The sequence below is a fragment of the Anguilla anguilla genome, chromosome 12 (assembly GCF_013347855.1).
Source record: "Anguilla anguilla isolate fAngAng1 chromosome 12, fAngAng1.pri, whole genome shotgun sequence".
In the NCBI taxonomy this organism is placed as follows: Eukaryota; Metazoa; Chordata; class Actinopteri; order Anguilliformes; family Anguillidae; genus Anguilla; species Anguilla anguilla.
The window spans coordinates 23,587,276-23,875,633 of record NC_049212.1 but is presented as its reverse complement, the minus strand read 5'-3'; the positions used below and the strand labels follow the sequence as shown (position 1 = coordinate 23,875,633).

The following is a 288,358-nucleotide window of genomic DNA, read 5'->3' as shown; positions in this document are numbered from 1 at the left end:
GAGACAGTGAGGATGACCGCCCGGAATAGCAGGCAGCACACCTTGTACGCTCCATGAAAGGCCTCAATGAAGATGGATGAACACAGAGTTTCTCTAGCTCTGAGATTGTTCTCTCAGTGATGGACGGAGATTCGTCCACATTTATGGGGGCATAATGTGTCTCATTGACACCACACTTATGACTTGTTCCCAGGGGCTGTGAAGGAGTCATTTCTCTCTCTCTGGCAATGTCTCTCTTACACACTTATTTTCTCTCATAAACTCAAATTCAAATATTCTTCATGGGCACAGTATTGTATACATTGTACCAGTGAGCAATATAATAAGTCTACTAGAAATAATAACCTAACAGTGGTAATTCATTTAGAGAAATTGGTAATAGTAATAAGAACTGTAGCCCCCATGAGGTTGATAATAAATAGGACGGAACTCCAAAAAATATATATATATTTTTTTTTGTACAAAATTTATATACTAATACTTTTTCTAACTCTCGATTTATGATTTGGAATAAAATGTTAATGGTTTAATAATGCAGTTTTTTGGAACAGATAATTTGGGGGTAGTTTTTCCAAAAATACAAAATCAAGAGGACACAGTCTAGTGTGGAGAGAGTTGAGTGGAGAATGTGCCTCAGCTTTTATTATAATTTTATGATAAACAATATGAATATCATATCATATATGTATTACCGAGTGGAGATGAATACAGTAGTATACATCTCAATTATAGCCTAACATCACACATCAAGTTAACATCAAACTAAAATGCCAATCCAACTAACTGGTACGAGCCAGCTACCCAGTTTACCCACTCAGCCAGGTAACTAGCACTCGGTCTTCCTGTTATCATGGATATATGTATCAAAATTATTAAGCTCCAGTGGTACAAGTAAGGAATGTGTTTTCAGCCGCTGCCTTAAAGAGATTAAATAATGTTTGATTTTTAGACTGAATAGATTTTTTTGCATTTTTTTGGATTATGAGGGTGCTAACTGAGTAATCAATCAAGTCTAGTTTCTGGTAACATGTGGAGAATTCCATGCAATTCCTAAGGATCGTTACTTGTAAAATTTAAAGGAAGTACAATGGTGCCACTTATTCTTTGAGTGTTTATCAAGAAAATCATGTATACATAAATAATATGAACTCAATTAAGTCAATTATTTTATATTACTCTACGCATCTAAAAAAGGTTAAGTACCCTAATGATTTTGGTTTTTCAAATAAAATTCCGTTTAAAAAAAAAAAAAAAAAAAAGCTATACTTGCAATTTGCAAATTGACTGGTGATTGTAAAAAGCCTGAGGGGGGTGATGAAAATATGGGTGCCATTTTTCCTAAAACGGAAGTGGTAATGCACCCTTTTTCTTTAAAATTTTGTCTAAATAAAAGTACAGGTACCCAGCCAATAGACTTCTTCCCAAAACAATGGTAGTGTCTCTACTTGCTGTGCAGTAAGGAATTGGAAAGATAAGAACTACCCAGTTTAATTTTTACTCAGCCATGTGCATATTGAAAACTCCTGAAAAGTAAGAAACTAGTAACAAAGTTAGTTTCAGTTACTGTGATGGAGTGGGGAATTAGGGAGACCAAACGCGACAGGGAACTTTAAGTTAACCATCTGGGGCGGAATAACCACTAAGTCTCGTTGGAGATGAATGATAGGGAAAAAGAAATAAAACGAAAAGAAAACCAATACTTCTATGGGAGACTATCCCAAAGAAAAAGCTTTAATGCCCCGGTTACAGGGTGAAGAACTAGGGCTTAAGGAGTACTGAGAGTACAAAAACAAAACAGTCTGAACAGAGTGGTAACCGTGAGAACTTTAAGAAAACAGCCCTCGCACAGAGGACTGTCAAAAGAACCACGAGAGAGAGGAGAAATGAGTGAAGAAAGTAGTGCTAACCTGTAGCCCACAATTCAACAAACTCAAAATTCAGTTCCGCAGTAACTCTTTGCGCAAGACAAAGGACGCAAAAGAGGAACTGATCTAGTACTGAACCAGAACCTAGACCTCTTACCCGAACAGACTAAGTTACCGGCTTTCATGTAACGTAGGTTTACACTAAAGCAAAGCTCATCGGTTTGCTTGGGGTTTAAATAGAATGCCAACAGGTGCAAATCGTTAACAGATTTGCATGCGTATAATTCAATCAAGGAAATCAATCAAGAAAACAATCAATCAATCAAGGGTATAATTCAATCAAGGACATCAATCAAGAAAACTAAAAGGCCGTAATAACTGAAGAAAAGGCGCAGGAAAAACAGATAACCATAAAAACTGAAAGAATGGAAAAGAAATGGTGATAACACCCAAAACCATGACAGTTACTGCAATTCACGTTTTCCCAATGGGCTGCTCGAACTTTGCCATTCTTTTACAGGTCTTTACAGATCAAGGCAGAACTCAATAGGCCCATTTCGGCTGTGGGTTTAAACTAGTGCTTGAACTCGCCCTGTTAGTTCCTGTTGTTTGCCTTTCTTGGGGCTTAAGGCAGACTTATCTAGAGATGGAGCCTGCTGTAAGCACTTTAAAAAAAGCGGGGCCACAGAAGCACTGGGCTTAGGGTGAACGCATGCCACGCACACAAACCATGGCTCTGTTCACATTCTTTAAAAGATTTCCCTATTCTCTCACCTTGCTTCCTTGCCTTCACGTCTTCTGAACATGTCAGAGCAAGAAGAAACTGGAAGGAGGGGGGAAGGAAATGAAATGAGACCAGAGGAAAGAGGTAATAAGAAGCCAGACATCCTCATTCACTCAGGATTATTTTGATGAGATATAATTCATGAGTGATGTAGAAAGTTCCAACTCATTATGTGCTCTAACACTTCTGTTACCTCAATAATCAAAAGTGCCACAGTAAATCAGATAATATCAATTCAATAAATTATTTGGTACTATTAGGCCTTTTGACTTATTGTTATCATTCAGCAGTGTTTCCCACAGTGAGCGATGCAATGCGTCCCACTGTGCTTTCACTATTTTCCACTCATGTCTTGGCTAAGAAATGTTGAGGAAAAAAATCAATAATCAACAATAAATATTTCAATCAATCAATAAATATTTCTTTGTTATAGCTCCTCAGTTAGGCTTTTTATGAGGCTTTTCACATGTAGGCACTATGAGTAGATATGTAAACACTGGAAATATGAAATTTCATAATAATTGAATGATTGGGATTGTCTGATTGTCTTGTGAATTGTCTTCATTTGTTGCCATGTCTGAGCTTCCTGGCTGGGGCCAGAATGGTACTTGCTGGTGTTCATGACTGTGTTCACCTGGACACAAGGCCCAGGACACATAGATGCAATATAACCCAATAACACACACGCACACATTAATCAGAAATGAAATCGATTCTGCTAGACTGTTCTCAGATTTAGATCACTGATCTGCTTCTGGCCTGTGAGCACTCAATATTCAGGCTCTCAGGACATGAGTCAGGGCCTGAAAGCTCTTCAGGGAGAATAATACATACAGTATATGAGAGCGAGAGAAAGAGGGAGAGGGGGGCAATAAAGAAAATTAATAAATATGTAAATAAACCAATAAATAAAAAGTAATAATCTGCAAAAACACAAATAACGCTCCACTTTTATTTCATACTGGAAAATGTTAATTCAAAAATTATAAATTGAATGAGTATTATAAATATAACAAAGTTTGAATGCTTTCTGATTACAGTACATCACTAAAAGATAATCAATTTCTGATCTGATTCTACAACTGTAGAAAGGGTTTATTGGGTTATTGGATTATTTTCCTGCAATCTGACAGGTTCTGCTAAGTGTTTGCCAGTGTCAACTGTGGATTATCTCCCTGTACAATAGGCTACCATATTTTTTTTTAAGTGATTTGAAATCATCTTACTCTGCCACAAATTGAGTTCAGAAGCCAGGATGATTTCATTTTTATTTGGTTTTGTTAGCTTCTGTTAGCTGTTTGAGAAAGCAAACATTAACATTTGAATGTTAGTACTATACTGTACCATAGAGTATATAGATGTCCTCGAACTAACATGTATTTTTTACTAACATCTTATGAACTGGTGTAAACTAAATGATGTTGCTTTAGCCTCACGCACCACCTCACCATTGTGAGCATGTATGTATAATGCAAATAAGCAAATGCTTATACATACATACACACACACAGACACACACACACATGCAAATTCTGATGTCAAATGTTATACAGCATTACACTTGCTTCATGATTCATTACGAAAGATTTATGAATATAAATTACAATGTGTTTTGTGACAAATGCTTTATATTCACATATGCTGAACAAAATTTGACCAATATCACTTGGCAGGTATGTGTAATAAGTCAATTTTGAAGGAAAGTGTAGTTGTAGTATGTGAATGACTAGTAACTGAATTTATTTTTGTTCATTTTACCCTTGAGCAAATTGTTGTGATAGTGACAAGTTAATGTTGTTAATATATGTTGCTAGCAACTTAATGTATTTTGAGTAACTAGATGAAAACTTAATCTTTGCTTAAGAACAATTAATCAATCAGGTATCCAATTAAGTATAATATAGCTGTCAGATATAAACAAAATATGCAATTATATTTTTCTAGCAGCAACAGAGAAAGCAAAAAGAGAATACGTTTCCATCAGCACATTTCTCTCTTCAGATAACTGTCAGATAATGACTGACCCTGATCAGTGCTCATTTGACATTTCAGCCAGTCTATTTATTTAGTAGTAGGAGAAATAGATGGAAAATAGCGCTGCCAACACAATGAACTTGAACCCTAATTGGGGCACACTGGGGTAAATTGTTAGTGATGTGGATTCTCAAGGATGCCATCTTCCAATATAAGCAATATGAGCAGTTTGCCTTTCTGCTCTCACTTGAGCTGTACTCATGGTGGTCATTATTAGGAGGAACCTCTAAGAGATCCCAAGTGGTTAGTCTGTGAACTCAGTCAGAATGGTGTGTGCTTCAGTGCTCCTTGTGCAGGTATGAAAGGAATTTGAAGTGGTTTGTGAAGCTCAATTGGTCATTCAAATGTGGGTAACTAAATTGGAGCCTATGGATTCTTCTTGGGAAAAACAACAGAAACCCAAATAGGTAAAACATCTGGATTTTAAAGATACAAAAAACAATAGAGACTTAATGTACATCTGCCAACATACTATGCCCTTAATGTACATCTGCCAACATACTATGCCTTGTTTTTTCCCATCTGGTGATTTGATGGTATTGTTTACCTTAATGTTTTCTCTGGGGTGGCAGAGTAATATAATGGTTAGAGAGCTGGGCTTGTGACTCATAGGTTGTGGGTCCTATTCCCAGTTGCGGCGCTGCCGTTGTACCCATGAGTAAGGTATTAACCTTTATTGCCTTAGTTAAAATAACCAGCTGTATGAATTGATTATATGGAAAAAAAGAAAAAAAAAGGTAATCTGTGAAAGTCGCTCTGGAAAAGAGCATCTGGTAAATGCAGAGATGCAATGTAACTGGTGAGGGATGGCTTTCAGCTCCCCTGATGTGCAATGCACAGCTACAGCCAATTCCATCTCATGATCCTGCTTTCGAATCGAATTCATCACAATTCCCGGTCCACCTCAACAGCAATTTCTGCTCAGGTTTCAATTTCAGAAGAGCATTGGAATCAACAGTTCCATTTTGGAACCGAAGTCGATTATTTTGGGATTGAAACACAAGGAACACATACAAATAGCAGGAATGTGACCCATTTAAGTCCCTGCAAAGAAAGAATAAAAATCCTTTGTGTTAAAAAAAAAAAGAACTTGAGAATGTCAGGTAGCCTTCTCTGTGCCTTTTTTCTTCAACAGCATTGCTCTCCCTAACATAATTTCAGCTGACATTCTGTCACACTATATCATTGTTTCACAAATCTAATGAGGATGCAGTGATTAATGTTTTTTCAGATGCTAAAAAAACATACTTCTTTTAGAAGTTTAAAATATTCATGGAAAGCCATATTGTGTTATCAAACTGCTTCCAGCCCTCAAATGTCATGCAAAGTTTGCATTGTATGAGAGGGTTGCTCGCCTGTTCTCAGTGTATAAAACCACCAAACTACCAGTCTGTTGTAACCATTGTGACTCTGCTACTGCTTCAAATGTTAATTTTCCTGGCTCTTCCAGCACACCTTAGTGTTCAGTTCCCTGAGGGTGTGGATGGGATGTCCAAATGAACACACTTTTTGACCTTTACTGCCTGACACAATATACCACCTGGTGCTTGAGATTATTTATGCTCGGTGGGACAATATCTCATACCAAATATTGACCGTAATTCTCTCACTATTTAATTGCGAAAAGGCGGGCGTTTTTATAGTATAAACGTTCAGTTGTTACTGCTAACTAGCCAATTACTTTTACTTTATTGTCCGTACATTTAAAGCCTGTTCTCATGTGCAGCTTTACTGTGTCTTAAACTGCTATTGTTAGCTGCTGTATTTATGATACAGTTGAAACAAAAAATAGGAGAAGAACTCAAGCTTGAGTCTGGTCACATTCCAAGGAGTTTTGTTTATTTCCGGAATTTCATTTTAGTTGTATTCTTGAAGGATGTCTTGGATTTACCATGTGGGCTCCGGACATGAAGATTCTTGGCTAATTTTTTTAGTTTGTTGTCCAGCTAGGTGGCTAACAAGTAACCTGGTTCCCTAGCAAATTTCAGGTTCAGCTGTTTAAAGAGTCTGTGAACCATGCGCCCCCCCCCCCCCACACCCCAATATTGGTGTCTAGTGCTGCTTGTGAAAAAACTGATATTGTTCCATCGTTACACATGGTTATCATGCTTGTAGTGACACAGATTTTTTATTTATTAATGTGTCCCTCCCTACTAACTTTCAAAACAAAACTACACCCTTGTTTGGCATACTACTATATTTTTATGACATCATATGGCATATAAGAAAGTTTCTATGCCAATACTTGTCACTGGTATTCCCTGTCATTGTTGAATGCATGTGCCTGGTAAGTATTTTTTTTTTAAACTATGCTGATGAGAAAATGCTTTTAATGCCTTCATAATGACAATTACAAGCACTAGAGAATCTTGTTTCAAATCCTGACTGGAGGTAATTCAGTGATTTTTTTTTAAATGCACGCATATTTACTCCATAATGAGACTTTTTGGTTGTTCATAATTAGAGTGTTTGACAGTTAGCATCGAGCAAGGCAACAGTACATAAATGTCATATTAACCATTGATACTTTTCCCTCTGTTATTAATTCATCCCTTTGTCTCTTGTATTTTGTTCGTGCAATTGCTGCTTACAGGTGTAGTTACCATTTTAAATGTTACATTTTATTACAGTTTTCAGTTGAACTTAGCGCTTGTGACATGGGATGCATTTGGAAGATGGAGTACTATGTGACAGTATGGTGGTTCTCAGGTCAAGAGTCATTATAATATTTAATTCATTCATTTACTTTTTTTTTCTTCCAGATTAGCATTTATTTCTGCTCACCAGAGTTGTAATACAGTCACACAGAAAAGGAAGTATATTACAAATCATTTTATATAGCATCCTCTCCGTCTCACTCTCTCTCTCTTCCCTTCTTATTCTACATTCCCTCTCTAATGATTTTTAAACAGAGCAGCCATCGTTCATATTCTCCTTCAGATGACCTTAAACTGCTGCATATCATTTACTGGCCTGGCACAATCCCAGTCTGGGTTTATTACTAATTATACACAATAACTAATTATGGCCATTGAATAGATTACCCATTCACCTGCCATTCTCTTGAGGGGAGCTGGCGGGGGGGTGGGCACATGTTGTCTGGTGGCACAAGTGGTGGTGTGACAATGGTTTGACTTTGCCAGAACAAATGGGAGTTTCACACACATTCAGACACACACACTCACACTCACGCAATGTGATTTTACTGTGCTGCTTTGAAATGCTCAACTATAACATATTTGATAAGAAAAATTACAGATTATATTCCAGGGTTTATTGGTAAAGATTCCTAAATACCACTTTAGCTTACTGATCTTGATTATTGGGTTACGTTTCAACATGATAAAACCATAGACTCTGCTAGGAGATCGGTCAAAGATTTCCATGCTTAAATGCGACACACACACACACACACACACACACACTATTATTTGACAATGACAGTTACAGTGTGACTTCATTAAACTAATGAATTAACATTGAGCATAATGAGCACCATTTTATGAGATCTTTTTTGTAGAAAAACACACAGTATGTGTGGCGAAACATTGAATTAATCCTGTTCCAGTAACACCGGGTAATGTGCATTTATTATTATTATTATTATTATTATTATTAATCATAATAATAATAATAATAATAATAATGTTTATTTATATACCTTTAAAGAGCAGATGTCACAAAGTGCTTTACAATAAAATCAACAACAAAAGGCAAGTAAGAGAAAACAAATAACAAATCACAAGGCAACAACAAGATAAAACAAGATAAAATTTTTTTTAAAACAAATTTCTTCACCACTCCGATACTTCTGCTGTTTGGTGCATCTGAGGGGATTCATACACATACATAAACACGCATGCGCACACACACGTTATTACGTTCCCTTGCTTTGTTGAGTCTGTGTATCTGTGAGGGTGGGGAAGTGTTAACGACCACACACAACTACAGTGAATTCAAAAAGGGCGTTTCTTTAAGTTAACCACCAAAGTACTCTAATGTAGTTTACCAGCTTACTTTACAAGGTTAATTGCTTGCTAACCAATTCCAGGACCTGAGTTTTGCACCTCTGCCATAATGGGAGAAGGGGCATCATCATTGTTGACAGGGGCCATCAAACATCTGATTACAACAACTGACTGTAGGCTATATTAAGGTTGACAGTTACCATCCAAGACTGCCAAAAGCACTGAAAACAGAGACATCATCGAGGTGGCAAAAAAACAGGGAATGTCACAGAACTGCCAAAAATGGCAAAGATCATAGAATCTGTAACACCCACTGCACACTTTATCAAATCCCATGAAGACCCATGAAGAAGCAGGCCAAAGATGTGCCTGTATTAAAATCTGATAGATCACTATTTGACAAGGATTGAAATTTTTTTTTAAAATATATCATTTTCAGTACCCATTCAATCAAAAATTAATTTGGATTTCACTGATTATGTCTCAAAGACCCATTGGGTTCACAAATATACGCCCGATCGGATAATATATATCAGATTGCATTGTATATTTCCTGTTTGGCCCCCCATTACACACACAAACACACACACACACACACACACACATATTTGTAACCTGTCCACTCATGTCTGTGCTCTGCCTTTAATGTGAAAGGGATGTCTTGAAACATCCTGTGCACATGCCCATCAGGATACACCGGCTGGATTGTCTGTTATGTTAGCAGGTAGTTAGCAGGTGAAGTAAAACATGAAGGTTGCCATATTCACCCCTGCAATGGGCTCTGCCTCGCCCCAGACCACAAAACCACATTCTCTCTGGATCACACCACATCTGACCCATGACTGTTGGGGGGAATCTGTCTGCCAGGAGGGGTGGAGTCTTGCACATGAAGGGTATGAGTTTGCCATCAGATCAATGCAGCATTACTGTGCAGTAGACACATTTGCTGTGGGCAGGATCAAAAGTCAGTCACATGCACTTCCAGTATTTCTGCACTATTGATGAGGGTTTTTAATCAATGCAGGTTTGAGTGGTGTGTATTCTCTTCTCTGCTTCTTTCATTTCCCAGCAGGACGCACGGATGAAAGGCAAATTTCACATTGTGGTCAGTATAGAATTCATTGGTGGTTTGTCAGGATTCAATGCCAAGCTCTTTTTGCGATGAAGACTGATATTCTTTGTTATAAGGAGATGAGCCATTAAAGCTAGTTTATTGTGTTTTAAGAGAAGTGAGGACCAGAGGAATCACTGTTATCATCTAAGGCGACTGGTACCAAGTCAGAGACAAGAATCTGGTGATGAGAGAAATGAGATGGGAGAGTTTTAAATTTAACATGCAAAATAATATTTATCATAATGTGAAAACTTGAAAGTAAAAGAGATTGGGAGTATAAGGATAAAAGTATATCTAAAGGACCAAGAAGGATAAATGCTTCACAGGCAAGATAAGTAAAAAGCATCCAAAGGCTTGGTTTAATCACCTTTATGGACACAAATGGTTAATCCATATCTAAAATTGTAAAAAGATAAATTTGCCATTTTTAAAGTGCACCTCTCCTTAGAACAGTTCTCTGAGCTTGCCTTTCCAACATCCTAATTGTTGGTCTTTTGAAAACTACACTTTTTTAACTGATGGCTAATGAAGTGGTGAAAAGCTAATGTGTCTAAAGCTGGGTGTCCACCAAATTCATTATACCATTGACCTACAAGGAAAAAGGGAGATCCAGCTCAGAAGCCCCTTAAAATCTTCAGTTTCCTCAGCCTCATTAGCTGGTTCGTTGTGCCTGTGCATGTGGTTTTAGAAGAAGAAAGTACTTAATGATGCTCCACATCCCCAGCCTCAATGGCAGGCTTGAAACAGAATGGAATTGAAGTGGATTCCCAGCCTTTTTTAGTTTCTGGGACCAGGCGACGGAGAGGCGCGGGGGTGGAGGAGAGGTATGGAGGTGGAGGTGTCGACTGACCCACAGAGACCAGTGCAAGAGAGACAGAATGGTATAATGGGACACACAGCTGTGATGGAGCCTGCTGTATCAAACTGTGAAAACACCAACAGCAATAGCTGTTCAGAGACTCATAAAAATCTTCATTTCTGGGTTCTCCTTTTTTTTCTTTTCATTTCCCCTGGAGCACAAATAAGACCCCCTGAATAGACGATATGTCACCTGGAATTTTTTATTTATTTTTGGGCTGGAATACGGTTATTCACTAAGTTGGCTCTGTTCACTCTCTTTCTCCCTGCCTTCTATCACTGGTTATTGTTGCTGTGACTGCCAGTAATGTTTCTTTTCTGATGCAATGTGTTGTAGGGTGGAAACTACCAGGTTTATAATAGCTGTAACAGAAGGAGACAACACAAAGGATCAATTTGCTCCATTGGTAGCTGGGTGAATTACTTGGCAAGGGGAAATGGAGTGCCTGTACAATATAGCTGTGTTGCTTCTGTAAGGAGAAGGGTTAACAGTCAAGCTGTTGCGTTGGGATCACAGCATGATTGCGTCTGTTACACGTGCACGCGCGCACCCGCGCACACACACACGCATGCATACAGAACATCCTTTTCCCGACACCCCATGTGCACAGCTCTGGGATATGGGGGCTGAAGATTGGTGAGATATCTGGTGAAAGCGCGTGGCAGTGCCGGTCGTTAATCCCTGCTTCGCCCTTGAGAAGGTGAAACGGCTGCTCCTTCTGGTGGCCATTAGCTCTGCCAGGATGCACAGTTAAACAGCCCCGCCTGTTGCCCCACTCTGGGTGATGGGGCGGGGGGGGGTTGCTTGTTAATGCTCTGCCTCTCACTTGGCGGCCAGGGGGTCAGGACAGGAAAAATGCACCCCGGGGAATCTTGTGCATCTTCAGCGTGACAATATTGCTAATGCACTTCCTGATATCGTCACCACAGATAATGAGCCTGTGTGAGAGAATATGCTTTGTGACCTTGAGTGTTCACTTTTGGTAAAAATTTTGAAATAGGACTTGAAAGCAAATTGGCAGGAGCATGGGATGGCAGTTATGGCATTGTGTCAAGAGTGAGGGCTGCTGGTTTGTATCGGCAGGTCTGGAAGACCTTGCTGTGCCCTTGAAGATGATACATGTCATTTAATTGCTGAAAAATAGCCTACAGTTTTCTCCTAGTTACAAACAGGGAAAATGTAAATCATCCAGTGTATTCTCTGTATTATGACAAATTTAAGTAAATGGATTTTGGTGTTGCTTTTTTTCTAAAGCATCTATTGATTTTCTCCTTGCTTTCAGTCATCAAGCTGGGTGAAGGTGGTTGGATGCAATGGCACCAGTGAGGTCATGACAACCTCTCTGGCAGATTATGAGCTGTTGGTCATTAAGACCAGGCACATCAAATTCACTGAGACAGATCATTTCTTTGTTAGCCTTGATTACAGATCGCATTATGTTAATTAAAGCAGAATTATGCCATCAGTTCAATTAATATTTTAATGGAACACTCAATTTGTTGTTCATTCAGAGGGGAACATTGAATTTGCCCTCCATGGTGTCAGTGCAGAATGGTTTGATTCATTTATCATTGTTTTAATGAAGTCTGGAGTGAGTTCATTTCTTTTGTTTGTGCATTTGTGCATAGTGCTGAGCCACAACTCTGTGTTCTATGCTAATAATCTTCAATTACTGTAAAAATGCAGTAACAATGTATAACACGTGCTTGTTTCTAATGAAACATTACTCATAGGACATGAGTGACTCGTGTCTTATTTAACATTTAACACTTCATATCCAAACCAAAAAAAAAAAATCATTAATTCTTTATAAATTTACAATGAAACTCAATTTTAAATGTTCTTCTCAGACTTCTCACTTCTCAGTGCCAAGCTAATCACAGAATTCTATATTACTGTTATATGATAACAGTGCGCCTTGACAGCGATAAAGTTCTATTTTTAACTGTCACTTAGACTGCCCCAAAGTCATCTGGACTCATTTGTCAGATGAAAAAGCAACAATGCAATCTGCCAATGGTCCTGCGTAGGCAGTCTGCATGTTATAACACATTTATAAACCATATTTATGTACCATTGACCTGTCATGGACTTTTCTTAGTTATCTGGGTGCTTTAAACTCAGTTTTATTTAATAAATAATAATTCTTTCGTGATATTTAATACAGCAGTGATAGTATGCCTTAGGTTTATTTTATACAGGGAACATTTTTTAAAACTATGTACTAAAAATGTCCAGAAGCAAAATCTCTTCTTTACTGGCAGCTCAAAAATCAATATCAAAGGCTTTCAGAATATTTAGGTACAGTGTATCGATTTTAAATCACACTTTTTTTTTTTGCTTTTTTTTTTTTTTACAGTTCTATGTATGTCATTACAGGCCTATATTTTTGTGATCCTGGAAACATGATTAATTGATTTAAATGCTTCTAGCTATGAAGAAATAACAAATTATTTCAACTTAATTATTCAATGCAGCCACATCAGAAAACAGCTTTTCTTTGCTGAAGAAAAGGTCCAAGATCACCTGTGGTAAATGTTCTCAGATCTCTTCAGAGACCTATTGTCTGTCAAAAGCCTGTTCACACAATGAGAGGTAAAACCTGTGTTTACACTCTTCTGAGTATTGCCGAAACCATGTCCTGATAATGCACATTGCATAGTTGACACCTGGCAGTTCTCATCTGTATTCAGAAAGGAAGCTGAAACTTTGTGGCCCTTATCAGTGCTACTTTTCATCAGCATACAGTGCACTGCTGTAGGCGGTGCTAAATCTAAAGTGCAACAAAAAGGTTTTGTGTTTCAGATATTTAGTTAGAATGACTTTGACGTTTGTCAGATGCAATCTTCATCATAAATTTTTATTTTTATTCAACTAACAAAGCACTTTGGAAACAAATATTTAACCTGCATCATCTGGATTAAAAAAAAAAAAACACCTTGGAGGAGGAAAAAATCAAGGCACTCTTCTTCAGTATAAATGTTGAAAATGTCTTTATTGTAAAGGCATGTTCTCTGAGAAAATGATTTTATAAGCGTGTCGGACCTACGCGTTTCGGCTTAATAGCCTTCGTCAGGGTAAGGAACCATTTTCAAAGAGCACCTTCTGTACTGAATTCCTACCTTTTAGCATCCTGGCAGCACTAATTCTTTCCTTTTTCTTTCAAATCTATGAACTTCTTGTGCCTTTCATTTGACAGACCTCAATAATGTCAGAAAACTCCATTCTGTTAGCATCAAATGGAAACAAGCTTAAGAAAAACCTGACATGAAAGGCATGACAAGGCCAGTGTTTATATTACACAGAGCTGCTTTTAGTCTTTTTAAAATGAGAATAAGAAGTTAGGAATTATTCATGATGAAATAAAAGGAACAGCACCATTTTATAGCCATGGATAATTTGGCTCAACAATTTATATGGAAGAGTCATCCTCTGCTAATATTAAAAATGTTGCTTCTGGTGTTTTAATATAAAATATTAATAATTTAAATTAGCGTCTTCTCTAATTTCACAGAATTACATCTTGATCTCCAATTATATTATTCACTTACAATATATAATTTGAGTTGATGGATTGTTTTATATTAAATTCTCATTATTTTATATGAGGTATAAAATAGAATGATGTCATGCTGAGGGAACAGAAGGTTCTGTAGTGAGAGAATTATGAGCAACAGACCCTGTATAAAACTGTACTTCTAGAGCACAGCAGACCTGAAATATCTGTAAGCTTTGTTTTCCCTCACCTTCAAAATAATATTTGACAGCTACATAATCAAATAATTACATGTTTATTATGGGTTTTTTTTTTTCTTTTACCAGGGGGTTATTTTACAGTCTGGCCAATTACAACTCAACAGCGCAGCACCTCTTGGTAATTGCTTATCAAAGGTAATTTAATGGTTTGGAAGAGCAAGATTTCTCTATCCAAGCTGTCCCTGTGAGGCAGAAATGAGTCAAAAAAAATTTAAACAACCTGCAATGTTGTAATGAGCAGTTGCCATGACATTCGCACATCTCTATTAGTCATGAAATATAGCAGTAGGAACTTTGAGGCGTAATGAAATGAGCACTGATCAGTGATAAATTGTTTATTACTTACTGATTGCAGATAGCTTTATATGAGAGGATATGATCCTCGCAGACAGCTTACAAAAGATAAAACTGGTCTCGTTGTTCCCTGCCAACACTGTGGATTTGCCTCATCCCTGTCTTGGAACGGCTGAAGCAATGCACAGGTACTAGTGAAAACCAAACCAAACGATAAGCAAAACTAATTCTAATGCACAGTGACAGAGGAGATAATGCTTATATGAATTATAAGGGAGTATATGAGATCCGAACCAAGCACCAGAGGCTTCCTGCATTATATTTCTGAAGGATGTCGCTCTCAAATTCGGAACTTGGACACTCAAGCGAAGGGGTGTGTCAAAGCCACAATTTTAGTTCCAAAGCCTGATCCTCGCACCTTGTGAAAAACCAGGCTGGGAATTTTTTTAAAGACACAGTCTTTTCAATGTGAGGAGACTCGCACGTGCCATTGCAAATCCAAAATGGCATCACAGTTCTCTGGGAGATTGCAACTGTGTATCTTCAGATATTTTTTTTTATCAACCTAACCAATTTTCTCTTCCTCTTTTTTTGCCAGGTTGTGTTCTAGCTATAAATTACTGATGATTTATTAAGGGCCTTGTATTGCAGTAATGCCTGTGTTTTATATCCCCCATATGCTTTCAAATATACTTGGGTTTCTTGAGCTTAGAGATGTGGCCCATAAATACTGGTGGAAGACAGTCTGCATAGCTGCTTCTGTGTGACTTGTTTGGAGAAGTGCAGTGCACAGTACTACTGAGGAAACTGCTGCTGCTGCAGCCATTTGGTGGCAAGTTTGAAAGCTAAGTGGGGCCTGACTGCATTGAGCAGGGTCCTTATGTACAGCCTAATAGCAGTCAGAAAATATAAGTTATGGAATTCACCCGGGATAAGGGCTTATGCTAAACAAATGTTGAGTCAGAGGGTTGGAATTAGCCTTGATACCACGCTAATTCACTGGAATTGCTCCAGTACAGAGACCAGTTTGTCTAAATGGAAGCTAAATGTGGAAGCAGCTCTGTACATGATTGAGAGATTTTTTCCTTATTACAATGACATGTTTCACATGACTAAAAATGTTATAATGAATGCAATACAGTATATGTAGTATATTAATTAATCATATTGCGGAAATGATGGTAAGATCAATTTCATCAGCACCTGCAGCAGTTGCTATTAGCCACAATGTAGCGTTATCTGGTGCCAAGGAAGAGTGGAGCTAGCTTAATTGCTGCCTGATTGAAAATTCAAAGCAAAGCCATTTGGAGGGTGAGCAATGTTAATTAAAGAAGCTAATGAAGAGGTTTAGCAAATGAGGATATGTACTGTGATTATAATCCATTGTTGCTTTTACCACAATCTCAGTCATTCTGTGCTTTTCGCTGATGAGGTTTTCCGTAGGAAAGAGGGTGTGAGGGAGAGAGTGTCTGCGTGTGCGTGTGTATATTTGCATGTGTGTCAAGGGAGTGGTGAGCATCATTACTTTGATTGATTCTCTTTCTTCATTGGGGAGTTCTTAATTTTTGATATTGAACACCATGTACCCAGGGACTCCAAGAGTGTTCCAGAAAAGAAAGAAAAGCAGGAGAAATGTTGTGTTGCTGGAGAGGTGTGAGTTACACTGATAGGCTCAGGGATCTCTCTCAGTGCTCATAGAAAAACAGGATGGCTTTCTCCAAAAGTGCAATATAGTATCAATAATGTCTTTTAACAATTAGGGGTGGGGATGATGGGGGTCGGGGGTGCCTCTGAACAATTACGCACTCTGAACCCTTAGCTCATCAGTCAGTTATAGCATGTCTGTCATTAGGTTTGTACCAGTTTCCCCTTATAAAATCTGAAATGTTTTAATGCCACAGAAGGCTTGTGCTCTGTGCAAAAATCGCTTTCTATGTATCAAGACAATTGTTCTGTCAATACAAACAGTAATGAAATGTAGCTAAAGAACAAGTTTGTCAAGGGGTAACTGCAGAACAAAAGAAATGGCACCGACTCTTGTGTGGAAACTTGAGAGAATACTGTGAAGCATCCCCACCAAACACACACACACACACACACACACACACACACATTCGCACACACTTGAACCTGCTGCAGCTTATGGGCCCATTTAAATAGCACTGATGATGTCTTTCTAACTGCCGATTCAAAGCACCCCCTGCACAGTTGCCGGTTCTCTTCCAAATGAAGTGGGGACGTAATAAGAGCAGAGTGAAGGATCCAGTGACAGTCAGGAGTGTGAGAGGGTTATCAAACCTCCCGCTGCCAGCTCACTGCATACATTATCTCCCTGCAATTGGACATGTCTGGACTGCTAAAGCACAGCTAAGTTAAAAGTGATTGCGGCTGGGGTTCACCTAGGGCTAGATGTTTCTTATTTTCTATGATCTAAGCAGCCAGAGGGGCTGATGGAGTCCTTCTTGCATACGTTATGCATTTTCTGAAGTCATGACCTGACTTTCCTTGCTCTTGTTTATTGAAAATGACTAAAATAAAAAGAGGGAGCAAAAGGAACAGGAACAGGAACATTAGAAATCTCAGGAGCCTTGCTTGTACTTTTTAATGAACAATCCTGTTAGCCAGATAAAATGAATACACATAATAAAACAAGCCATTTGTATAATATTGTCTCTGCAGAGTTCTTTGAGGGCTCCTATATTTTAATAAAGTTAAAAGATAAGTCTTCATGTGCAGAAAGGTTTTTATTATGTTGACTTGTTACAGATAGAGAGGGTAATGGTAGGTTTTTTGTTAAATGTAAAATGTTTTCCATTGTCCTGGTGTAGCTGGCAAACAAAGTATACAATGACCTATGCCAAAGCTCGATATTGAAATCCCCACATAACGCAACTCTCACAGAATAATGACAGTACTGGAGATTAGCCTCTTTTTGGACTGTAAAAATGGAATAACTAAAGTGTTTTACACAAACACATCAGATGCTTCCACCACCTATTCTCCATCAATTCTTACCTCATAAAGTTTGAGTTTCAATACCTCATTGAGCCAAGCTTATTGGAAGTGAAAAAAGGTTAAGTTTGTTTTGGTTTGGAAAGTTATTTTCACATTTTTTATCAACATAATGCTGTAAAAAGAGAAGCTCCCTTGTAAGAGTCTGTAAGAGTAAAATAATTGTGAATACAACTGTAATTACAACTACTGATCTCACCGCACAATTTACAATATTCATCTGTCATGTTCACCTTAAGGTATTACAAGCCAGACCAGCTGTAAAAAGCACTATACATATAAACAAAAAAAATTATAATAAAAAGAAAGTGAATGTTCTGATAGGAGGCATGTCTGCTGAACTTTGAGGGATGTGCTAATAAATCTATGGACTGTTGCTTGTTGCTGTGAATCCAGATATCATGTTGATGGCATTCCAATTAGAGGTGGCAATTCAAGCCAGAACATTCTCTAATGATTCATCAGTGAACTCCATTACCATCCAAAGCAATGCTAGCTAAGAATGCAATAACCATTTCTATTTACAGATTGTGCATCTAGGGAATTGGTGATGGGAGGGTGAGTATTCATGAACTTCATAATGGTTAGTGTTACTGTACATCACAGCTACCATATCACAAACGTATATGATGCAATCAAAATTCTTTTTCCTACTACAAAACTGAGTATTGGTTCAAATCTAAGTAATCAATACCATTCTGAGGCTTGTGAAGCCTCACATTCCCATCACTAGTGTTTATGATGATGTCATAATGTCATCAGCACCTAGACATCACTGTGGTTTCAGTGCTTGCAAACCTTTGGAATTAAGCAGCCAGAAACCATCCATGCTCTCAAACACTAAGCTCTAGAAAAAGCATTAATCTACAGAGACTCAGAGGGTATCATCACTAACTCTGCTAAACAGCACAAAAAAGCAATGGAGAGAAGCCAGGCTGGAGGAGGAGGAATAAATGAGCCACTAGGCTTGAAACATTACTTACTTTTTGGTGTTAATAAATGTATGGGGCTGGACAGCATACACAGTGTGTGGCACCTGTCTGAGTTTTTGTATGTGCATTTATTTATGTGATCTGAAGAGCAGTAACACCCATGGCAACTTAAACAGTGATAGGCCACATTTTAAGAATGCATGCTGTACGTCAATCACATACAAAAAAGTGAGCAGTCTTTGTTTCAGGAAAAAATATAAAAGAATTGAAAAGGAGAGGGAATGGATCATAGAGAAGGACAAGTAAGATCGATTGGCCAGTGTGTTGCATCCTCGCCATTAGCAGTATTTTTCACAGTGGGTAGCATGTCCTTGGAGTGGCATTATTAAGTGGTTGAATGCTTGCTGAGCGCTGGTTACACCACCCTGGATGCCATATTTGAGGCACATCAGGTGGCAGTCCGTTGAGTAGAGCAGGAAAAATGCTAGAGAACAAGTCTGTGTTAAGCCTCGGTATTGCTTAGAAGAACAATGCTTCTCTCCTAAACAAAATGTTACTTCCATGACCTAAAGCTAGTTTAGCTAGCAAATGAAACCTTTAACATTGATGCATATCGACTTTGCTTCTCACGCTGCAGTCTACAGGCTGAGCTATCCAATCATTGTACCAGTTGCCAGCATTACTTGCTTACTTGTGCAAGCAAACTACAGATGATCGATTGACCAGAAGAGTTACCCTTGTGTGATGAGGTGGGAACGACCCTGCAGAATGAAATCTTTCCTGCCCAGTTGACTCAAAGTTCAGTTACTCACTGGGGGTCTCCAGCCATAAGCACGATGGTGAATCTCTGCGCCTGCAAAATGCAAGTGATTTTGCTGAACGTACCTTGCAGCAATCCATTATCCTCCATCTCTCCTTTTACAGACATATCCACACTGTCAGAAAAATATGAAAGTTCTTGGAAAAGTACAACGTAGGGCACCTAAATTGGTTCCAAATATGAAAAGGTTACTTGTTCTCTGGTATCAGGAAATATTCTCGCGCATGGAAAAATGAGATAGGCTGAATGATCTTCGTCCAACATTGTGTATTCTTGTTTCTTTTTATTAGGGGAGTTTCTGAAGAGATTTGGCCTCATTCACAAACCATTGCATCAATTCTTCTCACATTTTTCTTAAGAAAGTTCTGACAAAAAACTAACATGGGATTCACAGACGTTCTCATATCTTCGATTCTGTGTGTATCCCCAGTGTATCAGATGATGAATGCCAATTGTTCATAAATTGGTTGCGCAGACCTGTTCATGTTGATTAGCATAAGGAGACACCCTATCGGTCCCATAAAGGGCTTGCCGACCTCAGGGTCATGTGCAAACATCAACAATTAATCAGGCTCCCCAAACATCTGTGTGGTCCCTGAAGATGTTCTCTCTCCCCAGGGCACGATTAGCCAAAAGAAGAAAATACAGCCTTGCCAAGGGTTTGGCTGGCTGGGATTTGGCTATTTAGGTCTGTAATTGTACTGATAAACATTTTGTTGTTAATATGAGGTTTGTAACCACTTAAATAGACTTTGCATAATTAATAAACCATTGTAAATAAAACCCTCTTATGTATATACCTATATGTGTGTGTGTGTGTGTGTGCCTTTATGCATGTTTCCAAATATACATCGATTTTGATTGTACCAAAAAAAATGAGGAATATAAAGATATCTGTGGAAACATTTGTAAGCACAGTTGCAGTTACAATCTGATCATACACATGAATGAGTCCAATTGAGTGCAAATTACAAATATAAAATTCAGGTAAATACTGCCATTTTTATGGACTGTTCTTTCATTGGCCATACTACAAAGTGTCATGGAACTTAGAGCTTTAGGAACTAGTGCATGCTTAAGATCAAGATTTACATTAACAGCGAAAATAAATCTATACAATAGCTGACAGAAATAAATGTTCTCTTCTAGTGAGGAATTCGAAAGTAAAAACCATTTAATAAGCTACATATTTTATGAAATTCATTGTATCACCAAGAGGAGGAACACTTCCCAAAACCTTTCTTTGTCCTTTTATTGAAAATTATTATATTATATTGTATATTAATATTATATTGTATTAATATACAACACTTATACATGTGTTTTCATACATTCTTAAGATATATCTTATGTGGCGTTTTCACTCTTCCTCTCTTTCGATACTGACTGGAATCTCTTCAGCTGTTCCCACTGCTTGATCTTATACATATTTAGATCCCAAAATATTGAAGTTAAACTTGACTAATGCAGGCTCACTTGTTCTGGCATTGCAATGATGGAAGAGTGGTGAGATGATATATGGAACAAATGAAGTGTTCAGCATCAATATAAGCAAGAAGTAAATTAGATTAATTGAACTACATGGAGGTGGACAACAGTGAAATATCATTAGAAGCACCGCTCTTCCTTCTGCACATCTAATTATGTAAACCTCAGGACAGTTATGGCTGTATCCTTTTTTGCTTAGGTGTTCATCTATTTATGCTTTACAACATTAAAGCAAATCAACTTGTAAAGTTGTACACATTTAAAATCACAAATTTCTAAAATGGCTCAAAGCGTAGCAGAGGCTGATGATTCTTCCACACAGAGCCTTATTCTCAGAGGAGGGAACCCACACCTTTAAAAAAAGAATAGATGTTTGGGGAGTTGGGAGAAAGGGTGTGAGAGAGACAAAGTGAGAATGTAGTGTATTCCCTGTGAAGCGGAGGGGGGGTGGCTCTGTGATTTGTCCTTACTGACACTGGGGCATAGACAGGACTGCAGGCAAGCCTTCTTTCTTGTCTCCAGGTGTCAAGCAGAGTGTTTGCATTTTAGATAAGACCTTCAGAGTGGCAGGAGAGAACATACACAGCCATAACTCAGCATAACTCATGCTTACTTTTCAGCGGTGGGAACCGTATGGTGTGAGGAGAGGAGAGAAAGCTGTTGCATCATCTCAAATACCTGGTAGCTGTCGTCTCAGCCAGGCTGTCATAGAAAGCTCGTTAGCAACCATCAAGAGTTCGCTGAACGCTGGAAAGGGGAGCTGCCCTGTGTCTGGCGGAAATATTTTGTTGATTGTACGTCTTAAATGGCAACGTAATTTCGTTGTGTGGACAGCTATGAGGTTTCAGCAGCTCAATAGATGTAGGAAATAGCCTGAGTTTCTGCATCCTTTGTATGTACCAAGCTCTGACTCCTTTCCCCTCAAGCCCTTGTATCATGTTGCCAAGCTTCGGGGTGTGAGTCTGTGTTGGTGGTCTTCTGCTCAAGGCAAAGTTTCTAAAGGGCATTATGCATTATGGTCAATCTTCCTGTCCCTTGGCAATGCAGTAATGCATTTTCCCTTGCACCTGCATAAATAGAAACCTTTTCCCCTTAGAAACAATGTTTTTGTGTGTGCATTTTGTAGTGTGCTTAGCCTCGATTTAATGATGTCAAAGTCTTCACAGGACCACGCAGTAGTGTGTATAGTCCTCATGGTCAGAACTGGCTGATAGAGAGAAGCATCTCACCATTATTACTCAATGCACCGTGATGAGCGGGACTGCAGTGTGAGCAGCCTCACTATAATTGTAAAGCACATTGCTGTTCATCCAGCAAGGGCAATGAGACATACATTTGGTCTGAAGTGTACACCATCCTTTAGCAAGTAACTAGATGCAATGGCTTTGGAATTTCACATGGCAAGTTATATTATCAGTGGCATGGCTTCCAACAAAACAAATAGCAGAGACCCGCAACCACCCTCCCCCCCCCTCCCCCCCCAAAAAAAAAGGAAGACAACCCTCCCTTTCCCATCCCCTGAATCTAGATGTACATAAGTCTTCCTGAACACCGCTATTGTTGTTAGTCACCTGGCATTCACTGATGTACACCCTGGCCCTGAGATGCTCAAGCTTTCCAGAAGTCCTTCAGAGTGTGTTGTCTGCAGTGTTTCTTTTTTCATAGATAACGCGTCGCGACACCTGCCACAGGAAAACAGGGAGGATTTCTCTGCATGTTGATTTCCATAAGGACAAAGCGCCAGGTGTTACCAATCAGGGGTGGGGGTGAGAAAGAGGAGACTGCAGCGATCCCCAGTTTATGAAAGCAGAAAGAGTAAATAAAGTCTAATTAGGTTGGGAAAACTCATTTTGCAGGCAGCATATAACCAAGATTAATCAGGGGGGTGACGGAAGAAGCAGGAAAGCAGGCATAGAATAACACCCATTTTTTTCTCTCTCCAGCGGCCCTCAGTGTATCCTGAGGAACAATCACTTTGCTCAAATTTCCCAGTGAGTTCTCATCAAGCTTCTAATGTAAAGATTATATGCTACATTAGCTGATAAGGCAATAACACAGCATTTATTTTAAAAGTAATTATATTGCCGTGCATTGAATTGAGGAGTTAGATTATCAGTTGTAAAAACCTCAAATTGAGCTTTTTAAATAGCTGTGCAGCCAAACATAAATGTAAGCCGTACAGTCCCTAATTGCTTAATTCACACCAAATACAATTTGTTGCCACCTATGAGAAAATGTTTTTTTAATTTTTTTATATCTGGTCGATTTGTGCATTACTCAAATATTTAGCTTTGTTTAAAGTCAGCACTGGGTGTCTCTGTAATTGTACTAAGCTTTCCCCCTCCCTTGGAGAATAATATGAATTAATCTAGCTGTGAATTTTAATTAAAAATTCCCCATTGATAGGCTTTAAATGCTGCGGAATAAGTTGCGTAATTTGCATGCATGTAATCTGCAAGTGAAACAGCTGCCAAGCTTTTTTAGCTGCAATGCATAGATTCACCAATCCTATCCATTTCCTCTGTGTTAGCAGGGGGGAGTAGACAAATATCCATCCATTTCCCTGTCCTGTTTTGGCTTTTTCTTTAAAAATTTGAGTTGTATGCATTTAAATTTATTATTTTTAAATTGTATCAAGCTTTCCCCTTATACATTTATTTTCTAGTGACAGTTTTTGCAATAAAGGATTTGCCAACCATGATGGAAGAGAGAAAGATTGTCTTGAACTAGGCAAAGAAGAACAAGCAATAAAGTGGAATTAATAAATCAAAGAGGCCGGGGGGGGGGGGGGGGGGGGGGTCTTTCAGAGGAGGAGATTTGACTGAAACTAGGAGTGGCCTTTATTATCCAATACACTTTACAGACAGGCAGCACATAACCTACCCTATAGGTAACCTGTAGGCAGCCATCAAGATATTGAAGTGTTTATGCAATAGCAATTTCAAAAACCTTAGCTCCACTCTCACTTCAGAAAAGCTGTTGGAACTGTTTCAGAATGAAACAGAATAATAAGGTTCTGTACATGTTATAAAAACTTAATCCACTCACAGTATTTGTTCAAATTGTGTTAGCTGGCTGTCTGCTGTATGTTTCCAGTGGGGTAAGTTCAGCAAAACGAAAAAAAAGATAAAATCCATAGTCCCAAAAAGGAATGGGAAAATTGATTTTATACTGGTGGACTATGCAACTAATGAAAAGCATAGTCACTTCAACAAAAGTGATTATGATAGCAAAATAGTTAAGCTTCCAACATCATCCTGCTACAGAGGTTGCATTAACCCAGAAATTATGTGGCTCACCCTAACTTACCATAAATACTAAAAGCACAGAAAATTGCGATCTGTAGCCTATGGCAGCTCTAGGGACCCAGAATAACAGCAGAAATGTTATGAGAGGAAATTATTTCAAGTTGTTTGTCCTTTTTTATTTTGGCTATGAGCGTGTATACAGAACGAGATCAGGTTAATCACGTGGGTATGAATTATGATCTGATGTTGAGAGTAAATATCAGTAGCACTACTGTGGCAAGTGAAAAAGTTTTTTTTTTTTTTTTGGTCTGTTGCAACAATGTTATTAAAGTAATTGACTCAATTGGAAGCATGTAGAAGAAAGTTCCAATATTTGACAATGAAGCTAAAGCATGAAGCCATACCTTAGCATATCCAAATGAGGCCCCATGTATCTGCTCCAAGTACTAAGTCTGAGAGTTTGCAAGTTCAGTCATTCACTCTGAAAGTACTGTCTACCATATAGCCAATCCAGTCAGTCACCGAACATGTATCAAATGGAATGAATGTCCATAACAATCAAATGGATGGTGACTGTCTCGTATGTCAGCACAAACAGGCTTGGCCAGGAATTTGGATTTATCATGAATATAAAACATCTCTGGCATTCCAGGACTAGTCTTTTTTCCACAGTAAAAAAGACTAGTCCAGTAGGTCCAGTACCCTCTAAAGTATTCTTCCCAATATGAGTTCTAGTTGTCATTTCTAGATTTCTCTAGCCCTGTCAACCCAATTTTTGACTCCTGGAGGTCAAGGGTAGCCTATTCTGAACTAGGAAGTTAGGTGTGTTCAATTGCAAAGTTGATCAGTGAGTTCTACCAAAATAATCTTCTAAATGATTTGTTTTTTTACTGAACAAAGTACGCTTTGTTGCTGCTTGTCATTAGCTGTATATCTCTCTGTCAGTCCATGAGGCTTCAGCTGTCACTTTTGAAACCACTGATCTCATTCATGATGCACAGACTGCGATGTGATCTTCAAACTGCATCCGAAATAAGTTTCCCTTTGCAGTGCCTTTTCAGTTTGTCAGCTGAGATGGATGCAGGCAGCAAAAAAGACTTAAGGGGCAGTGGATTAATTTGGCAAATTGTATGCATTGTCTTAAGAATCTATCAACTGACAGGAGCTGGCAGAGAAAAGAACTGAGAAATTATGTATAGGATTTGGAAGTGTCAAACGCTCACTGTCCAAGCCTCAGAAGTGCATGTCCTTGCACAAATTTGATGAATATTTTCAATTTTATAGGTGCTTCACTGAAAACACTCTTACCTCCTATAGGTATCTTAGCATGGCTGACTCAACAGGGCAAATTTACTGATGATAGATGATATGGTTATGCACAACCTACAGGCAGCAGGAAGCTTAAAAAATGGATTTAAAGGAAGGATCAATGACTTGCTTGTAACCCTACTCAGTACATAAATGACCAGTACTCTGCTTCTAGCCTTTGTATACAAAGACAGAGAGCTTTCTCAAGCTTGACAACTATTCCCATAAGGTAAGTGAATGAGTACCTGTCCCATTATGCTTGCAATTTCCTTTATTTAATAGTCTATTTCTTGTTCTTAAAGTGCATTCAGTGCAGTTGAATGATTCTGTTCCTTTGCTCAGTAATTGTGCATGTGCACTCCACGTACTCATCATCTTGCAGTTCTGTAGCTGCATGATTAATGCAGAGGGCATACTTTTAAGAAAATCATTCTTGCTGGTACTGTGCTCCTAATACAGATTTTTCTATCTAATATATTGCACCATGTCACAAAACCTTTCTGAACTGTGTTTCATATCAATAATTAATTTGTTGATGCTAAGACTATGAATGTAATAGCATAGTGCATATTTAATTCATATAGCTGACACTGCAACATGGAGTATTTCTAATAGAGCTGCTGCTACTACTACTACTACCGCCACCACTCCTACTACTACTACAACTAATAATATGAATAATAATAATAATAATAATAATAATAATAATAATAATACAATAAAACTGCAGGCCCAGGGATATACAGTATGCCAGGTTTAACACAAATTAATCCAATGGAGATTCACATATGTATAAATCCAGGTTTAGTGTGTTTATTTTTGCTCATGTTGACATATTCAGCATTCCCCTAAGAACCTGTGGTGTTTAGCCTCTAACATTCTACCAAGTGTATTTGTTGGGATACTTTTTCAGAGTATGCATTATGCATTATACTTATCATAACTGGCAGGCAAATAGTGAGTTGAGTCTGGATCTGGCTGCATTAGCCATTTATAGTAAAAAGCAAGAGCTCTGTTGCAAATTTCTTTCTTCGACAGTTTTTATTGGCCATGCCCTATTTCCTGCCCCCTGAGCGGCAGAAAGGATTTTGTGACCAATTGGTGTCCATGCAAGATACCTCTCTGCAAACAGCTTTGCAGTCTTACCCCTGCAGTGAGGCGTTTTATGTCACTTCTCCTGGAGAAAGTTCCTCTGGAAGAAGAAAAGCCAACAAGGAAACAGAACATCAAACATAATGGACTAGTGCTGGAAGTGAAACTAGATAAAGTATGCATGTAATTGATTTTCATAGGCTGACCAACAGTCAAGAGAATTAAGTAGCTCAGCACCCTGCCCTGCCATAGCCACCTTGCACCATGTGTTTCGAGCTTACCTGCATTTCTCAGTGTCTGGGTGCCACCAGGGAGAGATGTGCTACAGAGGCCTGTCTGAAAAAGAACTGCCTAGCCCCAGTCTCCTTCCCTGTTTTTCACAGTACAGATTATCTGCATGTTAGGAATGGCCTTAGTTACCGCTGAGCTGAGAAGTATTGCTGAGCTGGCCCAGCACAAAGACTGCAGACACAGCTCTTTACACTTCCACAGAAAGCAATGATTTCTATATTGCTGAGCTGCCTCTGAAGTTTGTAAAGTGTTCTTACTTTAATGCCCACATTGTGTATGAAGAAAGGTTGCATCTGGCAAGGACCTGTCTGCAAGCCAAAGCTACTTAAGCTTTATAAACTGATAATTAATGTATGATTAAAAGAAGAATTACTTAATGAACTTAACCTTCAACTCCTGGCTGGCTGGAAGAGATGAACTAAGGCTTCAGTTTTAATGACTGAGTTTATGTTTGATATTTTCAGTATGCCACAAATGAACACAACGACAGTCAAAAGATACATTTTTACCCCTTGGTTCATCCAAGCTAGTATATATTTAGAATGCATGTAATGATAAGTCTATAAACACTGTTTAAGTTCAAAATCACATATCTATCAGCACAATACTTATCTTGTGTCTACTTCATTACTGTTAGGAAATATTTACAAAAAGGAAAATCTGAAATTTGAGAATCATTATGATTCTTTATAATGAAAAGCAATCTAATCAGGAAATCGTGGCAGTTGTATAAAATAGCCAAATTGTTTATTCTACTTTAATCTGCCAGGCTCAAAACAATATACTTCATTTCCTGCCTTAGAGCAGAGGGATATAAGGACATGTCTTGAGGGATGAGTATCTCCTTCATTGTGAAGAAAAGACTTGAACAACAATTACTCATTCATTATTGCTGTTCCTGCTTCTTACTGTGTGGAAGCAGTTCTGTTGTGTGGAGTGCTTTTACAGTTCAAAGAAAAAAAACAACAACCTTGAAGTTAACAGGGGAAAAAATGGCTGAATTAATAAAAATAGCTTCTGTAGAGAACTGTGCTGATTGTGTATTCAGTGCTGTGTGTCGTACGTGATTTGTCAATATGGGGCTGGGGAGGGAAAGAGGGTTCTGGGGTGAGCTATAGATACAGGACAGTGTAATAAATGCTCATTGTTGGTTTTACATTGTGAAGCACTGAAAAACTGCATTGTGCCTGCATGATCGCTACTGCTGCCACAGAAAAACAAATTAGCAGTGTGAGAAACGTATGTGTCATCATTTTAGTCATGGAAGTTTTAAGAGGCCCAACAGAGATCTCGGGCAGGAGCAACTTCAGACACCCATCCCTGCAAATCACAGCTTGTTATATAACATCCTCTTATTAGTGAGAGATTTATAAATAAAATATCTATAGACCCTCTGTGGAAGGAAGAACAATATAATAGGAACAACGCCAATCTCAGAATGAAACGGCTTACTCATCTAGTGCAATGTATAACTCATTTAGTGTAGTATGTAACACAGGAAACATTGCAGAGACAGCAATGCAATGATGCGCAGGCCATCCCTGTCTTCACTGTGTCACCTGAACTCGCTCATTTCAGTGCACAAAAACTGCATGCAAACCAGCACAAGTAAATCCAGTGGAAAACGTGGAAAAAGCTCATGGAAAGGCAAATAATTTATCTGCCACTAGGGGTGTGTCCTACCCAGGGCAGTGCAAAACACACAGTATGTTACTGGTATATATATATATATATATATATACACATACACATACACATACACACACATACACATACAGTATATACCAAAAGGAATTTATACTTATGCAGAAAATGCATTATATGAAGGTCAGTAGGCAATCTTGCAAAATACAATCATTTTATTTTTTCTGGATTTTCATAAGGTAGGCGGTGCTTACTATGCCTACCCTAGCAAAACACAAACACAAGAGAGTAGGGGAAACATAGGAACCTATATTCATACAATATATGAAGACCTAGGGATCAATTGCACCATTTAATTAAATGCTGCTGCCCTGCATATTGAAGAAGGATAGCTTGTTTATCTTCATTTTCATGTTTTATTTCAAACAGCCATACATCTACCAATAGAAACAAACATTGGACAGACTTCTTAGTGTATTTTCACAGCCATCACATACCATCTCAAATGGCCTCACTGCCACAGAAAATATCTGAATAATTAATTAATTAAGTTAACCTTCTGATGAAAGTGGTTAAGTCAACGATTCCATATGCTTTTTGTTTATATTTTATATTTGAGAATATAATTTTACCACGTTTTCTCATCCATCATAAATCCTCATCCATTTGTTTCTTGAGTGATTTATAAACATATTAAGACATTCTTAAAATGTTTATGCATACTCAGTTTGTGAAAGCTTTAGGTATGTGATCCAAATATGTTGTATTTTGAATGCTGGTTAATCAATTTCCAAAATTTTGCAATACATTTTTCACTTTATTGAGATTAGACATTGGTCGATGTCAGATTTCAATCATTTTACAGTCATATCTCCATTCATGTGTTACAGTATTATGGCTGATGGTGACATTCTGTAGCAAGCATTCACACGGCATCTCGCGTCTCTGAACTCTATGAATGCACAACCCTAATGACATTCAAATGATAATGGTGGATGCTTCAGTTAGTTCTCTTCTATCATGAAAAATGCCAAAAGGGCAAAATAAACTGGGTCCACTGTGTTGTTAATGGAATCTTCTTTTGTCAATTTTTAATCATGATAAACATGTTATGCATAAACACCTGCTGTAGTTTAATTAAGTAATTCTTTCATCATTTAGGTACTGCCCTGGCACAATGCCTATAACCCTTTTAACACCTGCTGCCTTACATAGAAAACATTACCGTATAGAGGTCATGTGTGAATGAATGAGTCAGTATTCCAGAAGAGTTGCTGGCACATGACCTAGTGACATTTACGATTTGATGTTAGTGAAAACAAAGCTACAACAGTACATTGCTATCAACTGGTTAAAATAATGGATATTCAGTGGTTCTGTGAACAGAAGCCCCTGACATTGCTGGAAAGGTTAATACAGCACTGTTCCATGCTCCATGTGTGAAAGCTTTAACAGGCCTAACTAAAACCCTCATGAGCCACGAGCTGAGAAGTGGCGCATCCCCTGCTCTGAAAGAGCCAAGCTCCATTTAAGTGGCAGTCAGGCAACTGAGCGACTGCCAGGAGAGTACAATTAAAACTTGTGAGAAGAGTTATCTAAGCTAGTGCAGGGCCCTTCCAGAGCTGAGTGAAATGGAGGAGAGGGTGAAAAGAAAGGGGGGAATACACTGGGGACGTCAGCCTATCTGTCGGTTGCACAGTGGGGCTGGGGTGTAACACCAGGAACTTGAGTCAGGTTTCAGTAATGGAGTCAAGACCACTGTCAGCGGGACAAAGACCAAGAACACAACCAAGATATCTGCTGTCTGACACCATAAGGTCTTATGTACTGTATGTATCTGTGTGTGTGTGTGTGTGTACAGTACAGGCCAAAAGTATTAGACCACCTGTAGTTTTTTTTAAAGAAACTTTTGGTAGAGAAGAATTATGTTATTTGTGTGCACATTTATTGAATAACAAACCAAATTTCTACCTACAATAACACAAAAGGATGACTTTTACTTTAAATCATAGACGTGCCCTCCGCCAAAATAGCCTCCTTTGGCTTTAATTACAATTAAATTACTTGAACTAATCATTTTTCAAAGTGGGAGGTGGAGGGGTAATTAAATTGAGTGAAATCCTATCTACCTTAAGTTCTTTTTAAATCCCAAGTAGCCTAATAGCTTCAGTCTGTAGTGCAAGTAAAATAGCCACCAAAGTTGAAATATGGCAAAGGAGTTAGGCTTAGGCTTAAGGTAGGCCTGAATAAACATTGTGTCAAAAAGTTATTCCCAGTGAGAAACTGCCAAGAAACTTGCAAAGCGCTGTTCAGCACACTGAAGGTTCCAGATGATGGGCAGTAATGTTAATAGGAGAAGACCATGAAGCAGATCAAGGGGCAGAAGACAAATATGTTATCTAGTGAGAGAAACCATTGTAAAACTGCACCACAACTACAGGAAGAACTCGACTAGAGAGTGCAACTAGAGAGAAGCCAGTTCCCCTGACGGCAGTGAAACGGCAACTACGATCTGCTGGTCTAAAAGTGGAAATAAACACTGAACCAAAAAGTTTGGGAAAAGGCAGACACAGACACAAACACACACACACACACACACACACACACACACACACACACAGCATATACACATGCAGTATTGACACAGTAATCCCCATTACCATTCAGAATCACAACCTGAAAACTTTTCATTTTGAATCTAATCTCAAAATGGTTGACATTCAAAGCGGATAAAGTTTTATCCAGCGGATGTCGTAATTGCAAGACATTACATCTAGCAAACTTTATTTGGTCAGGGGTGTAGTATTTATTAAATGAGTAAATTTTAACATAGCATAGTTATGTGGATTACAGTGAATAATACGTCACAATACCAGAAGCTAAATGCACTTTTCATAAAACAGATATATACAACATACTATATACTTCTTGCTTATAAGTCAAGTCCTAAAGCATTTTCAAAGTTGAGACCAAGACCAAAGTAAATGTGTGAAAGATACACACTAGATTATTACCAGTAAATGGATCACTTGGAGGACAAAGCTTATTAGATTCAATAAACATTTATCTGCAACTCTAGCTCAAAACAAATGGCTTCGTATTGAACCTCATTGGAGGCAAGAGGAGCTGGCGTTGGAAGGAACAATCCCTATTGAGTCTGGTCTGCAATTCCTAGTCTATGACAGCTGCTGGTCTGCATACAAGATTTTCCTACACAATGGAATTTGTGTTAAGCATAAGTGAGATAGCTAGATATATTTAGGACAGAAGATGGATCTGCATTTTGTCTACTGTTATATGATAGTTTTTCTTTCCATACCATACACCACTCTGGTTCATTGAATGTTTTGCATGAATAACAGGTCTCCATAGCACATAAATCAATTATTGTGATGAAAAGGTTCCATTGTAATAACTTGGTATTAATTGGGTTTACATTATGTGTTTCATATTGTACTTTGTTCTGACAGCTTTGTTCTTTCAATAATCTGTTAAGTGCACAAGCAAATGTCATAAGTAAGGATGCATGGAAGAACCTCTGACCCCCACTCATATTGTATTGGAACCTATATCATTACACCCTCACCTTAATCTTCTGCTAACCATTGTCCTGGGACAGATTGACCGCACTGTAAATATTGTTACAAAGGATTGCCATATTGACCAATAATGGCTTCTCAGGAGTAGTCACTATTCTGCAGTCTCTGGGGCCTTCATTCTGGAGCTATTGTTTCCTAGTTACTCAGCAGTGTTGCTGTCTCACTGCGACATGTTTGCATTGGAAAGTGTAGATCTCTCAGGTGGCTCCATTTAATGTGCCAACCCTGTAAAGAGTTGAAGGCATGTACTGTAGCTGTCCTCGTCATTACCAGCCAGTTGAGCTAACTGTATTGAGACTCTAGGCATCACATTGTCCACAAACAGAAGTGTGTAGCAATCCTGTATATTGACACTTCCACCCATGTCATCCCAATGGACACAGTCCTTCTTGAGGCAGTTGTGTATTTTTTTCTGTCATATTCTGTGCAAGCTTTTTTTCTGGAAAACATTTTTTTCTTTTTCTAACGATGATCACAGATGGATAAAAATGTGAAAATCATAATTGCATCCGTATTTGAATCCATAACATGTGGTGGAGTAAACATTCACAGTTGTATGAGATGAGTGAAAGTAGATTAAATAATTCATTGATATTTTGAAAATCCAGCAAAATAAATGATTTTTGCATAATTTGTGAATATGTATACTACTCTAGAGAACTTTTGGAATTTGTGGGAGGAAAATGTAATGGAAAGATAACTGTGCTTAGTTCAATTAATATAATGTTATCTATGTTTACTATGGTAGTAATCTAATAAAAATATAGCTATGTATTTTTTGGTATCAAATGTTACAAAAAAAATATTAAAAAAGATCTGTCATGCTCAGCTAAACCAGTCTTCTGATTTGTTATTGTAATACAAGTCTCATCTAGCATTTCACCAAAATCCCATAGAATGAACATTGTGAGCTTGAGGCAAGGAAGCCCGGAAACAGCTGTTTAAACACTCTTCCAAGATAAGTTTAAAAGATTGAATATTGTATTAACATGGCCAAATGGTTGATTGAGAAAGGACAATTACCAACATATGTAGAGATTGGTTTGAAAACTGTAAACACAATTACTAGAGACTGAGAGGATGAAGGCCAATGTACACAATTTTTTTTGTTTTAAAACAGAAGCAAAGTACTTCCTATCTACATCATCACGAGTAAGTCTAAATCTTAAAAGGGACACCGTCTAGTCTATCAATACACAACATACGTGATCAAGGTGTTTCCATAATCATCTAAAAATAGTAAACATATGTTTTTCATGTTTTTGGGAAGACTTTTCTTTTAATGTCTGTGTGTGTGTTGTTTGCTTCCTAAAACTATGAGATGGCACATTCCCAAAAATCAAAACTACTACTATTACTACTACTACTACTAATAATAATAATACTAAAAGGAATGTAGTTCTTTGCTGTTCCATAAAATCTTCACAGACCCGTGGTCAGAACCTTACTCCAGTTCTGCAGAGGTGAAGTACAAAACAGTCACAGGATTGTTCTCCAGCCATGTTCAGACATGCCCGTAATACATACACATGATTGATAGTAAATGTCACCATCTCAAGCATGATGGTGCATTGTGTTTTGCGAACACATAAATTGGCTCTTGCTATTCCATCCTGGTCTTGTGTGATGGTATACTTTGAGAGTAATGCCTTTTTGGTTCTGTTATTCTGCTACGTGACAGGTTCATTGATTATTTATTTCCTTTTAGACAAAAGAAAAAAAAATGTCTTTGATGTTTAAAGTTCTCATTCACTGTGAGAAATTTTGTCCAGTAAGTTGTGTGCATGTGTTCTAATATCTCTGTAAACACTGTGGGATAGTTATAATGTTTCTGCCTGCGCTGTTCCTTTAGCCAGGTTCCTCCTCATGCTGTGCAGAAATGTCAAATGTTATACACAGACTGTACCAAACAGGGAATCTATGACTGAAAGCAATCAAAGAAAATGATTACTTCATCTCCACTTCTCATGGTTGGCAGAGCATGCTGCATGCCTAGACGGGGGCATCAGAGGGAGAGTCCCAAACAGGGGCGAAAACAAGCAATAGGACAGGGGTTGCTGCCAGTAATTTTAGTAGTCAAAATATTCTTTCTTTTCAAGTGCCTGTTTAATTCATGGGGATGGTTATAAACCACTCCTTCCTCTCCCTGTGCACCTTTCTGTATTCCAACATACCACGCTGGAAGCCAATGAACAATTGTACACAGCTTTTTTGACTCAAAATTAATTCAAAATTGGACTCAAAATGAAAGCATTTTTTTTCCACAAACAGCTTGGGGAGCTTAGTGACAATTTAGGAAAACCCTTTTTCTTGCACAGAAAAAAGTAACAGTAGCATTTCATTGTAAATCCACGTTAAGGACATAAATGGATTGAATCAACGCCTCTCTGTGTCTCTCTTCCCCCCTTTCTCCCTGTCAATGTCTGTTGCTCCACCATTTCCTTAGTGTTACACTGTCTGTCTCTGCTCTGTGCGTCTGTGGGAAAAGGGGGCTCAAGTCAACAGAGAAAGGTGTCACATTCAACTGGACTGTGGCACTTTGCCACTCATGCTCTCACCTCTGGATAAGTGGCAATAACATTCTCTACTTCAAAATTGCTTGCTATGGCAACAGAGAGGTGTTGCACTGGTACCAGAATATTGGGCTGGGTGGCATTGGCATGAATTTAGTGGTATTATTTCTACATAGAACTTATTCACGACATAACTTTGATTAAATACTTCATTATATGTTGTGATATGGTGGTAAATTAGTAAATTAAAAAGATAATAATAATAGTCACTGTCATCATCATCATACATATTAAACTTATGAAATATATTGGAGGCTTATTCAATAAAGTTATTATATTTATTGGTTAATGGTTTACATTCATACCAATCTCTTTCTCATGCACATACATACACAAATAAACAGTATGCTAATGTAATGTAAATGCCTGCAATGGTAGACTTACAATACACCGTAGTTTCAAAAAAAGGGCACTTTTTTCGTCCAATATAGCTGCATAAATTTAAGATGGAATTACAGAATTTCCCAAATATTAAGAGAAGTAAAATAGAATATGCAAATAAATAAAATCTGTGAAAAGAAAAACAGCTTATACTAGTCCAGAAAACATTGATTTAGCATTAAAAAAAGCAGGGATTCATGTATTTTGGGAGTATAATCAAGAACCCTGAATTGTGCCTGGCACAAAAATGTATAGTTTACATATACCACTCATTTCAAAATAATAAAAATGGCCATACCCCTCCAATAAGCATTACTTTACTTCCAATACTTAAGGTTAACACAGCTTGCACATATACAGCATAATATATCTAATGGTAACATCGCCATTTCCAGAAAATGTCTCCCTGAATGCTTGGCAGTGATCTTAATAATGAAGAACACATCAAATTACAACAAATTGCCCATTTTGTTGCCGTTTGAACAGTGCTGAGAGAGGAGACTACTTCAGCAGACGTTACTGCTCAAAACTGTGCTGAGCGGGATCCATTTCGTAATTTTGAAAGGTCTCCAGTCATGACCTACTGTACGTGTTTAAGAGGGGGCCAAGGCACCGTGTCTGAAAGGCTTATGCCCCAACTCCCCCACCCCCCCTTCAAGTCTTTAAGTAGAAAAGAAGAGCAAAACAAAAGGTCAGAGGCATGAAGCTTACAAAGGCGGTAGTGAAGTGTTGAATAGAATAGAAAGGACACAAAAGGTTCATTGCCTATTCTTGAAGGAAAATGTTTGCCACTAAAACTAATGAGTTCTTATCATAACGAGGTACCAACAAAGAAAAGGAAGAGCCAAACAATTAATGACAAATGAATCTACTTAAAATCCGGCTTTGTTTTTAAAGGCTGGCTTTCCTTTTTTATTGGAGGTATTTTTTATAACGAACCTGCCTTAACAGAACTGTGCACGCTGCTTGATAATCCAATTCCCCTTTCATTACATACTCTTACAGTTCAATTTGTCTTGGAATCATGGACAGTGATTCTCAGTCAACCATGCCAAAGAAATGTGCTTCAGTAGACCTACTGAGTTACTTGTGCCTTATAGATTTTTTAGAAGTTCTATTGAAATTTGAGCTGATCTTTGAATTTCCACCAAACATACTGGTCAGGCCTATCTATGTGCTTTAATGTGAATGGGATAAGGATTCCATTGCAGGGTAGTCTTTAGAGCCTGGAATTTGGATCAAATGGTCATGGATTTAAAGTCCAGGGGAGAAAGTTGTGCTGTGCTCTTGAGAAAAGTGCTTTACCTCAGTTGAACCAGTTAAAGTCCAGTTGGTATAGAGACAGTGTGACACACTGATATGGCGACACAAAGAAAGCTTCAACTCTTTATTGTGTAAATCAGAAACTAAACACTGCTATTGGTGCTGGTACCCCTTTGCATATAATTGATAGCCCTGATGTGTCCTGCCCAATCAATTTGCTGCTGAGTCAATGTGCCTGTATGGCACACCACTGTTCATTTGGCCTGGACAAGGCAGCATGTCTTGCATTTTAGGGATAAAGGGTGAGGCATAGCTGTTAGAATTACTTCACTAAATCATGCAATGTCTGCAGACTGGATAGGGGTATGGTTTAAAATATTGTCCCATTTGACCAAGAGAATTTTAATTTCACATCATCCATATTCAAATAACAATAACAGCAACAGCTAGCCCAGTGAGCCAAGGCTAATGAAAGGAAATAAAAACTATAATATGAATTCTGTTCACTCTTCTTATGCCATCAAATGCAGGTATTTTCTATGGAATGTTTAAGGAATGTTAATTCACCCCAGTGAGTGACAGTCATGCTTAAGCATTTTGGACATTTTTAATTTCCTTGACTTTTTAATTACATTTCATTATTAATTAATCATTGTTTAAGCCTGTTACACCCTGAACCAAATTTTGCCAGTGGAAATTGCACTGATTGCCATTCAATTAGGCTTTCAATAAATGCTGAATTGTTTACATACAGCATTTTTGAGAAGGGATGTAAGAAGAATACTATTTTGATGAGCAATAATATAGAGGTCTTGTGTATTCAAGATGAATACAATATTATTGAGGAACTATTTCATTCTAAGACTTTGTGGTCAATCCTCCAAGCTGGCTAATTTATTGATAATTAAAAGAAAAGAAGTTTCTTTAATAGTTAGATAAACAGCACCATTGTACAGTATCATACTGTGTTCTACAAGAGGGCTTCTATGAGTCTATGAAGAGTCTATAAAGTAGTCCATGCGGGTTCTCAAGAAAATATTGAACAATTTAACAATATTTTGATGATATTTATTTACCCATATACTTTCTGGTACATTCACCCAAAATGATGTCTCATACAATGTATGACCTCAGTTTATCTCTATACTGATACATGTTTGATTACATAGGTAAATACTATGTAACTATTATGTAGAAACACACTGCACATTTACTGTATTTACACATGGGTATTTATGAAAATTAGACCACAATGTAAATATTATGTAATTGCCTATGTGTATTACATTTATAATTCCTAATACAGCAAATATTGTTAATTATTTTCTTGTACACTTTTTGGGGTTTCAAAACACTTAAATGGTTGCAAGTGCCTGTTAGTTTTGTCTCGGCGGGCTTTAATATGTGAATCATTTCCAACAATGATATAAATCACTGGGCAGGCATACTAGACCACCAGATGAAAGGTCCTGCATCTGAATGTACCTCTAGACCTTGAGCATGTAGCCATCTGAACCATGAGAAAACACAGCTGCTTTAAGTGCCAGGCATGCTGACGTATGTTCATACAATGCCTCAATGACAAATTGCCTCTTGACAAGAAGATAGAAGTTCAGCCGCTCATAAACATATCAAACAATTTACATATGCTGCACACATGCATCATGATTAGGGGAAATTCTTTAGATTCACCAGTCACCAGCTCCCTAACAATGAACCAAAACAAAAAGTGCTCTTCTGCTCAGTGGTTTATCAAAATTGCAACTGCAAGACATGACCACATGTTGCAAAATGCATTCATGTAGGCAATCAGTAAACTGGCAATCGTTTTCATACCCCCATTCCATTGGGTTTATATCTCACGTCTGCGTTTGTGCGTGACATTGTAGTGCTCCTCTGCTCTCCGTGGGCTGGCCACGGGTGTCAGGCCAAAAATAGTCGATATTTTATAGTAATGTTTGGCCTTTTGCAATTTGTAATACTCAATAATAATAAAATAATAATAATTCCTTGCATTCATTTAGCACTTTTCTCACACTCAAAGTGCTTTACGGTGACAAAGGAGAAACTCTCTTTAACCACCACCAATGCGTAAAACCTTCAAAAAATGCATAGCACCCACCCGGGTGATGCACAGAAGCAATTTTACACCAGAATGTTTACCACACTTCAGCTGAGATGGAGAGGGAGAGAATGGTCTTTAGCCAGTTCATCTGGTGGATGATTAGATGGCAGTTTGAGAGAGCCAGGTTGGGAATTTAACTAAGACATCAGGGAACCCCTACTATTTGTGATAAGTGTCGTGGGATCTTTAATGACCTCAGTGAATCAGGACTTTGGTTTAACATTACATCTGACCCTCTTCCGCAGCACAAAGTCATCATCTCTGCACTTGTGTTTATTTGACCACAGAGAAGAGCACCGCCTACTGGCCTCCTAACGCCACTTCTTCCAGGAACTTAGATGGGCGACTTTGAGTGAAAGCTAAGTACTAACCAAGCCAACACCTGTTTAGCTTCAGCCAACTGGAAGAAGCAGTTGGCTGAAGCCTGCATATATTAATTAATTCTAATTAAACCTAGCCACTGCCACCTAGAAGCCATCTGTCAGTAATCACACCTGTGAAGAAGCGGTTACACAAATTGCAGTTGCTCCAAATGGGTGTAACTTGTGTGTACTCCCAGGGTATTTAGCCTAACTACAGCAACTAATACTCTGTAATGGGAAATAATTGGATGTTTGAGAAGCCTGTAGTTGTCCCACTTTAATTTGCAATTTGCAAGTGATGCCTCTTCCTGAAACATGTGTAAGCGTATTCAGTGAGCTCCATAACACATTATTTCATGATTTGGCACGGTACACTACAATTTTAGATTTGTAATGAAACAAATCGCAAAGGGCCAGGTAGGCAAAGGAAGACCTCTACTGAAGAATTCTCACCATAATGAAGAAAACCCCCAAAACAGCTGTTGCAAGATACTAACCACTGGTTAGTCACAAAAATAGGATAGCCAGATTACAGTTTGCTAGGAAGCACCTAAAAGAGCCTGCAGAGTGCTGGAAAAAGGTCTTGTGGACAGATGAGACCAAGATTCACTTGTATCAGAGTGATGGCAAGAACAAAATGTGGAGGACAAAATGAATAGCCCAAGATCCAAAGCACCCCCCTCATCTGTGAAACATGGTGGTGAGGAGTGTTATGGTTTGGGCATGACTGCCACAGATACTGGCTCACTTGTCTTCATTGATGATGTAACTGCCGATATCAGCAGCAGAATTAATTCTGAAGTGTACAGAAGAATCTTATCTGCTGAAGTTAAACCAAATGCCTTCAAACTCATTGGCACTCCATCCTACAGCAAGACAATGATCCCAAACATACTGCTAAGGCAACAAATAAGTTTTTAAAGCCAACAATTTAAATCAACATGAACATGTGTTTCATATGCTTAAGTGAAAACGTAAGGCAACTAGCACTCAAAACAAGCGGGAGCTGAAGATGGCTGCAGTACAGGCCAGGCAGAGCATCACCAGAGAAGACACTCAGCACCTGGAGATGCCTATGGGTCACAGACCTCAAGCAGTCATTGCATGCAAAGGATGTGTGACAAAGTACTAAACATGACTACTTTCATTTACACAACATTAGTATGTACCAAACGTAATGGCGCTCTAAAACAGGGGCTGTGTGTAAAAAGTGCTGTATACACGGTGAAACCAAAGTGAAAAAATGCCCTTAAATAAAAGCTGAAAATGTGCACTTTAAACACACGTTAAGTGTCTGATCACAAATCTAAAATTTTGGAGTACAGAGCCGAAAAAAAAGAGTCTTTGTCCCAAACCCCAAACATTATGGAGCTCATATGGACACACGTTTTCTCATGTCAAATTCTTACGGATCGCTCCGTGTCACCTGGCTACCTCAAAATACACATGTTTATAAGTGTTAAACAAGAAACATGAACAAATTTTGAGACCAACAACTACATCAACATTCACGGACTAAACCAGAACGCATGTAGAGGTACCCTTATCGCGTCATTTGGCTTCGAAGATGAGGCTTTATATTATATAAAGAGTCCGGTAGGCTGCGCTGTGCCTACCTACTACTGCGCGCTTCACGCTCTGACCGTTCCTGCTCCAGCACTGGAACAGATTGAGAGCACATTGCTGTGCGGAGGGAACAACTTGCTACGCGGGTCGTTGCTGCTGGACAGGTCCAAGCGTGCTCTTAACTTCTATGGATACTTCAAAGTAAGAAGAGTTTTACTGATCAAATTTGGAACACTGCAGAGGGTAGGTGTAGCTGGCGATCTACTAACCATATTCACCATTTGGTTTGCTTGCTAAGATTTATGCAGGAAAATGCACTATGTCGCTAGCTGCCGTTTAAACGAGTCCGCGAACATATTTCTGTTACATACAGCTGCGAGTGACGAAAGCTTTTAAAATGCCTACGATTAAGTAATTGCATAGAATTTCACTCAAGATATGTATTTTAAGTAAATGCTAAGACACACAGCATCTGTCTGTTCCGCTCTTCGTATAGGATTATTTATTTATTTATTTATTTATTTACAAAATCAATGCAGTGTGCTCAGTGCAGTTTATAAGCACAGCGACAACTAAAACGGCTGAGAATTGACTTATTTGAAGTAAAAAAAACTTACTGAACACAGTAGTTTCTGTTACATGTACCCTACTTTTTTGCACATGTATTTTGATATGACATGAGGATAGGTAGCTGTGGAACTACCGCAAAGATAACTGGGGTAGCCTATAGCTGTATAGCTGCGTAAAAAGAGAGCCTGCATCGTGCGTGGAGCAGCTCAGTGTGGCGCAACTATAAGAGTAGATAGCTGGCGGTTACTTTGGAAGTAAAACATGCAGCACAATAGAATTTAAGTGGTCATGTAATGTGCGCTGCTAAAGTAAGCAGGCTGGCTTACTGCCACGTTATTTTTACCACACCAACCAGTCTGCAGAATCCGGGCTTCCAGGTGCAGCGCGCGCTACTTAAGATCCTGAAATAAACAAAAAATATTACAACTTCGAAAGAGGTTTTGACAGTTAGCTGAACAAAATGACAAAAATACATTTTGCAAGCATGGTAACATATTCTGTTATTTCGAGAGGACGAAAGCTGTAGCAGTGTCCGGTTTTTGTGTGCGAAAGTTAACCAGCAGTTTAGCAAGCAAGCTACAGAATGGGATCGTTTGTGGTTATTGCAAGACAACACATTGCACGCTCATCAAGTCAGTAGCTAACGCTTTAGAATGCGTTGCGCCTTATTGATTTAGGCGTTTCTAATCATAGTTATACCGGACAGTAGCTATCATACCAAGTGAAATGGGATGATTTTACTTTTGCCTTGAAAATGTTAGACAATGAAGCTATATTGGTGTGTAAGTGTTAGAAAGCTGTCTAGTTAGTTTTATAAGGCTATTTATCTGGATTGCTAAAATAACATAATATGAATACCGCGAATATGCTACGTTTAGACCATGTTGCTTCTAGTGCGTGTCCCGACATAAGAGAAAATTTGTAGGGTACATCAACACTGAATGCAATCGCTTATGTACCCTGGGGCCAAAGGATTCAAATGTGTATGCTAATGTAGGTAAGTCTACAACGTGTGGAAGGACTAGGATCGATATTGGGATGATATGATTTCCTGTGCACTTCAGTGAAATTTTCGACTTTTCACAGTTCACATATGGCTGGGAGTGAGAAAAAAAGAACACACATCACGCTGTCTATAGATACTGTAAATATAAATTTCTCGGTACTTGGGGAGTTTTCCACGTAACCTTAACTTTATTCTCCGGAACATAGTGAGCGAGCATAATGATCTAGCTGTTTTCCTGGTTTACATTTACCACGGTTGAAATTCAAGATCTGAACTGCATGAAACTGGCCAGCCATTTCACCGTTATGGTTAACTGCAACGCCTTAATAATAAAACAAATCTGAATTCGTTTCTACGGCTGCGTATATGCACGGCTGTTAATTAAAAAGCAAATTGTTATGTAATGTTACCAATGCAAATTCAACAGCACCTGGAAATATTCGCTGTTTTGATCTGCGTCATGCGGTTGTCTACTGATTGATGTTCTGCTCTGGCGGAGTCCGCAGGCTTTCAAAACAAGTTGGCGTGCTAAACAGCTGTTTGCCAAGCATTGTTATGGTACGTGACATCTGAGTATTTTTTCCACCTGCTTCCTGAGTAATTTAATATTTTCATAGTGCCTCGCCTAACCGTGTGGTTCTCATGTGCTTACATTCATACGCTGTTGAGATTCCTGGCCTGTGCTCATGTTTCAGCAGGTCACGTTTACAATCAGATGCAGTCCAGCTTCGCCAATTCCTTACATCTAATTGCACTCTCTCCATAGATCTATGATCTCCTTCACGGCGATATATGTGTGCCAGTGCCAAACGCAGCGACTCTGTGACGCTCACATGCTTTTTCAGTAATGGGGACCGTTAGTTCTTTTTATCCCCCTGTGTTTGTGCAATTGTTCTTCCCGTGAGCCGGAACGCACATGAATGCTGTCTCAGTTCGGACCCCTCCTGATCCGCTGCCCAGCCCCTAACCCCTCCCCGCCCCTTTTTTCTATTTCTCACTGGGGAGGGGTGAGGATCAGCGGGTGGCTGTACAGTGAATGCCATTCTTTAGGTCTGTGTGCACTTGTGTGAAGGACTGTGGTGGAACAGCCTCTCTGAGTGGCAGGGGGTCCCATGGTGGTAGGCCATCAAGATGCAGGACAGATACTGTTTTTTTTCTGGGGTGTGTGGGGGAATAAGATGACGGTGTGTAGCAGTCCTGTGATCCTCTGTCTGAAGTGTGAATGATGATATGGTCATTTTTGAATGCCTGTGGGATACTGTTCTCAGTAAAATTCATTCAGTTAATAAAAATGTTCATTTTTCCTATGTGAACATGAAAAATACATGTTATAGCCTAATTGTTAAGATCACACAGACACCAGTCAAATTACTGCCATACTGCCTTTTTGCAGTAGTCTTGTTTTCCGAATGACTGCATCCGTTGTCATGACAATACAGAATGTCACAAACACCAATTTGAAGTTAATTCACTTAGTAAGCTTTGTTTCTGAAATAACTGTACGAAAAGCCTTCCCTTACACTGTACAGTCCTGTCTCTTGCTCTGGTTTTTTTCTCTGGAACGAATAAAAAAAATCTCAAAAAACAAACAAGAAAAACACAGTAGAATCCACAATGGATTATCATATAATTTGGGTACTAGCACAGAGTTTCCAAATCTCAAACCATTTCCCATTTAAAATCACACACGATTTTTTGGATATTTGCCTCAAATTCTGTCCAATTATATTGTATAACAACCTAGAAATATACATTCTGATGTCTAGTTGAACAACTACTAAACTTGTTCACCATGTCTGCATGATTTATATATTGAGTTGCAGCTATGATTTGGTGTTTGAAGGAGCAGGCTATTTGCGTTAAGGAGCAGGTGTACCTGACATATAAATAGGCTTATATATAATGGGCTCCTCCGTCTAAACGACTCTCCTTATTCGTATAATCACATAAAATTTGCTGACAAATGGTTTATGCAATTAAGTGGATTCTCCTGTATTACAACATAAATCTAATCTATTATTTATTGAAAAGGTAGTTAGCTAACATGTAGGTCTACCAGATTCAGTACATTATCAGTTTGGGCTATAGTTAGCTTCTAGCTTTTTTTACGAAAGAAATTACATGTTCCAGCTGACTCCTACTGCTCAACTATGACCACTGATGTTGTCAGGGAACGAAGAGGATGATCCTGGACAAGGGGTAGAGCACTCAGCTGCATTTCATTCGGGTATAACAGTCCAAGCAACATGTTTAAAGAATTTGGCCAAGCCAAGGAGTCTCAGGTTAGCTATAATTCAGAAAGTTGTCTGGTTTTGTGAAGTAGTCACAGCACAAGCGGGTATGTGCACTGATCATGCTAGCGTAGCTCGTGTAGCCATAGCTTTTTAAAAATTCCACCCATTTCTTATGAATTTCATCATTCTTAGGAAATTGTAAAAATGGCCCCATAACATTACCCACAACCTTATCCTGTATGTTTGTGCATCCATGGAGGGCACATACATGGGGTAAATGCTTCATGCTTGCAATGCAAACAGAGGCTTGATAATGATACAGTGATACATACGATAATAACCCTGTACAATGCACTCCGAAGCCATTCACAGATTTACCTTTATAGTCGCTTCAAATTTGCTTTTTACGTTCAGTTTCATTTTTAATTCAAGCGATGTGTATTAATTGTGTAATATTCTGTTGTATTTTTAAAGAGCAGCTGTAGTTCATTTTATTGTTTTTGTATTTGAAAGCAATCACAAATGATGACTAATTGTGCTATATCCTCCATCTATCTTGGATTTAAACAGACCCAGCTTTTTTATTCTTGTGTAGGCTTAGGCCTGTATGTAGGTTTGTGTGTGGATTCCTAGGCTTATTTGTAGAGTTTAATTTAGGAATCTAAAGTATACTGTACTGGGAATATTTCCCCAATGTTAATTGACTTTTGGACAGAGAAGCAGTGTACCTTAAACTCTCAGAGGACAGTTCCATTTAAATAATGTTTCTTAAATTATATTAACCGAGCAACAATTATTCAAAAGTAATGACTTATGTCAGCATATGTAATAGCTTGGGGGAAAATAAATGGGGACACTAAAGTGATCTTTTTTGTACATAGGTAGAATTTCATTAAAGCACATCTGGAAGAATGTGTGTGTGTATGTGTGTATGTGGGGGGGCCCTATTGTAAAGTGAAAAATCCTGCATTTGCTTTTTTTTATTGCAAGTTAGATAACACAGTTCCATTATTGGTTTATTGGAGAAATAATGAACACAATAGTTATTATTGGAGAAATAATCGAAAAGGTCATGAAGAAAATCTTAAATCACACTACGATTATTATCTGTCACATTGTGTTGTAAACCACGAGTCAAATATAGCACTCAGAAAATGACAGTAAGAACACAGTACTTTGCATGTTGTTGCTATGGAAACACAGTTTTCTGGTACTTAATGCTTTAATTTATAGCTGTCATTAGGCTTGTGTTCGATTTAATTGGTGGCGTACACTCCAAGAGCCTATATCTCTACACCGTTGATACTGGTATTTTGAAATTACAATTTTAAGATTAAATAAGTTAAAACATTTACATTATTAAATATAAACACATTATATTTTATTCACATTAGGGATGTATAATATGACGATCTTTTCTTGGACGATTAAAAGTTCTCCACGAACTACCTTTACAAAGAGATCGGAAGTTTTGTGCTTCAGAGCTACTGTACATTCTGTCAGAAGAGTTGCACTGACAGTGCTCACTCACACTGCTTCCAGATTCTGTTTTGCCACCCCATCCTGCCCCATCGCTAACAAAGACACACCAATAAACTAATAGCATCATACATGTTGGGCGACACTTTTAGAAACATAATACTGGATTGGATGCCTGTTAACATGATTGACGTTTTTTTCTAATTCCCCTCTAACTTGAAAACATACAGCATGGCTGACACAGACGAAGAGTTTAGTTTCCGAAAAAAAGCTTCCAGTTCAGTAATATGGAACTAGTTTGTGTACCAAGTCTGACAGTGCTGAAAGCACAGTCATTTGCAAAGTTTGCAGAGATAGGGTTCATACATCAGATGGCAATACAATGAGCCTTTTTAATCTCCTGAAAAGAAAGCACCCCAAAGAGCATGTGGAGAGTTTAACATACATGGATCTCACGCTTGTGCATATAGCTCACTCATGTCTTTTTATTTGTCTCTTGTTCGAAACGAATGGCAAGAGATTACACTCAATCTTATTGACAAATGCGTGTATTATGATCCATAAATAAGAGACAATTCACAAATGTGTTTTACTATCCACAAACAAATATCTTTCAAATTGTGTCTTGTAAATTTTCATTTAAATGAATGTGCTCTGATTTCTGAATTGTACAAATGCATTCATATTTGTGAATACATAATTTAATTTTTCACAAATACCTCATACTTAGATGAAGACTAGAAAGATGTTTACAATTTCCACATGTATTTTTGTAGTAAGACATTCCCAATTATAAAATTGGCTTCTGAAGTGTTGAATCTGCATTTGTGAATTGAGAGATGCGTGTACATTCAATTTTTTAAAATTTATTTTGAGACTTTTGCAGTTTGTGTATCCCGATTCACACACAAATAGCTACTGATCCACACACAAATACCTGGCTGACATTTAAATGACAATTTACAAAACACAAGCTGAAATATATTTGATTGTGGATAGCAAAATCATGATACATGCATTTGTCAGTAATACTGACAATCTCTCCATAGAAACTGGTAGTTTTGAACAAAGCATTCTGTTTTGTTTCGTGTATACTGGTGCCTATAGTCATAGGTTTTTCGAGGTCTACTCAGTTGATCCACATAACGATATACCCTGCTGCAAATATCTTTCAAAAATCGCTATTCCTTATCCGTACTTGGAATGTTGGATTTTGCAACGACAAGCGATTTATGGTCTAGTCATACTTCATAGGCCAATTTGAGTAGCACTATTCATTTCATTCTCGACTGGAAGCTGCACTTTTTGAAAGTTTCTTCATTTATTAACATTCTTGACTCAGAATTCCTGCTATTTCAGGCTTTTTTGACTGGTATTGTTTTGCAGAAATGCACGTGAGTGCAGTTTACATTTTGAAACTGGTGTGGTATTTTTAAAAATATGTTTGCGTGTGACATCCCTAGGAGGGAGATGCGACAGTGCCAGGGAACACCGTTGTCTGTCACATGGAGAGAGAGAGCGCACCCACACAAACACAAAATAAAATAAACGCCATCTTCACCCTTCCCCCTCATGGGTTCCGGGCAAAAACAATGAACTAAAATAACAAGCTAAAATAACAAAGACAAAATAAAGTAAAACAGAGCGACAACTATTTCAGTTTGCTGCTCTGTAGCTGGACTGTTTTCAGCAGCGGTAAACTTTTCCCCGTCTTATTAAAAGAAAGAAAACTGAAACTAAACTCAAATAAAGAACCTTGCTCCTGGTGTCAGCTCCCAATCTCAGCCCAGAACTGTGGAGAGCAGCACACCTTTAAGCACCTGGGCTGATTAGCTAACGCAACCCAGGTGCATGTGCTCTCTCCACCAGCCGGCGCAGCCGAGACCAATCTGCCACTCTGGCAGACTGAATGCTACAACTACTTAGGCCTGAGTGGTCTTTCTGTTATTCTTTCACTTGTATGAGTGTTTGTTTTCTTTTAGGTCTATATTTTCTTAAAATGGTTCAAATTGAGTGTTGTATAGTTAACAGTTTGTTTGTACTGTTCAGAAACTTGCAAAATAGCCTTAGAAAAGCAACATGACAAGGATTGTGATCCATATTGTGAATCGTGATATATCCTAAAAAAATTATGATATTTTGGCCATATTGCCCATCCCTAATTCACCTAATACTCAATACCTTCACATATAGCCAGTTCTCAGTTAGGCTATTAGGGAAGTAATACAATTAGCCTATTCTTATTTGCATTGCAAAATTGCACACATTTTATCACTTTTATCATTTAAAAAAAATTTTGATACATGTATTATTTGTTCTCTGTATTCACAGTCGGGAAGTATTCATGGAAAAGATCTGCAATGCACAGATTTTGTACTTCAAAAAAAACTTGAAGATGGATAGCCTTTATAGCAGTTTGGACTGAAAGCTGACGTGGTAGTTAACCTCTTCTGTACCACCCTCTTTTTTAACATGACATACCTAAAATAAAATGGTTACTATTCTTGAACCCTTATGACTACAGACATAATCCTGGCCTCTTCTGAAAGGTGGCCCTTGGGAGTTTGTTTTCGAAGAGTCAGAATTACTATAAATGTTTCTGAAAGAATGTAACAGAAGCTGAAACAGAGTGGAAGTTTTTTCTCACCGAAAATATATATTTTTTGAGTGGATACAGATGCTTGTGGCTGTGCCTGACTAGCTTAGAAACACCATGAATCCTCAGCCACAACACTGGACAAATCTGATGACAACACCAAAATGAGTATTCTGCGTTTATTTTTTCAGAGCTATGTATAGTTTTGAAAAAATCCATTTGATGACTCCAAAAGGACACTTGGTAACGAAATGATATTATGGGATTTGAAGTGTGAAATACTATGTATTGTGTTCTATATGCTCATGGAAGCGGTGTGCTGAAATTAGCTGCCTTTCACCTTGCCTGTCACCCTCCTTTGCACTCTCCCTCTCTCCTTTCCTATTCACCACCCTCTCCTTTTTCTCCCCTTGCCACCACTGGCAGCAGCAGGTCTGGAAGATTGTAGAAAATAACTACATTGGCTATCTAGTTTAGTAATCCATTGATTGAGGTCAATTGATTGACGTTTTTATTCAAATACCCCACCCCCATCAACATGTGAAACACATCCCACAATTTCACATGCCGCATTTATTATTCAAAATCAGGCCTACTTATTTATAAGTGTACTGAATAATAATAAAAAAATAATTTGAGAGAATGTAAGTGGGTGCTCACCGATATAAAATGTGATCAAGTTCTTCAAGGAACATGCCCTTTAACTTGAATGAAAGTAGTGTGTTTACCTGCCAATTAATTATTCAGATCATTGACAGTCTTGCTGTCATATATCATTTGCTAAGGATTGGGAGCTTTCAACACTAAGGGCCGTTTTCACAGACACAGATAAAGCTTAGTCCGGGACTAAATTCAGCATCGTTTGGAGACTCGATTCAAAATTTTATTAATTCTAGGAGTAGGCTAAATCTGTGTCTGTAGTCTTAAGTGTGATAATAGCTACCAAGTAAGGTTCAGCCAAGTGTTTTCCCCACTATGTTGAGTTAACTTTTATACAGACTTAAGGGGTATTCTCAGCTTATGGTGGTGGTAATTGCAGGCTTTTCTGCGTTAGATAGACAGCTCAAAGTAAAATTTGAACTGAATGCTGATGTCTCAATGAATAAGATGGAAAGGCAAATTTGTTGTTCTTCTTAATAATGCAGTTTTATGCATTGACTGCTGATGGAGTCACATGGGGGAAACACTGTAAATCTAAATGTTATTGGCAAAATTGTGAAGTTCATGAAATTCCTGTACCATTTCCCAGCTTGACCATGTCATGTCATGAGGAAAGCAAGAACTGGTGAATAGCTATTGATTTAACTTTCAGAAGCTAGATTTACGTCTGTGAGTAGGTTTTAGTCCCTCAGCAGACAATGGCATAGCTCCAGGTCAGCAGGTCAAAAGCTCTATCACCCTTGAGGTCTCTTGCTGTGACATAGAGCTCCTGGCAGCCAATCATGAAGGAAGATGCTGTGATGGCTTAAATTCACCCTCTCACTTTCTCTACAGAAATGGGTTGTCATCGATCTAGAGGTTATCTGGGTGTGTTCTTTAGAAATGCACATAGGCCGGTGTGTATTCAGTTTGCATACAAACAATCCTTGCCTTAAAATCTTTTGCTCTTTCCTCACTTAATTGATTTATTGATTTGTAAAACTCTTTTGACAATATGACTATAGTTAGTACTGGATTCTGAAAAATGGTGAATGTTCACAAAATGAAAAATGCATTTCTTTTTGCTCAGTCATGTTACTGATTTAGCGTTGATCTAGCTACCGTGTTCTCAATAAATTTTGCTCTTAGTACCAAAAATGGCAAGGACAATGATTTTCCAAACCAATTTTATCCGTTGAGTGAATACAAATTTTTAGGATCCTCTCGCTGAATGAGAAAAGTGTCAGGCAGCTGGGCTGTATATCAAGACTTTTTGGAGGTCTTCATGTTATTGTCATTTACACTCTACCTGGGCATGCCCATCACTGGTTGAATGGGAATGAAAACTCAGTATTGTATTATTATCAGCCCAAAGATGTGAAAATGTCAAGCCATTGTTTAAAAAGATAAAAAAAGTATAATTTTGTTCTTTACAAGAATGCTCTGCTCCAGGCCATAACAGATGGTTTTTGTTTCAGTGAGGTTGGTTCAGTGCAGTGATGCACAGTTTGGTAAACGCAGAGTGACTTGTGTGCTTTCCTGCCAAACTGAACCCAATTGTTTTGCAATCAGTCAATCACCAGGACCCCTTTTTTGGTCTGCTGACAGTAGACTCATTGCAGTTTTGCTAGAAGTTGCTGGGTAGAGCAAATGCTTTTTCCTTTTTCATTTTTAGCAAAGACATAAATCTTGCCTTTGGTGAAAAGGAAAATTGTCATTTTGAAAATACCCTGTTAGTCGATAGCTCAGTAGAACAGGGTATGGCGATCGTTTTTTGGACTGAAGGATTATTAGTGCCATGAGCTCCATTGAAACACTCAGCTGTGCATAAGCTGCCCTTTCTGCTTTGATGTTTGTAAATCAAGATGCATCGATTGCCGTGAATCCTGCTCATTCTGTTCGGTCACAGACATATGAGTGGTTTTACTTGTATGACCTGCTACTCATTTGCGTTCTTCCCTGCTAAGGCTTGCAGATTGAACTAGAAGAGTGCACTCAGTAGAGTGCGGATCTCCATCAGGCGTGCTAGCTTTGCTGATGCAACAATAGAGGCTACACAATCAATGCAACCAGACAAAGACAATATTACAAGTTTTTACCATGTGCCACTGAAAATCCCAAAAACGCAGATTCAGTGAAGTAACGCTAAAGTTGGTGACATGTTAGCTGAAATATGATTAATTTCATATCATATTTCATTCATATTCATTTTGAATGAGAGGTGGCGGCCAGACCCCGCAAGGCATGTTGGGATTGCCGGCGGCGCGGTAACCAGTCTGATTTGATCTAATGATCCGTCAAGTAAATTGTCCCTATTTTTTTCTAATTTTAGTTCCACATTCTATCATTCCACAATGGTGGACCTAACTCGTAATTGCCGTATCGGGTTTCCCAACTTAATAAAATCTCCTACAGAGACACCGATAAGAGGAACGCAGCGTGAAGAGAAGTCTCTGAAATTGTCGATGGCTCTGCTGTGTAGTTATCGCTGTCTAATGTCTAGCTAGTGAGTAACAACCAACAATAACAACAAAAACTTTTTCTTTCTAATGTATTGCTAGTTGTTCATTTCTACCAGCCACCTAGCTAGCTAATTAGCCAGACAGTGTTTTTGTTGTTGGTTGTTACTCACTAGCTAGACATTAGACAGCCTAGCTAGGCAGCTGACTAACATCGTTCAGATCTAGGTTACAGCAAAAATGATTTTTATTCAAACAGGACAATGAATATGAAACACGACATTAAACCCGGTCAATATTTAACAAACACAACTGTCTGTCAAAAAGAAGTGACACGCCCACAAACAGCCGACTGTGGGGACGTGGCGCGGCGCGGCGCCAGGCGGCCGTTCACCATGTACAGTGTGGGTTCACCGTTAGACAGAGCTAACGTTGACGTTATAGTCTGGCACTTTCGTTTCAAATCTGGACAGGAACAATTCAAAAAGACCAGCGATGTAAAATATTAATTTCAACATGAAAATGCCAACAAAATAATTGGCACAGATTCAAACATTAACGTACCCCGTTAGTTGGCGGATAATTTTTTTGCCATTTTAACGTTGAAATTGACATTTTATATCGCTGGTCTTTCATTCCAAACGGAAGCAGTTGTTGATCACTTGCCGCCCCTACCGGCCGGTTAGAAGGAGTGAGAAGTTAGCACTCAATGTATTTAAATGGACAATAAAATCAAATAAAATACTTGTCATTGACTAATCGTTCTCGTTGCAAAATATTCAAGAATTCAGGTACTTGGCCTGCTGTCAGCATGCACAACTATTAGGCTGATTGGCCCAGTAGTATGCGAGATTAGCTGTGGACAGATACACAAACACACGCACACACACACACACACGCGACCAAACGCATAATCCCCTCCAGGCTCTCGCCTGTCGGAGATAATAAAGAGTGTAAGGACAGGATGGATTCTGATACAGTCTGCTGCATGTCTTGGGTGGCCATCTGAGCTATACTCATCAGGTCTAGCTCCAGTCACATGAAGTCTGGTGCCAGGACCCCAAGGTTGCCATGTCCTGTCGGGGAAATCACACATCCCACACTAGTGGTGAACAGGTTTTGAATCCCATCTGTCCCTATTCGAGCCGACTACTCTATGACTAATGGGTACAAGATTGGCATTTATGAAATTCATTAAATCATTTTCTCACTAAATCTACATGCTGATTTTGTAGTGCAGTTTTATATTTGCATTGCTCGGATAATAGTCCTTTGATGCCCACAACTGAATTGCCTCCTTAATAATTACTGGAATTGGACTATGCGATTTCCTGGTGGTACTTATCAACTGAATCTACTGGTGGTGTGCACACTTATAAAAGATGGAGCCTTATCTTGATAAAGGGCTTTGGACCAAAATGCCGATTTAGGCTAATAAAAGCAAACATTAAAAATGTGTGTGTGAATAAAGGGTGTACTTTGAATATTACAAGATTGCCATTTATGAAAGTATCTCTTAATAAAAGAGAGTGAGTAATGCTTGGGGTTTTTTTAGCTCAGGGTTTAATTTGTTTTGAAGGTTATTGGTTTTCTTCTGATATTATTGTAGCATTAACTGCAAGGTCCATCAGGTCTGTGCCTCTTGTTGGCTTGCGATCTCTGGTAGCCTATAGGGCCTATCTGAAATATCAGTCTGAATGGATGGCTGGGAAAGAGACCTGTTCCCGTAGTTCTGTGACTGTGAGATCATTGTGATAACTGACAAAAAGAGTGATGTGTGAATGTGAATCTTTATAAAGCTGTGGTAAAACTAGAGGCTGATCAATTACAAATTTTTGGGTCTAATGGTGATGTTTGTGAAGCCAAGCCCACTGATTGCCACTTATTGTTGTGTGGTTGGTGGGATTCACTTTTCGAGAGAAAAATTATGAATGCTTGAACCAGGAAAGCCTGGATTTCTAATTAGAACGCACTTTATTCAAATAATGAGCCACTAACAGTAGGCTAATATCCCAGGTGCTGTATGCAGAGCTTTCAGTAGGGTTGTTTTTTGCAAGTTAGACTCCTGTAATGAAACAATGATTGCATAATCAGTTCACATTTGGCTACAAAAGTGAAACGTATAGGCTAGACTAAGGCATGAAATACATTTAAAAAAAAATTTAAACATAAAATGGTGAATTATTTCACATTTTTAGAATTAATAGCTTATTTTTTAAATTATTGTTAACTTCTGTTGAATAGCCCATAGATTGAATTTACAATTTTATTCTTAACTTATTTGTTGCATATTCAAATAGATACAGTGTTACTCTCAGTATTACTCCCAAACACTGTTACTTGGCTTTTACTGCTGAACTTGCCAGTTTACGTTAGTGATATGAACACAGTTCTAGTTCAGGACAAATGTTGATTGAATCTGATTTTTACCATTAACTCACATTTAATTTTAGGATCGTTTTCAAAAAACTATATTGTTAAATAATCTATGCAGTAATGAGGTTTTTATCTCTTGTTCTCAGATGCCTGTCTAAATGATATAAAAGGGCCACCATAATGAAATCACATTTCCATGGCTGCAGCACTAAATTGACTACGGACTCTATCTCAATGGCCAAAATTCAACTGCTGGTTGTTGGGTCTCACTTGCCCCCCACTCTCTCAGGTCACACCCCAGCCACCATTCACCATTCCTCTCATTAGCGAGAATGCAAAAAGTCTAACCTTCCCTGGGGGATATCAGGTTGCCCTGCTACACTGCAGATGTTGCTACTTCTCATCCCGCTGCTCACATCTGTGTTTTAGATTGCCGTGATCCACACCTCGTGTTTTGACGGGCGACGTCTCACTCAGGCTCTCTAATGGAGGACTGAGGCCCGCTACTGAGCCTGTTCCTGGGCTTTTTTTCCCCCTGCTCTGCTCTTGGAGTTGGGGGACGAATTACATTTGGGAGCTGGGAGAGGAGCAGGAAGGACCTGCTGAGCTCAGGGCACCATTTTAATCAGGCCCCTGAAGGTTTGAAACGTTAAAGCCAGCGCAGGCTGACACCGATAAGGCTAATTACACTTCTCCTGTTCTCCTCGGTCCCCTTCCTGCCGCGCTGCACCGCGCACGATTCCAGTTGCTGTGGGTGCGCTGGGTGATGAGAAAAACACGTGCTATCGACGCCCTCTCTCACCACACCCACACTTTTGCGCGCAGATTGAACAAAGAAGTTCGGTAGGGATCTCTGCTAAGGAAAGCATGCGCTGGTTGAATGGATGTCTTCAGCCTTTATCAGGTTCAGCCTAAAGCCTGGGAGACAGGCAGGGGCCCAGATGGATTAGAATGCCACATGCACTCAGAGTGCTGCTGTTAGTGGGTTGCAGACTGTCACAAAGCCCTGGTATGAGTGATGTAAGGACAAAGTCTGTCATGGCAGAGTTTATTTATTTACCCTTTGTGCATGCTAAGAACAGTGACACCATGTCGCCGTGTCGCAGGCTGCTTTTCATGAAAACCCAGTTGTCGAAAAGCGTGGACCAGGGAATAAAACTCCTGAACTTGTCAAAGATACACAGGTCTGTCAATACCTGTTCTAAGCAAGCTGAACTTTTATGTTAATTTGTTTTCGTTCTTCTGAAGCGCTTTATAGTAGTGTGTGGAAAAGGGCCCGGAAAGACAGACACACCTGAGAGAGTCATATGGTGAAAAAATATACAGAAAGTACAGACTAAATAAATAAATAAATAAATAAATAAATAATACATTAATAAATAAATAACGGGAAGGAGCATTGGTAATAAATTCCTCTCTCGTATCTCTGTGCCTGGAGGTTGGTGATATCCCACATTTCCTTTATCTTTTTATGTTTTTCCCTTTATTCTTTTACCTCTCCTCCAACCTTGCCTCTCTCCTTCACACACACATGCCCCATATGACATCCACTGATCTGCTACGACTGGAGATGCTTGTAGCTCATATTCTGTTTGTGGCTGACTCTGAAAGTGCAGTGCAGCTTGTGAAGAACTGAACACTGGTAAATTGAAATTTGTGTCCATGGAGACCATTGCCAAACTCCAAACCCAGTGGGGGACAAAACAAGAAAAGATAACAATTTAGCAAAATGAGGATGCAGTGACCCTGAATGAATTCTCTGATATTGGCTATCTTCTGCAGCTCTGTTTTCTAGAGCTTAGTTTAGGAGGTTGTTAAAATGGATTTAGTGGCATGACTTGGGTGTATTAAGGTGAGATTTTTTAAATACATCCCTCTCAAAATGCTGAAAGGAAGGTATTATTACATTTACATTTGAGTATTTATCAGGTGCTCTTGGCCAGAACCGTTTACACGGATTGCATTTTTACACGCAATGCAATTATACAGGTGGATTTTTTGTTTACTGAATAAATTCAGGTTAAGTACTTTGCTCATGAGTGCGACCGCAGTGCCCTAGCTGGAAATTGAATCCACAATCATCTAAATAGTTTGTGGTTTAAACACTGCCGTGCCATTTTGATCATAGTTTGGAGCCAGCTATTAAACAACTTTTTTGTGACTAAGTTGCGGTTGCCATGGCAGCCATGTCCCCAGGGCAGCAAGGCATTGTGGAGCAGTATTCCAAAGTCTGAGGAGTATGGGAGAAAGCACTCTCAGGTTAAATTACTCCCTGGCCAAGAGGCTCACCTTCCAGAGGAACATATCTGAGCACAGTACAGTGCGCTACACAACCCTCCCCACGCACATTACTCATCGTCACCTTAAGGTATCGACTTAAAGTTCTGCATTTACCTGATATTCTCTGGGCCTTTTCTCAGTAAAACTAATACAGAGAGAGAGAATGAAGCAGTGTTGGGGAAGCTGCTTTGAAAATGTAGTTAACTAGGCTACCAATTACTTGACTGGAAGTAGTAAAGCTACAGTACAGCTACCATTAAGAGAAAAGTATAGCTAACTCAAAACGTTTTTAAAAATAACTAGTCAGCCACATTTATGACACTTGCTTGTTCATGATTTCATGATTTCATGATTCCATAGCCACAGGCCAAGCTAAATCAACATAATAAAGCCTTCTGAAATTGTGGGGGGGGGGGGGGGGGGGGGGGTAAAATGGGAAGTGCTCTGCTGAGTCATAAGCTGAAAATACAAGAGACTTAATCAAAAAACCACATTCTTCAAAGTCTATTCTTCACCTGTATCCCATTCTATACAGTAATTGGAAACATAAATGCTTCTTGGTTTTTTACCCAATGCATTTTTCAAAGTTGTATTTACACCTAGTTAGAAGCTTGGTATTTTGTATTGTAATGCTGCATTGTATTGTGCCTTTCCTTGATGGAGGGAAGTCTCATTGCCAAAACAGATGCTTCTATAGACAAAGCTTCTGCATTTAACTGAAAGAGAGGCTTCTATAGATGAAGCTCCTGTAGTGAAAGTGATGTACGTATGGGTGAAGACTGCATTGGAAGATAATAAGTGACAGCATTTGTTAGGAACTTATAGAGGAACTTGTGCTCTGAGCTGCTTTGCCCTCTGCCTTCTCTTTCCTCATGTACCCCCCACCCCATGCAGAAATAACATTCATCCATGCCCCTGTTACTTTGATGTGTGCTCTACTGTTTGCCGTGTGGTGAAACACTGGCTTAGTAGGGCACCACTCTGTTGGAAACGCTAACGGTGCCGTGCTCTGCCTGGGACCTGGGAATGCCTTCTCAGGCAGAAACGCTGTTTGGTAGCTTGTTTGTGAGGAGTGTAATTGAATCTGCAAAGTTGAGTACACAGCTTTAGGCAAAGCAACGTTGTTCTGGCTCCCTCACATTAAGCAGCGCTGGATTGTCTGCTTGTTTTGTCACATCAGTGTGCACTAATGATTACCCGTTGTGCTTTTGACATATTTTAACTGTCATAGCATCTTACTGAAGTGTTCTTTAGCATTTTAGCATCATTTGTATATAGATGCCTATGGCAGTTGGTACAAAAAAGTGTGTAATTCAGCATATTAATGTGCCTTTTAGAAAACTGGCTGATGTGATTTATTTAGCAGTTTGGAATATCTAAACATGCGCTTCAGTGACATGATTGAATGATTGGATTCATAGCCTTTCTCTGCAGAGTGTGTTGTTTTCATGTCAGGGTGTCAACGTGGAATAAAAAATAAAAAAAACATTTTCAGCCCACTCAATCGCACCTGTGGTGATGACTTTGTTGAGTGGCAAAATAGAGATTCTGCTCATTGAACAGTAGGGTCATTTTCAGAGTGAAAGAGCAGGACATGTGTTGGGTGAACACAGTTCGGCTGTTGAGTGTTTGTGTGGCAATCTGGCCTCGCCTAAATAAAAGGGAGTTTTACACCAGCATACGTGTCTCAATTGTATGGTCCCTCTGTAACCAAAGACAAGGTTAAAGAACTGTCATTAGCTTTTTGAAGCGATTGTGTTTGGCACTAGATGCAGGCAAGTCATTTTCTTTTGCTTATAAAAGCATTTGAGCTGAAGTCTACTTCTTACTCACACCTTCTTATTTTGGGCCTTTTCTGTATTAATTCAGTCAGGATGAAACGTTGTTTGTTCTGCTTCCATAGATATTCTTTAACACTTTGATGTCTCTGGGACAGATGCTGCACTTCTGTAGGTCCTGCAACTGCGTTGCATGGAGCAGCCAGAAATTGTGCATTTAAACAGCAGAATTTGCAAACATTCCCCAGGAGGAGAACTCCAAGCAGGGTGAAGGGCAACACAGAGTGGCACACAGTGGCCGAAAATTTAAAAGGATCATGACATGATTCACACTTGCTTTTTGGAAAGAAACATGGACCCAGGACAACCGGATGTGACTTGTTATTATTGATTGTGTAACAATGGGTCAGGGGTGCAGTATTATATACTCTGGAAATATCTGGACCCTAACGAGTCACCATTACCTTTTTTCTTGACATGGTGAAATAGTTTTATTTCCGTGTGAACCTCTTTTCCCCTGGCTCGGTTTGGAGTGCCCTGTCCATGGCTGGCAGTGAGGGGCGGGGGTGGTATTTTTTCCCCTGGCTGTACCCAGGAGATGCCACAGCACACAGCCTCTTCTGTATTTGCAGTGTGTAAAGCCAGGCGCCATCTCCCGAGGTGAGAGCCTGGTACCGTGGTAACTGAACAAACACCTCACGGCTCCTCTCCCTGGGCCATTATTTCCCATGAGGCTTTGAGAACCCGGAGTTCAGAGCCAGCTTCTCTTTAAAGGCTAAGCACCGGACCGCCCCACTGCGTCTCGAGAAGATTCATTTCTCAGCCCACATGACTGACTGCTGCTGACCGAGTTGTCGGTTAAAACCAAGGTCCAGCTGTTTGTTTCCTTGTAGTAGATTATTTTACAACATGCTTTGTCTGATTTGCACTGGGTGAAAGTGGCTGACATCCACAGTGTGATAGAAGTGAACAGGTCTGATGCATTGAGGAAGGCGTGAATTGTTTCATGAGATCTGATTTGTGGTACGGTGCTGGAATAAATTGAGAATACCCCTGAGGACGCACTGTGGTACTGCATTCCTTGCAGGTTTGAAGTCCTGTGCAGTATATATGTCGTCCACAATTCTGGAGTGGAGGAAACAGTCCGGCTAACGTAGGAAGTACACTCCTTCGCCATTACCGGCCAAGCTCTGATGGCCTGAAGGGAACAGCGTGAAGTTGTCAACATGTGAATGCGATTTGGGCGGACTTCCTGATGAGCGAAATTCACATAGTAATGAGTAAGGATTAACGAAGCATACACGGTTTAATTAATCAAATTTAGAACTTTTAAAACAATTCATATCATTTGTCAATGGGCGCATTGGAAAGTCGCGATTCTAAGGTTTCTGTCAATGTTTTTGTTGCGTCTGTATGATAACAACTTGTGAAGTTAATCATCCAAATAGAAACGAAAGTTCATTTAATCTTGCCGAGCTCCGCCGGCGGAGCTCTCGACCCCAGAGGGTTAAGCAAGTGTCAACTGCACCCAGTCACTCAACACAAACAGACCAGTTTGGTGCCCATCATTACTGTTAATTACATTATAGTGGTCCCCCATTGAAACAGTAAGTCTCTGTAAAATGTGTTTGGTGTGCTAAAAAATGGCAGATGTTAAAACTGAACTTCAGGACGGAGTGTGGCACAGTGGGTAAGGAACTGCGCTCGTAACCGAAAGGTCGCAGGTTCGAATCCCGGGTAAGGACACTGCCGTTGTACCCTTGAGCAAGGTACTTAACCTGCGTTGCTTCAGTATATATCCAGCTGTATAAATGGATACAATGTAAAGTGCTATGTAAAAAGTTGTGTAAGTCGCTCTGGATAAGAGCGTCTGCTAAATGCCTATAATGTAATGTAATGTAATGTAACATTCAAGGCCCAGCCTTTCTCCTGGGAGTTTTGACCTGGGGTGCACTGTTAATGAGATGTGTGCTTTATCTCTGGGATTTCTGTACTCAGGTAAGGGTATAAGTGAGATAATACATAGAGATGTTATATGATTACTTTTCAGCTGAAAAAAGAAAAGGGTAGCTCTGTCAACAGAAATAACTGAGAAGATATGGTAAAAAAAAGATCTTTCAGTGGTGTCACAGCCATTGGACATGGGTAGACTGAAAGGAAAGTGGTTAAATAAGATGGTTAAACACTTGCCTTATTTAAGATAAAAGAAACATTGGCGGAACATTGTTGCAAATAATAATAACAACAACAATAATAATAATAATAATAATAATAATAATAATAATAATAATAATAATGTATTTATATAGCACCTTTCCAGGGCCCAAGGTTGCTTAACAAAGTTACAAAGGTAAAAAAAAAAGACACCGTAAGTACAGTAGATACAGGGCGAAACATACAGAACAGAAGGGAGTAAAAGAAAGTGAAAACACAAATAACAGACATACGAATTGAGGCAATAGAGAAGCTAAGGGTAACCTATACTGAAGAGGTGGATTTTGAGTATGGATTTTAAAACTAAAAAAATAAATTCTAAAAGTCTGTGGTTAGCATAAGCATAAGAATTTTACATTTTGTTCTACAATATAAATTACACCCATTAATATATTAACTATGAATTTTGAAGCCGTTATATGCTTTAAAAATGTACGTTGCTAACTAGTTGCTATATTGAAACTTCAGTGGTCGTAGGATGGTAAATGGGCAAGTATTAAAACATGAGTGGTTGTTGGTGGAATGTGATCGTTGTAGTTCAATATAGCAACCTGATAGCAACTTACTTTTTAAAGCACATAAAGGCTTTGGAATTCATGTTTGAGATATTAATGGGTGTACTTTGTTGTAGTACAAAACGCGAAACTGTTAAGCGTACGTTAATCATAGACCTTATTTTCTGCAGAAATCAAAATCCCTATGGGAAAAAACCATTGGAAATCTGCCGAGGGAATCCATGACTCAAAAATGCTAACTCCAGGTTTTAGTACTGCAAACTGTGGCAGTCTGTAGCTTTAATCCCCCCCCCCCCTTCAATGTATCTGACATTTCCAGTTCACTTATAAGAAAATCTTCTCTAAACGGGGCTGACCAGGCGCTTTTTGTGTGATAGTCAGTCAGTCAGTCAGTCAGTCAGTCAGTCGTATCGTATTTCATACAGTGCTTAACAAAATAAATTTCACAGAGAAGTACACAGTGCACAGTTCATACGAATAATTTAAATATATAATAGGTGTAATTTAAAAGAGCAAGGTTACTTTGGTAACAGAACAAAGATCACCTGGAGTCATGGTAGCTGAAGCAATACGATGTGATCAAACTGTCTACAGTCTAAGATAGAGAAGAATCCAAATGGAAAGGAACACTGTGCAGTTGTATAGTGTGGTGTCACGTGTGATTTGCTGTCATGCTAGTGAGGAGCAAAAAATGAACAATTTCCCCAACCAACTTTGAGAACAAATCTGTTTTGTGTATTTTGACAGATCGTAGAAATGAGCTTTAAAAGAGACAAGGCTGCAACAGGCAGTTGACAGTTCAGCTGGTTGTCAGCTGAAGCTGAGGTCTGCAGCCACAGGTGTACTAGTCATGGTCTGGGTTACCTTGTGGAGATCTGGAGTAAAGTGGGTGCTTATCAAGCGTGCGTGAGCTATCTTGATGGCTCCCACCAGTGAAGATTAAAGGCACCAAAGGGAGCCCACGGGCCCAATATAGTAAGTGGTTTATTGTAGTGCTGTGGTAGTTTTACAATGTCAGTATTCAACCCACAGCAAAGTGGCATGTAGAAACCTTGGCAGTGTAGCCATGTATAAGTACAGTGCAACATATGGAGATGAGTGTTTTTGGACTATGAGGAAGGCTTAAGTTTTGGGTTTTTAATCTGGAATAAAATAATGAGACTCCCGCTTATTATAAGGAAAGTAATTCGGTAATCGTGGAGGCATGCGTCTAAGTGCCCTTGGCTGTCTTAGATTTAGAATTTTGGGGATGAGCATGTTGCTGTAGGGGCCTTTGAATGCATTGGTCGAGCAGTATTATATAGAATAATGAACCCACTGGGGCATGACAGAGCTGAGTTTTGAAGGTGTGTTCTGAATTTAAGGGGCAGGTGGCATTGCAGAGAGGTTATGTGCTATGACAGGTAATATGTGCTCAGATATATAAAGGCCCAGCACTGCTTCTACCCAGGTGTTTTGGCCTGTCATGTCTGAACTTTATTGCTTGAGATGGATGTGTGTGCGCATGCATTTGTGTGTAATAACAGCAATAGAGTAGTGATAAATTGTGTTCTGGCCTCTGGGTGAGGGTCATTGGAGTGGTGTGGAACACCTCCTTCCACCTCTCCTTCACAGGATGGGGTTGGGTCACACTGTTGGCCTAAAGGAACTAGACCTAATGGGCTACTGGCAGAATTGCCCTTCATCTTGACTTGCTTCTGCATTATTCATCCACATGCAAGTGTCCTGTAAGCACCGGCCAGGCCTGTGTGCCTCTTGCTTTGTATTCAGACTCCAGACGGCAGAGGCGGTGAGCCTCATGTTTAACTCCATGTGTTGTAACAGATGTTATTTATTTATATACAATTGAGTTCTTCCACACCGCTCTTGACAAAACCATTTCTGTATGGACCTCGCTGTGTGCCCAGGGGCATTGTCGTGCTGAGACAGGAAAGGGCCTTCCCCAAACTGTTGGGGAAGCACAGAGTTGTCTAGAATGTGACTTAATGCTGCAGTATAGCATTAAGATTTGCCTTCACTGGAACTAAGGGGCCTAGCCCAAACCATGAATTAGAGCCCCAGACCAAGGGGTATCCAGATACTTTTGGTGATATATATATATGCATACATATAAATGAAGGCACAGCATCAGCAGGCTTTAGGGCTTTAATGTTTTATATATCAAGGTTGTGTGAAGAGGCTGAATCTGTGTATGAGTGGAGACCTGTGTTATGAGCACCACGGGAGAGGCACAGTGGGGTCTCTCTGATGGAGCGCTTTGCTGTTTGGACAACTGCTAGTGTGCCCGCGCCAGTGATCTCTCTGATAGGCTCTGCCAGCCAATCAACACAGCCCTGGTTTGATAGGGTGATTCACACTTTATATGAGAGTAAAGACAGTGACATATTTGCATTACATAAACTGACAAGAGCTACCTTGTATAAATAAAAATTGGAAACAATAGGAGAAATATGTAGGGATTTGGAGCACTCTTGCTCTTCATATTCATTCGCTTAAAATGGCTGAGCCTTAATGAAACGAAATAGCCCCCAAAATAGTTTCAGCAACACAATATCCTCCACAACCAAACAGGGTTAGGATAATTGCTATTGAAATGAATGCCTGGGATTCTGAATAAATTAGTGGACTATAGTGGAGGCAGATATGAATCCTTATAGACTATACTTTCTGGCTCATGCTGGGAGGGAAGGGTGGCTATGGCTGCTTGTGTGAACTGAAGTAAAAAGACCTTTCAAATATTATAGCATTGCTGTTGATATATTGAGACTTATCAAAGTTGAAGGTGGATATTGTTCTCAGCATTTTTGTTGGCATTGCTTAATTCTCATTTCATCACATACCATTATTGATTTTTAAAAATGAAAACCTTGCCGAGAACCTCAGCCGGAATTGCAGAAATTTGTGACTGCTCTGTAATAGGTCAGCTTTATTATTAAAGTCATCAGGGCTGTTTTGAGAGCATGATACAATGAAATAACCTTTCTGTTTCCAATACCCAAATGTACAAAATCTTTTTTTTTAAAAAGCATGTGACTATTTAAGATTTTGCTTTGTAGCAATGGCTAGTGTGTATAAGTCTGTTCAATTATAGAATACACAATCTTGTTGACGGAAATTGATTCAAACTTGCAAGCTCGCTCTGTCATTTTCACCAACGTTTAAATGGAAATGTGGAAAATCTCATTATTCTCGGTCCTGATGTTTCGATTACCCCGCAGACTCGTTTTGTTCTGCATGACCGTTGGACTCTTGTTGACATCGCGTACTTTACCTCGGTGTTGGAGAAACACTGCAGTTTCACTCACTTGCCGGAGTTCTCTGGGGACCTTTGCAAGAGCAAACTTGATTTTAGTGCTGTGTGTTTACCGGTGTGGCAGTGAGATAAACACACAGTTTGTGGAGCTGGCCATGGGAGTGTAATGTCTGGAGTGCTGGTGTTTCTGCAGTGTGCTGAGCAGCCCGCGGTTCTCATGCGCTTTCTCTGATATCTCCAACTGGCTTGTGTCAGTCATCTCTAAGCCAGCCCAGTGACCCTGCATTTGGCTGGGTCTGGGAAACTGAGACATGATTATGAACATTTTGGTCAGGGGTGCGGGGGGCGGGGGTGGGATGGGGGTTGGGGTGCGGGGGGCAGGGGGGATCTATCGTCTCGCTGACTTAACCTCAAATAATACAGCTGTTAAAGCTATTGTGTGCCTGCTCAACATCAATTTAAATAGCACTGAGTATTTTTGAAAGGTTCTAATATTTAATTAAATTTTATGTCTCTGTTTATGGCAGTATTATACTGTTTAATTCACCAAGTGTGTTCTGTTGCCCACACCCTATAGCCCCTCAATTCATTAATTCCTGCTCATATGTTTTTTTATTCATTTCTCATGAATGAAGAGATGTAAAGGCTTTTGTTGATTGACACTTTTCATTGCTTAAAAATGCTTTGGCCTGCGAACACCAACATTTTCCTGCACACCGGTGTCTGTTCGCTGCATTCCAGCTACGCTTTGTCCGTTATTTACTGTTATTGCAGTTGGCATTAGGGCTCTGCATGCCTCTCAGGCACTTGGTCCTCCAGTATAATGCTGCCAATGTGGTCCAGTCCAGGAGTGGTATTTGAAACTGTGCCAAGACAACCCTATTTATAACAAGAAACTTCATTCCAAAGAAGAGAATCACCATTGCCTTTTTGAGAAGGGGAAAAAAAATACAAAGCCAAAAAAAAAAAACGGTTGGCAGTCCCCTCCCCCATGCTTTTTTTGTTGACTAAAAGCTGAGGCTTTCCCTAAAGGGTGCTTCAAGCACTCCACACGATACTGCTGTTGAAGCATATTATTTTGGGTATGTGTGTAAAATCTACATTTCCTGTCCATCTTGTGTGTTTCTTTAAAGGTTGCATTTTTGGGTGTTAGTGTTTGTGGAGGATTAAAAGCGCCCAACCCTGGAACTAATGGTTTTCAAATACCACTCTCTCTTTGTGCCGCAAAGTGCTGGTGGTGTAAAATTGCATGCAGACTCAGAAGAGACAAGCACCCTCACCACAGAGCCATTTTGCTTGTTGGTTTCTGTGGCCCATTTCTTCCAGCTACTGGGTTTTTTCACAGATTATTATGCCAAAGTGAAAAATTAACTGGATTCAGTGTTCTGTGTGTGTCTGTGGTCATCAGCAACTAAAATATTGCAGAAAAATAATACGCTGACAGCGTTAAATTCCACATACAGACCAAGCTGAAAAAATGAAATTGTGCTTCTGTTTTGGGAAGGCGGGCATCTGACCGAGCTAGTCTAGATTGCCTCGCACTGGGAACAGGTGTGTTCCTCCTGAAAATTCTTAAGTGACACACGGGGCGGATGCTGCTCTGAAGAGGGCTGCTTGTGTGTTTTTCAGGACATGCCACACAGGTTTTTACGCTAATTCAGAGCTGTTTCTTCAGCTGCCCAAACTGCAGCACTTTTTTTATCAAGGGAACCGTCTTCTCAGTCCCTGGATCCTTTGAAAACCACATTGGTCTGTTGCCTGTTCAGGGATTGTCTTCTTGTTGAGGACCCAAAGTGCCTTTGAAAACTCATTCCGCTTTTTATTTGCTCAACAGATGGCCTTATAGAGCTTTCGTTTACAGCCTTGAACATTCTTCAGCCTTTTTAGTGGAGATTTGGTCCAAAGCAATTGAAATGAAGTATCATGTTCAAGGGTATGATAGCAGTGGGATTTTACATTACAATCCTCAGGTATACTCACTACACGTTCTATCAGCCATAAATATATTGTGCCATCCATCCAGGTTTATTAATGATGTGGAAATAATCATAAATTATTAAATGATATTATTATTATTAAATTATCAATTTAAAAACAGTAATTTTCTACTGTGAGTGTCAGAAAATGCTTCAAATAAATTTTCATATCAGGCTTGTGCATAATCTTCCTTACTGTATGCACTAAAACATATGGGCATGCTGGCTTGGATTTTTAACGCAGTGGGCCTGCATCCTCAAGCTATGCCAATAACATAAGCCTAATCTGTGAGCAAGCAGACTTTCGGTAGTTTTATGCAAACTGGCACCCGCCCTAGCGTGAAGCTTGCTCTTTTCTTCACTGTCTTTACAGATTTTTCTCACTTCAAACCCATTCCATGAAAACACCCCATTCTGCTTATTTATTATTTTGAGAATCCAGACTACAGATATTATGTGTCAGAGTGAGGGGAATTTAATCTTTTAAACAATCTAAGAAGATTTCAAAGCAGAGGAGAAAAGAAGGAAAAGGAAATCTTAGGTAGACAGTGGTGGTATTGTGGCTCCAGCGACTGATGTTGTTTTGGCATTTAAAGAAGTTATTACCACGTCTTTCTTTTGCCAAACGCGGCCATGCTACGCATTTTGATGGTTACTGAGCTGAGGGCACAGTGTAAACCTGTGGCAAGGAGGTTGTGGGGCTATTTATTGTGGTTTGTGTGATAAGGACACTGGTTGTAATTGCATTTTTGGACATGATCCAGTCGTGTCTTGATCTCATTTGTGGGTAATTCTATCTGTACGCAAATAAAGAAAATGTATAAACAGTGGTGAAGCAGGGTCGCATCACACAAATCACACACCTCACTGCTAACAGTTTAGTGTAATGTTGGTAACTTTGTGTACAGTCATTGGGAGTCCTAAATAAATATGTTTTCTGGATTAAGGATTCAGCTTCCTTAGTGAGGAATGTTGTTGTGACACACACAAAAACAAAGACACACACACACACACAATTCTTGCACAATTATTTTTTTGTCCAGATGTGCCAGTGTTATTATCCAGACAGAAACAGAAGTTTACTTGCCTGCGTGAAGTCTTGTTCCTGTTGGAACATAAACTTTTCCTTATGAAATTCCTCGCAGGCTTCTGCAGAATCCCTCTACATTCCAGCACAGAAATGTCTGTACTGCTCTCTCCACCTACAGTGGTACGCCCTCCTACAAGTCTTTCATACCTTGTTGCCCAATGGAAGGAAAGCTGTGACCCCATTATTGAAAGAATGGTCTGAAAACACTCCTTTAAAGTTAAAAATGAACCCTCTCTGTATTGGTTTCTGAGGCAATCACAAATTTGCCTGAGACACCAGTTTTGCATTATCCTTATACTTGTTGACTTCCACCAGTTTCTTGAATTTCCATGCAGTCTAGAGATAATGTTGGTAAGATATAGTGTGTTCCAGTGCACTGTATTCTTTAACAGTTAATGCAATTGTATGATGTAAATATTTCATCATTAATCTTAATTTTTTTTGAGGGAAACTTCAAGGATGTGATATTGCAATGTATGAAAGAGGCTGTGTCGCTCACAGTGTTACTGTGATTGATCTTCCTTAGGTTCATACAGCTCAGGCTCAGAGCTTGGGCTAACTTTGTTAACAGCTGCTAAAAGGCATGTCTGTAGAGGCACAATATGGGGACATTATTGTCTCAGAAATTAATAAATGTTACTGATCTGCAAATAAATCTGCAAGTAAATTCAGCTGATTCACAAATAATGCAGCGGCTCCACAAATAAATGTGGCTGATTCACAAATAAATGTAGCGGATCCACAAATAAATAAAATTTATGGGTGGCCATGTTGACCATAAGTTAAAGCTTTTTTTTTTTAGCTCTTATCCAGTACTAATGAGATGTACAAGTATATGATAATGTGGTTTTTTTGGTTCAAGATTTGAAGGCTTCATCATTGATCAAAGATATCCATTACAGCAATCTTCACAACAGAGCGGTTGTCTTGGCACTACACCACACAATCTTGAATCGTGTATACGTGCTGTGATTGGTCGGAATAATGTAAGCGCTGCAAAAGGATGTGGATCGGCTACATTTATTCGTGGATCGGTTACATTTGTTTGTGAATAAGCTGCATTCATTTGTGGATCAGCTACATTTATTTGAAAAATCATTTATTTATTTTTTATTTATTTATTTATTTATTTATTTATTTATTTATTTATTATTTTTGAGACTGCAATACCCCCATAGGGCAATATATGCATTTGGGGCAACGTGTGCAGGGCCCAACACTCATTTTGAAAAGTGGTCATCCATTTGGCCTACTACTAGTAAGTTATTGGTAGCTAGAATGAATGAGATGGTAGCTCAGAGACTTGTAGGTCAGGCAAGCAACAGAGACTTGATTAATGGCAAATTAACTGTATGCTGAAAACGTTTAAGCTTATACCAGCAGTAGAATGACAATGTGAATTGATGTAATAGACCCAAAGTTGTAACCAAATGGGACCTTTAAATCATGCATTGGAATCATTGCATTTTAATGTTAGTAAAAATAGTGCTTGCTAAAAAAATTATCGCAGACCTTTCTTTTTTCTGGGATGTGCAGATGGGCAAAATGCAAAATGGTTACACGATGCAAAAGCAAATGCATTTATACTCTGGCCTATATTAGAGCACACATTACAGAAAAGTGCCATATGATGGATAGTACAGAGTGGACAAATTTCAGAGAGAGTAATAAGGTGTTTGGTTTACTGAATCTGAAAAAAAAAAAAATACAGAGGCCTAGTCTATATTCTATAAAATACAAAACAGGCAAAATGTGATGATGAATATTTTTTCATTAAAGTACAACGTTTTAAAAGAAAAGGTCAAGAGAGCTTTCCTTTATTAGCTTGTTGCACTATTTTAAAGTAGCCTAAATGCTCTCATTAATGCTGATAATTAGATGCGGTCAAGTTCGAGCTGATAGCATGGCTGCTACATGCTTCATCACCTAAGTGTTTATGTCTTACAGGATTTTGCATTGTTGGGGTATGTTAGCTCAGTTGCAAAGTTTACATTTGACTTTAGTTTCTGACATCTACTCAAAGTGGGGCCGAATGGCACTTTTTCTATTTCATTCTTTGTGAAGTATTCTGAGGAATGTCAGTTAGATTTTTGCCATGAGCACAAGCAGACGCTTACTTTATCTCTTGAGAGCTGATCAAGGAACGTATTTCCTATGTCCATATCCCAACCTCACTCAACTGTCAAACTGACACCAGATGACCACTATACTCTAGGCAGAAGCCTACGACAATAGCAGTGAGAAGAAGGCTGTTTCTCAATACGCGTTCTTGTCTGTACTTGTGTTCTTGTGTCCTTGTGAAACGTCATCTTTTGCGGCCCAAGTACTGTTCCAATACTCAAGTTCGCATTTCGCCAAGAACGGTTAAAATTTCCGGAAGTGTTCTTGACACGCCCATTTTACCAAGGATGCATCGGTTGGTAACTTGTATGAACTTGACAACACAAATATCCCAGCATTCATTGCAGACTGAACGGTCACAATTTTTTTTTGTTTTCTCATTTCACTAATAAATGTGACTAAAATCTTCCACAAACGAAAATGAGGCGAGAAATAGGTGTTAAAATAGCTGCATTTTAACTCATTTTAAATACAGCTTCTGTGAATAAGTATCGGCTCGTAGCCAGTACTAGCCTCTGTTGTAGGGGGTGCATCAACAGAGGCAAGCGGAGTTGTGTGCTGTAGCCTAGCAAACTCTGACTTGAAGTAGTTAGCTGATATACAGAGCAATTTTAAATGATCGGAATGGCTCGGCTAACTTGTTGACGCTTGGTTGGCTACTTCGGTTTATCCAAGCCTGCCCTTGTTGCTGAAAGTGCTATGTAGATTTTTGTCAGTATAGAAAGCAATTGTGAATTAAGCAACCAACATGTATTAACTAGCTAGAGAACAGAGGATAAAAGAGACGTTTTGTTCACTTTGATATTTTAAGTAGCCTACAATTAACGCTAGTTTACAATTTAAATAAAACTATACCCCAAACCAATGTAAAGCAGCCTTTGAAAGAAACTAAAATACACCGAGGACAGTGACTGTCAGGTAGCGTAACCACACGTCACAAGCACGAACGGTATCTCAAATACATAGAACAGTGTTCTCTGTCCTTGTGAGCTTGCCGAGTTCATTCTTCCAAGAACGACTAGAAAGAACGTTCTCCCCAAGAACACAAGTCTGTTCTTTGCATTCTTGGTATTGAGAAACAGCCCAGGACACTGTAAAAGGAAATTCAAATTATTAAAATAATGTTGGCGCTTAAAATGAATGCATTTAACCATTTAGAGATTTTCCAAAATCTTTAGCATTTTTGTTGACATTTAGCTATTAAATGTTTAGAAGTCACACCTAGTTTCTACTCCACTTAAAATTTGGTCAAGAAGGTCATGTGTTTTCCTGTTGGTGGATCCTTTTAAAAAGCAACAATAAACAGCAATAAATGAACAGAGGTGAACATGAAATCAAACCATACCCTCCCATTTAACAGTAAAAACACAAGGTAACATCAGAGAATTTACTGAAATTTGCCTGGGTTTCATTTAAGTGAAATATAGGCTAAGTTTGTTTTAGGATTTTTATATGTGGTTAACTTTCCTGCACATTCTAACTGATATCAATAAATTAAAACCTCTAAGAAATAAATCTGGCCTGTCCCCCAGGCTCTGAAATCAGCCACTACAAATTTCACTGTCTAAATTTTTACCACCAATCAGGACTACTCTCTGCGAGGAGGCTTCCCTGCCTGCCTGTCAATCCTGTTGCGCATTCACAGCGCTGCCAGAGTGGGCAGGGCGGGCAACACGGATAAGAGCAGAGCAGAGATACTGCAGAGGTGTGCTAAAGCTAGACCTCCAAATGATGCAAAACCCTGGCACTACCGTGTCATCTAATGTTTTTGATATTATAAAATTATAAAACTCAATATTACTCTGAATTTGACATTAAGACATACAGATATTGAAAGCAAAGACATTTATTGAGTAAAATAAGATGGAACATCCAACTTAATATGATAACCAGGTCACATATGTCTTCTCTCTCCAGTACATTAGTATATTCAAAGGTAGGGTGATTATTACTTGCTAAAATCTTTACGTGTGAGATTCGGATTTTACATTAAGATCATCCTTTGTTCCTATGTTTAACCAGTTCCCCTCAGTTTTATGTGTGTGTGTGTGTGTGTGAGTGCATGTGTGCGATTGTGCTAGATTTCAAATGGAAAGATCAATCTGCAGATGAAAAATATCCTATGCATATTGTATTTATTTATTTACAGCATTCTATTGTGTATATATTATAGCTTTTGTATTACTGAATGTGTTTTGCACCGCGTGTGTGAGAATATCACGCTTTGAAAATGAACGTCCGTCTCTGGGATTAACAAAACAATGCATCGCAGTCCCTTTGAAATTTTCTGTAGGCTACCGTCTTCCCAATGTATTCATCTGGTGCTCCCAGCTCGTAATCCTCTAATTCAGTCATCCCTGTGTGAGCGCATTGTCTTGCCAGGCCTTGCAGAGAGGAGAGGGGAAGTCATGCCACATGGAAGAGCAGCGCTGAGCTGGCGGGCTCACCAGTCTAGCTCCAAACTGGCTGCCAGATCTGCCTCCCCCCTTCCAATTGGACAGGTTTCCCCTCCGTCGCCCGGGAAGAGCGCTGACGTGCTCACGGCAGCACCTTCTCCCCTTTGCCACAGTGCGCCGACATCACCCGCTGTGGATGCTTGCAATGGGGGGATGACATTAAGGGAGCTGCCTGCCCCCTCTCTTTCTATTACTATGGGGAGCTCACACCTCCGATCTCACTGCTTGCACCGAGGTGCAAGTCTGGCACTTTCAGGAGCCTCTTCCGCTGACTCGTCAGAGGGTTCAGTTGGTCTGCAGCCAGGGGGAACCTACCATTAGGACTGTTTGCGTCATCTGTTATATGTGGCCAGGGGAACCAGAACGGGCTCTACAGTAGAGTCCTAAATGCCATCACCAGATTTTACAGTGCACAGCAGACATCCAGTAAATTAAAATTCACATAAATGCCTTACAGAGCAGCCAAATTCTATTTTCATGTGGCCATTATGGCTCGTATTGATATGTGTGTGGCTTTGTTTTCATACATCGCGGAGAGTTGATGCAGCCTCAAACTCCTAACATCCATAATTCATTGAATTAGATAACACAAAGAAATAAATGCAAATGCCAGCAAATCTCCGCAGCCAGTGTGAGAAATTTTACAGCAATGCGGATGAGGCTGTTGCAAAACAAACAAACAAAATGAAAAGCTTACCTTTAGCCCCCTATTTTGTGTAGCTTTGTCCCAGAATTTCTTCTCGGGATCAATAGGAGGCCTCTCCTTCCCCTTGGCAGTGAGCCGTTGAGCAGCCGACTGGGGATTCGATGAAAAAAATTTTAATAAGGGAGAAGGAAAACCATGAGGTGTTTTGGTCAAAGCAGCCCGGAGAGGGTCTCGGGTGGAAGTGTTGCCACCCTGAAAACAAATAAGATATTCCACCCTCCAGCTCTGGGGCATTTTTAATTGTGGCGAGCTGGTGATGCCAAATGTGTCTGTGGATGTCTTTTGTGTTCTAGTTTATTGTGGAAGGCGGAGCCTTTTGCTCATATCATTTGGGTAACCACGGTTCCCCTCATTTAATACTAATGCATCACAAAGACAGCTTTATTGTACGAGCCAGTGTGTGAGTGATTACAAGTTTAAACCACGATTGCCTAATATAATTGAGATGGATGGAATTTTATGTTTCCTTTCATGGGGCACATGCAGTTCCGGTTCTCTTGCTTTTCTTTTCTTTATGCAAACACATTTTGTATAAAAACATGAAGTAAACAATTCTATTTCAAGTAGGCTAACGTTTAGACATTGTAGCAACTGTCCAGTTTGTCTTACAGTATGCACACTGTAATTGACGTTGAATATTGTGAAAACATCCCTCTTAGCATCTGATCTAGGATTTTCATTCCTTAAACAAGCCTGAGGCTTTGATCTGCTGCCTTGGGAATGCAATTAATTTTTAAAGTGTATTGTTTCTAAGTCAGGGAGAAACAGAAATCCTAACAACCCAGGGCATTTTCTAGTCTTAACAGTATTATCCTCTTAGAGGAACAAAAAACAATAATATTAAATTCATTTCCTGCATGAATGCATAGGTCCCAAGCACATTCTAGAATTCTACAGTATTCCTCAGCTAATGTACATGAAAAATGAAACATGATTGTGTGCCGCTTGCATTGTCTTATTAAATTCAGTTACAGAAATGTTCAGGCACCAAATCTGCACACCTATTTTTTTAAACAAAGGATCATTGAAAAAAAAGGTATTCTGATTGTGTTTTTGGGATTCCAACATTATCGTTTCTTCTTATTTCTCTCCAGCAAGTGAAGGTGGAGGTTCATTCCACTTAAGTTATATCTGCACAATCACATGAGATGCTAGGTTAGATTGCAAGATAATTACACACTGGGACTCCCTCTTCAGTTCTGAGGACTCTATTGTACCATAGATATTCAGCTGCATCCTATCCCATCTTAATTTCATTGTGCACTGTTTTTTTCCCTCCTTCATTAATGGACTGACCTTTCACCGGCCACAGTGGCTCTTCCTGGCGATCTGTGCGCGCCATGTGGCCGTGGCGTGAGGGGAGACATTAGCATCTGAATCACCCTGGGACCATTAAGATGCAGTTGCTATTGACAGCCAACTGCTTTACATCGCTGGTCATTATGGACGCTTACCCTATTAGATTATTAACCCACAGCAACCTTGTGAAGGACACTCCTGCCTGCTGGCTCTCTATCGTCACCATTTTAGATGACATATGAGTGATGGCAGGGGCTTTCAAAAGGCATAAAACTGCACTGTTGCCTGCATTCCTTTTATCTATTAGCTTTAATCCATTCACAGACGGTTTTTGAATTGGTTTTTGGTACAGTGTCTTTATATAGGCTACCTTTATTTTTCACTTCAAAGCGTGTTATGAAACAAGCACAAATTATTAGGCTAACGATTTCTGAGCCCAGACTTATTGTTAGTAGAGAACAATGTTGAAATGTTGTTAGCACTCATTTTTATTGCACTTTTACCTTTCTTTCCCAGTGTGTCTGATGCTTTGATTAATATCACCTATATGCTCCTTTTAATGTAATGGAAGCATGTGCCTTTTTAAAAATGTCAGCAGTAGGAATTTATTGCTAATTGCAAATCCAGTTAGAGATGTACATTTGACCTACTTTATTGTATGGATTAAAAGCACCAGATTATATTAGACAGCGAACTTCACTGGACAGCTAAGCATTTTCTGTTTTATTTGAAAGCTGTTAATGATGTAGAAATGTGCTTTGCGTACCTACAGATCAGTTCTAAGAAGTGAGGCCTTGTCCACAAATCAGTTTGAAGGAAAGCCCAGCCTGCTCCTGAGGATCAGTCGGGGTCAAAATCCCATGATTCCTTTTGGCTCCAGTCCTCACGATGGCATGCAGAGGCATGCAGCAGAAGAGAGTGCACAGGGAGCAGCACTGGAGTATGAAGGGTCATAGGTTCAAACCCCAGCTAACAGCTTACATAAATATATTCTTTAACTTTAATTGCACCATTGAGATCTAGTATTATAAACAGGTAATTGCATGATTTATTTGTTTTTTTAGACTTAATCTGCAGCAGCCTAAAGAAAAGACCGTTCTTTAAAACTATTGTCCAGTTTTGTTTTTTTCTTTAAGGTAGAGTGGCTTATCATGCCAAGGATTTGAATCTGCAGCATTTTGGTAGTGAACCAAATTCCCTCACTGCTATGCTTAAAACATAGCACGCAACCATAGGCCTATTGTATTTCTTATTTTCCCTTATTTGGGCTCTGTGATACCCACACTGTAATTGGAGAACTGTACAGCTCAAGCGCCAACAGGAATGAAGATCCATTCATTCGTGGGTGTCACCGATGCTGCTCAGACCTCTTAATCTTCACGTGTTTTCCACCTCTCCTTTTCCATGTTCCTTCTACTCCTTGAATAACAAACACTGTTCCAAAACAGCCAAAGGGGAGAGATGAGTTCTCTCGCCTGCAAGGTATTGAAACGCTGAGTATTTTGTGAAAGATTAATGGCTTACGAGGGTTAGTCACATCAAAACATTTCTCCTCACCTTTGCAATGGCCTGTTGCGCCAAGGAAACGGTGATACTCACACAGACACTTAAAGGATAATATTTCCTAGCACATACCGTAGAAAAACACCCAATGCCCCAGGAGATTCCTAGGTATAATAAATGCAGAAAAGTTCTTTGTTTTGCCTGATTTGAATCACAGCTATGTTATGCTGAAGGCTCATAGGGCTGGAGGGAATGGTGGGGTGTAAGGTGGGTGGTTGAACGCTCTCCAAGATTGATGCAAGGAGGATTCAGTTTCAGCCTTTGTCTGAATTTACAGATGTTTTACCATTCAAGCGCATTTTAACCTCTTGCGGCTACACAGTGCATACTAACTCAATGTGCGCGATCAGCAGGTTGTGTTTGTGTGATATTCTCCCCTCTCTCTACACAGAGAGTATATCTGAAGAATTCAGCAGCGAGCTTTTCCTTTTCTTATGCAACTTTTGTATTTCTCTTGCAAGCATTGTTAAGCACAGCTCAAGCTGGTTGCAGAATGGAGCCTTGTGTACTCTTGTGCATACTCACGGTGTTTGGTTCCCCCCCCCCCCCCCCCCCCACACACACACAGATCATTTTCTCACTTCTGAACATTTATGCATCTGCTAAAAGCCTGCATGTTACTAAGTGATGGTCAAGACAGGGTGGCCAGGATGGTGTTACCCAGAATGAACTGGGTTCCGTGTAAACGTCCGGTGAAAGAGTCCCAGTTGAAGTTGAGGCTAAAGTGTCAGTGATGTCATTGTGATTTCACAGTGGCAGAGGGAAATACACCGCTGAGCTCATCCCCCCCCCGTACGACCCAGAGGTTCATGTCCATCTCGGCCTCAGTCTTCAGAGCTCTGTGGAGCAAAGGCTTTGTCTTTCAGTCCATACTTTACACACATGCTGAGTGTTTCACTGCAGGTAGCTGTCAGACCTCTGGACCTTTAGCTTGGGCCAAAGGGCCTATGTGTGATCCCTATCATTGGAGAAGGATAGTATTCAGGATATGGGCAGTGACATGTGGGCTAATGGTTTGGACAGTGGATTTTGACCCAGTGGTTGCAGGTTCATATCACTTAGTGAACATGAGCTAGTAGCCACTCCAGTAGACTAAAGATAATGGCTTAATGGGTAATAATAATAATAATAATTATAATAATAATTATTATTATTATTAGACATAATTTTGTTGGAGCTTAAGGGGAAAGCTTGCTCCAATCTCCTGTATGTGGCACCTACTGTACCTGGGTGATGTACAGCAGCCATTTTGTACCAGATCAGTCACCATACATCAGTAAAAGAGAATTGTATGAATATTGAATATTATATTTTGTCCTTAGTCATTAATCTAATATAAATGCAGTTGGGTACATAGGCCTATATTTTGTGGCTATTAAATCTACTGAAACAACAATTAACAAAAATTAATACCTGTGTGCTACTTCCTATTTGTCTTACTGAAACTACAATCTCCCCTAATGCATTTCTTTCTCTTTTGCTTACAACAACATAAAAATGAAGCATTGCAGCCTGGGAAAATGAGGCTCTGGGGAACAGAATACAACAGACATGAAGAGAGTCATCACTACGGCAAGGGTGCTGGCATGCATTGGCTTATTGTTACTGGGGGGGCCAAAAGGAATTTTTCCAATGTCTGCGATGTGTGAAAGCTGTGGTGTCTGTCACGCTAGGCGGCTAGTCTTCCATCAGTCAGAAACCACAGAATGCTAAATTGACCTTGAGGCGTAGTCAAGGATATATAGTGTAGAAAGGCCCTTCTTTTTTAGAGTGAATAATATTGCACTGTTAAAAAGGCAATCTCCAGATCAAAGTAAAATTCCTCTTTCAGATTCTGTGGAGAGCACCAGCATTTGTCCTTGGAATTCAAGTGCCGCATTTTTATTTAGCAAAAGTAACCCTGATGTAGTGGAGGAGAAAATCGCTGCTCATTTCTTTTTTCCCTTTCAAAGAGAAATCTGGCAGTCTAATCCTTTTATCAGAGAGATAGAGGAAATGTGTTTGTGGCAATATGATGCTTGGGAGAGCAGAAAGTGTCAGCGTTCAACTCCACGTGTCCCACCTTGGACCTTCACCTGTCCACCCCCTCTTCACTCTTTTACATACAATGCTCCATGTCCTCCGTGTCAGTCCCTCTGCTCTGTGCAGTATCTGAATGCAGTTCTCTTAATACTGTGACTTGAGTTCTCAGCGCTGACTCTGTTCTTTGCTTTTTTATTTAATATGCTTCACTGTATGTAGTCATAGGATCATAACTTTCTCATTATGCACCTGTATTTTTGCATAATTTAATACTGGATTTAACTAAATATGCATGTATGACATGTTTATTAAATAGCTGTTTAAATCGCTTTTTGTTTATTATGCTACCTACTACTTTATGTTTTATATTACATATACTTTTACATTTACGCTTTGGAGTGTCTTTTACATTCTAAAGCTGGTTTACAACACAGTTTCCATATTGCTACTTACTAATGTATTCTCATGTGTCATTTTTTTTTTTTTACCTAAATGACTAATTCCCCAGCTAGTTGCTTTTTAGAATGATGAAGACTGAGTTACTTGCTGCAGCATTTGACAACCAATTGCACAAAGACATTGTGATACATCAATCGTGCTGCTAAAGCTCAGAGTAGTGGGGATGAGAGTGATTGTTTTTTTTTACAGGCATGTGCACAAGCAGGACTGCAAAGTCCACAAGCCACAGATTATTAGAAATCTTCTGGCATGGCGATTGGTGTTGGTGCCACTTTGCCATGGCAGGCTGATATCCCTGCTTCGGGAAACACTTTGGGCAAAGTGAGCAGTTCCGTGTTTTAGTTTCTTGGCTTGCTGCATTCTCATGTTTTCAGTTTGCAGTGTGATCAATTATTAAGTGAGTACGAGTCAGAGTCTGAACGGGAAAATGCAGAGTTCTCCTGAACATGGTAACCTGTGCTCATTAAGCCTAATAAGTATTCCAATGACATTGTTAGGGGTTTGGGTGGAATGAAAAAAAACTGAAACATCTCTGGCACTGCAGGATTCTGGATTCTGTGCTCGATGTTGTGTTCTCGTGGGTCTGGATTCTGTGCTAGATGTTGTGTTCTTGTGGGTCTGGATTCTGTGCTCGATGTTGTGTTCTTGTGGGTCTGGGTTCTGTGCTCGATGTTGTGTTCTTGTGGGTCTGGATTCTGTGCTCGCTGTTGTGTTCTTGTGGGTCTGGATTCTGTGCTAGATGTTGTGTTCTTGTGGGTTTGGATTCTGTGCTAGATGTTGTGTTCTTGTGGGTCTGGATTCTGTGCTAGATGTTGTGTTCTTGTGGGTCTGGATTCTGTGCTCGATGTTGTGTTCTTGTGGGTCTGGGTTCTGTGCTCGATGTTGTGTTCTTGTGGGTCTGGATTCTGTGCTCGCTGTTGTGTTCTTGTGGGTCTGGATTCTGTGCTAGATGTTGTGTTCTTGTGGGTTTGGATTCTGTGCTAGATGTTGTGTTCTTGTGGGTCTGGATTCTGTGCTCGATGTTGTGTTCTTGTGGGTCTGGATTCTGTGCTAGATGTTGTGTTCTTGTGGGTTTGGATTCTGTGCTAGGTGTTGTGTTCTTGTGGGTTTGGATTCTGTGCTCGATGTTGTGTTCTTGTGGGTTTGTATTCTGTGCTAGATGTTGTGTTCTTGTGGGTCTGGGTTCTGTGCTCGATGTTGTGTTCTTGTGGGTCTGGATTCTGTGCTCGATGTTGTGTTCTTGTGGGTCTGGATTCTGTGCTAGGTGTTGTGTTCTTGTGGGTCGGGGTTCTGTGCTCGTTGTTGTGTTCTCGTGGGTCTGGATTCAGTGCTCGATGTTGTGTTCTTGTGGGTTTGGATTCTGTGCTCGATGTTGTGTTCCTGTGGGTTTGGATTCTGTGCTAGGTGTTGTGTTCTTGTGGGTCGGGGTTCTGTGCTCGTTGTTGTGTTCTCGTGGGTCTGGATTCAGTGCTCGATGTTGTGTTCTTGTGGGTTTGGATTCTGTGCTCGATGTTGTGTTCCTGTGGGTTTGGATTCTGTGCTAGGTGTTGTGTTCTTGCGGGTCTGGTTCCCCTGTTCATTCTCACAGCAGGACCATCTGGAACTGCTCAGAGGAAAGTGGTGAGCTATGTTTTGAAATACCACAAGCACATCACACAGTGGCGTTACAGCTTCAGGCTAGGGACATGGTCCCAGTATCCCTTTTCAACAGCGTTAAAAACAACATATCTCCTTCCTCTCCCCAAGCCAAGTATAGCATCGGCATGCAGTGTGAAAGGGACTACTTGGCTGAAAGGAGTGGTTTAGCACCCATATTTTTCCCCTCTCAGGAAATTAAGATTGTAAACAAGGTGCATCCTAGCATTTTTCATGAGCTGTCTCCGAGCATTTTGGTAACCTGTAGGGCAATGTTTTTAAGTCAAAGAGCTCACAAGTGTATTGTGGAGAAAGAAATAAAATAGCTCGTTGTCTTTTTTTGGTGCACCTCGGCAACACATTTGAGTAGCTGTGGCTACTATAGTATTTCCCCATGTATTTTCAGCTCTTGTGGGATGATCATATCAGAGCCTCAATTGCCTGAGAGCATGGTTGTGTCCAGCACCTGGTTCAGGCCCAGGTAACACCAGCCAGGTGTATGAGGGTGGTTGAGTTGCTCCGGGTCAGAATTCAGCAGGATTGATTGATGGCTCACCTAACAGTTCTTTTGAATGGGCAGCAGTAGAATGGCGGTGGAGACAACCAGGGCTCACTCAGCCGTGCTGATAGACAAGCCAGCTGGTGGGGGGCCATAACTGGAAATTCATCTCACACAAATCTTTCTGTGCTTGTCACAGGAAACGAAGACATGCAATGGGTAAAGAGAGAACAGAGGTCAGAGGAGGTATCAGAGGCCTTGGTTTTGTGGAGTCTGATTTTGGTGGAGGTAGAACTGAACCTCTCTCTAGCTACTTCATGCCTGTGAACATATTAATGAGACCTAGCAAAGTCAAAAAGGCCCTACTGGTGGAGAGCACATGACTCCTGGAGAACATTGTGGTGCTAGGCTAGACCATTCCATATCTGGAGTAAATAGGCTACATGTTACTCACCAAAAATAGACACACACACATGAACATGAACATGAGCACACACACACACACACAGTGGAGGTGAGACCTGAGGCATTTCTGCTGACAGTATGATGTTGGTTGAAATGTGGAGGTCATTAACAGTGGTGTATGCTGAAGCAAATGTAAAAAAGCATTTCTGTGGTGCATCCTGTGGAATATTTTCATTTCTAATTGAAATACCTTCTTGGAGAATAACTACACCGCCAGGATGTCAGCAAATTTTCCCCAATTGGTAAAACCATTTTTTATTTTTTTTGCAAAAACACAATTGGCTTTACAGTGCTTTCATAAGCCCAAATGTTCGGAATTCTTAATGACAGCTAATACTTAGGCCGTATTTTTTTATTAGCATTCCTGGGTGAGGGATTTTACCACCAGAGTTTATTTTTCTTGTCGTTTTTGAGGAATGTGCTAATTTATCCTGTTCTTAAGTGATTTTGTTCATGGGTGGGGAATGGTGGGGTCAGGATTAAAAAACACAAGTTATAGGAAATGTAAGTTTTCTGAAGAGCTGTGAAACGCTTAGTATCTGCACTGGCGGGAACTGCGTCGCTCCAGGCCACCGTGAATTTGGACCAACAACACGACTGTGGAGTAAACCGCCAGGGCAGAAATACCAGTTTTTATGAAAAAGCTGAGGTAATATTAGACGTCTGGGCTGAGAATAGACACGGATGTAAGCCCATCTGGCTGATTCAGCAGGACTGAAATTACAGAGGCACGCCCGCGTGTTTACAGAGAGCAAGCAATAAAGAAGCGGGAACGGGGGCATTGCGGAGGGGAAGGAGGGAAGAAAAGAGGTGTAATTGGATCTGGGGGCGCGAGGCGGCTGGCGCGGTTTCTCGTGCCGTGCCGGGGAACTGGAGGAAGGGTCCCGGTGAGGAACACCTCCGGGGTCACGTTCGGGCCGCCCTGGCTCCTTCTGCAGCCCGCGCCCCCGGCTGCTCGCGCTCAGGAGACGGCGAGAGCGAGTGCGCGAGTGAATGATCCCCCCTTGGACAGTAATGTTTCTGACTTACACCCCAGTTATCACCCTTGCCATCTGTCCTTAATGTCAGCCAAACCGTAGCGACAAGAAAAATGAAGTAAAGATAAATATCCATGGTTTGGCAGTTTTTCAGAGTGCAATGATATTGCATTTCCATCCATTGTGGTACTGTGCAAGATGAAGTATTGGAAAATGTGAGGATATAGGACAGGACTGAAATGTTTAAAAAAGACGTCAATCCATCGGCAGTATAGGTGTGACAGAGTTTCGAGGAGCGACTAATTGTTGATTGCTTCTCCTATTTACAGTTTAGAATGCAGAAGTGTGTGTGTGTGTGTGTGTGTGCGCGTGTGTGTATGTGTTTGGCGAGGGGCAGGTACAGGGGTATTGGAGGGTTGTAGGACTGATGGGTTTGTGGGGGGTACATGTACTTCAGAATGGTTAGATGCATTAGGCAGAAAGAAAAACATGCAGAGATATAGACAGTGCAGTGGTATGTTGGGTTTAGGCTGTTGAATGGGCTATATGATGGGGTACATGTAGTACAGAAGGGTGTGTTGAAGAACATCAACAGCATGGAAATTCATGCTAGAGGTACAAACAGTGGCTTTGGGAAAGTGTACAGAGTGTGAGATGAGACCAGGACCACCAAGATGAGTGTGATACCACAACCTATCACAATCTAGAGTGTGATACCACAACGTATCACAAATGTTGCTTTTAAAATATTTCTTCATGAGTCGGAACCACTATGCCAGAAGAATTATCCAGCGATGTGTGTGTGTGCGTGTGTGTGTGTGTGTATGCAGTCTGTTTGTAGGAATAACTTCTGGAGTGCACACTATAGATGAATAGCTTACAGTGAGTCTTTATGACTGTACAGTCTTTCCAGGTCCATTTCCCACCAAGTATTGACTCTGTGTTTCAACTGCAATTCATACGTCTTATAGCGCTGATTATCATTGAACCCCCTGTATACACACACCATCACCACCTCCTTCTGACATTCCTTTTTCTCCGCTAACAAACCCCACAGGGGCTGGCTGTGATGCTAGCTCATTATTGCTTGCTTTGGACAGCACATAGAAGTGCTGAGGAAAGGGGGGTTGGGCTTCTCTCTCTTTCTTCATTCTCTTCTGTTTTTCCCCCGCTTTTTTTCCCTGTAATGCCCCCCGTCCCCCCCCCAGTTTAAAACTGTTGTAGGAGATCGTTGGTGTCTCTGCAGCCCCATTCCCACCCCCCAGTCATCTCCCCCATCCCTCAGCTCCCCGCGGTATGGGCCGCTGTGTTCTCCCTGATACCCTAATTAGAGACATCACATGGGATACAGATACTCTTAATGTGACAATTAGGTGGAAGTGCCTGGGCTGCGGAGGTTACGACTGAAGGCGAGGAATGCCTGTGCCGGAACAAAGCTCACACAGGGGCATTGCGGGTGAAATAAGTAAGACAAAATAAATAAGACCCAAGGCACATAATTTAAAGCTGCGTGTGCAAATGTGAAAAGCCACCTATGCACGGGGGCTAGCCTTTTTAGGAGTTAGCCTTTGGCTCATTATTTTATTGGGGTATTCATAAATGGTGGCATTTTTAAAAAGATTTAGCATCTCCCTACCTTCTGTCTGATTCTTAATAATAATGCAATATTTATAGTGTTGTTTAAGTGCAACTCTGAGAAATGAAAGTAAATTACAGTGAAAGCATATGCAGAGATGCTCATTTTTCAGGGTAGTTCACAGCAGTGGCGTTGAAACTGCTGTTTCGAATGTGCAGTGCGTTCAAAGCCTATTATTTTATCGCTTGCAGATTAATGACATTCTCTGGCATGCTTTGGAAAGCAATAGTTCCGTGTAAAGCAGTTGCGACCTGTGTTTGTAATCAGTCATCAAAATAAAATCTGTTTTTTTTGGGGGGGAGGAACAGACATTGAAAATGCACAGATGGCTTAAGATTGGCCTGCGCCATCTTAGGTTCAAATGAGCACTAGGCATATTTTCAGTCGTTCATAGTGGATAAATCAGATGAACATAACAGTCGAAGCCTGTAATGAATTAAGTAAAGAGGCAGATATATTTTTCTGTTTTTTTTTCTTCTTTTGATTAATCTTGTCCAATGTAGCCTAGATTTCTAAAACCTGAAAATAGATATTTGAGCAACAGTAGTCAGGTACAGGGTGGTAATGAGAGCAAACAGAGTGTGTGCATGTGTGTGTGGGGTGGGGGAGGTGGAAGGAGCTGGTGGGTGGTGGATTTGGGGGGGTGGGGTGGGGTGGGGGGGTGGGGACTAATGAAATGCATGTAGAACCTCTGCTGGTCGAGTGCCCTCCACCAGTACTGCAGGCCGTCAATAACAATTAAACACAAAGGGGAGGATTCCTTCAGAGGGACCAATGTGCTCTCACACTGGGCCGGGGTGTGGTTTATGGGGCCCCCACTGTCCGTTCGGGTACATGACCTCCCCTCCTGCTTTTCTCCCTGAGCACAGCCCCCAAAATCCTTGTTTCAATCAGGAGCTGGCCGGACTGCCGATTGGCCTGTCTTGTCAGCATTATTCCTCCACTCATTCCGTATGTATGTCACATCGCTTGCACTGGGTGTACGCCCCCCCTCCCCCCCCCCCACCCCCCCCCCCCCCCCCCCCCCCCCCCCCCCCCCACCACCACCACCACCAGCACATATTCAGTCCTCCTCCCTCTCCCTCTCTCCCTCTGTCCCTCTCGCTCTCTCTCTCCCTTGCTCCTGCACTACTCCACACAGTACCCTCCCCCATCCCTCCCTCCCTCCCTGCCTCTTTCCCTTCCTCCACCTCCTCAGCGTTTGCTCTCTTATCTGGGAAAGATTGGCTCTTTTCACTCTCAGCCACACCACTGCAGGGCCAAATTAAAAAGACTTGAATCAACCCCAGCACTATACTGCTGTTAGTTCATGTGGAGTTTTTGCTGCGAGCTGCTCTCTCTCTCTATCCCCCTCTCTCTCTCTGCTCCCTGGTGCTGTTCAGAGAGAGGGATGGTGCGCGGCAGTTAGGACTGATCTTTGCAGCTGCTCAGAATTCCTTTTTTTCTTCGTGGATCTGCACCAGTCGCTCTGTGGACCCCTTTCTGCAACATGCGTGCAATCTCATAGGAGTTTGCGTGCGTGTATGTGTGTGCACAGCTGTGTACGCGTGTCTGCATTTGTGTGTGTGTGTGTGTGCACGGCTGCGCATGTGTGTGTGTGTGGGTGTGTGTGCGTGTGGCGTGCCCCGAGGAGGGTGCCCCTGCTGAAGTTTAGCAGAAGACCGGCAAGTGCGAATTGTGGATTTGTGTGTGCACCATGCACCTCCGGACCTGGCTTTTTAATGCTAAATTTTCCTCTCCACAGCGGTAAGATTTTCTGTTAAGTTCACTCTGCCTCACTGTCCAGCCGTTGGCTTTCTTAATGATTTAATTGGTTTCACTGTGAGAGGAAACCAATTTCTTTTTCTTGCGGCATGCTTTGCACAAACAGATTTCCATCTCAAGCACGTCTGACAACTGCTTTTTTAAGAGGGGCAGCAGTGCTTTAACACAGCGAGGGAACCGAAAGCTGGAATTGTAAAGGTTGATTTGTGGGGGCAGGAGATGGTTGCGATCGTTTGGCTCTTGCATAATTCTGTTGTTTCTTAAACAGCCCCCTCACACCCGGTATTTGTGGACGGGGTAGCTTTGAATGAAGTGAATCAATGAATTATTGAATAATGAAGTGAAACGGAAGGTGCTTTGTATTTCTGGGCTGGTAGCACTCTGCTCTGTTCGTGGAAGAGCAGGCTGTGAGCTCTGGGTCTGTCGCTGTTGCCGTAGTAGCTACCCTGCAGATCGGCTCAACGGCCCCAGCACGGCACTTTGCGACTATCCTGCTCCTTCACTCGTGAGCTTATTCAATTTTGACCAATTTAGAAGCTGTGGAGCAGCTGTGGTGTGTGTAACGAGCACAAGCATGCGCCTGATTCTCAGTGTGTTCGGATCAGTGTTTCTCAGACAAGAGTTGAAAGACAACAAAGCGCCCATTTGAAAGCTGGGAAACAAGAAAATCGATTGGCTGATTAATCCTGACTCTGCCTCTCATTTTAACGTATGCATTTTGCATTTGAGAAACGGGATTTCTCCTTTCCGGCTCGCTTGCCTTTAATCGTGGAGCCTGCAGTCTGCGTCTGATTGCTTTTAAATCGCTGTCAATCTGAGTTCCGTTGGGAAGAACTTGTTGCTTTGGGACGGGTCCTCTTTGTCACTTTTTGTATTCGGCGTCACAGGCCCTCGAGACAGAGAGCCAACCGCACTGGGCTCGTCTGGCAGCTCCGCCTCCCCTCCACACCCCCTAAATAAATAGCTTTTTAAATTCAAGCCGCACGGTTCATTCAAACATTAACAGGGTTTTCCCTTTCGGACCTATCAGCAGTGCCCAGATAAGTGAGAGGAATCGTCTGAATGCTGCCTGTTAGCTTAATCAGATCAGAGAGGGGCAGCTGCATGCCTCCACAGGGCTGAGAAATCGCGTCTGTGGAGGCAGGGCACGGCGTCCCTCACACAAGCAACGTGTCCTCCCCGCTCACCCCGGCTTCTCACGCCACATTGGCCAACGGTCGCGATGGGGCCCGGGTAACGTTAGGGCGGCTCTAAACTTAATTACCCCTCAGTCCCAATCCGTTTGAAGGCATCCGCATTCCCCGTGAAGCCATTTGCGCAGCTGTTTGTGAGAGCTTTCCTCCCTCTGTGGGACTGGTCACCATGAAAACAATAAGGGTAACTGTGAACCATGAAGATTTGAACCCTCATTTACTATCGGCTGCATCAGGCAGCGCTTCATTCCTACAAACCTGTCGGTAGCCGAGTACTCTTATGCCTGCCGGGACCTCTGCCTTGTTATTCAAACCACACCAATTGATTTGGTCATTTGAATGCTGTTAAAAAAAACACTTTGAACACTTTCTCAGCGATAGCCATCATTATCCTTTAAGGTCGATTTTATTGTTGCTGTTATGGTTTGACTAGCTCTGTTAATTAGAAGTTTCACCAAAGTCTATGGAGTTGTAGGTGGTGTACCCTCCCTCATTGAGACTGAGGCCTATGACCTGCAGCTTTCTTTACCCGGAGAGTGAAGCCGATCCTCCCCCTACACACATGCCTTGTCACTGCCGTGGTATGTTTTTTTCCTTCTCTCGTTCGGGGTCAGAGGGACGCTAATTTATCCCCTCATCTGTGTTTTTGTTTCCTCGTGGCGCGGGCTCTCCCCTCTACGCATGGCCAGAGGGGCGGATATTCTGGTGCGCCCCATTTTCCATCACTGTGGGCTGTAGGCGAGGGGTGCTGTCTTGATCCGCTCTTTCGATATAGCACTGGTGGCAGTTTTTACAACGCGGGAAGAATGGAGGAACGTAAAAACCAGCCCCTTGTTGGTGTAGTTCAATAGGTCTTCACACTTGCCTCTCGCACGCTCGGCAGTGCCGTATGTATCAGAATCTCTGCTCAGTGCATTCATCCCATATGAGCCTAAGGCAATAAAACAATGTGTGGTTTACATGTAAATGCTAAAATAAAACAAGTCGCCCAATTATGGCTGCTCTCGCCATCCATAATGAGTAATGACTGTATTGGTCTGCCTTCCTTCATTGCTCCTCACCCCCACTGCATTCTAAAATAAATAAAACAGAGAGCGGCGCAGCGATGTTCATATTAGCCTTCATGCTTTGTGCAGGGCTTCATTTTCTCAGATGGCTCTGGCCTTTTGCAGTGAGAAGAGCACGTTTCACTGCAGGGTCAAAAATAAAATGGATTTATGTAATTCACAAGTGGTAATAATAATTTGTCTGTGCTTCTGAAAGGGCTGCATTAGCATGGGAGATTGTGCTAGTGGGTGTAGAAATCCAGAGCAGAAGCTTGTAAATCATTGTTCTGCTAATGGTGAAACATATACCCTCACTGTTCAGGATCACCGTAATGTACACCGTGCACTGAACTGTAAGTAATTAAGTAAGTTAGTACGTAAGATTGCAGTAAAAAGTTGCATGCAGTAGGCCTGGAAAATGATAAGCGGTCCTGCACAAACCTGCAAGCAGGTCCTGGTTCAGTGGTAATGAGCTGGAAAAGAAATGGAGGAAACTGGTGAAATGTACGCCGTGGCGGAGGCCTGTTCTAACTGGAGAAATGGCTGCTAAATATTAAAGGGGAGAGTGAGAGTGAAGCTGGGGCTTTCGAACCCGCATTAACATGATAATGAGGAGCAACCCTGGAGCAGTGACAGGGTACTGGGGCAGAACGGCGGGGGGAGGGGAAGCTATAGGGCCTGGGGCTCTGGGGGTTGGGGGGGGGGGGGGGTTGGCTGTAAGCTATGAGGCAGCAGTGTAAGGGTAGAGGGGCAGCTCTTTGGAGCCTCTGGGAGACGCGAAGCAGGTCCCTGATAGGGAAAGCAGGTGAGGGAGCGACAGTGATCCATCGCTTCACCACCAGACAGGAGACCTCCCCTTCCCCTTCCTCTTTCACACACAGGTCTTTGTCTGGTGGGGGGGGGTACAGAAAGCAACCTCTGACTCAATCAGGAAAGAGGCTATCGGGTGACGATTTTGCTGACTCCCCTACACCCCCACCCCACCTCCCCGTTTATATTTTGCCAGATTTTCCACTTGATCTGGCAGCCTTGTCTGCCACCCACTCTTGCTCCAGTCTTTCTCGGTACATTGTTTCTGTGACACTAGCTCTCAATCATGCTGCAGGTCACAATCTACTCACTTTCTCCCATAAAACAAGAAAAAAAACAAACACCAGGGATTCATATGTAGGCTACCGACATAGGACTTGGCAGATTTGTAACAGAAATTTTGTCAACATGCAAATGTATGTTTATCTTATTTCTTCAAGTAATAACAGTGCTCTAGTTTTGTGACTAGATTAGGCTATTGAATGTACATTTTACTCCTTATAAGAATGGGAAAGCTGGGTCCTGTGATCCCAGAAAGGGGTGCATTTTACACGATCTTGCACTGGGAACTGTCTACATATCTATTCTGCTAGGCAAAGAACCATCCCGTAAACTTGCAGTGCTGTTCTGCAGATCTTCCATTTGTTTAAGGCTGATGGCTATGAACTCTGCCATTGCTTGAAAACTGTCACCTACCCTGCAGTAAAGTGTGTCCCTGATCTTGACTGAAATTGACTGAAATTTCATTACCTGTTCTCTGGGAACAGATTAGTGTCAACGCAAAGCAATGGCGAATGAGAAAACAAAGCCTAACAAATAAAACTGTGGCTAAAGGTAGAAAATAGGTTGGGCAAAATGGACATCGGGGAGATGCTGCATTTATGGAAGACACTCAGAATGTCTATTACAGAAGCTAAAGCAACAACCAGTTTTGACCCTAGCTTTCTTTTCATCATGTTAGCTAGTCTTTGGATCTGTAGGCCAAACAGTCACTCAGACTGGGGAGTGTCAACATTTCCAAATTAACTAATTAAATGGTTTTGCACTAGTGAACAATCCAATAATGGTGACTTGACTATTCACTGAATAGGAAGGTGTATTAAGTCGGAGTACAGACTGGTACAGTGGTAATTGCATTCACTCCCACGTTTAGCTAGTAAACCCATATCAGGTTTAAGGGTTTTAATGAGAAATATTCCCTCCACACACACACACACACACACACACGCACATGCACAGACACACAGACAGAGGCAACATTTCTTAAAAAGCTTATCTACTTAAAGAAATTCACATTTCACATTTTTAATGCAAAGTTCAGAAAATAGAAGACAGACTAAAGGATGAAGTCGTGATTTTCTTTACAGAGGCTATATTTCTGTATACCAATATATACCAGTAGCCTATATATCTGGCCTCTTATAAATTGACTGCAGTACCTGATTTGGTTACTTTGTAGCTCAGATGACTACAACATGGGCCCCTGACATTCCAACTAGTTTCTTTCCTATCATACCGCACCACAAAGACAAAATGCACAGAAACGTTCTCTGTGTGTTAAGGTTGCTTGTGTCCTTAATAATGATTAGACAGGAATGAAAGAAGATAATAATTGTTGTCGAAGGACAGGATGAACAAAACGTCTTTAAACAAAGGCAGACTATTCCAGCTTTGAGGACAGGCCTGGCCTTCTGCACTGTTTGCTGTACTTGATATCTACTTTGCTTTCTCAGCATGTCAGGTGCAAACATAAGCATGAAAAGACCAAAATTACGGCGCTCTTGCAGAAAAGTGGAAATTTAGAAAAAAAGAAAACATTTGGAAAATTTGCTTTGAATGCATTAAAAAAAGTGACTTACTTTTTTAATGCTTTAAAAATGCTGGGATGTATATGAATGAGGGATGGGTGGCATAGCACATGGATGGGGTGCTTTAAAATAAAAATATTGTGAGTGGTTTGCTTGCTGACAAGAGGATACACATCTTAATGGGAAAGTGACCTGCTTCCACCACTGAGCCTTTTACATTAGGTCATAAGGATCGATTTATTTAACGAGTGAAATCATTTACACTGTTTCAGTTTATTTTACAAATGAAATGATGTCAACATTGTGTCTTGGTCCTTTATGAAATAAAATCAATGAATGAATCACTTCTTTTTTGACCATCAGTCTGTCTCTTGTATACAGTAGTTTTTGGCCATAGTTGAAGAACAGCTTGACTCAAGTAGAGTATAGATTTGGATTATAGGAGTCACCTTTGCCATGTTTATCATGGCTACAGTTTATATATTCAGTATATTGCATGCCTACCTTTCATTTAATAAGTGCCAATGTGTAAAATGTGTGTCTGTGTTTATACTGTATTATAATCTGCATAATTGTTTTCAGGATTATTATTATTATTATTACAGGGCTACCATAACAAAGCATAGTACTTTCAGTTTTGGAGAAGGTCCCCGGGTTGATCTTGTCTACTGGTGGATTGCTACCCTGGTAGGGTAGAAATTTCTGATTGACAAGAAATTGGAAAAAGGAAGAAACGTATGCAGGGGAATTGTACACATGGTCATTTCATATTAATGGAATTAACAGAGAAAATTATCTTTTGCTGTGGTAGGAATATGACAGACCATAAGATCGTTCACAAGTTTATGCAATATAAATATTTCTGTATACGAACATCAACAGATGTAAACTATGCCCGAGTCAGTGTTTACACTGTCACAGTTACTTAGAAGCATATGAATATTTAAAAATGCTTATGAATGTCATTGTGTTGACACATTGAAAGTAGTGTAGTCAAGCTGATAGAGGATGGTAATTAGCCTGAAAAAGGTTTTAATTTTAGTGTGCAGTCTGCAGACTGCAGAGGTGGAAGGGTACTTTGGAAATGGCTCTAAATTGCTTCCCCGTCCGTTCGGGATAGGGCCGCTGCTTTTCCCATCACTTTTACGGTACTTTTTAGCACTTTTTCCTGCTGTATTAGCATTCTCAGTGGTACGAAAGGATGGCATGCACGCCGGTCTCGCCCTTGGTCCGCCCGTGGAGCTGAGGATAGTGCAGAACAGCGTTTGCACTTAGCAGCGGCGCAGATTTAGCTTTGGCATGTAAATGAGTTAGCGGTCGCACGCACAGAACAGAGTCAGAGTGCATGCGGAATGCTCTGCTGAGCTTGTAGCCCAGGAGGATGAGGCCCATCTACTTTTCCTCTTTGAGCTCAATTTGAATCACATTTCCCATCCAGGATAACTAAGTGCTGAGCGTTGTAGTCTGTCTTTCTGTCCCTTTCTCTTTCTTACCGTCTCTTCTTTCTCCGGTTGCCTTCTTCTTTGTTTTGTTGAGCTATGTTAACAGAGGCTAAATTTACAGTATTCCTCTGTGTGACAGTGGACTTCGTCGCCCCCCTCACAAACACTGCAGATCCCATTTTTTCATCAGCAGCTTTCTCATTAAGGTTCTCAGTGGCATTTTATTTTAGCCCCTGCAAGATTTTGTGCTCATTTACTTAAAGCCGAGATAACGTAACGAGTTAGCCTTAGGTCTTGGGAGACTGCTGCTCAGTCAGGTTTGATGGATACAGCCCCGTAAAGGCTGAAAAAGCATATTGCAGTGGATGAGCAGTGGAATTAATTATCCCCACCACTCCAGGGTCAGAGAGCGGAGCAGGACTCTTGTGACTGCAGTGCTCTTAGACCGGAGAAACATTACGGAAGAATCTGTTCGTTTACTCGTCCTGTTTTCCAATTAAGGGTGAGGACTTCCGCAGGAACAAGATGCTTGTGCTCAAACAAGTAGGCATGTTTCACTGATGCACTGGAAAGAAAATAAGAAAATGAACCAAAAGGAAATGACTGCAGAAGCACAGGTACTTTTGCCAGCGGTTAAGATCTGTTGAAGGTGAATTCTGAAACCAAACTTAAGCCTCAAGGTTTTTGAGGAGTGAAGGCTTTTTGACAAACATTGTTTTTAGTCCTTCAGCATCACACTGGCATGAGGACCAATGTATGCAGTGCTATAAAAATCATTACACTAAGTAGCCTAATGCTTCTGGGCCAAACTGAAACACCACTATTTCAGTCAAATTTGCTGGCAGATCCTCTGGTGCCATTTCAAAGATTTGGATCAAATAAGTTTTAAGATGGGTTTTCTTTGTATTATCCTATCTTTTATGATGTGGCTTGTTCATGGATGAATTATTCCATAAATCAGAAAACAAAGCAAGTGAACCTGTTTCAAATGAATAGTGACAACAAAAATGGGGCAAATATGATGTGTGACAAGGAAAGGAACATTATGAAATTAAGATCAATGGACATCAGAAATCAAACAGGCAAGCGCGCTCTGGTGTATGCTTCAAACCATTGTTGGATCTGAACCACACAGAGTACAGTTGTGACAGGAGTCCCACAGTGCAGATTACTCATGCTGTCCCCTCAGGGCAGTTTGTACTGGTCAGTTTTTTTTTTTGCACACACACACACACACACACACACACACATTCACACATGCGCGCGCACACACCCGCAGGGTGCTTGCTAGAAGTAGCATTAATGTTGTACTTACATCAATGCTGCGACTAGAAGGTACACCTGCTTTTTTTGTTTTGTATGCAAACAGTGAGCACATGTGATGAAGAGTATAAAGAGGTTATCAGGCCTTCGTCTTTTCGCCCCGCAGCCAGTGTGGAAGAGCTTGAATTACAGTGGCCTGTGGCTGGACGATAAGCTGGCTGAAGGTTTGAGGTTGGGCCATAGCACTTTGGGGAGTGCTACACGGTGTTAGGAATGTTTCAATTTTGTCTCTGGCAGGTGAGAACACCTCAGAGAAGGTGTGGCTTTTAATGCTGAGGGATTGCAGCATACATGAATGAAAAAAGCACCACAGCGGAGCTGTCCAAACATCAGCTTCTGTCGTAAAAACTACAACTCATGCATTATGGAAATACGTTCCTCCCGCCCCCCCGCCCCCCCTCCCCCCTCCCCCCTCCCCCAACATTCTCGTTTTGCATAACTTGATGTGAAGGATCTTTTGAACTTGCTGTCCATTTTAAGCAATCTTCATCCTTGGGGAAGTTTGCCTGGCTTCAGTAATCTGTGGGTAGCATACTAACCAGAGTCTTCAGAACTGAGAGAAAGGCTGAAGATAGGCTTCATTAGTCTCAGGTATCGATGCAGCAAGCTTAGATGCATGAAGCGTGCCTTTATTACACTTGTCTGCAGTGGTGCTGTAGGGTCAGAGAGTGAATTGCCCGGGAATAATATTTCCCCTCAGTTTAAAGTGCAGGCACCAGCACATACCTGTTTGCCACCCAGTACTTAATAGCTAATACAGCCTACTTTACTTAATAGTAATTTATTTTGTTAGGAAAAAAAATACCAAACCTGAAACTTCTAGAATATGGCTCTCACATTTATTTTTCTTATTGCGGTATGTTTTTCTGTTCTGTGCGGATGCAGGGGAATTGTGGGTGACTAGTACCTGTGACTAATCCCTTGAGCAGTTCTTGTGAAATACTTTAAAAGGCCTTAAGCAGAAACGGGTAAGGGTTGAGAGGAATAAAAAATAAACATTGAAAAATAGCCACATACTAACACCAATCAATATTGAAACTCTGAGATGTGTTGGGTACATATTTTACTTAGTCTCAGCAAACAGTGAGAATTTATTTGCTAATCCTCTTGGATTCTGTCAGAATCATTTCTTACCTGAACCCTCCACCCCTTATGGTAATTTTTATTTCATTATGTGGAAATGACTGATTCATTTTCCATTTTTTAAATTAATATATGATGTCCTCATCAGTTATTGTAATAATGGTACAATATATTCACATTAAAATGTAGAGAATATATCATATAATAATATTTATTATGTGTAAAAATTATAGCTACTTCATTCATATTTTGATACATAAATATGGTCTACTATTCTGTTGGTAAAAGTAACCATGCATCTTAACATTATTTTCAGGACAACCATCCAGACTGTATTTTAAGTATTTTTACCACCTTAGCATGGTAAAATGGTCTTGACAATGTAAACTGTTTTCCCAAAAAACTGGACCAAAGTGCTAGCTTTGTTTTTGTAGGGTTTGGATTTAGCTTGGGTTATAAAAAGTCAGTTGTTTTTGGATGTGTGCAGATGGATAGTAATGGATATGGTGGGCACTTCTTCTCTAAGCTGTTATTAAATGTGGATTCAGATAGGCTATATGTGCTCAGCCAGCCGATGGTGGACCCCGCCAGTGGAAACGAGAAGTCATCATATTGTGACCACTGTGGGCTTCCTCTATCTCCCCAACATAGCATTTACAGTACCATGACTTCTCTCAGCTCTGGGAAGGGTGCATATTTGTGGCCACTTATTTTGTGCTGCTTTCTCTTTTTGGACAAGAAAAAAAAGTGCATTTGACATTATATCATAAAAACCTGACTAGGTTACATATGCACATGTACTTTGGGCATATATTTCAATCAACGTATATATATTTTTGTTGTCTTTAAAACTTTTTTTGCTACTTATTTTGTATTATGCTTTTAAAGTTTGGTATTTTCTTTAGATAATTGACTGTTGTGAAACTGCAAATACGTTAGTAGACTTCTGCCTTACAATTATCTTGTTCCTTCAAAAAAAGCTTACTGGTTTTTCCACACCGTGCAATTGAGTGGCAATGTTTAGAAATGACCCACAACATGATCTCAGCGGTTCTTATTGCTTGGCTTCTTGACAGTCCTGCACTGTGATCCATCTTTTTGATAATATGAGTATTAGTAGCTTGTCAGTCTAGGAGTTGAAATGTCAAGTTCTAGACTGTGTATGTCACTGCCATGCAAAAGTCTCCCATTGTCCCTTTGCCTCTTTTGATGACGTCTTTCCATCTTCTTTGTTTCAGAATGGAAGAATGATGGCATGGCTGTAAATATGGGCCAGTGGGCAGGCATGCGGACAGTTCTTTGCCTGGCCCTCCTGCTCCTTCAGCTTCTCTCCTGTTGTTGCCAAGGCCTGCAGGAGCCTGGAGCCAGTCCCCCGCTTCCTTTTTCACGCATCCTCTCTACAATGCCTCTGTCTATGAGAACTCCGCTGCACGAACCTACGCCAACAGTAAAATTAAAATGGGGATTACCCTAGTCCATCGCTCCTGGGATATCAAATACAGAATCACTTCAGGGGACGAGGAGGGATTCTTCAAAGCAGAGGAGTATGTTCTGGGAGACTTCTGCTTTTTACGCATTAGGACTAAAGGTGGGAATTCTGCCATCTTGAACCGGGAAATACAGGATAGTTACATGCTGACTGTGAAGGCCACCGTAAAGGGAGATGTCTTGGAAACGTGGACGAAAGTGAACATACAGGTGCTGGACATGAACGACCTGCGACCTTTGTTTTCGCCTACCACTTACTCTGTCACCATTCCCGAGAGCACTCCAATGAGGACTAGCATTGCGCAGGTCACAGCAACTGATGCAGACATTGGTTCCAATGGGGAGTTCTATTACTTCTTTAAAGAAAAAGTGGAACTCTTCACTGTCCACCCCACCAGCGGGGTGATCTCCCTGAGTGGCAAGTTGAACACGGACGAGCAGAGCAGGTACGACCTGGAGATTTTGGCTGTTGACCGGGGTATGAAACTCTACGGGAACAATGGGGTGAGCAGCACGGCAAAGCTCTTCATTCATGTGGAGCGAATAAATGAGTATGCACCAGTCTTAAGTGTGGTAACGCACATTCCCTCTTCTCTGGATAAAGATCCGATTTATGCTGTGATCACCATTGAGGACCTGGACGAGGGTTTAAATGGAGAAATAGAGTCAGTTTCCATCGTAGCTGGAGACCCCTTGGAACAGTTTACCCTTGATAGGTCAGCAGTTGCCAGTGAGTTTCAGATTAAGGCATCAGAGCCAATAGATTGGGATAATTTCCCAAATGGCTTCAACCTTACCCTTCAGGCTAAGGACAGGGGCTCCCCTCAGAAGTTTTCAGCAGTGAGGGTAGTCCACTTGCTGGTGAAAAGGCCCCAGCCTGTGGAAGTGAAATTTGAAAAGGAAGTTTATGAAATTGCGCTGAATGAAATTTCGCCTCCTGGCACTATTGTAGAGGCCGTGAAAATCTCTCCTGAACCTGACGATGCAGAATACATTCTCAGTCCTACAACAGATTCAGCATATTTCAAGATAAACACCTTACTGGGTTATCACAACAGCTCGCCAGTTTACCATGGTAAGCCAGGAGGTGTTTGAGCTGGAGGTAGTTGAGGTAGACAGTGAGTTGAGGGTGAAAGTACGAGTCACCGTAGAGGATGCAAATGACAACACCCCTACCTTTGCTCAGCTTAATTATGAGGTGTTTGTCAATGAAAGCATTCCCATCGGAACGAGCATCCTCGCTGTATCTGCAGTAGATGATGATAAAGGTGAGAATGGATATATAACTTACAGTATAGCCAGCCTCCAGTCTCTACCGTTCAAAATAAACCAGTTTTCTGGTGTTATAATTACAACTAAAGAGCTTGACTTTGAATCCTCTTCCGAGAGTTATGTTTTCGTAGTCAGGGCGTCTGATTGGGGTGCGCCTTACAGGCGTGAGAACGAAGTAAACGTCACGGTTCACTTGGAGAATGTGAATGACAACCAGCCATTGTTTGAGAAAATTGCTTGTCAAGGGGTGATCTCTCGTGATTTCCCCATCGGCGAGGTGATCACCACTATGTCAGCTATAGACATAGATGAGTTGGAACTGGTGAAGTATAAGATCCTCTCTGGAAATGAAAGAGGCTTCTTTGAACTGAACCCTGACTCTGGGGTCCTTTCTCTAAGGAGGTCTTTGATTACTGCTAATCCAAAAAATGGAGTCTTCAGTTTGAAAATAACTGCCACAGATGGAGAGAATTTCTCAGACCCTATGTTTGTTAATGTTTCTGTTGTACATGGAAAAACAACTTCAAAGAGCTTCAACTGCAAAGAAACCAGAGTTGCTCAAAGGTTAGCAGAAAAGCTGCTTAAAAAAGCCAAAGCTAACAGTAAGCCCAAACTTGAGGAAGGGTTTATAGATCTGTTTTCAGTCATAGACAGACCCCACAGTTTGACAATCCTTTCCTTCTGACATATCAGTACGTGAGGATCTCAGTGTTGGCACAAGCGTCTACAAGGTAAAGGCCTATGATGGAGATACCAGGATTCAATGGTCAAATTTTGTACGTCATTTCAGATGGGAACAAAGATAGCTGTTTCAACATTGACTTGGAAAGTGGTCTAATAACAGTCTTTTTACCGATGGACCGTGAGAAAACTGATAGGTATTTACTCAATATCACTCTCTATGATCTGGGCCAACCACAGAAATCCAACTGGCGGCTGTTGACCATATACGTGGAGGATGCCAATGATAACACTCCACAGTTTTTGCAGGACAGCTACAACACTGTGATCCCAGAAAACACTGCCATTGGCACAGAGGTAATTCAGGTAGAAGCTACGGACAAAGACCTGGGACCTAACGGTGAGATTTACTACACCATACTGACAAGCACAACTCAGTTTGGGATAAACAGCACAAATGGGATTGTTTATGTCGCCGGCCAGCTGGACAGGGAGTTCATCTCATCTTTCAGCCTGAAAATTGAGGCGCGTGACAAGGCTGAGAAAGGGAGCCAGAAGTTCTCTGTCACTACGCTGAGGATTTCTCTTGAGGATGTCAATGATTGCCCCCCTACCTTCATCCCCAGCTTCTACAATGCTCGTGCCCTGGAGGATTTGCCTGTTGGCACTGCCATTGCCTGGCTGGAAACCCAGGACCCAGATCTGGGATTGGGTGGCCAAGTCAGATATTCCCTGGCAAATGACTACAATGGGAAGTTTGAAGTTGATAAAGCCAGTGGAGTAATCAGGCTGACCAAAGAGCTGGATTATGAGAAGCAGCAGTTCTACAACCTGACTGTGCGTGCTAAGGACAAAGGCAGGCCTGTGTCCCTGCTCTCCGTCTCCTTTGTGGAGGTGGAGGTGGTAGATGTCAACGAGAACTTGTATGCCCCCTATTTTTCAGACTTTGCTCTGACTGGCTTTGTGAAGGAGAATGCGCGGATAGGGACCAGCGTGCTCCAGGTCAATGCCAGAGATGATGACACCGGAAGAGATGGAGACATCCAGTACTCCATACGTGATGGAAGCGGGCTGGGCAGGTTCTCCATCGATGACGAAACAGGTACGTTGTAGACCAAGTTGTTGGTCATTTCATTGTTGGGGTTTTACTTATATTTTTACTTATTTATTTATTGACTGATTGACTCAACCTTGCATGGATTTAAAATTAATTATCATAGGCTAGCAGTCTATTTCCAGATCCAGTTCATAAGATAATTATAAAACAGCATTCTGTGCCTGATATTGCTGTACCTTGGGTAGGAGGTACTGTAAGTACTGTGGGTAGGAGGAGTACATTAGATGCCTGTCCACTGGATGATAAAGAATCTAATTGTAGAACTGAGGCTTATGTTGGATAGTTGTTCTTAAGTTGGGCTAAACTATGGTTTATCAGATTAGTTTTAGTCTGGGAAAGTTGGATGCCATATTGAATTACCACACAGTGCTCTTTATTTACATGCAAGGCAGTTGTCATGTCATCTCACACAGACATTTGGCTTTCACTTCCCCTGTTAGCTGCACACTCCTCCTCATTGACAGAGCTTTTGTTACATTTTGCTGAAGAGATATTATTGCATTTATTCATATTAGTCATTTAATTTACACTATGCATTCCTGTCCGCAAAACATGTCATAATGAATGTGCTATTCATTTCCTAGGACTATGTAGAAGAAAAGAAAATAGGCTTGTAATGCTGAAAATGATGGTTCAGTCCTGCCTTGTGCTTGCCTTGTGCCACAAAAGATGGTGTGAATTATGAAAATGGGCAGTTTGCTTTTAAATGTAGAAGATAATTGCCTTTTTTAATTTCAGTGAGTGCAAGATACTGTGAAGGAAATTTGTAAGGAAATCCGCTCTGACTCTTTCTTATTAAAGAACCACTAAAACAGGATGCAGATATCTTTAATACCAGAGTGCAGTACTGTGCTTTATGTACCTTTCTTTCCTACGGGGTCCTTTCACTGCTAAGAAACTTAGCATAGAAAATTTATAGATTAGGCTATGTTTCAAGGGAGGCACTCCCATGATGTAATGACAAATTACTGTCACACAGTCCAGTTCAAACATTCATAAGAAAGCACAGCAGATACCCTATTGCTGAAGTCAAACTCTACCCCTAAACTGTGCTTAAAGCTTTGCTACAGGATGAGTGCTGAAAGCAAAACGGCATGCACAATTAACCATGAGTGACAGCCTTGAAAGAAATGGCAGAAAAAGAGAGGGGGATACAAAAATAAAATACCCAGAGGACTTTTTTTTTGCTTTTGGGATAAGTTAAGTTTAAGATGGCATGAAATAATATCCCTATTAACTGTAAAACACAACAAATGTCACACGCTCTGAATTGCTTTGCAGAGTTATGCGGGGGGTTAGTGGATCTCCAGTGTTTGCTCGTATTTCACAGTGCTGGGGAATCGATTTGTCCCTGGCTGTGTGCCATGGATTTTTCTGATTTGTGGAACTTAGAAGCATCGCCACAGATGTGGTTCCTTAAATGTGTTCTGTTTCCCATCTTGGACGACCAACTGGAAAACAAAGGGAAAACACTCAGAAGTGACCAGAAGTGACACGCACTCCAAGTGGTTGTGTTCATTTGCATTCATTTATTTGGCAGATGCTTTTACCCAAAGTGACTTACAAGCCCATTATGACCGGCAGCACTAAGTGCAAATAACAAGTGTAACTGTATTCGTGACAGGGCTGTTTCTGCTGGGCTTGTGTTCCATGTTTGTGTTTGTAATGACTCAGGCGGAAGGAGTTTAGTGGACTGTGTAATTTTTTTTAACCCATTTGGTGTGACACTTGATGAAGAAGACTCATTTTAAATGTACTCTTTAAGTGAATGTAAAGCATGTGGTTTGTTTATATTAAATATGAAAACAGATTAGGGCACTCTTGAAAATTCCAATGTGAGGCTTATTCATTGTAGGCTACTTGACAAGGAGAACAGACAAGACAAGGAAAAAGTTGCAACAGTTTGGCCTTATCTCACATTTCTGAAGCTTGATAAATGTTAGCACAGCTGAAGCACATAGGCTAATCAATATGCCGATTCAATGAAGGTGTAATAGCTCTCTCTCTCTCATATATATATATATATATATATATATATGTATATATGCACTAAGCTCCATAATGTGTGGGACAAATACATTTTTGTCCCACACATTAAGGAGCTCAGTGCATACGTACATTGGGCTCTGTGTTCTGTTTATTTTATACAGTCTCCCCATTTCAGGGCACCATAATTTAATTAGGCTATGTAAATTAAATTAGTCATGTTGAGAACTTTGTTGCGTATCCTTTGCATACAATAACTTCTTGAAGTCTGTTACCCATAGACATCAGCTGGTGCTGAGTATATTTTCTGGTGGTAATCTGCCTGGCCTGTACTGCAGTCGTGTTCAGATCCTGCTTGTTTCAGGGGCTAGTTGCCTTAAGTCTTCACTTCAGCGTAAGAAACGGATGTTCAATTGGATTCAGTTCGGGTGGCTGACTTGACCAATCAAGAATTTTCCAGTTTTTGGCTTTGAAAAAATACCCTTTAATAAAATCTGAGAATCTGCACTTTAGCCACATATGAATTGTTTGCTTACAAATCTAAAATTTTGGAGTACAGAGCCCGACATTTGTCCCAGCCATTATGGAGCTCACTATATTATATATGACATATGGATGTTTGGTGCTCAGGTTGCGGTAGCTATGTGCCATGTGTATGCTGTAGCCTACTTGTTTTGGATGATTTCCTGCTTGAGAAAAAAAAAACACTGGTCGTGGTGGGGGAAGGGGTAGGGGTAGACTTCAATAAACCGTGTAATTCCACAGAACCTATGGCACTTTTACCCCCTCCCCCCAGGCCCCTTGCTGTCCCCCCGCTGATGACCAAGAACAGAGGAGATGTTTTAAATTTATAGCCCTTGTTAGCTGCGAGTTGGCAATGCCTATAAATCAAAAGGTCTGCAGTGAAACTGCAAACGCAATTACAGCCTTAACGTGGTCACTGCTGCCGCTATGGTTACACTGGCTGCAGGAAGCACAGGGCTGTGGATTCTACCTGACAGAAGCGCATGCACAGTGGAGCTGCCTTAAATGGAAGTCATGCGTCAAGCTCTGCGGTCTACTCTCGCATCACTAGGTCTTCATGCTGCCTGAAGTATTACCATTCTCTCATGCGAGGCCCAATTTGTTTTAGCATTTTGACATTTTCCCGTTTTACTGCTTGTCTCAGATTTAGCTGTATATGGGTACATACCTAAAATAATAATCCAAACCTCCTCAGGGTGTATATGTTGGCTGAGTTGCGCATACATAGTGTTCACTGCTGATACATGTTAGTCTCAACAGGATTCAGCTTACCAAAACCTAGCGCTGTCCACTACAGTACTGTCAGTACTGTAACTTCCCCACTTGTACCCTGCATGTTTATTACACTCAGTGTCTTCACTCACCTAGGCTAGCATGCTACAGTAACTTACCATTGGTTGAACAGCAATTAGCCTTCCAGCACTATCATTTGTGAATCCTACTAACCTGGAACAATACTGCATAGTCCTTGCTTGTGTGAACAGGAGATTGCCTAAACAGTTAACACGTCAATGTTCCAAGTTCCTTGTGTAAAATGACTATTCACTCATGACCCCTACATGATGAAGTACCAGAACATATGTTAAAAAGGTTAGCCCCACTTGTGGCTTGACTGTGCTCTGAAATAGATAGTGGAAAAAGTGGGCGGGCCCTTAGCCCTAGTTCTTCTGAGTTCCAAGAGTGGATAAGGGGCTCATAAAAATTCCCCACTGCAATTGCTCCCCTGCTCTTACAGATGCATAAAGGGCACATCTCTGTAGTGGATTCCCCTTCAAACACCCAGTGAATCTAGTGTCTAGTAATTGAGCACTTCCTTTCCTCTTATGCATAAATAGGAAGCACTTAAAGTCAAGATGCTTAATCTCAGTGTCACCTTCCATGGGAAATAATTTGAGTTTTAAGAAAGACAGTGAGAATAAGAATGCTGGCAGGACTAAGGAGATGCCTCTTTCCCTTGGCAATTCATTTTGAAGGGCATTTTTTCTACACTGGCACATCCTTTGTTGAAATGTCCTTCTCCCCTCTAGGAGCATCTGTTGATTGAAAAGAAGGGAACACAATACTCAACATAAAAGGAAGAAACAGGGAAGTTTAACTAATTTGATGGATACACACAGTATATTAAAAGCTATTATATTTTCATTGAATAACAACAACTGCTTTCAAGTTTCAATAATTTGTTTTCTTTTCTTGTTGAAAATGTGCACAAGGAGCTTCAAGATTATTTGAGTTGAGGCTAAGTGAGTATAATTGGAGTGTCATATGGAGGTTAAAATTTTCTGACATTTTTTTCTGAACGTGCCATGAACTGTGCCACCTCTTAATAACCTTCATGATGTTTAGATAGGAAAGAAAGGCTGGTCAGATGAGACCTTTACAATGTGTATGGATTGTCTGAAAGAAATTCAACAAGCTGTTGTCCCAGCTAGATTTTCAGTATCTGGCTTATGTGGCTCTAGAGGTATACAGTAAAACATCCGGTGTTAATTCAACTCTTAACAGATAACATTTGGTCCCAGTGGTGACCAAATGTTATCTGTTATAGTTGAGTTAACTCTGTTAGTGTTGAATTAACGCTGGACATTTTACTGTGTAGTGCACACAAATGCTGATACTGTACTGATTATCAGTATTAGGCTATTTGAAGGTTTGTCATAAGTGTTGTTCACTCCATAGCCTACTATTTACAGGGTAAGAATCCATTCAAATCCTTCTCTGCAACTCTGTTCTAATCGATTTCTTTTTTTGTTAATGGTGTGTAGGTAACACAGTACCGTGACACAGCACACTTATGCTGTCAGGCTACCTCAGTTTTATTGGAGATATGATACCAGTACAAGTATCATGATTCATACTGTAATAGGTCCTCTTTTTTCATGACCAGAACTTGACATTGATTGATTACAAAATCACAAAGATAAATACAAGCTGCCAAGAGCATTAATGCCAACATTCATATAACGTGGTACATTTTTCTACTATGCCATCAAGAGTAATTTACTTTTTTGGCAAATGCTTCCTTTAACCCTTACCAGCCTACCCAGTTTACTTTTACTTTGCAATGTTTATGTATAGGCAAATACCATAGCTTACTGTATAATAAACAAGTTCCATTAGGTACTTCACCATACGGTAAGACATGCAAGAAAACATAAATAAATATTCATTAAACCATTGTTACTTTTGTGAAAAGTGCATTCACATACAAAGCTTCATTTAGCTGACTTTTGTGCTTGTTTGAATTTCTCATTTGATCTGAGGCCAAGATAATGCGTGTCCTATATTTAATCAATTCAGCTCGTAAGCTTTTGCCTTTATCCAGTGTAATACCTCAAACAGTCTGACAAGGTCCGTTCCATTTCTTTGTGTTGTCAGCAAACAGGCTCGTGACTTCAGCAAGGCATTTCTTGGAGATATATTGGAATAATATGCGAAAGGTAGCTGGAGGTCTTACGTGCAGTTAGCCTGACCCTTCTGTTCTGTAATGAAGGGGCATGTTTTAACCCTGGAATGTCTTCTCATTTTTTTGAGTCTGAAGCTGGGCTATTTTTAGCCCCGGTGTACAAGCAACTTTTCATCACTTTGTTTCCAGGCGGAAGGAAAACGCACGCATCAAGCTTTGAGGATCATATAGCCTACTCTCGCAAACGATGCCCCGTGAGAGCCCCAAGAGCTTTGTTTTCAAACATCAGCCTTCTCTGTCAAGGGAAGATGATTTTTCAGTTCGCGTTATATTTAGCTTTTTTATTTTAGCTGCGCCTTCTGTATATTCTGACTGTGCTTACTGTGGTGTGTCTTCCTTCTTATTATCCATGACACACATTGATCTGCTCAAAATCATCAAATCCTTGTTTTTTCTTGCCCGGATTTCATTTGGTATATTAGCATTTTTTTAAACAAACTTGTCATTGGCAGCAGCACATATTTATGTTGATCACATAGATCGAGAAAAAGACTGTTTGTTTGTCAGACATTGTTTATTAGTATAGTGTTGTATAAGATGGTCACACAGTGGAATGCCAGTGCCTGTATGAATCCACCAATCACGCTGTGTGCTGAATGAGTTTCTGCATGAGAGGAGGCAAAGCATCTTTGAAAGTCTCCCTGCTTTCTCTCGGAGTGAACGCTGCCCGGTGCACTTTGGTCTCCAGCCGAGCCGAAGGCTTTCAGGTACGGACGAGCGGGAAGCGGTACAGAAAGGGGCTCAGAGCCTAACCGCACTGCAAGACTGCGTCCTCCTCAGACGGCTCTTCACACACACGACTGTAGATTATGACTCGGCCTTTGAAGTTTTCGCTTCTGGGGACCTCCTTATTTTGGAATTATTTTTGGAGCAATAACAGGGCTTTACTCTTGGATCCGGTATGGTGAACTAAATCCGCAAATTGCCGAATTTATACTCGATTTCCTGTGCAAGAGAAAATAACATTGGTAATGATAGCTTGTGGTTTGGGTTGCACACAGGCTGTATTTTTTTCCTTGTGTGGAGATTCAGTGTGCAATTTGGAGAGGAATGATGTGGCCCAGAAACCAATTAGGATTAAACAAAGTGGGAATACACCCCTTTTTCACTCTAGTAGCTGCGCTCAACCAACTGTGACTCTGCAGAGGTAACGTAGGGGAAAATCTGTAATGTAAACCTTTAGCACCATGTCCAGGACAACAAGAGGGACCCTGCCTGACCTGTTCTGACATGAACAGCGTTTCTCTGTTGACCATCCTGAAGCTTAAGACATCCGTGATTGTGAAATGTGTGTTTTTGTTCTCTTTGCTATTTTACACCTTTCTGGTTTTGTGCAAGCACAAATATACGCAGGATCTACTTTCCTTTGTTCCACAGCAGCTGTTTTTGAGTGGAGCTTAGTCTGTGGCCTTCATGGTGTGAATAGGATCTAAAAGCAGACATTGGAAAGCAGTTTGTATCATCTTACATTATACTATGGCTGCTATTTCCTGAAGCATGAATTTCTATTATGTAGCTGCTTTTATTTTTAATAATCTGCTGCAAGAGCAAGACAGAATTATTTTGAAGACCTTGTTGGGCATTGCAGTACTTCATATGTCTTGTTTATTCAGTGAACATTACAAATGTGATTTATTGCAAATACCAACCATGAATAAAACAGTAGCTTCTCTTTCTTTTTTTGTGGTTCAATAAGACACTGTTAATGCTATAAAAACAGAAATACGAGGTCTGTTGTCCTGAAGAGGCACATCAAGATTATAGTATTATGGCCTAAAATTCCATTACTGGTGATGAAGAATTTTTATCATCATTAACTTTTATGCTCCTATATTTTTCCTTCAAAGCTTGCGTGTGTGTATGTATTTTAGTTTATTATGTTAAGATGCATACTTGCCTTTGGCAGCTGAATATAGCTACTTCTTAGCTTAAACAGTGCTCAAGATCTCAGCTCTGACCCTTGGTGGCCCTTTACTGAAATAAGGCATGTTCTTTTTGAAAAGGTAGTTTATTTTACTGCAGGTTTTGAAGTTTATAGGACTGTATGCAGACAGGGCATGGTGAGACTGGAGGATGCCAATAGACAAATTCTAACATGGCTCCCCAATCACAGTTCTGCTGCTCTTGTACATTTATTTTCACCACAGTGTTTCTGTGCAAAATTTGCTATAAGCAGTTTGACCAATGCCTGTGGGCTGGTCTGTGAGCTAGTGATGGATTCACACCTGCCCTGCCAGAATGTCACAGGAGCTTGTGTCTTCAAGACCCTTTGTGCAAATACTAGGATTAATAGGCATTCCTTATGAATGATAGCTGAGAAAATGCAGTGTCCTCCAAAAGCATGGTCACGGTAAGGTGGCTATATGCTTATTTGTCTATATACTTAAGGCATTTGGATTTGAGTTCAATTAGCCTTTGTTTTGTGGTCTTTACATGCATACATTTTACAGAAACAGCTGTTTTTGTGTTCAGTTCCTGTTTTGATATTGGTAGCCTATTTTTTATTATCAACTGTTGTTCATTATAGGCTATTAACGGCATACATTTTTTTTCTAAATATCTCTGAATAAAAGCATTTATTTTTATTTTTGCATTCAATGTTTTTATGAAACCAAAGCTGCCCTTATGTTTGACTTAGGCCAAAGTTTATTGTTAGTATTTAATGATAGTTTAACAATGGTATAATTAATACTAATATTGCTTCTATTAAATGAATTATAAGCCAGTTAAATTATGTTGTTGTAGCCTTATGTTGTTTCCAGTCAAGGTCCTGTACCAGGATGACGCTTAATCATTAGAATAGAGAAATAATTAGGCTATTGGTTGCCATATCGGCTTCATCTGACCGATACCAATCAATTTAATATACACTGACCGTTGCCGGTACAGTTGCTGATACATCATGCATCCCTACTGATAACAGTACTGTGGAAAGAGTGCTCAAAAGTCTAAGCTGAAATATCAACAACTAGACTTCACTATTTATGCAAAACTGCAAGCATAATTGCGTTCACTCAAATTGTAATGCCTGGTCACGCTTTTGTAAAACGCTTCACACTCATCTCCTACACTCAGACATGATTGCCAATTGACCTCATTCACACCTCACCTGTGCAGATCCAATTGCTTGACTTTTCAATTATCTGTCAGAGCTTTAGCTTGATTAACAGAAGCCACAAATGAACTGCGGTGGACAACCGTGAAAGAGCATAAAGCAGAGAAAGAGGAAGAGGTGTACGTGATTCATAGAATTATAGGTGTGTGCATCTCAGCAGATACTAATCAGCCATGGGTACAGTATGAGCCAGACTGGGCTGTGAGTGAGGCTGGGTTTGAGTCATAGTCTCTAACCATCAAGAGGAAATGTAACAATAATGCACTGCCATCCTCCACCATGGAGTCCTCTATCTCCATGCTATACACTAACTACAACACTCATCCACTTGGTTTTCTGGGGTGTATTTATTTCAGTATCTGAATCTATATGTACTCTAGGTAATGTTACACTCCTTTACAGAATTAATTTTTTTTAAATCACACCACTGCAATTCAGTGGGTTGGTGTAGTGGGTAAGGATATGGATTTAGACCTTGTTGTTTTCACTTTTGAATCCAGGCTGTCACACTCAGCTTCTGTTACTATCTTGCAGCATGTGTTTTACATAATGATTTCAGCAAATATCCACCTGTTTAAATGACTAATATGCCATTAGACATCAGAGAATCTACACTTCCAAGCATATTAATGTCACTAATCCCATTCTTAGTAGTTATTTACCTCTTATTTACTCTTGAAATAAATGAGAGCCTCAGTTGGTAATATAATAAGATATGCGTGCTGTTAGCTGTGCAGTTGTGAGAAGTGAATGAATTGTGGCCTTACCCTTCAACGAAGTAAACCTCAGGGGACAAGATGCCCTAATGTCAGTAAGAGCTGATAATGTGGTTGGAGTCTGGCACTCTTTCAAAGCCACCTTATAAAACAAATGACAGGCGAGTGATTGTACTTCTTCAGGAGAAGTGGGGTCAGGTGTGTGAAGTGTAACTTGCAGTCACCTAGCAAACTGCTGGATTTTAGGGTGCATGTTCTCTTCCATTTCTTTTATTTTGTTCAGACTAGACATTGATATTAATTTATTTTGTGTGCACTGAGTACTTCATGTAACTTAATATTTAAATTAAAGCTAGCAGAAAACAGATTAGCAAGCAACACAGAGTTTAATCAGTAAGTAATGAATTAAACTTTATTTCGAATGTATACCAGATAATTTCACAAGCAACTGTGGAAGCACCATGGCAAGCAATGGTGTTCCACTGGGGCTGTGCTATGCGGTAGAGGTAGATCACATGTTTGGAGTAAGTGTGCAGGAATTCCAGTGCATCATCAGGGGCACCGATCAAATGGGTAGACTCATGTGGAAATTTATGGAAACATCTGTGTGCGTGTGCGTGGGTATGTGTGTAGCGCTTGTGCACGTGCGTGTATGTGGCTATGCATATAAAGAAAATCAGGGAATCTGTGTTTGGGTTGGAATGACATTCCATTTCTCCTGGAAAACATTGTGAATGCAATCACATCTGTTTTGTCATATTATCAGTATTTGATATCTGGAATTCTGTATTTAGAGTGTGAGAACTCATCGGCAATTTAATGGAATGTATTGTAGAGAAAATACCTTTGTTATTAAAGGCAGCTCCAGACATCTTCATAATCTGCTTAATTATCATCCTATATCACTATTGTACAGCTGGTTATGCTGAAGCAATTCATGTGAAGTACATTTCTCAGGAGACCCTTTACTTCCCACTGAATAAGTTTGCTTGGCTTACTTTTTACCATAAGTATGAAAGCAAAAGCAGACTGACTGGCAGGGCGATGCAGGTCACATAATCTATGACAGTTGGATTCCATCATCCCAAACTGGCATCCCACAGGCTGCAGTGTGAAAGCAAGGGGAACACACCAAACGTACTGTAATCTGACAAACAAGACACGCTATTGAGGTGTCGGTATAGAAGCTGCTAAAGGTATGTGAGTGGTGTCCCACCTGCAGTTCAAACCTGTTACCCTCTGGCCCAGTCTATTTTACACCTTCTCCAGCGTTGCTGGGAACATCATCAGGCAGTGATTTTGCCATCTTCTGTTTCTTGTCTTAGACTCTGGAAATAGTGTATAGCCGAGGCTTAATTGTTCATTTTCACCGCTGGGGCCTTAATCAGGGTGCTCGTCACGTGGAAATGACACTTCCTTCACAGTCTGAGCGCTGATCTTCACACGGCTTCGGCTGTGGCGTCAGAGTGTTAATTGGATTATTCAAATTAACCTGATCTCCATGTGTAAAATTCAGGGATTCCATTCCATTTACCCTGCTTAAAGGAGCCGCTCTGAGAAACTATGCTACATACAGTTGCACAGTATGCATTTTTGTTTCAACGGCCTCTCGTTAATTAGGTTATTTTCAGTTAAAGTACCGTTCAAGACTATCCTGCAGGAATATTTAATTTAAAAAGTAAAAACAATGGAATGTAAAGGAAAAGTAGACCCAAATGAAGTAGGCCTACATGTATGAGAACAAAAAGACTATTAATACTATGGTTTTGGTAAATGGTAAATGGACTGCATTTATATAGCGCTTTTATCCAAAGCACTTTACAATTGATGCCTCTCATCCACCAGAGCAGTTAGGGGTTAGGTGTCTTGCGCAGGGACACTTCGACACGCCCAGTACGTGGATCGAACCGGCAACCCTCGGACTGCCAGACAACCGCTCTTACCTCCTGAGCTATGTCGCCCCCCTAGCTCCTCACTAATGGTCTAGATGAAATAATCATCCGTAATGAACATAATAGCTTGTTAAGTATATATGCTGATGAAATCCTTGCTAATGTCTTTTGATTGAGGTCTGATACCTCACTTCTGTATGTTTGCATCTCACTTGTGCCTAGGGCCTGACTTTTGTTTAGACTTTTGCCTGTATGTGTGGATATTTGTTCGCGTGTAGGTATGGTTGTGTGTGTGTTTGTGTGTGGGCATATTTGTGTGGATATTTGTGTCTGTGTGTGTATGTTTGTGTGTGTGTAGGTGGATATTTGTGCCTGTGTGTGTGTGTTTTTTTGTGGATATTTGTGCCTGTATGGCTGTGCGTGTATGCGACTTTGTGGATATTTTTGTTTGTGTTTGTGTGCATGTGTGTGTGTATGTTTGTGTGTGTGTCTGTATGGATATTTGTGCGTGTGTGTGTGCGTGTGTGTGTATGTTTGTGTGTGCCTGGTGTCAGGATCAGGGGCGGTGGCGCTGTGCTGACTCCCTGCTTTTCCCTGCCAGACCAGCGTGTTCCTGGCCAGAGCCTCTGAGCTCAGCGCCAGTCAGCAGTAATGCCCACATCCCTCTGTCTCGCTGTGGCCGCACACTGGAGCCACTCCTGTGAACTCTGTACTGGGAGCCCTGCCTCTGTCTGTCCGTCTGTCTGCGTGAGAGCCACAGCCTCTGAATTTTGTGGTAGTGAATGTCTGGGTCTCTAGAAAATTATATATTCTAGGAAAAAAGTTAAATCGGACTTTGACACTGAGGGCTGTCAATGTATTTTCTTCTATACTCCCATGGTCTGAAAGTAAGCAGATATCCAGCAAAAATGAAAACATGGAATCATCTGGATTGACTGATATGCCTGTATTATATTTTATGGGTTACCTAGTTAAAACTACTTGCCAAAGATTCTTCTCAGATTTGTCACTTGATTATATTCATACAATAGTTTCATATAGCCTAAAACAGACTGAAGCAAACTAAGAAAGGTCCTCTGCAACTGGTAAGTTATCTTCCTTTATCTCCCTCTAAAAAGTCCTTTTTATTATAAACTTGGTCTGATTACAATCACGTCTTTATCTCTTTCCTGAGTAGGATTGCCTCTTCTGAGGAAATTCACTTCTACAACTTCCTCAATCATTGCTGTGCAGAGTTTGACACAGCATCACCTACGTACAGACTAGATGACCTCACAGACAGCTGCGTACCTCATTAGATGTTGTCTAACTACGAGTAAATTCTTACCTGGTTTTGAGTCCTAAGTTTAAAAAAATAAAAATAAACTGAGAGTAGCAAATAAAAAAACGAAGTTTGGACAGGCTACTCTTTGAAAGGCTCTTGGCCTTATAGAGTATAGAGTGACTGACCAGCTGTCTTCAGTCTGCGAGTTTGTGAGCCGCTGTTGTCAATTAGTCACTTGTAGTTGGATGACTGACATGGGATGAATGGCTCCCTCATTTGTTTCCTTTCAGAACAACACCCAGTCTCCTTTTAAGCATTCTGTTCATCTTGTCCCCCTTTTCTGTGGTGGTCCTTGGTGTGATGAAGTGTTTCGGTAGTGCTTGTGGTGGAGTAAAGGCCATGAGCTTTGATTCGCGGTTGCTCTCACCCTCCCTGTCCCCATACAGATTCAGGACTGGGAGGCCTGACTGATGCTGCTCCCTTCGCCCAATGACACTTCGGTGTTCTTTAAGCGCCACACGTCCCTGTTTACACGAGACTGAATTGAGCGTGCCACAAGTAAAGTTTTCAGGCTGCAGGCTATAGTTTGACCTGGAGGAAACTCCTTTTCTGAGCATGCCTGACTATACTGACAGTGACGACATTAGGAAAGACATTGTCACCAAGCATCTTCATCTTCACTCTGGCACTGCTTTGCAAATGCGAGCCCAAAGAGAATTTGAACACCCCTTCTGGTATTAGAGTCAATTATCAAAGTGAATTAATGATGTTACATTGTTGAATAAGAGGTGACAGTTGCTCGTTTCATCTCCCTGGTAGATTATAGGGAGAGCATGAAAATAAGCAGGACCCAACTTTGGTTTTGTGGTTGGAAGTATTTCTTGATGGATTGAGAAAAGAAGGAAGACAGAATCTCAGGTCACTCTGATTGCTGGACTGGTGGAATGGAAAGAAACAGTGCTCACGTGCATACTTTTGGATAAGATTGTCATCTACATTCTAACCACCACTGCAACTTAATGATAGCCTGCATTCTGAACTTCTGGGAACAGTTATTTTTCTTCCCAGTTCCAAATGATGTCAACATATCAGGGTAGTCCGGCACAATAGGAGCTCACAGAGTTTCCCGTTCTGTGTGTATATTTAAGCGTATTTGTGCATGTGTGTGTTGTGGGTGAGAAAGAAAGGGACAAGTAGAGAGAATGTCAAGCATGGCATTTGAAGCGGAAGGAAGAGGTTCCTTTGGCCCACAATTTAAGTTACTGGAAATCTGTTGTCTTTGTTGAAGTTGCTAGGATACTGCTCCACAAGGAGGAATGCTCAGTCAGAGGAGGGCTTGGTCTGTGCCCATCCGATGTCTGGCTCACGGGCTGTGTGCTAAACAAACAGGGACACTCTCTTTCTCACTTTCCAGTGGCTCAGAGAAAGCCTTCATCTAAACACTGGAAACCTCAAACTCCTGTCAGGCCCCATGTAAGAATGCTGGTTCTTGCACAATTCAATACGAGAGCATTTTTTTCCTTTCATCTCCCTTGCTTTGTGAAGTTAATACAAATTATGTTTGGCATTGACTTTGTGAGTCCCCATTGTTTGACATAACTGCCATCTCTCTGTGGAGATGGTTAGTTTTAGTTGCTGTGCATGATAACAGCAGTGTCTTATTCCAGAGCTGCATATTTGTGTTGTCCCACTAACAGTAGACCTGTTGTTGTGATTGTTCATAGTTTCCATATTTTGTGGTAGCCGCTGTGGTCTAATGTCCTTCCTTACTTTAAAAAAAATGCTTTTTTGGTTGCTTAGTTTTTAAAAAGATTTTTTAACATACTGTCCCTTAACCACCCCACCACATGGTACGACAGTTGGTTTCAGCTCTTTTGACACTGAACAAATGAAATATGTAAAGGAATGCTAATGTTCCTCAGAGATGAGTGACATGGGAGAAAATGACTCCATGGGGGGTCTTTTGAAAAGATCTGTGGGGTGTCAGCTTCACTGGAAGAGGAGAAGAATAAACAAATAACACATTATAATTTAGGGAGAGTGGAGAGGGGGCAGTCAGCAAACACCCTAAATATGTGCTCTATTGGTAGATCTGCTGACATAGGTCAATGGAACTGACCTCCTGAACTATCCAATACCAGGGCAGGAAGTCCTTAGACCATCATTTCTATGAAAGCGTGGAAAATATTCCTGGCATCATTACATGCTGATTTCCATTCATATAATGATTCTTTTATATTTGGGGAATTATATGAAAATGCCTTTAAGCCTATGTTTACACCACAAGGTGTTATGCCCAGTTCCAGTTTTTTGCCTACATTTGATTTTTTTGACCTGTTTATATCTACTCCTGTATTTTGGCCTATATTGACTCTTCGCCACACATACTTAAAAGAAGGTAACCTTGGTGTCACAAGCCAGTGTGACACCCCTGGAAAGGGAGATGGCAGTACCAGAGAACACCATTTCTGTCGCATGGAGTGAGAGCGCGCACACACAAACACAAAATAATATAAACGGACCACTTCACCCTTCCCCCTCACGGGTTCCGGGAAAAAACAGTAAACTAAAACAACAAGCTAAAATAACGAAGACAAAAGAAAGTAAAACAGAGAAGCAACTTTTCAGTTCTCCTGCTCTGTAGCTGACCTGCCTTCCCGGCCAGGTCCAGCTCCTCTAGCATCCGAGCTGAGGATTCCTTTCTTTGACATTAGTGCTCAAAATGAACAAAACAAAAATCAAAACCGCGCTCTCGGTATTAGCTCCCGCTCTCAGCCCTGAACTGTGGAGAGCAGCACACCTTTAAGCACCTGGACTGATTAGCTAACGCAGCCCAGGTGTGTGTGCTCTCCCCACCAGCCGACGCAGCTGAGACCAATCTGCCTCTCTGGCGGACTGACTGCTACACTTGGTTTTCACCGCTGGACTGAGCCTTTGTCCTCCATTAAACTTATTTTAACATTTACCATTACCAGCGAAGAGTGGCTGTGCAAGTGATATATGTTATGCGTCATTCAAATGCAAAAAAGTGTGAGAATATTGCATTTTGAATGATATGCAAATCGGAATGACCAGAAAATTCTGATACGTGCATTTATAAGACAGTCTCATTGGCGGAAATCCAATTCCTATCGGATTTATTTCCACATATGAAAGTGACCCAAAATAGATCTGAAAATATCTGATTCCATATGCTTTTTCCTGTTTAAAAGTTCATAGTACATGAGCAAAAAATCGGAATTGGGTCACTTTTACCAGGCGGTCTAAACGTATCCTAATTGGTTTTAATCAATGGATGGGACACAGCCCTCGTCTGGGAAGCTTTCTTGGGGGGGGGGGACTTTGTTTAATTTGGAATAACGTGTGAGGCAGTGATACAGGTCAGACCATGCTAGTAGATCATTATCAAGATTGTGAAATGTATTACCGCGATGAATCATGGCTAATTTGATTACCACGCACACGTGCCACCCCGTGCGCACACACTACACGCCGTAATTAATGGTGGTGCTAAACAACTGCCGAGACGGTATCTCGTCCGCAGCTGAGGATCAATCAAAAGGAGATTTGATTCAGAGCCTGGCAGCCGCAGAGCAGCCGAAGAAAGGCAGAGAGGAAGGCCCTGGGTGACATCAGTCCCGGCTGCCATGGTACAGATGCATCTGCACGCAGAGAGCATGCGAAGCAGCCGTGCTCATAAATCACAAGGAAGGCACAGCCCTCATGGCTTGACGCTCCTCTGTTCCCTCGATGTAGTCGAGGATTATGTGAAGATTTCAACTACAGATAAGAATCTGGCCTTGGGGAGAGTGTTCTGTGGCGGATCAGTGAAAATGTAAAGTTTTATGCTTATGTTCTTAAAGGATGCAGGGAATCATTGGCCTATTGGACAGTTGGTTAAAGACAAGGGGTTTGACTTCATTGTTTGATGTCCTCTGTAAGGCCAAAGTGTTTTTGTTTTTTTACATGCTTTTAAAAACAGTCCCCCGTCTGCCTTTTCCGCAGCTGAAATGGCCAGTAGTGCCCCAGAGTTGCAAATCAATTTCATAATTGAGACAAACTCATATCAGGGAGAGAGACAAACGAAGTTGAGGGTGGCTGAGGATGGGAATCGATGTAATGATGGCCAATCTTGGAATTAAAGGATTGAATCTAATACAGTTGTCAGACACGGGTTTGATGAATATTGACTCTGTGAGCTTGTCCGCGCACCAGGCCTCTGTGATTCGAATATAGACAGAAGTGATTGATGGCAGATGCTGCTTGAATTGTCATCAAGTGGGAGAACGGCAATTGCCCTCCGAAAAAATATTGTTTTAAAGCAGGTGACCTAATTATGGCTTCATCCCTGTAAATTTGACAGCATCCACGGGCTGTGGGCCATGACCAAGACAGTGCAATGGCTAATACCTTCAAACGCAAGGCTGGGCTCACAAGTGCAATAAAGTCGGTTTATTTATGAATCCTGCTTACACTTCTTCGGTACTCAGCGGCCTTCAGGCCTGCCCCACTAACTGCCTGCTCTGACACGTTCTACAAACAGCTCCCACACTTAGGAAAACACACGGACTCGTCTCTGTTTACGCTTCTGCCGTATCCAACCGCCATCATTCCTTTTACAGTCAACCAGGCCAGGAGATCTCCAACTGTCACGCAGCAGAAAAAGCCCTGCCAAAGCGCGTGCGCTCAGCGCAAATGTGGACGATGGCCTTTCACAAGTCCTGCAGAACTGTGAGCGCATGGTGTGCTGGCAGTATGTTTCTGCAGGCTGAGGGTCTTATTAGTGTCTGAAACGGAAGCCGCCTTTCCTTTTTGAGACTGTGCTGGTCAGTTTTGCCATTGAATTTGTTATCAGCTCAAAAAATGTGTTGCACTGAATTAAACTGGTTTTAACACGCCTGTGTTGGGAGAGATGAGCTCTGCCGGGACCCATTCGTGCTGCAAGAGTCAAAACTTTTGCAATTTTGAGACTTCGAGGAGACACAATTTTGAGATTGTATGATCTTGTACTCATGCATTGTCCCGTGAATTCTGACCCGCAGTGCTGTCGCTTGCTGCCTTGTTGGCTAATTTGCTTAAAACGCATCTGTGATTAAAGACTTTGTGAGATGCTGCATCTGTTCCTTATTCTTTTTTTAATTCCAGTTAAATTAACTGTTTCATGCCTGAGAAGCTTAAAAAGCTGGGCTGGGGAACAGAGTGAATTAATTAAAGGGCCACGGTTCAGCGGCCGCACCGGCATTCATCTCCGAACTTTCTCATCTGCTTTAAATGAACCTCTGTCAGCCACAGAATGGGTTGCCAGATTTACAGAATCAATTTACATGTGGGTGCGGAGAGTAGCTGATCATCCCAGGCAGGGATTCCATTAGGAGTCTCTCAGCTATGCCGTACTGGTGGCTTTCAGTTGGCTGTTTAAATCTGTTTAGTATGCGGGTGCATAAGAAAAGGGTGATATCAAAGGCTAAACCTCATCTCCCCGGGGTTCCCAGCCCCCTGCCAGACACCGGGGAAACAGTCGGTGACATATTCTTACCGAGCGAGCTCAGCTTTTCAGGAAGTGACTCGCAAACAGAGCTTGGCTCCTCAGAATAATGGATGGGGCGTCTCTATAGAGGTGTACAGTGTATGACCCAGTCTAAGGCAGACAGGTCTAATCTGCACTGTGAAGAGAATACGGGTGCTGGAATTCTAAATGGAGGATAACAGATGGAGGAGAAATGTTTTGCCTATTTAAAGTGGTGGAGTAATTGATCTGAAATATCTCAAATGGGCATAACAGTAGGTATAGCTTCAGATTAATATTGAATAAAATAGACATTTTTGTAGACAAACTTTGTTCTGTATTGTTTTGCTCTACATGTAGAATCCATAAAGTGCATTTTTTGGGTCTAGGCTCATCAGTAGATACTGCAGCAGGTATAGTTGTGGGTAAAGAATGAATTTCCTGACTATTTTGAAGGTGAATTAGAAGACTTCTGTGTCAGGAAAGCTCTGATGCTGAAAGCCAGTCAGTCAGTCAGTCAGTCAGTCCGTCGAGTAGTCAGTCAGTGGCCTGCTTGACTGTACATGGCATCCATGATAATGATCCAAGCTCTGAATGTCACTGCTCTTTCTGGTCAGAGAGGGTTGGCTTCTGCTCGGACAAAGTATGAAAGCATGAAACATTTATTTTTTAAAGGAGCGGTTGAAGAAGATAGATTATCACACAATGCTGTGCCTCGCACCCGGATACGTGAGAGGCTGTGATGTTAGTCATCCCTCAGCTTGGCAGACTGCAAACGTGCTCTGATGTCAGGATGAAAATAGCTCATGCTAGGTGAGGCTGTCCTGGCCCATTTTATGTTCCAGCTTAGCAATTTATAATCCACTTAATATAGGCCTACCCATTTAAAAAAATGTTTAAATGTGGTTGCCAGTGGAAACAAGCTGTTTTTTTATTTCTGGCTATAAAAACAAAAACAAACAAACAACCGAAATTCTGACCTGGTTTGCAGGGTTATGTTTTGCACTAAAGTGAAAACACCATCCTGTCACATCAGAACTGGATTTTTAAAAAATGCTCTCCTGTTATTACTCTATAGATGCTACAAAGTTGAGGTGTTTGGGCAACTTCTGCATTACCATGTTCTTATGGAAGAAAAAAAAACAGGTGTTTCAAAATGCTATAGTAGGTCACCCCTTTGCTTGTCTGCTCCAGTGCGTTTGCATCATTTAGCCTAGATTGTCCATTTTCCTCCCTCTGTACACAAAGACCTTCTGTCAAAAGTCTAGATGCCAGTCCCCATTCCCAAAAGTGATTTTTATCTCAGGAGACTTTCTGGTTATAAAGGTTGAATAAGTATGCTAGATTGTTTGATGTTATGAGGAAATAGTCATTACAAACGAATAGATGAAAACAGAAGCAGATATTGTGCACAACAGAACCACCTCTGAGTTTATGTTAGCCAAAGATAAAATATAGGCTATCAGGTAAACATAAAACATTATCAGCATACTTTCACAATGGTTTTCTTTCTGGGCTGGAAGATTCCATGTCACAACCTTGATTAATTATGGAAACTACTGTTTGCTTCCTGGCAGTTTAATTTATTTATTTCCATGGGTGCGCTGCTCTGAAGTGTGGATCTTCACACTGTGAGTTGAGTGACATGCCCGGTGCTAATTGGTAGATTCACAGCAGATCTTCCACCCAGAGGGTGAGAATTTTCTTGAAGAATTTTTTTCCCCCGTAAAAATACGTCAGAACCCGCATTAAAAGGTTGCAAGAATGCATGCCTGTAGTGATCTCCATGCCGCTTCAGAATGAATACATTTGTTGAAGGTGGAAAGAGAATGAGTTCCCCTTGCTGGGGTCCTGACCACACCGTTATGCATTCAGATGCCTTTAGGTAGTGGTTGTATCCTTGAGCAAATGAGGTTTATGTTTTTATAGCAACTCTGAAATGAGCTGAGATTGTGTTCATCATTATGTCTGGACACTGCACAGTAATAAAAAGCATATTGACATTACAAGATGCCTTCATAAGATGGTGATAATATTTATCCATCCTAATTATGTTTAGAAGCCCCTTTAGATATGAACTAACACAATCTAACACCAGCTAGAGCTTTGCACTGTGAAGCCCTGTCCTATATTAATTAAAATTTAAGCTTATATTAAAGTTTATTAATGAAAAATACATTATCCAGAGCTGTATCTGTTGGATATGTTTTAGTCATTGCATTTTGCAAGCGTAATGAAGCTCACAGTAAACACAACTGAATCCCAGGAGCCTGTAGATTATGCGGAAAAGAAGGAAAAGGGAGGAAAAGATGCATATCTGCACCCATCTCTCTCTCTCTCCCTCCTTGCCTTGAATGACAAATTAGATGGTGCAGATAAACTGGTGGATGCATTGGTAGCTGTTATAATCTGTCATTCATCCAGTAGCAACGAGAAGACGATGACATGCCTCTCCTGAAAGACTGTAATTTTTCACTTACTCCACATTCACCCCCAGTCACTGAGCAGCATCACTGCATAAGACTCAGGAAAAGCACCGTTTTTTATGTTTTTTGTTTTGGCTTGAAAATATTTTTATCTTGACACAGAACCATCCCACCCATCCACATTTTCCTGACGATCTGCTTCAGGCATGATTTATTGCATGAGACAAACCGATCTTGTCATTGCGGCTGCTCTCGGTTTTTCTTGCTGTCCACTTTTGAGCCAGACTAATGCTGAATCAACTCAAGAACTGATTGAATTTCATAACATTTGAAATGATTTTAGCTTTGAACCCAAGATGTGCCTTTCAGGCATCCCTTTCCAGCAGCAGAGGTTCTATTGCTGATGCTGGAACACCAATAAGTACAGATTTGGTATGTGTATTTAAATGAGAAAAATGTAATCCAGAACAATGTATATCCATAAATCAACTGTGTTCATTGTAATGAACCATGGTGATTAAGGTATGTGCATTCTGTACAAATAGGCTAGATGTTTTAATCTTGTACTAGTACATCATTTTATTATATGAGATCAGTATGTACAGTAAGATACATTGGTGAGAAACATGTACAGTACGTGCCATGAAAGTGCATTGATCACAGTGGTTCAATGAGCTTTTTGTGGAGTAACAAACAGGAAAAGTTTTATAGAACTGCAAAGATACTCATTTTTGATTTTTTATATTATTTTGAAAAAAAAGTTAAATGAGAAAAATGTACGACATGCAAAAAAAGAAGGAATAAACCTTGGTTATAGTCAGAACGACCTCAAATAAATAGAGTGCAGCTCTCCCAGTGTTGAACTCTGATGAAGAGGCTTGTTATTGGTTCTTATCAGGATCATTTCTGATTCTGATTGGCTGCTTATTTGGGCAAAGCAGGTGGTTGAGTGCCTGCCTACTCACTGCAGGGGAATGTAATAATAAGCTGTCCTTGTGCTGATGTTCACATCCGATAAGAATTCCGAGCTTGCTACTTGGAGACTGGTACAGAGCTGGAGCGATGATGCAGGCACTAAGGCGGAGTTTGGGCTCTCTGACTAGGTGCCCATCCCCCTACCCCCATTGATCATACTGGCGTGGATAGAAAACACCCCAGTTAATCTGAGGCAGGAAGTGGGTTAGCTCCTCTTGTTATCACGGTGGCGGGTGTGCAGGGCCCCTATAAAAGTTAAATATAGTGTGGAATTAACACAGGGCTCTGACTGCGTTTATCTGATACCTCTCTTGATTTTTTTGTACTAGCCCAATCCCCAGCGATGGATGAAAGCACTCTTGGCCCCCTGTGCGTCGTTGTAGTGGCTGACAGCTTCCGCACATCAAGTTTTCACCACGTGTCTGCGTGTCATGTCAACACCGCACATCCGGCATCAAAAACATTATTGCTTTCAGCCTCCGTGGCTTTAGCTGTGCTCCTACAGATAGGCAAACACACAGGAATTCATAATGAACGCTGGTGCGTTATTGAACTGGGACATGATGGAACGAGTGCCATAAATGAAGTAGATGACAGATTCATTACCTCAGACACAACAACTGGTCTTTGGGGCTGCTGCTTGGAAGCTTTAACCCTGAATGAAATGGATTAGAAGGACAGAGTGCAGAATAGTCACATATTGAGTGGTGTTGTATGCAAGGTCTCAGAGCCTAGTCTGAGCTCTTGGTGGCAGGTGACATTCATAAAAGTGTTCTCATAATTGATAACATTCTCATCTGTCACGCTTATTTTGTTGATATTTTATTTTGTAGAGGTTGATGGGGATGTTGGAAAGAGCCAGTTGTGCCTCTGTTTCTTGTTGGTCTGTTTACTTTATTGCTGACTTATAAGGCTGCGGCTAATGTTACTTTTTCTGAGTTTTTCCCTTATTTTCTGTTTGTTTTCCTGTTTATATCAAAAAGAAACATGAAAAACGATTTTTAAAAATCCACAAAGGACGCTACCTTAAAGCTACGTATTAGGTTCTAAATTCCAAAGTATACAATGGTTTGTACTGTGTTTGTGTCATGGTCGACTTGCACCCTTAATGTATGGGTAATATGACTTTTCTCAGCAGATGTCTTTAAGCATGGATGTGGCACAGCTGCTCATGGCCTGTTTAGTTTGCAGAGACCTTTGCATGCCAGCGTGCAGCTGGGCTCCCGCGCAGAAGCTGCATGGGGCGTCGCAGTGGGTTCATGTACAACCCCCTACCTGGCTGATATTGATTGCGGTATTTAAAATTAGGTTAGTGGGAGTCCTGCAGGTTTTTTACCTGTGCATGCCAGAGGTGGGTAGGGAGAGGGGGGTTTATAGGAAGCCAGAAGGGAGGGGGGGCAGTGTTGATGGTGGGGCTCACATGCTGTTAGAGGACCCCCACTGGAGCCAGCATGAGTGTTCCAGCTGCGGCCATCTGCAGGCCTTCTGAAGGCTGCCTGGAGGTTCAGTCTAGGGGAGCGCAGGGAAGCTAGCTGGGCCTGCAGGGGGTCTGACACTGCCTCACTCCTGCTGGATGGGCCCCGGTATGCCATGGCCTTCACTACAGCCCGCACCTCCACCTTTTCTGGTCATTAGAGCTTCCCAGACCCAGCTTCTCTGCACAGCGGCAGGACCGGCAGGGTGTGGGAGGGGAGCGGGGCGGATTTCTCTGGCCCCCCTTCTCCCCGTTCAGTCACACTGCCAGGAAATTGAATGCATGCTAATGGACCCCTGCCCACCTGGTGTGCAGTTAGCCCCCTGATTCATATTTATGGAGGAACGTGCCAGGACTGCCTGATCCCCCGTTTTTTAGGAGCTGTCGTATTTCATCTTTCCTGCTCAGTTTTTTTGTGATTAAACGAGGAAAGACCATGCAGGTTCAGCTTAACAGGAGTGATGGTCTCTTCAGGCACGTCGGCCAGAACAAATGAGCAGTTCTTGTGCTCTTTTTTCCGGTCAGAAGACGTTCACTCACAGTATTTACGCTATAAATCTTATTTAACCAGACCTGATGAAAAAAAAACCCCTTTGGATGTGCTTTTTAGTAGGGGATTTTCTATGCTTCCCACGGTAATAATGACCCGAACAGACTTTCGGCTGTTGTATATCTCAGGTTATTGCAAAGAAAAGAAAAGGCTGAGTGGTTACATTTGAAAGAAAAGAAAAAAATGGCCAGATCCTTTGTTCTGCATGAACTCCTAGGAAGGGAATACACCTTAATGTTTTTTTTTTTAGGTCTATCTTGCACCAGCATTTGAGGTTTGCACTAATTTCATTCAGGTTCAGGGAGAGGCAATTAAATGTAGTCTTATCTTATGTCAGGCACACTATGGAGCTAACTGTAAATTATAGCCCCTCGTTCTTAGTAGTCACCCTTGGTAATGTCATGGCAGTAAAAATTACAGTATAGCATACCTCTATCAGCAAGAGCGTTCAAGGTCATGTCTTTTGACTGAGGCGCTGTGACAAATCGATGTGTATCATTAGGTTCTCTGGAGCAGCACATCCTGTCTTTGGTCTTATAAATAACGCCAAGACGCAAGGAATCAGTAATAAGCAGCTCCTGCTGCAGCTCACAGGAGTGTCACAACAAAGCCGGCTCTCTGTTCACCCAGCTGCATGCGCAATGACAAAAGATGCCATGATAAGTTTGACAGCTCGATAGTCTCCATGGAAATACCAAGCACAAATTTAAAGTACGGAAGGGAGCAGGATCCCAATGTTTTTTTTTTTTTTTTTCAAATGTTCCCTGAAGAGGGAAAGTGGTAACCATCAATTATCTACCCTCGCTCCTGGGTAATGAAAGATCTTCTGTGAAGGTACAAAAGAGCTTGGCGAAATGTTGTTATGTTTTGTCGTTGTGTGAAGCAGAGGGGGCAGTGTCAGCTTATAATGTGTCATAATTCCGTGCAGGTGTGAAGTTTCTTTTGAAATCTGATATGAACTTTGGAAGTACTCCGGTTATCTGGTTTCCATGTTTATGTTTCAGGATCATATAGTAAGGTACTGTTCTGTGAAATTATATAAAATAGGTGTATTTTGATGACAGCAACATAATACAGGGCCTCTGTGTCCGCGCATAGATGTTGGCTCTTTGTCTTGCCAAAGGCAGATAAAATTTGTTTGGAAGCCCGTGTTTGTAGATGGCACCACCCGAGACATGCCATTCTCATTGGGAGATTTAAGGTAAACCTTTCACATTCATAAAAAAACCCATCTCAGAACACAGAGCACAATGCAATATCAGGATTCCACTGGAATTTCAAAGGTGCTGTTTTCTCTATTTTGTCTGGTACTGAAAACAAGAGCTGAACAATAAACGTATATTGTTGACTCCAGCTGCTTTGCTGGCCTTCTAATCCTCTTGTGCCTCTAACTGAAAGGGAGTCTGAGTGAATGGGGGGCGTGAGGGGCGTTATATTCTGTATGGCCGCTTCTTCCTGCCATAATCGTTTGTTGGGTCATGTACTAGCTTGCTGTTAGAACAGGCTCACATTACACATGGCTGGTGCTATTATGTGATCCCAGCTCTTGTGCAGTTTTAATCTTTATATAGTCAACCACTCCTATACTGACCTGAAAAATGCTGTATTGTGTTACCATGCCTTAAAAATTCAATATGCGTTTAAACTTCCATTGAGTTCAGCCATCTCAAAATAGCCACTGTTTGTCTTCTGTACAGTAAGGGAGGGGGAGTACAGTACACCTGAGTGCATCTGAACTGGATTTGTTTTTGCTTCCTGCACATGCCAGCACACACTCAGGCGAGGCTGTACATGCACACATGTGCATGCACGACCAAATCATTTCACATGCAGGTATTACGTCCGCCTCAACTGCCCGTTCTGAGCCACGTTTTTTTTTTCTTTTATTCGCTCACCTTGTATTGAGAGCCCTAGCTGGTTTCTACTCTACCTGGCAACGGGTTGTGAGTGGTGCCATCAGTCAGGCACTGAAAACCTGTAATCGCGGGGTCCGGAGGCAGCCCACAGACGGCTGCGTTTGAGCTGCGCCGGGGAGACCGGTGCGATCGCGGGGATGGAGCGACTGCTCGACGTCGCGGCGTGACAGTCTGTTAGAACAGTAAGTGACAGGGAGCTGGGTTGGCGCGCTCTTATTGATTACAGCCGTGTTCCTCGTCCCCTGACGCCATCGCTCACCGGCGCGTTTCAGCAGTCTTCTCCCGCTGCGGTCTGTCCTCAATCTCTCTCCTCCCACCTGTGTCCCGTACGGAGCCCAATCCTTCACGTCACGCCGCTGCCCGCTGCAGCGCCTCCTTAAAGCCCATAATGCTGCGGTGCTGCTCGCCGGTTGCAGACTGAATGATAGACTGGAGGCCCGACGTCCTGCGGTGAAGTCATTATTACAGAGCGGGAGCATGTGGTAAGGCCGGGGCGCGTTCAAAGCCGGTCCGAGCGCGAACATCAAATGGAAGGCTGTCAGGAAGGCCCTGTGATCCACCCTCGCTCCAAGCTTCAAGTGGGATGATGGCAGCTTGCCCCTCATCGCTCAGCTTTTGGAGAAAACTCAGAAAATCCTCCACCAGGCGTCCGGGGTTTAATACTACGCCTTTATCCAATCATCTTAATGTTATGAATGTCACCGACCTTCCCAATGGACCCAGGCCTATCAATGAGGCAGCAGTCTTATTATTGTGGTTTATTACAGAATTTGAATTTTGTTTCATTTATATTTCCTGTACTTTAAGCTCTCCGTGAATGCTGGCTCAGCAGAGCCTTGGGGATTTGAATTTTTCTACAAAATGTGCAGATAAGTATATATGTCCAGAGTGACTGATGCCATTTATAAACAGCTGTAATTTATTATTTTTTCCCCCACAGGGAGTGGAGGGGTGTGTTTCAGTGTATCCAATGTGTAGGTGTTTTTTCTGTCTGGCAGGGAGTGAGTGGAGTTATTACGGCACGCTGTTTGTGGCGTGCCCCTCCGGTGATTGAGTGACTGTTCTCAAATGGGTGCTGTCGGGGGTCCCAATCCGATCTCTGCCAAGGTGGGGATGTGATCTTATCATTCTCCTCATTGCATCCTCATCGACACACCGCCAACATGTGCCGATGTCCATGAGACATGGAGATAATTGCACCACTGTAAGGGCTTTCTTAGCGCATGAGCTGCGTGGCTACTAGAAATGGAACCCCCCCACGTTCCTGCATTTGCCCCCCTTTCTAAAATTCTGTTCCTTTTAGCCTTTACCATGGGAGTGTAGGGAAACATCTTCCCATAGCCCTTGGGATTCCTAGCCTTGTAGTGTCTGGTATCAGAGAATTTTTTTCTGGAATAGGCATATCTTAAAGCAACTCAAAATGGTTGCCGTTTGCTTCCGCCTGGTGCTGTTGGTTTCAGTGCAGTGAAAACTCCATTAAAAAATGCCCCGCAAGTCTGTGAAATGGTTTCCGGAATTGACGTTTATTTCTTTCCTCTTTATATTCATTAAAAAGTCACTGTTCTGGCGCTGCAATGCAATGCTCATGGAGCAGTATATTATCAAGATGTGTTCTACCTGCTGTAGCTGAGTATGTGAATAAGTCTTAGTGGTGTGATATTTTTGCTCTGCTCTTGCTTTGATATATAAAATTTATGTCATTGCTTTTCCAGTTTTGGCATTTTCCAGGCAGTGAAAAAAAACATTTTTTCCCCTTAAATCTTCTTTGCACATTGACCGATAAGCTGATCTATATATTTCAAACAAAGGCATGTGATACAGTGAACCATGTCACTTATTCCACACACCAGTGATGCAAGACAAGTGGAAAATTGCTATTTTTTTTCCCCAGACCAGTAGCATACTGCGTAACCTCATACGAATATGTTTCATGTTAACTAAAACTAGGCCTATGGACATAATGCCAGGGAACCCAGGTCTGCAGCAATTGAAATCAGAGATAAAATGAGAAATTGGGGAATGTTAGTATGATTGTTCTTTTATTCCTAGTCACTTTGGCTGCTAATATTCTGGTATGTAATACTTTTGAGACAGGTTCTTCCAGGAATCTCTTTTTGAACCAGACATAGACATGTCTTGCTTGGTTATCCATTTGACTTTTTTGGTGGACATCAGATTCCTAATCTTGAGGGATTTTCTTTGAGGTTTTTTTTAAGTTCAGAGTTGGTCTCAGAAGTCTTCGGTTACCTCATCATTGATATAAAAAATGTAAAACATTGCATTGGGGCAGACATTCTACCTGCTGTGTTATTTTTGACAGTTTCTTTTGTTCTTGTGCATTAGGCTATAATGAGATTTGCAGTCCATTAGATTTAAAATGTTTGATAGTGAAAGGCATAGCCATTGAATAATTGAATATCCCCCTTTTTATGTGTTAATTTTGGCCATATCACATTGGTACCACATAGAAAGGTGTCTGTATTAATGCATTGATCATTGTAAATATTATCCTTAAAAACTGGTTGCAGGTAGACTGAACATATTTGAGAATAAGGCCTATTCATTATGTAAAATCTTTCAAACAGTGAATTGGGCCAGAACCTGGTCCAAGAGGATTCGTGCTTAAATGACTTCATGCTAAACCAAAAGTGTAAAATAAAGCACTTGTATGATTCTACTCTTTCCACACCGCAGTGAGAGGTTCTGTTAGGCCTTCAGTGATAATACCTGTAACAGGCTGAGGAGCCTTAGTAAAGGGGGAGATTAAAATAAGACAAGTGCAGATTATTTCATTTTATGCTTGTAATTATAAGATATGAGTTAATATGGGTGTTGACATTTGCCATGTTGAGAATGTACCATCATTTGGAGCCTATAATAATGCCTGAATATGCAGGGGGATTTCTCATCGCTGACACAAGTCTGCTTCCTCTGTGTCTGAAGGGAGCAAGTATGACAAGGAACTACTTGGGACTTTCATTTTAAATCACAGGAAACATCATTGCTGTTGTTATTCGACTCTGGCTCTTTTGCGATTTACCAAATTTACCAAATTCTAATCATCCTTCCACATTCTGCGTTTTGAACGCATGATTTTAATGAATTGATTTTTCCAAGATATCACACAGTGGGAGTCTGTTTATCTGGCTAATGATGTGGCACATAATGTATGCTCAGCTGTCTGAGGAAGTGCTCTGTCTATGAAAAATAAAGCACAGACTGCACAGCAAGTGTGTCGTCTTTAACCGGAGGCATTTCCTGGATGGAGGAGCCATTGCTGTCTACCGACTGCGATGGAATATAGTGTTACGTTGTGGACTTGCAACAGCAGTACGAGGTATGGGCCTTTACAGGACGTTTGGGCAGAGAGCCATTTCCTGGAGCCAGTGGTTTGACGCATCTTTTGCATTGTGCAATGTGCTTCCACAAAGGTGGTCTAATTATTTGACTTTTCTACCTACCTCCTGATTTTGGAATAGTACAATTTGCTCATAATCATCCAATTGACCCTCCCCTAACCAATCCACCAACTCATCCCTTTTTTCCAAAAACACCAGAATTTGTGCTCATCACAGCATGCCCATTATGCCAATTTGAGAGAGCCCAGACAAGGATTAACTCCTCTGAAACATGCAATGTTAGCTTTTGCTTCGGGCAGTTTACCAATTAAACTCATGGAATTGAATGAAGATACTTTATGTGCAGCTTGTGCAGGCAGACTGAGGGCACCTGGTTGACCAGAGGGGGTATCTGGTGCACAATGAGTCCCAGATGTTGTGCTGGCTGAAAGCCCTGATGCTGCCAACAATTATGCACCGGCCTGCAGGTCTGCCAGCAACAGTCGGCACGAGAACAGTCCAAATTTGATACTAGACCGCAGGGCCCATCCATGTGCTAGAACAGTGCTTTAACAGGATGAGCCTCCCAGCAGCCCTGTAACCTTGTTCCCTCAGCACTTGGCAGCCTGCCTTTATGAAAATGCTGCTTATTTTTGTACCGAAGAGGTGAATCAGTGTCTCTGGGAAACTGTAAAGGAGACAAATGCAGCTTGTCTTTCATTATTGCTACATCCTTTGTTAAAGCATTTTTCCAGCATCTGCGATGAATTTTTCAAGGTGCTGTCTTTGAAGATTAATCTCATAAGTTTCAATAATTAATTATGAATACAAAATGTCATTGTATTAACAAAACAAAAAGATGAATTACATTTAATTTTATGGTATCTCTTGCCAACTTTTTTGGCACAGTTATTTAGCTCTGTAAGTATGGGTCTGTCTATGCTGTGTCAAGGAAGGTTTTGAATGTGGTATTTATTTTGATTTGTTCATTTTTTATTGGTCTGCCATCTACTTATCCTCCTGCATTGTAAGAAGTCACATGACTGAATAAGGACCGTGATACTGGGCTTTAGATAAAGCCCAAATTACATTTACTTGCAGGATAAAAAGCTAACAGAAATTAAATCCTTCTCATGGATGCACTTCTTTTTTCATTCTGATCATAAATTCGGTTGAAATAGCCTACCAAATTTAGATGCATTCGAATTGCCCCATTGAAAAGAACTAATCCGGTTGAGCATTGACAGGCTACATTTCCTGTCATATTTCTTTTTTTAAATATTGTCTGGGATTTTATTTGTATTGCTTCTCTGAGAGCATGCTCAGTGCAACACAATGATGATTCCCTTTAATAGAGTAAAACCAACTGCTGACAAACTGCAGTCTGTTTGCCCATTTAAGCTTCTTTTGATCAGTCAGTCCTGACTTTTGGAAGCTGGTGCTAACAAGGATATTCCAATGTACTGGTTTCAGTCTAGATTACAAAAAATGAGATTATTGTAATAATTTTAATTTCAGCTGTGTTCAGCCTCTAAGTATATTGTATACTTTATTATGACAGTACCTTGTTTTCTGAAACTGTTCAGATTCAGATGTTTTGCTCAAATGGACAGGAATTGACATACTTATGTTCAAGCTGTTAATTGAAATTGTATGCAGTTACAATGCCCTTTTCTCTCGCTCCAAGCCAGTTTTTTTAGGTCCTACTGGTTGTCATTATTATTATTATTATTATTATTATTTGGTCTGACATTGCATGGACAAGTTTGTAATTGTTAAAAACTATTAGTATAATATGCTAATTTATATCCAAAATTAACTTTGTTTGCTAGAAATTCTAGCTAGGTAGATATACTGATATTTTGTCACTGAGTAAATTCCTACATTATGTTTTGGACTTACATCAACTGTCTAAGACTGCACAACTACTTGTTACCTCAGCTAAGTAGGTGCTGTAGCTACTTAGCTATCGATATCTAAATATGCAATGCACTAATTTGCACAGAACATAGATATAGCCACTTGATGAACTGCATTCCAAAATCAATAGTGCTTTTAATGATGGCAATTTTAGCAGCAAAGGTGGTGTGCTATCAGCTGATTGGCTGAAAGTGTAGTAGTTTACCTGTTTATTTTGTGATTTTTATTTTACATTGTAGGAACCCATGCAATCAAAGTTTTTGACAGATTTTTGGGTCCGGTTGGTTCTATCAAGATTTGGTTAGTACTCTTAAGGAAGCATATTTGATACTCACCCCTAATCCCCACCAGTCTGTGTTTTAGTCTGTATTTAATTTGAGACAAATTAAAAATAGCATCTGTAGTGAATTTGCGTCCTGATCGTAATTGTAACTGGGTGTACAGCCATTGACCTGCAGCATAAAAAGCGCAGTCTTTTTTGCAGTGCTCTGCATTAATTACTGTGTGCTGAACAGAGGATGCTGTATGTTGTACAGAACTTTAATTAGTGGTAACCTTGAGGATTCAGAAGGCTCGTGGGATTGGCTAAATGACACTCGGTGTAAATAAATCTGTAATGTGCGCTAGGGTAATGGTGACACAGGAGGAAGACATACTTCTAATGATTTAAGTGCTGCGTCTTTTTTAAATCTCATTTTACATTTCCCTGTGGGTCATGGGGAAATCAATGGGTGCAAATTCGATAAATAGGGATACTCGCTTGTGATTGGCGGAGGGGACTTGTGGAAGAAGTGTAAATTTAGCTGCCATTTTGTAACTTGCAGGAAGGCCAAAAATGTGAACCCGGTAAATGCACCTGCAACTGCCCGAATTTAACTGTACATCTTTTGATGTCGCCATGATATGCTCTTCCTGAATTCTGCTTATTCAAACTCATTACAATGGATGGTCCCACGGGAAAATTTAGTCATGTGGAATCATGGATGTGCCAAACATTCCATAAGTAACTGCCTTCCTTGGAGGTCCTCTTCAAATATCCAACTTGTTTTTTTTTTCCTGAAAATGCAAAAATGTATTTTAACTCCAATTTACTAACCAGCTACAGTATGAATCTACATTCATTTTGGCCTAAGGTGTTCTTGAAGTACACTGCTGGTTTCAGACTAATTTGTTTATTTGCTGTGAAGTTTTCATTGATGTGTTTCCTGTTGCAGAAGACAGTCATTGGAGATCTGAGACAATGGGAATGAAGGGGTGGCTGGAGACAGAATGAGGGGCACATTTAACTGAAGCGCTCTGGAGTGCTCAAACTCAGGGAACAGGAGTGGGTAGTGATTTAGTTTGAGAGGCATATTATATTGAACCAGACTGAGAAAGACAAGCAGAAAGACCTGGATCATTCATGCTGTGCCACGATGAGCAGTCTCTTGGAGGAATCATTGCTGCCTAGCTGTAAGCTCCGTCTTATCTAGGTCACAGGGAGCATGCTTTTCATAAGATGCACAGAGGCAAGAAGCACAGATCATCTTGCTTTCTCTTTGAGCCTCTCTGGCACTCAACATGAATTTGAATGATACAAGGAGTAGCCATTATTTCCATGTCTCTTCACCATACTTGATAAAAATCATGGTCAGCCAGTAGTCATGTCTGCTTTCATTAAATGTATAATAATTTAATCATCCTGACAGAAGGTGTTTTTGGAATAGTACTTAATCTTCTGTCGCCGAGGACCTTAGGAATAAATGTTCTTGTATTAGATATCCCTGACATGTCATTTCTGAATGGATGTGTAACTTCTCTGTACCTCTTAACACAGTAAACCTTGTTAATTATTCATTCAGCAAAGAGCTCTAGAGGCCGGTGTGTAACATTGAGCCCTTGTAGTGACACATTCATTGCACCACACTTCAGACCTGCAGCACAGAATAAGGGAGTGTGTCAGGTTCCATTTGTGTGTACCTGTTTATTCAAATCAGGGACAGTTTAGCTGAGCAAATGGAATAAAATGGGATTTATGGGTAAAGGCGGCAAAGCGGCAGAGGATCTACACTCCGCACTGCAGCAGAGGGATCGCAGTCGTAATGCTTTATTGTCTCGAAGCGAACATCAATTACTGCCACCAGCACAAGGTCGCGCTTTCTCCATGTTTCTAAAGCCCCGACCTCCCAAATCGACGTTCCCCTGCTCTCGTTTGATATTCTGCCACAAAATGGCTCTGTTGAGGAATGGCTTTTCAATAGAGCCCGGGCCAAGCCGTGTAAATTTCTGCTGTGACAACAAGGAGAATTGAATAATCTCAGCCAGTCCCCCCGGGGCAGTCCACTAAAGGAGTGTGGGACACTGTCTTTTTCTGTCAGAGATGATCTTCAGTGCATTACCTGTCCATTTTCTAGTGAGCGTTCTCTCGGTTTTTCAGAATGGGGTGGGGACCTAGGCTTTCTCTCCTCTCACATCCTGAGGCGTGTATGGTAGTGGAGCCAGCACTCACCGGTAGGGGACAGGGGGGAGGAGTCAGGCGGTCGCCCCGCGGAACCCGTGCCGCACTTTAAATAGGTTGTGCAGTCAGCAGCGCATGCTGCGGATCATCGGAATTTGTGCTGCGTGTTGCAGAGCGTGTTGCATTAAAAAGCATCACGCCTAATGCAATCGGACTGCAAGGCAGCGAAGGCACACTGCCTCTGGCTGGGGGAGTGTATGTCAGCACACTTCAGGCATGCGAGCCAGAGAGTCACGCAGCACCATAAGGCCTCTGCACCATTATGTACTACAGTGGCTTGTGTTGTCTTACATGCTCACTTTTTCCCAGAGCTGCTGTTTTACTCTTGAATAACTCATGAACCTTGTTGTCCTTATGTAAATGATCAAATGTACTGCAGTGTGTAGTGTACAGCATTGGGTGTGATAGGAAATGTGGTGGTAAATGCAAGGCTGCATATTGCTGTATGCACTCTCCTTTTGAATCCTTCAGTATCCATGAAATTCGATTGGATCCTTCTTGGTTGATATTTAGTGTTCAGCCTGGATTCAATCAACATTTATTCTTAACTTTGACAAAAAAATATGCACCTAGTCACAAACACAGCTTGTCAATTCCAGCAATCACCAATACTAATGTTCCAAACTGTTTATGCAGAGAAAAAAATTCACAACAAATGTTGAATTTGAATCCTTGACGGTGTTTTTTTCCTGGCTGGACCAGCCAATTTTGTTTTCACTGGGACAGGGCTGTCCTTATGTGGCCTGTCCCTTTCACCATCCTTTCTCTGTAAATGTATCCTGCATCAGTGGAGACCTCCATTTGCATCCCATTTGGACTACAATGGTGCTGTTGTTCTCTCGTTTTTCCCCCTCTTCTCTCTCTGGAAGAGAATATCACTATTTTTATTGCAGGACGGGGAGTATTAGCAAAGGTAGCCTAATGCCAAATGCGATTTGTTCTGTGTACTCCTGTTTTGAATGGTTTAGCTTGGCTCCAGTCCTTACAGGGCTGCAGTTCTCCCCTGCTGTGTTGGGGAGCGGGGGGTGCCGAGTGAAACCGCTACAAGAGGTGTTTATGCTGAAAATATTACTGCAGGAGACCACCTGCTGCTTTAATAACTGATGCTGCTCCACCTTCTCTGCCAGTTCTAGCATTCTCAACACTGTCAAAGAGAGCCGTGCTGTTAAAGTGTCAGCACAGGTGTTCGTGTTTGCTTTTCCCTCCTTCACACCCATAGCTTGGAGGCATTGCGCAGTTTTGGAGGTGATTTTAAGCGAACCGAACATTGACAAATAAAAAGATGTACGCCCGCATGTCCAACTTGTAGTTGCACTTGTCGGATATATCACAGGAAGAGAAATCGACATACAGCTGTGATACGAATGGCACATAATATGGCCTGCTTTAATACCCTGTATTAAATGGACATGGACATACAGTAGACTTGGTCAAAGGAAGCCTTTGAAAAAACGTGTTGCATGTTGCCTCTTGATGTAATGATCGAGATCCACAAAGTATATTTGATTTTTACACAGTTGTATGGATGAACCATGTCCAGAAGAGTGCTGATACTATTGAGACACTCTGCTGATGGCTTGTACTTTCTCTGCCCTGACAGGTATCATCTACACCACAGACATGCTGGACCGTGAGACCAAGGACTCTTACTGGCTGACAATCTACGCCACAGACCGTGGGGTAGTACCCCTTTTCACGGCAATCGAGATATACATCCAAGTGGAGGATGTCAACGACAATGCGCCCTTGACCTCTGAGCCGATCTACCACCCCTCCGTCATGGAGAACTCGCCCAAGGATGTGTCCATCATCCAGATCCAGGCTCAAGACCCGGACGCCACCACCCATGGGGACCGCCTCTCCTTTCGGATATCCAGTGGCAACCCGCAGAACTTCTTTGCCATCAACTCGAAGACTGGTAGGTGTTCGGCTAAGTCAAGTGCCTGCTCAGGACTGTGGGATGATGTTGATAATGACAACAGAGAGGCTAGTGATGGTGCATCGCAGAATTGACGGTGTGTTTGTGTGTGTGCACGTGCGTGTGCATGCGTGTGTGCACGCATGGATGTTGGTTCACTCCCTGTGTCAGAATCCAAACTGATGCGAACCATCATCTTGTTAAGTGGCGCTCTCCATTACCTGGGGGTGGGGTCATATTGCCCTTGAAATCAGGAAGAAATCAGGAAGAGTGCAGTTTTCAATCAAGTTTTTTTGTTTTTCTCTCTTAAGTTTATCAGGGAGAGTGATGAAAAAAAGAGAATCCAGCTATTCCTTAACTTAATTACACGACTGCAAAGCTGTGCCACTTTAATACAATGGAGGGTAATTTGTATCTCGGTGTCCTTGCTTGCTCATTTCCCCATCGAGGCTGGAGTTCAATAGGCTGGGAAGACTAAAGACAAAGAACATTCACACAGTTTATGCACAAACTATAAACTATTTCCTTCATGATAATTAAACAGATGCTTTTTCCTTGTATATAGTAATCTCTTAGAAGCACTATTTTGAGACTTGACTTACAAAATTCATTTGTGAGAAAATGAACTCAATTTAGAGTAAACTCACGCTAACTGGAATTTAACCAGCTGCTCATTGTTGCACATTTGAATGTGCTTTGTATTGGGATGTTGCGGTTGGAATGGACTAGATCCAGAGATTTATTGTCCAGAGAAGGCTGCTAAGGTCTTTTTTCTGTATTTCATGCACATGAGGTACATCATGTTCTTGATCAGATGCATGTAGCCACAAGGCACCTCCAACTATAGGGTATGACAAGAGGGTATGCACAGCTTGCAACAGACAGAGCACAACATCTGAGAGTAAGGATCTCTTCAGGGAATACTTTTGCATGCTGCTTATGCATTTGAGCTCAGGGAAAAAAAAGCTGAGGCATTCTTTGGAATGGGGGAGTTGCACACCTTTCATACTTCATGGTTGAGGCACAACAATTGGCAATTTTTTTTAGGAGAGACAAAGGCTTTTTCTCTTAAAATGTGTGCTTGTGGAGAAGGCTTGTGCAATTATTTTTCCTTGTTACATCATGATCAGATTTAAGCTATGGGAAAGTAAGCAGTGGGTGGAGGGTGCAGTGTGAGGGGGATGCAGAAATTGCACTGCAGCACGGCACGCGCCACAATGTGACTTCTGGCATGCGTTTAACCTGTTCCTCGTGGTCAGGGTCCCACGCAGCATGGGAACCCGCATGTGGAGGACTTACAGTGAGAGGCATGTGTTGGCAATTAGTGTGCGCATTGCTTTAACATCATTACTGAGACAGCAGCCTCAATCCAAATAACGTGTCCTTTAACGGCCTCATAATTAAATGCAAGGTTCCTTATTTCTTCACAGACGCAGAGGGGGGATTTATTTTTGTGATTGCCGAACTTGCCAAACTTCGTTTGTGAAGAAAATAAATAAACTATCACGTTAAATCACAATTTAGATTCATTTTGCCATAAGGTGAAGTTAAGGACAAATGTGAGTGAGTCATGGCTAGTTTGTGTGCCCATTGACTGCAGGATAATTCTGTATCACTTCTTCTCCATAACTTCAGCATGATTCAGGACAGCAATCCTGGGACACCGTGTCTCCACATCTTTATCCATGGTCTTTGCAGAACAGACCTTGTATATTTACATTACCTGTGCCATTTCAGCTGTGCGTTTTAATAAAATAGGCCTGACGAATTATATTGCCTCCAAAGTCACGTGCACCTCTGACCTTTTATCGTCTTTATGTCATTCTCAGTATTTGGGCCTTTCTCACCTTCTCTGTGTTCCTCTTTTCTTTTCATTCTGAAAGGCTGACTGCATTATACAAAAATTGTTTATACCTAGTTGTTCAGACATTGAACATTTACACATTTATTGGAGGCCAGTGACCTTGAACTCAAGTGAACTGTTGTTATGTCTCCTCATGGCATAGCAATTGATCATGCCTTTCAAAACACTTTAGTCCTCACTACACAATGAAGGGTATCTTCCCTGTGTTGACAGGAGAGGTTTCCTAATCTACCAAAGTGCATGTCCCGTGTCAATTCCATTCTTCTCTCACATATTTAATCTTATTGCTTGTAGCTCCTGAGTTATTTCCAATGCTCAGGCATTATGCAACTTTTGGCAGGCGAATGACATGGGGAATTGAAAGCAGGACCTTCACAATTTTCTGAGAAATCTGTGGGTCAGCAGATAGCAGAAAATACCGGGCCTTGTGTATCCTGTAACAGCTTGATATATTTCTCTTTCTTTGCATATTTCTCTTATTTGCCTTTATTTTCTTATCAATTTGGTATGGCTATGAATGCTCACCACACATTATCTGAATTGTATTTTTTCCAAATAACAATACTACTGTGGGACAAAAAAGTGATAGAATCTCAATTTCTGGTTGGCATTTTTCATGTTCACTAAGTACCTTCTGAGAGCTGAAAGGCCTGTAATTAGGAACAAATAATTGCTTGTCATTGCCGTTTACATAATATGACAGTAATGTGTTTAAACTCCCTCTTTATTTGTCGATTTGTCTCTTTTTAGTGAGCTGAACGTAAGGTACAATTTTAATTAACTGTTTCACATGCTTTGCCTGGTAGAAAGGAGAGCTTCAAGTTCAGAATGAAATAATGGCAGGAGAATAGGGAAGACTCTCACTGTTATTAACAGCTTTCCCTATGGACTGTCTGATTGAAGATGAACGTGGCTACATATGTGAAAGGTGCAGAACTGGCCCTGAAACCCCTTTCCTGTTTAGACCTGATGCTGACCTCCGGACATGTAAAATAACTTTACATTGACATCCATAAATGTTAGTGCTTCAAATGATTAATATGAAGTTATTTTTGTATAACATAGCAGCTTTCATAAATCACTTAATATGACAGGAATCAGATAGAAATGCTTTGTTCGCCGCAAGTTATATTAAGTGGCTAGGAATGATTATGAATTGTAGAAATGGTAATATTTTCTGATATGTAGACATTATGACAGCATTATTTATAAAGTGTATATTGGTACCCGTTAAGCTGTAGCCTGTATGTCCCGATCAAGATGTGTTCTGGCACAGGTAGAGATCATCAGAGGTCTCAGCTTGGATGTGTCGCTGTAGCTTTCAGCAAGGTACTTAACTTAAATTGCGCCTGTTATGACCCTGCTGAATGAACAGGTCATAGTAAGATGTGAACCGTTGCACTAAGTTGTCCTGGATAAATGTGCCTGTTAGATAAATGAATTAAGCAGTGTCATGTAGGCCTAATGGGTTTCTACAAGAGGCTGCACCTGCGGAAGTCCTTGAAAAAAAGAAAAGAAAAAAAAAAAACATCACAGGGCTCGATATAAATGGTAATAATGGAATTGAAGACCTCAGCTAGAAATATCATTTACCCATGTTTCTATGGTCTGTGGGCAGATTAAGTAATGTTAGCGAGCTAGCTAGTTATCTATCCTACTATATCCTCGGTTGCAGTGTTGCCACAAGTCAGCCCAAATTGCACTAAGCTGAAGTTTAACTTAAATGTCGGCATTGCATCTAAAATAAATGCAACTGAAAGTGATAGAAACACAAATTCCATAGTTAATTACAGCACTTAATACTAAAACCTATCTTGTTCACACTCAAACATACTAATGGAATTAAGAGTTTGGCTGTCAGTTTAGCCTAGCCGTGGTTAACCCATGGACACCACTTAGCATCTCTGCATACAGCTGTGGGTTAACGAGACCTGGGCAAAATTCAGCAAATTATCTGTTTTTTTTTTGTTTTTTTTTTACTGTTAAATGGTTAGGTATGGTTGGTTTTCATATGCACTACTGGTTCACCTATTGCCTTTATTGCTGCTGTTCTAAAGGTTGCATCAGCAGGGAAACACACAACCTGTTTGACCATCCTTCTGGTGGAGTAGACAGAAGTATGTGTGGGTCTGAAAAATCAGTCTGCAGTTCTACTGAAACCAGTTAAAAATAAAAGTGTTTTCATTGCAGGGTTTTAATGAGTTCTCATTTAGTTATAATTTTTGGAAAGGTTGGGTCAATTGCATCAATTTGCATTGCCATTATCATGCTAGTATGAACTTGAAATGTTTTCACTAAACACTCCATTTTGTTAATCCTGTTTCTGTTTTGTTCTTTTAAAAATACCTACTCAAATTGACCCACAAGTTTTCAGGCAACCGTCTTGTCAATTTGGGCTACCAGGAACTTACTGGTAGTAGCCAATTGGGCAGCCACTTTTCAAAACAAGCATTGGACCTGCACCTCATACAGTAAGTCTCCCTTGCACATGGGGAGATTTTTTTTCACGCTTAGCTTACCTTCTGACTGTTTAATAACCAAAACTGTGTCCGAGTTGTTAGAAAAACTGAGTGCAGGTTTTGAAAGACCTTTGTATAGAGGTCTTAAAACCTTCCTCCACTTATTGGAGCTTTGCTGGAGATCCCTGAGAGAACATTGCCATGTATGTGGGTTTGCTATTGATCGCCTATGTTTTTATTAAACATTTCATATGTTGTTAAAAGAGAGCTGCATTCTAATTATGGTCTGGCAGGATCATAGCCATATTGCAGAGGCGCAAGGTCAGTCACCTATTTATTCTTTCAGAGGTCGTAATTAACGTTATTATTGTAATGTTACAACATTTTGGGTGGATTGGGAGCTGTGGTTAAGGCTGACCACAGCTGTGTTTATTCAGCAGAGTTAAGGGACCGAGCACATTCTAAAATTACTTTCAAAGTTAAAGAGAAGCTGCTGAGGACTACAGCAAGAGAGACTGTTTCTGTCTCAGTAAATTGAAATCACAGGACTGTATTTGGCATTTGAATTTTATGTAAATGAAAGGGTGGTGAAGGTCGCTGTTGAGAAGCAGTCATATTGGTCCCACATCACTGTGCTTGGATCTCTATTACACATACACTGAGATACAGCTATTCTGGCATTTTGCTTGTGCAAATACAAATGTCAAACATCCAGACAGTTGGTAACATTATTGAAAAGGCACCCTGATAAAACATTCAAATTTTATTATTTGTGGTACAACACTAAGGTGAATTAAAGGCTAGTTTAGGCTATCAGTGCAGGATAACTCCTGTTTTCACAAATCATGGGCTTCTTTCCTGTTGTTTCAGATTTATTTACAAAGTGAAAAGCCACATGGCCCTGCCAATTAAGTTAATCAGGAAGCTTATGACAACCCTTATCAATTCCTCATTGATTTTATTGTAAACACCCCATGCGTCCTTGTGCTCTACCAATCCTACTCTCAGCTGAAATAGAATAAAGTCAGCTGGGGGCGAATCAGGGATTTAAAGTATAACAGTGCCATTTTTAGGCCTAACGCTGCTGAGTGCGTTCCAACTACAAATTCGCCAGTCCGTCCTTTAATTCCAACTCCTGTTCTTCTGCCAGGTACTTGTGTTTCCTCACCAGGTGGCAGTCTGGATACAATGCTGGAATTTTCTCCTGATGGCAGAACGTGGTTCTACTTTAGCCTCTTGCACTGCCATTTTAGTGCATGACTGGCCTCTCCTTATACCCACTCCTTTAATCTGACATAAGCATATCGCAGACTCCATGCAGGAATCACATATTGTCTTCAGAAAATATTCATCTTTCCACAAGGCTGTTTTCAAATGTCCAAAATACCTAAAACGATTAGGACTTTAGCTTGCTAACAAGAACACTAGCTAATGTTAGCTAGCTAATGTTACCCGACTGTAACATTCTTAATAATTGTAACAACAAAATTGTTCTTTCAAACATGTTGTATCCGGTAATACCTTATTTAGGCAGACGTACTTCACTTACATTGGATTGCAGATTGCATTTATAATTTATACAGTTGCAAGGTATTTACAGTTTACAGTATAACAATACACATATAATTCATCATTAGATACTGTGTGTGTGTGTATATATATATATATAGGCCTATATATATATATATATATATATATATATATATAAAAAGATGAAGAGGAAAGTTAAACAAACTGAAACTAAAGATGCCTTGGTGATAAAATAGCTGTAGCTAGGCCATCATAAAATAAATGAAATAATGATAGTAATTAGTCAAACCATATCTTAAGCTGTTTAGGGGATAAGTGCTCTGTACGGTCTGTTTGATTTGACAGCTAGTTTGATGGCAAAGTAGCAAGACCAACGGCAGTGCGGTTGCATGGGATTTTTTATCTGATGAAATCGAGGCCCCATAATAACAGGGTTCTCTGGTGTGAAATTCCATCACTAGTCTGATGCACAATAAAGACCCCAGCGATGATGAATACTCTGAAGTGACATCGCGGCCATCTAACCCATGCGCACAGTAATTAACCTCCATTTATGGGCCCTCTGCGCCGGGGGCCGATGGGACGTTTCACCATTTCATCCATATCCTGTTGTGCCTTCTGTTCTTCACCCCTGCATGTGCAGTGCTGAGATAGGCCCGCTCATTAATATCAGCTACAGCGGAATGTTCAGATATGCGAGATGGGCGCCCGTGCACTGCAACGTGCTCAGTACAGATACTGTACACGCGTGCCCGCATGCACACGCACACACATACACACACGCGCACACGGACATGCTCGTGCACATGGTGCATCCGGTGGGAATAATAAAACACCTGCAATTACTTTGCTCTTTATCTCTCTCTGGCAATTTGTACCACTTACAACCTGGTCCAAGGACTGTATTTAAATTGGTATTAAGCCCAGGATGAAAATGTATGCTGTCAGTGATGAGACTGCCTGCATTCAACCTGCTAAAAACACTGGGTAGGGGTTGAGAGGGCAAAGGAAAGGGGTAAAAAAAAAATAACTGGCAGGAGACCCAACACAAGGAATGCCATCACACTGTGAAGGCTGAACCCGTCCTCTAATTTATGGAGGTGCTTATTCATTAATTACACCCGGCATGCGTGGAGCAGCTTGTCCTTTAGCAGACCTCTAGTATGTGGCTCCTGGGCTGTTAATACTGAGGTGCTCTGGAGGCATGAGGGGACTCTGTAATTTCCTATTGAGGGCTTTATGGAGGTTCATTGCTGGTGACATGAGCAATGTCAGCATTGTCCAGGTGGGGTTTTTTTTTTATTGCACCCCATTACAGCTCAGTGGAGCCACTTCAAGGACAGCGCAGTCAGTGCGTTCTGTCTCTGGAGTTTTACTGAGATGCCCGTGGATTCACAAAACACGTTGAAGGAACATGTTTTGTGAAACCGTATTTAGTAAAGCGGCATGAAAACCTTCCGTGCTAGGCATTAGTTATTTTATATAATAAGGTGGCATTTGTGGTGGCATTCTTAATATGGCTTTATAGACCACTCATCCCCACCGCAGTATGTACACACCCACGCACTTCATTTGTTTAAAGGAGTCAGCTAGTCTCGTTCTACATCTCTACCATTTAATTTAAGAAATGTAATTTAAGTTCTGGCCTTTTTTTGGTATTCATAATGAAATGGGATCCCGCCTAGCAAAATATCAGCCTATAAAGAGATGTGGGTTCACCATGGGTAGCAGTCCTGTCACACTGACATCACACATAGCCTATCTGCAATGCTGCGAAGCCATTAGAAACGAAAGCCATTACTTACCACTACAAATCACCCACAGTTGCTGCTCAAAAGAAATTTTGATCTCAGTGAGAGTTCCTGTTTAAATAAAGGTAAAACAAAACAAAAAAATAGATATTGAAAGGGAAATACCCAAAATGAAATCTAGCACCCTGCTGCTTATCTGAAATTGATAAGCCTTATGAAGTAGCTCAATAAAGGAACAGGAAATGAAACCAGGTAGGGGTTAGTGTGGTTCTACATTATGATGCACAAATGTTGTGTCCCATTAAACAGATGATTCTGTATGTCTGAGTGTCTATAAAAAGGTATGTATGACTTTCACTTTCAGTGCTTGAACGTAGCATGCTCTATAAAGCACTGGCATATCAGACCTATGAAGCTGCTTCCTCACGTTACAACCTTGTGAGTTCTTTGCATACAATACTGAGACTTACAGTATAGCACTTGATGTATTCACAAATATAATACTGTATGAGCTACCTGATCTTTTTAGCAGAAAAAGAAGGAAAAGGTGAAGAAGATAACAAAGGCACATGATGCAGCTGTTGTTTCTGTCTCAAAAATAAAAGGTGCCTCATAAGTATGGGGTGTGGCCTCGGCAGTAACTTGGTTAACCTGCCTCAAAATTAATTAATAGGGCTAATTTCCTACCCTGGCAGTTTTCTCATGAAACTGTCATACGTCTTCTCTCATTACTTTGGGGTCTTGGTGTTAGGGGCAAGAGTGTACCTGTCAGCTACATTACAGGAGGAGATGGAGATCGCACCCTGAAGGAGAATTTCACAGAGTGGGCTGTAATTGATGCTTTGAGTGTTAAAATGACATTATAGCATTTGCACTGAGTGACAGAATCGTTTTGGGTCGCCTCCTTTCCTTTCTGAGGTGCACTTTCAAGTGGCGTCCCCCTGCCGCCACGTCCGTGCTTCCTGCAGTAGCCCCCTGTCTGTCAGCAGGTAGCGGAGCAGGAGATCCCAATTTAAAAAGGGGCCATAAAGGTTACCTCTTCCCGAGGACTTACTCTCACTGCGGGGAGGAAACCGCATTCTTTCCCGACTTGAAAGACGAAGGGAAAAAAACATGTGTATAGCGTTTAGAGATGAAATATCGCCAGTCGCAACGGCTATGTTTTGTTAGGGCCGAGCACTATTTGCAACCACCAATGATACGCTTGACGCGCTCACTATTATGCAGTTCATCATGTTTAAAGTTTTCTGCATGGCTCCATGAATTAGTGTCCCTGTTGCCTGTTGATTTGTTTTTGAAAGTGCTTTGGGAAATACTCCATTTAGCTTACAGAGTGATACTGAGTTGACCTGAAATTCGGGCTATTCATATGTACCTGTCTAAATGCAGTCCGCTTGATATATTAATGACAATGCCATTCAGAGCAACAAAACAGCAAGTGTAAAAAGGCTAGATTAACACCTGTACAGATATGGAACACGTCTGCTTATACGTGCTGTCAGTGGATCAAACTACATTTCTGTCTAATGTAAGACCCATTTCCAAGCCTGCTAATATGTATGCATATACATTTATGCATTATTGATGGGATACCAGAAGACCAGTGCTGAATTTTAAAACATATGTCATTCGCATAAATGTAGATCAGAGCATGTTTTTTTACCCTTCCCTCTGCAAGATGAACCGTAATTAAGCTTCTACTTTCTAGATGGATTTATGGATTTTTGCCATGAATTCTAATTAATGAGCCCATGTGCTTCTTTCCCCATGGTCAGACTGTGGTTTAACCTTGATCTTTTTGTCATATCATATTGTCATATCATATGTCACGTATTTCAAAAATATTCTGTAAAAATGAATAAAATTCAGTGAAAACAAATGTTTGTTTTTTTTAACATTTGAAATTACACTGAAATTTTCCTTTTTGAAGTAATTGTAATTTTGTTTTAGTAAATGATAAAGCACATAATTGCCACAGTTTTTTTCCTGTATCTTGAACATCCAGGCATTGCTCTGTTGTGACTAAAATGCCTTATTCAGGTCATCTTAATAATCTTCCTACGAGTAGGCCTATTTAATCTTTAATGCAAATCTATTGCATTCAGTGCATTCAAAGGCCCTTGGGCATGAAAAATATATCATAGCTTGATATTAAAGACTGGACCGGTGATGAAGCTGAATGTTGAATGGCCTAGGTCTGGGAGCTTGTAGGGGTAATCACACCTCCTTATTAGATGTCATGTTTCAGATATTTTTCACGTTAGATGCATTTTGTCTTACACACCTAGGGGTGATTTTTAACGGGTTAAAAAAGAAACTATGTTTTGAATATTGAATTCCATTAAAGTAAATGTCTCACTACCTTTTCTGTCATAATGTAACTTATATATATACAGTGTACCAGTAAACTATCTCAGTTCTGTTGAATTCCTTCCCCTTGACAGTTTCTGCTCTGCAATGGAAGAACAGCATTCAGGGCTCAGGGATCGATTCGCAGTTGTGGTGTGGATGCAGTGGGAAGCTGCATCTGCAGCTCACGGTTAGAGGCCAGGCCTGCCGTGTTCAGAACTGCAGCACTGCTGCTCTGGAACGGGGGCCCTCTGTTCGGGGAAAATCCCCAGAAACGTGGGCTGCTCTGTTTTTGCCGTGGCTTTGTCCTGCCCTGGTGCCCTCTTCACAGCACGCACCGCGCGGCGGAAGGTCCCGGAGTCAGGTACGCTGTAGAGGGCCGGACCGGGCTGTGTGGATGGGGTTTTCCCAGCGGTTCTGTCTGAGTGCAGTTTGAATATGATAGCAATGAGAAGACTCTTAATTAAGTTGGCAGAGAGCTGGACTTCATCTAGCCGAATCTATATATTGTGTCTTGCTGGATTGATTCCTGAGCTCCGATGCCGTAACGGAGCCCCTGCAGATACGCTTGTCTGTCTGTCTTCTAAAGGTTAAGCTCTGTGGTGTGATTCGGAGAATCGGGAAGTGCGTTCAGTCTGCATTTGCATTCCTGTGGTGTGGCCTATGCGGGAGCTGGTTTTAATCCAGCGCTCTGCGAAAGACTGACGAGGACGGTGCGTGCGTGAGCCTGTCTGCCTGTGTGGGTGTGAGTGCATGTGCGTGTCTGTATGTCTGTCAGTCTGTTTGTGTCTATCTGCTTAAGTCTATGTGATTTTGTGTGTCCCTGTAAATGTCTGTGTATGTATTGTGTGTGTTTGTGTGCGTATACGTGTTTCTCTTTGAGTGTGCAGATAAGCACAAGTATGATGTGTGTGTATTTGTGGGCGTGTATGCATATATGTACGTGTGCGCGTACGTGCATGAGCACACGTGTGCCTTTGGTGTGTGTGTGTGTGCGTGTGTGTGTATGCCCACGAGTGCTTGTGTGTGCGCCTGGCAGAAAGAGCCGTCAGATCTCCCCTGTAATTACTGGCCAAGATTAATGTTCTGTGGCTCTCTGCAGGGAGAGCCTTAAAATACACACTCTGCTCCCACTTAAGGCTCAGGAGTCAGAGAGAACAGGATGACACTGAGGGAGAGAGAATACACAGATTTTTGTAAACCGATGGCAAACACACTTCTGCTTTTTAATTTATGAAACGGGACATCCGTGCGGTGCGATGTTGTTTTTTTCTGTGTCCTTTGTAATAATAGTAACATTTAAACGTTGTCCTGGCGAATGGCAAATGATATTTGAATCAGACCAGTCACTCCAAGAAATGAGGTGAAAGCAGAATCCACTCTCTTTCTACATTAGAATAAAGATGCCAATGCATGGATCATCGGACTCATTTTACAGACTGAAATAATGGCATTCAGTTCCCTTTTGGTGAATTGATTGCAGAGATTTTGAATCAATCCCTCAGGTGCACTCCAGAGGGGTTTGAGTGGGTGTCTGAGCTGAACAGTATGAACAGGTATAATTGCCTGACATGGCACAGCCCAAATGAGACTGGCCAGAGTCAGCGCTCAGGGTAACGGCTAATTGGGAGACTCAGAGCTCGAGTCATCATCCACGCTGTGTCCAATCACAGCAGCACCGTCTCCGATTGGCGTGCTTATCGTGCGTTTACGATTCTTTAAGCGATTAAAAGCACTTTAAATGATTGATTGGTTCTCCCGTCCCCTCGCCCACGCGCCCGACTTTTGCTTTTGGATTTACAGCCAGGCCGGTAATGTTGAGAATGTGGGCCGGGGCGGAGGGGGTGCGTCAGGCCGCTGGATGTTTTCGCAGATGACTTTTCCAGGCGGCCTGTGGAGCGGAGGCAGCCCCCTGTTCCTGGCGGGAGCCTCTGGAGCAGATTAGCGGAGTGATGAAGGGGAGGGCGGCACACCGCTGTTTGGTACCGGAGGCTCGGGTGGCTGACCCCCTCCGCCTGTAAACTGCTCCCCCTCACCCCCCTCGTCCCGCTACCTCTCTGGCCGTGTGCTGATCCTCTCCCCTATGGCTTCACTTACTCGCTCTCACACACACACACACATGCACACACGCACACACACATACACACACACATACTCCATCCTTCAGTACATACTACACACTCCAGTGCTTGTGTGTATGACTCATAGCTTGTTAATAGGGCATACAGCTGAATTCTCACTGGGCCAGTAGAGGTTAAGTACGTCTCTGAGAGGCACCACCATAGGGGCCCAATTGGGATTGGAAACATGCAACTTTATGGCCCCTGGTCCAGTGTCCCAGCCTGCACACCGCTCTGTTACCTTCCCCCTCCCCTCCTCCCCCCCACTGGGGCTCTAGGGAGGTCAGACACCGGCCCACCGCCGCTCGCATGGGCGTCGTTAATCAGCTCCGCTGACCGGCCCCACGTTCCGCCGCGGCAGGCCCGGGAGACACGGCGATGGCGGTGTCGCGCCGCGGCCCTGGCTCCACGCGAAGCTCCATCATTAGCTCACGCGGCATGAGCGCGTCCTGCGCACTGCACAAGTAAATGGAGGCGTAGCTGGTGCCTTAATTCCCAGTTCATCTCTTTGAGCAAGGAAAGCTATCTATATGGTAATCAACAGCCCTCCTCTGGCACAAGACTGGCATCAGTCATAGACTCATTAAAAATCAGCACTCCCTTACTCTTTCCACTTATACCGTACACTCTAAACAATACTTGGATTAAAATAATGGGCTTCAGGTGTTGCTTCCTCTCAATCACTTTGAAGATTTGACTCACAATTTGGTGAGTAGGCAGAGATAAATAAATGAAAACACAACAGTCTTCTCTCATCTGTGTGAATAGTCCTATTTAAGGCTTTTTATTAAATAGGTTTCTATGGACTGTAATGTGCTATGTATGAATAATTTATACTGTCCATGGCAAACCCAGTTAAGCATGCGGTCAAATTAGCCTTTGTAAAAATGACCCAAATACTGCCTTTCTTTAATCAACTTTACTTTTATGTTTTAAATGAAAATCCATGGGGGGGGGGGGAATTCATGCATGAGCTGTGGGACAGTTTTGTGTTGCGGAGATAAAACCATTCACCGTATCCTGCCATACGTATAGCTATCACCACACAGGGAAATTAATTTGACTATTTATTTTATTTAATTTTCACTGATTATTCAAGGGTGCTCAGCCATAAAACTGCCTTGCAGAAAAGAGAGTAAATTGAAATTGCACATGCAATTAGAGCTACCTGTTTTCACCCACACAGTTTAATTAGAAGCCCCGAGGGCCTAGAGGAGGCTCAATGGTTTCAAAGTTTAAAAGCTTCCAGGACAAGTTCCTTGACTCTGACAGGAGTACTGGCTATGCTGTGTCTGTGTGTTCTTTCCCTGCAAACAGACTAGTAGTGTTATAGGGTTATAGGGGCATAGACATTAGAGCATCACAGTGGATTTCTCAGTGTTCCTGCGTAGACACTGATCTGGTTATCCATCGATAGTGATGCTCGTCAACAGCATCAGTCAGTTGACATGCTAGACGTAAAGGTACCCAGCACCAGCAGTCAGGTCACTCAGCTGGTGTTCAGCAGTATTGGTCAGGTGAACTGCAGGTCACTGTGGTGTTTGGCAGCACCGGTCAAGAGGTTACTGTGGTGCTTGGCATCAGTAGGTTACTGTGGTGCTTGGCATCAGTAAAGAGATGACCCACAGATTGGCAGGGAATCTGTGGCTCATGGATTGTTGACTGACAGTGTTATTAATTATCCTCTGCCTTTCTGGAGGTCTGCTGGGACTCATGGGAAACCTGCAGGAATCCTGAGCATTTGGCTCAGGCTGAGAGACCCTAACAGTGCGCTCGGATGGTTTGGGGGGGTGTTGGGAGCACCGAGGGATGGCACCAGTTGGCAGATTGCTCCGTCTCAGTGCCTTCACCTTGTGAAGGTCAGCCTGCAGCCCTGAGACCTGTGTAATTTACACCTACAGCTGTGTGTCACCTGAACCGAATTAGCTCTCAAATCCAATCGAAGCCTATGCATCACTCATGTTTTAGCCGAAAGCCACTGTTATTTTTGTTATTGTTTAATTATTCCAGGGGAAAGTGCTGATAGTGTTTATTTTTTTTCTTGACATTAGTATAGCCAAGCACGGATTGGAAATAAAGCTATTGATGGCATCTGTGTCTCGTAACTTGCATTGTGAGACTGATTATCATACCCAAGCAATTAAACACCTTTAACCTTGGCAGATGGTTGAATGAATTAACGAGTGCACTGATACGGCTGGGTTTTCCACCGGAAAGGTTACACAGGAAGCACATGTTCTTAACACGCTTTACTGCCTTAAATGCAGACATGCTACCAGATGACAAAATCTGACTATGCCAACGATTTTCAAAAACGGAATTCCTGAGAATAGCCAGTAAGCTGTTTTTTTGTGTAATTAATGTTGATTTACTATGTGAAAAGCTGAGAAAACAAATAAACACTGATGGGAGACGAATCGGCTGAACTGCAACCAGCTAACCCTCGCTACCTAACCCGGGAATGTTAGGAAACATCGTGTTACTTTCCTTTCCAGAGTGCTTCTGTTGCACCACAAACGGCAGCTTGTCTTGTGATAATTTACTCCTGCTTCCATGGTGTGTTTTTCTTCAATGCACAAGACAGCTAGGATGTCACAGAGTGACAGACCTTCTTTTCCCCCCTCCTCTCTCTCCCTCTCTCTCCCTCTCTCTCTCTCTCTCTCGCTGTAGCTGCTCTCTGTACCCTCAGCGATAGTTTCACCATTTCATATTCAAATCTGTGTTTTTGCTCTTTGAGGGACCTTGGAGTGGGTGGTGATGTGGAATGTGTCTGAGGCTTGTTTGCCTTCCACGTGTTTTGTTGTTATAGTAGGTTTCCTTCTGTGAAGTGTAACAGACACAGATATTGCAGTGCGTGGAACCTATAGGGTCCTTACTAGGAGTGTAAACACTGCAGCTTTGTTTATTTAGCCAAACTTGGAGCAGAGGTACTGAGTCTTGTCAATTCATTTTGATGTATGATTCTATTATGGTTCTTTCCCCTGCAGTAAATTGTTTTCACCAGTGTTTCTTTTCTGTGTAAACCAGGGTTCACAGGGAAGGTAATCTTAACTGTGAACCCTCCATCTTCCCTTCTCTCTTTCATCTGTTGAATCAGAACCTGGCAGCTTTCAAAGAGGGGGTGAAGGGTGAGTGGGGGGATAAAAATCAATAGGGATTCAATGTTGTCTCTTTGACTGGAGGCAACAAGGACTATGGATGCATTATCCAGTACCCCCTCCCCCTACCTTTTTCCCTCCCCCTCCCCTTCCACCATCTCCTTCCCATGTCAGACGGAATGATGACAACGTAGATACAGCACAAACAATTATCGCCAAGTGCAAGACCATGACCCGGGGGGACCCTGTCCTCCATGGGCTTTTTGCAGTAAAGCAATTTACAGCAAGAGAAATACCCTGGGGGGTGTGGCCCTTGGGTGAGACAGGGCCCAATCTCTCAGAGCCAGCAGGGTTTACAGAAAGGCCACACTTGTCATTTTCACTGTTCTGTCGTTGATCAAGCGGTCCCCAGGTCCTACGGGGTGCGATAGCAGGTGTGATTTGCTAGCTCCCGTCAGGCAGCAGCGAGATCTTTTTAGGGATGCGGTCCCCTCCCACCGCTCGATCATTATGACACCTAACTGTGCCGTTTACACCTCGGGAAACGTCTCTGACAACCACCTCAGCTGGGCGTGCAACGGCGCGAGCACTAAATTTGCCTGCGGCTGCCTCTCAGAAATCAAATCTTTAAATTGACCTCCAAAATTAGGTAGAACAGTAGGGGGATCATATTTCATAATCATTGGCTGGATGTAAACGCAGCGACCTGGCCATCTCCGCTACCTCTGTTGGAAGGAGATGAGGTATCATGAGTCTAGGAAAGTGTGAGTGGGGGCTGAGGTTAGGAGGTAAGGGGAGGGGTGGGGGGAGGGTGGGGGTTGAGGAGAGGTTGAGCTGAGATGAGGGCACAGAGATGTGCCACTAAGTGTTGGGGGAGGGCTGGGCGAGGGGAACTTGATGAGTGTTTTTGACTCGCCGCACATCCTACTCAGCCCCCACGGTTAGCTATTTCTGCTCCTGTCAGGTGTGCGATTGATGGGAACCACCCAGTGATTCCGCAGTTATGGAATCAGCTCGGGGTTGCAGCAGTGTCCCAACAATAAATTCAGCTGCGTTAATAAAGATGGATCCAACGGAGCTTTATAGCTGACGCGATTCTCCATCAAGCGCCAAGGTGATTCGGTGAGACCTGATTCTGACTTCTGCGCCACATCACTTTATGTCAAGACAATTTTCATTCAGAAATGCAGTTTATGAGAATACTGCTGTGGGTTAGGGTCTCCTCTGGAGGCTTTCAATTTACATGTAAAAGTGTTCAGTTTGAAGGCAGCACAGAGGTAGAGATTAAAATGAGAGGGATGTTTTGTGGGGACAGTCAGGAGAATGCTGAGAAGAACTAACCTAAAGTAAAAATGCTGAACCCCTGTGCTACAGAATGGTAGATTCCGGGAGATTCTGTGTGTCAGTTGTAGTGGTGAGCAGGGAGTTATGTCTGCTCAGGATATTCTGTAGCGCTTGTATTGGCTAATAAAGGGATTTTTGCTTATCTCTGGTGCTTGCTATCTTTCATTGGACGACAAATGGGGTGTTGGTGTGTCTGTGCATGACAGCGGATTTACTCAGTGCCCTTGTGAAGGTAGAATGGCAAGAGGCTGTGAATCAGGGACTTTCTGCTTATGTGGAACTGATGTTCACCTGTCAATGCTCCCGTCTTACATGTGGGGATATTGGCTAGTAAATGTAGCACGCTCTCAGTAATTCTTTTTCCATGCTGGAGCCTTGTGTTTGCGTCTGCTGATAGTATCCATTTCTTCACCAGCAACTACTCTGAGCTTCACAGATGTATGGTTGGGGTTTTCAGGTGTTACACGTTACATCTTCACAGACATTCAGGTCGCTATAGCATAACCAAAGTCTACATGAAAGTCTCCACCCCACCCGCTCATACCACTCCAGCACTCAGCTTGCAGTATGAGTGTAATAACCTGACAGCATGGAGCACCAGCACCCCCGTGAAGAGGTCACCACAGTAACACCTGTGCCCTCCACACCGCTGCTCAAGTCGATTGCTCTCACGTTCTGTACACCCTAAGACACACACACGCATGCATGCACATACACGAGACGCATTCACGCACACGTACACACACAAGCGTTTCAAATCCCTCCATCCCAGCCCAAACAGGGACGGGCATCAGTCAGCATATTGATGAAGGACAGTAGGTGGAGTGACCTTCACACTACGGTGCAACTTGTATGAGTGGGAGCTCAACTGCCTGGGCATGGAGGAGGTGTACAGGCGTCTTGTATCAGGAAAATGAATGTTATCTGGCTGGTAGCTCTTCTCAATAGAAGAGGAAACTGTTTGGGAATGTTTGTAAGCCTTCACAAATCAGCAAACTCCTTTCCCTCATGGCAGATGAAGGATGAGGTGCAAGCTCGCGAAAGTTAAAAATACACATTGCTGTTTGTTTTTCCTGAGAGAATATGTGTACCGTACCTGAATGGGTATGTAGTCATTGGCATTTGGGGTACAGCTTGTTCATTTTTTACACAGATGATTTGTGTTTTGAAAATGTAAAGTATTCTGTTGAGCAGCACTGATGGAAATCCTTTTTAGCTCAACATGATAAATGGTCTGTTTGTACAGTTTCATTATGACTGTGTTTAATTATTTAGAGCATCGCCATCTAACAGTGCCAGCAGTGGCTGTTTCGAAGAAAGTCATTTTGAGCAAATGGAATTTGTTTTATTTTTTTGCCATGTGATCAGACTCCCTTCTCGTGCTTTCACGTGTTGGGCGGTGTCACCTTCAGTCGTCTTTGCTATCGCTATCAGCGCTCTGCAGTACCGACGTTTTTTTTCCCCCTGAAACGTGACTTACGTAGCAAATTGGCCAAACCCATTTACCCAGCTGGGTTCCAGTCTGTGATAAGTAGCACTACCCCTCCTCTGGTAACAATATCCCAGCTGAGAATGTGAACCCATGAACCTGCAATCACTAATGGGAGGGCAGTCAGCGTTTCACCAGATGCCTGCTTGACTAAAATGTGCATTTTTATTTATTTTTTGCCAATTTACATTGCTAATCTGGCTAAGCTACACACGACCAAACTGAAGAGCTGGGCCATTTGCACTGTTAACTGAGCTTACTGTCTGTTTTGGGATCTGAATGCTGTCTAGCACACAAAGACAGATCAGTGCATAATTCCACAGCTGCAGGCTCCATCTTTATTCTGCTCGCGCTCACGTTCTGGTGAGGCCAGGGTGTCTTCTCATTGCACTTGATTACCCGTTATAATTATGTGTATTCGCCGCCTTTTATTGTACAGGGGGTTTATATATTAATCTTTCTCCTGCAATGGAGAAGTGCAATTAAGAACATTAGGCACTAGGTATTTCAAATAATGTTCTATTATTGTGTGCATAATGAGCCTCATTTCCTTTTGAAGTAGCCACTGGCTTTGAATGTTGCTTGCGTGAAGTTCAGTGTCCACATTAGACAGGCGTGTAAAAAACCCAAGTAGGCTGGGATGGTTCAGTGCCTGTTGGCGTATTTGCAGGGATATTGATTTTATGGGCAGTACAGAGCAGAAATGTTAGGAACACATATGTCCTTCTTGTTTTTATCCTTTGCAATCTATGAATCTGAGGCAGTTTTAGTTCCTGTAAACGTGAAGGGCATCGCATGCAGCAGATGGGTTTACAAGTATCCTTTTAACAGAGCCTACATGCCCCAAGCCCGTCCTCATGAAGTAATCAAATTAACGGCCGGATACAATTTTGAGCGTTCCCCGGCTCGTTATTGGTTTAAGCACCATTTAATTCCGACTGCTCAGAAAGCATTGGCTGGATCTCTGCGCGACTCGCAGGTTGAGTGGGTCGGTCCACTCAGTCTCCGGGGGGTTCTGGCAGGCCTCCAGACACACTGTGAGCATCGGAAAGTGCGGAGATCAATGGGCGCTGCGCACCTGTTCCCACACCTCGCCCCCGATCGTAGCGCATCGATTTCGAGGGACATTAACTGAGCCGCTGACCTTACAGCTTTTCCCGCCGATATCCTCTGCGCGATCACAGCCCATTCACGCCGAGCGCACACAAACCATGAACAGAAAGTGTACTTTAATCGCTGCCAAGAGCACGTCTGAAATGTGTACCAGCCGTCGCTTAGCCTTGCAGGAGCAAACTGCAGATGAACATTCTGCTGCGGCTGCTCATGCAGTTCTCTCGTGTGTCGCTTTTTAGAGGAGGAAAAAATCATGGGAATGGCCTTGCTTTTAGCTTACTGTTATATTTATTCAAAAGGTTCAATGGAAATTCATTTGATATAATTACGTGGTTTGCACAATATGCTAACGTGCTTGATTTTAGCCTTCGATGCTGGACGTTTATCCTTAGCATTGTGTGATTAGTTAGATTGGCCCTCGTTGCCACTCAGCTTCGAGATATCCCGGGGTGAGTGTTTTCCTCTGCGCATTTAATGTATCGCCTGGTAATTAATGGACATTGTACATGTTCAGCGCTGAAGTGCGTGCCATTATTATCGTTATTATTTCTAATTGCAACTAATGGCTCTTCCCTGGAATTAAGCCGTGAATCCAGCGCGCGGCTCCAGCAGCTGCTAATTACCCAGCGAGATGCTGAGGGCTTCTGCCGCCAGAGCGTTGAGTTGAGAGAGGAGGACATAGCCTCTCCGCCCGCGCAGCCCAAACGCGACTATCTCCACCCCTGCAGGACGCATAGCGCCCCCAGCCTCTCTCAGGCCTCGCTTAAGGCACTAGCCCCTCGCCCGCCCAGGCAGGTTCAGAACCGCAGGGCAGAAGAGACAGGCAGAAAAGCACCCCGTTATAATTGGATGTGAGCTTATTAACTGGATTCTGTAGTGCATTTTGCTTTGGAAAGAGTGATGGGAAGTCAAAGGCAATAGTAAATAAAAAGGCTTTTCCGGGATGTGCGATGGTGAATCAAATTTAAGCTTTTGTCGGTAAGATGCTTGCTGCTGTCACTGCAGTTTGCACATTGATTTAAATAATGGACAAGGCAATTTTCTAAATAGTCACACAGAGGTTTGGTGATATATGTTTTAATATGTTGGTTAACATTCTGTGTTGGCATGTCTCTCGCATAAAACATTTTGTAATTTTGTTATATTCATGGCTTGTCAACCTTGATTGACAGCTGCCTTGCAGTAGGCACAGGGAGTGGATGATGAAAAAGTGTTCTTCACACCTGAGTTGGCCACATGCATGCTCAGCATATTGTAATTGCATTGTGTATGTGATACAGGTACTGACAATGTGTGTGTGCGTGCGTGTGTGTCTGTATTGGTGTGTGTGTGTGTGTGTGTCTGTATGTGTGAGTATGTGTGTGTGTGTATAAGTGATAAGTGCATGTGTGACTGTGTGTATGTGTGTGTATATATGTGTCTGTGCATGCGGGCACACATTATATCTGAGATCTCTCACTCAAAAGGCAGCACATTTGCAGTTTGACCTACTGAATCACAAATTCATATTAGGGAGTCCTGCTTCCTGTTTCACTTGGGAAGCCATTATACAGAAAACAGATTATGCTCGCATTGAAATGGAAGCTATTCAAGTAAATTCACTCTCCACTTCAGCCACTTTTATCTGCTCGTTGCCCGCGTGTTCAAATCTACATATTATGCCTGTCAGGTAAAATGGATGTTCTTGGCTTTAGCTATACTGCATTGGAATTTGTATCAGGAAGGTAGCATTTTGCACAGCATGGTCTGCAGCCACAGGAGAAATGCTGAAGTACAGGGCAGTCGGCCTGGGATGCTGAGGTAGGTGAACAGAGTGAGTGAGTCCCATGGTCCCTCCATTAGCACGACCTGCTGGATCCTTTGTTTCCTGTCATTTATTCAGCAGTAAGTCAACACATACAAGATTAAAAGTAAGTGCTGCTGCCTCTCTGGTGAGATTGATAGTGGGCAAAAAATGAAAGGGAAGTCCTTATTTTCCAACCAAAAAATGGGAGACTCCTTTAATCCTTCCACCCATCAGCAATTCAGCGGTCCTAAAAGTAGGGTCAAAGATGTAGGCTCGTCCCAGGCTGATCCCGAGTAGCTCTGTCAGTGCAGGCATTGTTGGCAAGTGCAGGCCAGGCACTGTAGCTGAAATATCATAGGTTTGACGCTCACCAGTGTTTTTGCAATGGCAAAATTAGCGTTGTTCCACCAGTGGAGGGTGGGCTTAAGTCAGTACAGCTTCCTCTTATTACACCTGCAATAGATCCAGAGGCTAGCAGTCCTTGTCTTTCCTCCATCTTGCACTAGCTGTCCTGAAGTTTGGAAAATTGATCCAAGGCTTGCACAAGTCTTAGGCCCAGATACAGTGTAGCAGCAAGGAGTTTTGTCCTTTCAGGACCTTTCAGTACATTTCAAAATTCTATGCTACTCAATGATCAGCTTGCAGGTGTGCCAAGCAGGTTTTAAACAAAGTGCAGTTTGTTGAGGTCAGAGCTTTTTATATGCGCATGATCAGTAGACCGGAGGGCTTTGAGAGAGGCAATGGCAGGTTGTTGTTTCTTGTTTCACCTGAACCCTACTCTATGTTGTGGAGTCCAGTTTATAGTATATCGCTCCTCGACTGGCTGCACAGTCAGATGCACGATTCTGAGTAGCAACTAATGGGTCATAAAACCCTGTCAATACGACGCTAAATGTTGTGTAAATCATTCATAATGGAGCCTCTTTCTCTCAACGCTAATGTCAGCTTCCATCCTTTAAGCTGAGGTGGGAAAGGTTGCATGCAAATGAAAGCTCTTTTCTTTGTCATGAATGAAATACATCAAAAGGCATCAGAGGTTAATGATCCTCCAGTGGCACAGCGCCTGTTCCCTTTCCAAAATCGCACCGGGCGGCACGGAGGTAAATCTGACCCCTGTGTTTCCGAGTCAGGAAGCTGTGCTAATCCCAGGTGATTGTCATTACCAGTTCAGAGCGCAAAGCTCCCTGTTGTTGTGTAGACTTTTCAGTCCAAATATGAAGCATATGGTGCTGATTTCTTTCTGTATTGTAGCCAGAATGGGGCGTGGGGTTAATTTCCATCAAACTGTCGCAGTAGTTCTTTTAGTTATTTGTTTATTCGGGGGACTGTTGTGTTTATTCCTGGAGGTGATAAATGTGGGGGGTGGGGGGGTTCATTATTGTTTTTGACTGTAGGGAAACATGACAGTCAATCAGGCACATAACCCTTACCCGAAAATACGAAATGTGTTGTCACAAGAATTTTAAGCAGAGCTGTTTTAAGGGCAGTTCTGAATAACTTCACTACCACAGGATTGGCAGCTGAGTTCTGGCTCTTGACAGTCTCTCTTGGAGGACTGCAGCACAAAAAGGTCACTGTGTAATTGCAGCCAGATACTCACTTTGAAGCATGTTACTCTTTTTTTTTTTTTTTGTGCAAGTCCCTGAAATGTCATCTGTTTGCACCTTTGAATTAATGCGGCTGGCTTAATTGAAACATTTCCCCTTGTTTTTTTTGTTCTGAGGACACTTTAAAGTTCATTTCATTTCCATGGCACTTTTGTAAACTTACAAGAGAAGTGAAGCCTTCTGGATTTCTCTCTTTTTCTCTATCTCTCATTCCTCTCTGTGTGTTCTTATCTCTCAGTTGATACCTCGTGCTTTCTTCCTATGGAAATGCGGTTTTGACAGGCCGGGCCTGCCACTATTTTCTGCATCTGTGAATCTCTGTGTGCTCAGGGATGGATTTTATTCATGCTGCCGCACCAGCCGGGCGTGTCTCAGTAAGCAGATGAAAGAAATCCAAATAGCTGCAAGACAAAGATTTTTTTCCCCGCCTAAAATAATTCCGAGAGGGCTCACATGCTGCTGAGAACATCCTGTGTGGCAGATGCCACACGAAGAGGCAGCTTATAGCCGCGGGAGAGACCGTCTACCAGGACGTGATGCTCTGCTCTCTCTCTCGCACTTCACCTCTCTGCTGCTAAACAAAGCTTTCAGTTAACGTCACTTTAGCGGGCTGGAATTGACGCTGGACACACAACAAGACTGGCACGTTTTAAGTTTGTAAGTCATAGCTCTAAAACAAAAAACCGTCTCTAAGTGAGGAGTATGTGTGTGTGATAAAACACCCTAATGTGGTTGTTTACCAAGCATAAAAAAGAATGCAATTTGAAACAGCTCATTTACATCCTGTTATGCATTTAATTTTAACCTCAGTGTGTTGTTTTGCAACAGCAACGTGTGAACAACCGTCCTGTCTGCAACAAGCAGCTGAAGTCAGCTTCCATCAGCAGTACTTTTTGCCTGTGGCTTCTCTGCATTTAAAGCTGATTAAAAGATCAACACTGAAATGTTCAGCTGAGTGTGAGCGAAGAGGACTACATGCACGTCTCGCAATTTCCCTCCGGCCCCTCCGCTTCCAGACCAAAAATGACATGTGATCCCCTTTCAGTAAATCAATGTAAATAACAGTATCGTTAAGGCCAGTTCGGATCAATGATTCGCAATGAGACGAAACGGTTTTAGAATGTTGCAGAGAAAATTGCAGCGGTGTGAACTGGTTAGCTGCAGAGCGTCTGAAGCCGTTGCCTGGGGTCTCGAAAGACCCACCTTGTCAAATCGTCAAGTGCAGTTTTAGAACGTATACAATCAGACGTCTTGGAATTTTGCAAGTTGCATCCAGTCTCGTTGCGAATCATTGATCTGAACTGGCCTTTCGTTAGCTACACTGCAACGTTGCAACAAGGTAGCATATTACATTCGAGAGACGGTTTGCGAGGTCGGTACCGGTCGGTAGCGTTAGTTAGCGTTTTTTATAATTGTTAGCTGACATTAGACTGTGTTATTTACATTAGCTAGCTAGCTAACGCAACGTTACCTGATATGAGAGATGGATACTGTGCGTAACGTTGTCTAAACTAATGTTGCCTTTCTTGACGTGGTCCAGTAGCTAGCGTTAGCCGTGCAAATAGCTATGTAATTTAGTAACGTTACATTGTCATCAAATGTAATACGATATCTACATCAACAAATAATGACCTCTCATGTTACACAAAAACTTTTTAGGGTTCCATAACCCCCCCCCCCCCTTTCTCTGTTATTGTAATGCTGGCAGACACCGGAAAAAACAGTACGCCGCTCACACACGAGTGAGTTGAAGAGCGAGCCTGTTGCGTTAGCTCCGCCTACCCTCTCTGGTGGACCAACCACTCATGGGTGATGGAAAACACATCACTAACTATGCGCGCTTGTGATTTTTTCCTGGGAATGTCGCCACAGACACCCAGTTCTTTAATCATAAATTATTATAATAATAATAATATAAATTAATATAATAATACGCTTAATCACCATTGTTTTACCTAATATGGCGATAGATAGTGACTTAACAGACATTTATTTTAATGAAAATCTTCGAGATTATTACTTTAAAGACAAGTCCTCTCGGTCTAGGTCTCTTCGTGCCCGAGGACTTTGCCAGAGGCTTCCATTTCCATTGTATGTCAGTGAACTTTGCAATGCAAAGTTCTGTTGCCATCCTTTGAAAGAGACAGGACCTGGTTGGCTAATATATTGCATGAGTACAACAAGGAATGTGTTACGGGGGCCAAGGATCTCGCCCTTAAACCCTAACCAGCATGGCCTGCTGCAGCCTGGACCCTCGCTTAGAGGGGAATTCATTATCCAGGCTTTTCCACCATAAATCGCTACACTCAAGAGTAGACCTCTGATTGCTCGCTCAGAAGGATACAGTGTGCCTGCCGGGGCATGTGGTGTAGATATAGCTTGCTCTGGGACAAGCATCCTACAATACACAAACAAAATTAGTATTTAAGAACTGAAGTACACCCTATATAGTATCCCCTATATGCGTCTTCCAAGGGAGGAGGAACATTGCGTACCTGCTATTTTTATAGAGATAAAAAAACAGCTCTGCTTGCATTAGCTTGTGTGTGAGGTATGGTTGTAGCAGGCAGCTAAGTTACCAAGGAATCCATGATGGTTGGAAGTCCCATGCCTCACTCGAAATAAAGTGACGGTTTGAACTCTTTTCTAAGGGGAGGGAGAAGACTGGAGTTTCCCATCCGCTCGGCAACAAGCATGGTCTAATTGGAAGCAGAGTTTTTTTCAGGGAATGGGCCAGCCTTCGAAGAACAACCCAACGCCCTCTGTTCCTCGAATGTCGAAAGTACAGATTTGTGCTAGTTTTATATTGGTTGCTACAAATATGAAAAGCATCAGATCCTTTTCCAGTAATTCACGTCTCCATTGATTTGTCTTTTATCTAAAGTGACATGCAAATTATCTGGCCTGTGCACGTAGATGGTTTCTCTGCCACAACCCGGTTAAGTATTTTTCTACTGTAAGTGCTAAAGTGGCCATTTTCTCATCTAGGGCTTATTGAGTTTTTTTTTTTTTGGAGTAAATATATAGGCCTAGTCCACCGCTTCCTGGTCCAGCAGAAAGAGCTTTTGGTGTAACCATTATTTCTGTCCTGTAATTGAACATGGCTCAGGATTGCAGGCCAAGTGTGACTAGAAATCACAGAGCTTAGTCTATCAGATCAGGAAGGAAGGCATGATGGGGGTTTTGCGGGCTTGTACACAGGTAAATCCTACTAATCAGACAGCCAATCGCAGGTTTTTTGATATAGTCTCACGTCTGTATATTGGCCTTGACGACCAGCTGAGCGATTTCTTTTTGTAATAGAGCTGCAGTTGGGTGTCATTCCATGGCATCTCTTCAGTTTAAAGGAAGTAATGAGTGTATTAACACTTCAGCCTTCAGCCGTAACCTTGCATGTCACCTTGACTAATAACCTTGACGGCCGCAGAGACCTGTTCTGTAGAAACAGAAAAGTCCCATTTTGCCTCTTTTCATCTGACAGCCATACTACCTTTGACCCTTAAGGAATTGAAGAAGTCATGTCACTGTGATTTCTATCTACAGCAAAAACTTTATCTGTGTGGTGTATCATAGCATCTCTGGGAATGTGTCACAAAAGGGTACATCTTTGATCTCCAGTTACAGTCCCTATAGACAGTTATATATATCAGAGTGCACAAACTGACTCTAAAACTTGGAAGTTGAAAGGTTTTCATTTCTATTTCTTATTGCCCAGCCATTTGAAGACAGCCAAGGCTAATCTACCTCATGCTCAGGATAATGCTAAGTGTAAGAGTCATTGCTGGAGGCATTCAAATTGAGCCGCTCATAATTTTTCTTTTCGCTCGGCATTGATGTACCAACTGCGGGTCGTGCCGCGGAAGCCTGGAGACTCGCAGACAGTTTAACGCGGCGTCTGTCTGTGAAAACACGGTGGGAGCGCGTTTATACAACAGATAATTGTGCGGAGATGGAGTGGAATGGGGATCCGTGGACGCAGGCTTAATTGGTATGCGCAAAGACGCTGTGCGCCACCAGAGCCCATCTGTTTAGGAGCAGCCCACGCCTCTCTCAGGGCTGCTGTAATCAGTGTAGCAGGCATGCACGGATCTTTTTTGGTCCGGGGGACAGAACACACCTACACTCATTAGGACAGAGCATGCTGTACAGAGATCTCCTCACCCTCGGCCCGGAGCAGCTGCTCCTCCTGACGTGCCTCAGGCCGTCAAGGTAACACACCGCAGCCATTGGAAACTCTGAAGGAAACTCTCATTCTTGTTTTTTTTTTGGGACCTGATTATACAGTGCCGACTTTATCAGCGCTATGGCCTTTTGTCAGTATTTTGTTTTTTGATATGATATGCTGGGCACAACAAGGATCATGAAACAGCATGTAATATGGCAGTTACGCATATCACGATGCACATGATGCATGCAAAATTCACATCTGCAGATTCACTCTTGTCTAGAATGAAACCCCCACTGAATTTTCTCATTTTTAGCACAAAGCCAAAGCAGGGACATCAAAATCTGTGTCTTCCCCAGAGCGCATCATGGCCATATAAATTATAAGGTACAGTAAGGCATAAATGGGCGAGCAGGTAGCTATTTTTAATAAGGCATTAAGGCTGCCGTGAAATTCGTCCACAGCAGGGCGCATGGCTCAGACTGCTGTGCGCGTGTGTGTTTTTTCGGCTTTAATGGGGCTTCATCTTGTTTAGAATTGTACTTCGCGAGAGCGTTCCTCGTAGGCTTTTAGTAGGCGGCGCTTGAGTGAGCCCACACGCTGCGTAAGGACGGAATCAAAGCGGGAACAGCATCCAGCTTGGCCGGCAGCGAGCGTCGGGCGCCCCAAGATTCCGCAAGGCGGGCTGGAAGCCGGAGTCCGTGGAGAATTATGAAAACCCGGGAAGAAGCTGTCGCACAGAGAGAGGCCCCGGCAGTGCCTGACAGCCAGAATCAAAAAGGCTGCATTCCCACCCACTCCAAGGATTCAAGCGGCGACGGTGCCTGTTCCGGTCTGCCCTGTTCTATAGACGCCTCTGAGGACGCCGCAGCCAGTGTGATCCACTGTTCTAAATTCAGCAAAATCAGGGTTCCACAAAGTCTGCGGCATTCTTCCGTTTAACCAGTTCACATCCATGAGGACCTGTGATCAAAGATACAGGAAACCCCTTCATGTGTGAAAGATGAGGATTCATGGGAAACCGTCCTTGGATTTGAGTCAAAAGGCCTTATCCTATAAGTATTAGGCTGACAGTAGGAGCACGTCTGTGGTGTGTTAGGAGATATAACTGTCAAATGACTGTCAGCACCCCCTCCCCTTCCTGTGATGCCTGGCCTGGCATTTGGCTGGTGTTTTCGACAGCTTGTTACCAGGGTGAGGGGTGCCAGCCTGAACAAGAGCAAGCGTACCCGGGATGACAGCCCAGCGTGGCGCTGAATCCCTTTCCCGGGAATTCCCTGCTCTCGTTCCATTCGACACGGAGCCACCACTGCTGCAGCTGCTATGACCGCCGCTGATCGGAAAAGACGAGGGAGGCGGACACTGAACGCAGAGAGCTGACAAAGCGTGTCGGGCTGAGCTTGATCAAACCCCCCCCCCCCCCCCCCGCAAAGCCCTGTCCACAGAGCGCGGGGGTCAGAGCTCGTCTACCCGCTCTCCACGCGAGCACCTCGGATGAGGTAATCCCCGGCCCCCCGTCTCTTTGTGTCAGAAGAGCCGCCATGCAGGGTCACTGGAGCGTGGAGTCCTAAGTGTGGCCTCCCCCTTATGTCAGCTCATCATATGACCACCCCTGACGAACGGCACCCAGCGTCGTTTGTCCTGCATGCAAAGTGTACACTCTTATTTCCCAAAGTCTGGCTCTTGGCGAAAGGTGCATTTCCTAGATCTTGGGGTGCGAGTGGCTGAAGGAATAATAATAAAGAAGTATCCCTGTTCACTTATGGGCCGTTTTTAAACGGAAATTGCCTTCCTCCGTCTTTCTAATTCCTCTGGATCTTGACTTTGTAGCATGGAGTCCCAGCAGGTAACCCTGGCCTGCCTCCAAATGCCATTGAGAGAGTGGCAGAGGGGGAGGGGAGGGATTTGACAAAACGGGGGCCCTGTCGGTGAATAGAGGCCGCGGTGATTGATGTACCCTGTGAGGCCCTCTTTTGAAAGGATGGAGGCAAAGGCATGATGTCATCCCAGCCCCAGCTCTGCCAGGGCCATTGAGGTTAGAGTGCCTCCTGTCCCTGGTCCTCCCTTGCTCTCTCTCGCTTTCTCTCTCTCTCTCTCTCTCTCTCTCTCTCTCTCTCTTTCTTTCTCTCTGTCTCCCTCTGTCCTTTCACTGGGCCTTTTATAAATAAACAAATAAATAGATGGAGAAAGGAGAGCGGGGGGAGGAAATGTCCAGCTATGGGGTCATCTATTAATTCTGCTGGCCGAACAACATCTGTGTGGAGCCACTCACAGGAAAAAAAACATGGAAAAAAACAACTTGTTGTCTCAGTGTGAATGAGTGACTTATTCTCCTCTCATTCTGGCGTTGAGGGTCTGGGTCTTTGTTTGGAGGAGTGACTCAGATAGGGCAGTCATGCTCAGGGCCGGGTACACCGAGTCAGCACCAGGCCTTCTGATGTCACGAACTTTGAGAAGTTTCTGCATTTATTCATAACTGAAAGGGAGTTTCTGCCCCTTGTGTGTATGCGTGTGTGTGTGTGTATGTCCTGTGACTATTATTACCAATGTAATTGTATCATATTATTGTGTGTTTTGGTTAGTGAAATGTTATGTAGAAAATTCCCCAGGATCCATGCTTTATCTGCATCCATGCAGATAAAGCATTTCAGATATGTATTTGACCTTATCTGGTGTGTGGATGTTTGGATTTGTCATTTGTGAGGTTTGATTTTTGTTGGCAAACATTTTAGGGAATTTTAGGGAATAATGAAATTGGAATGTATCCTATTAATATCCCGCATTGCAATGAGAGAGACAGAAGGTCTTTTTCACTGTATTGAAACAAATTGTGCATGCATGTTTGTGTGTGTGTATGTGTGTGTGTGTGTGTGTGTGCGTGTGCGCTTGCCTATGAGTGTTTCTGAGTGTGTCCTGTTCCTGAGTTATTAGAGTCAAATCAGACTGACCAATGTCACTGGCTGTGTGTTTATTAAAAGCAATTGCACCTGGGCACGTGCAGCTTTAAGTTATATATATATATATATATATATATTTGTTTACCATATTTAAAACTTTACATTAGGATATGAATAAGTTGCAGGTAAGTTCCATTTGCAGCCAGGATTCCTGTCCTCAGCATTATGGGTGCTGTGCTTCAGCCCAGAGCCTCTGTGCGTCCAGCCATCACATTGACTGCGCTGGTAATTATTTCCCCACTCTGCAAGGCAGCGAGGTCCTGAAGCACAGTGCCACAGGGGTTAATAATGCCAGCGCACAGTATACACAGGGAAACAGAGTGGTGCGACTCACTCGCTGACCCTGCCTCTTCCTCTCCTCTTTCACTTTTCTCTCTCTCTTTTCCCTCGCTCCCATTCTCTCTCCGTCCCCCTCTCTGCTTTCACTCCGAGCCGTTAGCCAGACAGCGTCCTACTCTCTTTCGCTGGTGATTACTTTGTTACCTCTCTTCCTGCGGAGATAATTGCAATCGCTTCTCTGAGGTCGCTGCATGCGACAGCAGCCGCGCGTTGTTTAGCTGGTGCGCCCGGTCAGTCACCAACTCCACAGCCATTAAAGAGATGTGTTTATCCACTGATTAACAGCAGATGAGGTTTTTTTTTTGGAGTTGTTATCTATTTTTTTCAAGCCAGCACTGACCCAATTAATGGGCTTTGAGGGGAATATTGAGAGTATTTGTTAGGTTTTGTATTGTTTGTGAATATCCATTACCAGAATGAATTATGAATAATTGTCTGATGTTATGTTTTTTAAAAGTACCAAACCGGTAGGGTTTTCATTTGGAGCAGTTAAGATGGAAATGCACACAGTGGAATAGGGGTGGTTTCACAAGTTAGTCCCATAAAAAGTGGTATAGAATAACAAGGCTTTTTCAGGAAACAATTGTCCTCAATGGACATTTTTAAATTCAGATGAATAGATAGTTCAGCAAATAAAAAAAGATAGTATTGACTGTCCCGTCATGGTTGAGTTCAGGTGTGCATCCACATCACTGCAGATGGGGGAAAGGGCCTTTCAGCAGACGGTGTGGACGGGCGACAGGAGGGGGGGAAATCCGCAGATATTTTTAGGTTTCCGAGAGCCTTGGTTTTGGTGGGCTCACTGAGCGTGGTCCTGCTAGCAGCTGTGCTCTGTGCCACCCTGCCAGCCTCCACTGCCTGCATCAGTGTGCAGCTCTCCCAGGAATCGGCTGGGGGAATGTCAGGACATGCATTGATTGTTGCGGCCGCTGCGGTTTGTTTTCAAGCGCATGCGGCCGGTAATGCGGCGTTGGGGAATGCATGATCCGGCAGCTACCTCTCAAACGGGGCGACAGCCTAATTACCGCTGATCCTAACGCAACCAAAATACAGGGCTTATGTTCTCAAGACGTCTCTTTTACTCCACTCTTTTCTGTTCATTTTCCCCACTTTCCAGCTTATTTCTTATGCGAAAGAGGTCACAATTAAGTGCTTTCACATTCCAGAGGTAATCAGTTGCTGTGAACTTCGTGCCTTGTCGAGTGTCTCTCCTTCCCTCCACCATGGTGCAAATGTAGGTTATCAGAAAGGCCTCTCTCAAGTCCAATAATATATGCGGCGAACTGAGCCAGCAGCATTATAGAATGTCAGGGACTTCCTGTCTTCCCCAAGATGTTCCTTTCGGGAATGTTAACGCGAGTGTCCCCTCTTTAATTGGTACCCGGTACAAATGAAGGTCTTACATTAGTGCTCTCGTGGAACTGCACTGCGCTGGCCAAGAAGATGTCTCCAAGCAATCCACCCCCCCACCATCTGTGCCAGAGAAATCCGGGGTTGGCCGGGCCAGGAGCTGCCAATCAATGGTGGTCCTGGAGCCTGCTGCCAGCTTCTCTAGGTCTCCTGGTTACACTTTAATTATCCTGCCCGCATCACTCTCTCACTTTCCAGTCGCCCCAATGCCGCAGAGCACCTCCCAGCAGCCCACTCCACTGGCCCGTACCCACCCCCAGCCCTTTACCACTAGCTGTACCTTGGAGGAGGCGAGGGCGAGAGATGCCTGCAGATTCACCCAGAGGTCTTAGCTGATCGTTAGTGGAAATGATTGCTCCGAGACAGGGCTTTCTGAACAGAAAAACCCCTTGAATCCAAATTGAATATAAAAAAGAAATAACAGAAATGTAGGGTACCCATTATATCCCTAAGGGTTCTGCAGCATAGATTTCTTAGCCTCCCGCCTATCCCAGCATGCAGTGCCATTGCGGCTGAGAAACTGTTTTCATGTGTTGCTGCTGCCCTTACACAGCAATGTGAAAGCTGGGTGTGGGCTCAGTTATCGATCTTTTAGCTCTTGCTGCTACATTGTGGTCAAAGCTGGTCATTTGTACAGATTCTTATTGGTAAAATCAGCCCATTTAACACTGTCCGGACTTGGAAGGTGTGCCAGTTCTTGAGTCAAGATTCAGAAACACATTTGTTTCACAAGATTCGATAACACAATCAGGACTGTGTTATTGTTTTGGCTTAACGTCTGCATGTGATAATTTGTTAAATAGCTGAAAAAACATACCACACATTACAGCAATTCTGGGTGACTAATTTTAAATACAGCCTTATCTCAGGCAACGCACCTTCTTTTTGTTCCAGCTCACTTTAATGTTGTGGCAGAGGCACAGCTCAAAAAAATGCTAATTCAAAGCCCTTGTCATTGCTCAACGTGTCTTTCTTTGTTCACTGCTCTAGACACCACTGCCGTTGCAAACTGAAGAATCTGTTGAGATGAAATGAAACATTTTACGAATATTCATGCAAACAAAATATTCTGCACAAACAAGAGGAAGGAAATAAAGAGAAAGTCCTGGTAATATTTATGGCCAGCGTCCATCAATTACTTGATTTCATATAGATGCATTTTGCTAGTGTATGGGTTATCTGAAAACCATTTGGGGACTTATATGTGTTTTTGCAGTAAGTTATGCGCACGGTCACACAGTGTGCTACATTTGTGGTGTGCTGGCTGAAAAAGCCTGGGAACCTCTGTTTTCACTTAATATGAAAGTATCACATTTTTTTTAACATGATCCACATTTTGTGTTTTATGCCTGACCCCCCAGCAGCAGCCTGGAATGTGGATTTTTTTCATCAAGCTAGCTAAAACTGAGAGTTGTACTCTGGGTGATAAACATTTTGCTTGTTTTTCTGTTGACATATTAAAGTAAAAATACCATATCCTTTTGAAGTTATTTTCAGCATGAAATAGCCATATGGTTTCTGGCTGTATGTGATGTTGCACTATGTATATTATGCGTGTATGGCCAGCCTGTTACCAAGGCAACAGAGCAAGGAAAATGAGGGTATTTGTGTGTGCATGTATGTATATATATATATATTCATGTATATGTGTGCGTTACCACAACAGCAGCCCAATGCTGTAAACATCTAAAAGTACCATATCCACTGGACCATAAAACCCCTACATAATATGTTGAAGTATTCCATAAATGTTCAGCGGATGTATACTGCCCTTATAGATCTGGGTGATGCCATTTGAAATGTAATGTGCAAGGATTTCCATCTCTTTAAATTTAAAACAAAATCTCAATTTGCATTGAGATACGGCTGGTTCCAAATCATGATGAAAACTGACCTAGAAAGTGCTAATGCAATGAGAACCAAAGAGGATAATGTGTAGAGTGTTAGGGAGAAGGATATAGGAGGGAGTAGAGTGAGAGGGAGACAGAGAAGGAGGATCAAGAGAGAAAGATGAGAGATGGAAGGAGAGAGCAGAGAGAGAGAGGGAGGTGAGACTGGGGGAAGGGTGTTCTTGTGTCTATGTGTGCGAGTGTGGGTGGATTCTAATTAGGTGCTAGCAGGAGTACTAGAGGCAAATTACACAGTGTTCTGAAGAGACACAGAAAGCAGAGCTGGAAAACAAGAGTAACTGAGTCAGTATCTGTAATACAGAGGACTTTTACATGCTTTTCCACAGCATGTGCCTATTTATTTTATTGTGTATGTGATTCATAAATAAAGCACTAAAAAAGGCACACTAGCCTTGCCAACTGCCGTCACATCATGTGCATCAGCTTTGACTAATCCAGCTGTTCTCTCACTCACAGAAAAATTGATAAACATCCAGAGCAAATGGTTTATTTTCTTTTTTCATTTTTCTGACATCTAAGTCAGCTAATACACAATAGGGGCATTGTCTTCAAGGAGAGATGTCCAAAAGGCAGTGTTTGACATAGGTGGGAGTTCTGTGTGCAGTGAAAAAGTGAAAAGGAGGCTCTGACCTTCAGTAATATAAGGTCAAAGGTCACACTTTGGTAAGGCTCCCTACTGTAATGTTGCAGCAAGCAGCTTCCCTGAATCAGTCCATTATAGGCCTAGTTAGGAGAGTTTTGAGTTCTTTCCCAAACCAATGCAGTTTTGCCAGGTGGTCACAATGGAATGTTGCGGTCTGTGCAGCGCATTTGAGTGGCCTAACCCTTCCCTCCCGTGACTGAGTTGTGGACCGACAAACTTGCTCTTCTCCAGCAGGGAGCACAGAATTCGGTATCTTATAAATGAATGCTAGAAAATGGATAGCTAGATGATTGTTAGTCTGCGAAAGCATGTCATTACATACTTCTACCATTGCATTTATGCAAACATTAACTCTGGTTAATGAAGATGCAGGTGTGTCATGATGAAACTGGTCTTTCTGGGAATTGGTGAACAATGTACACTTTGGAGAAAAGTGATAGCCTTGTCCTGTATAAAATCGCTCCTTTTTTGGTTTATCTCATATGTATACCTTAAGCAGTGTGTCTCCATGTCTTTTAGCCTTATCAGTCATGATCCGTCTCAACGTCCTTGAACACGTGGGCCGTGTGTCTTATCTCAGGTTGTGAATGCATGCTGGGTAATGTGCAAATCGAACAGACGAGCTGTCAGAGGCTCCTTTTTAAACTGCAGGCTTCGCTCAGAGGTAAATCAGACCGCCACCACACACTGAAGTATGACTTATCGATCAGTGCTCTTAGAAGGAGGGAAGAAGCAGCCAAACCCGTTTCTAATGGGCATTGCAGCGACAGTCAAAGCGCATAATTGGCTTGCTATTATGGAAATAATGTAGCCGCAGCAATAACATAAATGTAACAACCATGAGGCGACGTTCTCATAATTACTCTTATTACCTCTGACGCTTCCCACAGAGAAGCAGAACTGGGGAGCTGTGGTCGGAATTCTCCCGTCCCGTGGCTTGACGATGCTGGCAGGGAGGCTGACAAAGAATTTATGCGGCGCGGTATTGACCACGCTGCATCCGCGCTACAGGCGGGAACCTTCACAGAACGCTGGATATCCCCCACAGGAACGTCTTGAGGCATGCTCTCTGGGCAGCAAGAGCCTCCCCCGATTCAGATCGCTGGGCCTTCACAATATCTTTTTTTTTGTTTTATCTCAACTGTGAGGGTTTTCAAAACGCTTGATAGCATTGTCAGGATTTGTCCTGGGTCCATAAACTGGGTATTGATTTCTCAAATGTGAGGAAGAAGAAAATGTGAATGGTACTGTATGAGCGGGTCAGTGACATGACCTGTGCATTATGCCTGAGATCCCCCCAAAGGTCCCTGTCAAACTGTGTTCAAGGCTAGAACCTCTTGTAGTCTTTTGCACACCAGTATCTGCTCCTACCACTCCCTTTTATTATTATTATTACTGTTTTCCACTAATTCCATTTGGAGTGCAATAAGGAAACTGTATTTTTTCCTGTAGTCTCCACGTGTGAGATTTATCACTTTAATACAGCATGTTGGACATCTGAGGATAAAAGCATGACAATTTTACCAGAAAATGATTGAAAGGGCCAATAGTTACAAAACAATAAAGATTTCTAATAGAAATAGTTGCGGAGGTGATTTTTTTGTTTGTTTTTGTTACAGCTGTTTCCTGATGGAGTTGATCCCAGTCTGTGCATAGACAGACTGGGGGGGGGGGATTGCCCTTGATTGGTATTCAGAATGGGTTGAGCAGCAGCCCGACTCGGACACAGCTGTCCCCTCTTACCTCGCCTCCGCATTACGCCAGGCTATTGTTCAGGAGCGGCTGATGGTCATATACACTGTTTGTGTGTATATAGCACATAGCCTATGTGTATGGCCATACTCCTAACGGGGATCCTTTGAGTGTTTGAGTTGGAAAGCAGATGGCCTTATTCTTTGGTAAAAGATACATGTGTGGTTTGCAGCAGGAGGAGGTGGGGGGCGTGGGGGTTGGGGATGTACAAGCGTGTTTTGTGAGATTGGCCATTTCCTCCTGATTGCCTAGGTTTGGCCATCCTGGTGGCACAGGAGGAGGGACCGCATGGAGCTCAGTGGATGGCCATTAGTTATGACCTTGTGTGCAGTAATTGGCTGCTTTGTTCCTCTAAAGTGGTCCTCTCTGCAGTGTCTGAACGTTCACTTTTTTATCTGCTCTGTACAGTCACTGCTGTGAAACAGGGATAATTATTTTTGCTTAATAGAAGTGATGTAGTGCAGGGATCTCGCTGTGTGTATAGTTCTTGTGTCTCCATTTAGTTGCTGGGTCACCTGGGTCAGGCTCACTGCGTTGCTGCAATTTTAATCGCATTAAGTGACAAAGCGATTAAAGTGGCAAACCACGGTTTGTGTAATTAGTTTACAGATATTTTTCATGTTGCATTCAGAGGCAGGGATTTACCTAATGAAAGTACCGTCTCATCTCAAGTTTCAGTTATGCATTGGGCTGTGCAGTATTTTCACTCATCCTACTATCTCTAGAGCCCCAGCACAGAATATCCCAGCAACAGTATCTCGCACATTTAGATGTTATGGTGGTTGAAACGATTGGCCTTTGCATGAAAACTGACTGGCTTTTTGCTGCATGTAAAGTAAATGTATTCGGATGCATCTCTGTCAGTTTGTTGATAGTTCTCTCACGTCATTTATATCTGTTTTCCAGGTCTCATAACCACAACTTCAAGGAAACTGGATCGTGAGCAGCAAGCTGAGCATGTATTAGAGGTAAGGGGATTGCTCATGACTTCCCCCGCCTATGCAGCGCAGCACACACACGGTTTTGTTAATTTTTTATTTATTTATTTTTTTGCTAATCTTATTTCCTTTGTCTTTCAGTTTTGGTGTGATTGACCACGAGGTTGCACAGAGCACATTCTGTCACCTATAATAGTTAGTCAGGTGCAATGCATGTTGTCTTCAACCTTAGCAAATAAGATGTGTGCAGATTTTATTGTGGAGGTTGTTTTGAATTTCTCCTTCTCCTTTGCTTCTTCTCTTCCGGTTGTGCTTATGTTATGTTACACTAAATATATATTCATATATATGTACATATTGACTATATTTGCCCCCTTTTACCCACAATAACACACACAATGAGTTTTACTTCAAAAATAATCTTAGACATACATTACCCAAAATAGCCTATAAGCCTCTGGCTGTAATTACTGCTAAACAAACTCTTGGAAGTCTATCCAGTCGTTTTGAAAAGTGGGAGGCGGAGGAGTGGGAGGGAGGGAGGGAGAGAGGTGTATATGTGTGTGTGTGTATACATTGGAACACACATGGAGTACATGTACAAACCCTGCCAATACCGCATGTGCAAAGAATTAAGTTGACTTGACCCTGATCCTGGAGTTTTCGCCATTAAGCTTGAGCACTTATTTTGCCCCTCAGAAAAAACCATGTACCAGAGAATTAGCACTTAGCAGCTGTGCCTCCACTGCTGGTCAGAAGCTCTGTTACATTCTGTAATGAAGATGAATTGCAATTTGTCATCAGCCTACATCACTGGAATGGTTGCTACTTGGCTTAAATGATCTATTTTCTTGAAAAAGGATGGCTTTGTGCCTCTCTCCCTTTGCATATGTTCACGCCTAACCCAAAGAATTGTGGTTAGTGCTGAAATGAGACAGGGTGCTTACTCCATGAGTGACACCCAGATCCCGGTTCAGAATTAGGTGGCAGCATTGTCGTAATAGACTCTTTTAGTAGAACAGAGGCAGAGAATGAAGATTGTGAATCTGGCCTATTATCTCCTGATGGAAGGACTGCAATTCACTCTCACCTTAAATTGCAGTAAATTGTGTTCCTAGTTAGCTCCTCATAGATGTTATTTCCGTAAGAAGCAGATTGCATTTGCAATAAGAGTTTGTGTGTGTGTGTTTGCGTGTGTGTGTCTGTCTGTATGCGTGTGCATGTGTGCGCATGCTATGGAAAGCCATCAATGCCAAAATGTGTTAAAAAAAATAAGTCTCATCTCATCAATACATCTCTTAATTTTTACCTGTTAACACAGCAGAAGTTGGTGTTTTAACACACCATTATTGCTAGTCTTAACACGTTTAAAAAAACCTTAACCAATAGCAATGCACAAATTCTGCGTAGATGTCCATATTGCATCAGGGCACGTGTCACCTCTACGGCACTTCGTTTGCGTGTTTATGCATTCTGTTATATTTGTGAGATTGTGATGTACCCCTTAACGTAACCTTCCTGAATGTGCTAATGCATTCTGTTATATTCATGACACTGTGATGTGCCCCTTAGCATAAGCTATTCTTGGCTTTCCATACATCTTAATCACTTTAACATGTCAGATTTTAGTCATAAAATGAATGTCTCAACACGTCAAATTTTAATTGATGCGTTGCCACATTCATTCTATTTGTCTAAAGATGTGCAGTTTTCCCCTGTTTACATAGCACTTCTTTCCATGTAAACAGTTCAAAATATCCATGGTTAGGGTCCATGGTATTTTTTGTTGTTTTTGGCACTGTTGGCTTTCCAGTGTGCACACATACATCTGTTTGTGTGTGCATCAGAGGTGACATCGCATATCTATAAGTGGTGTGGCAAAACCACCTCCTACCTTACACACACATGCTCAAAATATGATTTCTTTTAAAACTGATATTTAACTTACTAGACTGCTGGAAAGCGCACTAAATAAAATAGCCACTACTACTGATTCTTGGACTTGCTTCATAATTTGTCAGGTGAAAAATTTTAACAAACATTAACAGCTCATTATACGTCCAGTGATTTCCTGTTATTGTAATCAAAATGTAATTAATTGACCAGATTTTAGGATCAAATGTATTATTTTAACAGTTTATGATGAGAATTGGCTCACCTAAGTCATAAGCAAATTTGAGTCTTAGCTGTCTTAGCTGCACATGATTGAAAAGTTTTACAGATTTCTTTGGCGGAAAATGCTTCAAAACAGTTTTGGTTTCATCCCTGTACTTACAGGTAGAATTTCAGCGCTATAGTTATCTCCTTGCTACATTTATGTATCTATATACTTTAAAACCACAACAACACTTTCAGTGAAGAATAGCTGAACAATTGGAGGGCATTGAAGAGATGTGCAAGTTTGCCTCAACATGTCCAAGATCATGTGAAAAAGTGCAACGAAGGCCCCGTTCTCGCTCCGCTTTAAAAACGTTCTTCCCTATAAACCTTTTGTTGTTTGTTGTTTGATTTAATGCAATCATAAAAATCCATTTCAATTTATACAACAGCCAAAATATGGATCAGTGTAATGAAAAACAACTAAATGATTATGATTCTGTTTGTCACGTAGAGTAAAGGATGTCCATATTTTCAGAGCTGATTAAATGGTCTTTGATTATTCACATTTTCATTGTATATGATTTTCATGTTATTTTTACAACAGTAGGTATATATTGAAAATGATTGACAGGCTCCCTCTGAATTTTAAATGGAAAATCCGGAAAAAAGACTTAGCAGGGGTTTGGATTTTTTTTTTTTACTACTTCTCTGATCCCGGTTAAGGTGCACTTGCCATGAAATTTGCCGGAGACTGAGATCGAATGTCTCCTCAGTGTACTTATAAGAGCAATCAATCAATTAGCCTGCTTAACTCTGAACTCTCATTCCATATCAAAGGAAAGTCTCTCACCGTGTCAGGGCAGAACACAGCACCTCCAGCAAAGTAGATCTTTATTTCCTTTCCTGTGCTGCCAGCGGGAGCAGATTTTTGTAGATAAGCTCAGATAAGATCGGATTTCTGGAAAATGCCGGTATCATACTTTTTACAGTGAAGTTTATAATTACAAATGGCTGGGACTGGGCCCCTAACCCACATGGTTACAAACCGAGAGAGAATGTTCCATGTAGGGAGTCTGGATGCTGGAACCCTGATACTGTGGTCCAGGTGGGGCAGGTGCGAGATTAGAGGACGTGCATGATGGGAGTGCCAACAGTATGGTGGCAGGAGTCATCTGAAGGCATCGAGGCCTCCTTAGAATGCGACCCCCTTTCCCCAGGGGCTGGGCCACTATCACTGTAAGGTCGAGAGGGTCAGCATTCAACACTCTGCTGGGAAGTTTAAGATCTATTTATTGCCAGCTTTACACAAGGGCGTTGTTCGCCTTCAAGGGCAAATCTCCTTAGCGCTGAAAGGGGTCAAATTTACCACAGGTAAATAAATGAAAGATGTTGGATTTTATGCACAGGCATCCAGATGATTTTTCAGATGAATATGTGGCTCATTGTGCAGCTCTGTCACGTCTCTCCCCTCACAAAGTGGGCAATATAATGATTGCATAGGCAAGGAGGAAAATAAGCTAGCAGCTCCTACTTTAAGGTCAAAAAGAGTGTTTTGTGTCTGTTTCTTTTTTCAGGTAGGAAATACCCGACACCTCTCTGAATGTTGCCTTTTCATTAATCCTCTTCAGAGCTTGACAAAACAGCCCCAGAGAAAGGTTGTTTGTTTGCCTGTACTTTTGTACACATTGGAATAGTATAGCAGGCAAGTTGTTACTAAGGCAGGGGAATCTTTAGTTTGTGGTTCATTGTTGTTGTTGTCATTGTTATCATCATCGTCATCATCGTCATCAAAGCTGACGGCTTATCCTATTTAACCCAGCAATTCTAGTATACACTAGTATACTGTATGTGCGATGGCTGTGTCCTGCAAACATTTGGGTTACAAGCCCAGCTCATTAATCTGTACTCCACACTGCTGCCCAGCCGCTCATCTGAGTGACAGCGCATCACAGTTACACTCGATGCATTTCTGATTCAAGCGAGTTGTCCACAGACATGCTTGAGGCCCCGCAGAAGGGCCAGCATTGTCCTCCCTGCAGTATGCGAGGATAACTGATCCAGAGGGGCTTGACTAACGGCCTCCCTAACTGCCGTTTCTGCAGCACCCGCATGCTTTGTACGAGCCCCCGCCCCGAACCATTGTGCAAACAGTACAGGGACTGCTTTTCTTCTCTTCTCTTTTGGTACTTCAGTTTTTTCTTTCCTTTTTTATTTTTTTTTAAAGTTGGAGGGAATAGCGCTATTAGGTTTTGCCCGGGGTGAACAGCTGTCACATATGTGCTGTAAAGGTTGGGGCTCTGAGCGCGGGGGCCCTGGCATCTGAAGCTGAGCTGGCCTGCTGTTTGCTGGGTCCCACACTGCTGGTGCGCGGTGCCTAAAGCCATGCGCTAAAGAAAGTGGCTGCCACTCTAGGCCAGATGCCTTCACCACTAATAGGCTACAGCCAAGTTTAATCTTTTCAGCATTTTCTCATTTTCCCTCTGAGACTGCAAATTCATATTGAAAGGGACGGGGGAGCGTATTTATTTCTCTGTTTATGCCACCCCACCCCCCACACCCTCCCTCAGGCGACTCACGTTAAACTTTTACTGTTGGGGGGAAAGAAAGAAGGAAAGAACCTTCCCAGTGATCTGTTAGAATAAGTTTACTGCCGCTGCCACAGTTTTCAACAGGACTTTTCAAAACTCTTGAACTATTTTGTCAAAACATTGTCTTGTTTAGTATGCTTTGTCAGATAGATTAGTGTTTGTTTTGGGTTTTTTTCCCCCTCCTTATTTTATTTGGCAGCGTTACACGCTGAATAATACGCAGCAGATTACCTGCTTTTGTGTTGCAAACCGTTAGCATTCTTTCTCCCACCACGTGATCCCTTCGAATTCTCAAAGAGCTCCACTGTAGCGCCTGTCAAAGGCATAGACGGCATTTCAGTTGGGCCACAGACAGTGCTGTTCGGCTTTTGAAATTCAAATAAAAACAGCACGTTTCTCATTGGCTACTGGAGGGAAGAAAAGAGTGCCAGAAGGAGAGGGTCTGCACTAGGTCTTTTCGAAGAATATAAACAAAACTCTCCCGTTTGATAACTTTGCTCAAACTCTTAAAATTCTGAAAGCATCATTACAAGATCTGTGGAAAATGTATATTCTGAATCTTTTCCCGCTAGTGAGGGGAACATTTAGAAACAAATATTCAGGGGTTAAAGATAAATAGAGCTTGTAACATGCAGATCTTTTTAGTCAGAGCACATTATTGGCTCTGGTTTGCTATACTTAAACTATAGGATCATCAGGACAAGGAACATGCTCATATGCACAGTTACGAACACAATTACCTGTTACATGTCAATTTATCTTTGAAAATGAAAACTTTTCTCAGTTTTTTAAACCTAGTTAAATGAATCTTAGAAACTAATAAAGCAAAATAAAATAAGAATAAAGTACAAATTCTTATTTTAATTGCAATTGTGATATCAATTACAATTGTAAGGAAATAACTTGTAAGGACACAAGTTGGTATTTGTAAAGGGATTCAGAAGAATCTTCCCTAAGCCAATGGCCATGTTTTGGGCAGTGAAGACTACCCTCTACTGGTGCCAGATAAGTGGCCTCCACTTTTGTGCTGTGGAATGGGCTTGGCAGGGGGGAGCAGAAATGGCAGTAAGCTGCATAGTCTGATGAGACGGACTGAACCACTGGCTGCAAGGGAACCCAGATAATTGCTGTGGGATTTTCTGTCTCCTTCTCACCCCCTATTTTTGCTCTTTAATTCTGTCAGTCTTCACCCCTTTCTCTCACCATCCTTCCTTCTTTTCTGTCTCTTTTCCTGTCCCAGTTTACTTTTTTTCCACATATTCTCCCTAACTTTCATATCTCCATTTTCCTCCCTCATTATTCCTCTTTTCCTGTAGAACATTTGTAGTGTTTCTCTTCATCTTTGTCTTGTTCTCTACCTCTCTCTCTCTATCCCACCATCTCCCTGCCTCTTCTCTCACACATCTTTCTGTCTGGCATCTGTGCAGGAGTGGATAAACTTAGGGATGACTCAGATCTGTCTGGGATCTCCTCCAAACCTTGATCTACCAACAGAGGCGTCATTAGAAACATGTTGAGAAAAAACAGTACTGCAACGGTGGAGGTTCTAAGTCTCTTGTGGTGGTGATAAAATATGATTTTTATTGAGGCATTATTCTATTTGCTGGCCAAAAATTCACTGTCCACTGTTATTTACAGAAAAGCTAGCTTAATTGCTTTGGCTATTCCATCTAGACTAAACTAAATGGCTGGTATTGGGGCATTTGGGGGTTTGTGGTCTAAAGCAAGAAAAAAAACACACTGCAAGTAAGTCAAAAGTGACTTCATAGGATGATGTTATGTCTCCAGAGGCTGTACTTATGCACAGATTCATTTCATAGTATATATATTGCAAATATATATACATAGATATGACGTTTTATATTGTACTGGTGCTTCTTCCTTTCTCAGTTTAAGTGACACAAGCTCTTCACTCAAGTTGTAATATTGATTTAGGAAGCCACACCACAGCACCCTGGCTGTGAGTCTTAGGTTGCATGCATCACAGGAAATAGTTCCTGCCAAAAATTAGATTAAAATACATTTCTTGAAGAATATTCAGATAATATACCCACATACCAACTTTTTTGTTTGCTTAATTTTTTTCTTTGTAGTAAGAGTAGTTGTATCGTAAATGCTAGGGGCAACCCTGTCACATGCCAAGCATGACACCTGGGGAGGAGAGATGCGGCAGTACCGGGTAACACAGTTCCTGTCGCATGGAGAGAGAGAGAGCGCACACACAAACGTGAAATAAAATAAACGGACCACTTCGCCCTTCCCCCTCACGGGTTCCGGGCAAAAACAATTAGCTAAAATAACAAAGACAAAAAAGTAAAACAGAGCAGCAACTTTTCAGTTCGCCGGCTCAGTAGCTGACCCGCCTTCCCGGCCAGGTCCAGCTCCTCCAACTTTTCTGCTGAGGATTCCTTTCGTGCTTAAAATAAAATAAAATAAAACTAAACTCAGAACTGCACTCTCGATGTTAGCTCCCAGTCTCAGCCCCGAACTGTGGAGAGCACCACACCTTTAAGCACCTGGGCTGATTAGCTAACGCAGCCCAGGTGTGTTTGCTCTCTCCACCAACCGGCGCAGCCGAGACCAATCTGCCTCTCAGGCGAACCGACTGCTACAAACCCTTTCCAATGTTATTGGCTGACAGGCGAATTAAGTATTGCCATTGCTCATTTATCTATCTGTCTGTGGTCTAGTGGTTCAATCTCAGACTGTATGCTTAATATTTTTAACTAATAGATGCCAATCATTTGTTTTCAGAAAGGGTCAAAGATTTGACTTTTCCTTCAGGGGTCAGTGTGTCATAATGTTAATCTGTAAATGTTAATGAGTGTGGCAGTCTTTAAACTTCATGCAATAGAGTCCATAGACAGTCTTTTCTGTAATTGGAAGCTCAGCTTTTCTGCAGTACTGTTGGTAATGATGTCATATTATAGGATTTGTGCTGTAGTTCATAGGGACTCCTGCAGGCGGTAGTGGTGTGGTGCAGTGGTGGGAGTTCATGGCTAGAGTGATTTTGCATCTAATGTACATAATTTTTCAGCTCAGATCTGGCTTTATGAATTGGTTTCACAGAAAATGTAGTCAAACTCTAATGAATGAAATTAAGAATCCTGTGTCTGCCTAACTACTCAGAATAGGACCAGGATCTAAAAGAACATCTGCCCCCACACCACCCCAACTCTCTTATTTTTTGTCTCTGTCATATAATCTAATTTTAGACACTGTCATTTTAGACACTATCTTAACCTTATGTTACTGTATATTTGCCAGTGGATTCTGTGTATGTTTTTTTTTTTTTTAACCCACATAGCTGATAGCTGAAGTTCATATAAGTAAACAACCAATATTGTTCCAAGAGAGCAAAAATGAAATGAAAAATCTGAAATCCTCCAAAGTCGTCCAAGGCTTTGCACATCTCCTGAACTGGCTGTCAGAAGGAAATGTTTTGTGTGGTTTCGTCTTTGGTTGATCTTATGACTCAGTGTATCGATTGAGAAACAGCTGTAAACGGCTCCTCCCTTGAACCACGGACTTTTGCAGAACAAGGGATCACACGGCCTCAGACCCGGATTTTCTCACTTAAGCAGCTTTAGAGTGGGATCACCTGTAGTCCGGACAGTGCACCGACTGCTCTGGGGCTTCGTTGGGTGCAGTCACATGTGATACCCGAAAATGGCCGTCCGCAGACGAGCGGAGACAAGGGGGGTTCCTGTGGCTCCTCTGGTGATTCCAACGTGTGGAGAGATGGGACCTGGGAGACGTTGGTGAGGGGGTTCTGGTAACTTGGCAGACGGCCTCTGTTCCCCACTGTTGTTTTGGGGATTCCCTGTCCCATTTTCCCTGTAGAAATGGCCTGCCAGTCAGCCTTCCTGTTGGCTGATGGGGACAGAGCCGCTGAGCTCCTGCTGGGCCTCTGAGCCGCTCAGAGTGACTAATGATGCAGGACCTGCCCACGTTCTGCTCTTAACAGCCCCCACTACATCCCCGCTTTACTCACACACACACACACACACACACACACACACAAGTCCTCCGTTTTTTTTTTCAGTTATTCAGTTATTCTCTCTCTTCATCATACTTTTTCACTAACCCCCTCTCATTTCATCTCTCCTCATGGTCTTATCTTTCTCTTATTCCTTCACTCATTGCCTTTTCATCACTCTCTCTTCTCCTTGCACTCCCTCTCATTTTGGCTCTTGTTTGTCAGTCTCATTGCCATTTTCTTACCATTTTTATTCACACTGACACAGTAAAATAAGGGAAAAAATAAATATATCCACAAATATCAAGAACTCAGCCATCCTTTGTGTGTCAAATACAGAGAAGCCCAGAAGGTTTTGTGGGCTACCGAAGTTCTCTTTCCAGCTAACTCACAAAGAAAGGAATGATCCAGGAGGTGGCCAAGTTGTTGTCTTTTAGGATCTGAGCTGAAGCTCCATTCCAGAAGAACACTTACAGCCAATTAGGCCTCATTCCCTGTATCATTAACATCTCCTCCCCTCTTCCTAATTCCAGAAGCATGTCTAATCATGATTAACCAGCACGCCCGTGGGCCTCCCAGGAAAATTATTTTCCTGTCCCCTGTTTTCGTGTGGAGTTTTAGCTTGACGTGGGTTGAGATTTATGTGTTCATAATGGTGGATTAATTTGAGTGGATGAAAAGCTGGTAGAGGCAGTCAGCTGTGCACTGGACGCATGTCCGCTTCACGCACGGTAACCGAGGGGCTGCCGTGCAGGTGGACAGTAGTAGCAAAGTGAATGCTTTAGCAAAACATGTGTTCACACTGGAGAGCCAATTAAAATCTAGTCAGAGCTTATGAACCTGAGCAACTACAAGCCAACAAAACCTGCTTATTGTGACTAAAGTTTTCTTTCTTAATGGGTTTTTTATTTTTATTAATGAGGGGTGGCAATGTGTAGGTAATATACACATTGTGTCATCTTAGGCAGGTGCCTGACACCAGCGTGTTGTGAGTTTGAATCCGTGGTGTGAGATGCATTGGCTCGGATTCATCTGGGTGGCTGGATAATGCTATATGCAGACGGTGAGCAATGTGAGCTGCTCTTGACAGGGAAGTAAATTAGGTAATCGTATGGCAATATGTCTGTCCAGTAAAGGATCCTACTGCAGCTCACCCGTGGACACCCTCCATGCTTCAGTGGAGCAGCTGGGAAGTGCTGTGTGCTCAGTGCTTACACTGAGGCACTGACAAGCTGAGCGTTATTATCAGACACTTTCAGTGGTGTGTGAGAGTGTGTGTGTATATGTGTGTGTGTGTGTGTGTGTGTGTGTATGAGTGTATGTGTGTGTGTGTGTGCGTGTGTGTGTGTGTGTGTGTGTGTGTGTATGAGTGTATGTGTGTGTGTGTGTGTGAATGAGTGTGTGTGTGTCATTGTGTCTGTGTGTGTGTGTACGTGTGTGTGCATGTGTGTGTGCGCGTGTGTGTATGTTGACTAAGCTTAGTGTCTGTGCTCGTCACGTTTTACTGGTGTGTTTACCATGCATACACATGTGAGATTGAATAGCTGTGTGTGTGTCTGCGTGTGTGCGTGTGTTCGCCTTTGTTTTGTGTACACGCGTGGTAGGTATCCCCCTGGCTGTGAGCGGGCGCCAGGAGCTGTTTTAACGTGTCTCCTGCGTCTTTTCCGCGGTCGCTGGAGACAGGAGAGACGGAGACTAAAAGGCCAAACAAACAGGCGTGGCTCTGAATGTATTCATGCGCCGTGTCTCTGTCAGACAACCAGCCTCTCTAATGAATGGCTGCTGCTAATGCAACCTTTAGGGAACAATGTTGTCCTTCTGCCTGATGTGTCCAATGTGTCAGCGCCACTTGTTTGTCCCCCCAGCTATTTTTCCCAGCACAATAACAGCAAGTACATTCAATTTCAAAGGTAGGAATCCCTAGTTAATACTGCAGAGGGGCTGATTTGAATGTGTCTGAGTGCAAGGTGCCTTTTCAATTCATAGTGTGTCTCTTACACAAGGTACAAGAGTGACTAATTACTTTTTCTCCATGTCTGTCAATGTACCTGTAAGAGGTCAGAAATGATTGGAAGTCAATCACAAACAGAAGTCAAAAACGTAGGAGGTGGAATAATAAAAATGAATAATCACTTTTTCTGTTAATGTTGTGCACACAGGAAGTCTTCTGCCTTTTGAAAATGATTTTATTTTTTAAAGACAAGGTGAAACAATGAATGCTCTTCCCATTGGCTGTTGGTGCTATCAGCGTCTTGATTTTTAATTTAACACTTCCACAGACTAACTTTGTCATTACAGAGAAGTGTAGCACAGCTAAATTAATTAGCTGTCAGAATACAGGAAATAAGATAAAAGAAAGTGAAAGATCCACTTTATAAATATGACAGGCTTTTCCACTTGTCAGAAAAATATATGCGAGAGGAGCTTCCCACTGTAATTAGTTATGATGGAAAAAAAATGCTTTGAACGTTAAAAGACAGATTTTCTTCTTTTCTCTCTGTGTGCATGTTTGTGATGTATGTGTATGCTGTGTTCTTGTGCGTGTGCGTAACCAGGTAACGGTGATGGATGGAGGTCCATCTCCCAGGCAGTCCACCGTCTGGGTGATCATACACGTTCTGGATGAGAACGATAATAAGCCACAGTTCCCTGAGAAGGTCTACCAGATTAAGCTCCCTGAGAGGGACCGGAAAAAGAAAGGAGAACCCATCTACCGGGTGTTTGCCTACGACAAGGACGAGGGCCCCAACTCCGATCTCTCCTACAGCATCGTGGATGGGAACGAAGACGGCAAGTTCTTTATCGACCCCAAGACCGCCATGGTGTCCTCCAGGAAGCAGTTCACTGCCGGAAGTTATGACATCCTGACTGTACGTATACAGCCCCAGAAGCACAATCTGTACTGAAGGAAAAATATCATAAATATGACATTTATATACAGAATTCTTCTACTTAGTTACAAATTTAATTGGCATAAATGTCCGTTATAAACTCAGCTTTGTTCGGCTGCTTTGTTGCTGCATTAGACAAGCGCAGCCCTTTTTTATATATAAACTCTCATCCCATAGAGGTCAACTTAGGCCCTGTACACACACACACACACACACACACTACAGAGCCATTGGACCAGTGCCATAAGATTACAGCCCTGCAGGCCTCTGTCTCTAATAAAGACGGGTTTGTTTGTGCTTTTAATTAGAGACCAAACGACAACAGTCAAGGTACTGAGCTTGGGCACCACCCACAGGGGCTGTGACGTCATCAGCTCTGACAGACCTCAAACCAGAGAAGGACAAAAAATCCACAAAAAAACGAGCATCATGACTATGTACACTTGTTTTGCAGATCGGTGTACACACTCATATCGATCCTTCAGAGTGGATTTGTGGCCCCTTGTGCTGCTTTATCTCCAAGGACCTGTGAAAAGGACCGTATCACTGAAACCGCTATAGTGCATCTTCTAGTGTTCCACAGTGCCATCGCTAAAAGCACTGATAAGAAACATCCATCAAAAAGAATGAAATGTCTTTTATATTAATTTCAACTCTTCATTCGGAGTGAAGGCTGTCTGGATGGCCTGTCAGAGCACTGAACATTACCATGCTTTTTTCTGCTTTTGTAATGCTTGGTATTTCTCTGGCAAATTGTGTTATCTTCTGTTTGCCTCGATGAACCTGCTATTTGGCCTAATGCCTTGCAGGAGCCAGCTGTCATACTGGATATTAATAAGCACTATTTGAGGCACTGAAGGATCTGTAATGACATGAAAAACAAAATGTGCCCTAGCCCTCATTAAGAGGAAGAAAGCAAGGCTTTGTCATTGAGGCCTTTTGTTTTCTTCTGGGAAATGCAGTGACCTTTCGATTTTACTTTCTCGTCTTAAGGAAGTTCAAGAGGCGGTAACGAGACCAGACTGTTTAGTGTGCTTGGTTGTCTCTCTCAGTTATATTGTTAACACTGGCTACCAATGGCTTTTTTAAACAGAAGAAATTCACTGCAAGTACTGCACAGTTCACAAACACCATAATCCTCTCAAATCTGAATAATATTAGAATAAAGGACATTTCTCAGGGTATTTTTGCTGATGCTGATGTTTTCTTGAAATAACCCCTCGCCTCCAGATCAAAGCCACAGATAACGGACGCCCCCAGAAGTCGTCCACAGCACGGCTGCACATAGAGTGGATACGCAAACCCGTGCCCTCAGCACTGCCCCTAGTGTTCGATGAGCCATACTACAATTTCACTGTCATGGAGCACGACAAGGTGGCAGAGATTGTGGGCGTGGTCTCCATGCAGCAGAGCTCCACGCCTCTATGGTTCGACATCACTGGTAAGCTGAACGGAAGGCGGGGTGGGTGGGGATATGCATATGTCACAAGATGACTGCCAGTGTTGATGCTTGGGGGGTACCCCAGAGTAGCACAGGCACCCCACCAGTCACATCAAGGTACTGTATCCACTGTTAGCTCATCCTGGTGTTTTGCCCCTCTTCTAGCATTCTGCAGCATTTGCACTCCAGCACAGTGGCAGCTTTGAACACCTTGAGGCAAAAGAAAGGTGTTTGCGTGAAGAGAAACCTCTCTCAATCTTAAAGATCTTATCACAGTGTGAAACTGCATGTTTCACACATATTGTGGCTGTCTATTTTCAAAAATATGCAATCAACATGAGATCCATTTTGAATACTGTATATGCTCTACAAATTCAGGTCATTCAATGTAGCATTACGCTGCTAGTCTTAAATGATTTTGAATAATTGGTGTACATAATTAAGTGGATATGGGGATAGCATAACTGCATGTGAGATAAGTCCTTTCATCTGTGCTCTCTAGTGTAAATATCTTTGCATGCCAAGCTCAGGGAACTCTTTACCTTAGAATGGTTTTCTCCTCACAATTTGTAAGTATACAGTATGTACACACTGTAAATACACTCGTTCTGTAAGCAAAAGCGGGTGTTCGAGTCCCAGTCATGCCATCGTCAGCTATGGCTGGAGGTCAGCATTGGCGAGGCAACAGTTGGCCCAGCCTCACCGGGGAACAATACTGGATAAGCCAGTCATTTCCGTTGCCCTCATTGCTCTGTAGCGGCCACTCTTGGTCAGGCCAGGCGCCTGCGAATGCACAAACCGAGAATATGCCTACCTCGTTATCCTCACACGACATGGGAAGTGTATAATTGGTGGTGCGTCCGTAGTGTGGAAAGAAGCGAGAATAGGCATCACATGACTATGGCTCTCTCCACCCGAAGGTGGCATTAAGGATTGAAGATCAAACAGTTCGGATTGGGGGAAAGAAATTAAGGCTAAATATACATTTTTTTAAATGATATTAAATTTTAAAAATATTGTAATACAGAAGGAATGTTTTTCTGCCAAATAATACTCTTGTTTAGCGCACTGAATGATTCCCTAATTCGTGTGCCATGTTTTTGTATACAAGATACGGGTAATCAAAGGTGTTTAATTGAAATGCAAAATATGTTATATAATTTTCTTCAATCTGTGTTACTGACAGTATCAGCTGTTTGGTTAGACAAACAGGAAACTGCAAACATGCTCTTCCACAAACCAATTTAGTCTTACGTAACAAAATCAAATACAGCACAGAATAAAATTAAGCATTTGCTTTCAAGGCACCACAAGAAAATCATCATTAAAATGGGAAATGGTAAACCTTATTTTCTAGCCGACTTATAAAATAATGATTAAAAGCGTTAAAGCATGTATTTAGTTTAGCTCTAATGAACTCAGTGTCAGTGAACCCGTTGTTAACATTCTCAGATGATGCTTTATTCATCCGCTGTGCAATATTTCTCAAATGAGAAAAAGACACTATTGTTTTTTCATAGCCAGTCGCCGTTCACTTTACTATTGCAATATCTAAATACAATTGTACAGGATTGTAAAGGTACCCACATTTTTAAAAAAAGGGTGCTCCAATGAAACAGACCACTTTTGCTCTGGGTAAGGACATTTCTGACAACTTGAATCTTGCATGTTTAGCATGTAGGTGGTCTTAAGGATGTTTGTATATTGACAGTGACAATGCATAAACGTACATTGTTGTTTTTGTTGCATATATTTTGTCAAAGAACCATCTGGACATTTTTGGAAGTTCTAATACGAAGTCCCAGTAGTCTGTTCTCTTAGCAACTGTACTTGTTCCTGTTACAAAGCTTGTACCTCACTACTTTGATAGCAAAATCAAGCATTGGCAACAGGACTATGGATAATAACTATCATTTTTTAAATTGGGCTTTTCTGCAGTTCATTACATTTGAATATGTAAGGGTATTTAAGAGATGTTCTTCACAGTATCTGTCCTTTATTCACATTAGCAAGTTAACTGACAGACCACACACAGATGTCAGTTTAATTCCATATCCCATAACAATCTTTGCTATTCAATGTGATGTCTATATCTGGCATTAATGTAAGTTGCTTGCACACTTTTAATACTATATATAATGAATATATATTCATATATAAAATTTAGCTAAATTAGTAATTCAACAGGATATTCATTGTCAACTGAACAATTTTTTAATTGAAAACGTTTCATGATTATGAGTGTGTTTTATCAGACTTAAATGTTGTAACATATAAGACTAATCATTTTTGGTAGTTTTTTTTACTTTTCTATTTTTTGTTTGTTGAGAAATCTGGTGGCTAAGATGCTGAATAGAAAAGGTATTGACATTTTCCAGGTAGTGAACTGAAATAAGGCTAACAAACAGTTATCACAGTCTATAAAGTATAAGACCTGATGTTACCTGTCATTGTGCCATCATATATTCATATTATTGAAGGACCACTCTTCATATTACAGGCTGTTATTGTTATAATTTTCCAGTTTTGCTTTTCTTTCTGTGAGTCAAGTTTTTCAGATTTACTTTTAAGTTCTTACTTTTTCATGAAGAATCCAGAGAATCCAGGCTTGTTGCTGAATGAGGATGCACAGCCATGACCTTCTCATTCATTCGTATTATTCTATTTGATTCATTTTTTGTTATTTCCGCAAAGCATTGAAACTGTTATTAGGGAGAAGATACCTTCTGCGTTTGCTGCTAGCTTTTCATGCTTTGTTGAACTCTGTGGCTTTTTCGTTACCTTTGCTACTTTTTGCACAAGCTTCACACTTTCTTTTTTTCTTAAACCGCTTCTCTCTTTCTTTCTCTCTTCTTCCTTTTCCCTCTCTCTCTCCCTCTTTCTCTTCCCTCTCTCCTGTCAATGCTTCGCGCCTCGAAGGTGGCAGGCCTTCCCGGGAGATGTTCTATATCCTACAGGCTGCTTGTGGCAGGAATTGTTCCACAGAAGGTATCTCAGTTCCACTTGAACTGCATTTGGTTTCTTTCTCCCATTGCTCACCTGTGCTTTATCCATCCCCTTTGTGTTCGGTGCTGTGTGTATCGCCCACTGACGGAGAGTGCAGGACAGACTGACAAGCACAACTGCTGTACCGCCAGCTCCCTCTGATTGCGTGTTGGATAATTGCACACACTGATTTATTGGCTATTATACAGCTGATCCCATTTTAATAAGACTGAATTTGCATACTTGCAAGTTGACATGCATCACGTGATGTCACAACACTTCCATTCATATAGTATGTAGTTATCAGAAATTAACTTTTTCCATAAGGTTTTTATTTTGTTTTATGTGTCTGTGGTTGAGTTTGTTTTTAAGAAAGGGATTGCTTATATTTGAAGTTTTCTAAGAGATTGTAAGGTCAGGAATTGGTCACAGTTATCAAAATCTGATTTTACTTTCAATAAACTTTTCACGGGAATCATTGCAGAGCTCGGTTACTTTAAAGAGCTATACTGTACTTATTACGAGGAATACCATTATGCTTTTACAGGTCATTGACCTCCGATCATGGAAATCAATAAGGCATTTACATGAGCTGACCCTGAAGTTGAGGGAACCTCACACGCATTGTGGAACGAACAGCCTTTCCCTCTGCTTTGGCCTAGTTTAATCATTTCTCACGCGGGGCTCGGTGGATGTTTGGAAGAGCGCGACATAAACACCGGCCCAGCAACGTCGGCTGACAACGGGCCATGAAGATCCCGCCGTACGCAATTAACCGGATCGCTGAATAAGCGGTGTGGTAGGAGACGCGCGGGGTGAGAGGTTAATGGCTGGTCACTGTGCTGGCTGTGACAGAAAGCAGCCGTCCCCCTGAGGCCTCTCTTAATGCCGCCCAGCCAGGAGCACGCAGAGAGGGGGTTACGGATGGAATATTAATGGAGGTGGGGGAACTTTGATTAAAACGAATGGCCAGGTGTTGGTGGATAAACACAAGCAGGTGAAAGCGCAGGGTGCTAAAAGCCATGATTGATTCCCATGGGCCGGGACCTGTCTGCAGGCGTGATTACTCTCCATCACCAAGTCATTAACTTCCTTAGTGTTGTGTCTGTTTCTCTCCTGCAAAACACACTCAGATCCCCACCCCCTCCTCCCCCCATGCAGCACAAAAATAGAACCCCGTATATTTCTGCTTTTCCTTTTAAATTGTTTTCTTTTTATTTGTTTTTGATTAAAACTCCTCAGAATGCTGCAGAAATGTACGGTAAGTGATTTGGACGGATCTTGCAATCGCCTGTTCAGTTCCCTTAAGCCGGTCCCTCTCTGTTTGAGCATGCTAGAAGCAGGCAGGAAAAACACTGCAGTGCCGTTTCACAGCTCACTGTGCGAATCTCTGAGTGGATTTTTATTCAGCACCTCAAGGCCGCTGTGTAAGCTAATTATTGCCAGCTTGAATTAATAATTAATGCATTAATGAAAGAGCGAAATATTGGTCAGTTGAACCTGTCTCATGAACATAATCTCTAACATATTCTAATTGAATACAGCATGCACTTAAAACACAAAGGGACTAACACCATGTAATATTTATGCATAGAACAGAACTGTCCAGGCATTATGCAGCAAGCTGTACTGTGCAGTGTGGAAATGGGCAGCTGTCTGTATTTTAAAAAGGAAATAAAGAATTCTAAAAGCTCAGATTCGTTACATACTGCTGGGCTTTTGAAACAGATCAAGTGAGAACAACCATTTGAACAGGCACAGCAGTCCAGTCCCTGGAAATATGTAAAATCCAGTGTCAGATGTCTTTCAGAAACTCTGGTTTGTTTGGTGACAGCCGGTCAAAAAAGGTTCGATAACTGCCTGTTAGCTCAGAGTCCCACTGTCGCCAGTCTTTTCTTACGCATGAGGGGCAGACATTTAGGCGCGAACAGAAGTGGCATGCCACTGTGTAATACCGTTTTGTGGTCAGAAAGAAATATTACTTGGAGGATAAGCAGTATGTAGTTATAGTGATTTCAGAAATGGGGTGACAGTTAAGTGGCATGTTCTCATTAGCTCTTTTTGTTTACTCTAAAGTGAATCCGAACATGAGACGATAAATCTCTGTATTTGTCAGTGCACCAAGCTTTTAACCGCTGAAGCAATCTCATGGTCTAATCTGCTTTTAAGGAAAGGATACAATTTTGACGTTCAGCAGAGGGTTTAATAACTACTTTGTTAGGAGTTTTGTTTCCCTCTATAATTTGATGAAACGGAACATTCTTTTTCAGTTCTGGACCACGTGCAAAACCTAACTGCACTTCAATGCAGATTTCTCTTGCTGGTTCCAAGAACTCATTGCCATTAATGCAGGATTTCCAAGACTCCTGGTGTCTTTTTTCTTAGCATTTGAATGAATCAATTAAAAAAGACTGCAAGCAAAGCTTTTTCTTGCTCCTGAAAGTTTAATATTTACAGATCGTATGGAAATATGACATTCATTAATTATTACATTTTATGGAGATATTAGACAATTGCAAGATATAAATTATTATTAACTTTGTATGTGTTTGGAAATATTGTCAAAATATGTCAAAAAAAAATAATGATATTTGTTTTTTAGTACTATTCAGAATTTTGGTCTTACCATCAATATCTGATGGAAAATATTTTCTGTATTTCTGTTTTTAAAATAAGTCAGATAAATCAAGAATGTTGATTTGAAAAGCCTTTTTAGACATTATTCTTAGATTGTTGTGTGATGCCCTCTTGCAGAATGCAGGTCAGTAATATTCTAATCCGTAACGTCAAAAGGAAATCCTTTTAATTTGATCTACAAGTGTGCCATCAGTCACACTGTTAGAGATGGGTGACTCTCCCTAATTCTGTGCAGCACTTGCAAGCAGTGAAGGCCAGGTAATTTCTTGTTTAAATCAATTAGCGTTGTGAAATGGCATTGGCGTTTAATTAACTTTGGTCTTAGTGGTGTAGTTTCAGAGACGAGTGCATTTTCAATAGGAGCTAAATTGACATGCTCACCATTTAAATTCCTTTTTCCGTTCATTTATTGGTTTCCAGTGAGTTAATTGACGTTGTGTAAGGAAAACAAGGCTTGCCACACTGTTTCTCTGGGGATGTGAAGTCTTCAGGCTGCTTAATTACAGCTGGGAGCACAGCCTTTTTTTGTAAGAAGATGAAAGTGCATCATTTAGGATCTAATGCAGTTTGTGAACTTGGACCACACCCATTCTATCAAATTAATTGTAAATTCTACTGTAAATGAAAATATGTTCTCCATGAAGTATAAATTGGTGGAAGGTGGAACACTGTCAAGTGCTGTGTTCAGGCAGTGCTGAGTTCTAGCCCCAGGGCTTGATTTGTTCTGACAGATCTGGTCATCCGTAATGGGGGTTTAGCAATCTGCATTCAATTTCCTCAAAATGCATTTAATGTACTTTCTGTCTCCGACCGAAAATCTAATTATGCCAGCTTTCTAACAGTTTTGCTATAAGTAATGTACATCTGCCTCCAGCGTGCAGTGGGTAGGTCTTCAGTCTGGGAACAACCTGATCCCAAGGTGCCCTTTTCATATATGCCATTTGCGCTTATCATCTGCTCAGTATCACTGTAGATGTGAGTAATAAACGAAAGTGCGGATCGGAGACTAGCACGGCTAAGCAGTAGCCATTCCTCACGGTCAACTCATCAAGGTCTCATCAATGTTTTATAGGCTTTTATGCCCCATAAGAGTTCCTCTGTCTTCTCTGTAACATGAAATCTGAATATGGAGACATCAGCAGTCTTCTGCTCATCAGGTTTAGGGAAGTCCCCCGTACTCCTGCTTGTTTGAAAAAGTCCAGTTAGCGCTCCTGCAGCGATAAGCACAAACATCCGCCGCGCTACATGGATGGTGATAATGAATACTGACGTGGAGATCTGGAGAATTCCATGCAGAGAGATGGGCTGTGATAAGGGTTAATAATCCCATAGATGAGCGGCACATTTATTGCTGGCATCTTATTACTGCGGGAGAACGCAGAACGCAGCTAATGAAACGAATGGCTATATCTCCATATTACCTTGCCTTATCTGCCGCACTTACTCTGAATGATGAATAAATAAACGAAGCTCATCCAAGTGCCTGTCCATCTCCTATTACACTAAGGGGATATAGAGGAAATTTATTATCAAATCAAAAGCCCTTCATAAGAATTATTACTGGCCTTTTTTTTCTTTTTCTTTTTTGCTACATCTGTATGTATTTTTTTCCTGGGTGGATCTGGGGCTAGGAATGTGTTTTGGTTGTTAAATTTGTCTGCGTCATTTCTCCTTTGATGTGAATGTGTGCAGGACATGTGTGTATTGTCTTGGTTCATATATGGAAGTGACTGATAGTTTACCATTTCTGTCCCTTTCCCACCATCCCTCCCTGAGGTCTGGATTCATACAAATCACTTGTGACCTTCTCTATCATAGACACTCGCTACGTTGGTGTGGCACAGCTAAAGCTCACCCTTTAACCATAAGCTCTCAGCACGATCGGCCACTTCTGCACTTTCAGCTCTTCAGGGAGAAATGAAAAGGGAACTTCGGGAAATTGCGTACAGCGAATTCTAAACTGCTCTGGGTTTCCTCCACACCCCCTCCTACCCCCATAATGCAAATAACGCATTATGAATCCATTACTGCATGTGATGAATAATGAGAAGAGTGCCTCCTGGGCCGCTGCCCTTGAGAAGGTCTCCGCTGTCATTAAAGCCTTCGCCTCTGGCCTGTGTTTCGTACGGACGCAGGTGGGAACTACGACAGCATGTTTGACATCGAGAAAGGAGTGGGAACCATCGTCATAGCGAAGCCACTGGACGCAGAACATCGGTCTTTCTACAACATGACCGTGGAGGTGACGGATGGGACCAACAGCGCCTCCACACAGGTACTCCACCATTGTACACGTGTGCACTGTAGTACAGACCCTCTTACTCGCCTTAACTCTACAGTACTGTCTGACTGTCTCACATTCTCTGTATCTTATCATTTTACTCTCTCCCCAGTGAGCAAATGCTAGAAGAGTGGAACGTAGGTTGTGAGGTGTTTTAACATAAACGGACTAGGTTAACCCCAATATAGCTCAGGTTTTACTCAGATATAGCCTGGCTATGTCCTAATTGGCTATGAAACTTTCAGTTTTCAACTAAAATATCAGCTTTCCAACAATGTAGCCGCATCAGTATCAGTGACCTTTGCTTCATTTGCAAACTATTTTCTTTTTCCTTCGGCCCTTCTTCATATCAAATTTTCCAGCATCCGATTCTTTAGCAATAGTACTATATTTGAGGCTCTACTATATATGTAAACTATGACTCGTTCAAATTGAACATTAGCACATTCATGTCTGTGAAACAAAATTAATGCATGCATTGGCATTACCTTCAGAATCCAAAGATTCCCGTAAATTTTAGTTTTCCCCACAAATGTCACAGGACAGCAACGTCCACAGCTAGTTTCTGCTGCAACTTCTTGTCACATTCTTCCGCAATACTGGCTTACTGACCTCCGGACAACTCCTTTCACAGGCCCTCATTATTCATGATGTTACCTTGATTCAGTCAACACCTTTTCTTCAGCCCCTCTCCATCTTATAGCTGGAGATGAAAATGCAAGGGTAGTCATTTGCATATTTCAATTCTCAAATTTGTCTCAAATGGTGGACAGGTTAATAATGCTAGCAAGAGTCCCAAAGCAGTCCCTTGCTGTGTCTCCCCTCAGCAAAAAATATAATTGCTTCTTTTAATGGCTTTTATTTAAACCCAGCTGACCGCATGCCACTGCCGTGATAGTGGCCTTTAATGTGCCTGTGATGGATGGTGTCACTGTCTTTCACAAATGAGCGTGTCTGCCATATTAATGTCCAGGCATGTTAATTGCAACATCAAGGTGATAACTTTTCTTTCCCTGTGGCAAACTTATCACCGGTCCAGATAGAAATTGGAAGTTTCGGTGTGGGGAGGAGGGGAGGGTGACGTAGAGGGAGGACGTGAACGATTCATCCCCTTGATATTCTTTTTCCTTCAGTGCAAACAAAAAGAGAAAAAACAAGCAACAACAGCAAACGCGAAGCAGAAAATTTCTCCCGATTGCCATCTCCTCTGCTACTGCTGCAGTCTCACAGAAATTTCCACAAACAAAAAAAAAGTGGAGGGAAAGGGAAGTGCTGCCGTGACCCACTTTGTCCTCAGTCATTGGGTGTTTTCTCGGGCTTATGTGGACCAGTATATCCGTGTTCCTCAGGACAGGGCGAGGGGAGAGTTACAGTAAACACAAATTGCGGTGGCTGCTTCCTCTCCAGCTGTGCTGACTGATAAACGAGCGGGTAATGCGTCGAGCTGAAGCTAAACGTGAGGAGCTGAATACTAAAGAGAACGGCGGGAGATAAGGATTTAAGAGCCATCTGTAGTGTAGGCATTCGTAGTATACTTACAAAAAAACTGCTCGCAAATAATTTTGCTCCTTTTCTGTTTCCTATCTTTACAATGAAAGAAACGGTTTATGTGCAAAGTTGGGCTATGGGCAGCGGGGTACCCTGAAAATTCTGTACCTGTTAGGAAAGTAAACATTAATGTCCCAATGTTGCTGTCACAGTATTTGTAACAATGCATTTGAATTTGATTGGAGCTTCGCATCAAATGAAATAATCAGTAACAATGGCTTACCTGCCTCACAGTCTGACTAATCTGAAGAACCTGTCTCACTGCCTTCAAACAACAGCAAACAATTATTCAGAATCTTGACGCGTTCAGTGTATTGTTTTGTCGACAAGGTGGTCATGTTATGATTCATACCCTGTAGCAGTGATAATGTTTATCATGGAAGGTAATGTTCTATTCAGCAAAGACCACAGTTGATAGAGGTAGATAGAATAAAGGTCTGTACACAATGAACACAAGAGGGACTCTTCTTTTTTAGCCTCAGAGGTGGTAATTGCTTGTTGCAGGAATATTTTGAAGCAAAGCCGATAGCAGGGCTAAAGCTGACTTAGAAATGTGGAGCAGTGTCTGTGCGGAGTTCGGAGAAGCCGTCGGCTGTCAGCCCCGGGGAACAGCAAGCATTCTGCTGTTTGTGTGAAAGCCATCTGAGAAGTCCTATTGCTTTGCTTTGTCTGTGATATTTAATTTAATTGAGCAATTGGTAGGATTCGAAACGCTGTGAGCGTGTTTGGAAGACCCTCTCTCTCCCTTTCGATCTCTCTCTCTCTCTTACGCTCTCTCGCTCTGACAGAAGGTGGCCATTTCAAACACACTGTGACAGATTAGCATTTTAATAGAGCTGCAGGGATTGCATGGGAATTTGCACCCTGTCATATGGAACACACATGAATCCTCCACATTGCTCCCTAGTGTTTATGTGACATGTGTGTTATATATTCACCCCATAATTTTGCAGATTACCAAGATACAACAATGTCGGTCAGACGAAAATAGCACATGAAAATTCATAAAATTGTGAATTCCTAAAGGAAATAATGGAAGGCTTCACTACTTTCATTGGCTTTTGCTTATAATCATCTAGCCCTACATATGTGATTATAAGAAAGAAACCTCTTTGCTTTACATAAGGAGTGAGAAGCTGTCTTGTCTTTAATCTAGATATTGCAGCTGCAGGGAGAGAAAGTGAACAAACAGAACCTGCTCCTTCCCTCAGTCATCCTGTCTTCCTGTTACCTCTCTCACTCTTTGCTGTTTCACACCTTTTTACCCCATCCTTTGTTTGAACCTCTCTCATCATCACCTACATCCCTGTTTCTTAATTTCTCACCTGACAGCTCTTTTCCTCAGAACTTTTCAACCCCCTTCCTCACTCTTTCTTTTCCTTCTCTCCGTTTCCTCAGTGTTTCCTCACAGTCACCGCTTAAATTCTGTGCTCTCCTCCCTATCCCTGTCTCATACTTCTCCAGTATACTTACCTTACCTCGTTGTAGCACACTTTCTCTCTCTATATTGCACCCCAGCCTGTCTCTTTTTTTGCACTCTTTCTGAATGATAACAAGGGCTGAATGCAAATGAAGGCTTACTGCCAGCATGAAAGGCAAGCCAGTCCTCATTAAAGAGGCAGAGAAATAAAGAACCAAATCAAGCCAAAATCGGCTTCTGCCCGCCCTTCATCGTGTACATTTTCGGGAAAACTAATTACTGCTCCTGCTGTTTAAGAGAGGATGCAGACTTACACATGGCTGAGAAACATGCCTTAATTAACTCTGCCTATCCTCTCTCAAGTGCCGAGGTCATTATTAATAAGGCACGTTAATTACCTTCCATTGTGATTTGCTTCCATTTCTAAAGAAATGCTCTGATTGTCCATTAAACTGGGGCTATTTTCTAAGTAAACATGACTCACATCAGTAGCGAGGCCCACTGTGGTTAATATAATTCACAGCAATGGCAAGCAGAATGAAAACAGCGTTTATAATTGTGTCCCTCGTCCGGAGAACAAAGGGGTTCTACCAAAATGCTTTTGTGATCTATTGTTTTGTCTTTTTAAAAAGACAGGATGTAGGTCAGACCCTTTGATCAAGGGGAAAGTAGAAACGGTCACCACTGATTTAGGGGTGTGTGCTGCAGACCATAGACCCATTAGTCTGTCACACAACCCCACCCTTAGGACACCAGCGCACGCTCACATACACGCACCCGCACACACACACACACACACACACACACAGACCTGCTTCAACACTTACTCTCCCCCCCAATATCCGGCCATGAATCCATCATGAATTCATTTAGCTACGCAGAGCAGAGGCACAGGAGCACAGGAGAGATAGATGCAGGGGTGAGGGCAGTGAATCTTATAACAGTGCAGGAAAGAAACACTGTGCATCTCTACAGTCTGCACAGATTAACCATTTTCTCTTTCGGTTGTCTATTGTTTGACACCCTTTGACTGTGGCTGAGATTATTTGGTCTCCAGTAATGGCAGTATTGTGAATGGAACTGGTTTTTGCAGCTTTCTGTGTCAGAACCAAAGCACTTGCAGATGGAGGCGTCGGGTTTCAGTGCTGTGGGAAATTGTGGGCTGTCATTGTTTCATATTTAGAATACCATGGGCATACAGCCATATTCATTTTGCAATTATCCAGTGCTTATAGTGGAAAATTTGTGATATCATTTATGTATTTATCTTTGTTTTGCATAGTTCTCCATGATGTCCACAGTAATTTCCTTCAATATGCAGTGCACACATGGCAAGCTGCTGTGCATAATTCATTTACTAAGGAATTTGCTATGTATAGAGCGCATTCATGAATATTTTAGCACGTGTTAAGAGTTGCTTAAATACCAAGTAGGATAGTCTTAATTTTTTCACTTACAGACAGTTTGATGCGTTATGAACTCTGCTGTGTTATGCCTGCCTCATTGTTATTGTGTTTTTAATTTACCTTCTTCCCAGGTCTACGTCACCGTGCTGGACAACAACGACAATGGGCCTGTCTTCTCCCAGCCAACTTATGACATCACCATCTCGGAGGACACGCCCGCAGACACAGAGGTGGTGCAAGTGCTGGCCACTGACAGAGACGAGAAGCACAAACTGAGCTACTCCATTCACAGCAGCATCGACCCAGCTAGCATGCGCACATTCCGTATCGATCCCACTACCGGAACCATCTACACCACTGAGAGGCTGGACCATGAGGCCCGCACCCAGCATATCCTTACCATCATGGTAAGAGCAGAGCACCTGACCCACCCCAGACCTAACCTAATGTAGGAGCCAGTTACTGTGAGTTACTGGTAGTGTTGTAACTGCAAATTTGCTCGGAAGTGGGTGGAGGTCAGGCATCAAATTTGCACATATCTAACAAAAACAACAATCTTATAAAAGCAATTCTAAACAGGTCGGAAGAGGAGGGGGAAAAGTATTTTAAAAATGCAGGCAAACTTACAACACAACTTTAAATGTCATGTAAGGTGCAAGAGGGAGGATACAAGAATGTAACTAGCACAGGATATTTGTGGATATAGTGCTAAATGTAGCAATATTCAGAGTTTATTTGATAAAGATTGAGTTTGAATGAGTGGGTGTTCAGTCTGCAGTTGAGAATGAACAGTGACTCAACTGTCATAACTACTGTGGTGAGATCATTCTGCCACTGGGAGCCCATAGTAAAGAAAAGACATCACTAAGATGAGGGACCCTTTCACATGGGGATAGCAAGGTGACCAATAGGGGTGGAATGGACCAATCTTGAAGGAGAATAAAATTTTCAAAATGGGTTTTAGTTAAAAGGTTGTATGTTTGGACCAACGGTTCCTACTTTTTTTAACCATACTGTAACTAATAATTAGTGGAGGGAGATGAGGTGTGACATGTAAGTATTATTATTGGTTAAAGACAAAGGCAGCAACAGCATTTTGAATGAGCTGAAGGGGCCTGATCGCACATGCCAGGAGATTGGCAAGGAGAGACTTTAATTTGTCTATTTGGGACAGCACAAGGACCTGGACAATCAACTGGGCACCATTTATAGCGAGAAACATAGGGGGGTTGTACATATTGTTGAGAAAGAGTCAACAGCTACAACAACATGGGTAACTGATTTTGGTTTGTAATGAAAAATACCAATATTTTTAGCAGATGGGCTAGCAAACACCTTCATTTTAGCAAGGGGATCCTTCGGGGGACAGGATTTTTCTGGTAGATGAAGTAGCCCAGTTTTGGAGAGATAGAGTTTAAGGCAAATATGTACATCAGTGTGTGAAAAGTAGAGAGAGAGTGTGGGAGGATATTATTGGGCCAAAGATGTGCAAGGAAAACAGATGGGGACAAAAAAATCCCTGGGGATAGCAATTTCTATTAAGATTGCCAAGAGGATGTGATGGTTTATTCTGTTAAATACAGCAGAGAGATCAAGACAACCAAGACAGAGGACATGGTCATTTTTGCAGATTTGAGGGCCTCGGTCGCAGAGGGAAAAGTCATCTCAGTTGAGCGGCTAACCTTGAAGCACGACAGTTTAGTATCTATTTTTTTATTTTGAGTCAGGTAGCATATCAACTGTTTGGATACAGCCCATTTATGCAAGGCTTTTAGAGAGGAAAGGGAAGAGGGATATTGTTTACAATGCATTGGCAGCTCCCCAGACAATGGATATTACTTTGTCAGAGTTGACTTTGCTGTGTGTGTCAGGCTTACGGTAAGTTACTAGTGAAGAACGCTTGAATAGTTGAAGCCACTGATGGAGACTGTGTAAAACGTGTTAAGCATGTTGCTTTGATGGGACCATATTGTGTGTTACCTCTGCACTGTTTCATTTATTAAATTAAATATGTATTCAATGTTCCTGATCTGAAGTCCAAGGGCCAGCAGTACCCATGCTTTCATTCCACTTAAATTCTTCATTAGTCAGTCAAACTAATGATGACTTCAGTGAACCAATCTGCATTTTTCCCCTCATTAGGAGCAACAAATGGTTTGAGAAATTTCTTGTAAAATTGCCTGTGAGGGATTATGGGATATAAATGGGGCCATGCTGATATATTTTACTGTTTGACTTCACTCTAATTTCATTTAGCTGCTTGCAACGGCTGGCACAAATATTAAACTCTTTCTCTGTTATATGAATCCCAGCTTGTTTTAATGTCTTTCAACTAATTTTCAAGAATACATTTATTAGTGAAATGTTCTCAAGTTCAATTTTATGCTGTGATAAGAAAAGTTGTCTTACTCATACGATGCGGGTAATGCAACTCAAAGGGAATCCTAATGAAATTTCATAGAATCTATAGGTGTGGCACAGCTGAAATATTAAGAGGAGTAGCATTTGTTTATCATGTAACAGCCTTAGGTTGTTGAGTATCTCATAACAAAAACTGCACCCTTGCATAAAAATTCTGTTATAAAGTGCAGCAATATAAATGGATTTACCATTCCTGTAACTGATTTTGTTATATGTTGTCAGTGAATGACTCGGATGCAAAGAAAATAATGAGCAGAAGTTTTCACTGTTGAATAGAATTTTTTCTACCGTAGATTTATTTAAGTGCAGAACTTTGTTTTTCATATTTTGCATTATGAACCTGAAATTAATAGAGCATGCAGGCCAAGCCATTTTGTGTTCTTGAATATTTATTTGTAACGCTAAAATGAGGTGTGCCCTAGTTAAATATTTATAAACGCAGATGTTAGCAGCAATATTCTGCTGCAGTTTCACTGAGACATATTGTGATTCAGATGGTCATTGTAATATTATTCAAACATTAAATAAGCACTAGGTACATAATTTAGAAGAGCTCTACTCCAATTATTGTGATAATGCCATGCTATTTTTATGCAGATTTACTACATTATGTGGCACACAATCTAAAATAGTGTTTCTCCCTATTGCCCTTCTCTTCAGTGAATTCCATGTCCAGTAAATTGTTTTCGAAAGCAGCATGTGATCATGTAAATATCACTCTCATTAAGACCTCTTCCTAATCTGCTCTGCAAGCATGGATTATGATTTTTTGGAATACAAGCAGTTTAAAGGGACATAATTTGGGGATGTGGTGGTTTAACATCTCTCACTTTCTTACTCTCCCCATCTCTACCTCTCTCTCTCACTCTGTCCAATCAGGTGAAGGACCAGGAATTCCCATATCGTAGGAACCTGGCACGGGTCTTGGTGGATGTGGAGGACGCCAATGACCACGCCCCCTACTTTACCAGCGCACTATACGAAGGCTCAGTGTACGAGTCGGCTGCAGTGGGGACTGCTGTCCTTCAGGTCACTGCATTAGATAAGGACAAAGGGGAGAATGCCGAGCTCCTGTATGCCATCGAAGCAGGTGGGTATCTCACAGAGGAAGGAGGTTAAAAAGGTTTGCATGTCTTAATTGTTCAGTGTAACTGAAGTGCAGACATTATATTTGGAATACTATTTTCTTGAATACTAGTAGCTCTGTTTCTTTCCTTTAGGGAACACGGGGAACACATTCCGGATTGAACCGGTCTTAGGTATTATCTCTGTTGCCCGGGAACTGGACCTCACAACTATTGGCTATTATGTTATCACTGTCAGAGTGATAGATAACGGCTCCCCACCCATGGGCGCAACCACTGTGGTACGGATCTCCGTCACCCTGTCTGACAACTCCAGCCCCAAGTTTCCTCAGAACGAATACCAGGCGGAGGTCAACGAGAATGTGGCAGAAGGCACCTCTGTCACCATGATCAGTGCCATGAGTCAGTCCACCCTGATCTATGACATTAAGCAGGGGAACAGGGAAAGAACCTTCAAAATTAACCAGTACTCAGGGGTCATCACAACCCAGAAACCTCTGGACTATGAAGTGACCACCTCATATATCCTTATCATACAAGCTTCCAATATGGCAGGAATGGCTTCAAATGCGACTATTAATATTCAGGTTGTAGATGAGAATGACAATCCCCCAGTATTTCAGCAACTGCAGTACACTGGAAGTATTAGTGAGGCCGCTCCGATCAACAGTGTGGTGCTGAGCACCACCAACAACCCCTTGGTAATAAAAGCGACCGATGCTGACAGGAACCAGAACGCTCTCCTAGTATATCAGATTGTGGAGGACACAGCCAAGATGTTTTTCACTGTGGACTCAAGTTCAGGATCTATAAGAACCATTGCAAACCTAGACCATGAAACATTTGCCAAATTCAATTTCCATGTGCATGTGAGAGACAGTGGCAAACCACAGCTGACAGCTGAAAGCCCCACCGAAGTCACAATCCAGGTCATTGACACTAATGACTCCCCGCCAAGATTTTCCATGGATGCTTATGAAACCGTTCTGCTTCTTCCCACGTATGTTGGAGTGGAGGTTCTGAAAGTCTCTGCCACTGATCCAGACCTCAATGTACCAACTGAACTGACCTACACATTGATAGATGGAAATCTGGAGCACTTCACCATGGAACCTACCACCGGCATACTCACTGTGAAGAACAACAACTTCTCCAAGGACCGCTTTCGTTTTAACGTGAAGGTCTCTGATGGGAAGTTTTCCAGCACAGCTTTGATAACTGTATTAGTCAAGGAGGCTATGGATAGTGGGCTCGTATTCACACACAACCTGTACTCAACATCTATACAGGAGAATGTCACCAACATCACTAAGGTAGCAGTAGTCAATGCTGTAGGCAACCGCCTCAATGAGCCCCTCAGGTACAGCCTGCTGAATGCGGGGACAAGGTTCAAGATGAAACCGACCTCAGGTGTAATCCAAACTACAGGAATCCCCTTTGACAGAGAGGAGCAGGAGTTTTATGAGCTTGTGGTGGAGGCAAGTCGGGAATATGACCACTTGCGTGTTGCCAGAGTAATGGTGAAGGTCCAGGTGGAGGACATCAATGACAATGCCCCTGTGTTTGTTGGTCTCCCCTATTACGCAGCTGTGCAAGTTGAGGCTGAGCCTGGGTCCCCAATATTTAGGGTCACAGCTGTGGACCGGGACAAGGGGATCAACGGGGAGGTGTCCTACTTTTTAAAGGATGACCATGGCCACTTCGAAATTAACAGGCTCACAGGTGACCTTCATCTGAAAAAAGCCTTTGAGTCTGACTTATCCAATGTGGAGTACGAGGTGGTTGTTTATGCCAGAGATGGGGGATATCCACCCCTTTCTACCACAGTAGAGTTTCCCATTACTGTTGTGAACAAAGCTATGCCTGTTTTTGACAAGTCCTTCTATGCTGTGTCAGTTAATGAGGATGTAGCTGTCCACACCCCTATTTTGGGAATAAATGCTACAAGTCCTGAGGGCCAAAATATTATATACACTATTGTAGATGGTGACCCATCACTGCAGTTTAACATTGGATTTGACACAGGAGTGATAAGTGTCATTAATTCTTTAGACTATGAAATTAGCCCTTCGTATAGACTTATCATCAGGGCAACAGACTATCTTACGGGGGCAAGAGCAGAGGTAGATGTGGACATTATCATTCTGGATGTGAACGACAATGCCCCGGTGTTTGAAAAAACCTCCTACAAAGCTATTCTTTCCGAGACCTCAATGATTGGGACCCCAGCCCTTCAGGTAGTGGCAACAGACATGGACTCAGAAAAGAACAATGTAATACGCTATCAAATTTTCTCCAATGTATACAACAGCACGGACTATTTCCACATTGACAGCAGCAGTGGGCTCATTCTGACAGCACGCATGCTCGACCATGAGCTGATACAATTGTACAGCTTCATTGTCAGGGCAACAGATAATGGGTTTCCTCCCTTGAGCAGCGAGGTTGCTGTCATGGTCATTGTGAATGATATGAATGACAACCCTCCTGTGTTCAACCAGCTGTTGTACGAGGCGTACGTTAGCGAACTTGCACCAAAGGGCCACTTTGTAACCTGTGTCCAGGCCTCTGATGCAGACAGCTCTGACTTTGACAAGCTGGAGTACAGTATTCTGTCAGGGAATGAGAGGATGAACTTTGCCATGGACAGTAGCACAGGGATCATTACCTTGTCCAGTCATCGAAAGCAGAGGTTGGAGCCTGTGTACAGTCTCAATGTTTCTGTGTCAGATGGGGTCTTCACCAGCACTGCCCAGGTACATATCAGAGTCCTTGGTGCTAACCTTTACAGCCCTGTCTTTATCCAGAATGTCTATGTGGCAGAGCTGCGGGAGAATGCTGCTGTAGGCTCCAAAGTGGTCCAGGTAAAGGCTACTGATATGGATTCTGGACCATTTGGCCAGTTAACATACTCCTTCATCAATGATGTGGGAAAGGATCAGTTCAGCATTGATGCCAATGGCCAGATCTCAACCTTGGAGAAGTTGGACAGGGAAAACCCAGAAAATAAGGATATTGTCCTGACAGTGATGGCTCTGGATGGGGGTGGCAGAGCCTCGTATTGTACAGTCAGGGTGATTTTGGTGGACGAGAATGATAATGCACCTCGCTTCAGAGCAGTAGAGTACAGGGCAAGTGTAAAATCAGATGTAGGCAAGGGGTACTTAGTCACTCAGATCCAGGCCTACGATCCAGACGATGGTGCCAATGCTAAGGTGTCCTACTCACTTTACAGCGAAGCCCATGTCCCTGTGGTGGACATCCTGGAGATAGATCCAGACAATGGATGGATGGTCACCAAAGGTAGCTTCAACCATCTAAAGAGCTCCATACTGTCCTTTTTTGTGAAAGCTGTTGATGGAGGGATTCCCATGAAGCATTCTCTGGTGTCGGTGTACATCCATGTCCTGAACCCAGAGAATCTCATTCCCTCCTTCACCCAGCCTCAGTATTCTTTCACTGTCCCTGAAGACACCCCCATAGGTGCAGCCCTTGGCTCCGTTTACCTGGTATCTGGCCACTCTGCCATTTTTAGCATCATCAGTGGAGAGACAGGAGAGAACAATCAGGATGCCATGTTCATTGTGGAGAAGGAGACGGGTGTCATCAAGCTGGACAAGCCCCTGGACCATGAGGTCATCGACACCTTCCACTTCAAAGTCTCCGCCACAATGCAGCAGGCACGCATAGACTCTGTGTCCACTGTGGACGTGGAGGTGAAGGTCCTAGATTTGAATGACAACAAGCCAGCTTTTGAATCCACTTCCTACGAGGCAACAGTAATGGAGGGGATGCCTGTTGGAACAAGAATAATACAGGTGCGAGCACTGGACCCAGACTGGGGTGCCAACGGACAGGTCACATATAGCATTGCCTCCCCTCCGAATGTGGAAATGGACTGGACTGCTGACACCTTCACCATTGACAGTAACACAGGTTGGATCTCCACACTCAAAGATTTGGACTATGAGACGTCCCCATCCTACACCTTTGCCGTTGTGGCGTCTGACCTGGGAGAGACTGTCTCCCTGTCCTCCAGCACCACTGTGTCCGTCATCGTCACCGACATTAACGACAACCCACCCAACTTTGTGGAGGATTACTACAGGGGGGCTGTGAGGGAGAGCGACCCCCCAGGTGAGGTGGTGGCAGTGCTGAACACACAAGATGATGACAGTTCTGACATCAATCGTCAAGTCAGCTACCACATCACAGGTAAGAGTGTCTTCAGTTACTACAGTGAAGCAAATATGTAAATTGTATAAATAGGTAGTTTTTAATGATAGCAAAATGGTGTTAAGGTATTGAAAATTTCAGCTTTAGAGAGTAGATATTTTTCTGACCTAGATGGCACATTCCTGAGTTAGTCCCCTATTCCCTCAGTCCTGAGACAGATTCTTGAATGTATTTTTAAAGGTGCAATGTGGGAGTGTAGGAATGACATAAAAGCAAAGGTATTTTCCTTTCAAATTGTGTAACATAGTGTAACTGAAGGGAAAAAATATGAAATACATTGCAAGGCTCAGTCTTTCCTGGTTTTTAGGGGCTGGAATTTAGAAAACATAAAAAATCTTCTGCAGTATTTTCTTAGGATACAAGACTTCTTTAAGATACTGAAATATCTCTGTTCTTGAGTGTGTGTGTGTATGTGTGTGTGTGTGTGTGTGTGTTTTTGTCATGGTAAACTTGAAGCTGCTAAATTGTTAGCATTTCATGGACATGTTGTGGATATTATTGCATTTCATGGAGGGAGGGATGATGACATCCTGAAGGGAGATGGATGTCTGGTTTATTTAAATGTCTCTTATTCAAACAAACAAGTGGGGGCCTTTTATGCTGTTTGGTGACCTAGTTTTATTTCTTTTGTCTGTTCTAAACAATGGAGCAATACCCATTTGCATGCGCACATGCGAGCCCGTGGCCTTGGATATCTGAAAATTGGTAAATCCCAGCAGACCCCTGCGGTGCAGGGATTCAAAGAGCACGGCTACTCCGGAGACCTCTGTAAACATATGAATGAATAAACATGCAAGAAAAACGGATGAAAACTCATAAAGCTAAACAGAGGACAAGGGCTGAATAATAATTCATAAATTTGTATTATTACTCGGTTTATTCTGCATACCAGCACAATGAACGATTAAGAAAAAAGCACAGCAGAGTATTGATTTAAATACTGCTGACACATGCAAGGTAAGCATTTTTCATAATGTAACATCCCTGGCTGGGGATGTTACTTTTAATGCCACACTGCAGACCTGTAAATTGTAAATGTGGCAGTAAACTATTTTAAAAACACAAGTAACTGCTCTGCATTTTATGAGGTCCGTTACAAGTGATAAGCACCCCACCCCCACACTGGTTTTAATAAATATTTCTCATAAAATACGTACTGACCTATGAGTCACAGGAGCTTATGGGCTTTTATTAGATGGAAGCTGGCCTAGCAGGTAGGACAGAGCGTGAACATCCCTAATTAAATCTGGATGGCGCAACCTTACTCTTGGAAAAAGTTTAATAAGGGGAAAATATATTAAGGCATTGAGAGAGCAAGAGTGTGGGAGAGATGGAAAAAAAGAAGATTTTGCAACTTGGAGGGTTTGCCCTGTGGTAATCTGTGCAAGTGTCTAGAAAATTGCATATTACCGTGGAAATGCGTCATAGTCCAACTGGGCCACCTGCATCAGCTTCAGGTTGGCAGTGACTGATATGTAGGCCTAGGTGATATTATAACTTTAGCAGGATGCACATTAACAGTTTTTTGGGGCAGAAAAAGCAGAGGGGCTTTGTGAGAGGCAGCAGCATCTGCTTTCACTGCTCTGTGTTCAGAAACACAGTGATTTCCCTTGGAGTGCGTTAGGAAGTTTTCACTTTTTTTGTAGCTCTGATGTACACCCCACACTTGTCCATTCTGTGCATGATGTTTGGATAAAAAATTGCGACAGTGGAGAGTTTATGGATTTTTAAAAAGTTGGCACCAAAAATATTTAATTGGAACCAAAAAAAAATAAAACATTTTAGTGGGACACCTGGGAAAGTTGGAGATCTACAGAACTACAGTATGTTAGTGGACAGAAAGTTAATTAAGCTCTTTGAAATGGGGAAAGTCTAAATTGAATAGCATCCTAATGAGTGCTTCAGAAGCTGGCTGTCTGCATGGGAAGCATGGTGAGCTGCACCGCTCCAGACCTTGCAATGGATAGCAGGTTTTCACATTTCAGAGGAGAAGGGGCAGTCAGTGAGCTACATGGGTTGCTGTAGACCAGGGGAAGATTCCTACAGATCGTCCCTTGGTCTTTTGCAATCTTCCCTTGGTCTGTTGCAACCCATGTAGCTTACTGACTTGGAGGCTGGAACAGGACTCAATAATAAAAAATAAGATAAGGACAGCCCTGCTCCCTTCACCTGTAAATTATTGAATTTTATTTTTTATACTTCCATAGACACATTATTGGTATTTTCATGCATAAACTTTGGTTTATATCGAATTTGACTGGGTCTCTTGGGGACTTGCAGAACAGTTATCCTATATGAAAAAAAAGATACTCAAGTTGATGGAGATTTCACACTTTTTTCACAGTGTCTTTGCCTGACTCAGGTTCTTGCCTATTTTTCTGATGGATCATACAGGTTTTTCAATGAGTAATTTATTCCCTCTGTGAGGAATAAGAAAAGTCAGTTGTAGACGGAAAAGTAAATCGAGGGAGTGCCATCACACAACATTGACTCATTTTCAGGATCTTGTCTAGACAGTTGTAGTTTCAGTCCTCGAGGTGACATAAAAATTTGATAAACTATTAAAAAACAAACAAAAAAAAAAAACACCACAAAACGACCATAAATGATTCATTGTTTTCTGATATATCATGAGTGAACACAGGGCGGGAACAGTCATCTGACAGCGATGGAAGACATCTCACATTCTGCTCTGCTTGGTTTACCCTGTTCCGCATCGACACATCACCCATTAGCCACCAACTGCTTTCAATTATGCAAAATTAAGCATCAAAATGAATGTGTATTGTACACAGACACTTTTAGTTGGTTAAAAATAATTATAGAATATTACTGCGCTTGGTAACATAAAATAAATTCCCTGCCTGAACGTAGTGCACTCTGGTGCTTTTGATAAAATTAAAGTGTTACTAGTTTAAATTTCCCATTTACCAGCAGAGTGGCTGATGAGGATGTAGACTATTGTATGGCTGATGTGTAACGTATGTTTCCCAATCCTTTACAAGTTCTAAAAGCGACACCTGGGCACGTTAGACGAAACATGATACCGTTTATGCGCTAATCTCCAGCGGGATGGGCGCTATGATTTGCCCATGTGTGACAGGTGTGGGGATTAGTCTAGGTGCTCTCTCTTTCAGTCTCAGTATGGCACAGGCTTTTGGGTGTAATCCGAGGAGACTGAAAGAAAGATAGAGAGTTTGCGTGGGGGTGTGGAGAGTGGGCATCACATGTCTCGTTGAGGAGTGACTAACCACCCCCCCCTCAGCGGAAGTCTTTGTGCCATTTTACAGATCCTTGCAGCTGCACTGATGTGACATGTACACCTGTTAATGCTCTGCAAATCTGTCAGGCCTCCGACAAGCTGTTTACTTCTTTAAGCCCACTATAATGACTGGCTATTGAATCTAGGGTGAAGTGAATTGGAGCGTCTGGTGATTCTATAGAATCTGTGATTATATGAAGAGGGGAAGGGGGAGTTGTGGTCTTGTCCTGTCCTGCTGGCAGGCGAGGAGCTGTTCATCCCACCTGGAAGTGCTCCATCCCCCGCTGCTTTTTTGATCTGAGCTATTGGTGGTCCTCCTGTTCACACACGCCATCACAGAACAGCACCTGCTGGGGCTAATATCATCTGTGATGCAACCTCGAGGCCACTGGCTATCCGCTCGCTGTGTGGTCATGTGTTCCAGCCACGATATCTGCCCGTTTCTTCCACATTGACTGTGGCCAGAGCATATGCTTGTTGTCTGGGGCTCTTTGCCTGGCACCGTGCAGCAGGCGCCTCCTGCCAGACCGACACGCTGACCCACTAATGGCTGATCGCAGCCATGCCGAGCACCTGGGCGCGAGGCGGCCGTGAACGGCGGGAACATGGGAGAGAGGCGTGCCTACACCCAGCCGGCCCCCGAGTCCTGCGACTCTGCCCGGGCCTCCTCCGTTGCGTGAAAAACACGCGCTAAGGGAAGCGCTGGCTTTCATCTCTTCTGTCACCAGCGCCCTCGGGCAGAGATGTCAGCGGCGGACGCCCGTTGACGAGGGAAGAGTGACCTTGGGCCTGCGGCCCAGCTGCCCGCTTGTTGGTTTGTTTGTTTGTTTGGACAGAACGCCTTCTTATATGTCCAGAGGGCAGGGCAATAACGTCTCGTCCCGCTGTCCAAAAAAAGCTTTCGCTGCCACGGCGCCAGCGCAGGCCCACGCCTCGTGTTGATAGGACGATGAAGCACAGCCGGTGGTGGTTGTTTGTCTTTCTCCTGGCGTGTGTAAAATCTACCCTCCGCTCTTCCTTCATCCCTGTCTCTCACCACCCGAGGGGTGAACGGCACGGGAAAGCGTCCCAGTCGCTCCTTTCCATCGCTGACGCCTCTGGAGCAACCAGCTTTTCCTGCCTGTCCCTTTGCATCCCCTCTGCTGTTAATTGCACTGCTTATCTCCAAGTGACCCCTTTTAACAGGGCTCAATACCACTGCCTTTGTCTGACATGTCAGATTTGTAGTCCGTGCCATTTGTAGTCCTGCCAGGCAGATTCAGGGTGTTCGCGCTGTCCAGAAACCCCTGTAATCTCTCGCTAAACCAATCAAGGGGTAATGAAATTGTTTTGGCAGCGAAGTCCGTGGTGAATCGCTGCCCCTCCGGAGACCGTGAGAGGAAGCATATGTTTTGGAGGGTCCAAAATGCGTACCGCACCTGTTAAGTGATAGTGAAATTGCTTCAATGCTTGCATTGGGTGGAGAGGGAGAACTTTGTAAAGCATTTAAAAAGCTAATTTCATTTAAATAGTGCTTTAACAGTCATCATATAATAGAACAGGTGCCACATTTAAAGTTTTAAGGCCAGTGTTTTTTCCCCAACTTTTACAGCTTTGGGTTGGAAACTGCCCAAAATACAGAGAGAAGATTTGAGATGATCCTACTTCCACATTGCTTTCTGTGAGATTTTAAAAACCTCAATGACAGAGCACAGTTTCTCTTTGTACCTTGCTAGAGGCTCTGTTAGCCTGGAAAATGCACTCATATTAAAAAAGCCGCGGTCTGTAGGTTATGTGAGTGGTCGCCTTGCTCGCGTTATTTATGGTCAAAATGCATTGACCCCACCCCTCCTAGCACCATTACCATTCTTCAGAGGCTCCCATTAAAGCTTCAGGGTTCAGTGTTCTGCTCAAAGCAGAAAGTCTAAAGAAATCACAAAATCCTCAGGGATATCAGTGTAGGCTCTCAAAGGCTAAAGCTGGAATAAGGAGCAGACAAAAACTTAACAGTTGCCGTAATTATTGTGTCATTCCATTGTATGGAGATAGGGATGTCACTCAAAGGCTTTCTTTCATATTTAAGTTGAAAGACTTGCATTGTGCATGTGGCTAGTGCTGTTGGTAGCTTCAGTTCTCCAGAAACATGAAAAAACTATGGGGAAAATGGTGGATTAGGAAAGGGAGGGTTTTATGTCCTGTAAACAATTCTAAATGGTGAAATTGTGCTTTTTATGTCTGACAGTAATGGTAGTCATGCAGTATGAAGCAGTTGTGTAACCCGTCTGACCGACCACACTAAAGCAATCATACTCCTGTTATCACTAACCCCCTTTTTATGTTGATTTTATACAGGCTCAGGGCTTGGCAACAAGTGTGGTTTTATGGCTCAGCGGCAATGGCGCAGTGCTGGGTAGGCGAGTTAGGCGTCAGGGGACAGGATGTGATGTGAAGCAAAAACACGGGAAACCAAAATGAGCAGGAAAACAGCCAAGCCTCTCCCACGCGGTGTAATCCCTGCTGGGAGAGAAGCTTAACAAGGACTGCAGTGCCGGAGATCCGAGCCGCTCCAGCTAGCAGGCCTGGTTCTGGCCCTTAGAGCTGAGGTCTCACTTACTCTCTTGGGACGGGAGCGGTGTTGACGATGGCGTTATTTGGGTGGGCAGCATAATGATGGCACCGGCTAATTAGCCAGGAGCCCAGAGTACTATTATTGCATGCAATAAATCACTGGCATTATTATATGCTTGACCCTAATTGATGGTTCAACTGTTCATTTAAAATGGTGTGTCCAAATAAAACTCATATTATAATAATTTATTCTAATAACCTCACTGTGTCAGGACCAAGCAATGAGAGGACAAATAGAGGTTATAAAGTTATTGTATAATAAATCTTGCACAAGCTCATACTGTAGTTTAAGGCAACCAGACTGGTGGGGGAACCAGACATGGTGCTACCATTTCCCTCAACCTCAGGTCATTTGGGTGATTTTCAGTGTGTGCGTGCGTGTACGTGCATTTGTGTGTGTGTGTGTATTTTGGGGATTTGTATGCTGTCTAATCCTGCTTTACCCACAGGAGGGAACCCAAGAGGAGTGTTTGCTCTGGGACTGGTCCAGGGCGAATGGAAGATGTATGTGAAGAGGCCGCTGGACAGGGAGGAGCAGGACCTGTACCTGCTCAACATAACGGCCAGCGACGGGCTCTTCGTCACTCGGGCGCTGGTGGAGGTCACCGTGAAGGACACCAACGACAACAGCCCCATATGCGACCAGGTCGGCACCGCGCTTTCCCCTGCAGACGGCTGGGTCAGACGGCCAGGCGGAGGCCATCTGCCTTCCTGGTATCGCAGTCCATCTCACGCGACTGACCTCCTGTGCGAGCGGGCGCAGTGCTCCTTTAGCCTCTGTCACGGGACGGTACAGCCCTTGTGCATGTCTGAGTCCGCAGTGCAGCGGTAACACTTGCAGCTCTTTATCCTTTCCCAACTCTTATCTGTAACACAGGATCCTCACCTAAATCCTTATCATTTTGACTGACAGGTCTGACTGCGCCTCCTTTCCCCAAATCTTAACATTAGCGGGGCCCTGACTGTAGGCTCTACCCATTCCGAGCCCCTATCTCTGTAGTCCTCATGCGTGACATGTTAACCGAGCCCCTTAAGTATTCCTCAACCCAGTCAGAGCTATCTGTGACCAGATGGGCTGGCCTGAGTCTCCCCCACGATCATGTTTTTGCACACAGTCTCTTCCTCATGGGGGAGGAGAGGGGGGCAGCATGGAGGCAGGAGGGCTGGTCTGAGTCAGACCACATCACATGTTCATTACTTGTGCTCCGCGGAGTCCCGTCTTATGCCTACGGGAGTCCTTTTAGTGCATATTGAAATGCCATTAATGTCATTTCTGTTTTTTTTTTTACTCGATTGACAGAAGAAACAGAACAGTTCATTGGACTGGAATTTTTTTTTTTGAAAACATAAGAACAGTAAAAAATTACATTCAAAGGATGTACTGAATGTCTGGACTGAATTTCACGCTGAATTTGTGTGGCATTGATCATCGTAAGCTAAGGTGCTGCTTTCATGAAATATAAATCAATGAATACCTCTACAGCCAGCGAGTGCTACACATTGATAGCTTACAAGAACGAGTGTTCCCAGGATGACTGAGGATTTTCACAGTGAGGATACCAATGGGACTGCTGATTGCTCTTTAAGTGTATTAACAGTGCTCACATGAGCAATTTCCCTAGAAGTTCTGTCTATGGAAAACAAGATGAGCTTTATGTGATGAGCTGATGGTTTTATGAGAGTACTTGTCTCTCTGATTGGGTTAGTGACCAGCTGTGGCACCAACTGTATCAGTGATGGAAATCAATAAAGATGAAGCTACACTGACATGCAAAAGAATGGTTATGTGCTTGAGAGAAATCTGCCGTTTTAAAGAATATTTACCGAACATTTTAAAAGTACACATTTCCAGAATGTGAATGGATTTGCCATTGTGGGACTGTTTCTAAAATATAATATTCAACTCTAGACAACCCATTTGGAAAAAAAATAACCAATTTGGCAGGCCCAGTGGGAAAAGGTGTAGTTCCCATTTAACCCTCCAAGAGAAATTAGAGTCTGTGCATTGTGTGAGTTAATGTAACAGAAACACTTTAATAGTGTTCTGTTTCTGTTCTTTCTTCTGTGCATTTCCTTACCAGGCACTCTATACAGCTTCATTCCTTGAAGATGTTCCCACAAATAAAGTCATTCTGACGGTGGGGGCGACGGACGCAGATGTGGGGTCCAGCGCAGCCATCCAGTACTCCCTGTTCGGCCCTGGAGCCGAGGACTTCTACATGGATGCGGACACGGGTATGTCCCAAGCTGACAGTGGATATGTACTGATATTACCCATCTCAGCCATCACTCAACATCATTGTGTTTACTTATTTGGAAATTTGGTTTAGGATAAAATAAACCCTTGAGATAGAACATGCTGTGCTACTATCAAGCACTCAGCTGGTGGGGACTGTTTTTCACAGGCAGGTGAACCCATGACCTTCTGGTGTCCTGGTAGCTGCAAGACTACTGAACCGCTTTCTGTTCATGACACCAAATGTCTAGCAAAATTTGCACAGCAAAGGACCTTCTAACTGTGACCAAAACATTTAAGAAGGCTGTAAGGTGGCCTTTTTCAGAGGCTTTCTGTCGTACTGTTTCTGTCGTAAGAGACTAGCAATGCATCAGAGAGCCTGTACACAGTGCCCGGGATTTCCCAAGGGGGCACACGGTACTGTGAGAAATCATTACAGAAATGCAGGGCAGCTGACAAATGGGTCCCCGCTGCTCCGATCCGTCATCTGCTAAAACTTCTGGGAACCGCATCCCCTTAAAACGCAGCCATTGGAGGGAAGGATTAGGAGGGGAAGACGGGGGCGTAGAAAGAAAGTGCGAGAGAGCGAGAGTTAAAAGCTCTGTATATAACGGCTGTCCAAAAGTGCGCAATTATAAAGGAAAAGATGGAAAGGAACACGCAGTTGCCATAGCACTGTTCCTACACTGTGGACATGCTTTGCAACACGAGGACAGACGAGAGTACAGGAACACCTGAGAGATAAGGGGTGAGAGATTGGGAGAAACAGCAGGTGTGAGATGCACAGTGGGAGAGGGAGAGAGGGAGAGAAATGGAGAGAGAAAGGGAGGGAGCTGTCCCCCTTCAACGGCCCTCCTGTGGGTTCTCAGAGGTGTTTACTACGGGCCGCTGTCTCCTGCCAGACACCGCGGATTGGCGTGGCTAACAGGTGGAACTGTTTCTATCTCTCACTCGGCCGTTCACTGGGGACGCCACCTTTTCCCGCTAGCATCCCCCTCACTACTGAGTACGTCCTCATGTTTATGTACAGGTCTGCGTGCATGCGCCTGTTCATGTGCCTGTGAGTTTTTGTTTATGTAAGCGTTCGTTCGCGCCGACTCTTAATAATTTTCTCCGGCTTTCAGGCGAGCTGAAGACAGCTTCGGTTCTGGACCGCGAGAAGACCCCCAGGTACAGGCTGGTCGCCCAGGCGACGGACGGAGGGGGGCTGTTCTGCCGAGCAGAAATTGCTCTGAACCTCCTGGACGTAAACGACAACCCTCCGGCTTTCTCCGCCCCCTACTACACAGCCAGCGTGTATGAGAACACAGGAACCAAGGCCCTCCTGACCCGCCTCCAAGCAAACGACCCAGATGAAGGTGAGTGAGTGATGGGCGCTGTCTCTTTCTATCCCCTACCTCAGGGGGAATTTACAGCAGGGTGGGTGGGCCAGCTCCCCACATCCAAAGATAAGAAAACATCCATTTAGAATCATGTTATATCATTGCTTTTTTATATTACTGCCTATCTATGTAATATAGTACATTTCACCTTGAAGGATTTAAAATACTTGGTGAAACCACATACTAGCTGTATCCAGCAGTTGTGTAAAAGTACACTGGCTGTATTTGAAAACAGCTGGCAGGTATCCTGAAGAGTATTTGTCAAGGCTGATTTACTAATGAACATTCCAATCCATACATTTATCAGATTTACAAATAATCCATGTGTTGTCTGACAGCCCACGTCCTTAAGAGTGCCCCTTTGGGCTCCGGAGACATTGTGAGTTTGAGCCAAGATGCTACCGAAAAAAAAAAAAAAAAAACATGAACGCAAGACCAAATGGTTTGAGCGCTGGAGAATTTGTGAATGCAATTAAATAGAGCTTAATGTCTTCTGGGTCATTACGTTGAGATGAAGTGAACGGCTGCCAAGCCATGCTCTGTTCAGCTCCTCTCTCCCTCTGGCACCTGGGCTGCATTCTCTCACCGCGAGATATTTCATTACCACGGCATCCTTCATCTCTCTAACCCCCATCGCCTCCCCCTCCCTTTGTACTGAAGGTAAGGGGGAGAAACGCCTCTAACGCCGCGGAACCCCGGCGTAATTTAAAAGTGTGGTGACACAGATTTCACAAGCCAGTAGCTGCCTTATGAAAATATTCCCCTAAAGCTAATGACATTGATGTAGCTGCTGCCTGAGACTGGAATTCTTCAGGAAAAAAAGTGCTGTGTTCGTTTTAAAAAGTCTAATTTGTCACAAGGCTAAGATACGAATACTGGACCGGAAAAAGAAAAATACAGTGTTACTCCACTTTAAAAGAAAAAGAATGCTGGTCTCCAAAGTGCCATGCTTTTTCTTTTAAATATTTAATTTAAAATCTAATTTAACTGAAATGCATGTGCATATATTTGTTTTCAGCTGACTTAGGCGTGTAGACAGGCAGCCTAGAGGAATGGGAAAAGGGAGGGAGAGGAGAGGAGGCTCTGAAGAGAAGAGGGGAGTGTCAGCACGGAGTTAAAGCCACCGGGCTCTGCAGTAAGCCCCACACTCCTTTCTCTACCCCCGCCAGGTATCAACCGCAAGGTGGTCTACTCCCTGGTGGACTCAGCCGACGGATTCTTCTCCATCGACAAATCGTCGGGCATCGTGGTCCTGGAGAAGCTCCTGGACCGGGAGCTGCAGTCCTTCTACAACATCACGGTGCAGGCCTCAGACCAGGGCGTAGGCGTCAAGCTCTTCTCACAGGTCAACGTGACCATCACCGTGCTGGACATCAACGACAACCCGCCGGTGTTCGAGCGCCGCGACTACCTGGCCACGGTGCCCGAGGACGTGTCCCTGGGGATGGAGGTGCTGCGCGTGTACGCCGCCAGCAAGGACATCGGCACCAACGCCGAGATCTCCTACAGCATCCGCTCGGGGAACGAGCGCGGAAAGTTTCAGATCGACACGGCCACGGGTAAGAGAGTATGAACAATGCAGCCGTATCTTCTCAAGAGGTATTATTGCCTTTACTGAAACCCACTTGCTGGACACAATGTATTGTTATGGTCTGTGGCCTACCTTACTGGCAAACAGCCTTATTAAGTGAGATTTAGGTCTCTTTCAAGTCATGTTTTTCATTTCTTTCTGTATTCCCTGAACTCAAAATATGATTCAACTCGTAATGTATTGAATACAGCCCTGAGAGCTCTCACAGTTTTATAATCATCTGTACTATTCACAATAGTACAATCAGGTTACAGCAATTATCGGATGTATTACCACTGACCTGGGGAGAGCACACTATTCACTGCACCAACAATCATAATTAAGGTAAAAAAAAAAAACCCTTTTCTCATTGAAACAGGCACCATCACAGTCTCCAAGGCGCTGGACTTTGAGACTTGCAAGGACTATTTTCTGACTGTGGAGGCCAGGGATGGGGGGACCCCACCCCTCAGCGCTGTGACAACGGTGAACATCAACCTGACCGACGTCAATGACAACGCTCCCATATTCAGCCGAGACGTCTACACCTCCATCATCAGCGAGGACGCCACCATCGGGGAGTCTGTTGTGCAGGTAACCAGACACTGTCTGCTGAGGCCAGTTAGACCCGCAAAGTCAGTTCAACAGATAAATAAATCACATTTGCTATTGTCCATACACATTTCGCGTGGGCACAAAATGCTTAAGGAATTAATTTTTGTACGTATGTGCCATCAAGACAACTAAAGGTAATTTGTTTACAGTGATGCAGAGACAGCCACTGATTGCAGGATGGCTGCCATAGTTTGGTGAAAGTACATTTGATTGAAAGGAATCATTAGTGCCTTGTTGAATAACTCCACTGGGGGTCCTCTACCCGCACTATCACTGACTTTTCAATCAAGCAATCACGCTAATTTGACTTAATCCAGCATTCTAAAAGGAATTGTCACAGAGCATTTCACAGAGTGAAATGTGGAAAAGCAATGCAAATTTGCATCAGACAAGAACTGTAAATAGTGGTGCGTAAAATGATGGCAAATATAAAATCCATCCTATGATAGGTTTGTGAGATATTAACTGTGATCAGCTACATTTGTTTATGGAGATGTTTTCATTACATAATGCTTTATTATAATTGCTATACTATAAAGTGTATATACCATTAATGTAACTCTTGAAATTTCTTTTGGAATAACTACATTGTTTGATTGCTGTTGTCTTATTGATAAGTAACGTGCCAAATTGCCTATTTTCCACAAGAATGCCTTTGCTAATTTTTGAATGATCTGTTGTTTACTGGGGCTTTTCTCCAAAGACTTATAAGACTTAAGAAAAACAAAAACACAGACAAAAACCCACCATAGTTTGGTAATCAAGTTTTCTCAAGGATTGAGTTCAGTGATATCTCACAGTTCTTAAAGGTGTCTACACAGTGAAGGATTCTGAGAAAAAAGGGCTGTTTGATCGCAGACCAGTAGTAACTGTAACCGTTCCCTCTCAGTTGACAGCGGAGGACGTGGACAGTCAAGTGAACGGACAGATCCTCTACTCCATTGTGAGCGGCGACCGTGAGAACCAGTTCTTCATTGATCCAATCACAGGCCTAATGAAGGTCAATAAAGAGCTGGACCGAGAGACGGTAAGCCCCCCCCTCCCCCTCCGCACAGCAAACACTCCGATGGGCTGGCAGCAGCACCGGCGGCCATCAATTCTTTTTTCATTTTGTCAAAACCTGCAGCCCGCTGACTTTTTGGCGCTTTAAGTGTTTTTAATTTCCGGCAGACGAGAGCGAGGAGACACCACGCACGTCTCTGAAAAAAAAAAACACCACTTTGAGTGATTCAAGTGTTAAGGGCTTGTTCTGATTCTCATCATGAAGAATTTATGAAAGCGCCGCCTCTGCGAGAGAAGGGACCAGATCTGAGGCCATTTTTTTATTTCGGGAGTCGAAGTCAAGCAAGGGAAGGCAGGCAGTGGGGGATCAAAGAGCTTACGATTAAAGCGGTTTCAGTTATCAACCGAGTGCAGAGTATTTGCGCAGAGCCTGATTTCCAGGCAAGTTGTTTTATTCATTGTATCCCAAACTTCATTGTGAGGACTTTTAAATAAATAAATATAGGAGAGCACCAGGAGTTGACAAGTACAGTACTAGTACAATCAAACAAAAATTCTTAAAAGACACCTGAGAAACAAATAAAACATAGCTAATATTTAATTAAAAGTGCAGTGTAAAATGGGCTGGCGGTAATAATGTACCAAGCAGGGACACTGGTTTATCTAGGGCACTTCTCATCTGCAATTCAGTCATCCTTCAGCAAGAGGTCGATAGAGCCTTCTTGCCAATCAGTCATCACATCGCCCCTTACTACTAATCTACATCAGTTGACACTAATTAAGTGCAACAATGAGTGACAGCAATGTTCCCACACTGTCACATGCTGCTTACTTTTGGAGTTCATGTGGTCTGTATCTCAAAGATATCAGATGTTTTGATGCACTATGTATTCATTTGACTGTGCTGTGAGTCTGTTGAGCCAGTGTTTGCCATTCATTTAGGTGGACCTTATTGAATGTTTCATGTATTCTGATCTCTCTCCTCTCAAAATGGTGGATCATTTTAACCTCAAATTTTGCCATGTTCTACCCACAACTTGAACGGTGCCCTTAAAACCCTGATGTGTCACAACTCCCACAGCTGTTCCAGCACAGCAGTCTTGGTGTGAGTAGGAACTGAAGTACTGGGAATGGTACTCTAAAGCAGAATATGGCCCATTTGTTTGGCATAATTCTTCACTACTCTAACAAATTTGTCAACTGGCCCAAATGCTATTATGAGGGTTGCAATGTGAGAATTGCAATTTGAATGAATTGCATTTGGAATCAAGTCTTTTGAGGGTTTTATTGTATGCTTTCAGCGTGTAACTTGCATTATCCGAGACAAATGTAGTTACATTGTTGAAATCAACCTCAAAGTTCAGTAGGCATGGTTTGATGCAATCTGCGACTGAGATGTAATTTGCAGCATCAAGATACGCAGTGTCGGCAAGAATAACTTTAAAGTGGGATGTAATTGATTTTCCTTGCGGAACAAATAAAATGTGTGAAACATAATTGTCTGTGCCATCTGTTGACTCCTCTGTGACAGCAAACATGCTATCAGCTGACTTCAGCAGCTCCAGTATTTCTTACATGTATTTAAAATGCATGCACTTTAGGATTTGTCACCTTTTTCACATGGAGTATTTGCACTCAAAAATCAAGACCGCAATGAATGTTTGTGTCACACACCAAGCGTGGCACCCCGGGGAGGGAGATGCAGCAGTACTGGGCAACACCGTTGTCTGTTGCATGGAGAGAGAGCGCACCAACACAAAATAAAATAAACCGACCACTTCACCCTTCCCCCTCACGGGTTCCGGGCAAAAACAATAAACTAAAACAACAAGCTAAAATAACAAAGACAAAAGAAAGTAAAACAGAGCAGCAACTTTTCAGTTCCCTGCTCTGTAGCTGACCCGCCTTCCCGGCCAGGTCCAGCTCCTCTAGTATCCCAGCTAAGAATTTCTTTTTTTTCTTGACTTTTGTGCTCAAACAAAAAAAAAAAAAAAACGAAAATCAAAACTGCGCTCTCAGTGTTAGCTCCCGCTCTCAGCCCTGAACTGTGGAGAGCAGCACACCTTTAAGCACGTGGCTGATTAGCCAACGCCGCCCAGGTGCGTGTGCTCTCTCCACCAGCCGGCGCAGCTGAGACCAATCCGCCTCTCCGGCGGACCGACTGCTGCAGTTTGTACATCTGTATATGCTGGTCTAGTGTTGTTTTTTCTGCCCGTTAGGGTTAGTTTTAAAAAAGTGCTAAATTAATGGACTACATACAGTGCAGTGTACTGTTGTACCTGGTCGCTCGAAGACTTTTTGTGTTTGACATTCCATCCTTGTCACATTCCTTCCTCTACTTGGCATATTGCCTCAGCTAATTGCTTTTATGAGGGTCACCATTGATCACTAATTGTCTAATTAGTCAGGAGATTGTAAAAAATCTAACGCCTACAGTGCCCCAATGGGAATTTAGAATGTAATGCAATTTTAAATTATTTAATTGGTGTCAGCTGACATTTTCATAACATTTTCATAAGTTTCAGTGGTCTGTGCAGTAAATGATTCATAAGAGCAAGCAGCCATTTTCTCTGGTTTAAACCTTTGCATAGAACCACTGGAGGTGCTCTTTTTAGAAGCAATCTCCTATTTGCAAGACACAACCGAGAGTCCATTAGCATCATGTGATGGGTCAGCTAGGACATTTAAGGGTGTGAAGATTGATGCTCCTTAATTCCCCTGTAGAAGCACAGCATCAGTGGCCCTGTTTGAGGGCTCTTCGGAGACTGCACGCTCGTAATAACAAACAGCCAATTGTGTCGAAATCCATACAAATTGATTCCATGAACCTTGTTATAGCTTTGTGGGATTAAATGATGCTTAACACCAGTTATTTCCTGCCCTCTCTGTTTTCCCCCTTGCTGTTCGATTAAATGTCCTTTTTTTTCTGGCCCTGAAGGTGTCCACCTACTCCCTGGCTGTCAGGGCACTGGACAGCGGCTCGCCCGCCATGTCATCCACAGTGATGGTCAACATCGATATCTCGGACATCAACGACAACCCGCCCTCCTTCACCCCGTCCAATTACACTACCGTCATTCAGGTAGCCTCGCCTTTTCAATAGCTGGTAGTCTTCTCCCTGCTAGAGAGGTCGAGATTGAAACAAAGTTTGGATTGTATTTGTTTCTAGGAGTCATCGTGATCCTCTGAATTTAAACAGCAATCACGGTGTCACAGTGAATTATGCATGTTAAAGTATAGCATTCAGATTTATGAGCTCAGCTACAACACTGCACTGGCCATATATCTTCAATCTCTACAACATCAACTTCTAAGAATAAAATAAGCTTTACAAATGTGCTGCAGGTGATCAGGTATGGTGCACCCGTTCATTTTGTTTATGTTATAGTCTATATTCTTGCTGAAGCTGTGGAATATCTGAAGATTATTCCATTCTCTCTACGATGTTTCAGTGATGATGACATTGGTACCAGTTCTTTTTGGCTTCTACATGATTATCCTCCGGTTTCTGTTTTTTGGGAAAACCAAAAATGCAGAGATACTCTTCAAAAACTGCAGATATTTGCTCATTTCACTGAAGCGCTGGTACACGTTCTCAGTGTTAATTGGTTTCTTTTTTCCGTAATGACCTAGGCTTTACACTGAGCCGAAGAAGTGAAGTTGAGCCTTAATTGATGTCAAGTAGTTCAGGGGTCTGGGACTGTGAGCGCTGAGCCCCCTTTTTGTGTTAAGCTGCCGTTCTGTTTTCATTACTCCTCTGCCCCCCCACCCCCCGCATCTGCTGCCGCAATAAGCTGCTTTTTATGGGGGGCTGTGAGGAGAATAAAGCTTCACTTCAAAAGCGGGGTTTTTATGTTTGTCGGCCATCAAGATAACTTTGGAGGCGGAAAAAGTGTTCTGCCAAGGGGTCCCTTGTGGTTAAGCTGCTCTCCGAATTCCTCTGCGACTACAAAAACTAAAATATTACATTTTTATCATCAAATACATTTCAATATAGTCTTAAAAGGAAATAGTAACAGAGCATGTTATGGTTTTTTTTGTGTAAAAAAATCTCAAGCAAAGTTTATTTATTTTTATTTTTTTATTTTTTACTGTGAACTGGGCCAGAATGAGATGCCTTTATGTGAGCTTTCCCATGTGAGCCATGAGACAGGATTGCTAAGCCGAACTGTGAACAGTAAAGGGTTCGAAAACTAAGAGAAAAGTAGGCTAGCTGCCTCGCCAGTGACAGCTGCCAAACTGCATATCTACATTTTCATTTCTCTCTCAACGTGAGATTTTGCTCTCACTCACAGGAAAACAAGCCCGTGGGCACAAGCATCCTACAGCTGTCAGTCACAGACAAAGACTCCTCCCACAATGGCCCCCCCTTTGAGTTCCACATCCTGTCTGGGAACGAGGGCAGCGAGTTCACTCTGGACCAGACTGGCCTGCTCCAGTCTAACCAGGTCTTCAGGCAGGACATGGCCACGGAGTATGTTGTACAGATTCAGGTGAGGCAAGCATGAAAAAAGCTTTCCTTTCTTCTTCCCATGGGTGCATTGCAAGCGAATCATGTGTAAAGTGAAATAACAACATTCAGTGGTGATGGCTGGATTCATATATTTTTTTAAATCACAGTGATAGGTTACAGTTGATATTGTAAATCATTTCCATTTATGCTGTTTTCCACTTCTGCTGTTTTTGTCATTTTAATTAAATTGTAACCCAATTGGTCATGTAATTTTCACCCTGAGCTTTTTTTTTTTCATTTCAGACATTGCATACAGATTTCATTTTTAAAGAATCTTAAGATTGCTGACAAGTTATGTAACATTTTCACAATAGCAAGGAAAAAGCCCTGTACCATAATCAAAAATAGCCACATTACCATGGTTACGGTAAAGAGTTTCTATTGGTTGTAACTGTAACAATGGCATGAATGCAGTAGTTCATGATCATGTACCCTGATGGAATAGATTCAGTGACAAATTATATTTCCAAACCATGCAAAACAGTTTCAAAAATATTTTGAAATGTATTGATGTTTTCTTATGCTTAAAACTAGTCATGGTTTTTGCAGTTGTTCTAGTCATTGTTCTCATTCACAAGGGTGATCTCAAAGATTCCTCACAGTTTCTGGCTATGTGATCTCAAAGAGTCCTCACAGTTTCTGGCTATGTGTTCTCAAAGAGTCCTCACAGTTTCTGGCTATGTGTTCTCAAGGAGTCCCCACAGTTTCTGGCTATGTGTTCTCAAAGAGTCCTCACAGTTTCTGGCTATGTGTTCTCAAGGAGTCCTCACAGTTTCTGGCTATGTAGAGCTTCCTGTGCTCTCTAGAGGGCAGCTGTCAGTCAGTAGTCTGATTTTTCCTAGACACTGTCTCGTCCGCCCTTCCTCTCTTTCTCTTGTGAACAAGAGCCTCTTTTCCTTACACAGCTCCTTATATGCAACTGCAGGCCGGGTCATCAATAGATCCAATCCTGCTTCTTTTCAGCTGTTCTGTCGATGTAATGTTCAAGCATGAACAGGCAATTGCAGCACCAGTCAGAGGTGCGTAACGATCACTCTATTGGTGAGCTGATCTTTTTTTTCCTTCCTCTGCCTCTTAAAGGCCCGGGACTCGGGGAAGCCACGGCTGGCCTCGACGACCTTCGTGCTGGTGCGCGTCATCGAGGAGAGCCTCCACAAGCCGGTGGCCGTGCCCCTGGAGATCCACATCGTCACCATGGAGGACGAGTTCCCGGGCGGCGTCATCGGGAAGATCCACGCCACGGACCAGGACACCTACGACGTGCTGACCTTCAGCCACAAGTACCAGCAGAAGAGCCTGTTCAAGATCAGCCGGCAGGACGGCAAGATCATCGCGCTCGGCGGCCTGGACACGGGCAGGTACCAGCTGAACGTGACGGTGAGCGACGGGCGCTTCTCGGTGGCCGTGGACGTGGCGGTGCACGTGGAGCAGGCCACCGCCGAGATGCTCCAGAACGCCGTGACCGTGCGCTTCGAGAGCGTCGCCCCTGAGGACTTCGTCAGCCTCCACCTGCGCGACTTCAAGCGTGCGCTGCGCGCCGTGGTGGCCCCCCAGAAGCAGGACGCGCTGCACGTGCTCAGCATCCAGCCCGTGCCCGGGACGTCCCAGCTGGACATGCTGTTCGCGGTGCAGACCACGGGAGGGGGCTTCTACAAGGCGGCCTACCTCACCCAGAAGCTGAGCACGTCCAGGAGGCACCTGGAGAGCGTCCTGCGCATCTCGGCCATCCTGGATAAGAACTGCTCGGGCCTGGACTGCCAGGAGAAGCTGTGTGAGCAGACCATCGTGCTGGACTCCCACGCGCTGCTCACCTACAGCACCCCCAGAATCAGTTTCGTCTCTCCGCGCTTCCATAGAAACACGCGCTGCACCTGCAATGGTGAGTGTCTCTCTCTCTCTCTCTCACACAGAGATACACTCACAAGCACAGATATACACTCAGACACATACAAGGATAGCCCAGACACAGAAATGCATGCACACATACGCACATGCACACACACACACAAGGGCAGATGGACACAGTCACACTCTGTGCAAACACCGAGTCACAGACATGCACACTCAGATACATACACACACGCTTATTCACATACAACTGGAAAATGCACACATTCACAGACACAGATGCTTAAGACACTCACAGTCCCTGGCATGCACGTAGACACCCACTAACACAGACAAGCATACAGAAGTGGTTAGAATAGCAGAAGACAGCTGGGAGAATGTATTTAATGGCCAGGATAACAGACTTGGTTCCTTCAGCTAGATTCTGGCAGTGAACAAAGAGGTCAGAAGCAAGGATAAGAGCATGCTGTCCCATCGCAGTAAGACCAGGACCACAATGATACAGGGGGCACGCCCACTAGCAGCCAGGTAACAGGAAAGCCAGGTCTTAGCAGCTGAATGTAAAACTACAAGCACTCCACCATTTAGTGGGGATTTACATTTAGCTTCATGTGGTTTTAATTTACATGAAAACTTTAGTTTGCATAACATGTATCTCTGTAACCCTGTGCCAGAATCCGAAAAGCTAATCCCCTAAAATGAACGTGCCAATAGCATGGTTCACGGCAGGGCAGTTTCCTCAGACATGTGTAGTGCAGGCAGGTGCATCAGCTTAGGTCTTTGACTAGAGTTGCTATCCTGCTGTATTTTTCGTATAGTTGATGTAAAACTCCCATGGTGCTCTCCTCTGACAGCGCACGGCTCCTCTCGAAGGTTAATTATCTACCCCTTATCGATTCACATTTTCACAGGATTAGACATACTTCGGCGACTGTTAACTTCCACAACAAATCAGCTCCCCATTACTCCTCTTCTGTTCAAAACGGTCATCCCCTGTAATATGAAGTCAGAGAAAATAAACTAATTTTACTTCAAATGAGTTTGTTCAATCGGGTGCAGCTTCGTTCGTGCTTAACATCTCTTAAGCCTGTGCCACTTTTCAGATGGCTATTTTAAGGCTGGATCGAATATTATTTAATATTTGCCCTCTTCACCTCCTGGTCCCCACAGATCACGTTCACTGTTTGCGCGGATGGGCTGTTGTTCTGACTCTGGTGAGGAAAAACAATGAGAACCGACGCGTAGTGTGTTCCAGTGGATAAAAGCAGGATTAGGATTTTACACCAGCTGCACAGCTTGCTGTTCAGATGTATGCAAAGGGCTGATTGGTTAAATACAGAAAAGAGATAAATATGTTCTGTGTTTTATCTCTGTTATTATTTTTGAAAATTATTTATTTTTGTTTGTTTTTCACAAACCTTTAAGGGGGGATTAGTGGAAAAAAAATGCATATTTCTCTACTGTTTCATTTTAATTAAATTAAATCCCCTCGCATGCTATTAACTGAAGTCAGATTGAACTGTGGTTGGGTACTGCCTCCTCACTCCTGTTGCTCTTACATCAGTTAGATGGATTTTATCCAAGAATCTGTTTCAGATCAGCTAAAAACAGTGGGAGTGATTGATAGCAAAGTTAGATGCAATGAAGGCTGTTCGGAGCAGGTGGTGAAGTTTTCCTGCACACATAAATTGAGGTATTCAGGTATCAAGAGTGGACAGGGCTCCATATTTAAGACTGACAGGGTCAAACGGGGGGGATCGCATTTGGCACCTCTTACGTTTTTTTTTAGTCTGCGGCATGCCCAAACTCGGACCTGAAGTGTTGGCTTCCCATGATTTTCATCATCAATACTTGCTTGGTAACCATACCATCTGGGATTGGAGATCAACATACAAGCATAAAAATGTATATACAATATACAAATGGAAATATCTATCGAAAACCGTTGTGTGCTTTTAAGTGCCTGGAACAGGCCAGGAGTTTGCACCTCACTCCCTCCAGCAGCCAGCTGCAAGAGCGTCACAGCTTCTTAATTTAATCTCCGTCTAAGAACATTTTGCCCGTTAGCTGTCAGCCGTTGAGCTGAGCGACGAGCCAAATTGCATCTGATTGCAAATCATTTTTAACAAGATCATTCGGCGGAGATTTATTTTCCACCCATAACCTTGAGATGTGACAGGGTTTTTTTTTTCGAGTGATTGCTCTTGTTACTGCTTTTTTCCACCCCCCATTTAGCCCCCCCCCCCCCCCGTTCATTACCACACAAACACACAAGGCTTCGTACGTCACGAGCCAACGGTCATCTTGATAGGATCGTAAACGAGAGAAAGACACCTCATAAACGTGCGGTTTGATGCCAAGTGTCGACATGCTATCTGCAGTAACATGAATCTGCACGCTGAGCTTCAGGTCAGACTGAACTGCACACGGTGAATCTGCCTATTTGGAAGAAGTTCCTGCTTACTGACCTCTGCACATCAGCACCTTTGCATGGAGTCATTAGAAACCTGGCTTCTCTACAGTTCGGGGTATAGCGGAAGGTCTTCTATTTGGTCTGCATGTGTCATTTCAGGACAGTAAGCTGGACCCTCCCCTTGGCATTGATTTACGAGGTCATTTTCTGACTAGACAAAATGAAAGCATTTGCATACGCATCGTGTCACCTCCAGCTGTCAGCCAGGGACTGGGACCTGCAACCCGGCCGACAAAAGGCTCGGTGCCAGCGCCTCGCAGTCCGTACGGCGAGCAGGAGGCCGCGGTCGCACCAGCGAACAGACCCGGGAACATTCCGCGCCGTGCCCTTCTTTTTCAGTGGGAGCGTAGCAGGGCAGTTTGCCCTTCATAGTCCACCCACAGCTTTGTAAAAATTATTTTATCTCCGTCCACCTTCGTCACGCGTGGCGTTTCCCTCGTCGCCTCCGTGCTAGACACGGAGTGATGATTGCATCTTCAGTCTGCCGTCCGTTCGTCTTTCTGAAGGCTGGGAAAAGCCGAGCAGCCTCAGACAGGCCCCTGAGGTTTCAGTTATTATCTTCCGAAAACAAACTGCAATTAGTGCTTTTCGCATGGACTCCACGGCTGGTCAGGAGGCCACTCCCTCAGGCCCTCCTTCACTCCTCTACCGCCTCCTTCCCCTTCTTTTGTTATGCCTTATCAGGGAGCTGCTGGCAATTTCATTTTACCTTGAAGTCAGGTCAAACAATTAGCTCTGTCGCTCTTTCTGTCCTCTCTCTCTGTCTCTGTCTTTCTCTGTCTTCTTTCTGTCTCAGTCTTTCTCTGTATCTGTCTCACTCAAATATTGCCACTGAGACAGTGTACACATTTGGAAAGAAACGGCAGTAAGCTGAAAAAGACCAATATTTAGGGCAGCAATAACAAAATCATAAGAATTTCATGACCAAGCAGTGTGCAGCATTAGCTTTGCAGCCAGCGCATCACTGGTCACTTTCCCTTAGGCTATAACAGTATCTCTCTCTCTCTCCGCTCAGTCTGTTGGGCAGTCACACATAATAACACAGGGGAATTTGTGCATTTATATGCGTGGATTCACCATTTAGTCCTGCCTCAAAGAATAGCCACCTACTGTCTTGTTCACCACATACAGCTCACCAGCTTCCCGGGTGGCTAGGGTGGCTAGCTGACCTCGAGTCTTGCCCTGTAAGCCGCTAGTCACATTGTGAGATTTTATGCTCACAATGTGAGATTCTCTCAAAACTGAGTTTCACCGATTTACATATAGTACACATGGCATCCAGTGGTATTAAGTATACAATGAAAATAATGGCGGACAAGGTTTTATGAGATAAGGGTGTCAAGAATGAAATCCCTCCTGTGACATGGTGATGACGTAGGCATAACAGCGCTGTTTTGCTCAGAATCAGGAAGTCTGCAATGTAGGCACTCTTATATCTGTTTCTTATTTCTGCTACCCTACATGACCTTTTTATTTGCCAGAGGATTGCAACCTGGTGGTGGAGGAAGCCCGCCAATCCCTTTTTTTTCATAGTGCTCAGCATCTCTTAAAAAAATGTGTGTGTTTGCTCATTGAATTACTGTTGGGTCTGTGCCATTTTATCTGTCCTAGCCAGCCCATAGGCTACAGATGGAAATTAGCCGCTTAGCTAAACCCGGCACCTTTATATTGACACTAATGCGGATATGTTGATTATCATGCACTGCCCTTGTCAGCTTTATGCTATAAATAAACAAGTGAATGAACAAATCTTCAAGAAAATCCCAGAGTTTCGCCTGTACCATTTCCTCTGCATAACAAAAGAAGCTGCAACGTGAGCTGAGAGCTTATTGGGCTGTAATGTACTATGTATCCTCATGTGTATCCCTCTTCATTACATTATTTAAAAAGTGTAAAAACAAGTGTGCTCCACATTAAATGGAAGTAGAGAGAACTGAGATTTGGCGCTCACTCTTCTCTGACCCCTCCCCCATTCAGGTGCCAACTGCCCAAGCTCCTCGGAGCTCTGCGAAGACCAGCCCTGCCCAGGGGACATGCAGTGTGTGGGCACAGGGGGCGCTAGAGGACCCTACGCCTGCCAGTGCCCCCCAGGCAAGCTGGGGGAGTGTGCGGGTGAGTGGACTGCGAACAGGCACCAGCCCCCCGGGGGGGCAACACTCATTTGGGTTTAAGTGCGCTAGCAGTTTCAGTAGCCGGGGAATGCAGGACTGATTGGGCTGCCTGAGATTTAGCACATACTGCATGTAGGTGTGGTGAATGTAATCATAGCAGGCGGTCCACATATCAGGCAGTCTCTGCAGCCTTGGCGATGGGTAATAAGGCAGAATTATATACTGCTCTTTTTTAGGTCGTCTAAAAATACCCCGCCCGTTCTCTCTCTCTCTCGCCAGCCTCATTCCGCTGCGCTGACCGTTAATTTTCAGGCGCGCGGGTGACCTCAGCCCGTCAGCCCGTCCGTCCGGTCGCGTCTGTCTGAATGTCTGTCCGTCCCTGTCTGCCCAGGTCACACCTCTCTCAGCTTCGCGGGGAACAGCTACATTAAGTACAGGGTGTCTGACAGCAGCCACACCGGCGAGATGAAGCTGGGACTGAGAATCAGGACCCTGCAGAGCCGGGGAATCATTATGTACACGCGCGCTGACCCCTGCACCATCCTGAAGGTGAGTAACACACACACACACACGCACATGCTTTGACACCTGTACAGTCCTGCAGGTGATTAACACACACTCAATATGCACACACAAGCTCCAAGCTCTTACGCTCTCACGCACAAGCACACACGCACAGATACACACAGCCATGCACATGCTGTGACCTCCATACCAACCTGAAGGTCACACACAAACACAAACACACAGACACACACGCACACAGACACACACACACGCTGCAGTAGTGTTAAAGGAGATGTGGTATACCGGCCCACTGAAACCTCCCCCAGGTTATATTGCGAAGGCGGGTCTGTGATGTAGACGGGGGAATGGCGTGTGGCGCTCTCCCCGGCTGCAGTGGAAAAAGATGATGTTACTGTCTGCGCTGCCGCGGAGTGCAGCTGTTTGTCCGCATGGGGCCACACTGATGCAGTCCAGCTGACAGCTGCGTGGGTCTGCACGCGCTCAGACGGAGTAACAACCACATCCCTTCTGCAGGGCTACCCCGTCTGAGAAGGGAGAGCAAGGGTGAAGGCGATCACATTGCAGACCCTTTCTCTAGCGTGGGCTTTGAATCTAATGGACTTTGAACTAATTCCTGTTTCCTGATCCCTCCCCCCTCCCCCCAGACCCCCTGAAAAAACAAGCAGCCCAAACTTTCAGTAGAGACCATGGAGGCCCTGCTCCTGCCAGCCATGTTGTCGCATTGGTTACAGTGAGCCATGCCTCTGTGAATACATTGGAAACTAGGGCAGCATGTTACACGGCATTTACATTTTTACACTCATTGTGTATAAAATGGTAGGGGTCCAACCGCCTTTAAGCCAAATGCGTGTCACATGTCTCCTTAGATACGGCCATGTGTGTTTTCTCCTCCCGTTTTTGCGATGCTGAGCTTTTATGAGTTATAGCTCAGTAGCGCCAGAATGGCATATTAATGAGCTCCCTACCCTGGCACAGCTCACACACCATCTCATTTCTGCCTCCAGCTTGAGAGACACACAGCAGGAGATGGCTCTAAGGTGCTGTCACAAGCAGTAGTTAGATTCCGGAGTGTTAATGTGAAGCGAGAACTGTCTGCACATCATTAGCCGCTGTGACGAGCACTAGGCTAGCGCAAGGTGCTAGCGTATCCATATTTAACCTCCTCGTCGCGCAAATGTTCTCGCACGGTAGACTGTTAATTGGAAAGGGGTTGATGTGACCAGTGCAATATTCTTGCTGAAAGTTGTTGTTTCAAGTTTTGCACAGAGCCAGCATCTTGCAAGAATTTTATAGAAGGCGTTATAGTTTTTTTTCACCCACGTTTTTGGAGTGTTAATTTGATTTTTGTCAGGATCTGATTTTGTCGAGGTGGAGAAGTTAAACAAAATGTGGTTTCGGAACTGGAAGTACTTTGTACTTTCAAACAGTTGTGCTTATGATTCAGATGCCTTGTTGAGTGTGTCTGTGTTCTGGTTACCCAAGCAATTATCATGCTGGAAATTAATGTTCAGTTTGATAGAAATAAAATTTGTTCACATTTGGAGTCATTCTTATGTCTTAGTTTTGGCTTCAGTATGCCTTAACACTTCTTTTTTTCCTAAAGAGATATTTTTTAAATGGTGCTGTTCTTAATTCTGTTAATTTAATTAATTGAAAGCCCTCCTCTTTCCTGAATTAATGCAGACATCCCATTTAATCCTTGGATTAAAATGGGTTGGATATCAAATTGGTTTGGCTGCGCTTGATCGTTACATGCACATGCACATATAATCACACCCACACACGCGCACACACACTAGCATGCGTGCACTCACACACTTCTGCAGAACAAGACAATTGAGTCTGCAAAAAAATAAAGAAGGCCCAGGTGCCCTCGAAACTCTTAAGCAGTCTTTGAATATAGACTACGTCTAAGCAGAGATCCATCTAAGGCTGTCAGAAACATTGATTTTCCACTTCAAGCTCAGCATCTCACATGGGCACCAATCAAAGCACCTCATGCTGTTTTCTGTTGTCGGTATTGATGTGTGAAGTGCAGTGAAGCCCCCTTCGCACCAGATAAGGGAGGGGCAAGTGCAGCCTACTTTACATTTTTCCCCCATACCCCTTATTACCCCGCTTCCCCCCCACCCCCACCCCCACCCCCAACCCCAACAGATTGAGGAGGGCAAGCTGTGGTTCCAGCTGGACTGTGGCAACAGCCCAGGAATTCTGGGAATTTCTGGGAGGCCCATCAACGATGGCAACTGGCACAGTGTGTCCTTGGAGCTGAATCGGAACTACACCAGCCTGTCGCTGGACGACAGCTACGTGGAGCGCCGGCGGGCCCCCCTCCACTTCCAGCCCCTGGGGCCCGACGGCTCCATCTACTTCGGCGCACAGGTCCAGCCGCCCAACTCGCGCAGCCTGACGGACAAGAAGGGCCCGCGGGTGCTGGACGGCTTCCAGGGGTGCCTGGACTCGGTGGTGCTGAACAACAACGAGCTGCCCCTGCAGAACAAGCGCAGCCGCTACGCCGAGGTGGTGGGCCTGACGGAGCTGAAGCTGGGCTGTGTGCTCTACCCCGACGCCTGCGAGAAGGCGCCCTGCCTCAACGGCGGCAGCTGTGCAAGCCTGCCATCCGGTGGTGAGTTACAGTCACTGCAGGCATTTTCTTGCACTGCTGAAGCGGTGCCATGTATTCTTTAACATCCTTACAGCTTTACAGCTCTGTGGTGTGTGTGTGTGTGTGTTTGTGCACATGGGTCTTGTTGTACATGTGCCCAACATAGCGTACATGAATGTGTGAATTCACTCACGCGTGTGTGCGATGACAGCGGTGCTATGACTACATGGATTCAGTAAGACCTCCTTAATAATCATTACACAGAGCCAGAGATGTTTTTTCCTCCTTTATAGTTAGTTTTTTAAATTAGTTTTCATAATGCTTTAATCAGGCAGATCCCTCATTGTTGTTTGTGGTGCTTTTGGTTAATTGGCCATCTGATAACAGGTAGTGCAGGTAAAGCAGCAGGTGCTTCCCCCCCAACCATTCCTGTTCTTGGCTGGTAATATCCCTGCTTCACGTAGCATGGGAGGGGGATGAAGAGGGGGATGAAGAGAGAGCCATGTTTTATTAAAAGCAGAAGATTATTCCCCTTTAAAAGGATATAAATAGTGTACAAACTTTGCTTGGGGCGGAAAACGATTGTAACTGCGATTAGAGTCTGCGCCTCCATGCAGATGGAGTTAATGTTGCAGAGCCCCCCCCCCCCCCCCCTCCGGGCCCATCCATAATTAATCTGGGCGCAGCGCTGTCTTCTCCAGGTACAGCCACATCGCGCTCCCTCGTTACCTCGTTTGCTGTTCCAACAGCCAAGTAAAGGTTCCCACTGCCCAAGTGCCAACCAATCAGCTTTCTCCGCATTTCTGAATGTTCATTAAGAGTGTTGGCTGAGGTAGTCTACATCCTTTCTGCGGTTGTGCAGTGGGTAGGGATCTAATTTTGGAACCGGATAGTGGCTGGGTTAGGTTCTTAGAAACCATTGTCATTTTTGCCTTGAGCAAGACCCTTGAGTGACTATCCAGCTTTAATTACACATATGCACAATATGCACTATGAGGTACGAGCAAATCATAAAATCTGCCTCAACTCTGCAGAGGCATGAGAATGCTCATTGATTTTGGCTGCAGTGATGCGGGTTCCTGTGGGAGGAGTCAGAAGTTCACGCTGTCCCAGTGCAGTCTCGCTCTGATGGGCGTGCCTCACAGACGCGAAGCGTGACGTAGCGCGCGTGACTTGGACGGGCGGGCTGGAGTTCCTCTGCTTATCTCAAAGGCGCCATTCGCTGCCTGTCACTGAAAACGTGAGAATTTTCGCTCTCACACATAGCACGGCGTGGCAGGGTTCAGAACAGCTACAGCGTCGTCCTGCGGCGATTACACCTCCTGCTAGAAGCATTTAGCAGGAAAAAGCCGGGGAAATCACACCTAGTTGCGGTGTTCTCGGTTTAAAGGATCAGCTGGGGTGCTAATTAATGAAAAACCAAGATATGCGGGTTATAGATTGCATTTATTTTTCTCGTTTGCCTTCTTCTCAACACTTAAAGCCAGGAAACAGTTCACAGGTCTTGTTGTGGGGTGCAGTGAAAATTAACTCTGTCAGAAACACGAGCAAGTCAGACACCATTGAGCCACGTGCATTACAATGCAGTGTTTCAGTAGATAGCATCTCTCAGTTTAAGTTGATAAAATATGACACTGATGTTATTTTAGCCCCTGTGATAAAAAAATGTTAGCCACATATAGTGATGCAAGTTCATTAATTTCAATACAGTTCTGTCAAGGTTAATCTATTGTAAAAGCTATGCTTATTGTATAATATACAATGCGCTTCAAATAATAATAATAATATTTATTGAGCTATGCACATCAACTCAGTCCTGTTGGGATTGTGTTGGTGTGTCTCTTTGGCTGGACAGATTCTGTCTTGCGTGTGCAGACTGTGCAGGCTGGAGCCTTCTGTGAGCTGGGTTCAGTCGTGCGGTGGCAGATTTGGACACGTTCTGCATTGCAGGGCACAGAGTTGTTATCGTTGTCTTTTTGTCGCTGTCATTTCTGCCACATCTGACCCTGAGCAAAGGTTCTCAAAAGTGCTGCCTATTTCAGCTTTTAGGATTGTGCATGTGTGGATTGCAGATACATTATTTGCTATTTGTTGTGTTTGCTGACATTTTTCTTTGGTGTTATTTCCCAGAGGCTGTGTATTGTGCTTAGGCTGGCACTGTACCGCCTCGCCCCTGCCAGTGCTCGTTGGCATCGGCACTTCTGCGCAAACAAATCGCACAAATCCACACAGCCAAGAAAATATGCGCAGACAGTGAAAATACTGAAAATACTCGTTATGCACATTTCTCTGTGTATGTATGTGTGTGAGAGAGAAAATGAGAGGCGCGTGTGTGTGTGTGTGTGTCTATGTGCATGTAATGCTGTTGTTAGTGTACTGTGTACTTGGCATAGTTCTCTTGACTCAAATCCAGTGCCACCACTGTTTCTGTAAAGATTACCACCCTTAGACCCCTTCCAGTTTTTTCCACATTGCTAATAATTTTTTCTAAAATTGGATTTTTCAGTGAGAGAAACAGTCCTTCCTTGTTAATAAACCTTGTCACAGATTATTCTGAGCTAACCAGTTAATAGCTACATTCCTGTATGAATCTTAACATGTTGAGAATGTGTTCAGTTTTGCTTAATGTTTAGATATTACAATATTGGCCTGAATGAGAACTTGTATACGTTCAGTATTATGTAAACAACTCCTTGAAAGAAATGTTCTAAATGCATAATTTTGGGTGCTGAATCACAAAGGTTGTGCCAATGTAATATAATGTGGGTTTTTGAATGTTAACATTCTTAATTTTCTTGTGGCGTATTCTCTGCATCAGGTTTTGAGTGCAGTTGTACCTCCCAGTTCACCGGGGGGCGCTGTGAGACAGAGATCACAGCCTGTGTTCCCAACCCCTGTCAAAACGGAGGGATCTGCAAACCCATTGGCAACGCTTTCCTCTGCAGCTGCCGGAGGGGATTCTCTGGCCTCACGTGAGTTTGCCCTCTCTCACACACACACACACACACACAGGGCACTTCACTTCATGGCAAAGACAGAATTCCACTGTGAAAAAGTGCTCTTTAAGACCTCTAATGATTTAAACCCTCTGATCACAGGGAAGCAGTTAAGCAGTTTAAGACGAGGGAGGCCAGAGACCATGGCTGATATTGCAGTTAATAAGAGGATTACACATCACCTCTAAGCCTGGCTATGAGGCAGGTGGCAGATAAGCTACAGCGAAGCACTCGTCTGACGGGGAGCCAAGAGTAATGTGTGTGCTGTATACTATGGGACATGTAGTTCATTTATTTGATTTTGTGATTTCAATATGTATGCTATGAATATTGATTGAATATGAATCATCATATAAAAGAGATTTGCATGAATGTGCAAAGAAATTAAAAGTTGCGCAAGCTGTGCAACAAAAACATCTACACTCCAACGAGACAGTCTTGGAAAGGGTGTCTGATAAATTAATGAGCATCTTGACCTTGAATTGTGTCACAGTGTTTTTAAGTTATCTAAAATGAAGCCTTGGGTATTTTAGTTATCTGTCTTATCTGTCCAGTTCTATTGACCTGACAGTTGAATGCTGAAGATATATCCAGAAATACTAAATTGAACACTGTTTTAGATAGATGTGTGATAGATGTCTAATTACCAGCAGATGGCAGTGTAGATCCACTTTTCAGTGCTATGAACGTGTTCCTGCTATGAAATTCCCAATACAGAGTTGAAAGAAAATATTATATTTCCGTGCAGTCACTGGCAGCCTCAGTGGCGAAAAAAAAAATGTCACAAAACGTGTGTTCTGTGCCCCAAATTGTAGTAACAAGGCCTAAAGAGCTGTTTGTTTTTCTCTTCAAATGCCTCTGGGATCACAAAGTAGAGAAGAGATATGAGAGAACACAGAAAGGTTCAGCAGTGCAAAGTCTGCAGGAAAGGCCTCAGCGTGTAGAACCACAACAGCTGCATCTGCTCTCTTTCAGGTGCGGGGAGGACGTGAACGAGTGCGAGCGAGAGGAGTGTGAGAACGGAGGAGTGTGCGTGAACACCTTTGGGGCGTTCTACTGCAACTGCACGGCGGGCTACGTGGGGCAGCACTGCGGCCTGCGGCCGGTGGTGGTGCCCAACATGCAGGCCGGGCACTCCTACGTGGGCAAGGAGGAGCTGATCGGCATCGCCGTGGTGCTGTTCGTCATATTCGTCCTCATCGTCCTCTTCATCGCCTTCCGCAAGAAGGTCTTTCACAAGAACTACTCCCGAAACAACATCACCCTGGTGCAGGACCCGGCCACAGCCGCGCTGCTCAACAAGGCCAACGGGATCCAGTTCAAGACCCTGCGGAGCGGCGGGGACCACTGCAACCTGTACGCCGAGGCGGGGGGCCCGCCGCAGGTGCCCGTCCGCCCCATGGCCTACACGCCCTGCTTCCAGAGCGACTCGCGCAGCAACCTGGACAAGATGGTGGACGGGCTGGGGGTGGAGCACACCGAGATGACCACCTTCCACCCGGAGTCCCCGCGCATCCTGACCACCCGCCGGGGCGTGGTCGTCTGCAGCGTGGCCCCCAACCTGCCGCCCGTCTCCCCCTGCCGGTCCGACTGCGACTCCATCCGCAAGAGCCCCTGGGACAGCGATGAGGGTGAGCCTGCTGGGTGGGGGCACGGCAGCACAAAGCACCAGGAAGTGGCAGAAATTGACCCAAAATTTTAATGAAAACTTCTGCTTATTCTCTAACCCCACACAAATTCTGCCCGTTCTCAAGAGGTGCCAGAACTCCAGCAAAAACACCATCGTTTTAAGTAGTATTCATGGTACACCAACATGTATTGGACAAGGGGTGATTACATATGTATTCTTGGTCGGTAGATATGCTATCCATCTCTCCCAGACCGCTTGGCAGACAGAGGCCTGGAATGTCGTACGTTGTGGTCGGGCAGTCTGAGTGGCCGTGACGAATACCGTCTAGCGCTGCTGGGTTTTTTCTTGAGAACAGCTCTGTTAGTCAAATTGTGTGTCATTTCGTCTCCAGCTAAAGCTCTGTTTTATAATGTTAATTAAATTATCTGTTATGAAGATTCATCCTCTAACCTTTGGCCCTGGCCTTCCCCTTTTACTGCAGGTAAAGTTGTGGATATGGTGGAGGAGGTCACATGTTTCTCAGGCAGCAACAAGGGCAGCAATTCTGAGGTGCAGTCGCTCAGCTCCTTCCAGTCCGACTCCTGCGATGACAACGGTAAGACGGAAGCGCTATTCCTCCCCCATATCTCTCTCTGGAACCAGAACCAGCACCCCATTATCAACTGGTGACACTTTGCAATACATGCCAACTGATGGGCTTGCACAGTCAGAGAAAGCACATGACCAAACATACTATCACCTCATGTTTGTGTGTATGAACAGGATGTGTGTGGGTATTGGGGATGGCTGTGCACGTGTGTGTGTGTGTGTGTGTGTGTCATGCGCATTTATGCGTGTGTACTCGTGTGTATGCCATCACAGCAGGCCTGAATTGTTAAGTGTCACTTTTTTAAATTGATATTTCTTCTGCAGTGTTCTTCATCCCATATTTGTTATGAATGCTTTGATATGGTGCAGGTTCTTAGAGGAATGGCTTTTCAGCAGTTTGATGATTGTGTTTAACATGCTTTGTTTTTGGTTGGTGCTAGAATTGTGTTCCAGCAAAACATGTTCTGCACTCTACATTTCATTATGTTTTAACTTATGAGGATTATGTTTCCTCATGTAAGACTTGGCAGTACTGTACCTGCATCCATTTCTACTTCCAGATTTGCATTTGTCATTTGCATTGTGCATTTCATTCAGGCCCTAGTGACAAGTTTAAAAATCAGAGTGCTGTGTCATGTTCTCTTGTGGCATGTGTGTGTGTGTGTGTGTGTGTCTATTGCTGCTGTTTTGAATTGGGTCTCATTAACTGCTCCACTAGATTGCCTAAATGTGTTTGAGAAATGAGGCCACTTTATAGCTGTGTTTACTTCAGTTTGCTTTTAGTGCACTTAATGAAGCACCTGTGAACTGATTTAGTCTTTTTTCATTTTTCTTTTTTTACCCATCACATGCTGAAACCAATCTACCCTACAGCATTCTGAAATCACAGGCACTTGTTATAGCATTTCTGATAATCAGTTTACTTTCTGAAAACGACCTGTTGTTCACCTCCAATATTGATTTGGCTTCTCTGAAGGGATTATCTTTATGTTGTTTTCATTGTTTCTTTACTCTCTGAACTATCTGTCTATTTTATGTATGTATTCATGTGTGGAGATGTAGTAGAGCAATGTGAATTGTGTTTTCTAATTTTTTTTCCGTTTCAGTTTAGGGAACATTAACAGTGAAGTATAGATAAACAAAAGGTTTATATATTTTCAGTCCATAGATAAGCCAATGTTTGTGTGGGCCAGCGTTCAAGTCAATTGTTTATTTACAGTAGTCTCGTCAAGATTCAGTGATGCTCGTACTAGTTGTCCTGTGTGCATATGACAGCATTAGGTTTAATATATAGTTGCATAATCAGTGCTGTGAAACTTTTCTTACTGTGAAAGTCATCTTTTTCACTTTTTCCTACAGGGATATGTCTGATTATTTCTTGTTGCACTGATAATGGATAAGGTGTAACTTGTGTTATTTGCTGTCTCTCATCACCTTATATGTACATATAGATAGATAGACTTCCTTACCTTATAGGTTTAACAATCATGACCATTTGCTAATGCTAACAGCTGGGTCCAAAGGTTTGTCATCCAAGTCCATCACAGGTTACCAGTGGAATTACCTTGGCATCTTCAAGTTTACCAGTGAAAATGCAAGGATTCCTTTGGTAGTTTCAGGGAAGAAATGAACTGTTTGCAAAAACAATTTTATATTATGGATTACATAACTCCTTGTTGTACAAACGTGAGACATTGTGTGTCGTTTCCTGTCTGTAACAGCCCTAAGTGATTCAATTCCTGCTTGCACTAGACACTTACTATGTGATGAGCCAATAAGATTAAGCTATTGGCAACAATAAATAGAACAGGGAACCAAAAGCACACATTCACACGGCACCAAGAGTTTGAATATGGTTTTAGCGTTTTGTTTTTTTTTTTTTGAAAAATGTTTTTACAATTTTTGAAATTTTTTTAGTGGATGGGAGAGATCTCAAGGTTAATACTTTGTTTAATCGTTCCTTCCTTCAAGCTTGATTTAATTTCAGGTTTTTACCACGTTTTTTCTTTATCAGTTTCCCATGTCACTCCTGATTTGACTCAAGTCCTTTTTTAGGCTCGTCTCACATGCTACTCCATATGCTCCACTTATGAATGCAAAGAATCCAGATGTGGACCTTATGTGAGAGGCGGAGCATCTTGGGAGGCCACTTATATTCATCAGTCTTGTCAGACATGTTACAGACTAGGTGTGCTGCACCAGAACAGGCCTAACTGTGAGCCCCTAAAGAATCTGCAAATGGCTGAAGCTGCCTTGTGCTGTCCATGACCGACCTTTCAAATGCTCTCCTCTCAAAAACTATTACAGTCAACAAGTCATTAATAACACACAGTAGCTCCATCTGTTTGGGGCTTCTGAAAGCCTCAGTCGTTCATCCCTGGTGCTTCCCTTTCTGGATTAGTCATTCAGGCTACAATTTTCATTGAAGTTAAAATAAACAATTTACGCTAGGGGTACATTTTGATAAACGGCATCTGTCTGGAACCAAAACTGTGTTCCATCTTGTACTACACATGGAAGTGCAACAGCATTTAGAGACTCCAGTTTTGAATTAACCTCGCAAACTCCTTAACCATGCATACCCAGGTAAGGATAAGCAACAATGGCCACAATTAATGAAAATGAATCGTCCCACCACGTTTTTGGAGAAGAACAGTCACCTTCAGGCATCCTTGTTACTGGCCTGGAATTACTGATTGGTGGGTTTGTAGGGTCAAAGTTCATATTTAAAAGCTACCCTGGTCCTGATGAATGTATCTGAAACCATGTCTCCATCTTATTCCTCCTCTCCTCCTTTTTTTCCCTCCACAAGCCTCCATAGTGACCGTCATTCGACTGGTCAATGATGCAGTCGACACAATTGAAAATGAAGGTACTCGTATCTTCTCTTCAGTTTATTTTGAAGTTTTATTGTGTTTGTGACACAAGTAAAGAAAAAGAAATAGGATTCCACTGTAAAAAAAAAAAACAATACATATTGCTATAATTCCCCAGGAATAAATGCAGGATTTCTGTCTAATGTCTATTAATGTCTCCAAATACGTATTGTAAAATGCTAGCTATGATAACATTTGAGCCCCTCAAAGCTGCAAATAGCATGGGCATGTTTAAATTTAAAATGGAATGACAGCTTACAGCTCTGTCTAGAGCTATTAAAGACTGAGTTCACAGAGGTCCGGTGGGAGCTATTGTTCCCCATATACACGTGCATGCAGTTTTAGGAATCAACCGCTTGGATCGGGACGTGGCTAGGGGAAAGTCTGGTAGGTTTAGCTGGCTGTTTTCCTGGCGGCTGCCATGTCTACTTTAACAACACACAGTGCTGCTCAAGCCTGCGCACGCCCCGCGGCCTCTCCGCCCCTCCGCCCCGCCCAGTGACCGTGCTCTGGGTCCGAGCAGCGATCGGCACCTCGGGGCTGCATGCACTCACAGAATGGACACGCAGTCCTCTCCGACTGCTCTTTAACACAGGAATGCTGTCTCTCGCATAGCACACAGAACTCTTCACATTTAGAATGCATGAATCTTTTTTTCACCTCAGTAAAATTATGGCCATTTTCCTCTTATTTTTGGTATTTCTTTGCATTTGTTTTTATTTCATTTAATTTTTTTGGTGTATTACCAGCGCTGGATAAAAGAACTGTTGTGACCGTTTGTACGAGTGCCTAAGCATGCTTCATCCGTGTAGCCGTGATGAAGGTCGCCGAGGTGTGGGTACGACTGGCAGCAGTGCGAGCTTGGGTTGCTCAGTGGCACTCTCTCAGTGGCTGGCAGTCGGAGTGTATCATCCAAAGGGAAGAGACATTAATCTCTAAGCTTAGTGTCCTCTCTGTTTTACTCTGAAGGCTGACAGGCTCTCTCACTGTGCAATACAGTCTGTGTCTCGCTCCCCGCCCTCACACACTTTCATTATACCGATAATATCCTTCTGTCTCAGGGCACTGCACAGCACAGGTCATTTCCTCTCCTCTCACTGGACCCTCTTATGTATCCATAGCTGTGGTCTGTCAAAAGCCAATAACTCTGGAATAGTAAGCGCAGTGCATCAATGTTTGTTCTTTGGGTTTTGATCTGAATGCAAGTCTTCTGCACTGTACACCTGCAACCTACAAACTGTGTTCAGAACCATAATGATCCTGAACTTGCTTTCAGTCATTTTGTAATATTTTTAAATCCGCCCATTTAAAAGGATCACCCATTAGCAGCTTATTTAGACTAAGGTGGATTTGCATAATAAACAATGAAAGGGAAACTCTTTGTGTTTAATGCAGTTTTTTGTTGTTGATGCGGCTGTTGTAGCTGTTAATCTTGTTATATTGCTAAGACTTTAGCTAGGTTTCCAATGGACTGCAGAAAATTCATTTTGGAGCAGTACAAACTTTACAAATGCCCAGAGTAGACACCAAAACACATTTCTAAATTGATAATTGTGTATTTTTGTTTGGAAGGAAGGTGTCAGGTGATTTGAGCAAACACCATGTGTTGGATCAAATAATGTGTGCTTCCTACCTAAGAATGTTACAGTTACTTTCTTTTGTCTTAAGCACTTAATTAATTTTTTTAATTTACAGAAAGATGTTTTTCATTAGGCAAGTTTTTCAAAATTGGCAATCGACATTCTAAAGGCATGAATTCACACTAATGAAATGATGCTATATCGCTGCAAGTAGTCTTTATTGTTATATAGCACGTTGACCTTTGTTAAATTAAAATGAAAGTTCTCCAATCTCTATGTTACGACTCGGTTCATTTAACCTAATCTCTGTTATAGCTCATTTTTGCTTTAATGAATCAGCTGGCAATGGGTGGTCCTCGCTATAACTGTCAAGCTTGTTAATCGCTAAAAATGGGGCCATTCAGGCCAGTTATCAGTTATAAAGGTAAGTTCTCCCTCCTTGTTCAGCACAGGCAGTAATGCAGCCCTCTCGCTGCCCTGTGATACACATTTCAGTAGGTGGTGTGTATTATTTAGCAATGCAGCGCAGGACAGAGGCTCGATTCTCCTGCAGCTGCTGAATAGAGCTTTTGCGGATCGCGCAGAGGGAGGGGCCAGCGCTTCGTACGGCCTGACGGAAGCTGGCGACACCGCCGCTGCCCCGTCCTCAGCGCCACTGCCCCGTCCTCGCCACAGAGCAGCCGACCAGCGGGCGCTAATGTCACTGAGCGCCGCCAGCTCGAGGGGAGCGTCGCACTCCCGGTCGCCTTTGCCGTGCGCTCCCTTTGAGGATGCGAGCGGAAGGGAGAGGGGAACCTATTTGCGGTTAAAAGGACTTTGGGCTAGAGAGTGGGTCAGGGATTGATGGGGGAGGCGAGGCAGATTCAGAAGCCAGGACAGTCAAATTCCACCCATTAGCTGGAAACTAAGCTGGAATGTCAGATCCCGAATGCCACAGCTGATTGCTTCAGTGAGAGGGGGCGGAGCGAGCGCAGTCACATGGTTTCAGCCTGTCTGTCTTCATGTAACCAGAGAGGGGCTCGACTTGTCAGGAGGCGCAAAGACCAGCTGAGGATGTCTGCTGCACCTCACTAGGGCCCCCGTCTGCTAGCTCTTAATCACTCTTTATCTGCTCTCCCACCTGCCAGTGTCAGTCCTGGACCAAGGGCAGAGCTACAACAGAGGTGACTCCTGTCTGTGTGCTCCTGCGTGTGCCCCCCCGTCCCCCGGATCCCAGTGTTTGTGTGATTTAATCCAGTCCTCCCCAGTCCCTGCCCATGCATGTGTGTTGACTAAACAGCCGCGTTGCGTCGACCGCTCGAGTGCGCGCGGCGTCGGCCATCTCGGCTGAGGCACCCACGCGGCTCGGCTCATCCTGACGACGGCCTCCCGACAAAGCCACCCGCTGCTTTCCGTTCCCTGTTCATCCCTCTGGTTTTGCTTGTGTTATCAGTTCGCTTGGATTTTAATTTTTTTAATTGTTTTTTGTCGCCTGCAGCAGTTTGTTCGTCCCATTGCACCACATGACATCACTTGTTTTCCTTTGGTTCATGTTACAGTTTTATCTCATGGTTAAAAGACTTCTTGATCTTTATTCAAATTTTTTGCCCTTCTGTAAAATTATAGTAATAATTGTGAGAACCAAATTTCCTTTTAAATCGTCATGGAGTATTTAGGAAAAAAAAAAAAAAGAAGTCTTGATAACTTGTACAATGTTTCTGTGTAAAAACTGTCCGATGTGTCCGTGTCCAGTCCTCCTGTCCTGTACGCTGTGCATGTCTGCTTCTCTCCCGTTTCATTTTGGACACAGTGCTCTGTGCCTGTGACGCCTGTGTTAACACCTGAAAATGTCTCGCATTGCAGTGATGCGTTTGTTTTTACCACACTCTTACAGTATGACCTCCGACCTCATGGCTTGACCTGCTCTGAATTGCCTCTGACCGCCAGCATGTTGTCTGACTCCTGCATGATCCGAAACCACCAAACAGACATCAGCACAGATCAAGCTCCCTGTTTTCACAGACCAGTAGCCGTCTTAAAGCAGGGAGCACTGTACATGCTGTATGCCCAATGTGCCTGGCACTTTGAATCCCCTTTTAATGTTTGTGGGGATAGAAATGGCTGTGCTTACACCCAGGAGCAGTGCTGACATTCATCTTCTCACCTCCAGCGTATCACTGGGACACATCCGACTGGATGCCCAGCTCGCGGCTGCCGGACATTGAGGAGGTGCCCAGCTACGAGGCCGGGGACAACTCGTCCGCCCGCCTAGGGGGCAGCGCCCGGGAGCTGGAGACAGACTACTACCTGGGCGGGTACGACATCGACAGCGACTTCCCCCCGCCCCAAGAGGAAGAGTTCCTGAGCCAGGACCAGCTGCCCCCGCCCCTCCCTGAAGAGTACCAGGAGCACTACGAAACCCTGCCCGCCACTCAGCCCGTCTCCGTGGAGAGCACCCTGAGTGGCGGCAGCCGGGCCCGCCCTCACTTCCACCCCAGCCAGTACCTGCCCCCGCACCAGTTCCCGGGGGATGGTCAGTGCGGGGGGGAGGAGTTCAGCACTTTTGTCTTGGGCCCCGGGAACGACCTGGAGGCGGAGAACCTGGACAGCGTGTCGCTGACCATGCGCCTGTCCGCCAACGCCTCCTCCGACGACGTGTCTGCCACCTGCGGCTTCGACGACTCGGAGGCGGGCACCAGCGACTTCGAGAGCGTGGACGAGCTCCGGTTCGAGGGCTCCCACCCCCCGTTCGTGGAGACCCAGCAGCAGACTCAGGTCTGAGCCCCATTGAGGGAGGGAGGCGGAAAGGAGAGTGAGTCACAGGAATGGGACTCCCGTGGGGGCGCTGTGAACTGAATGGAACTGAAGAAATTGCCAATAAGGCACTCGGACAGGAACTACAGAGTGCCGCTCTCTGAATGGGCACAGTTTTTGATTAAAACCTGCTAAATCACTGCCTGGTGATAGCAAGCCTGTTGTGATTACGCAGTCACAGAGAGCACACCCCGATTCCGGCTTTTATTATTCACACATATTTTTTTGACAATTGATTTCTTTTGTAAAGCCTCCTCTATCACTTTTCCCACATGTGCACTCACGCATGTGCACACACACACACATACACGCACAGGCACACAGAGTAAATGGACAGGTCCACAATCAATCAGAATTAGAGGTTAACCAAACTCAGCTCAAAGCAGTGCCATTGTCAGTTCACAGCTCTCATGAAGCATCTTGTTTTTTTATGTGCACTCATCTATCGGGTCTGTTGGTTGGCTAACCGTAACCTTGCAAGTCAGATATAATGCTGCTTTCAAAACTGAAATAAAAAAATGAAAAGGGAAAATAGAAATTTGGCTTCATGAATATGTCTTATATAGTAATGCTCATAATAGTGTTCATGGCTCAGCGGAACCAGAGAAACGGGAAGAAGAGTGTTAAGCACAGTTTTTGGACGCTCGGTCGTTGGACACAGGGTCGGAAGGGCCACTCTTTCCTTTACGGTCTGAGTGGGCAAAAAATAGATTTTTTTTCTCATGAAGCAACCTTCTTTTTGCTTTTTGTATGGGACTTAAAAGTTTAAGTCCCATACTGTCCAACACAGACCCATTTAAATGTTTTTTTAAGAATGCCAAGAATTTTTTTGCACTAATATTTATGTTGCCTTCATGATTCGGTTATAAAGTAGCAATATATAAGACCCTCCATAAGGTATTTTAGAGGGGTGTGACTTGTTTAAAAGCAGAGAAAGTTTCTGTGTTACAGAAAAGTTTGCTTTAATATGAGGTGTACAGCAGTAATGTACTGTTCTTCCTATCTAAAATCCATACACACACTGTCCATTTTTACTGTTAACACATCTTGTTTTATTGAAGATGGAGGAGCCTGTGTCAAGGGGAATTTATAGGGCCAAGCCAGCAATGTTTTTTTTTTTTTTTTTTCATAAAAATTTTGGACTTCAAATGGGTGTTCCCAATAGTGTCCCAAGCGTTAGGCATTCCATAGCCCCTCTCCGTCCCTTCAGTTCCCACGGGAGATTTCAGAGGGTTGTGCATTTGTTCCAGCACCAGAAAGTGGGCTGTAGGGTCTAAACACAGCCTCTCCAGAACATGAAACAGGTGTAGACCAGCACATTTCCCTGTATTGGTAGTGCCAGGGGAGATCCACCAGCAGGGTCCAACTTCAGAGCATTTTGCCATGTTAAGAAAAGTCCCTCTGAAAAATATTTGGCTTTTCAGGTGCTGGGTGTATTACTACAAGTTTAACACATTTTTTTGTACATTTATGTTTTTTTTTTCTTGTCTGTTTGGGGGGGGGGGTTTGGGATTTTTGCACTGAATATGATTTCAAAGTCAAGCCAGTATTTTTAAAGCCATAACAAACAAGGCCACCAGGGCAAAAGGATGTGGAATGCAACGTGTATAGCTCGTTTTGGGAAAATGTAGCAAGCCCAACAAAACACATTCACAAGCAGTGCTGAATTCTCTGTCATCGGCTGAAACAGGGAGGGGGTGGGGGGGTACAATAAAATAATGAACATGTCTCGCATTTGATTCAAATCATTGTCTTGTAATATAATATGCCTGATGTTATCAGGCAGTTTTGTAAAAGATGTAAGTTTGTGTTGAAATCTTTGTAAAAAGTGTACATAGCTAGGTTGTTAAAATGCAAGATTTTGTAGATATTTAATTCCGATCCTGACTGCCTTTTGATTTCCTTGGTGTTTATTGTGAATGTTGACTGTAAAAAGGCAAGTATGAATCAAGAATAATTTAACCACATTTTCATTCATTTTTCTCTTCATTTAGTTTTATTTCTTTTTTATTAACATATGCTTTAAAACTTAAATATCCTCCTGTAGAATAGACTGATTTTTGCACATTGTGAAATGCACAGGGACTCAAAAGATCTGATTGGTTGTTAATTTTTAATGCCATACCTAACATTTCTCAAGAATCTAGAAAAAAGGGAAAACTCTTGTCATGTCGTGCTCTTTGTTGTCCGAAAAGCTGTTGGCTGGACTTTGGTTCACTCTATTCCCAGCCAACATTTTAGGCAGTATTAAACTATGTCTAACCTTACTGCAGCAACTCAGTGTACAGATCGATTTCTTTTTTTAACTGCTGTTCTGTTTTATAAATCAATGCGGGAAATAAAAGATGTTGATCAAATGATGACACTGCTGCTTGCATCTTCATTATGAAAGAATGATTCCATTTCTGTCTTATATTTTCAATCATAGAGTTTAGACAAAATTACTATTCATCTGCATCTATTCAAATTTTGCATTTATTGAATATTCATGTTTTTAATGTGACTGGGTCTTTGTTAGAAAGCCAGGTCTTTAGTCTTCAACAACAAGGGATATCCTTCCTCCCCCTAAACCAGAGGAGACAGTACTGTGCTACTTCAACCCTATCAGAAATATAGTAATGTAAATTTTTGATCCCTAATGGGGTTATTTGGCTGCGATCCCAGCTGGCAGGTCTGTAGTATTTTTTAGGTCAGGAGGAATAGGCTTCAACACACGCATCAGTGCCTGCCGGCCTTATTTTTTCCCAGTGCCGCTCGCTCGCTGTCTTAAACTGCGCTCCAGCAACACGCTCCAAAGATCCATCATGTGTTTTGCTACTATTGCCTATTGTGCTGATGGTGTTGTTTTATGTATCTCGGGCCCAGAGCTGATGTCCCCTGGAGGGAATTCAGAAATGACACAGTCTCTAAACAAGAAGTGCATTCCACTTTTAAGGAACGTATTGTCCCGCAAAGTTCTCGAAAAAATAGCAGCCATCCATCTTATGGCAGCTTTGATATTAGTCAAACGTAACACTGTAAAATGCACTCTGGATTTATTAATTCCTTCTAAATGTAGAAAATACAGATTTTCATAGAAAACAGAAAACTCTTTTTACTCCAAAAGTGGACAGATGGTGATGTGCCACTTAATAGGAACACATGAACTGAGTTAAAACCCCTTAAACCCCACTTAAAAGCCAGGGATTTCTTTGTAAGAAATTTTTATCGCATGCAGAATCTCACAAGTTTTTGATTTCAACAGTCTTCAGGTCATTGGAAACCCACAACCCATTATCCAATTGTTAGAAATGAAGTTTAAATGAAATTGATTTAGTACAAATCTGTTGCACCTGTGTTCATGGTGTATGCCAAGTGTAATTTTCATTTATTTCTTTTACTGAGAATTCCCAAAGCTGAAGTAGTAAAAGTACAGCCAACTACTTTATATTTTTCTTAAACCGTAGTCTTAGTTTGATGTTGGTTATCTATTACCATCTCCCATACAAATCATCATACAATGACACTGGTCCTAAATTTCACATCTCAGTGAGAGACACCATTACATTAACATCACATTGCCCGTGTATTGCTGGAAACTGGAGTTTTATTAAGAACAAAGGTGCTGAGCACAGGCATTTGGGAGATGAGCACAACAGGCATGCTCTATTTTTGCCCCCTCATTTCACCAGTTGGGGAAATGGCCATAAAATCCAAAAGTTTCTTGAAATCTTGGTTTCACATGAGCCATGGGCAACATCTGATGAGGAATAATGCATACTTTAAATGAGTCTGAATATTTGAATACTCACAAGTGCACACACTATTAAATTAGATTGTAATTGTGTTGTGCAACCAATTGTGTAGTCACAATTTCAATGCTCATTAGCAGCCATTAAATGTTTAATGATTTTATCCTGTCATGCACATCCCCAATAGGCTATGTACCCATATCATTAATAAAATAATTAATGATAAATACCCATAAAATAGCAAGAGCTGATACTTTACAACTGTGTAATAAATCTATTGAACTTCATGCTAGAAAATATTAATACTAATATTAATAGTACAATAGTGAAAATGCTCATTTTTTGCTGGGCATTTTGCTTGGGTCCATGCTTACTATTATTATTATTTGTTAAATGTATTATTATTATTATTATTATTATTATTATTATTATTACTACTACTACTGATAGAAATTCTCTAGGAGCACATTTCCTTCCCTTGCATTTTTATATGATTCATAGGTATTTCTGCTGCCATGACCTGCTCATCAAGGCTTTTCAAGCTATTCAAAGCTATAAATAGCCAGGAAAGAAATTTAAAGCAACTACTTTATTGACTTAAGGAAATTATTAACGAGAACAGCAACAATAAAGATATTTAGAACACAACTTCTGAGACCTCATACGATTACTCGTCAAACAAAGATGTGCATGACTGTGTGGGAACGTGAGTGGGTCGGTTTGTGTGTGTTGGGTAAGACTTTTATGGGTCTGGTATTTGCCATGCCTCTCTCTAATCTCCTGCAACCTGTGCCACGGATGACTGTTGTGACTGTTAATGAATTGAGAGAGATACTTACTGACATTTACAATGCAGTTAAATTAATCAAGCTGAAATTAGATGAACATTGTTTGGTAATTAAATCTTTGCATGAACAGGATGGGTATCATTTTCACTGCTAGCCATTTTTGAACCTATATTTTCTTTTAATCTGACCAGTATTTAATCACATTTTGAGAATTCTGTCTGACACATTTGGATGCAATAAGATACAGTAAGTTTATAAATGTCATCCTTTATTCAATTATTGATACATTTTCAATGATCCTGGCCTGGTACTAGTCAGGAGCATGCTACCAAATTATTTTTGACATTAATAATAATAATAATAATAATAATAATAATATAGATGCAAAGCAGCAATTCTGGGGTCCAAGCAGCTTGTTCAACATGTTGCAATCTGCCATGTGCATTCTCATTGAACAACGAGTTCATGTTTCAAATGTCATGTGATCAGATTTATGCTTCATGAGCGGAAGATTTATTAGTATTATTTTTTTCAAATCGAACCATGGACGAAAATGCTGAATATTCAATTTTGTTTAAATAGTGGTCACATTTTTCAAGCAATCAACACCATTCACATTTTGACCATTTGGTCACATTTTTAAAGCACAGCAAGCCACAAACCCTCAACACCAATGAATATTGAATATAGTATCCCTACTGGTGGACATGTTGTTCATTCTTTTGTCCCCATTCAGTTTTTTTCTTTGTGTGTCACAATTCACATTTTTCAAGGCTCAAGACCAAGATTCTTGGTCTGATCAATTAATCAGACCAAGAATCAGTGCTGTGGCTTAGCTCACAGTCAGCATTCCATTTCCCTTAGTATTAAGATTTCCCTTCACCGGGGCCTAGCCCAAACCATGAAAAACAGCCAGATTCCAGATTTGCGAGGGTTTTTGGTTTTACTCAGTGCAGTTATCCAGCAAACTCAGTAATCCTGCTTTGTGAAAGTGTACCCTGGTGATTTTGGGTGAACTATCTCCGAGCGCTGCAGTTCTACCTCTGGGCCCTGGAAAAAGCAAGCCCTCACCTTGTGATGTACTGAAAACTGGGGTTGATGTACTGAACATTTATAATTTGAGTGAAGTTATTTTGGTTGATTCCATTGAATTATTATCAAAGTAGAATATTTCCATGTGTTTGAGATTGAATATATAGCTGGTATATTATTTATTTTATATAGGCTCGTCTGGTCTCATACTGTATTCCTTAGTGGTATTGTGTCATACTACATTTTGATAAATCAGCCCTGCAGTGACTTTAAATAAACAGGAAGTTGACAAGATTCATTCGCCTTGTAAATAAAACATGTACTCATTGTAATTATGATGATGCATTGAGATCATTGAATGCATAATTTACTACCACCAAATCCTGATTTTGTAGTTGGTATAAGTGTGCCAATATAATGCATACCCCTACAAATGCAAATAATGTTTTGTCTGAATGGTAAATGCATTTTAAATAGCACTAGTTAGCATGTCTGTTTGCCTGACCTAAAAAAAACTATTTTCTCTCCTCAAGAATTGAATAGTAAGATGCTAATGGCCTCAGTATTTAAGAAGTGCAAGTTGACTGTCCTCTTCACACACACACACACATACACACGCACATCCTTTCTCAATTAAAATAAATAAATAAATAAATAAAAAACATTTATTTTGACATTGTGTCTTCTACATGTGGTCTTTTATATTAGGATTATGCTCAATGATGTGTTAGAGGAATTATAAACCTGTACCTACATGCAGTCTGCTATTCTACCTGCCATCATCACTCCTGCTGTATTTATGCAACAAGGGTACTAAGCTTCTTATTGGATTTTTGCAAGCTGGGTTGCCTTCAAAAATAAAATAACTGACAAGGAGAAGTGGACAGAAGAATGCCTAAGTAAACAAAAGTAAGCCTGTGATGTAGACCTGGAGGGGTAGGAGATGAACAGGTTTCTCAGAAGTCTGTTGAAGAGGAGGAGGGGGAGGGTAAATCAGTAAATCAGTCTCTGAAATTAAACCAATTTGACAAACTGATCTCCCCAAATTGAGCACTTAGTGCATCTATATTTTCTGCCTATGTTGAATACAGTGGTTATTTCAACACGTACAGTAACAATGGCTTTTGCCAAGTGAATTTATCACTCAGTCTCCCTCAGCTGAGCCATTGGCTCTTTGTAATAATTAATAGCTGGAGTGCCAGCAGTAAAGGAAATTAATCAACTCAATGAAGTTCATGTTTTGCAGACAAGGAGCTTACTCCATAGCCAATGAATTAAACTGGGTGTTGGCCACTGAAGGACTGAGGAGTTAGTGTGTTTGTGTGTTTGTCTGTGTATGTCTGTGTTCGTGTGTATGCGTGCACAAGCGTGTTGAAGAAAATATTTGTCAAATTTGTAGAAAATTTTTTTTTTTTTTTTAATTCAACAAAACCAGCTGCCTGGCTTCTACTCTTCATCTAGTACTATGTCAAGGCAAATGAAGATAAAAGCATTCTTCTATTTCTTGATTTAAATTGAAAGAGTTCTCCAGTGTGACTGAGGCCTAGGCCATTTCATTTATTTCTTCTCTTTATAGTGCAGTGAACTGACTATTAAGTACCACTGCAAGGTCAAAATGTCTGAAATGGATGTCCCTCCTTACTCTACTCAAATATCTTAGTCACATACTATTCAAAATTCAAACGCATTTGTGTTTATACCATCAAAAAGAAGGTTCCCTTGCTGAGAACAAACAAGTCCATCCGGTTCCATCTCTGTTATCTGCACAGCTATTTTACCTATAGTGGAATGGGTACAGTTTTTTCAGGTATTATGTCAACTATACTTATTTTGCCATTTTTCTGTAGTTGATTTATACCGCAGTTAGAATTGTGCTTGGCTCCAAGAACATATATATGACTGTCCAAAATGCAGCTTAATTCTACCTTGCGCCAGATGGCAAGTAACTGGATTTCAATGCAGAGTAGTAATATCATTTAATTTACAAATATTGCATCAGAGATGTGTCTCAACAAATGAACTGAAAGCAAGGACATTTTCAATGTCACATTTTCAAATACCAATGTAATTACAACCTTAAACCAAATACAGAATAGGACTTAATATCCATGGCACTCCAAAAATAACAGGAGAAAATCACTTCAGCCTTTGAGTGGAGTTAGCTCTGTATTGTTGCCTCTAATGTAATTTAATTTATCAGGAGCATTTTGGGTTTTGATTCATTTGTTTATTTTTTGCTCAACTATTTATTTCCCCATTAGAGAGAACAAAACATAAGCCACAAGCATGGGCATGGACAACAACATTTCAGTCTGATAAACAGTGTTGCAAAACATGATTTATTAAAATTAATCTGAAAGAGCTAGCCAGGTAATTGCAGACGGAGGCAAGAACGGTTCATAGACGTCGCAAATGAAACAGTGCGCCTAAAATCCACTGCTGAAGAAGGAAAGGACTTTATGAATGTATTCCGGAGGTGTACTGAATAAATCTCATAACCAGGTGAACCTCCATGGGGAATTTCTGCCCTCACCAAGTGAACCTGTCATCAGCAGGGAAAAAAGCCAAATGCAGGGCATGATCTTGGCAGGGAACAGGTGGCTTTGTCATCCTGGTGCATGTTCCTGGCCAAGCTGTATACCCTGAAAAAGGCACAATCCGGGCTCCGAAACAGTTTAGCATATCTTAGTTTTCAGTCATTTTTCTCTGATGTGGAAGGAGATTCAAGGGGTGGGGGAGGGGGCTCAGCCTAGTAATGTGGTATAAATGAGGACATTGAACACTGTGTTAGCAGTGTGTGTTATTAGCCTCTTAATGGCATGACTTGCTGGGCCTTGAGTTTGATGCATGATGGTTGAGAAACAGTGGGTTCTGCTCACCCATGCAGGAGCCCACAGCTCCCTCACACTGCATTTATGTGGGCTGGGAAGCTGTCTCTCACACCTTTCCAGTGCCGCAATCAACATTCTTTCCAGACGCACAAAAAAGCCTGTGCTTTGACGGCTTAGTAGGCAGATCCTTAAGGTCACAATTCAATCCTCTTTCCACCTTTGCAGGTTGAGTGAAGAGAACTGGAGAAGGATCCAGTTACAGTGTCTGCAAAGTGTTAGTGTCACTGCAGGTACTTTGTGCGGAAGGCTCCAGCCGTGCTGTTACACAACGGGGCTTGTGTGTACAATTGGCTCATTAGTGTGATATCACCTTCTGGGCAATGAGAATCCACAGGTTTCAAAGATATCTGGGTTGGAGATCTGGGTATTTGGCACGACTGTCAGAATGTTATTTTCTGATAAAACTTGTTTGCCCTGGGGTGCCAAAGGACAACATGTCCAGAGGGAAGCTCCACTCCCACCCCCACAGCTGCTGAACAACACCTGGTTTTAGCAGAGGCAGATCTATGCACTGAATGTGAGCTGCCTGTTGCCTAGCACATCTTTGTATATATGGCTGTTAAGAAATATGGTCTGTCATTATGTGTCAGATTAACACTGGCTTTAAGTTCAAGGCTACACTTGGAGGTTGAATGGCAACAGCTCCAGTTGTTGTCATGCGAAGATGTCGAAATGGTTGTTTCAGCCGTCTCAAGCTCTCATTTGAGGAAGTGTTCTACAGTCTGTGTGCCAGGCAGGCAATTAAGAAAAGATGAGCATCAGAGCTGTTTTTTTAAATAGTACTTTTTAAAGAGTTCTGTGCTCATTTACATTACAGAGAATTACATTCTCTTCTGAGCGTCAGGACCCAAGAGGGGAAACCTTCCCTTATTGTGCTACTATGGATAACAGGCTTAAAAATCCAGAAGGAATTATTGGGGGTAGGTAGGGCTGGCTGATGCAGGGATTTACCACTGAAGTACCCATGAACATTTGTCATCACGATCCAATTCGTCGTGGTCAGTGTGGGCAGCAAGCAGGGGCCGGAGAAGCAGCGATCCCCACCAAACGGAACAGTATAATGAAAAAGCCCTTGACAAAAGAAAACAAGAAACAGCAGTGTTTAAAAAGCTAATTCCACAGCAGCGATGATGGACAGCTTCCTACACATGATAAACATGCGCCTGATAGGCTGAATTCAGCCGAGGCTTTGTAGACACAGGGGTCATCACACAGCTCAGATGCTCAGTCACTTTACCTTTCATTCAAAGGCAAGGAGAGAGGCACCCAGACTCATATTTCCATCTTTTAAATGTCACATTACTCCAGAGTAATCCATCCCCAGCCCACCCTCCTCCTCCCCTCCTCACCACCCACCTCTTGTTATAGCATTCTATGTGGAATTAACTTGCTATTTGAAACCTCTGCATGGCTTTAAATGAACATGTTTGCAGGCACTGGTACTTTCGGCTCAGCAACTGAACGCACAAGTCAAATGAGCCTGTCCGACAATGGATGTCATTTCATTTAAGCATATTCAGGGACACCTTTTCTGCCATAATTTGGCATGGTACATTTTGTTTCTCTTGGGCCCATATAAAACTTTAATCAATAGAAAGATAAATCAACACTCACATCTCCGTGTGTTGTTTATGAAGCCTGGGCTCACTTCAGGATTACAATTTCACTCATCTCTATCCTGCAAGAAAGTTGCAATTAGTTGGCTTATTTAAAAAGGACAATTGGAAAATAGTAACATCGATCTGACTCTATAAATCCATCAAGAGTGACAATAAAACTTCAGATTTTTGCAAAATGTGACTTCATTAATTTCATGGGTAAAACACTAATAGATTCATTTGGAAGGAATGTGATAGTTTACACAGTTTGAGTAAAGAAAGTCAGTCAGGAAAAAGGGATATTTATACTAAACAAGAGACTCAGGTCTATGCCCACATGCGAGAACAGAAAGTTCACAGTGGAACATGCACTTTGTTGTGTAAGTGGTATGTCATGACAATTCTAGAAGAATAATTAGGGTGATTATACTGTATATTAAGAAGCCTGTGTGTATTCACAATGTTTTTTCTAAATAATATGACCCACTATAAATTCCACCAAGGGTCCAGCAGTCTGCCAAATGTGTGTGTAATCCTAGTAAATATGTTAGGATATTGTGCGGCAAATGGAAGTCTTTCAAGTTTATGGGTTTTTCTGTCACAGTATAAACAAGTATTTATGGAACATTTATACCTTTTTGACACTTCAAGGAATGACATCATGGATAATTGCGTGATAAAAACATGGATATTTAATTTTGTGAAGAATTGGAATGTTCCATTTATATGCTGAATGAAGAAAATGTGAGAGTGAGTCAGGCCCCTTTCCTGTGTGTGTAATCGTGGACTGTGGACACACTGTAATGTACTAAACGTACTGCAGCTACATAATGCATGTTAGATTCCCAGGGAGTGAAGCCCATAGGTTGTGGTTCCCAAGGAGTGCACTGATAACCTGAATCTGTTCAGAGTATTTCCTCCACTGAAACAACATTGTGAGAATCCAATGGTTACAGTGATGAATTGCCCACCAAATGTAGCAACCACAGTTGTGATGTATTCTTCAGGGACAGGCATTTATTTATTTATTTTTCACATAGTATTGTATTTTTTTTCCATGTGTACAAGGGTTGATGGTGGGATGTACTGTATGTTCAAGGGCATCCTTCATCAGGGATTGGAGCATGGTGATGGGAATCTGTGGCACAGCCCACTGGCAGGTAATCTCATTCTCCACCTTATCCATCAACAGTGTTGTGTACTCAGTTAATTCCCCTTGCTGACAGTGCTCCCTTTTTAAAGACAAGGTTTCTGGTAATAAATCTTCCCACGATGATGCCACATGCTGGTTACCACCCTCCGCGCAGTTTGAAAACTGCTGTAGCTTTCAATAACAGCTTATGAATCTTCATGAGGAAGACACACGAGGTATGAATCCTCTTAGGGACACAAGACCAGTAAATATAAACCGCAGAAACAGCCAAGAACCAAAGCCGCCACTCTTTCTGAAGGAATAACTAAAAGTGAAAAAATAGCTTAGTGATTAAAATGAATAAGGAACTATGGAAAGCAACAATGGCTTTCTCCATGCCTGCGGAAAGAATACCTGAAGGTGACTTGCCAGCCACTGATTGGATCAAAATATATAGCCTGAATATCCTCACCATTTGGCGATGGTCCCTGCAGCACTGTGGACAAATAATGTTAAACTTTCCCAGGTCTATTTTTACATCCAAATACATCATCCCATCATTCTGAAAAAATGGGCCTATAACAGGTCTTTGCTGCTCTCTTTGTACTGTTACTATTTGTTGTGCATTGTCTGCCTGATAATTTTCCTTCAATTAATAAACCAACTTTATGCATGTTTTTTCGATCAAGGGAATGAAGATGTGCTGTTCCCCAATATCAATCATTGCAAAAAAAAAAGCTTAACAGAGCAGTTTATATAAATAGGACAATTGTCAACAGAGCACAAAAGAGATGCACTTTAGAGCGCTAAAATTCATGCCTTTTTAGAAAACAGCATTTACAAGGTGTGCAATTTCTGATTAAAAATGGAGAAATGCATCACTCAGAGAAATGAATAACACTGGCCAGTAGAGCAGCTAAATGCCACTGAGGGACATCAAGATGATAAAGGTGCAATGCTTGAAGTGGGACAGAGTGCCACTTTAGACCCTTTCAATTAACATATTTTCTGTGTCGTTTGGGAGGTTTTATTATTTGTTGCATTTGAAGATGACACTCATTTAGTATGTGCAGCAGGTGTGTATATTCTTCTGCTTATCTTTTCACCATGGCTTTATCACAGCAGTGAGACATGGCTTCTCTCCTCAGAAAGGTTTTCGCTCCCAGTGAAGCTTTACGCAGTGCTGAAGTTAAAAAAATATACAGATCTTGACAATCATATTGCGATTTGTTAAATATTATTAAAAATTGTTCTTTTCAGGAGAGCAAAGGAAACTGCAAAGCCCTCTCCATTAAGAACTGAGTGTGACTGTTCACTGCAGGCCTTTGAACACACAAAAACAAAAACCCCAGGAAAACTGGCAATTATAAGTTGCAATTATACTACCGACAATGTTCAGTGCCCTTCACTGTGATCAAATCAAATAATCCATTCACCATCACAGTCAACATAGTGTAGTGTAAACATTAGTGAGGTTGTTTCATTGTTCTTCCCCCCCAAGGTGTAAATCTTTTACACACAGTGCCATCTGTCTAGCTAGTTGTAGTTGGACCACAGATGCTGACAGATGCAATTCTGTTCTCCTTGGCATACCGTTCCATTTTCTCTGCCTGGTTTTGTAGATTTTTCTTCCCCACAGGAAAAATAAAAAATAAAAATAAAGGTTTTTACAGACGTTTTTACTCAAAGCCAGCCTTTTGCTCTGAGAGATATCTTTTCTTTCATGCACAAGCACAGCACACATTAGAAGCAAACAGAGAATCAGGTAGTCTTTGGGAAGCCACTGCCTTATTGCGTCAGTTTCAGAGGTTCAGCAGGTGAACCCAATACGCAGTTGGCCTGGATGAACTTGATTTTTAAGACACCTTAGAACCTTAAAGGGATATTTCACATTGATATAACATAAGTAATTTTTTGGAGCTTACTCCATTGTATTTGCATAGCGTGAATACTAGCAACATCTGACATGCTGACTTAACGGTATGGCTGTTCCTCCCAGTTGTTCAGCCCCCAATTCACTCAAATTTTTGGGACCTTGACAAAATTCTTAGTTTTAAATCACAAACTTAACTGCGGAGGATAATAGATTGATAAAAGAAAATACTAAAGAATTTTAGTTTCCTGACATTTCCTGAATGATCAGGAAGACCATACTGATATCCCTCCAGCACAGAGATGGACCACAAGCTGTGATCCTGCATCAGACATTGGCCATACTAACATTATGTGAGGCCTAACTAGACTATGTGTAGCCAAACTACCTTGGCCATATGGCTTACAATACCTAATGAAAAGCTATGTGTACAATGGGGCAACTGTTCTTTCCTGAGGATCTGTGATTCTCTGAGCAGTGGTTGTTAGAACAATAATTCTTTAAGATGGACTTGTTAGAGCAATAATTCCTTGAGCACAATTCTGTGCAGTAGCAAGCGAAGCATGCAAAAGCAGCACAGGCAATAAGCAGCTCTGGAGAGGCCTGACTGTGCTCCATTGGTGATGTGTGTGTATGTAACTGGATGGGTATGAGAAAATGTGTTGTGTGTTTGTGATTGGTTGATTATGGAAACGTGATGTATGTGGTTGCAAGAGTTTTCTGACCGAACTTGCTCTGCTCATTCCATGCATGTCGCTCATTAATTTCTACGAGGTCCCAGAAATGAATGGGAGTGAATTGGGAAAAGGTGATGCCGTCAACAGTCAGACAGTTGATGTTGTTGGCATTCATCCTATGCAAATACAGAGGGGTACGCTCCACAAAAGTACTTGTGTTATAGTAAACTGAAATAGCCCTTGAAGACACCATGACTTTTTTGGTTTGCTATTTTACAGTAGAGCATAGCCCAGTATAGACAGAGGAGGCATTATTCCATGCTCAAGTTTGGTTATCTATTCATGATCTATTTTACAGCCACACTGGAGTGTCTGCCGCATGTGATAGGTGACATGATGTTTATGCTGAGAAATGATTCTTCTTCAACTGCCATTTACAGAGGTACCACTGTTCCTAATAGCGCAAATGTACTCATGAAGGGAAGGATTTACATATTGAGTATACACATACACACAAACAAATGTGCACTCATGCTCATTTACGCACACACAATGTATGCAGACACACGCACACACACACACACACGCACACACATAAAAATGGGATTTACAGCATGCCGTCCTTAAGGCGACACTGTATGAACGGCTTCTTGTGGAGGCGGGGAGTCTCTCGCTGGACCTAATCCTCCCTACTGCTCTGCACTGCTCACTGCCACACCCCCACCATGAGTCAGTGCGCCATATCAAAGGAGAAGCCTCCACAAGGAAGATCCAGTAGCATATCCGAAGGATGCTCTGAAACAAGCCTCCTCAACCCCCATATTAAAACACACGGTCTACTTGCAATTAGACTGTCGTGTGTGAAAATATTTGAAAAAACTTTATTTTCATGTGAACGACCTTCAATTTCATGCCAATACTTGCCATCATGTGAAACATCTTCTATAAGATTTTCACAATGCATTTATGAACACCAGACTGAATTGGATCATGGACTGGTGACTTTTGAGTCATGATATGGTACTGACACTGGGTGAAGAAAACAGTATGGATATTCACTGTGTTGTAATCAATGTGTAATCAGCTATTTGTTCAAACAGACACTCCTGTCCTTAATCACAGAGTTACCCTAAGGGTAGCAAAGAGTGCCATCTCTTACCTACTATTGAGCTGTAGACCCGTAGCTTTGACATAAATGATTTATTCTGAGACGCAGTTATGGATCTGCAGCATCAGAGAGCCTGCTGCCTGACTGAGATAAAGGCACACACTTCACAAGACCGTACCCTTTATAGAGCGTCTTCCACAAGAAGCATTTCCTTTGTGCTTCGGAATTTACAGCAGTGATAAACGGAGAGAGACGCACCTTCCCCCGCAACTGAGCCTCGCGAGGGGAAGCGGCTTCGGGAATAATTATGCAGAATTTATTCTCCATGTAATGGCGCACTTCCCCGTGAAATGGACAGACTGAGTCCTTCCTCCCAGGCCCACACTTCCCCGAGTATCTGCTGTCACTGAAATGACTGACAAATCAATGCGGTCAGACAAACAACTCTACCCCCTCCTTTGTTCCGTGCTCTACATCTGTGAATACGCGTAACACTGCTCTCCAGACAATCCTATCAGAAAGCATACTAGCCTTCATTTCCTAGCCTATGGTTGCAAGAAGGGTGCTTGCTATATAATGTTGTGCAGTGGTTTGAGCAGAGAATTCTGGATCTGGGTTAAGACTCAGGTGGGGCTCTGCTGATCCATCTTTGAGTGTAGCCCGGGAAACACAAAATGATTCTGCATTATTTTTAATTGTATCAGTAAAGCTTTGTAAGATTGTGCTGAATAACACAACTGTGGAAACCTTTTTGTAATGCAACCTTTTATACCTCCACCAAACCACAACTTTCCTGTTAAATTGTAAACAGTTCCAGAATCACACCTTATGCAATGTTTTAAGGACAGTCTCTGACCTTGCAACATCACGATAACACTGTCCACAACCAAAAAAAAAAACATTTAAAACAATATTGGCTAGCTGGGAAGATGCTTCAGCATAAGTCCTGCTGCTGTGTAAATTCAGTTATAATGCTTGGATAACACTAAGCGCAACAACTGTAAGTCGCCCTGGATCAGGGAAGTTGCTAAGCAAATTAATAATGTACTGTACAGTACTGACCAAAAGCCTTTGGTTTCTGGGGGGAGAGAAATTAGGTTCTGCATCACATCTCAGCTCAAAGCTCTTCATGTCAGGGTAGTGGCACAGATACTTGTGATAGACCACAATAATTGCTGGATTATATGACACCAAGAGCAAACAAAAAGAGAGACACGTGCAGCTTCATTTTAATATATTTTTATTACTTTTAAATAAATGAAATTATATCTTGACAGAAGGACAATATGCAGTAAAATGATATTACCCCATACTACTAAATAGGGAAGGGTTATTAATTTTACTGTTAGTGTGCCTTTCAACAAAAGTCAAGTGTCAGAAATTCAATGGAGAAATCTGGAGCTTATTTAAAAGATGAAGTGCCAACTATACGAGGAGACCACATACTGCATCAATATAGATACATTCTATGATGTAACTCATAGTAACGGTGGTGTTTGTAAATTGAATATCCTAAATAAACAACGCAAACCCCAAATTTATGCAGAGAAGCCTTCGCGCGGTTTCCTGTATTAACGAGTTGTATAAATGTAGGCTGGACATGATATGATGCAAAACTATTGCACGCCATAAGACAAATGAATTCTTGTTGCGTTTTCAAACGTAAAAAAAAAAAAAAACTAAATAGCCTACAGTATTTTTGATGAAAGTGACACGTGAGAGCTTTCAGTTATGTCGCCTTTGTGCTGCAGAGGGAGAGCTTGCAAGATATTAAAACAGCACTGGCAGCTGATAGTTAACCGTTTTGCCGAATGGAGCTGTGTCCCGCAACTTATAGAATGTCATAGAACTACCATGCTTTTTTTAATTTTTTTTTTTTTTAAGCTGGCAATATATGGTTGAGTTCATTATTAAATTGTAGTTTTCCCCCTTCCCTGTCTTCAGAATCAGTATAGTGCATGCAACGTAGGTGTATGAGAGACACTAGTGTAGCAAACTGCAGGTTTGAATTGGACAGGAAAGAAATGTATAAATTGACCTTTGTCAATGACGGATAACAGATGTAATTCTTGCTATGACCGAACATCCGACCTAAACAGGATCGCACACACCAAGCCACATATGTGATGTTAAATATGAAATCTGGGTTTTATGAAGCACACACGAGAGCGGATTCATAAACCATGTCCCTTTTTCGACAAGGGGAGCATATATGTGCAACCAACAGCGGCAGAATCAATATAAACCTTCATCAGCAAACCAATTTTCGGGTCCAAAATGTAGCTTAATGCAAAAAATCTATTGTGGGAGAGTAACGTTTGCTTCAAGACATTAGCTTCGTGGAAAAAATAGTGAGTACAATAAAAAAACAACATTCGTTACTAAATGATTTCCCTGTGTTGTAGTGTTTTCACTGCAAACGGAAGAATTTTCTGACCTCATTTTTTTCCTGTCAATAAAAACAATGCAACTATGGAGCGCTATACGCGCAACTGCATAAAACTGTAGCCTACTCACACATCATCCTTTCCCTCGTATTTCTCAGGCACCGATAGGGTACGTACTTCCTTTTATGTCAGCTTTCTGAATGAAAGCCAGCGTTGTGGATTGCGCGCTGGATTTTCAATTTCGAATTGCTGCTACTTAGTAAATAACTCGGACAGCGACAGACATTGCCAACTAGGAACACTGGGAAAGTCTCCATCTGACATGAGTGGCCGTCTGAAAAAAACCCAAAAAAAACACGTTCACTTCCAACAGCAGCCGGAATGCCTATGCAAATTAGGTGAAAAGAAAGAAACGTGGGCATGGGAGTACCCACGCCTTCTCCAGTATGCGATCGATAGGGGATATTAGGACCAGTTGGAGTGGTAAACTCACATAACGGGCTCTATTTAAACAGTCAGCTGAATGAAACCCTAGCTGCCAGCCACTAGATAACTTTACCCACTTATTTCTACAGAGCACTTAGAAAGCAAAGCTTTGCTTTTGATTTTTAATTTCAAAAATTAGATTTTTTTAAATGCCGGTTTTGTGTAGCTACTTCCCGACTCACTGTTTTCTATGCAATTGCTGGTTTCCTCAGAATGATTCCGGTAATTGAATGATTCGGACAGAGGGGAAAAGAAGTTGGCGCGCAAGGTTTTCGACATGCCAGAGAATGTTTCTCTCCTCAGGAACCGCACGGAACTGGGACACAGTCGAGCTTTGGGACTGGGTGCGCGTCCTGCCTGGGCTATCACGGTGCTGGCCAGCGTGCTGATCTTCACCACAGTAGTGGATGTCTTGGGAAATCTTCTGGTGATTATTTCAGTTCTTAGAAATCGGAAGCTTAGAAATGCTGGTAAGTTTTTAAAAATGCTGCGTATTATGTGTATATATTGTGCGTGTGCGTCTGTGAGAACATGTTTATATGTATACAATAATGCAAATTTATATAATCTGAAATGAAACATTTACACGACTGTCGGTCCTCTATAGGTTTTGAGAAGAAAGGCACTATTGTTGGTGTCAAGTGGAGCAAAATGGAAAGTAAACTACAAATGTACGATAAACTATGTAAATGCAGTGTTCTATCTTAAAAGTAACAATTGCAGTTATTACAATTACACGTTTGTATACCATATTGTGAGGACCTCGCTTGAAATAACCTACGCAAAAGTGGTCAATATATAGTCAGAGCACAAAGAAAATTACTTGTTTGTTTCTATACTCTTGCTCACTGAACGGTCTCATTCACAATACTAACCATTCACGTGCCAAATAGGCAGGCGTGAATGGAAAGTAACGGAATGAATGAGATTAAAGCATCGGGTTCTTCCCTTTACGTGTAACCAATCAATGTTTGTTCTCAGTGCTCATAATAAATTCCTCTTGAACTAGTGCGTGCGCACGTTAAATAGATAATAATTGCGTCGTTTTGTCTCTGTAAATGATATCAAATAATTTTGTTTGTCAAAGAAAAGGGAACCCTTATTTTTTTTCTGACAGCACCAGTTTCTGTGGCATAGGTTTATTAAAGTTTATTAGAACACCAAATTTAGAGTATGCATTACCCCCGTTATAGAGGCCTGGATTTTGTAACGGTTAGCCTACTTTGCCTGTAAATGGTAGCCTATAGTACTCTCAGTGCATACTTTTTAATGGTACATGGAGAGTGAACAAAGAATTATTCATTTTTTAATGTAAGCTTAAATAGTACATTGTATGTATTTTATCATTTGAATTGTTAAATTGGGAAGTATATAATGTCTTTATTCCAGTTCAAGGTTTGCAGCTTGTGAAGCATTAACTATCTCTTTTTAGAGTTGATGTTTTTTTTTCCATTTTAGAGTTGTTGTTTTTTTTTTAACCTGGGGACCACATAAACAAAAAAGTCTCTTTAAAAATATTTACAAAGATATTGTTAATCTTCGCATTGAGTATCGGGGGTTAAATGCCTATTTGCTTTGGATTCTTTCCAAGAATGCCCATATTTTTTACTTAGACAATATATTTCCCCATTACGAGGACAAGGGAGGAACCTGCTGTCAGAAACCAGGTGGTCATGCCACTAGGAGGTCTCTTGATTTTACCATTACTGTGCACTCATAAAAAAAGGGTTCTTTGGCTCGTCTCTATAGGAGAACCCTTTTTAGTTTTTGTAGAACCCTGTATGGTATGGTAGGTGTGAAGTGTGTGAAACTCCCAGGTTGAACCATTTTGCCAGTCAAAGAACCCTTGAACTAGATTGAGTTCCTCTATGGAGAAAGCGGTGCCTTTTGGAACCATCTCTTCTGAGAGTGGCAGAAATGATGATGGTGTTGCTTATCCTCCTCCATGTAGTACATTGAACTGCTTCGAGCACTTCACAGCAGTGTTCTTAAATTGAAATTGAAATTATTACTTTAATTGAGCTAAATTAAAGTGGATCGGCCAGGAGAGGATGCGCTCCCCATCTATAGCTGGGTACCTCCTGAGATTTTTTCCCATTGGTGAGTTTCTCACCACCATTTGAGTAGTTTTCTTCCCACTGAGGAGTTTTTTGTATGTATTTTTGCCTCAATTGCTTGCTTTCTGGGGGTGCAGCCATGGTCCCTGGGTCCCTGCCCCCCCCCCCCCTCCATTGTCTTTAGTATTTACATATTTTGTCCTTGATAGTGTCTCTATAAAAAAGCATTATACATTTTTTTTCGGTACAATTTTGTACAAACCGAAAATCTAACCACCATTTCTTCAAATACTCTGCATTATCCTGTACCCTGCCCCTCTGCTATTATATTGTGCAGTTTTGCAAATGTAAACGAAAAATGGAGAATGAGAAATTTGTTTGTAGAACTGTTGTACTCAATTTTCTAGCTAGACAATAACTGTTGTGAATCACTCATTCTACCATAATTACTCCAAAGCAAAATATACTGTGCCTGTTCAGAAGGCAAGCTATTTGCCATGTATTCAGTATAGCAGTACATGTATACAGTACATTTTATCAAATGTGTACCGTTGTAAGCAGTTCTTTTGAGTGAGAAAGAGATACTTATTTGTGTAGTAATCGCTTTTCTTTGCATGGGAAATGGTTTGGGAAGTGGTGTTATGTCCTGAGGATCCCTGTGACAATTAGCTCAAATTAAATTGTGTGACACAGACTACATGTGCAATGTGTATGCAGTAAAAATATGATAAATTCTGAAGATAAGTAAGTTTGGATTTGAAAAGGTGACAATGTTCACTTCAGGAGAGGTAAAGTATAGATGATTTTTTGTTGTTGTTTTTCCCCCTTACTCTGAAAGTGCAGTTTCATATTGGTTGTGGTTAAGTGCGCAGTTCATGTGTTAAAGAAACAGATGGGATGCCCTAGAAATGCCAGCAATTTGATTCTAACCTCTACTCTTTCCATAGAAGAGGCACCTGGTTCATCGAAAGTTTTGATATGCTGCACATTGAATTGATTCACATGTGCATGCTTTCCATTCCGTGGACATATTGGACTAGTATTAGGACAGAGGTGCGTTTGGGTTTAGGGTGAGCTGGTGGGCTCTCTATGTAGAGCTGTGTGATGTATGAAAGGGTAATTGATTGGACACTTGACAATGTCTAAAAATAGCGTAGAGCTGACCAAACTTTGTGGCCAAAGGATGTAAAATCGACACATATATGATTTGTCTTTAATATGGAGAGGAAATAGTTAGCCTTAACCCTCCTGTTATGTTGCGGGTCAAATTGACCCTTTTTAAAGTTTGAAAATCTAGGAAAAATACTTAAAATTATTTTTTCAGTATGAAACTTCTTCTACTGGCCTTAATTAGTGTAATCAACATTTTAAATGAAAATGGTTCATTTCATGTATTTGCAAACCCCCCCTGTATGGGGATTGACCCAGGAACATTTTTGCTGTACCTAAAAAATGAACAGAACAGGAGGGTTAATATAACAAATATCAAAACATGACTTATTATTTAGTCCCGATTATGCAGACTATCAAGCAACTACTTACCACAAGGTAGAGGACAGTAATGACTGTAGTTTTAGAGATTATAGGCAATTATAAGGCATTATGTACAGGTCTAGCAGTCCAACATAGGGAACCAAGGATTGAAAATTAATAAAAGGAAAAATACATCATTTATATGCATGTCATGTTAGGACTGTAGCCAACAGTGCTGTCTGATTTGAAACTTTTTTCAGCTTTTAATGAAAAGGATGCCAATTAGTTTGAGACACAGATGCACTCTGGGGGCTAGAGAGTGAGAGACCTCTTTATAAATCAACCCCAACTGACTTAGTGCATGGCTGTGAAAATTGCTTTGAAGCTTGCTCTCTCCTCTCCCCTCCTTTCACCCTAAGAGGAGACATTGGGGATTGAAGCGGTCCTCACTCGCTCATCATCTAGCTTCCCCCTAGGTGGTATTGGGTTACTTTATGTTACGAAACATGGGTGCTGTCACAGGGGTAACTTTTTAGTATAACCAGGCATTTTTTCCATCTGTACAAGACCTCTTCTCCCTTGTCATCGGAGGGCTAATGCAGCCAGGACTGGTTATAAGCATGTTGCAGTGTTAAAGATAACTGGCTGGTGTCACCACCACCAGCCTTTGAAGGAGCCCAACATGTGTGCTTGCTATTATGCCAGTTGGCAGGCAGATAAAAGGCTTACCAAATCACTGTGGTTTGAGTGGTGATGATCTTGACAATGTTTGCATACACAATCAGCCCAATTATTGCCACTCCTGTGTGCTCTGTTTGTGAAAACAGCAATCAGCACTGTCGTTCCCATTAATGCCACTCACACGGAGAAGATGAGTGGAAGTCGTTTTACAACAAAAACATGCAGAGTAATTGTTGGTTGGTTGGTTCTAATGTTGTAAGAAATAAGCACTGAGGGAAAAAACAAAAGATTGTTTACTGTACTAATATATCCTGCTGAAATAAGAGGTGCCTGTGGGGAATCAATTGAGGAGACCAATTGACGGATTAAGATTTATTTTCCTTCTGTGCAGATGTTAATGATTCTGCATGTTGCGCAATAAGAAAATCCAAAAAATCTTTATCAGCAAATGCTGCCAAAGAGCTCTCTGGAGATTCCTGTGTGTATGTGCATTTGCTTATGAGTGCATGTGTCCATGCATGTGTATGCATGTTTGCTGTACATTTGCATATGTGTGATTGTGTGTCCAGTCTGTTTTAAATATGTTTACAAATGTATTCTGGCCTTAGTCATGTGCTCCAGAGCTGGGTGTCCAGGGATGCATGCAGTCTCCAGGGTCAGTATGGCCTGCGGTGCTGAACATGCACATGTTGATGTTACCCATGATGCCAGGGGCAAGGGCTTTGATCTACTGCCACTAAGCCTTATAAAATCATCAGCTCATTTTTCTGATTCTAGCCTGAGGTCTCAGGAGAGACATTATTTCAGCAGGGAATGACCACAACGATGAGGGCCAATTACTATGCATCCCCTACATATCCACTATTGTGGAAACCATGGTTAATGTGAATGTGGCAATAGTTGGTTTTGTTTACTGTTTTTATCAGGTTGATGCCTACCAACTTCCTTCATATTAAAGTGAGGCAGGAGTGTTACTGTGATGTGTACATTAGAGATTTACTTTGGCTTCAGAGAAAAAAAATGATACTACCCCTCTTTGGTGAGTGGTGGCATGGTGGGAGAAAAGGGTACAAAGAGGGTTCAGATGAAGTATCAACTTTTAATTGTTGTTTATAACACTCATTGTAGTACACACAATGCTGCTCATATTTGAAAACAGTTCATCATATTGGTAACATGCTGTTGCCATTTCAAAGTTTTAGATTGTTCTCATTTTCTTTTCATCTCTAGAAAGTTTGCATAATTTAAGGACCATTCGAGTACAGTTCCAGGTAGAAAACTGGTGTCAGGTGTGGTGGTTCCAGCATCTCATAAACAGCTACACTCCTGCCCCTATGATCTCTGTAGTTTGCAGACAATGGTGCAATAAACAAGAGACATCTGGTGAGTGGCTGTTCTGTGGGCGAAAACACCTTGTTAATGAGAGAGATCAGAGAAGAATGTGTATCGTCCTTCAACCTAACAGACAGGCCACAAATGTTCGAATAACAGCAGTTTACAACGGCGGAGTGCAGAATGGCATGATTGACTGCACAACACTACGAACCTTGAAGCGGACGGGCTACAGCAGCAGAAGATGAAGATGACGCGCCAAAACTGGATGATTGAATATTTTAAAAAAAGAAAGAATTTCCAAGACAACTGCTTATTAAAATAAATGTTGTGGGGAGGTTTTGCTCTGTTAATATGCCATTGTTTAGACAGCACCCATGTCTCTTCTCTCCACAATGCCCTACGTGAACGTAACATGATTTTGTGGAATCCCCTTATCTGAAAGAACGCAGGCTCAATCATCTTCAAAAACACTTGCTGCCAACGCAAAGCTCCTCACACACAAGAGCAAAAGGCGGCTTGACTACCCTGCAGGAAACTCACATTATTATATTCATGAAGTTTACTCAAAGCTCCCATGTGTTAAAAAAATAAAAAGGTTCTGTGTCTGCAATTGCTGCGTTACATTGTAAATAAATAAATACTTGAAGATGCCTCGTTTGGAGTTACAAAGAAACAGGATTCATTTTAGGGTCTCACCACCCAAGGATCAGGCTCCCTGCCACGGCATAGATTACAGAGTCTTTCTTTCCTGGCAAACTGTAGGTTACAGATCCTAGTGATACATGCAGTATCCTGTTCCACAGCGAGCGGTCCCTTTTCCACAGTGAGACCAGTCACCTTGTATGGTTGTGACCTCTCTTCAGCCGTAACACTGCCACTGGCCATATGCTGTTGACCAGCATATGAAACTGCTGTAAGAAAGAAACCATTCTGTGTTGCTGTGTACTGTTATAGTTGAACCCACCTCCCTTCAAATGGCAACTGGTTAGCCCATCTGCAGCAGGCTATAGTGTCTACTATAGTGAGGCTCTAAGATCTCCAGTGTTGTCTCGCTGTGCCACCGCTCTCCTCCAAATTTCACAACCTCCAAATGAAAGCCAGAGTGAACACCAGGGCCTTTTGTGTATTGGTAGATTTCTCCTCCAAAATATAAAGTTCCTTGGTCTGCACCTCTTCTTAGTTTAGGGACCTGAACAAGGTCACTTGTCAAGTGCTTTTTCACTTGTCAAGTGCAATCATGAAAGCATTGCCCTGCATTCATGGTTCCAATGTACTGTTGCTGCTCAGAGTGCTGATGCCCAACTGAAACTTGACCTGTGAGTTCGGGTGGGTTTTGGCTAAGGTGGGGTAGATGTCATTTATTTGTTTAACCTGAAGTTGCCAATTTGAATTTAGTACTTCTTGAAGTCAGAGACTTGACAGTCTGTGTGCTCTGCTATATGTATGAGTGATTTATCAAATCAATAAACTTCACTGCCTGTGTGACACATATTGGCAGAAAATGAACAGGGATGGGCCACAGAGCTATATTAAAGTTCCTCATTAGAGGTACATATTATTGCTGAAAAGCAGGATATATCATCAAATCAAAGATGGCAACACTTAATCCAAAAACCTGGTCCAAACAGGGGAAAGGGTAATGATCTTTATTTTATTTTAAATAATTGCTGTTAAAATGAACTAAAAAGTTCTACAGATTGAAGCACCATTCACCAGTAGGACACATTTTTTAAATCTAAATGTTGGGTTGTTTGTTTTTGAGTATCAAATATTAGCTAGCTTTATGTACTTGTTTGTGAAATGGATATCCTGGTTGCCTTCTGGAATGGATGTCACATGTTTTCCTTTGCATTTCTTGGGAAGCCATTTTATGGATTTAGGTACTGGTTCTATATGTTTTAATCTTTTACCAGGCTTGAATTAGTTTCTTACTCAAAATATTGGTCGAACTGTACTCTACCAGCTATCACCAACAACATCTGCTTTGCAAATTAATATTTTCTGTGCATTCTCTCATTTGCCACATGGCAGAATGTTATTGTAGTTCTTTAAACTGGAATGATATCCTGTCGGGACGTGTGTGCCCATGTTGCAGCAGTTCCTCCACAGTTCCTTTTTACTTCTTACATGCAAAGTGGGGTCAAGAGCAAGAGAAAGATAGTTTCACATTAGCCATCTCTCAGGGTTTGAGTATCTGTGGCAGGGTTATTACCTTGTAACTAGCCAATAAAACAGGCTTGAGGGAGTCATGAAGGGGTGTCAGGTTATGTAGTGGCATTATGTGAACTGCGGTACCTGGAGAATTCAATTTTGCAGTGAGAAGAGTACAGTGGCAAAACAAATTTTCAAGGCATCACGTGATGTTATACTACTTAATCACTGAATAAGTTCTAATCTTATGGTTTGATAAAGTGAGAGCTTAATGCGATCTTGTCAAGCATTTAGATACAGATGCAGCATGACTCCTTTGTGTAACATAGTGTAGCTCAGGGATTCATACTCAGTCCTGCAGCCCCACTTTGTATGTTTTCATTCAAACCACAACTACAACCCCTAAATTGTAATGAGCTAATAATTAATTAATTAAAAAAACAATTAATTAATTGGACAATTTTTAACTCTGTTGATTTACTATCATGGTGCTGCATTATGTCAGAAATACATAGCTATAAAATAAATAGCTTTGAGTGTTTTATGAAGATAAATGTCCAATATTCACACTTCAGGACGTTTAATCAATCAGATCAACTAATGCTTTCCATTCTGTTATGTGCTCTATGGGAAATGATTCCTTTAACCATCCATCCATTATCTATACCCGCTAATCCTGGTCAGGGTCACGGGGGGTGTTGGAGCCTATCCCAGTGTGCATTGGGTGAGAGGTAAGAATACACCCTGGACAGGCCGCCAATCTATCGCAGGGCGCACACACACCATTCACTCACACACTCATACGTATGGGCAATTGAGTGTTCCAATTGGCCTACCTGCATGTCTTTGGACTTTGGGAAGAAACCGGAGTACCCGGAGGAAACCCACGTGGACACGGGGAGAAAATGCTCCACACAGAAAGGCCTCAAGCCGAGATTCGAACCCACGACCTTCTTGCTGTGAGTGCTACCCACTGCACCACCGTGCCGCCCTGATTCCTTTATGAAGAGGTTAAATCATTAATTTAATTATAGACTGACGGGTGAAATCGATGCGGTCCTAATGGATTCAAAGGGTGGACACCTGGTCACTGAAATAAACAACTGGTGGAAAATGAAGTGCCAAACCTGTAAATTTAATGAAAAAAATTATGCAAGAACATGAAGAATCTGTGGTGTAACTACCCTGTACCTCTTTTAAAGATATAGCCTATACTTGATTTAATGTTGTTATGAAGATTAAATAAGTGTGATGTTGAAGAGAGGTTGAGTCATTAGGAGATAACTCCAGAGATATCCTGGGATATACTGTAATAGTCCTGAGATGTTTTTGACATACAGAACTCAGGGAATAAATCTTGAACAAGCTTCTAATGGCATATGGAAATAAATGCGAATAAATTTGATGCCCAATACGGGGCTGATCATATCCAATTCCCATCCCAATTTGAAATGGCCAATTGTCTACAACTGCAGCTGGGTACATGAACGAACCCCACTGCCGATTCAGGAGAGTGTAGACCTTCACGGTCTTCCACTGAAAGATGCGTTGTTGCTTGTGTACTTCTTTTCATACCACAGACTACTGATAAACTTGCATATAGTAGAGTCGGAGGAAGACCTTTCATATGTGATCTACAGGTAGCCGATCGACCAGCGGGGTTCACAGGATAGTAATGAATACACAACCCTGTTCAACTGAGCCCTCCCATTTCCTTGGTGACGCAATCGGCAATTTCGCGTCACCCCAAGCAGCTAATGGTCACAGTCAGCATTGGCATGTTTTGGATTTGATCCGAGGCTATGAGGCTCATCCATGCACCACAGTGTAGTACTTAAATCACATGAGCCATCCGGCAGCCAAAATACGCAATATTTTTAATGCAGGTAATACAATAGTATCTGGACATGAGATAATAACAAGCAATGATAGTAGTGCTCTTAAAATGCTACCCGTTCATTGAGCCCTTGTGAAAAAAATTCCAATCACTTGCCTTCGTGAAAGCATTGGGGGTATTTCTTGAAATCAGTGATGCAGTTGCCTCGCAGCCAGCATGGTAAATGGAACCAGTGAGTATTAAGGATTGGGGGGGGGGGTTCTGATGTGGCCTGAATTTTGACAGAAAGTTGAGTACCTTGGATTTATAACAGGCAACCTACAGTTCTGTTGGTTTCATTCAATAGACCACTTTCAACAAGCATAGGAAGCTAACGGCTGCTCTTTCAGACAAAGCACCTTCCGTGAGATTATAACTCTCAGCATTTCAATAGTGAGTGGTGGAAAGCAAAGTGGAGTGGAGAAGATATATATAGATACAGATATATATCTTCAGGCGAGTGGATACATATATCCCAGTACATGCTTCCTGCACACAGGATCACCTTGATAAAAATCCCTGTTTTGCATATCATAGCATCAAAAGCACCTGAGTTAAGGTGATCTGAGATGGAGGGTGGTGTCAGTGGAAAGGGGGGGGGGGGGGGGGGGGGGGGGGGGGGGGATGCTGGGGCATGAATTTCATGGTCTTCCCAGGCTCAATCAATGTCAATAAATTTATATAATGCTGTTTGCCATAGTAACTCCCTTGGCAAGGATTTTGCACAGAGCATTTAACAGATATTCAGAGATAAAATTTGGGGTAATAAATAGATTTATGTGAAGCTGGTGCGGTCAGATCTCAAGAGTAATGTGGAATTCTGGCAATTTGTGACCCCATTTCACACTAGATCAAGTATAAGCATCTAAGGCCTCTATCACTTCAAATCAGAATCAATATAACCCAAAGTTCTCTTATTTCAATATTGGCCAAAAGATAGCTTTAAAAACTTTTAATTTTCTTGCAGAATTACTCATTCATTGGGAATCATAACTTGTAGTCCTTTCTACAGCATTCTCCAAGAAATGTACAGTGAGAGAATTTCAATTTTAATGTCTTTGCTTCCAACAGATAAGCCACAGAAATGGTTTCCTTTGATGATTAATGATTAAATTAAATATGCTTGCAACTGCACCTTAGTGATGTGCTCTAAATGTTTTCAGCTGAGGATGCTTGCCCCTACAGGCCAAGGCCCAAGTATTTCAAAGATATCAAAATACCCCAAGATAATATTTAATATCAGTATTAATACTCATTTTTGTTAAGACTGTAATGCTTAACATACAAGCTCGCTTATAATGTCACCTCATTCTCTCCATGTGGAGGACATCATCAGCATGGAAACAGCACAAGTGTCATATTTGTAGCATAGGTCTTTATAAAGTGATTGTGCCCAAACACAACAATTGCAATAGTCAAAGGGGTTTCATTTGTTTAAAAAATGATAGCTAGCTACTGCCATGTTGAAATAATGTATCTTTTGATAAGACACCCAAGAGTCAGTGTTTTTGACATTGCTTGTGGGAGATGGGTTTAATTTCAGCCTGTCAGGATAGCCAATTATGAGTTTCTGCTGCTGCATTTATATAATTCTGGGTGAAGAAGGTGATTCGTTGTACTCTAATAGATAGAATTGTCATAAGTGCCCATAAGAAATAGTTCAATAAACAGTTCAAATCAGGACTCGAATTACGTGGCAACCATAAGGCCATTTTCATGGATTCCCAAAATCTTTTTTCTTTAATGCCCTTTTAAACCTTACGGCCATTGGTGCCTTGCCTTATAACATATATAGTTAAATTAAATTTGCTTTTATCTCTGCTTTCTGATTTAGCTTAGATGTTCTATGAAATTTATGCCAAAAAAAAAGACAAATTCAAAGTCTGAATTGTTGTCAAATATTTATGTTTATACAAAAGGCCAAACTAGGGACAGCCCATTTCCATGGGTGCTAATGCATGATCGACATAGGGCAATCTTAATGTTCCTCACTGTATAATGCTTTATTTCTAACCAACACATTACTTGGTATTAAGTCATTAGGTAGAAGATACAGAGGTATTAATTTATTTGAAGACCGGAGTTAGCTGTCACTAGCCTGATAGCTGGGCTTCACTTCACCTCAGCTTGACCACAGGGAGGAAGAGGAAAAAAGCTATTAGACCAATGTATTTGTGGCTTATTGGTTTTGCCCTTTGTTCTCAGTGGTGCTCTGGATTACTTTTGTGTGCCCAGTCTGGGTTCACTACTTGTTGTTCAGCATCTTGTGACTACAGTAGACAGGTGAAACCAATCCACTTAACAAGATTTTAAAAGTGTCTGAAACTGGGTTCGTGCATTTAGACAAGAAAGTGTGCACTGTCTACTGAGATACTGAGAAGGCTGAAATTGTAAATACTGGAACAAATCCGGTTCTGGGAATTCACAGATCACAGTTTAAGAACAATATTTTTTGAGAAGCTCATTTTCAAGGGTTTTGAAAAGCCAATATTTCTCTCCCTGTTTCTAGAGTTGTTAAATCTAACATGAGCACAAATTTTACTTTCTGTACTAAAGTTCTCTGTAGATTTGATTGAACAACTGAATCCCTCTCCCCTCTCCCCTCTCCCCCCCCCCAGGCTGAATAACTAAATTGTTATTTTATAAATAACATAATCTACATTACAAAATTAAGATGTGGGAAGAGAATGTACATATAGTTTGAACAAAGGGCATTTAGTTTGAAGTGTATGCTTTCACTAGCACACATGGGAACTAAAACAAGTAGCTGTCAGTTGTCTTTCACACCAAGTATTCAACTGGCATCTATATGAATAGCGAAACTCTGTTTGTGTGTACGCATGTCTGTGCTTTTGTGTCTGTGCGCATGTGTGTATATGTGATGCGGTAAATCCAGCTTCCCACTCTTGTTTTTATTTTTTGCTGTAGGACGTTCACCAGTGACTCATCTCCACAGTTAAGTGCCTGCCACCTTTCCAGCGACACATCAGGCTTTCAGAAACATGGCATTGTCTGGCCCTTTTGCTCCCCTATTACCATCACTCTGGGTTCTCAGGTGTAGGGCCCTTCAAAAAATGAGGTTTCACCTGTTTGAGAGTCAATTCCACGTTAGAAGTAGATTTACAACTTATATTATGCAATCTCAACATTATGAATCATTCTGGCCCAATATTCCTATTCTGGTAAAACCCCATATAAATGATGCCTTGCAACTGAAATGCTAGGAAATGACGCAAGTGAGACAAATTTATTATTTGGCTGAATGGTCCTCAAAAAACACTTAGATTTACCATCAAAAACCCTAAGAGAAAATGTTGAATCTTATATATAAATATTTCATATTAAAAATATTTAAGTATTGAAAAATGGTTTCATAGTTTAAGTAATTCCAACTCTTACACACAAGGTGTATATGGCTATGTTGTATTATCCTTGATTGATATTCTTATGATGGAAAAGATGCAAGTAGAAGATGCATACCTCTAGAGAGCTGATGAATAACAAAGAGCAGAATATATACTGTCACACCATGTTACACATGTTTTCTGATGCCAAAAACATCCCAGTATATGGACATATAGCCCTGTATAATTGGTAGGCAGAGGTCATATTTTTGATCAACCATAAATGCATGGGGTTAGTAAATTGTATAGTACTTTGGGAATGTGTTTTCTGTTGCATTTTTTTTTGTCCAGAGGAGAATGGGCTCCCACTCTGTATCCGGGTTCCTCTTGAGATTGCCTCCCACCAGGGATTTATTTCTCCCCGCTGTCTGAGTGTTTATTTCATCCCACAGGGTATTTTTTTTTAACTCAATTTTATTTCTGGGGGTTTAGGCTCAGTCTTGCCTAATTTTTCATATTTCCTTTGTGACTGCATCTCTGTACAAAGCACGATAAGAATAAAACTGAATTGAATTTTTTAGAAAAAGTCAGAATATCCCAGTTATTGCTGACATGTGTATGGCAGTTATCTTCATTCCTGGCCATGGCAGGCCACAGGGTCTGCTGGTCTATTGTTTTTGCCTTAACATCAGAAACAAATTATGACCCATACATAGGAAGAAAATAGGTTGGTGAGTTAATTGATCAATTAAAGAAGTTGATTGCCGTTAAGTGTGAAGTAACAACAAAAACCAGCAGGCCCTGCGGCTCACCAGGACCAAGAATGAAAATCACTGAGGTATGGGACAAATGTATTTTAGTATGGAACATTTCAAATGGTATTTCATGCAATTTTGAAAAAAAATTCTAAAATTAGGTCTTTGATGAATTTATACTCTTATTTATACTATATGTATAGTACCTTTGCTCTTTAGGACCACATATCTGGCATGTCAGGAGATATTCAGTTGAGTAAGCTTCTTTACTTTATGGCCGTATAAATTGTCCTTGCTATTTGTACTTGAAAAATGACAACCATGTTTTAAAGTACAGTATATCAATACAGCACATTTTCAGCATATGCCTTTATTCCATACATTATTAGAGCTGCATTACGTACAAGTCATTTTAGTAACTATGATACGTGTTTAGGCTCTATAGTGCAAGGTCAGCATATCTCTATCCAGTGGACTGTCCAGTAGCTCTCTCATGGAGCTTTGTGATAGTGTGCAGTTTCAACGGCACCTGTTTATCACAGATGTAAAGAGGTGGTTCATGACCACAGTCAATTCACATTCCACACTCTTATCAATCAATGGCATGACACCACATCCTTGTTCACCATGCTTTGGGTAGTGACACACTTTCCCGGACAGTCTCTGAAGAGAAGTGACTGAATAGAGCTAATGGTCTAATGGGGCCCATTCTACACTGCAAGATTACACCCTGCTTTTAGATAAGAGCTTTAATGCACGGCTGCAATTTCTAGAACATTTCCAAACCCTTACATTGATTATCAATTTACCAAAGAGCAGATAATACATGTCATCCACCCTTTAGAGACATGTAAGGGGATTCTGTCCTCATCCTTACAGAGTCTTGGAAAATCCATGCTTATAGCTCTTTTATTCTCAGTAGTCCTGTGACGGCCCTGCCCTGCCGTACCCCGACCCAATAACGGAGTGTGTTTTTTATTCCGTTTGCTTATCTTCTAGATTGTAATGCTAAACTGTGCTTACAGGTTCATGCCCAGGCTGTAACATCAGTTCTGGAGAGTGTGTGCGCTGGCACACGTGCTGTCCCAAACACGTGCTGACTAGAGATGCTTCTTTTCACACTGTAGTCTACCAGCTGGGCAGTCCAGTTATTGGTCTGGAATCAATCAAAATTCTTAACGATTTTTTAATTATTACTAAAGGAACCAGTGCTTTTGCTGGAACTGCCACACACACACTTCTCCCAATTGTGACAGTACAGATTTCACTGCTCTCTGGGACCCATTTGTGCAGAAAATACTGTGTGACAAGCACACAAAACACAAATAGTGCTGCATTCTGAAGTAAGAATTGCAGTCCAACTATATTGGGCAGCACATAAAACAATCTCAGGTGAAAACCTGCTGAAGTCCTTAGGAATAAAAGGGCATTGGCAGTTAGTAAAAGACCAATATACAGAGAACATCACGTTTCAACTGAAAAACTTCAGGGCAACATCACATGCCTTTAAACCTTGATGATTCCCTTTCAATCTTTGCATCAATATGGGGCTAAGCACCTGCAGTGCACAAGAACCATATTTTTCTTTTTAAAGGACTATTGTGAGAAACAACTGCTCAAAACTCATTTAACACCTAGGGACAGATATCAGATCAATAAGAAGCTCATCAGTATCATAAGACATTTTATTGAAAATACAGTTTTATAAAGGCCTTTTTGACATTTTTGTTATTTTGTATGACGGGAACCTTACCTGAAAATGGTTGCTTGGGAGGAATTAGCATTTTTATAATTCAGTCAGTGACAGTTGCAGGTACTGGACTACCTTGCATGTCTTGTCCCGAAGAGCTGGAAGCACATTTTGCATGTACAATTCCATGAATCATGCAGCACAGTGATGCAGTTGATAACACTGTCACCTAACAGCAAGAAGTTTCCTGGTTTGAATCCTGGCCGTGTCTGGTTTCAACCCACAGTCCAAAGACAGGTGAGGCTAACTGGAGAGTCTAAATTGCCTGTAGGTATGGGTGAGTGAATGGTGTGAATGCCCTGTGATGGACTGGCGACCTGTCCAGGGTGTATTCCTGCCTCTTGCACAATGCATGCTGGGATGGGCTATAGTCACCCCCCTCACAGGAATACACAGGTTTGATAATGGATGGAAGGATGGAACACAGTGAATCATTCTGGGAGGGACCTTAAGACAGCTAGACAACCTGATCGTTTACTCCGATATTTATACCGCTGGCGGTCTGATGTAACAACTGTGTAATGTGCTTGTATAGCCATTTTCTCCTTGCTCCTGAAATGTAAATCATCTTCCCCTTGCACAATTGATTGGATAACTATTCGACTGGAGTCTAGGAGACAGGATTTATGCATTTGCATTGTAAATGACTTCTTTGATTATTGAAAGGGCCAGGAGTGGCATTTGTACTCAGACTACTATCACCACATTGGTGAGCTATTGCTACATTGGTGAGCTATATATCTCCAATATGTTTACTGTCTACAGCTGTGAGTAGCATTCATTGCAACCATCATTTTCATCATCATCACTCAAGTCACTCTTTCTCCAGTGATGTGGAGTAGAAATTATCTAGTTCTGGTCCAGAAGAACCATACACCATCGGGCTCCACAACGGTCTTTGTACTGACCCTTGGAAAATAAGAGCTGCACAATTCTTGCTCGTTTGAGTCGTCATAGTTGTCTTCCCAGATGGACCTAAGACATGTTCTTGTTGGATTTCATTCCAACCAATTTCACTTGTCATGCTTTCATTTTATTTGAAGGGTACATCTATTGCATCTCCCAAGGACAAATTAAAGTGATCACATCACAGAATTTATCCTTTTTTAGGAAAAGACAAATCTGTAGTAGAGATAGATCAAGATGCCATATTTTATCACTGATAACAACATAAAGCAAGTCATTTTAACCATGCCTAAACAACGAGGCTTCTGCAGACATAGAAATAAGTAATATAAAGTGATGCTGAGTCAAGACTCATGGACATCACATGACAAGAGCAGCAGTAATACCTCCACACAGCCTTTCCTTCTAAAACTCCTTTGCTTAACTCAATTATTCATAGTCTTTCAATGCATGGTTAAAGTAATTTGGAGCTCTTAATCTAAAAAGCAATGTGTGCAAACATTGTAACATCAAAGCTGCAAAATGGAACCATCCCATCACGCCCAGAATCCATAAGTGTGAACGCAGCTGACTGTAGTAGGTAGCTGAGAAAGTTCTGCTAAAGTTTCATGTTGATTCTGGCACATTGGTACAGTGATGCCTATTTTCCTTTAACCAGTAATTTGAGGAAAAGGTGTCAAGCAGCCATTCTGTCATACTACATTTCTGAACACCCCTATAGTGGGTCACACCATTTCTTGCCTGAGTGAGCTTGACATTAGTATATTAAATGCTAAGAGAGAATGTACCACAGGGTTTGAATTACAGAGGAGTTCTGCCCCCTCCAAAGGGATCTGAGCTCTGTCAAGAAAGACCTGAGGCCCCCTGGTCTGTAATCGCAATCTCCCTCACCCCCTGGTCTGCGATCTCATAGATCCCTCCCCCCAAAGGCCAGAGTGTATTTCAAACCCTGTGTAAAGTCCTGTTGGAAAGTATATATCTAATGATGGAAAATGCACATTCCATGTTAATAAGGATAGTTGTGTTTACTAACTGACTCTCTTGATTGACTCCTGTGCCATTTCCATTCTTCCCTTTTCTTTTCTCTCCTGTCTTTATGATCATTAGAAAATAGCCTACTGCTTGTCCTCTCCCACACACTGAATTGTTGTCCTTAGACCTCTGAGGCACATCTCCCTCTGACAGCAATTACAGGATGCTTCTTAGATAGTTTAAAATTTGTCAGTCAGCCTTAACAACTGATCAATCTCAAGGGTATTAAGACAAGCTGCTTTAATTAAAGTGGTGTAGAACGTGCATCCGTTGTTAGGTTCTAGCAGAAAGTGGAAGTGATAATGCCTATAGGCGAACCGAAATGCACGCAGTTGTTTAGAATGTTTTGACAGTGATGAACACTGACAGTCTTTAGGTTAACGTCTGCATAGCTTTGTGTATTGAAAATGGGCAAATACTCTAGGAAGCGTTGTTAATGTCCTGCATCAGAGAATCGGGATATCCTGCATCAGAGATATTTCCAGCTTGGCATTTGATGCCATTCAGAAATACAGGCTTCATTTTGAATCCTAAACTAATTTGACATGGTAGTGAACGCATTCCATCATTCCTCTATAGTTAGTCTTCATTAGCCAGAACAAAAGGAACAGAGACACAAGCACACTGTGCAAATGATTGTATTTAACTACTTAATATGATTCTATTGGTGGCTTCTCATCACCAGGAGATCACATCATTTTTATGGTTGCCCAATATGAACGTCTGCTTTATAGTTTAATGTTTCTTTTTCTCTCCAAACCGCATGCGCACACGCACACGCACACGCACACGCACACACCTATATATTACAGACCTCAACAGGGCTGACTACTTGAAAATTAAGAGGATCTAGGTGTCATGAGGAGATTAGCCAGAGTGTGGTGACAGTGAGTCAATGAGACCATGCAGCCAGTTCTTTAGAACAGCGAAAAGAGCAGGAGGGACAGGAGTGTTCTGGAGCAAGGCATATTAAATATTACAGCACAGTACTTAACATGATTAAATGATTCATTTGCTCTTACAAGACCCTTAACCGGTGTGATTTACATCACTCCATTTATACAGACAATCAATTTAAGCAACCAGATGGATTGTGACCAAAACAATCTGGAGTATTTAATATTCTGATGTTTGCAGCATTTTGGTCTGAACACACAACTCTGACTCTCACCCCGCCACTAGTTGAAGGCATATCCTATTTTTAAAAATATACGCACCTGCCCTGAATGCAATGATACTTTCAAAATGCAGTATCATGTGCCTGTAAAAAGAACTAGGATATTGTATTGTCATATGCCTAATTTTCACTGATGTTGATGGTGATGATTCAGGGAAGGTCTGGAATCAACACAGGCTACTTGATGTTTGCTGTAGCGGCTTATGTAAGTTTGATATAGCCGATGTTGGATATAGTCATATACTATATGCGCGCGCGCACACAAGTTTTGGGGTTCTAAGAACTTCGTAAGAAGATCAGTCAAGTCAATGGTCTAGTCCAGTCAGATGCACCACTTACTGGTTTCATTGCAGCCAGGCAAGTTCCTGAGATAATTAAAAATCAACCTCCCATGGTTCAGTGACTGTCCTCCCCTTGCCCTGCCCCCTGCTTCAGAATTAAATCAAAACAGGCCATGGGGTAAACAGACTTGCAATGTAAACATGCTGGCTTGTATCTGAGAACACCAGATTGGACAGAGTGGACATGGCAAGAGTGCTCTCTGCAATTCCTTGAAGAAGCAGTTTGAAACTAAATGTAATCTGCAAGCACATATTTATTCCAGACTAGTATTATGCAGTAGTATGTAGGGCAACTAGCCCCTGAAACCAGCAAGAGCTCAAGATGACTGCAGTACAGGCCTGGCAGAGCATCACCAGAGATGATACTCAGCACCTGTGATTTCTGCAGGTCACAGACTTCAAGCAGCCATTGCATGCAAAAGATAAGCAAAAAAGTTTTAAACATGACTACTTTAATTTGCATTACATTATTTCTTACCGAACATTATGGTGCCCTGAAATGAGGGGCGATGTATAAAAAAGGGCTGTAATTTATATATGGTGAAATGCATAAAATACACAAATAAAAGCAGAGAATCTGCACTTTAACCACATGTGAATTGTTGCATTTCAAATATAAAATTGTGGAGTGTATTTAGAAAAAAAGACTTTGTTCCAAACATTATGAAGGGCACTGTATAGTAATAGCTGTATGTTTACCGTAGGAGATGAAAAGGATTATGCTAATCATGGGATTATTGCCAATTGGCCTCACATCAACCAGTGTTTCGACTTATGTTTGCCAATATTTACCTAATAGCTGAATTTTAAAATCGAATTCATTCAGATTGATATTCCCATGCCAGACATATTAAATGCAAGGAGGTATCCATTATGAAAGAGAACCACATGAAATATATATTTTCTCCATCAGATGAGTAGCATGCATATGAATTTGGATCATATTTTATCTTCGCTTCTTCATAATCTGTGTGCTATCCCTGACACTGGATTAGCTGAAAATCACTTGTCAGGTCCATTTAAATGCCCTCCTGGTCATATGAATACCACAATGTAAAAATCTGTATTGGCTTTTTCTTACAGGAACTTACCTTTACTAGCCTTTCATCACATCCACTCTGAATCCTTGTCATTTTTTTGGACATGGTCAATCCAAGAAAACACCACACAGTGTCTTCACATTGCATTGACACATTCAGTTCAAATAAAAGGAGTGTTTTGCTTTAAACTAACAGCATAGCTTGCTAGCATGGCGATGTGGCCATTGCGTTTGAATTATGGCAGGGTGAAGACAGCGAGAAGGTAAATTGTGGGCCCACTGGAGGGGAAATCAAAGAAAAGACCCTCTCTTTTCCCCGGTGTTTATTTTTTACACACGGTGACAGTGTTGTGTACAATTTCTTAATTGAAATAAAGGAACCTGTGCCACATTGTGATGTGAAGGCAAATGCATTGGAGCAGAGTATAGGCCAGTGGTTTTTGGTCTCATCTCACTGTTTGAGATAGCGGTGCTTGTCTTTTGGATAATGTCACTCTGGAGATTTAAAACATACTGTCCTGTCAATTAAAGAGTGAAGGGTAGCATGTAAAACAGATTTTTGTTCTGAGAGATTGATAGCAAAATATCTTCTTGTACAGCTTCATTTTTGTACCTTCATATCAATGTCATGCAGCAATGTTTAAAACGGAAATATATGGGCAGTTTTGGTACGTCTCAAGTGAGAGAAATCTCCACTTAAAAATGACAGCCTGCTTTGGCTGGCAGCCTTAGTTGCGGGAACATATTGTAGCCTGTGAGCTGCCACAGTAAATTGCTCTTATAACAGAATGACAATGAACTGAAACAAAATGAGTGCCAGCCAATATAAAAGACAATAAAAAAATCAGGCATCTACTAGGATGTCCTCTTCATCAGAAAGAATCAGTGTTTCTTGCCTGTGGTTTAAATTTGCCTGGTCATACCATAATCAATCACCTCTCAACTCTGCCAGGGGAAAAGCACTGGCCTTTTTTGATATTTATTCATATCACAGATTTCTGCAACTTTATTATATTTAAAGATTATTTGAGCTTGTGAACCAGTATGCTCTTAATTTTTTGTGCCAGATAAATTGATCTGGTAAATCAATCTGTGCAGATTCCGAATTTTAAAAGCTAATTTTAAAAGCCTTAACATTTTCTGTCTTATAGCCTTTACTGCACATCATGCGCCAAGCTAGGTGATACACATTTAATGGAGAGATTTAAAGTTCATTGAAATGATTTAATTGTTTTAAATTCAATTTTTAAGAGAGAAAAATGGCATGCTGATGTAGAAGTACCGCAATTCACTCAGAAATTTAAAAATGACATTCAGCATGGCATATTGGAGATGTTCATTCCACTGGCCAGGACATTAATGACATCTATCAATATCAACATTGCATTAAGGTTATAATTATACTTCATGTCCTGGGTTGTTTGAAAAGACAGTAATGAAGATGTCTCACAGACAACAGAATTGCATCCCATGTAAGGCAATTGACTCAAATTGTCCGCAGATACCAGGATAGAGGTTTGAACCCCTGCCCTACAATCTAAATGCAAATCTATGTAACAGAACTAATAACACTTGAGGACTGGCATATAATCAGAAATATGGTTATCTTGCAGAACCTAATCAGATTTATCTTCTCACCTGCATTGATAATCAAGTTACCAATCTGGAAAAAGAAGAAAAAAAGATGGAGGCACTAAGTTCCTGTTTCCTGAACAAACAGTGGGCCCACAGCTCGATGGCATTTGTAATTTCATTGTTTATTAATATGCATTAAATTGGGTTTGGGCTTTAAGATCACTTCAGACAGCGTATTTTTTCACTTGATCCATTTGGTTGTCCCTCATTAGAGTAGACTGCAGCAATGAATTCACACCTTAGGCCTAATATTATCAACTACCCTTAATAGCCACTTATAATCAGTAAGGCAGGGTTGACTTTATCCAAACTAGCCGTACCTGTCTTTTTTAATCTATTAAATAAAGTTAAATAAATATACAAAGTTATTTAAATAAGCATGAAACCTGTGTCACCTCACATGGCTACTTTTCAATACTTTGTCAAATCCATGTAAAACAGAGATGATCATTAACAGTGATTAGAATCTATGTAGCTATTGCTCCCCATCCAATTACCACTGTGATGTGTAGACTGACTGAGATTGCCTGAGGTTGGCCTTGAGCTGAAGTGTCTCTGAGAGGTGCTCTGTCAGCTGTTATCACCATGATTAAAGCATACCGATAGGAAGGCAAGCCTGGTGGCTAAGCCCAGTGGAGGAGCAGTGGAGTTGCTGCAAACATTTTTGAAATGTTATAGATCGGTAGTTTGCAAACTTGGTCCTGGAGTATGCCTCTGTTTGCTGGTTTTTGTTCCTTCATTGCAATCTCAGAATTTTAACAAGCTGTTAAGTTCTTAATTACACTTTTTATGTTTAGAGGGATTATTTACCCTTGTTTTAACAAATCTAATTAAAGACTCCTAACAGGTTCCTAATCAGTAGATAATGAATAATTCAAAGACAAAGCAAATTATAAAAAGCCAAACTGCATTGTGTTAAGTTCAAGAAAGAAATTATGAAAATTTAAACATGTGTTCACCAACCTAATTAGGAGCTGATTGATTCACCTCAGTCTTTCATTTTATCAGTTTAAAAAATGTGTTTCCTTTTTTATGCAATTGTTTGCAATACAGCACAACAGGCAGAATATGAATATGGGACTATTTTTCTGCATGACATGCATAGTTATTTTTTGCCTTAAGCTAAATTCACATTAGAATTTTGCTCGGATCTAAACTTTTTTCATTGATTGTTCACATTTGTGTTTGTAGGTGACCAATATCTGACATGTGTGAACAGACCTCTGCCCTGAAAGAACCAGCATGCACACATCAACAAAAACATAATATCTGAGAGACTATGTTGAGAGACTGCCCATGAAATCAAAGGAAATTGTAGTGCAAGTGTTGATTAAGGCCATGTCCAAAATCCATTACTTGCTATTAAGTCTACAAGTTGCATACAAGTTATATGCCAAGTGTATACTCAATAGGAAGCAAGTATGCCGCTCCGGGACACGGCCCACATTTATTTTCTGTGGAGGACAGATGATGCTTCAGCCATTGAGGATGAGGGCAAGAAGGTGGAGGAAGGCCAGAGGAGTGATGACAATACTGATCTGCACCTGCGCAGAGAAGCGCAATGTTTAAAAAAAAATAAAAAAACGAATTCCGATCTGACAGTTCTCACTGCGTTCTCATGGCCACATACACTCTACTTATGCCGATTCATATGATTTTCAGAAGGACCATAACTACTCTATGTACTGTATGCATATCCTACCTGCACCAAGCTCTCCATTAAAATTGCAATATTAGAATTGCACATGTAAATTTTAAGCATGGATGGTGATCTTTTTCAGAACAGTACAACCACCTTCCTTTCTTCAATATTTTCTTACAATGTGTGACCTGTTAAAAATGAATTGGAGACATCCACCAGAAGAAGCCACACAATCCCAGCATTCAATATGCTGACTGCTGTTTCATGTATGCATGGTTTCAAAGACCAGCGTTTGTCCTACACATGTACCAGTACATTAGTTTATAGAGCAGCAGAATTTCAAAATGTATTTCTTATTCTTACTGTATGTGAATTGGTCAGTTGAATTCTTGGCCTGTGTGTGAAATCCTATCAAAGATAATAATTTTCTGTCACTGTGAATACCACTCATCAGCAGAAGTTGAATTTAAATTGTGCAGTTAAATATCAGCTTCATAAATACATGCATTTCACTCAATGCACATGTTGTACAGTACATTTATCTGCATCCACAGACACACAGTATGGCGTACTGTTATGATCAGAAATGTCACAAAATGAAGGACTGTGGTCGATCTGATAACACATGGTATAGGGTCCAACTGAGGACATTACGTGTCATAGATGGCTATGCGATTGCTGACAGTGTTCTGGTTCTTTCTTCACAGGGAATGTGTTTGTTGTAAGCCTGGCCTTCGCTGACCTGGTGGTGGCATTTTACCCATACCCACTAGTGCTATATGCCATTTTCCATGATGGCTGGTCCCTGGGCGACACGCAGTGCAAGGTGAGCGGCTTTCTGATGGGCCTGAGCGTCATTGGTTCCATCTTCAACATCACAGGCATTGCCGTCAACCGCTACTGCTACATCTGCCACAGCTTCTCCTATGACAAGCTCTATAGTTACCGCAACACCCTGCTGTTTGTGGCCCTCATTTGGCTGCTGACGGTCGTTGCCATCGTGCCAAACTTCTTTGTGGGTTCCCTGCAGTACGATGCCCGCATCTACTCCTGTACCTTTGCCCAGACGGTGAGCAGCTCCTACACCATTACTGTGGTGATTATCCACTTCATCGTGCCCATCATGGTAGTGACATTCTGCTACCTGCGGATATGGATCCTCGTCATTCAGGTGCGGCGGAAGGTGAAGAGTGAGGTGAGGCCACGGCTAAAGCCCAGCGACCTGAGGAACTTTGTCACCATGTTCGTGGTGTTCGTCCTCTTCGCCATCTGCTGGGCGCCGCTGAACTTCATCGGCCTGGCGGTGGCCATCAACCCTACGGTGGTGGCACCTCGCATCCCCGAGTGGCTCTTTGTGGTCAGCTACTTCATGGCCTATTTCAACAGCTGCCTTAATGCCATCATTTATGGACTGCTCAACCAGAACTTCAGGAAAGAGTACAAAAGGATTGTGATGTCCATGTGGATGCCCAAGCTGTTCTTTCAGGAGACGTCCAGGGGAGGTACAGAGGCAATGAAAAGCAAGCCCTCGCCAGCCCTGAACAACAATGAACAAATGAAAGGCGAGACCTTGTAATCCTCATAATATCTACAGCCAATTTTATTAAATTTTTTCTTTACACTTGTGCCGGTTCTGTACTGTATTTATCTCATGGAGATTCAGTAAACTCAAACGTGTGTGTGTGTGTGTGCTTGTGTGAGTGTGAGAGTGAGAGAGAAAGAGAGACTAATTTATTTTTAAACATTAGTGCCACTCATGAATCATATATAGCATATGTATCATATCTTTATGTAAACCTCAGGTTGCCTCTTCTGCTGCTGTAGCAATACGAATTTCTACAAGTGGAAGCACCAAAAGTTTATCAATTTCTTTTTCATGTAAATGTATTCAAAAGGAATGATAAGAAAGCTTTCATTACGATGAAACTGGCGTGTTTCCAAAATGCTCATTTTTATGCATTTTATTACCAATTTAACCATTTTGTACATTGGGATGGAAACATGAGGCAGAACATTTGGAATTTGAACCTTGCATTTTGAAAAAATGCATCTCATTTCATGACACACACAAATACACTCTATGCCTTTTGATTGACATATGACATCACACAGCTCTAGCCAGTGCTTTCGCACAAATGGAGCTTTGAAAAACAGGGCCGAACTCTTCTAATAACATCAACATACCTGATTTGCCAAAAACCTTTAATACTGACATTCCCTCAAACCAGCACTTATTTTGGTTTTATATCCTTTTAAATCTATAAAAAATGTATTTCATATGAATAAAAACAATATGGTGGTTTCTTAGATAACTAAAATGAAAACATTGAAGACAAAAACAGATGTAAAAATCAAATCACAACAAAGGGTAATTTGCAGTAGTCAGGAAGCAAGGAATCCCAAATCCATTATTCTTTGGAAAAGCACAATACAATTACATTTAAACTCAGATTACAGTGTTCAAATCCAGTTTGCTGTTTCTATTATACTCTTACAAAGACTATGCATTTATGCTTCCTCGTATAAATATCAAGTACTTTACATCTCTGCAATGAACAAAAATGTCATGAATTTTGAACAATTTACTGCAGTATTGGCCATAGAGATTTATTAAGTCATTTTAAGGTAATATAATTTTTTGGGACAGCATTTGTGAGTTTATAAGTTACTATGTCTACTGATGATTTGCTGCTCCCAGATATGATAGTGATGTTTCAACGGATATAGAATGTGCATGGATTTGATTGCTTTAGGTTTCATTCATGAAGGAGACACAATGTTATTGTGCTAGTGAGCAAAGAATAGAGAGGAAGATTAGCCTTAATGGTTATTCAACTGTCTGCTTTTGTGGAATGTATGCATGTTGAACAAAAGAAGATGATAGCAAAGTGTATATTCAACTTTAGACTATGGCTCCTGTTTCAGAATGTAACAAGTTATTATTGTGGGTTTTATGGATGTCTGTCAGGGATTTCTTGTTATATTATTTTTGTCTTGATATGACTTGCAATGAAATTGCTAAGGGGGTTCATTTAGAAGACTGCTGGTGTAAAGTTTTAAATGTTAATAAAACTTTTATTTTTAAATGTAATTATAGTTTTCAAATAAATGAAGTCATGCTTGGTTTGCACTCGATTTGAGGAAGGTCACGTCAGTGAGTTTTCCTTGGGTAAAATCTTCTCATAAATGAGAAACTACAGCACAAATAACACACCTCTGAAGCTGGAATCCTTGCCACCGTAAATATCCGTCCTTTCATCTATAGTGCCTTTTATTATGTCAGACTGCACAAAAATATTCCATGTAAGATTTTTTTTCATGGTCAAAGGCCACCTAATATACTTAGATAATCACACACAAAAAAGTATAACAATAATAAGCACACCCTTTAAGTTTAAGTTCTGTGCCTCTTTGAAATGGATCCTATAGTGAGATGGCTATTATGTCTTGTAAGTATCTTTTTAATTTCAGCAATAGTCAGTCATGTATTATGTTCCACTGAAAAGCAGTCAATGGGAATAGTAGTCATAATATTGCCATGTAATACTAAATGTGATACAAGGAAATGAAAACAATAGCAGATAGTGAGGACACTAGACAGGCTTGTTCATAGGGAGGTTGCAGTTGAGATGTCTGCCTTCCTCTAATACACCTACAAGCCAGTGACCGTTTTCCCCAATATAGGGCAAAGTCAAGTACAAGAGAATAAGTGCTTTTGGGAAGAGAGAGTTCTCTCTCTCTGATGACAACCACTAGCTTGCAGGGATGCAACAGGTAGGAACCGAAAGGTAGCTTCGGTCAATTTAAACCCAGCTACATATGATTAAGTGAACCCACACCATGCCATCGCTGTGGACATGTCATAATTGGATAATGCCCTTATCCACAGCGACTTACATAGTGACATAGGACCCATTTATGCAACTGGATATTTATTGAGACAATTCAGGGTAAGTACTGTACATTGCTCAAGTGCACAACAGCAGTGGCCTACTTGGGAATTGAACATGCCCAGTCATGGACAGCATCTAAACTAACCTACACCATAGCTGTATTGTTAGAAGAATTATTACATGAATATATTTAAAAGAATATATTTGCCGTCACATACCAGCATTTTGGCTACACCCACCGCCTATTTTGGTGAGTGAAATAGGACACAATCATACACAGCCGCAACTTGCTGTCAGAACTGTGTGTAGTGAGGAGCACAGCTCAGGGTTTGAGTGCAGTATGGATGTAATAACAAGTAATACAGTTTGATTTTTTTTTCCTGCGAGGCCAACAAATTCCCTGTGCCGTAAGGTAAGTGACACAGTCATGGTTGAGCACCAGTTGGCACTGTGAAAAGCTTGTCAGAACCGTACCCGTTTCAAAAAATCCCTCGTGGAGACTTGCACTTCAAAATAACCCACTGAAGTCAGATGAGTCAAGAGGTCTGGCTTCCTCCATTGAAGGTTTATTTAATGTATATTTAATTTTTCCCCAAGACATCCAAGCATATTTTTTTATGACTAGAAAGCAATTTAAAAAAATTTCCCCAAATGAGATTAGGCTTAGATGCAGGGACAGAGCTAGCCTGCCATATATATGGAGGCAAGACATGAAAGAGCATCATGCTTAGAACAATTCATGAAAACTTAGAACTTAGAAAAGTGAGTCCATTTAAAAGATGCAATACATTAAGTCAACTATATATATGTTTTTTCAACACAAACAATACACAACGTACATTCAATCTTTAGTGTTACTTGCCAGCATTCATTAAGAAATTCTGTTTATGAATTGTCCTAAGTTAGTGTCCATGTTTGGGTTCTCAGGGGGCCCCCCATGGCTGCTCATATGGACGTATTGCACCCAGGGCGCCCCCGCTAATTCTGTTTCAGCTTGGAGGGGGAGATTGAGCATTGCTGAACATACCATCATGTTGAAGTCATGTTTAAAACACATCCCCTCCCCCCCTTTGGTTTCACTGTTGCTCACCCTAAGCACCTCTCCACTTCCTTTACTTCACTCATTTCTTATTCACATTAAGTGCTTCAGCTGTTCACTGCTTTATTTTTTATGGATATTCAAGGTCTCCCCCCCCCTTTCCTAAACACATGACTAACACTAGGTTTTAGTTTTGTCTGCTACTGCTTTGAGTCATTTTAGATTTTTTCATCAGCATGTGTTTTGATGTTTTTATATAGGACACAGCCCTGCTGTCTCTGAAAAGGACATCTTGTTTTGTATTTTTGTTTGCTAGTGCGCCTACGTGAGAGCTTGTCAGGAATGTCAGTCCTCCCACTTGGTTTGGCCTTAATAAATTCAAAGCTGTTTAAAATAAAACAACTTGAGATCAAAGCAATCAGCTAAGCCAGCAACAAACCAAAAACAAACAAAAAAATCCCTTAAATTGTAAGAGTGAGGAGAATTTAGAATTCCATCCTTAATATTTGTCCCAGTTATTTTAGTTCAGAGGCTGTATTCACAAAACATTTTCTTACCATTTTCTAAGACTTTCCTTTTAAAACCAATTCACAAAGCTGCCGAGACCAACTTGTACAAAGGAATGGGGAGAACTTCTAAGCTAAGAGAAAGGGTGGGGTTGACCTTCCTGTGATTGACATTGTTTCATGAACACCCTTACGGTGCCCACATGATTAGTTGATAGGGGACAGGTCTGTGTCGTAGAATTCATCATAGAAATACTGTAGCGGAAGGTACAAATCATACGTTGAAGTGAAAAAAAGATTTGCTGCAACATTGCTTACTTGCAACACAGAAACCTTATTGTGTCAGTAAGAGCAAAGGTTGGCTGTGATTTGAGTCAGCTATCCTAATGTTTTGCTGCATAAGTCTCCAACTTTCTCAAGTGTGTCTCCTCGGGCACACCCATTTGTTGGTGCACAAAAAGGCAACAAAACTGAAATG

General features: G+C 41.9%; 2 protein-coding genes across 4 annotated transcripts; both read left to right on the top strand.

Moving 5' to 3' along the window:
• Positions 1-83,912: 83,912 nt before the first annotated feature.
• On the top strand, positions 83,913-243,906 carry fat3a (FAT atypical cadherin 3a). The gene is given in 31 exon segments (XM_035385144.1): positions 83,913-84,427; positions 94,389-94,520; positions 94,523-95,684; positions 95,686-96,554; positions 96,557-96,577; positions 96,580-96,665; positions 96,667-97,693; positions 132,371-132,688; positions 169,281-169,342; positions 180,535-180,849; positions 182,101-182,311; positions 190,069-190,208; positions 194,720-194,995; positions 197,889-198,099; positions 198,230-202,309; positions 208,649-208,845; positions 210,281-210,434; positions 211,560-211,793; positions 212,987-213,376; positions 213,767-213,981; positions 214,892-215,029; positions 217,943-218,086; positions 219,300-219,497; positions 220,598-221,396; positions 225,816-225,950; positions 226,341-226,498; positions 228,635-229,103; positions 231,901-232,054; positions 233,054-233,709; positions 234,190-234,303; positions 240,902-243,906. Coding segments are annotated over 31 exon segments (13,899 nt in total). The 5' UTR covers positions 83,913-84,204; the 3' UTR covers positions 241,513-243,906.
• A 15,058-nt stretch (positions 243,907-258,964) lies between these two features.
• mtnr1ba (melatonin receptor type 1Ba) lies at positions 258,965-284,755 on the top strand. 3 transcript variants are annotated; one of them, XM_035384406.1, is made up of 3 exons: positions 258,965-259,718; positions 283,150-283,268; positions 283,473-284,755. In XM_035384406.1, the coding sequence occupies exons 1-3, from the start codon at positions 259,526-259,528 to the stop codon at positions 284,016-284,018; spliced, it is 858 nt and encodes a 285-aa protein (XP_035240297.1). In that variant the 5' UTR covers positions 258,965-259,525; the 3' UTR covers positions 284,019-284,755. The 3 variants fall into 3 exon arrangements, with proteins under 3 accessions (XP_035240297.1, XP_035240294.1, XP_035240296.1); XM_035384403.1 differs by having other exon boundaries at positions 283,150-284,755; XM_035384405.1 differs by lacking the exon at positions 258,965-259,718 and adding an exon at positions 272,303-272,618 and having other exon boundaries at positions 283,150-284,755.
• Positions 284,756-288,358: the final 3,603 nt, after the last annotated feature.

Excerpts from the sequence above, each read along its gene's own strand:
- mtnr1ba (XM_035384403.1), top strand. The coding sequence starts at position 259,526 with ATGCCAGAGAATGTTTCTCTCCTCAGGAACCGCACGGAACTGGGACAC. Across the intron at positions 259,719-283,149 it reads TCGGAAGCTTAGAAATGCTG|GGAATGTGTTTGTTGTAAGC; the intron begins GTAAGTTTTTAA and ends CTTTCTTCACAG.